This window comes from Fringilla coelebs (genome assembly GCF_963513975.1).
Source record: "Fringilla coelebs genome assembly, chromosome: Z".
In the NCBI taxonomy this organism is placed as follows: domain Eukaryota; kingdom Metazoa; phylum Chordata; class Aves; order Passeriformes; family Fringillidae; genus Fringilla; species Fringilla coelebs.
The window spans coordinates 15,164,096-15,452,453 of NC_140031.1; the positions used below are offsets into that span (position 1 = coordinate 15,164,096).

Here is a 288,358-nt window from a genome sequence, read left to right on the forward strand (position 1 = left end):
GATTTTGTTGATTCTGAGTTTGAACAGTACACAGCTTTCTCCCCCAGGTCTCTTTTCCTTCTCATTTTACATTCTCTCTCATGTCCAAACTGGAGAGCCACTATCTGTCCCTATAAACATCAGACTGGATGAAGTAAATTCCCTGGCTTGCCAGATTTAATTACTTTGTCAAAGGCAGATTCTGTATATTTCTGAATGTTCTGCCTCAAATCCTGTAATAATGTGTTCCCTTAGTCAGAAACCCTCCTCAAATATTCTTTTGTTACTCTCTCAATAGCAATAAGAAAAGTTTGTTTGGCTGTCTTTTTATTTTTTTCCCCAATGTAAAAAATAATTGCAACATTTGACTTGTACAGTTTTGTCAAAGTTTCCTATTCACATAACAGCTCAATGGCCTATAAATTATGCCCATTTATAAGGGGAGTTTTAGACTGATGACTGGAATCAAAGTTATCAGACTTCTAGACTATAGGAAAATTGGTTCATGAAAATTTCCTTTTAACATCTTAGTCTGCTGTTATGCAACAATTTCTGTCTTCCCTTAGGATGAATCAAGTTATAAAGAGCCTTTTTGTTGGACAAAAGTTATGGTCAATTTTAACTCCCTTAATTTATGATTGCCTCTTGGTTAAAGATTTCTGGGTACAAGGTCCAGAATTCATTAAAGAAGTTATAAATGCTGACCTTGATCTACCCTTGCCTCTGGTGGTTCTTATATCTGCTTCCCTGCCTAGGGGCAAGGATACTAATGTTGAAAATGTATTAAAATATGCTTCCACAAAGATTCTTGCTAATTGGCCAGATTTTTCCAAGATCAATAGCAAGCACACTGGGCGGAACTCAAGTGCTTGACCTATGAATGCTAAAAAATTCCAACAACCAAAACTGACAGGTTATTAAGATGTCATCCCAGGATCCCAGAATATTTTTCCTAACTGCTAGTTTATCTTGCCCAAAACTTGAATCTGTAAGTTCTATGTCTCCTACTATATCCTGTGGCATCATATTACAGCCTCTGTGATTAGCTCATATTTTGTTCAAAGATTATTTTATTTGGTTTTCTGGGTTGTTTCGATGTCTCCTTCAATTTGTGGAAGCTTCACATATAAAATGAATCAAGGCAAGCTAGAGAGGAAATGCATAAACCTAGAACTTCTGTCTATGTTTTCCATCCTTTGTTTCACATACTACACTTTCACACTTTCTTCCTATCTGAAAAACATGGTTCTGTAAACAAAATAATAATATTTTTGTTATGAGCTTGTTTTGTCCTTTGTGTTAAATGGCAGCTTTGCTCTAGTTTTTCAGTCATCCACTTCAGCCACCAGTAGTTGAAGAACAGCAGCATTTCACCCAGAAAAGTAAAACCTGAAACTGTATCTTTGCTTGGAGGGAACATCCAGAATAGGGTTGTTCTCAACTAACATAAAACATCTAAAGATGTCTAGATCTATGCAATTGCTTTAAGCTCTGTGTCTGATCAACAGAAAAAAACATCCATGCCTAAGCAGTGAGTCATCCTATCTATTTTAGGCATCTTAGCAAGATGCTGGAGATGTTTATTTTTCTTACTTAAGAGAGATTTCTTAGTTCTGTTAGATAAAAGTCTATCGAGGCCATCAGGAGTTAAATTTTTAATTGGCATGAATTAGATTACATAAAGTAAGATAAAATTATATGAAATTCAATCAGATTATTAAAGGTATTTTTTTGGATAACACTGCAATGAAAGACCACTCGATCTGTTCAGAATAGGACACAGAAAAACTTCCAGTGTTGAGATTTTTGTCTGATTTTTAACTCCATACTTGAGGCACTTTTTAGTACAAACCCCATAACATTTCCAACAGTTTAGCATAATTGCGTCATAGGAAATTATAATTTCTATGAAGAACAAATGATCCTTTAAAAATACTTCTGCAAAATGAATTTATGTTTTTCTTTAGACTAGAAATGTTTTGTTGAATTGGAAAGCACAAACTGCAAATACTTCCTGATTCACCTTTAAGGAGAACCTGTACTGTTCTTTAAGGATCAGCATCTTTCTCACCTTCTGCTCTGAAATATGAGGACATAGATAAGTGGGAATAGAAGTAAAAATTTCTGGTAAAAAAAAAACAACAGGCTGTCTGTTCAGCTGCTCCTGAGGGCTGCATGTCAGGAGAAGGGCAGAACCCAGGGGGAAGTGGTTTGGTGCTGGGGAGAGCTGAGTCTGCTCTGAGTCAGCCTGAGCCGCAGGAGATCATGAATCTGAAAGCTTATGGGAAGAGAGGGAGGAAAAAACCCACAATACAAAACTAAACAGAAACACTCCATATCCCACCTCTCTCTAATGACCCAAAAAGAAATGTGCAATTTCAGGTAGTCAAAGAAGCCATGGAATGGCACTGGGCTAGCATTAAGGGAAAAGGAACAGAGAGGAGAAAGAGATTTGTTCTGAAATTTTTGTTTTACATCTTTTTAGTACAAAGACATCGTTATCTCCATTCCAAAAGTCACATTCTTCTCTAGTATAAATGCACTAGAAAATTCTTACTTCAAGAGACTGGAAAACAATTGCTGGTTTCAAAGTGTTCATTTAAAAGGAAAAATACAGTTGAATAAACTATGGACTTAGCAAAATGAGACAAACACTCTTTAAAATCCACAGCTATAGTCACATAAACTTGTTTGTAGTAACAAGATGCCAGGTCCTTAAAGGTCCTTATATAAAGAACTGCTTTATAAATGGTAGCTCAAGCTATTTTCAACATACCAGTTGGATGGATCAGAGAATTTGTGTCTTCTCTGGGAAGAAACTTACTGAATGTTCCTGAATACTGTCGTGGTATGAATAAAACAAGCAATAGGCTTCTTTCAATTTAAAAGGTTTTACATAGTACCAGCCAAATATTGCACATTTTTCCAGTTCTGAAATCCTTACCAAGGGATAGTCTCCTTCCTTGTTCTATGTTTTTTTATAAAGACCTAGGTTTGAAAAAAATCAGTGAAGTCTCCTTAAGTTACACATTTCTTTGATCTCAGATAACCCTAAAGCTGGTGCACACAGCAACTTAAGTTTGCATACATAAAAATTAGCTCTCTTTGGTGTATCGATAGCAGTAATTTTTACTTCAGGTTATTTGCTTTCTGCTTTAGTACTAAGCCTGCTCTGAGCTAGACTTCAGTTTGCTTTAATTGCTCTCTTTCTTCTAATTTTACTTTAATTTTTAATATTGAAACGATTCAGCAGAGTAAGGTAGAAGCAAAGGAAACACTCTCCTTTTCTTTCAATGTTTTGCAAAGAAATAATAGGCAGAAACTGTCTCTGACCATATTTCATGAGGGCTGGATGACACCTTGGAAAATGTTGCCCGTGCCAAAAAATTTGCAGGTGAAGTTCTCACTTGAAAACTGCTGAAAAAAAAATATCCTGACACTCCAAATTACCTATATAGAAAAACCCAAACAAATGAACAATGGCAGTTTAGTTTAGTTTAGGAAGAAGAATTCACACTGGAGAATAAAGTTGCTGACTTTCCAACTGTATTTTCAGTGACCAATTATAAAATACAGAAAAAAAGATGAAAAAATGGACCGAGAAGGTCACCTATTTTATCTTTGGGTTACATCAACTATACCTAACCAGTCCAGATGTTTCTCTAACTTGTCCTTAAAATCCTCCAGTGATAGAAAGGCTACAGGCTTCCAAAGCAGCCTCATACACACCAATTTATTATGATAGATAACTAAACAGTTTAATCAGAGATTACTTTTAATGCTCCAAAGGAAAACATGTTTTGAAACTGCCTGGATATCATCCAGGCTGGCTTGAGAGAATCACAAGAAGGTGTATAATTGCAGTTCATTCATGGTCAAGGCCAGGACTCAAGGCTGTTTGCTTGAAAGGATGATGGATCAATTGCTGAACGCAACAGCAATAAGAATTACAAATTACTGGCAAAGGTACAGCCTTAAATCCATGCAGCACCTGGTAAGTACACATGCACGTGTAGCCTCACCAAATGCCAGGTACCCTAGTTCTCATTTATTGAGTGGGAGGAAACAAAGAGAAGACATGGAACACAGCCCAGTAATGTGGAACAGCTGATTAAAAAGTGTCACCAATGTTTACTTAATAATATTTTCATCTATACACACAGAACAGATAAGAGTGCAATCTATTATAATCTTGATTGCTCTAAAGATTTTGAGGAAAATATAAAATGCTTCTTTTTTCTTGGTGGCTTTTGTTTCTATTTTTTTTTTAACCAGGGTCAACCCACAGACAATCACATGGGAGTCTTACTCTGAGAGTCAGATAAAAAAAATCTGGAACTTTCATAAAAATTTAAAAAGCAACCAAAGGATTAGGTAATATCCAAATTTCTCTGAACTGGATAACAAGTTGGCTATTGAATAACTGCACTGTAAATTCAATACATGACTGATATTTTTCATTTCCTCCATCTCTCCCAGTATGAGCAGAAAAGTGTCTGACCTGTGCATTGACTTGCATTGGACCCAAGAAGGTCTTAGAGTGGTGAATGTGTACTCAGTCTCTTGTATCACATTCTTTGCATCTGTTGTGACTAATACCAAATTCACCATGGACCACAGCCTTTAGAAATTGTTGGCTAAGGGGAAATGTTCATTGAAGGGCAAAAAGAGAAAGCCAGGGTTGCAAAGAGAACAGCAATACTTGGTCCTTCAGATGTATTAGGAGAAAATATTGATGTGGACATATTAACACAAAATAGTCTATTTACACTGACTATGCAGTGGCTGCACAGGAATCATACTTCTACAAAAGAAGAGTAAAAGATTTTACAGATCACCTGCAAGACAAGATAGAAGATGCTGGAGTAATTTGGGAGGAAAAGAAATTATTAAACAAAGATAAAAATGAAACTAAGGGAGCTATGGGCATTTTCTGCAAATAGGACAGTAGTTTAATTGTCAACAGGACAATTAACCAAGGGAAATTTAGGTGGCCAATTACAAAATAGCAGGATGAGTTAGGTAGCACGGGAAAATGACCTCTTGGCAGACAGGGGCTGAGGAAACCCTGTCTCCAGATGTTTTTTTAAAGACCCTGTAAAAATAAACCTCTGTGGGGGCTGCTTTAGGAATAGTTGATCTTGTCTTGGATCAGGAGACCAGATCAAGAGACCTGCAGATATTTACTAAACAGAATAGATTTTTAAGGGTTCAAAACATTTGCTTGCTCTAATATAAGTGACACAACACAGAATTTATCAGTAAAGACAAATGAAATGCAAGAAGAGAGTTTCCTCCTTTACTTTAGCAGTCTGGAGCTAATTGGCTTGTCCATTATTGCTTGGTTGCAGATCCATTATTGCTTTATAAACTTGCTTGTAGTTGTGCCTCAGATGCAGAATCATGGTAAAACTGTACCAGTGAAGTCTTATCCAAGAGAATTAAATCAGGAACAAGGCACTACAGTCAAAGCAGAGATTTATGAACAAGTGAGAAAGCAATCTCTCTGAGTGTAGTCTGTTACAAAGGCTGCAGAATTGTGTTAAATAGACTCAATGTAAAATCCTTCTGAAAAATGTTGTTTTGTAAAATGCATGAGATGATAAACTATTTCTTCATCAGGGTACAAATGGATAAACTATTTCTTAGTCTGGATATAAATGGATAAACTATTTCTTGGTCTGGACATAACCTGGGATGAGCCACTATATATCTATGGAAATCTGAGAGTCAGTGGGACTGACACAGTTCATTCAATTCAGTATGTCCATTTGAGTCCCTTTGCCTCTTCACAAGGACAAGGACAAACCGAGCTCCACTGCAAGGGTTTTCATGTTTGTTTTCATAAAAGTTCCAGTGGGGCAGTTAACCAAGTGAATGTAGTAATCCATCCACAGCTCAAGTATATTGCACAAGCAGGCAGGCTAGTAAACCTCAGACCAGGTGGGGCAGGCCAGTGTTGATACACCCACCATATGCTGAATACCCCAAGCACTTTGAAAAACAACTGACTAATCCTCCACGAGAATGTGCAGAATCTGATCACAGATTATGGATAGAGGAACTATTTATTTTTGTAAACCTCATAGTAATACAGAGTCTTATTTTAAGCCAGGATTTTTTTTTTTTATTTGTAAGATTTGAGTGCTAGGTGACTTTGCTTATATATGATATGCTATTAGTGGCTTACTGAAAATATTTCTGGAAAGGGGGAGAGGGTCAGGCATGGGAATTTTCTCCTTGAATAGTCCCACTGTAGATGCCAGAAAATATGGGAGGCACAAATAGACAGTTATTCTCATACCCTTCTGAAGTGACTGCAGGATCAACAAACCTGCTGCTGTTACCACAGCTATATCCCAATGGCTATACTGAGCACTCTCCAAAAAACAAGATTGTGTATCTGGTCATTCTTGTGTCTGTGGAGCATTTTCTTCACAGCAGAATGCTGCACCTGCCAGGGAAATGGTATTCCCTGCATGGCACTTTGGGGAAGTTAAAACACACCAGTTTTCACTCCTACTTAGCTTGGACAGTCATAGGGCAGGAGAGCACAGTGCATCATGACCTTCTAGAATTGAAGGTAATCAGTAATCTGTGTGCTTTGCTCAGTCTGTGAACATATCTGTGTTACCACGTGCTTAAGCAGCGTGGATCTTTCCTTACATCTGTGCATTTAATTTCAATTAATTAGAAAAAGTGCTAATCCTAGCTGGATTATGCATGGATTAAATGCATAGTACAACCTCTAGTAAGAAGGTTGATGTTTTTCAATGCCACATTGCACCACCTAATAACTGAACATTCCCTGTGGCTTGTATGTGTCACCAGGAAAGAGTCATACTTGCAAGGTCAAAGCACACAGTAAAATTTAAGAATGATTAAGAATTATTTAATTTTAGAAATGTAAAAAGAAAAAAAAGCACCATATTGTGCTTTTTTTCCCCCTAATAAGAGCAATTATCAATTCAGAGACAAAACAAAAACCAACCAATTCCCAGAAATGCTACTAAAAGCTTAATGAATATACTTGAAAAAATATAATAAACTAAGGAAATAAGTGCCCAGTGAGCAAAAAAAGTAATGTTTCCCTACTTGCATAACTATTTTAAGAGAATTCTGCTTCTTAATGATCTCAGCCTATTTCTATTTCTAGTTTTGCAACTACTGCTTTTTAGGAGTCTCACAGCATTTGATACTTTACAGTGGTGTGTGCTGTCCCAGATGTGTCGTTCTGCATGCTAAAATACATTTGCAATGTTGCAGGTTTTGTTCTGCTGACTCTTAGTACAGTATCAAAGGCAGGTGCATGCAGGATTTGGAGAAAAAATTGTTAACTACCCCATAGCCTTTTTATAATTTTTTTTGTAAATATATGAACAATTTCAATACTTCATAGGCTGCAGGAATGAAAAATGCAAAGGCTCAATATTGGAGTTGTTTTAGTAAAATTCCAGGGAGTCACTTGTTCAAACAAATTTTAGTATTTTGTTAATCTTAGGGATGAACCAGATGCTCAGGAAAAGACTTTTTGGGTGGCAGATTTGAGGGCTGGATTGTATTGTGAAAGCTGCCACATGTTTCTGAAGCTTTTTTTTAATGCCCATCAGTGCAGGGGATGGGGAGGATACACGATTTGTAAATTCTTAGAGGAAAATAGAAGTAATTACCAAGCCAGACCTAGTTCTCAATACTATTACTATTTTAGCACATCTTTCAGATGTGCCAGATCATCTGATATGAAAAAATGTTCAGGGTTTAGCCTGAATCTCTTTAAGCACTTATACTAAAATTGTTCCTGTTTCTGTGCACTTCCAGATAAGAACCACTAGTTATTAAATTATTAATTATGTTCTATTTTAAGCAAAAAACCCTAAGCATGGCTAAATCAAAGTTATAGTAACGTCTTTAGAGAGGCTGAAAATCAGCTGAGCTGCTTATGTTTTCACCATAGACAGTTTGTATGACTTTTAGAAAAGTATTTGGCAATACCGAAACATAAAGACACAGAATAGGTTTTTGTTGTAGGTATTTAGACATCATTCTTCTACAAGTCCCTGGTCATTAAAAAATTTCATCTCTGTAATAATGAGAACGAATTGAAGAAATCTTTACTGGTTATATCAGCCTTTGTAGTAACTTTCCTTTTCCCTCCTTTCCACTCCCCCCGACACATGCTTGGCTCTGATTCATCCTAATTCTCTCATATGATAAATTCCTAAAGCTGCTCGAAGCTGTTGGCAGGGAGAGATGTAATAAAAACAACAGGAGGGAGAGGGCATTAGTGCTTATAATAACACTGACACCAAATGACTTCCACCAGAGCTGTAAACATGTTCCTAAGGAGGGATTCACCAGGCTGCTTCCCTCTGCCCACAGTTTAGCTCCACAATGGGACACAGAGTGAGAGCAAACGGGGGGAATCAAACACATATGTAGTAAACAAAGCACAAACAGGGAAAAAGCCATGACCCCACCAGCCCTCCTCTATGTTGATTTAGCTAGCCAGCAAGGTTTGTGGGCACACATTCATTCATCCCACCTCCATGTGAAATCCCTCCTGTGTTGATGAGCCCAAGAGTTGCCAGGTTCTGCTGTGTTTTCTTTGAGACTTGTGTGTGCCTGCAGAGAGCAGGTCCCCAGCCCTGGCTTGCAGCACCCACCCTGTGCTGATGGACTCTGCAGTCTCTGGCTGCCTTGCCCAGCATTACAGGGTGCCTGTGTGCACCAAAAAACAAAGGAAGCACAGGTTCCACTGCAACAAGCAGTTTTCCCAGTTCTGTGCTCTTCAATGCAGGGATATGCATAAATGCTGATAATTATCTTGCCTGAACAGGTGCAAAGGTAAATTACACTCAAAGAAGTGAAAAGAATTTGCTGCCTCCCCAAAAAACCTCAAACTGAAAAACCCCAAACACACCCAGCTAAACAAACAAACAAACAAACAAGCACAAAAACCCAAACAAACAAATGCCACAAAAATATGACCAAAAGATAAATGTTTGGAAATAGATAACCTGGAAAGACTTAGAAATAAAGAGACACACATGAAATGTGATAGAAATAGAATATTGTATGATTAAAGTATAAAACCACATTTTTTCAATACTTCTAAGTTTTGGAATCTTCTAACTGCATTTAACACTACTAAACAGACATGTTTGTAAACAGACATATATAAAATATTATTTGTATCACTAAAACCATCAAATCATTTAAAGCAAATTATATTTTTAGATTGTACTAGGACAGGCACTTTTGGGTTCTCATGTACATCCCTAAACAGGAGCAGACATTTCAATAGGCAGGACAATCCTAACAATTTCTTCTATTTTCATGATTGCTTTGTACATGATTTTATTGTAGTTTAGCTGACAGACAAGGACATGAACAAAATAAAAAATATCTCACACATTGAAGAAAATGCCTCTTCTCTAATTTCTGTCAGAGTGATAGATTGCATTGTCCTATATATGTTGTATGTAAAGAATACACACAAGAAAACTGCAGAGATTGCAAAACAATAGTTTATGTTCAGTAAAAAACAATCCTGAGAAGAAATATACTATTGATGGCAAAGACTCCAAAAGACATTGTGGAAGCACAGTTTCCCCATTTCCTGGTCTTTTTTCACTTCTCTTAGAAGAAGAGTAAGTTAACTATGAATATCACTGCACAATATCTATACCATAATTCTTCATTAATTCAGGCAAGGGAAAAACTTATCAGATAGTTTTTAGGCATTTTACCTCTGATGCTGAAATTATGTTTTAACTTCATTTATACCCTACTTCAGGTTCAATTTTATCTTAAGCCTCTTGCTGTGTGAGACAGAGATGCAATTTTTAATAACATATTCGTTTCATAATTAAAATTTTGGTGAATAGTTTGAAATAAATTTAGTGGTATTTTCTTGACTAGAAATTTTCCTGAAAACTACTAATCCTATGGGTTTTTTTAGGACTGTATATGAAACATCACATATTCAGAAATGGAATTGAAAAGTTAAGTGTCTTTTTCCTCTGGAAAAAACATCCAAATTGCATTCGTACTTTTAATCTGACTCTAAAGAACTGTAACTTGGTTTTATAAATGTTGAAGCCACTGCTAAGAGTTTATTGTTATAAACCATTGTGAAAATGTATGTGTTCACCCTGTGTTGGTACTCTGGGCATCCAGGTAGGCAGAAGCCATTGCTCTCCCCACGTCAGTCATTTCAGTGTAGGTTATTGGGTTGGTCAAGAATGATGTCCCATTTGTGATTCCTTGTTAATCACTCCTGAAAACTTTATTGTCCTACCTGTGCCTGGCAATCCTTTGCAGGATTAGCTGCTCCATCACTGTCCTTAGGTATCAAGGTGAGACTGAGGCCCCTGAAGTTCCCAGGAGGATCCTCCTTATGGCCCTCATCAAGGTAGGAGTAACATTTGCTCCTTTCACTGTTCCAATTACTTTTGTCCATAGCTTTTAACAGTTTCATGACATGACTTATTATATAATAAAATATGGATGATGACCCTTTTTAATATTCCCAGGACAAGTGTCTCAGTTAGAATTATTTGGATACTGTCCTGCTTAAGGTACACAATTCTTACTCAATTCAAAATCATGTAAACAAAAAAGTTATATTTCTAAGACAACAAATGAGGAATAAAAGTATATAAGTGTAGCTCTTTTATTTCTTGTGTGGACAATACTTCCTCAGTCAACTTTAAAACTGTGTTATGACCTGCAGTTGTTCTTTTAATTTCATGTGGACTAAAAACAGACACCGCCTGTCAGAAAGTTAAAGCTATGTTAGATGACCTTGATCACATCAGTTCTACTGGTAGTAAATCAGTAAAAATTCTGGAGAGAGACACAAGGAAAATTAAAGGAAATTCAAAAGTAACTTCATCATAAAAAAAAGAAAAAGTAGCGCTTTGTTAACTATTTTAATTTTCTAGTAAATACTTGCCATCTATTCAGATATGTGAAGGAGGAAGGCTGATACATGTTTATGCAGGAATACTAAGACAAAAAGTGACACTGCAGAAAGTAGATGGGAATTAGAACATGTTATTTAAGAATTAATGCCATAAAACATCATATAAGTGCTAATTTTTCCTCAAGACTTGGAAAATGCTTGGAAGACAAATAGCTACTGCTCATATGCATAACGGAGCAAGAAATACAGAGCCTGTTAAATCACTATTTCATTTTCAAAAGAACTTGTCCCTAAAGAATTTAGAGATTTATTACCAAAACACCACCCCAACTTTGGGAAGTGGATACTGATGAACTAAGCACTGCAAACTCATGAGATAGCCAGACACTTGCTAATCACACAGTGAAAAGAAACAGCCAAACCAGTCAAGGACAGAAATGGAATGTGTTTTCTTTCTGCTCCTCTGCAGTTCGCTTTATTTTGATGACTAGTTAAATGACGTCTATTGAAAAAAAATGCTTTCACCCCGAGGCACTCAGCAAAATAGCAACTGAAGAGAAGCAAATTCTGTACCTGAATTGGAAATAGATACATGGTACAGAAAATGTTACGTTTCACGTATAGTTTTAGGGGTCTCAAATGTTAACTTAACAATGTGATAACACACAGCAATCAAAATTTAACAGTGCATATTTTGAATTATTAAAAACTTCTGTGGAAAGCATGCTCATGCAGCACACACAGCACCTGACCAAAAAATATGAAGGGGTAATGTAGACACCCAGAAAATCATAAATGATCAGGAAATTACCAAGGACTATTCATAAAGATGTGAAAAATGAAAGAAAAAACCCCAACAAGACAACAAAACAAACAAACAAATAGTGTGGCTGCACCTTATTCTTCATTGAAGTGTGTAAATTGGCATGAATAGAAAGTGATGAGTAATGGTTGGCTCAGGTATTTGATAATAAAACACAGACTACAGGCCTTGATTAGAGAGCATTGTCTTACATAGCCAAGGAGGGTAAAATTTTGGAACGCCTGATGAAATCATTATTTTCCATTAATATGCTTAATTGAAGCTTCTGAATCAGAAAGAAATGCCTGAGTTTTGACAACTTTAATTTTGAATCTAGGATTTCCAGCATTGTTATAACAAAATGTATTCTTGACACAGAAAATGGGACATGCAAAATGTAAAACTAAAAAACTATCTCAGTACTGAAGAGTCTGGCATCCACTAAGAGATACTGCACCACACATAGATGGCAATGGTTGATCAGAGATCATATGAAAAAAGCACAGGGATAAGATGTAATCAACTGGCAGTGATTTAAATGTGTTAAAGTTGATTTTGACTTCTGAGCTGTGACAAAAGATGCAGTTAGGCGCTCTAGGGGAGTACAGGAGGTGTGCAGGTCCTACACAGAATTGGATGGTATTTCCACAGCCATAATTATACCATGAGCCCATCAGCTATTAAGCAGGTACCTAGTATATTCTAGTCCTTATGAAAGAAGGAATTTCTGCTGATGGAAAAATCCCTATCTAATATGAACTGTGACTAAACAGCTGCACTGTGAGTCTAATTCAGTCTAAAGCCCTGGAAGGTCTGCAATGTGGTTGCACACTTGGGACATGTGAAGATTCTATGCTTCTTTTGCACTGAAATTTTAATTCAGGCTGCTTAGTTCCACCTACTTGGAAATGTCCAGCAGGCTGTGAGAATAAAAACATTGGAGCATTTTTACCTGGAAGTGTAAAGAAAAGTCTCCTTATGCAATATTCTGGTGATAGAGGTACTCAGGACATCTGTGTCACATCACTGCCCAGTTTAAGTGGGTATTTGAGGTTCAATCCTTTAAATCCCAGATGATTATTTATTCATTTATCTGGCAGAAATCCCTAGCTCCCAGCCAGAAAGGAAGGCCTGGCTTTGTTTAGGTACCAGATGAGGTTCTCAGCCCTGAATCCCCAGTGGAGGAAATTGCTTCTCTCTGGCCTAGAAAGAGGGATGTGGCTAAGCATCACTTCTTCCAAGGACAGCTTTGGCTCTCTTGGCTCTCAGTTCTCCTTGAAATTTTGCTTCTGAGGCAGGCTTTCCCCTGCTTAGTCACAAGAATTTTTGTGGGCACCTAACTCATCACGTGTTGCACCAGGGAGCCCCATCAAGGTGAATACTGTGAAGGACAGCTCAAAAATTTTATAGTGTGCAGTGTGTCCTAAAGTGCTTGCTTCTTTCTCAGCTAATGAGCAGCATTTTTCAAGGGACACTGCCAAAATATGCCATTTAAAGTGATTTACATTGCTAATTAAATGAATGCCAATGAATAACCCATTTTCTCAGCCTATCCACGGCATGGTTTCCAAGTGTATATAAGAATGACACCTATCAAAAAAGTGTGCTTGAAATATTTCCAATAGGAACACAAAGTCTGAATGTGACCACCTCACCTCCTGTAAATAACCTTTCATTGCCTAGACTTCTATTTATTTAGGATTTTAAATTTAAATTTAACTTCAGGGGAAGGTCATTCTCAGCCAACCAGAATCTCTTAAGTAGGCATGTACTTGGAGATAGAAAAGCCAAGAGAGTTGTAGTTGTGTAACAATCACATGTGATAGAAATCAAACATTTGTTTCAAACCCTGTAATTCTAACTGACATACAGAATGTTAATGACTGAGGAAGGAACAAAGGCAATGGAAGCTTCAGCAAATCCTCATGAAAAATTAATAGGTAACTTTGAATGAACATTTGAAATTAATACAGAAAATTTTAACTTGTACCTGTAGTTTCACATCTGTGTATGACAAAGCTTTTCAATCTGTCTTCCTTGTTCAAGGAAGTGTAAGTGAAAATGGGGGTGGGGAAAGGCAAAAACCCCTGCAGTGATGCTGGAAATCAGCTTTTTTTATTCTCACTCTGACACTCAGAACTTTTAGTATTATTACTGCCCCAGAAAGAAAGCCTGAAATATAATTTCAAACTTCTCACAAACTATTTTTTCCCAACACTCATCCTTGTCTGGCTGAAACCATATTACATTAGGGGCAAAGCTTACACAATCTGCTTATGTGCCTTCATAGAGATGACTATATATTACCAGACATGTAGAAAGGATTCACGATTTATTTATAGTTGGATGGCACTGAAATTAGATGTCAGGTGCCCAAGCATTTTCATCATCAGAATGACAGCTGGAGTAAAGGAATTGCTGGTGCTGTTTAATTGTTTACCACAAGAGGCATTTAATAAAAAGAAATGAAGATCCTGTGCTCTTGGCAGTGTATAAAGGTATTACAAGATTCTCTGAGATTTACATTTACCAATATTTTGTTAATTGTTGTTCTACTTCTGACTTAGCTGGTTGCATCTAATTTCACGGTTGAATTCCTAATATAATTTCTCAGCTTTATTAGTAGTGATCTGGTTATTAAGAGACATATGGTAAATTTAAAAACCCAATAGCTTGTTAAAAGGGGACCGGATGTGCAGTCTATTGAAACCAGTGGAAATTTCCCTTTGACAGTGGATCAGGCTCAAGGGAAGTAGCATCTCAGCCACCAGGAATGCTGGTAACTCACTACTTTCCCACTGCCTCCCTCCAGCAGTGTGGTGAAAGCAGTTCCCTGTCTGTTTTCTGCTCCAGTTTTACAATCTCACTATTAAAGAAGGCTGTTCTTTTTTATTGGTTTATTTATAATTTCAACAATTTTAAACCAGCCACATTTTATTTTACAATATTCATTAAAAATTCATTTTTGCCCAGAAAACATCTAAGTGGATTCCAAAGGTCCACCTATTGCCAACATCTAGAATAATTTCTTGACCTCTAATCTACTTTCCTCCATTAAATCAATATTTAAACACATTGATGTCAGAAGCCAGTGATATCAAGGAGTCATTGTTGCTGCAGCGAAAAGTGAACCTCTATTGCAAAAAATTGAAACAATTGTGATATATTATACAACCAGTATGCGCCAATGTCACAGAAATCTTATGTAAGATCCCAATGTAGACATATATCCTTTACGTTCTAACTTAAATACATAAATTCACCACAGTGGAATAATATCCCACAGTCCTCTTTACAGTAAGAATTGGATTTTAAGAGCATTCCTGGCTAGATTTTCAAAAAAATTTATTTCACCACCCAAGAAAGACCTTTTGTATTTTCTTTTTAATTTTTTTAAATACTTCTTTAACTTAATTTTTTGTCAGTAGTTCAGAGTTAAATATTCTGAGTTTATTAGGAAATGCTGCTAAGTATGCAGCAGGTTTATAGTTACCAAGCTACTTATTAATATGACAGTCATAAATATAGATTAAATTTGAATTGATATTAATTCCATTATAGCAACACCATATATGCATTTAGATATGAATTACAGAAACAGACATTGAAATGCCTGCCCCCAATTCTTTTTTTGACCCTTTCCTGGGACTCCCAAAGCTACTGAGGCATGCTGATAGCTAGGACCTGGTTAAACTTGGCAGTCAAGTCACGTGAAAATACATGTAACTAAAATATTAGGAAGTGTTTCTTTGGGTAAAATGATACAGAAACCCAACATGAACATAGAGAAATGGACCAGATGATAGAAACAAGCAGGACAGTCTAGGCTGTGTGCCTGTGCAGTGCAAGTGCCAACATGGAAAACAGGCACACAAATGTGACGTCAGGAGTGGGGAGCAGATGTGGAATGGCACTGCCTCAGTGATGCCTTTTAGCACACTCCTGCTTTTTGGGGACACATAGTGCCCCATTTTTCAGAGAGGAAAATGTGAAATGCGCTCTTTTCACCAAGGGTGACAGTAAATTAGCAGGGAGTTGCTGGCACGGCAAGTTCAGGCCCTGACCCCCCTGCAGTGGCTTGTAGCAGCAGTGTGGATGGTCCTATGCCATGAGATTGCACTGCTGTGTATGACAGAGGCCAAGGGCAGACTTGGGTCCATAAACAGACTAAATTGTGTCTATGGAGGCAACACAGCTTACTGACACCTTTACTGCAGACTTCCAGCCACTGAACTTGTGGGGAAGGTGTTCTGCTTTTCAAAACTGCCCTCAGGAACAGCTTCTACCTGAGAGCTGAATGCTGCTAGCAAAATGAAGAGTATGGCACTGCCTGAGGCAAGATAACAGACTTGAAAGAAACAGCGTAGTGTTGGCACTAATAATTTCCTAATAGGTAGGTATTTCTGAGGAAAAGAATCATGCATTAACCATTTTTAATCTAAAAATGTCTGAAATAAATGTAAATTAATTTTAGGAGCCCTCTGCCAAGTACAGTCAGTTGGTGTCTCTAAATGTTAGGAAGGAAGCATATAATGGCCTCTGGAAGCAACAGTGGCGTAACATCGGAGAAGTTGAGATGGAATTAGATAGCTGGCTCTGAATGCACTCTGCAGTGAGCCCACAGTCCACAGCCAGGCAGCCCAAAACTCCCCCACCAGCACACAGAGAGGGGAGGAGGCCAATAGTGCAGAGGAACAGAAGACTGCAATGCAAGGACCAGCAGGAGGAAGGGATCCTTCCCCCACGGCACGAGGTGCCCTTGCAGAGCCATTTTACTGCTCTGCAGACTGAAGACATAGTACATCAGGAGACATGCTGGGGCTGGGTAAGGCATCTGGTCTGCTGGCTGTACAACCACCAGTAAAGCAGCCTGATCTGCCCATATAACATCCAGCACAGCTTGGAAAAGGCGACAGGTGGGACTAGTGGGGGACTCTCTTCTGGGAGAAGCAGAGGCACCCATGTGCTGACTCAATGTACTCTAGAGAGATGTGCTGTTTATTGGGCAATCATGTCAGGGGTGGCAGATGGAGACGACTAAGCCTCCTAAAGACCACTTATTACTCAGTGCTGTTGTTTCACACGGGTGGCATGGGGGGCAGGAGCAGTCTGAAGAGTACCAAGAAGGATTACAGAGCCCTGGAAGTGTGCTCATCAGTCCTTCTGGTCAAAGGGAAGGGGTTTGATGGGGCCATCTTCCTCATACAAGACATGCAGCAGTCCTCCAATCATCTTCCTAGCCCTTTACTGCATCCTCTCCAGTAGTTCCCTGCCTTTCTTGAACTGGGGTAGACACTGCTCCAGACACAACCTCACCAGGTTAAAGTAGAGCAGCCAGGACCACTTCCCTTCACTGGTCACACTCTTTGTAATGCATTCCAGAATACCTATTGATCTTTCTGGCTACAAGGCCCCACCAGGACTCTCAGGTCCTTTTCTGCAGAGTGGTTTTCCATCAGGCCAGGCCCCATTCAGTACATGCACCTGTACTGGTGCATGGGTTTATTCTTCCCCAGCTGCAGGACCCTGCAAATTTGCCTTTGTGGAACTTCATTAGGTTCCTCTCCACACTACTCTCTGCCTGTCCATATCTCACACAGCCTCCTGGAGTGTCAACCCCTCCTCCCAGCCCTGTGCCATCCTCAAACTTGTCCCTTCATCCCAGTGCCTTCAGCCAGGTCACTGATCAATGAGCTGAACAAGATGGACCCAGTACTGAGCCCTGGGGAACACGGCTGACTGCAGCACTCTGCACTGCTGATCACAACCCTCTGAGCTCTGACAGTCAATTCTCAACCCAGTTAGGTGCCACTACATAAAAGAGAAGTTAAATTATTGGAGAGCATCCAAATGAGGGTCACAAGGATGGAGGAGGGTCTGAAGGGGAAACTGTGAGGAGCAGCTGAACTCACTTGGTCTTTTCAGCCTGGGGAAGAGAAGACTGAGGGAAGACCTCACGGCAGTCTATGAGAAAAGTGGAGGGGCAGGCAGTGACCTCTTCTCTCTGGTGACCAGTGACAGTCCCTGGCTCCCTGAGGTGCTGGTCTGTCTTTCAAGGAACAGTGGGGCACTTTGCAGGATCTCAGCTTGTCAGTGTAATCCTATAAGTTATTTACTACAGAGTGCTTTTAAAATCCATCAAGAAAAATCTATTATGCTTTAGAGAAAGGCCTCAGAAGGGTTTGAATGCTGCAGCAGCCTGTGCTCCAGTATTAGGGCAGTTAATTGCAATGTGACCAGCTGTTTTTTAAATGGCCACAGACTACTTTTCTCTGCAGGAACAGCATCTCTCATGTCTGTCTCCACTGTGTCATCTGCTCAAACTGAAGGCAGCTCTCACAGCACTCCCCTTCAGCTCCTCAGAAATGGATGAGCAGAAAAGCATTTGTAAATCTCTTGAGATCACAGGAAGAATGTAAACACACAGAGAAGAAATCCAGATGTAAAAAGGCTTCACAGCATGTAACTCAAAAGGTGTGTTCTCAGTCAGAAAATGGCTGCTACCTGGGCATTTTGAAATTAAAAGTTGATGAAAAATGACAATTTATTGGAAGTCAGGTACAGGCAGAGATGTATTTTCTTTCATAGTTGCAATACCAGAGCAAAATCTGAAAGGGAAGAGAGATTTAATGTGTCTGGTCATGATGAAGTAGTCATTAAAATATTAGCCCAGGTGAGCCTAAAAGGATATCATTTCAGCCCCACAGCTAGGAGAGAAAGCCTGAAGTACCTTTTTCACACCAAAATTAGAGACTCACAGATTACCTGAGAGTGGATGGCACCTATAAAGACCAACTTTTCCATCCCCTTTTCTCAGAGCAGGGTCACTTATGGCAGATTGCTCAAAACCATGTTCAGTAATGTTTTGAATACCCCCAAAGATACAAAATCAACATTCTTTTTTGGGCAATCTGATTCATCTATGCAGAAATTAAAAAAACAATCTTCTTAATTCCAAGTGGAAATGCAACTTGTGCTTATTTCTTCTTGTCCTGTCTCTGGGTACCCCTGAGAAGGGTATGACTTAATCTTATTTCCTCCCATCATCAGGCAGTTACAGATTGGTAAGATTTCCCCTGAGATTTCCCTTCTCTGGGATAAACCCTCTCAGCTCTCTCAGTCACTCATGGTATGCCTGATACTTTAAACCCAGCCTCAAATATCTTAGTGACCCTTTTTTAGACTGTCTAGTATGTCCACACCTTTATTGCACTGGGAAAGTAACTCCAGCTGTGTTTTACCAGTACTGAGAGATTGGATACCTTGCCCTGCCAACCAGTTCCAATGCAGTCCAGGATGCTTTTAGCCTTCTTTGACACAAAGAACTACAGCTGGCTAATGGCCCTCTCGTCATTTACCAGGACCCCCAGATTCTTCTCTGCAAAGCAGCTTTTTAAGTCAGCCTTTACTCATGCCAGGGGTTATTCCTCCCCAGGTGTAGGATCTCACATTTGCTCTTGTTTGACTCAATGGTTTTGCCGTTGACCCATGTCTTTTGAATAGTGGCAGAAACAACTGGTAGCAGAAACAACTGTTGTATCAGGTACTCCTTCTAATTTTGTATCATCTGAAAACTAGCTGAAAACTCTGTCTCATCACCCAGGCCGTTAATGAAGATGTTAAATGGGATTTGTCCCTGTATTGGAGGGAGGAGGTAGCTCATGTTCAAGGAGGGACAAAGTATGAAATGAGTAAGAGAAAGTGGCAAAAATCTAGCCTTTGATCAGGTCTTCGACTATATGATTCATCTTCATATACATTCATTAATGCAGCCAGTTTGTGACAACAAACCATCTTTCAATATAAGTTTTTATTTCTGTAGTCTGATATTCTGTGACTGTGACTTGCTTTTACAAACCTTTCTACTTTTAGATTGTATCCTTAACATGCCTTGATAGTTGAGAACTATTTAACTTCTAAGACCAAAAAACAGGAGTACTCATCCCAGTGTGCCCAAATGTAATACACTCCACGACAAAAGACTGAGAAGGCAAAAGAGGCCACTCAGCCCTGTCCCAACACAACCCTTTGGAGGGCCAAACAACAAGAAATTTGCTATGATATCAACAAATGGGTTGAAACAGCTGGTGCTGAGGCCAAAAGTTTGTAAACTCAAAGCTGCAAAGGTAACTGAGCCCTTCTGCAATCATAACCAAGCTGGTGAATGATCAGGGAAATTGCTTGAAAACCACAACTGCTCTGTAACGAAATACTAATGTAGGCACAGCCTAAAACATAGACAGTGGAGACAGAATTTGCTCTATCTCCAAGAAAATGCAGTAACAAAATTAGTCTGAAACATGTGAGGGAACAAATATATTTTTCCTTATTATCTTACCTCATTTGTCTCTAGGAATAAGGAAGTAGTTTCTGAGGGGAAGCAAGATAAAAGTCTAGAAAAATTGACAGGTGGCAGCTATATACATATGCATACATACATATATGTGTGTATGTGTGCACATATGTGTGCTAAGTCCAAATGCATAACTAATCTTTTCCCAAAGCTCATAAAATTCAGGTCATGTAAGTCCTTGTTCTTTCTGTATAGTAAAGAAACACATTTTGTTTTTTTAGCCTTAGTTTAGAATTCTTTGAATTAGTGGAGAGGGAGCCTTGCCAGTTTAGTAAAAACCTGATGAGACCCATATATCAAAACAAAACACAGCATTCAGAAGCCTGGCCTACCTTGCAAGAAAAGTTGAGAACACAGCCATCAATAGGTACTTAATGTTGCCTTGTGAGTTATTGATTTTTTTTCTTAAAAAAATCAAGGAAAGAATGTGAAAATAATAAGTCATGCTTACAAACTCTAATTGTTTCATAATGTATACAAATGTGTGTATAACAGCACTGAAAACTAGGTTCCTATTAAAATCCTTGGTGGTACTAAAGATCAAATTTACCTCATTGAAAAGCAAATACAAATCAAATTAATGTACTGAATGTCTTTAAAAGCCATATTTACTTTTCACAAGTGTTTCCTTAGACTGTTAGACTTATTTAGATTTAAAATGGCATACTTACATTCTTGTCAGCTGCAGATTTGTTACAGTAAGCAATTAAGGAGTTTTGTGCCATCCATCAACAATGTTGAATTTTCTGTCAGTGTTACAATTCACATTTAATATAATTACTGCAAAAGTAGCAATTGGTTGAATATTGAGCCCGAGAGAGCATAAAAATTTGACCTACCTTTTGTATCCCATGACCAGAGTTTAATTAATCAAATAGTATTAACACTCTGGAGTATTGCAAAATAGCCCACTGCAATGATTCTTAGGATGCAACATGTTAGGGACAGGCTTGCTGCCCCAGTGAAGATATCAGGTGGCAAAGTGAAAAACAAGATGCCTTTTGTTCTTCCCCCCATACTTGCATTGGTTGCAGTGCCACCAGGGAACGAGTGGGTGTCAGTCTGTCAGGCTTTCCTGTCAGGCTTTCCTTTTGCTGCATTCAAAGAAGACTGACAGTGACAAACTTTAGCTTTCAAAACTCATGCATTAGAGCTTAATAATAGTGAAACTCTGCTCCTTTTCTTGTTTATCTTACATCCTGAACATATTTTCAGCTTGGGTAGATTTACTTTATTTTTCTTTAAGTGAAGTTGACATGCTGATATATTCATTATTCTAGTTTTAGGGCTGCTATGAAAACTATGAAATAGAAGAAGAATCACAGTAAATTAGTAAGGATTAGTAACGCTGTACTGTAATAAGATGACTGTAGCAAACACCAATGGGCATTGATGTTTGTATAAAATTTTTATAAGAACTTCCATTAACTATGTGCTTTACAGTCTCCTAAATTGTTTGAATCAAAAAGGGATCCATTTAAATGTAAAATAAAGGCATATTCAGTTGGCACTAATTCTCTAGGAAGATTTGAGATAGGAAAAGGTTTTGACTCATGCTGAAAATTTGTTGGCTATTGAAGGATTTTAAAAATAATTATGTAACCACTTACAGAGCAATTATTTACTCTCTTGTAGAACTTGTTGAACTATTTTAGATTACTCTTTACTTAAAAGTCACGCAGAGTGTAATCAAAAATTAGAACTGTAAAACCAAGACATGAAAATGAGGCAACATATATCCGGATGCTGTTGATATTTTTGCCATATTGGTTTAAACCTAGGAGGGAGTATTTTGTCTGCACTCTCAGTAGATAGCCAGAGACCATGGCAGAGGCACACAGCTGACAAGTGACACAACAGAGAACTGGTGTGAAGTGACACAAGCAGCTGAAAGGCAAGGACACTTTTCTGTATGTTTTGCTCATATGCTTCCCTCCATGTTGCAAGATGTTAATTTTAAAGGTTGATAAATTATTTGGTTAAGAAGGAATCTCTGAAAATGGACCTTGACGTTCAAGCAGCCAAACTAATGTCAAAGAAAAGAAAATGCTGTCTCCTAGTTCTCTCATTCTTCTGCCTTTTGAGCTGATTTTGACTGGACTCCAGTGTCTAAATTTTAAGGGTACCTGAGGAGGAGGCTGGTTTTACTGTTCTGGTAGGCCCACATATTCTGTGAGAACATTAGAGGATATTTCTTCCACTAAGCATTACACCATGTGTTGGGAGGGAAGGGTTAGAACCAGAAGATTTGGTGAGGAGTGAATAATTTCACTTAAAGTCACCTTGCAGCTGGGAATACTAGGACTATAAGCGCTGGAAAACTCCACTTATTATGCCTAGCATTCATGCCCTGCCTCGTCTGAGCAGCAGAATTCCTGTGTAGAGACACCCTCACAGACAGGCTTGAGCCTCCTGCTGGAGGAGAGAGAACATGAAAGCACGGCCTCGTGATGAAGCGTGTGTGGCAAAGCCCTTTCTTGTACTGGGGCAGGCAGCGGGGCCCCTCCACTGTCTGAGAGTGAACTGAGCCAGCAGAGCCTGTGTCCCTCTGTGTCTTGGCCCTCTAGGATGACCTGAGCCTGAAGGAGCCTGTGCCCCATGTGTCTCTGCTGTCTGATGTTGTTAGGAAGGTCATGGTGAAAATCGGCTCTGCAGTGTGGCTGTGGTTTGCCGGTCTCCCTGGCTACCTGCAGCTGTCGATTCACACACCATGAAATACAGGGCACGAGCAGTACCCAGCTGATATCAAACTCTTGAGTTTTCTTATGTAACCTGTCCAGTCACCTCAACTTCAATTTAATAGGTGTGTACAGCCACATCCATGCAGACAATTCTTTCTGCATTTAACCAGACATGTTATAACAGGTACTGGAAATTATTTGCACATGCAGTGAGTTATTTTCCCTTCTGGTGTGTTATATTAGAGCCTGGTGATTTCTAATTCAAGTGGCTTAAAAAGCTGTTACTTTTCGACTCAAATGAATTAGTTCTTTTTTAAAGAATCCAACTTTATTCTTATTTTGCATCTCTGGGGCTTCATGTATCACTACTGCAACAGAGAGTAAAATATTCAGGACCTACATGACTTGGACTTACTCTGTTTTGAAGAACAGCCTGAGTCCAGAGTACATGTGTGATGATACAGTTTAGAGAGACTGACAGTACAAGATGCATGTGTGAGCTAGAGAGACTGAATCTATAAGCTACATGTACTGTCTGGGGCAAAGTGAAATTTGGGCCCTCTTAAAAGCAAGACTTCTTTGACTCTTGACTCTGGCAATGATTTCTAGTCCTGTTTGTCTGTTCCTTGTATGTAAATTCAGGATAAAGAAATTTCCTTGTTTCCTAGGTTATTCAAAAAACTCTTCAGAAATTGCTAATATCTTTGTTATGTTGACTAGCCAGGAAATGATATTGATTAGCCAGGAAATGATGCTGACTAATCAGGAAAAGTGTCACTCACAAGCTAAATGAGGGTGTTAGCAAAATACAAGCTGTATAGTAAGAATAACGGTATGATGGAGTAATTTTTTTAATCGTCAGATATGTAATGTTGTACAATGTTCTTTCAAAAGGATGACTTAAGGATACATTCGCTAAGCAGTAAAGAGATTCAGGAGAAAATAAATCTGATGGGCAAGGAAGGCAACTATCAACTCCTTAATGTTTAAAAAAATGTAACTATCTCAAAAACATTTAATTTCTAGGCCTGTGTAAAGTATGCCCTATACTTTACTGCACATTTTAAGGCAAACTTATTTCAAGACATGTCTCTGTCCCTCTGGGAGCCTCTCAGGAACCCCCGGCCAGCCCCAGGTTGGCAGACACGGGGGCAGCAGCCCTGACACGGCCGACGGCGGGGAGCCACTCTCTGTGCCCCGAGGGTGCTGAGGACAGCCGGGCTGGGCACCTTTGCAGCAGGAGGGACACCGGAGACATCGGTGGAAAAATGGGGCTGACTCTTAGCTGGGGTAAATCCAAGGTTTTATTCAGGAGCTCTCTGGAGCTCCTACAACTCAGGGGGCCTCCTGGTGAGAGCCCCGGGAGACGTGCCAAGGTTACATTTATAGGGAGGTGGAAACCAAAAATAGACGACATTTTACCAACCAATAACTGACCCTAAGGGATGGGCACTAAGGGATGGACATTTAGGACAGCATATAAAACAAGTCTCGGTGGGCTGATCCCTGGCCTCCGGCTAATCACTCGATGTCTTGGACCGAAGCTTCTGGATGGAGGGGATGGGATGCTGAGTGATTGACAGAGAGCCAGGGTGGGGATTTGGGGATGATCTCATCAAGGAAGAGGAATTACATAGGTAAAGGGAAAGGGGGTACAGTCTGGGGTAAACTATTTGGGAAAACTGCAGGGATACAAACACCAAACTACTTCAAAGTATTCCAAAGTATAAAAACACGCTACCACAAAGACAGCTGATTCTACATTGCTGAAAAGAATCCTGATTAATTTTAGGATAATTAACTAGCAAAATATTTTCTCAACATAAGGAAATGTTTGGCAGAAATCCTAGTACATGGTTTTGACACTATTGTAAGCTTCCTAAAGCACTATCTACGTGTGCTGTGAAAAAGGAGGGGCTCTGGTATGAATAAAAGAAAATTCTTGACACTTCCTTGAGTTTTCTCAGGTAAGGAATACTGGAAATTATAGTAGAAGATATGTGTTTTATTCATACTGAGATTTTGATCAACTTTGTTCTTATGTTACTTATGTTTATGGATTTCAAAATATGTTACTATTTTGAGGATAAAAAAAATGACAGAATTTTTTTTTTTAATAAACTGAAAGTAAGTTTATGTATTTCATTTAAGCACAGGTCTTTTAAATTTCAGAAACCCCAAATCTAAATGCTCTCTGTCATATCACTAAAAGCCATTCCCATACCTGCTCTTCTAACAGGACTTTAATGAAATCACGAAAAACTTCAAAGATATGATCCATCTGTAATTCACAGAAAGTGCAATTAAGAGAAAGGACAGCAATATTTTCTGAGCTAATCACACCCAACTTCTCAGTTTCCATTGCATCAACAAGTCTTTGCTAATGCCGCCTTTTCAACACAGAACTATTCTGTCACCAATATGAACCTGGTATGTAATTAACGTGGCCTAACTTCTATTTCACCTACAATGAACACAGCCACTATCAGAAACACTGTAGGATGGGTTTATATAATTATTTTTCTTTCTTTACCAAGAAACAACGATTTCCAGGCCTAAGAAAAATAAAGCCTGACTTGTTTTGTAAACAGACTAAGTACATCTTCAGATCACAGATTAGCTCAGGAAAAGTTTGCTCAAATGGTTGACTCTGTGAATTCTAATAAAGTCACTAAAGTTGTCTATAACAACTTCTTTCTTGAGCTTGCACTCCAGTGTTCTGCTGACACAGCTGCAACAGAGATACATAGAGTCCCTGAGCTGCAGCATCCCTCTTGGACAAAAACATTGATCAGCAAAACTCTTCTGTTAGCAGAGTTGCTCATTTCATTCATTGGATGAGCACTTTGCAGACTGTATAGATTGAAACTGTACCTTCCTATTTAGAGCCCTTATCTGGGAAACCACATTTACATTTCAGTCAACAGTCTCAGTCCCTACTTCAGTTTGTTCCATAGGACTTTCTTTCATCCCGTTTCATAATAGAAACTAAGAAGCAAAAGTTGAAAGACAGCTCTCATGTCCAGGAAAAATTGCTTCCTGTACATCATCAGTTAATACAATTGGATTTTGTTCTGGAATTTGGGTATAGACACTGCTCATCTGCACACGGGCCAGCAGAGCTATTAAGATGTCTCGGTTTCAGCACCAGTCATTTGGCAATGTATTTAAGGCTAAGTAGCATCAGTAAAGCTTATGGCAAAAAACAAAATTACCAGATTGACTTTACACTTTAATTAATTAGAAGTACTTGTAAATTATCTTTATATCTTTTAGATGTAAGGCTAGCATTAAGTAAAGTAAATCACCATTAACTGTTAAGAGAAGTCAATAAAAAAAGCAGGGATTAAAAAAAAAGTAATTAAAATTAAAAAAGAGGATGTTTTTTATAATGGACACAGAAATGAATGCAAGGATGAGAGGCCAAGGAAGCATGGAAAAGAAATTTTAAATAAGAGAGCGACAGTGGCAGATACATAAATTGTTATTTGAGGTTTTAGACTTCCTTAAATTTTTTGTTGCAAGGAATAAAGAACCACTGTGTAATGCACAAACTTAGAAATGTCTGGGGGGGGTGGCACAGAGTGCAATGCAGCACTTCGCAATTTTTTATGGAATTTTTTATTGCTGTATGACAAATACAGGTTCCACACAATCCAAGATGTAACAAACTGGGAACAAACATCATTCTTGCAAAAGTGACTTTAAAAACTCAGCTGTTTAGGGCTCTGCATCTTATGTGTCTCAAAGGCTGTAAATCACATTTGTTCAAAGCAGAACTTGATTTTTTTTGCTTCCAGAAATATGGCCAGAAGGCTTCCTCAGGGATAAGAATATACTACTGTGTTCCTTTTGGCTTATGCATCATCCTCAGGAAGATGATTTATTTGAATACATATTTCTGAGTGGGATAGGTAAGCCAAAAGGAAAGCAGAAGCTTCTTGTAATACCAACTCCGTGCAGAAAACTTTACTTATAGTATAATAATTCAGAGCTGACTCTAAATGGTAGTGGAGCAGCTCACCTAGCTACTTAGATTAACTGATGAGCAGAGTTAAAATGGTAATATGGTTACCATGGTTATCTGCTCAGTAACTAACTGAGCAGATAATCATGTTTTGAACTTTGCAGCATGTACCTGAAAATGACTACAACTCCATTTGACACACATAGAGAATCTTCCCCAACTTTGAGATAAATAATAATAATAATAATAATAATAATTAACTTGCAGCAATATGCAGTATACCACTGCTTCATGCCAACATTTAAAATCCAAATTAAATAAGATAGTATTAAGAGCAGTCTTCAACTGCATTGAACTGTAACTCCTCTCTAGGGCTCTTAGCTTACTTCTACATGTCAGGTCTGAGAACAGGAAGGAAATGTTTCAAAATGCCTGGAATCTGTCACCTGAAATAATACAACAATCTCAGCATGCAACTTTGGTTTGTAGAAACCTTTAGAATGTCACTCAGCCAACAAAGCCAGAGAGGCCCCTGGACTGCTCAGATTTCAACCAGAAAGCACCTTATAACCTCAAAAATGAAACAAAGTTGATAACTATCTTTTTGAAGCCTAATTGAAATGACTTCTTGAATGACAGCAATGGCTGTCATACAATCCAAGCATGTCTGGAAAGAAGCACATGTACGGCTGTCTTCTCATATACCAGCTTTTACAGGTATGAGTTCTTCTGATTTCAATTTTTTTGCACTATTATTGGTCCATAAAAATCACTGCACACACACAAAATCAGTTTGATTTGTAGTTAAATAGAATATTTAATTTCTTTCAATACAGAGTGAACATGCAAGGCTGTGTTCAGCCTGTGCGTGGAGACAATACATACAAAACAAATATACCCTGCTTTCTGTATTACAGATGAGGATGCTGGGCTATAATCCACACAGAAGCATAATCAAGATGCTTCTATCACATTTAGTATTACCTGTTGCACCTCTGCCACAAATGAAGACCGAGTTTTGGATGTATAACTACAAGTTTTCTGACAGTTTTTGTTCCAGTTTATAGCAAGAGACAGAAGGGAATGCAGCCTAGCCTGCTGGCACCATGGTCTTAAGTGTGAGAGATAGTAAAAATACTTGTCAGCTGAGTGAGCAGGAGAGGTTTGAGTGCATGCTGAAATAAGACTGCCTGAGGAAAAAATCGGCAGCTTAAGAATTTTCCAGCAGGAAGGACACTGTATTACCTGGGACATTTCACTGCTTTCCCCCACTACTCCGTGTTCTTCTCTTTCCCTCTTGCTTTTAACTTGAGGAGTGATTCCAGTGAACTCCACTTCTCCTAAGGCATCGTGTACAAGGGCTGCTCTACAATGCCCAAGCCAGAAAAAGTCTCCATGTTAACAACGAAGTGGCTTTGACTTTGTGACATAAGGATGCAAGCTTGTTCAGACAAACTGGCTGGTGCTGAGAGGGCAGGAGTGCTGGGTACATTACAATCACAAAATCATAGAAAAATTTAAGTTGGAAGTGATCTCTGGAGTCTATCCAGTACAAGCCTGTTCAAGACAGGTCTAGTTAGATCAGGTTCTTTGGGGCAGCACTCAGCTTAGTCTTGCACACCCACAAAGATGGTGATGCAACAGCCTCCCTCAGCTTGTTTTCCAGTAACTGTGTGCCCTGTTAGCAAAAAACATTTCTCCTTTACATCTATCTGTTCCAACTTATGTTCATCACCTTTCAGCTACTGCTTGCATCAGCAAGAAGAGTCTGCAGATGTGTACCTCTGATCAGGTATTCAGAGACAGGAATAAGGCTTCCCCAAGGCCCACCCACTTCATCTTTAGGCTAAACAAGCTCTCCTTGTCCATGACCCAAGATATCTTGCATATTCTTTCCTGGACTTGCTCCATTGTTCAATGGTTTTCCTGCATTGGGGAGCCCTGAACTGGACACAATACTCATGGTTTAGTCCCACAAGTGCTGCATTGAGGGAAAAGATCACTTCCCTCAGCCTGCTGGCTGCTGCCTTGCTAATACAGCTGAGCATGTCAAGTGCTGCCTGTGCTGCCAGACCACAACCTTGGCTCAAGATCATCTTGTCATCCACAGGACTTGTCATGTCCCCAGCTCTTCTACAAAACTGTTTTCTACATAAACATCCCTCAGACAGTAATGCTGAATAGCATTATTCCATACCAGTTGCAAGACTTTCCATTTGCTTTCTTGACCTTCATGAGATGCCAGTCCATTTGTCCAGTCTGCTGAGGACTCATTGGATGCCCTTGTCCTGTCATATTAACTTCTTATCCACCCTGCCTCCTGTCAGCTGTGGGGTGCTGGTAAATTTGCAGAAAGTGCATTTTGTCCCACTATCTAAAGCCTGAACAGTGGTCCCAGAGGGATGCTGGTAATTACTGACTTGTCAGCTGAACTGTGCACCCATCCCATGCAAATGGTTGTACACATTGTCTGAACTGCCTTAAAACACAGGCAATGGGGGTAAAGGGTCTGTTTGTCCCAAAAAAAAGGAGTAAAAAAGCTGGACTAGGGAAGACTAGGGGAAAAAAAAAGGTAAGTGAATGAACTGCTAAATAAATAACCTTGAGCAGAAGAGATGCACTGAAGCTGAAGGGCTGGTACTGCCATGAAACTTGGGGAACAGAGCTGAAGAATTTGTTCATAGTGCTTTGTACAGAGTGAGATTTCTTTACTCTAACCCTTACAGAAATTCCTCTGTTTAATTCTATTATATTAGGGTTTCTTTCTTGTACGCCAACACTATTCTCTAATGTCAATATAATATATAAGAAATTAAGGTAATAATCTTATTCCTGGTAATGTAACCTTAATCTTAGTAGACAGTATAAATATAGTATTTTAGCTAAATGAGGGTTCTACTTGCTGAAAAAAAATCTAAAATAAAATGTCTTAAGTATTATATTTAGTATTTTTATAACTGGTTAACAGTTTAAGATTAGGAAATACTTTCAGCCAAATTTCCCTGCATGGAAACTTTAAAAGGAATAGTTTTGACTACAACATTCTTCTGCTGGCTGAAAAAACATCCCATCAGCCACTGATTGTATTGCGTGCACTTAGCAATGGCTGGAGACTACAAATGGCTGTAAACAACTTAATATCCAAAGTGCAGTCTTTGGATTCCAGGTATAGAAGGTTGGGTTGTACTGCTATTTGCATAAAAACCCATGCACTAGATTTAGATAGATGTAGATAACTGTTTCAGCTTTGTTCTATTCAATTTCATTTGATTTATTTATACATTTATACATTAGTGAATAGCTTTCCATCATTCTGCTGTAAGGGCATATATTCAAAGTGCTAGTACTAATAAAATTTCAACTAATTTACATGAGGCCTTCTGAAATGTGATGTTCCATCAAAAAATGCAGTTTGTATGATTTTTCTTAGATTTTAATGGTTAAATGAATTATGTATCTTTTCCTCCCAAAACTCATTTGTTGTAGGGTGTTAGGTGTAGTCACTATTGTCGCTATTTACTTATTCCAGATTTTTTTATTCTTGATGGATTTCAAAATAATGAATGGCTCTCTTTAATATTTGCAGGATATGTTATGAAGCAAACAAGTGTCCTTTTCTGATTATAGTCTCTGGCTGCCAAAGACAGTTTTATCACAGTTTTCTGGGGCACTGTCATGATTTGTTGACTTTCACCATCACTACAGTGAGGTTCTGGCTTCACTCCCAGAAGCCAACAAATGACTTACAGGATGTGAAGAAAAAAAAAAAAAAAGAGAGATGAAAAAAAAAGGAAGATAGGGTGATGTGCAGGATCCAAGTTAGAATAAATCTTTGGGAAAAACTTCATTGGAAATCCCATATGCTATTTATGCTGGGTCCCAGCCTACACCAAGACCTGACCAGTAGTATTTTTTTTCAGGTTTTCATCTCAGTTATTTGGACTGATTAACATTAAAATTGTTTCAGCCTATGCTGAAGTTTAATTAGCAATGCTGACAAATCTTGCTCACATTTTCCAATAATTATAAAAATAAAATTTTTAGACACAGAGTGCAATGCTATTGTAAGAAGAAAAAAAAATACTACAGCATTTTTCAATGTAGAAAAGGCACTACAAGAATTCATGATATCAGTGAACATAAAATCCCAGAATACCCACCAGTTTTGTGATGTTCTTGATCATCTTTCTTACATCCTTCTTCTAGCAGGCCCATCTCTGATATCAACAGAAGGAACCAACAAAGTAGGTCTACCAACTTTCAGTACTCAAAATAAACAAAATTACCTAAAAAGAGTCCAGTATTTGTGTCAGAAACAAGAGAGATTGATTTCTCCTGCTCCCCCTGCTTTATCACTACCCTCATGACAGAGCCACTTGGCAGCCTTAAATAGGACATGACATGTTGTCCTCTTTGCTCCCCTATCCTTTTCAGGTCCTTCAGGGAATCTCAACACAAACGCCTTATTTCAAGGAAATAATTTGTTTCTGCCTCTGGCAATTCTCTTTGCCTTTCATCTACTCATTGTTATTGTCACTTTTGCTCTTTTCATTGCACTTGGGCAATGACATCAGTATTTCACATTACTACTGAGAACCTGCTCCAAACACATGAGAATAAAAGGAAAAAAAAACCCTAGAGAACAATCATTCCACTTGATGCAATGAATTTTTTCACCTATCACAGCTGAAGTGATGAAAAAACAGCTCTAGAACAATTTTTGTATGTTCTAGATATTTGTAGGTCTGTCTTGCACAGGAGTACTAGGGACAGGATAAGAGAGCAAAAAGTGACCCAAGCAGAGTGCAGCAATAAACAATACGTGACCTCATTAAAAATCATGGACTTGAAACAGCCAGCGTAACCAGGATCATGACATATGGTGCTCTGTGCTAAGTGTTGTCTGCTGTAATAACACTGCTTACACTAGGGAAGTTTACCCCAGATATGTCAGTTTTTGCCACTTATTAACAATGCCGACTTTCTTTTTCTTAGCAAGTGTTAAAACAATGACAGGAGACCTGTTAAAAACATGACTCTTCTCACAGAACACTTCACTGCCATAGAACTGAGTAAGAAAACAACAGATATATAGTATTCATCTTCCCAAACTCCAAATCTGGGAGATGACATATGTGAGATACTTTCATTACGATTAATGCAGCTCTCACAGAAAACCAAAAACCAGTTGGAATGCTTATTTATAGAGGATCAAAACCTTGGGGATTTGTAATGTCCTCTTTTTGTTGCTGTTTTTGTGTTTGGATTTCTTATTCTGCGACATTAAAATGTGTACAAACAAAAAAGGAGATTAAAAGTGTAAAGACACAGTTTCTCACTTTCTGGCTGAGAGGTTATCTTTGATCTAACCCACAGACAGACTACACAGTGTTTAGGGACACAAACTACCTTAAGCCATGTATGCAGTGGTGAAAAAAATGTTTTTTTCCTTGTCCAAAAGCTTGTTTTCTGATGTTATGCACTAAGATTAGCATAAACTCTATAATTTCTCTATGTGCATTAATTCAGTCAAGGTTTTCACTAGCAGCTCTGAATTGTGCTTACATCTTTTTGTCTTGCAAAAAAGACATGAGCAAAAGCAACAGCCTTGAACTACACCATCTGTATTCTTGTTTGTCTGGTGGATCTGATGAACAACTTCTTGCTATTGGAGAAAAAAAAGGAGATGTCAAAACAATCCCCAGAATCTTTCCATGGCATTCACCATTTCTGCCAAGAGCGCGATTACCTGTGATACAATATCAAAGGTACAAGTGCATCAGTGAATGTACTTGAGTCCTTCCTGATAGACGGCATCAGCATAATACCAGTTTGTAAAACATACACATATATTTCCATTATCATGTCTGGCTGTATTTTGGCATTGTTTTTGTCTGGTTTTTTTCTTTTTTTAAACCCCAGATTTCTAGATCTTTTTTGGTATTTAAAATGCAGGTATCAGCTAAACTGAAATACTGTTGAGATGCACTGTCTACAAATATTGGTACATATTTCTGTTGCCAAGACGACGTTGCAGAGGATGAAGCCACATTACAGACAAAATGGGTATTGACTAGCAGATTTTAAAAAAAGCAAAGTCTGCAATTGCAATATAATCTACTTTATCACAGAAGGCTCAGATGTGAATTGATCAATCTGGTTCATATTTGTGAATATTTCTGGTTCTTTGTAATACCACATCTAATACTGCTGTCTGCCTAGATTTCCTGTTGCAGTGGACAATGACCTGGCAACAGTTACTGCTCACATTGCCTCCTAGCTAGCAACTATTTGCATTACTATTGGATGTAAATCTTCCAGCACTTAGAAATAATTAAATGCTATAAAAGACTGCCGGGCTCTCCTCAAAAATAGACTGCATATTTGGTGTAACAAACACAGCAAACCCATTATTAATGTTGACTTCGTAAAGAAATAAAAAATCCAATTCAAGAACAGCTGGGTCAAGGAACCCAAAATGCCTAACTGCCCACATAAAAAAGGAGATCAGCAGTTATTGTCCTCTGATACACAGGAACTTTTTAAACTTCAAAACCAGATCTCTACTTAAAACCTCTACACCACAGTGACAAAAGAGGAAACAGACTACACATATTTGGGTTTCTGAAGAAAAGGTCTTTAAGCACGAATAGTGGTCATACTCAATGTACCACCCACAGAACATTGCAGATTTTGTGACCTTAAGAAGATCAAGAAGATGATTTACAGGGCTAAGTATACTAGTACTGATTATTGGGAAAAAATCTATAAATTCAAAATTCATGGCATGTATTTCTCTTAGGACATAGTCTAGGGCAATATTAATGTTCTTACAATCCCTTGATTTAAAAAAAAAAGGAAAGCTAAATCACTAAAGAAATAAATTTGCACACCCAATTCCAATACAGTGTTCCAATAATGCTTGTAGCTCAAACCTATGATTTGTAAAGAAACACTTTCTGTTCCTATAGTGCTGTATTTTTTTTTGTGAATAGAGGACTTTTGAACAGAAGAAATTAGTGTCACTGAGTATTCGCAGAGCAGCTGAATTTCAAATAAATTTAAAAGTTTATAATCTTGTTTTTCAGATAAAATGCTTTTTTCTTCACTGAACAATGTCACTTATACAGTAGAAAAGAATGCACCTGTATAGAAATACTGAAGTCAGTGTGAGAACTCAAATTTTGAAAACAGAACTATTCAGTTGACCTCTTCCCGACATGCACCAAGGCAAGAAAGTTTGCTATTCAGAATAAAATTTACTTTGGTTCCAGTCCAAGGTAAGGTAGGAAGTAGGCTGAGGTAGACAGAGATACTAGACTTTAAGAGATTCTAAAAATATATAAATTAGGGTGTAAATACACATCAATATCACGTGTAGTGATATAAAATACCACTTAAAAACAACCCTTTGTTTTGTTAGGTTCTGGACACAAAAATATATGAAATAAGAAGACTGGACCAGACAGCAATGTATACTCTGTGAAGTGGTCAAATACAGACAAGAGAACTGGATTTTGCTGCTTAACAAAATTCTTCTGGTTCAATGCTGGTATTTTTGAAAATCACTTCATTGCCAACCATTGGAATAGAGCTATATCTTAGCAATGCAAAGTTAAAAAAAAGAAGAAATACTAGTGAAAGGAATTCACAATACCCTTTACAGTGCAAATTACAAAAAAGATAAATAAAATAAGATGAAATGAAATGAAATGAAATGAAATGAAATGAAATGAAATAAAATAAAATAAAATAAAATAAAATAAAATAAAATAAAATAAAATAAAATAAATAAAATAAAACTACCCATGCTTGCTTAAAATCAGTTTATCAATTTAGGATTCTATTGACCCTACTGAAGGTAATGTAAACACACAATGTGCTATTGATTGGAATGGACTGTGCTTTTTAATTTACAATGACCTAAAATGCAATTAATGAACATTACTTCCATGTCAATGGTGCCTTGAAATCTCAACTCTTATACACAAGTTCAGAGGTACATCATCTGGGATTGGCACACACAGTAAGATAAAGTGAAAATATGGTAGAATACATTTTCGTTAAGTTACACTAACAACTATTTGCAATTCTCCCCCAGGATATTTAATATATAAAAACAAGCTTAACTTTCAAATATTTTGTAGTCATGATATATTTCTGATAAATGCTAATAGCTTACATGAGAGTTTTTTTGGAAAATAAATTTCTCTAATCTGCAGAGGAAACACAGCTTAGGAACTGCTTGTGTAAATCATGTAGTATCCTTGAAATTCTAAGGCTGCTTAATTCAGGAATGCACAGAATTACTCAGACAGCTTTTTCTCCACCTCCCCATACTCAGTGAACATCACTTTTGGGCACAGAATAAGAAAAGAGATAAGCAAACAGTTCTTCCTTTATGGTCAAGCAAAACTTGGCTCAGTTACACAGATAATGGAAGGAAAAAAAAATCATGGTTTTATTTTTTTATATATTTTCTTCAATTTATTAATAATCTTTTATATTTGTTTATTTATGGCTTTGAGCAAAGACAAAAAAAAATCTAACTCATCCCTGATCATACAATTATTGTAAGAACCAGATCTATAGTCTTCCCAGCAGCAGTAAGATCCAACCTTTTTCATTAATACATTTCATCTTGTACAGATGTGAGATTTCATACTTATGGGCCTACTTATGTACAGAGAAAATAGGTCACTTCTGAAACTAGCAATGGACCTTTATATTACAGGAATGTGAGTCATTTGTTTCTTAATCTAAGTATATATACATTCATACATACATATATATATATACGTATATAATTTTATACCCTGTACCATTTTTTTTAATTAACATACAAATCCTAGATATTGTCCACTCTATTACAAAGTCATTAAAAATTATTTATGGTTTCACTGAAAGACCATGTGAATTAATATTTCTTCATAGTGCTTAAAATAAAATAAAAATATATATAAAAATATTTTGCTACTAACCCCATTTCTCCTATTAAATGTAAACCTTAAACAGTTTTCAAGATCAGTATATGATCTTAATTAACTGACAGAATTTGTTAGCATTAAAATAATATAAGGGGTATTGTACTCATAAATAAATGGTCTTGCAGCGTATCCATAATGTTTGAGACACTTTTTTAAACAATCATTTCCCCATTTCCACTCCAGGTCACTTAAATTAATGGCAGCAGCATGTTAGTGGGTTAATTACATCGACCTTTACTGGTGAATGTGAGTCAGCAAAAAAAATGGACAATTTTAAAAAATTTTATTTGATGTACCACTTTAGTAAAAGGTATAACAGGCAGCACGGGTTCAAGCTCTGTTAGCTTTAGAGAATTTACTTGGCTCTCAAGTACATCTGGATTCACTGCATTACATAGTTTGTGATGTTATTTAATTTTTCCATGCGTCGTTAAACTCAGCATTGATGGGAAGAGGAGAACTCCTTTGCATCCATTTCCTTAACAGAGTCAGCTGGGTTTTAAGGAACAGAATATATCCTTGTATCATATCCATAATGCTGATTTTTCAGTGAGTTAAATTATGACACATTTAGTTTCAATCTCTATTTAATGTGACAAATCAGGCACAAACGATTACGAATTTTTTTTCTTTTTTTTTTTGTGGATAAGATAATGTGAAGGTTTGAGCAAACAAAACAAAATGTTCACAAAACAGTATGCTTTAACCCTGCTTTCTGTCACCATTTCCTTTCTGTTTTGAAGACATAAAAAATAATAAACCTCATACCTATGGGCTATGTTTGACACTACATGCCTTAGGATATACTAACCATTTAATTACAATATACACAGAGCAAATCGTGCATTTCCAGACAGACTTGATGCTATATTATATTTATTTTGTAAATTAACACCACAGTCAACTACAAAACTACAGTGAAGACACAGAAAGCACCTGAAAGTCTAAATCAAGCTGTGGTTTACAAATAATCCTTTAAATGAAAAACCTCACTTCTAGACTTAAACCAGAGATTCAAAGTCAGCATTATAGGAATTTTAAGGTAGACACAATTAATGAATGGTTATTATTTTCTAAGATACCGTAAAGCCTTTTCCTACTGACCAAACCTATTTTTATTGTCTTTTTTTTTTTCCAAAGCATGCATGGAATATTCTCAGATGCTATTGAGGGCAAGAAGAAGAAAAGTGATGGTATTGGTGAAGTACAAGCGATTTGCAGGATCAAGCGTACAATTTTGCATAAAACATTGCATGTAAAAGTAACACTGTAGGTTTTAAGCCATTGCATTACAATTTAACAGTTGTGTTGCACTTAGCTTTAACAAATTTTAAAACTGTAAATTTTGAAGTGAAAAGCGGAACCTAAATTCCTAAACAAAGACCTTGCAATGGTACACCACACAGCATCTATTTTTGCTTGGGTCTAAAAAGTTATTTACAATGGAAATATTTAGTCTTTGAAAAGTCTTTAGCAGTGTGAAGATCAAAGTCCACCCAATTCTCAGACAACAGAAGGGTTGACATGCCATGAGGTTACAACCTATCTGGAGGAGTGCTAGTGCCTCCCTTTACACTGCAGGTGTTTGCAATATAATTCTCTTCCAATCTAAATTCCAATGGATGGTGCTAACATATGAAATGCAATGTGAAATAACAACTGAATTCTTCACGAGAAATTAACAACATATACGCAATAAATGAAGTAACAAAGGTTTCAGAATATCACTCAGTCAGTGCTATGTGTTAGTTAAATTGATGGTTTTATTTCCTTTTTTTTTCCTTTTTTTAAATATACTTGTTTGAAGTTTGTTGTTGTGTTGACAATTTCCCCATGAAAACAGCCAATCTCATAAACAGAGAAATCTGTTAGGCTGATTTTAAAGTCAACACATTAAAAATAAGTAATATTAGCGCTAATTTTAATCTTCTGCAATGGTTGCAAAAAAGGAAGACATGAACTCAAACAAGTTTTTTAATTGCCTTTATATATATATATTTGGATATATATATATATAAAACTTTTACATTCGTTACATAGGGCAAAGCTGTCTAAATTATTTTTCTGATAGTAGACTGCTGGGGCACATTAGGAAACAGGCTAAAACAGTTCGGGGGATGGTGCTCGGTTTGTTGCAAGTCTATTGCTCACAGTCACCAGGGATCATAAGTTTGAGGCGAACCGCGGTTTGTCTCCCTCGGGCTCTGTGCTTAAGACTGTGGAAGAATCCCTTTGCAGCGGGGCCGCGGGCGGCGCGGCCCCGCGGTTCGGGGGGATGGCTCCCGAGGACATCTGCCGGAACAGCGAGACCCGCTGGGGCACCGTGGCCCGGCCGGCCGGGGGCACGCCGGGGCCCGGGGCGGGCTGCGGGAGGGTGGCGAGGGACTCCCCCACAGTGGGGTGAGGCCTGGCGATCAGGGTGGAGATCTCGTGTGGCAAGGAGGGCTGCGAGGCGGAGAGCGGCCGCACCTCCCGCGTCAGGTTGGTGTTGTGGAGAGCCTGGGTGCTCTTGTGCACCTCGTTCTTCTGCGCGGCTCCCGGCGGCTGCTGCGCCGCCTGCGGCTGCTGCTGTTGCTGTTGCTGCTGCTGCTGCTGCATGAGGGAGAGCTGCGAGGCGGTCGGCGAGGCGTACTGGAAAGTTCGGCCGGCCAGCGGGCTCTGTACCGGCGGGCTGCAGACGGCCGTGGTGTAGGAGCAGGGCGACAGGATGACAGCCTGCTGGGGCGGCTGCGTGCTGGGCGAGGGCGAGTGCAGGTTGGTGTGCGAGAGGCTGCTGCTGGTGTACACGGGAGGGGACTGCGTCCTGCCGCGCGACGACGAGGCCGAGGTGCTGGAGTTGAGGGCTGGCATCTGCTGCAGGCTCACCGGGGCGATGGTCTGCACCATCTCCCTGTCGTGCTTCACGATCTGCTTCAAGATCTCATTCTCCTGGTTGTTGAAGACGCCGGTGTTGAGGTCCTTCTGGAACTTCTGCAGCAGGATCGAGTTCTTCTTCCCTTCACAGAGAGGCAGAAGAGTTAGTGAGCCCGAGGTGCGGGGGCAGGGCCCCGCTCTGACTTTGTGTTTCAGCACCCGCCGCTGAGGACTGTCTGTTGTAAAAGCCTCAGCGGGCAGCGGGTGGCTGAGCGGGCATCGCTCGGCCGCCAACCGAGGTCAGGAGGGGGCTGTGCCGCGCTGGCACTGCCGCAGCTCCCCGCGGCTGTGCTCCGCATGCAGCCCGCCCGCGGCCCTCTCCGCACCGCGGGCCTTCGGAGCACCGCCGCGCTCCGACACCTGGCCTTTCTCTGCCCCCTCACTTGCAGTTTACTGTTATTACTACAATTACGTGTAAGAACCGTAATTTCCTGAACAACTGTCAGAAAAAGTCATTGTGCTCTGCACCTACATTGTCTTTCTCGTTGCAAAACGGTCTGAATTTCCACTAAAGAGTTACATATTTTAAAAGTACATCTGCCATCTAGCACATTTCTGGGAACTAGTTATTACTAGACCTCGGTAGTAACCAGTGTTTTTAAGTGTTTGTGAACTAATATGAACTCGTGGATAATGTAACACCTGCTTGCACAGTGAAGACTGCTGTACACTGTGACCTGATGTCTGCATGTCTGCTTGATGATGGCTCACAGCATCTGTAAGATGTAGACGCTATTCTGTCTGAGTCATCAGATGCTTGGTTGGGAACACAATGGCACTCAACTGCTTTTTTTTTTATAAAACACTGCACTTCAAATGGGATTGCTACTCCAAGAACAGAGTGGAGCTTCAGTGCTAATATTTTTCAAGCACATATTACTTAGAGTTGGACTGCAAGACAAATTGTCTTGCAATACAAATTGTAGAAGTTCAATGCATTGAGTTGATGTGGAGAAATCCTCAGACTGAAATTTTCTTGTGAAGTTGAGGAAACATCACCAAACAGGACAAGTGACTTTTTTTTTTTTTTTTTTTTTACAGCTGTATTTTAAAATGACTGCCAGTAATGATGATCAGAGTGCAATTCTCCTGACTGAAGACTTTCTGCTTTGCCTAGTATGTGCTGTTGGGAGGTCCCAAATACTGGAACAGCAAGTTTACACCTCTTGATTTGATAATCTGCCATACCCTTCTGCCTTTCACTAGCATATTATTGGACTGCTTTTCTGATTGCAGGCAGATATGAGCAGTGCCAGTGTGCAGCCATCAGGGCTAGCAGTGCCCATGTTGTGAGGAAAATGAGAGCCCTGCTGCAAAGGATTAATTCACTTCAACAAACAACGGGTTTGTGAGTGCTGAGAGGCTTCAGCTCTTCCCAGCATTATAGATGTCATCCGTAAGCAATTTATTTAGGAAAATGTCATCTACTGCTCGTGACACAGCATAAATCCTATCAAGTGCTGAAGGCAGCAAAAGAAATCTACAGGATTAATAAATAATACTAATGATAATTAAAGTATGAAAAATAATCCTCAGAGGAGTACAAGACCTTTCTAAAACTCAGGTTTTATTATTTAAAAGTGAGATTGCAGAATTCTTGTCTGCACATATGTGTTATTTATAGATCAAGAAAACATTTACTGCAGCGTGACAGAAAAAATTTTTAAAGAGTGCTATTTTATCATGCAGCTGAAGGGAAAGAAAATGGATCTTAAGAATGATTTTAAGAATTATTCATATGCAAAAAAATGAAATAAATACCTATTCTGTCAAGTCTATCGATTGCCACAGTTTCGAAGGCCCTTCTCATCATGGGGTACTCTTCCAGGACCTCGTTGAAGTTGTCCACTGAGAGGGAGTACAGGCGACAGTATGTGTCTGCTCGCACACTGGCAGTTCGACGGCCCTTGGTTAAAAGGCAGATCTCTGGGGAAAGAAAAATTCAGCACACACTGAAAACGAAGTTACTGAACCATGTGAAACTTTAAAGGTAGAAATTGACTCTGTGCTAACAAGTAATAATTTAGTACTCAGCAGCAATTTTTCTATTTCTGCTTACACAAGGTTGCAGGGACAATTCTGAAGGTATTTGATTCAGCTTTTGCTACTATGAAAAAATAATTCATGTCCTTTAAGTGCCCGCCCTATAGGTTTTCTCAGTATGAACTCTGATTTTATGAAGCCTTTTTAAAATAGTGCTTCAAGTCCTAAGAAATGATCCATCAGCTGTCAAACACAGCTTGATAACTTTGATTAACCCAAGTGCTGAATTAACCCAAGGGATTCTATTGATTTTCTTTTAAATATACAGCTGCCATAGAGGACCAATCCCTTTAATCATTCACCAGACTTACTAAACAAATGCAATACATGATATCACAATATAATGATATTTGAATATAAGAGCTGTTCTGAGAAAAAAAATACTTGAAAAATACTTGAAACATAACATGCCTTCTATTTCCTTGATGTTTATGTCCTAGGTATTTTGGGGAGAGAAAACTTAGAACTTTTCACCTTTTTTTTAATTAGATTAAAAACTGGAAATCATATGATTAGACTAGTAGCCTTCTCTGCAAGTGCCCCCAACAGGAATTAATTGGTCTGGAACACAGGAAACTGAAGCTATGTGCAGAGTCCCAAGAAACAGCCAAACTTTTGACTTCTAATTCTTCAACCCACAGTATCAGGGTGACTGCATAGAGGCCAAAGTCAGTGTCTGAGGCTTGCATCAGCAAAACACATGGGGTAAAATATTTATTTACATTATTTTGATTAAAATACAGAAAATTAAAAATTATTTGCAAAAAGTGGTGTTTGAGTTCATCTCATTTTCAAACTGGGGACTAAGAACACACTTAGGAATATCAAGAATTCTTGAGCTGAAGCAGTGTGAGAGAGTTTCCCTACTTAGTTCCAGCAGTCAAGGGCTGTGTGTTCATTGTATTTAAAAACAAAAGTAGGAAACAGACTCCTACCTTGCTTTTTTGTCCATTACATACTCAATTTCAATCAAACTATCATTTTCAAGTGTGGAAAACCAACTAATAAATAATGCTGCAGACTTCAGTTCTACAAAGTACCAACCTAGTTCTTGGTTTGGGTTTTTTTTCTGTATGTCTTTAAGAAATATATTTTTTATTAATCTAGAATATGAAGAACCTTTATTTTTTTGTTTTGTACTACTTGAGGAATTTCCACATGCTATCTAGCCCTGAAGGTTTAGGAGATAAGATGCTTAAATTACAGTGGATAAATCAAAGGAAATTAACATCTGACCCGTACTAGCACAGAATGTACTTAAACCCCAACAGCTTTGGGGAGAATTTATATAGACTATTGGGAGAGTGAAGTACAGAATTTATAGAGAATGCTGGTAAGAGACTTGACCTAAAGTCCCTCACAAAACTTGATGCCCATGAAATAATGACAGTTTACTGTAAAGAACCAGCCAGGTATTACAGAGGTCAGTCTTTTCCTTTTCTCACTCCTAGCATAGCCTGATCTCTTCTCCTTAGATTGAACCCCCTACATTTTAGTTACAAGAGAAGGGCATTTGCCCCAAGGGAGCAGTTAAATGCAGAAAATGCTTGTTCTATTTCCTAAGATATTCTTTAGTTCTCACAAATAATAAAGTGTTATAATACCTGGTTGAATTTAGAGAAAATTATCAGAAAAGTCTGTGTGACTAATGATCACCTCTTGATTTTCAGCTCTCTTCAATTAAAATTGCTGCAAACAATAAAGACACATAAATAGGTGTCTTCTGCTACTCTCAACAAATGCTTGAGTATAAAAAGCATCAAATGCCCCCCCAAAAAAACAGCATCTCCTAAATCCCCATCATCCTGAAGAGTGTAGAAAAATTAGAGAACATACAGTTTTCATCATTAATAATCTCAACTACTGTATTTAGTTTACTTAAACAGAAAAATGTGAAGAAACCATAAGAGACAATGTTAGGCTTCATCACAGGACGGTGAGACTGTAGAAGTCATGGACAGCAACAAATACTTCCTTTTTTTTCTTCATCTTCTTTCATCTTCTATTAATTTTTGTCAAGGTGAAGGTAAAAAATCAATGAGAACTATGGTGTGCAGACTCTGTCGAACCACAATTTCTGGTTGTAGACTATAAGTCTGGAAGGCTTTTAATATCAGTAATCCTACTAGTTAGATAATATAATAAACAACAGGTCAGAAAAGACAGGACAAATGTCCCAGTGCCCAGAAAATTGTCAGGGAGTGCTGCTGTGGAACCTGCCTCCTCAGTAAGCAAAGACAGCTTTGTGTTCTCAACTTCAGCTGAATAGTCTGAACTACAGTTTTCTTACAGAAAAAATACTGTGAATGAATACCCAGATACTGCATTTCCAGTGGTATTTCTTGACTGAATAGAACTGTATTATAGTCACTGATACATGATCTGTATTGCCTTGTAATATGTATCCATAGCATAATTTGTAGTCTGTTCATAAGACTAAAGTGTTTCCTAATTATATGTGTTAATATATCAGCTATTTGTTTGGACAGACCCTCAAGCATAATAAGAAATAATATATGAAATATTCCTTACTGGGACCAGAGAGGAGGAACACAGAATACTGAAATGAGTTCCCATTAAACACTTGTGTTAATTTAAATAAACCAAAGTGTTTGTTTTTCATGAAAATAATAAAGTAATGAAAAGAGCCATGTCATATTTTAAATGAGCCTTAGTGGCATCAAGTACACCAGGTGCCCTTAACAATTACGCTCTCCTTCAAGTTCAATTGATTTAAATAGATTAGGAAATACAATAATAGCATAGGAGTGTGTAGTGGAACACAAAAGGCATAGACTATTTTTAAAAAACTTGGATAAACAAGGTGGTCTATTAGCATAAAAAAGTGTCAGCAGCATATTACTCACTAATATTACTATGTGCATTTGGCATGGTGCATTGCCTTCATGCTGACACTTTCAATGTGTCAAATATTACTATCTTTCCTTTCCAAAAAAAGAATGTCTTAAATTCCTAATACATAGTTAAAAACTATGTATTAGGCTACAATGAACCTGTAATTCAATTCTGAATGCAAATTTTACTTTAATTATTTAATTTCTGTGGACAACTGTTACCTAGTACCTGGTGAAACAAATGTCAATCACTGCCCTAATGAAAAGTGACTGTTTGAAAACACAGAATGATGCTAAAAACATTCATTTGTTCTTACAGTCCTTGTTTAATGCAAATTTAATTAATTCATTTGTGAAAATCATAATTTGTGGTCTGCTAGGATCAGGTCTTTCCCATGTAAAAAGACAGCCCTCATAAGAATATAGAAATGGGCTCAAATACAGTGTACTTTCTGCTATGAAGACTCTAACTGAAATGTGCAATGATAGAAGTTTAAAGCTAACCTTGTTCTGAAAATTGTAATAGTCAAAATTGATCACCAGCGTATCAGCTGCACACCTATGGGGGACGTGGCTGAGTGATAGAGTTGTTACTGCTTCATTAACAGTCATACTCAATGATCCAAAGGTCTTTTCAATCTAAGTGGTTCTATGATTCTGTGGCAGGATTTCAGCAAATGCTGGATCAGGTTCAATTTTTGGAACACTATGAATTTCTAAAGTAGCTTGCCTGTATCAGTTTCTCATAAGGAATGCATAGGTTGTGTTTTACATTTTGCATTAATGTGACAGAACACTCTGAATGGGAAATTCTACATATCTGAAAGACAGCAATAAGAAAGGCTGATTTCAGGAGAATCTGAAGGTAAGGTGAGTGACATAGCCCACAGGATGAATTTTAAAGAATAGGATTAATAGGTCTTCTGTAAGGATCAAGTTTTGATCCCAACTGAAACCAGGTTCGTTGTTCTTATGGACTGCACTGATTTGCCACTGTAGGTGATAATTTTTACCCCTCCCCTGTTGCTACATGATGCCTAAACACCTTTTTCTTTGAAAAAATAAGGATGTGGGGATGTATATGTAATGTATTATGTATTAATCTCCCCCACATTCATGTATATGGATGTGGGGGAGATAAATCACTAGTAGCATGTAGGACGTTGATCTCTTCTTTAGTCCTTGCTGGATGGGTATGTATCTACTGGCCATGCTAGCAGTAACTTCTGGTTTCCATTTTATACAGAAAGTTTTTAGATAGGAAAATTCCTTTTTTACTCTGAGAAGCAGTACAGTTTCTGTGAGAGTGTATATTTGTCCATTCATCATCTATTCGTTTTACATATCAGTTATATTCCAGATGTAATTACTCTACCTCATATGTCACATTAGCATTTGACTAGAGAAAATCTACAGAAAAAATGTGCCCACCAACAGTAAACTGTGTTGATAAATATAAGTTACGAGTCCAGTAGTTAGCAAGTTCACTGAAGGACACCAAACCAGTCGTGTCTCCATGAACCATACTTAGGATGTTACATTGTATAAACAGAAAATTCATACAATGAATTATCTTGTCTTTGCATCTTTGTTTTGCAAGGACACAAGTTCACTTTACTAGGTGCAGAAATTAAATTTGTGTAGTAATGAATTAATGAATTCAACAGTATTTCAGCTGTAGAGTGTCTATATTAAAAGCAACTAAAAAAAACTAGCAGTTTTTATACATTTCTGTCCCCTTCCAAAGCTGTGTGATTTCCCATCATTTGTTAGATTAAACATTACAGGATCTAGTGAGAGGTCCTTCCAGCTGAGGACAGCTGTCTACTCTTTCAGTTCCTCAACAGCAAACTTGTTCTTGTCGTGGGCATATAAGTTGCTGTGTGTGCTGTCAGCTGTTCAGGATGATTACTTCCAGCAGCAGAAGAAAGATGGAAAGTCACAGTAATTCAAAAGCTTGGGTCAGTCAGTCTAACAGACTTGGGAATGTTTTTTAAGAACAGGACAGTGGATTAGAATTGAGTTTATTTTATAGAGAGCAATGAGTTACTAAACTACCACAGACAAAACTTAAATGTCTAAGTGTTCTTTCCATCCACCCATCTAGTAAGACTTCAGAGAAGGCTTCCCAGAACCATGGCTATCCTTATTTTCCAACAGCTCTTCATAATAGCAACTCCTTGGCATGCTACAAAGATTGCTGGTTCTTTACTTCTTTCAAACAGCTGAAGTTGTCCACTGAGCAGAAACTGGCTAATGGGCACTTTCTTGCTGTGCCAGTCACAGCAAGGGACATTCAGCATGGGGCACTCAACTCCCAGCATTGCAACACACAGTATGAGTATGATTGGGTTCTTTTTCCCTTTAGGAAAGGACTATATGAACTTCAGGCAAGTTAAAAAAAATTAAAAATCAGTATTCTTCTAGGCATCCCATTCTTTCTGGAATTGTGTGATTTTCCAGTTCCATGTTGACTTAAGCATCTCCCATATAGAAACCATGGAGAAGCTCTTTCATATGATGACATGCTACTTCTGTTTTCTTTTTCTTTATTAAACTCTGGAAAATATGAAATACATTTATCTATAATTTCCCAGATTTTTAATGTGTTCTTTTTATCTTTCAGTATACTGCTAGTGAACACAATGGTAAACCCAGACATATGATGCTTTTTTTTTTTAATAGTTCCTAAGATAACTACCACCAGGTCTTACAATTACTCAGAATGTAGTTTGATGCAATTAAATGAATTTCAGTAATCTGTGTTCTAAAGAAGTCAGTCCTGCATTTAAGAAATCCTAAAATACAGTCACTGCTCAAGAGGAACATTTCTGCAGCCAGGGAGAAAGCTAAAGGAGAACAGAAAATGGATATAATTCCTGCCTTTTACAGACAGATTTGTAATCTGGACTGTCCAAAAGGAAGCTGTGCAGAAACTGCCGCTTTTGCCACCATGTTAACACTAAATACGGAATTGCTGACAAGTCAGTTTGAGTTAAGAGAGACAGCCTGCATGACCTCTTCATTTAAAATATGACAGCAATAATTGTCTGTTGAGTTGCTTTCAGATATCTGGGTTCATCAGTTAGAGAGAGGGTTCATAAAAGAGCCTGGATACATAACTGAGAAGTTACTGTTTTGAAGAGGGACTGAAAATGACTGATTGGATTGAAAAGCAACTTCTGTAATATCCCATCTCCAGTCTTTTATCACTTTTTAAACTATTTACCTGAAATTATTTTAAATATGTCTATTTGTAATTTGTGATAGCTGTTGCCCTTATTAGTCATCCTATTAAAAAATCTAACCAAACAAATAACAAAAACCCCCAAAATTCCCCAAACAAAAACCACATATGTTAGTTTAGCTAACATTTTTATTGCCTGTTTGTAGTAATTTGAAATTTCTGTCTCTGAAGACTGACACCAGAGCTCTCCGCTTAATTAGTAGTATTTTATTTAATGTAACAATAGCAAAAGAGATAGCAAAAATTTACTTGGGGGAAAAAAAATCATTTTAAAAGAACTGCCTACATTTAATTGACCCAAACTTTAATAGAATTTATAGATAAATACTTATTTAAAAAAATTAATATTTATTTAGGGTTTGCCAACAACTCTGAGAGTATATTCCTTTCTCTACCTAGCTACAAATGTGTCTTTTATACCACTTAGCTAGGAGAAACCAGTTTCTTATCTTAATAAAAAGTGGCAAGTTATCTGAGCAGGAACTTTTTATTTTTCATCCTGACCTCTCTTTGCTTTCTTCCATGTGCAGGTTCTGAAAATAGCTGTGGCCAAGTTTTCATTGCTAGTGCAGACAAAAGCCAGAATCACTGAGGTTGGAAAAGACCTCTAACATCATCAAGTCTGACCTTTAACTGAACAGCACCCTGTCAGCCAGACCCTGGCACTGAGTGCCGCATCTAGACCTATGAACATTTCTTACATCCTGACTATTTTCCCATGTTCTATCAAATTCATCTAAGAAAGGTCTGTAAGACAGAACAGAGGTTTAGGGCAATTTTATAAAATAGAAATAAAAGTGCATATTTTGTCTTCAATGCTATTTATAACAGAGCATCCATATGTTTTCCTTCTAATTTATTAAAGCATTCTTTCTACAACGAGTTGTTAGGATAGTCTATTTATTATCTTGTAAAAGCTCACAACTTTACTGATAACAATTTCATATGCTTTTAAAAATTAATAATTAAGCTAAGGTTCTAAGATAATATGTCTAACTACAGATTTAGTTTCCATACTCACTGTGTCAAAGGCCAAAAGTGATTTTATGTATATTCATTTACTCCTACTTTTATTCTGATGTATGCTTACTGCCTATTGAAAAAAACCACTTAGTTCCTTATGTATTCAGTGGTATGCTCTTATAATCTTGAGTTTGCAAACAATAACAGTTACAATTTAAACTATTCAACTTGAATTAAAGTTGACTATAAAAATATTGTACTTCTTCTCATTAAATTATTAAAAAAAATTATCAGAGACTGTCGGTTCTGAATTAAATATTTAGATTAAATATTTAATCTAAACTCAAATATTTATTTAAAATTCTACTCTGGGAAATTGAAGGTGCTTGGAAAATCTTCGGCTTTATCTGTGTTGGCATGCTATGGCATAATATGGCATGCTATGTCATATTTTACTTGTGTCTAGTTATATAAAGTTAAATTTTAAGATATATGCTGTTAATGAATTAGCAGAATTATAATTATAATTTATTTATGCTTTTAGATTGCAAGACATTACTTGTATTATTATTATGAATACTGTAAAATTTATATTTATGTTTGCTAACTAATAAAACTCTTAAACCCAAATCAGCTTCTATCTTTTAGCATAAAAGAGTAAGTTATTTTCATTCTATCTTCCTAAAAATTCTCTTGCATTTTTAAAAAAAATTTAGTTTGGATAGCAAGAAGTCCTTCTGACTGCTCATTTTTTTCCATATAAAATATGGTGTCAAAAGAACAACACAATAATTTATGGTCAATAAGAAATTATGCAATATTATGAGGACTGTTGCATATTACGTAGCCTCAAAATGGCAGATTAGTCTGTGCCAAAGAGATACTTAATTTTTAGGCCCTCTTGCAGAAAATATTTTTAGAAAAATGATCTATACTGTTCGGCTGAAAAATGTTTTACAAACGAGTTGGCATGGAGATGTGGAGATCCTGCTCCCTTAAAGCATTTAATTATGTCCCTGCTATTAAGAATACGAATAATCACACCTCAGTGGGGCTACTTATAATTAACTATCTGGATTATAGTATGAATATTGAAAGACCTAATCCACCACTACCTTGAATAAGGGATAGCCATCTGCAGTATTTTTGCAAAATGTAATATTATAAATCATATCACATAGTGTCCGTATGTAAAGCACTTTTACATATTTTTCTCTATTTAAAATCAGTATTATACTGCAAATCTTTTGAAGTATTCTATCAAAAGGAAGCACCTAGAGTGTAACCAGAAAAAAAAAAGTGGGAAAATATAATCTAAAGTGACTCAACATTTCCCATGGTATTATTTTCCACTGCACTGGTCTAAAATATACTGACAGTTACTGTTCCGAAAGGGGGAAAAGCTCCATAAATAATAGGTAGGTCATAGAAGTTCTGTCTAATTGGCCTTCTACAAGCTGAAGCAAATGCAAAATAGAGTTTATTAGAATTTTAAGTGCAGAAGGGTAAATGTTAAAACTGCATTAAATAATTTAAGCAAAATAAAACATTTAAAATTTAAAGTATTCCATGAACTACATGTTTCAAAAAATAAACCAAAAAAGAAAAGATGCTATAATATGTCTCTGGGACATTGTCTGGGAAGATGGCAATGAGAATCTGGTTTCTAGATAGATTTGCTAGATGAATGATGACATGAAGCACAGATAGTGATATCTGCCTTTGAGTAAGTAAAATAAAACATGTATTTGTCTTCTATTACAATGAAAGAGATAGGCCAATGCAGTTTCATATTCACACACAGTAACTCTCATATATACCTCTCATAATTTTTTTAAAATTACATTAATTTCTTCATGTTCAACATACCTGGAAGTTGACAGGGGGAAAAAAAACTAGCAGTATCAGTTTTAGTTATTCTAATAACTGATTTATCTACTGATTCCAAGTGGCAGGATACCATTGGGATTTTCAGTGGGGGTAAAAACAATGGGGAGCAGGATCTGCAATGGAAACATCAAAAATTGGGCAGCATGAATTACTGCAGACTCCCTGGAATTAGGAAATTCCTTCAACTAACAAAACCTCCATGGGGCCCCCAGACCTAATTAATAAAAATATATGTGCAATTCCTAAACACTAAGTTTGGATTTCCCTAGCTATATTTGGATTTCCCTAGCAATTCCTTCAGCTCTAACACAGTATCTGTTAAAAACAGAAAAAAAAGGGGTTAAATTTCCAGGAACATATGTCTGGGCTGCTGCATGAAGGAAAGCCTGTGTAAACACAGGTGGGAAAACAGATGGATAAAGGAAAAGATAGCAGGGAGACCAGTCTTATCTTGTGTCCTTTGTGGTTGAGAGGAATTTTGCCAGTGACTACAGAAAAGAGCAGGATGAGACCTCAGTGAACAATCAGGCCTCTGTCCACCAGTGAGTAAGCAAATGAAGTAACAGCAGAGTCCTGAATGTGTTCCCAGAAATCCTCCTTTGAGTAAGCTGTGCTGAGCTGTACTGGTTGGCAGTGGATTTAGCCCTTTCTTCTCCTCTTTGTAGGCACGTCAGCCCCACTCTAACACCAGTTCATGGAGGCAGCTCAGCAAGTGCTTAAATAAACCAGGACTACCTGTCCTGAGTCACTCCTCTGGTTCTGATTTTGACAGGGCTGGCAGGTGATGGGGCACAGGACCTCATGAAAACACTCCTGCTCATCAAAGTCCTCCGCACTAGCTTTGGGACAGCTTAAAACTTATATTTGCAGGGGTAACAATCTCAGGCAAGTTATCAATGGTTGAAAGCTGCTTTTCCACTTGGCTGTCCAGGCAGGAGCCTGCTGTCTGTAGCTGAGTGCATGGGAACACCTGACTGAGTCTGGGGTGAGGGATGTGCAGAGAAATGGAGGGTCACCAGGAATCAGGGAGCAGAAGGCCTTTCCAGAAGGGAAAGAGAAGTTGCAGGGCCTGCTCTTACTGAAGTCATGACTGAAGTAACCTTAAGACCCATACATCTGAGTAAGAGGAAGGGGATAATTGGAAAGGCTTTATTGTATTAAAGCAAACATCTCTTTAGTTTATTACACTATTGCATGTTTTATAATTAATGTCTGATCAATTACCAGAGACTTTGAATTACCAACTTATATAATATTATTATGGAGTGTTTCTGAAAGAATTTTCCACAGCAAAAATCAGAATATTCACACAGCAGTGGTAGTACATCAGTTTCTATCAATATGTATTGTACAGGTAAATTAGATTAGTATTAGGCTCATTAGATATGTTAATAATTCTGCTCTGTAAAGCCCCAGTAACTGATGAACTAATCTCGTCTATAAGCAAACGACTCATATTCTTGTGCTTCATCTCAAAAGATGTCAAAATCTTTGCATTTTGCCGATTTTGTATGTATAGTGAAGATCTGTTCAGTAATTCCTGCTGTCACAAGAGCAACTTCTAATCCAGTCACCCGGTACTGAGAGAAAAAGGTTCAAGAGGCTTGAAACCTGGCAATTTCCTTCCTACCATTTATTACTAGGATTATATCATAAATGAGTTTGAACTACCAAGATATTAAAGAGAAAGACAAATATGCACTGAGACAGAGAAAGCAAAAATGGGGGAGCTGTCATTACCTACTGCTGTGCACTTCGTATTTTCAGTATTGTAAACTGTAGATACTCAGGACCAGGGACAAGATGACAAGAAAATTAAACCACTTCATAATCACAACATCCTCAAAATACAATTGCTTACATTTTTCACCTGCCTCCTGATTTTTATTCTTCATCCCAGCAAGCTGAGTTCAAGTGTGTCGATCTCAAGTTTTCAATTCAGCTTAACTGCAAACACATGTGCAGTCAGGTTTTCCAACTCGCTGTCTGAAAGGGATAGGTGTAAGCACCTTCCCACTCTTTTCCACTCCTGGAGGTTGTTCAGATCTGTGCTTGCTGCTTGCGTTTTCCTCCCTTTCCCATCAGTCTCATGTCCATGATGTTCCCCTGCACTGTCAGCTGCTCTGTCTCCCATTTATTTGCACCACTCACAACCTGACTCCTACCCACAGAGTTCTCTCTCTGTTGACATCTATATCACTCCCCACGCTCTTCCCTACAGTTTTGTCCTATGTGTTAACATAGTCCGTACCATGCATTAATTCTCTCCTGACCTTCATTCACATGTCACTAACCCTACAGGCAACTAGATCATAATTCCTTGGATAAAGAATTGTTTGTATGGTCACATCCAGAGGGCACTAGTCAATGGGTCAGAGTCCAGATGGACATCAGTGACAAGTGGTGTCCCTCAGGGATCCATACTGGGACCAGTCTTGTGTGGTGTCTTCATTAATGAAATAAATTAAGGAATTGAGAGCACTCTCAGCAAATTTGTGATGAATCCAAACTGAGCAGTGCAATTGACACTTCTGAAGGATGAGATACCATCCAGAGGGACCTGCACAAGCTCAAGAAGTGGCCCTTGGGAATCTGATGAGGTTTAACAAGGCCACGTGCTGGTGCTGCACCTGGGTAGGAACAGTCCCAGGTACCAGCACAGGCTGGGCATGAACAGCCCCAGAGCAGCCCTGCCCAGAAGGACTCGGGGTGCTGTGGCTGAGAGGCTGCACATGCCCTGCCATGGCACTCACAGCCCAGAGAGCCAAACGTGTCCTGGGCTGCAGCCAGAGCCCCGTGGGCAGCAGGGCAGGGAGGGGAGTCTGCTCCTCTGCTCTGCTCTGCTGAGACCCACCTGGAGCACTGCATCCAGAGCTGGGGTCTCCAAGGCAGGAAGGACAGGGACCTATTGGAACAAATCCAGAGGAGGCCAAGATGATCAGAAGGCTGGAGCCCCTCTCCTGTAAGGCAAGGCTGACAGAATTGGGTTTTTTTTCTGCCAGGAAAAGAGAAGGCTTAGAGGTGACCTAATTGAGATCTTCTGGTACCTGAAGGGAGTCTCCAAGAAAGACAGAGAGAGACTTTTTACAAGAGCATGTGATGAAAGGACAAGGGGAAATTGCTTAAACTGAAACAGAATAGATTTACATTAGACACTAAGAAAAAATTCTTTACTGTGAGAGTGGTCAGGCACTGGCACAGCTCGCCCAGAGAGGGTGTGGATGCCCTGTCCCTGGAGGTCTTCAAGGATGAACACTTGGATGGGGCTGTTAGCAACCTGGTCTAGTGAAAGGTGTCCCTGACCATGATGGGGGGAGCAGAAGTAGATGATGTTAAACTCCCTTTCAACTCAAGCCGTTTTATGTTTCTATGATTCCATGGTAATTTCTATTGAGGGCAATCTTATTTCCTGCCATATAAAAACTCTGTCAGTGTCAGAAGTTTCTCTTGTACTTTTACAAGGAAAAGAGGCATCTACTGCTATGCTGATAGCAGCAGCAATTCTACTTTAATAATGGGGAACTAGGAGCAAAACTTCTAATAATGGGGAACTACTACCAAACAGAGAGCAAAAAATTAAGGAAGACATAAAAAAATCCACTGATGTTTTAAAAAAACAAGATATAGTTCAATTAAAAACAAATCCAATAAAAGACACTATATAGTATTAAAATCCCATGATTCTTCACTGTTAACTGTGGCTTACATAATTTCACTGAAGTAGAAATGACTATATAACTGCACAGTATAGTGAAAAGTAGTTTCATGTATTCTTCCTTGTCTAATTCCTGTCCCTTTTATAAAAATTCACATGAGCACACCATGAATATGGTAGGGGGAATATGGCCTATTGAAAAGGATAGTACCAGAAACTGCTTTCAAATTCCTACTAGCACTTGGAGGAGATATGTAGGATGATAATGTCCTCCAACCAGCAGTCTGAAAAAAGCCCACTTATTGGGATGAAAAAGAGCATCCTACACACTGCTGGGCTAAAAATTGCTCCTGCACACAAAGTTCAAGAAGATTACATTTATGGACAAACATGAAGGTCAAGAGACAGAAGGCTCTTCCCACAGAAATGCCAGGGAATAAACCACAAGACCTTTGTGGCTACATTATTGCATTTACTCCTTCCTTCCTTCCCCAAAGGAGAAAGCAGTGAGCACAGATGAGGAAGGAGGCAGACAGTAGTCAAGCCCAGATCTTTCTACTGTCACCACTTCGCATGTCCCTGTCCGAGGGTGATGTTATGATGCTTGGATCCCTGTTGTCTGTTCTGTTTATGCTGGATATTATATTCTGTGCCTTCAAGACTGGCTCTGAGAGTGAAGCAGGGAGAAGAATCACAGAGTTTGTTATCAGGGACTGCACTCACTCCTCCACATTCTGCTGGACTGTGTTGTCTGGCCCTGCATGGAGCAGAGCAGGGCCCTCCTTTTAGTTAGTTTAGCTAGCTGAGGCAGAGAAGTTTTCTGCTGGACTGCTTTTTTCTCTCCCTTATCTTGGAGCCATTTGAACCTGGACTGGGACCTGGGGAGCACCGAGAGCTCGCACTTTGTGGCCTGCCGGGGCCTACTCTGGGCAGCGGCCATTCCCGGCGCCGGAGGGACGGATAACAGAGCGAGCACCCACCGGAGAGACTTTCTGAATTTGTCATCTCCTCAGAGCCGTGAATGAGTTTTGTCATCCGGTATCGTTCATTGTGTGTGCTGGGGAGGGCTGTGCCTGCTAAATAAACAGGTTTTTTTCCACTTGTCTCTGAGGAATTTTTTCCCTAACTGGTTGGGGGGAGGGGCTGTGTGGGTTTGCTTTTTGGGGGGGCCCCTTTTGGAGGTTTTTCTCCCAAATTCGCCCTAAACCAGGACAGTCCCTCAAAAATGAACAGAAAGTGTACAGCAGAGGTGTAGTCTGATTCATCTATTCCATGGTGGTTATCCAGACATATTCTTTTTGAGAAGAATTACCAACCAATTGTAAGTCCTATTAGACCAGATCTAAGCCTGTTTTTACTTAAAAACAAAGATCAGGTAAGAGAATTTAAATGTTCAACATTAGTCCTCAAACCCCAAGTTATTTCCTTTTTTACTGCAACTTTTGGTTTTCCAGGCTATCATTCTCCCAACGTCTCTATTCAAGTCACTCCCAAATACTCGTGATTCTGCTTTGGTTCCTCTTAAATCTTGGCTTTCACACTAATCTCCAGCTCTCCCACAACTTAAGCGTTGTTTTTTTTTACTGGTAAGTTTTTTTACCTAAACTGTTTTCCTGATATAATGTTGTTAGCACAGAAATATTTTACAGATTGAGAGCTTGGTTTTCCAAATCCAAGGTGGGATACTGGTGAAACCCTCCACTGTTCTGGAGGTGACCCTGCAAATCTCTCCAGAGCCAAGGTCCCCAGGTAACTCTGCTCTGGGACATACCTGACAGACAGAAGTTAGCATCTCTGAGCTGGGACAAGGAACTTTCAAAACATAAGATGTTTAAAAATTAAAAAATGATCTGTTTAGGCATGGCACCCTGTCACTTGTGTGCCCTTTACTCGCTTTTGGGAGCTCAGGTGTTGATATTGATGTATTGTGTCAGACCTGAGAGCTATGAAGATCAGTTGTTACAAGTAGCATTTTAAACATAGTGTCTGCTTCAGATTTATCATGTGTCCTTTAAGCAAAAAAAGGGGTTATTGGTCTTGGGATTTGAATGCAGCCTTGACCTTCCAGTTTATTATTTTATCACTATGCAATATACCTTGTGTCTGCTTTGGTCAGGAAGCTTTACTCAGATCCTGATAGACACTTCAGGGAAAGTGGGTATTCTCCAGAGAGATGACAATTTCAGAACTGTTTTTTTATTTTCTCCTTTGAGAATCCAAACCTTTTCAATTCACATGTACCTGATTTGCAGCTTGTTTTCTTTCTTTACAGCTGCAGTTGTAGAATTATAAAATCATAGAATGGTTTGAGTTATAAGGGACCTTTAGGATCATCTAGTTCCAATGCCCTTGCCATGGATGACATTCACTAGATCAAGTTGCTCAGGGCCCAATCCAGACTGGCCTCGAACATGTCTGTGGATAGGGCATCCACAGCTCCTCTGATCCAGACAGGTCTTTCTTCTCCCCAGCTGGAAATACGCTTCTGGAAATTCACAATACATGGTGTTTTGCTACAGCAGGTCTGAGCCACATCACTCTGGATCTTGGGGCATTTCCTCTCTCAGGTTGTCTCTCCCTGTGCACTTTTCTTTTTTCACCTCTCCTCACTCCTCCATGTTACAGCAGCAGCTATTACCTTCTGTTTGCCCCAGCAGGCTTTGGATGCATTACCACCCATTTCTGCAACACCTGTCTCATCCCAGCTGCAGTTTGGATGAGCAAAAGTGCTTTGGTATGCAGTGTAGTAAGTTCCTGCAGTGTCTGGATATTGCAAATAGCTTATTTTTTTGTCTGCATTCCTGTTAAGAAGGGTAGCGGTTGAATAGGATGTGCTAAATAATTGTTTGCACTGCAACAACAGGCTGACAGTTATGTAAAATACTTTCATGTGCAATCTCCTCTGATCCTCTGCTGGTTCAGAGAAGTATTATGGCCAGATTCAGCATGAAGGCTCTTGCAAACACATTTTCATAAACTAGGGCACTGCTAAGCATAGAGGAGACCAAACCAAGGTTGCACTGTTTCTTCATCCTCAGCATTTACCTTTTCTTTCTACTTAATCTCCTGCCTTCAGCATCTACAGTTTAATCCTGTGGGATAAGCACAAGACCTCTTTACCAAAGTGCTTCTACAAATACTGGTGATACAAATCACCTTGCAGAGGCTACTTCGAAGTGACAAGGTCTTCTGGCCTGATCAGTAGGAGTTGCTTTAGCGTATTATTCTAAAATGGGATTAGTTAAGTAACTCTATAGCCCAATTGAAACGCTGAGCCCAATTCACTTTTCTTAGTTTCCCCCTTCTCTATACCAACTAGATGGCACTGATTAGGCTTTCAATTGAGCATTTCTGATAGGCTTTCAGGTCAGTTATGGGATCATTAATGGAATTCAACAGCAAATTAATACAATGACCAGCTGACCGCAAATATTCAAGCAGCTTCTGAAAACCAGCCTTTCTGCTGCTTGTGGAAGCAGACACCTATTCTATTGCACCTAGAGAATTTACAGTCACAGGGAACAACTATTTTGGATCATCAATTATTATATGTAAGGAAAGCAGTTGCTTTCATCAAGATGTACATATTCAGATGCCTTAATCTAAGCAAATAACTATTTTTCATTAGGATTATCAGATTAATTTAATTAGGAATAAAATTAATGCCTGATTTTTATTAATATACATCTGTTAGAGAGGTACCTAGTCAAATAGGAAGTTCAGTTTCTCCTAGTATATATTGTCAGGATAAACACTGATGTGTGCTAAAGTTCAGTGAAAAAGCACTAATAACTTGTTGAAATATGAATGAATTGCAAAATATCCCATGTAAATCATGCTCTTCTATTCATTGCTAATTTTGCAATTCTTACTATGATTTTTAACATCAGATTTATGATTTTAAAAATTTTATTCTTTTTTAAAGATTAATCCTATTAGGTCTACCTTTGAAAAGCTATAAAATAACTATGCAAATTATTAAATTTTTATTTAACTATTTTCTTTAAATAACATTGATTTTAATTTAAAATAACTTCAAAATTCTGGAAGGTAATTTTGCATTTGTAATAGCTGTCCTCACAACAGAAGGAGACTCTGAATGTTTTTTTCAGAATTATTTTGCACACTTCACTGTGGTTTGAATTGTCTAGGCAAGTGACTCTTAGTTAACTTATTCAAAAGTCTCTTTTTATCTGTTATCTGTACATGTTTTGTTTTAGTGTAGTCACTCCAGTGTTATCATTCATTTTTTCCTACTCACCTCCGAAGTAAGAGCCATCTGTCAGCTTCAGCTCCTTGTTGGACTTGGTGATGACACCAGCAACTCCATGTTGAATGAAATACATCTTCTTACCCACGGCCCCTTCTCGGATAATATAATCTCCAGGTTGGAACACCTCAAATCTCAGTTTGCTTAGCATGGCAGTCACAAAATTTGGGTCTGCATTAGCAAAAAGAGGCATGGTAGCCACCAGCTTCCGACAGTTGAAGTTGACAATCTCCTAAATTGGAAAGAAACATCATGATAATAATGGTCAGTAAATATGTTCAATATGATGGGCTTTGAAAAAAAGACATTCTACTTTCTTAATAAAGAATTTCTTTATGCTGATACTGGACTTTTCTGTGTCTCTGTGCTTACTTTATAACATATTTTCATCTGTTTCTTGTGAAGTGATTGAAACAAAAGTGCAGTCTAACTTTTATTTCTAAGGGTAAAGGTTGTCCTCCTCTGGTGACTTTTCACGTGTTATTTATTATTCCCATTGAGGTTTAAGAGGGCAATGTGACAGAAAGATAAAATTTAAATAGGAATTACACTGCTTGACAACCAGATTGGCTGTTGCAATAACTATGTTAAGTGATGAAATTATGCAAGCCCTGTGTTTCCAAATATTACACCATCTTTCTGTTTTGAACATATCAAGTGGTCATATAAATATATATTACAGTTAGATAGTTGAAATCAACAGGAAAATTTCCTGCACAGTTCCGAATTAATTTTATAAATACAGAAACATACATTTCTGCCCTTTAAAGAGATGTGTATAAAGTAGGCCCCTATATGCAGAAAGCCCTACTACCTAGGGCTGTAAGGATTTCTCCTACCAAGGAGGAACTGCATTCATATTTACAGAGCACACTATGAGCTCATCTGCATGAAAAGATTAGTACCAAAAAAGCTGTAAATGTCATACTTGCTTTAAATAAATAAAACCAAAACAAAACTCTATGAAGAATTTATGAAATATTTTCAAGCTCATTCTTGCAGACCTTACATTGTCTTGGGAAATTAACATGGTCAGTTGCCATTACAGATTTAACATTGTATTGAAAAACTGAGGCTAATCAGTATTGCACACAGAGAGTGGCTCAGGCGGGCAACATCTACTGAGGTAGCAAACCCAACATGACAGGAAGAGCAAATATAATCATCTGTATATAAATGCAGACAGAGCAAATAAAAGAAAAATATAGCCAGCAGTCACTTAACTGCTTCACTAAACTAAATATGCCCTTATTGTCTGTGGAGTACCCCTAGCATTTCTTAAACTAATACTTCAAGATTGATGTAAAGGAGACATTCCACCTATCAGGGCTCTCACTCCCATGACTGCATTCCTGCTGGAAGTGGCTCTTTCAACTTCCCATGCTGTCTCATATATCTCATATATACCACACAGACAACCCTGAGCATGAAGCTCAGATATAATTATCCAGAGATAACACAAGTTCTTTTCCTCTCCCTGTCCCACAGTGTAATATCCTGCTTGTAGACATGTTGGGGAATTTCAAGTAATTTCACACCATAAGCAACAAAACCATAGTGGGTTCTTCAAATTAGTTCCCTTACATCTGGGAAAGATGTGGGAATTCCCCTCTGAAGGGAAGGCATTTGTTACTGAAGCAACTGCATTAAGAGTGAGAAGAGTGAAGAAACAACCACCTTTCCCTGAGCAATCACATCCTTTACAAATAAATCTAGTGTGACTTATAAAAAGTAAATTTGAACAAAATGTCTCACTAGGCACCCTACAAACTAGTTTCCCATGTTAAAAAAATGGCAAATTTCATGCGGGATATCTTCTGTTTGCCTGCATACAAAATTATCTCAAGTAACAGCATGTGGACTGCCATATAGGTAACATTCAAATCTCTGAATACTGCTTAGTCAGTAGGTCAAGAGGGGTAATGCCAAGATACCCTCCAAGTATATTTTTTATGAGGCAATAAGTATCATAATGAGATTCCAAGTGTCCTTCTAAAACATGAGAACAAGCTTGTTTTCCTTCCTGTTTAAACTCTGCATTTATTAGTGATGCTCCAACCACCACCTCCCTCCCAAAGGAAAGTTATTTGCTTCTCTGAGTGCTAGCAGTGTGGTGGCATCCCTTGAGGAGCCCCAGACTACATCCTCTGCTCCCCATGAGACTGCCTTGCTGCCATCTCCACTGATGCTGGCAACAGCTATTACTTGTCTTGTCTTGCTCAGGGACTTTTCAGTAGGCTTGCTGCTTGTTTTCTGCTTCTGAAAGTGAATAGCTTGTCTTGCATGCCCAAGAGGCAGAGAAAGGAAATTACTAAAGAAAGCAAAAATTGACTGTAAATTATATAGAAGCTGGTGGGGAAGCACAGAAAAGGCTGGGAGAGTAGAGAGTTCAGCTCCAGTCAAGACTAGGAAGAAAGAGTAAAATTGACTTAGGTGGAGTACTACTACAAAAGAAAGAATGGCAGGAAACATGAAGAAGGAACACTAAGACCTAGAAAAAAATAAACAGAAAAATATATAAAAAAAGAAGAAGGCAGGAATCTTGACTTTAAAAACAGGTTGAGAAATGGAAATTGCTGAAAAGTGAGAACACAGGAACACAAAACCTGGAGAATAGGTGTCTAGAGTGAAAGCTGAAAAGTAGGGCAGATGAAGTAAACAAAAGGGAAAGGGGAAAAAAAAAAAAAAAGAAGTTATCCCTAACACATCTTTATCAGTATAGAGAGGGGAGAATTCAGACCCGGATGACTCCTTTGTGCAGACCCTGTCCTACCCACCCAGAAAGGAATTCATCATATCTTGGGAATCCAAACAAAACGTATCTTTGAAAAAGGATTTTCACCCATGGAATCTCATGTCCTCTTATGGCTCAATCTTCTGCCCACTTTTCTCTCACATTATGTAACCTGTATCTGGATATACCCATGTATGCACACACATTATCCTGCTCAGCCTGAGTTGCCTAATGAAGGTACCAACATAGCTACAAAACCACCCTGCTGAGGTAATTTCAGCTGTTATTCCTAGTAATGCATTCATTTTGTTGATTAGTTTTCTGTGAAAGTTTGTGCTAAAGTACAAACTTCCCTTATTTAAGATGTTAGAAGGTGGAAAATTACTGAGGGAGAAAGAAATGTGTCATTTTTAAGTGCTTTGTTTTTCTTTAAAGTGTTCTTTTATTTAAATATGAGATCATTCAGAGCAAGTAAAATACATTTCCCTGAATCTTAATCACAGGCAGTTCTGCAATTTCAGGTTCTTGTGTATTACTTTAAATATCATCCTGGGGAGAAAGAAACAGTAAAGATTATGAAAGTGTTTTATATAACTCAGAAAGTACTAGGAGAAAAAGTTCTGTGTTTTAAAAGAGAGGTAACAAAAGAACAAACTGGCAAATTAAGAGTTGACATTTTGTATAGAGAAAAATCTTTCACTCTTATTTTTCTTTTAATTTTTTGGAGCTAGACTGGAACCAGACTATGGTGCCCAATATTATATCTTCATTAAATGACATTTTGTCTCACCTCTACTTGAAGAAAATAACAAATGAAGCCTGAGGAAAGGATCAGGGAAGACAATACCAAATGAAGCTTGAAGAAGGGATTAGGAACGCATTATATAGCTGAAATGGTTAAAGAGCAGGAATGAATCAGACCTAGACGGAGCAAGTGTTGATCTATTCCAATTGCTGGTCTCTTACACAATAATTAAGAGATGCAATGGTCTGCTTTATATAAGAGATTGGTTAGGTAATTATACTGGCTTCTGCTCCTTTGTACTATATTGGATTTATTACTCATCTTGACCTTTCTGGATTTTTTTTTCAAACTGATGTTGAAGCATCAGATATCATTTTGTGTGGGTTTGAAATTTCTTGATGGTTCCTCTGAAGCATCTCAAGACATTACAGAAGCAGTCACAAGGCCTTCCCAGCTGTGACTGCAGTTCTCTGATGGCATCTCTAAAAGTTTTTAGGACCTCTTTTCCAGAAGATTTTTGGATGGACTGTAGTACTTTTATTTAGACTGACTGGAAAATCCTGTTGCCATAAAAAAGGAAAAGTTCTTGAAAGATCTGTTTGCCTGAAAAGTTCTTTACTTTTTCTCAGTAATCCAGTTGAGCTAATAAAAGGTACTACTTCCATCAACAAACTATGTTCTTCCTATGTGTAGGCCATTTGGAAAAATGGCTTAGCCTAACTTTATTAGAAGACTTCTACATACAATTGCAAAAATCTTGTGTGTAACTGTAACAGTGCACCTTTTTTTCCCCCAAGTGTTCCTTTAAATTTTGCTTTAAAGGGTGTGAAACTAAACCAGTTTTAATTTCCTGATCATTGAAAGGAAGAAATCACTTTACTGAGAAAACTATTTTTTCCCTTAGAAATAACTTGCAAATGAAAAATTACTGACCCATCATAAAGAAAGAACCATAGGAAAAGGCATTATATTTAGAGATTTTAGTTCGTTTGAGCAGGTTAAATATATTTAAACCCAGTTCTAAGGAGTTATATTCTGTGTGTGTTCATGATTTCCTGTAATTTTTTAACCCATTGGTCAATTATAGTTGAGTTTGGCAGAAAGGAGGCATCTCACTGATGCTAAGTTCTTACAGGTTTTATGACAGCAGGCATTCAGGAGGACTAGGATTAGTACCCCACTGAGGGAATGACTACATCATTATCTAACAACTTGTTAAATGCCAGAAAATCTACATGTGGCAATGGGATGCAATATTCTTCATTTCTGGTGCACCTGAAGTTGTTCAAATTGCTTTGACACATTCTGTTTTATCATCTCTACAGAATGTATGACTTAAAAATAAATTTTGCGCAGAGGTCTTTCATGTAAGTAAAAACAACTATGTAAATTTTTTCCTCTTTGAATGGTATTGCCTCAACTTTCCATTTTTTCATTACATAGATGGGTTTCAACATAGAGACTCTGCTTAAATTTTACTTAAAATATGGTAACTCTTCCCCACTATGTCTAGAACTGTGTCAAGAAACACTATTCCTTTTCCTTCAGGACTTGGTATTTTATAATTTTGTAAATATAACTGGATATTGATATTCCTTGTGACTGTTTTAGAAGCCTGTGTAGCCCCTATGGTTATATATTTTAAAGCACAAGAATGTTCTGGTCTGAGGTAGCCAACTTATCTGGCCGAAAGACAAAGCATAAAACCTGAAAAAAAACCTCTGATCTTTAAAAGCAAAGAGAGTCCACGGGATCTCTGTTGCCTTGAAAACCAGTGACCAGCCTGTCTATTTAATTTTCAAAGCCCTCCAGTTCCCAAGACCCCCATTATATACCCAGATAAAGCATATCCAAATGCAGGAAATTTGCCATCCACCTGTAAGATAAACTTAGGCATAAGGAAGGAATACATAGGCTTTGCAGCAAAACAATAAATGAAGTTCTGATTCTACGAGGACTGACAGGACTGAGTTAAAGCAGGGTTTTTTTTCTGTCTAGCTCTTTTCAAGTCAGATTAAGACAAGTCAACCCTAAACAGAGCATATGGTAGCTGGTATTGCTGTCTTCTCACAGAAAGCAATCCTTTTTATACGTTTGCAATCAGGAGGGATAAAGATTTGACCAATTATATTTTCTTGGCTTAGTTGATTAAATGTTTGCCTTCTGCATACTTTTCTGTCATTCCCTTCTTGATTAGAATTCTCTGTTCAACTCTTTATATGCATTTTTTATGCTTCAGTATTATTATTGCATTAAATTCAAATGCAGACAGAATAATCCTTTTGAGGCAATATGGTTCAACCAAACCTCCAATAAAGGCACTCTGATGAAAGATATCCATCTTTTTCCCAGCTGGTTAATTGATTTAATGGAGCTTAAGAGAAAGCAGTACTGTGCATCTCAAGCTCATCTTTGGATTGTCCATTATATTTAGAAGATTAGAAAAGAGAAAAAGAAAGAAAAAAGACACTATTTATCCACTCTTTCATTCATCCAACTGCTTTTCCATTTTCTAACTATTTTTTAAAGGAATTTAGCTTTCATCTTCAATGTTCTGATATGTTAAATGCTGCTTAAGTTTGTTTTCCAGCTGGAAAAAGGATGAGAGGCTTTAAAATGGGAGCAGCAATACAGCCAATGTTTTAAGGCAGTCTGCTTAAGAGAGATAGCCAGTCTAATTTCAAAAGCTGGAGAAGTCCTGATAATTGAGATAGGTACTTAAAGGTTGGTCTCTCTGACCAGTCTCTACTTCCTGAAGGTTTTACCCTTTGAACTATTTTGCTGAACAAATTTTCTCTGTGTATGCTTTTTGGAAAAAACATCCACAGTTTATTACAGAAGCTAATGTGGAATTAGTGCTGTACCATAACAGCAGTTGCTGTAGAGACTGTTCTGTCTTATTAACTGAATAAATAAACTGCAATTTGCAAAAGTATTTAAAAATCACTATTTCAGTTTTCTGCCCCTGAGTAACTAAGTATCTTCATTCCCATTTGTATGTGTGTACACTGGAATGTTGTACTTGTAAAACCTATACAGTATTTAAAAAATATCTTGCGGGGGCTAATTAAGGCTGAAATCTTTGTTTAGCAGGAATTTTAAATATTGAAGTTGCCCATTATGTCAATGAGAATACAGATCTAACCACATGTACTTTAACATTGTAGCATAAAATGAATAGTAAGGGATATGAAGTTGAACAAATTGTATCAGCACCGATATCCTGTTGGTATCCATATGATTACCCATATTTTGTGTTAGTGCATGGAAAAGTGGCACGAGTTAGACTTCATGTTTGCTTCAAAATGAATGAAGCAACTTTCATGTTTTCCTAAACATGAATCACTTTCAGTGATTAAAAAAGAGGAGAAAGTTTTGCTAAGAATCACAAAACTCTGTCCAGTTTGCTTGCTCACAGGTTAGTCTCCACTGCAGCACTGCTTCTCTATGTCTTTGGAGCCTCCAGTCATCTCCTCCAGCTGGTGATCTGGTTTAATGCTTCTGGAAACCATTTCCACTACTATGCCTTTGTACTGAAACTTCACTTGCCATCACTAATCAATAAGTGGTTTACATTCTGTGTCATCTGTGTGGCAGCTACTACTTTATAATACTGTATGTTCCAAAAAAATCTAGTTCAATAGCTACTCACAGCTTTGCTCAATGAAGACTACCTCTAGTATCCACCAAAGTCAGTAAGATTTCACCTGATCACTACAAGAAATAGGGATTTGTTTTAGAAGAGTGCGGGAAGGAGTGCTGCTCTTCACAGGACAGTGCTTGATTCACTGGATAGCAAGGCAGAGTAATTGTGCTTGAGAGACAGAAAAAGAGGACACAGTGGAGTTTCACAAAGGCAGCCTGAGTTACATTTGTGTGAATTATTAGGTAAAATATATTGATTGGGGTGCTTTATTGTTTAAAAGATACAGTTAGAATGGAGGACTGAAGAATTTCTCTCACTTGAGAAAAGGAATGCCATGCATAGAATAACTTGTGGATGAAAGCAGGGAGGAAGAAATCTGTGTTCAAAGCTAGCAGGGGTGACTGCAAGCTAAAACAAAGTTTGAAGCAAAGAACTAGGTGGTGGGAAAACATAAACATGCCTTAGAAGAAATGGAAAGCTATGGTTTGGATACAAATTTTTTGTGTTATTTCTGATTTACTCTTCTTTGATCAAGATCAGAAGCGGAAGTTGCGAATGCATCCATGGAAAGTTTATTGTGTGTTCTGAAACAGGCAAGTAATTCCTTCTGCTATTCCAACTCTCCCTTTGTCCTCTCCTCCCTTCTTCTGTTCCTCATGTACTGCAACACAAATGGCCAAAACTGAGCAAGAACGCAGTTCCCAAGAGAATGCTCTTTATCTACACTCTCTGTGTATGGTTTAGTTGACACAGTAGCAACAACAATCAGGAAAACAGTTATTTAAAAATCAGTGGTGATTTGTTAACTGAGTTATTTTACAGCTCCTGAGCAGCTCTGGAAGCGAAATACTGTTATCACATTAATTGCTAGGTTAACCCTCACTCTTCTTATAATGAATTAAAAGCCCATTAGTTCAAAGGCTCTCTCTATAAATTTATTAAGTGGGTTAAATTAAATCTTACTGATTATACTGGATAAATCTCAGTTAGCTGAACTTGAAATATCCACACTGAAATTATGTTTAGTGTTTTTAAGTACATTTCAGTTTGCATCTAATTTGATTTGTAACTACTCAATAAAGGCCTAATTTATATTATGTGCAAGAAATATCAAACTCTTAACTCTACTTAACACAACATTCAGACATTGTTAGACCACGTATATTCCACATTTTAAAGTGGGAAATAATATTTTATAATGAATGAGAATTATTTAGGTTTCTTAGGTAAATGTGTGACAGGACCCTGAATGCCTGTATGTATAAGTGCTAGAATATTTACAATGCCAGCTATAGAGGTACACATCTATATATAACAGAAAGATATAAAAAGAAAGATAAAGAGGATGCACAATCCCTTTCTAATTCTGAACTCGGCCTTCGTCACTGCTTTTCAATGTGAACTGGGGCAAGCTAATTGTAATACCATTCGAATTTGCCTTCTAAAGGAAACTACTGGCAAGGATACTGGAGTGGTATCAGGTGCAAAGGCTCAGTGATCTTATGTTGTGAATAGCAGCTTGCAATACAGGTGTAAGAAGCCCATGACCCACATTCAGGCCCCTGCACCAGAGCTCAAGCATGCAGAAGTAGAAAAATACTGCAAGTGCTGATTTTAGAGGCCTGGCTTACAGTGAAACATGAGGATGATGCTCATTTGTAAGGGTGAGACATAGAGAGCTGGCTCCAGAAAAGTTATCAGCAGGTCATAAAAATGGAGATGAATTTTCTGGGAATAGTTTAGTATAGTGTCATCCAGACAGCCCTCAAGACAGAATTTGCTTGAGAGTACCACTTTGGCTAATATTGGTAGCTGCAGGGAAAAGAGATGAATAAATTGCAAGGGAGTTGTAAAGAGTGGAAAAAATTTGAGGAGGGCAAATGGTGACAGCAGAAACAGCCTCAATAGCAGATCATGTGGAGCAAAGAGAAGGGAATCTGGCAGGAGTAGACAAGTCAATGTGTATTAGTAATAACAGCTAGAGCAAAAGTAGTGCATTAGACTTTAAACATCCAGTGTTTAGTATGTAGGCAGACACAATAAATAATGGCATGGCATCAGAGTAACAGAGTCACTTTACAACTAGGAGCCAAATCACAGTCAAGACTTGACATATCAAGGAGGCACCAGGACATCCTCAGCATTTTTACATTCTGAAAACTCTTTTTCTATAGAACATGCAGAAGAAGCAGCTATGTAAATAATAAACAAGAAACCAGGGGAGATACCTACAGCCTTCTGCTGTCTACATTTACTGTTGTTACTGTTTTGCTCTCTGAATGCCATCACTGAAGCCTTAAATACTTGTGCTTGTGCTTCCACTGCAGGATTGGGCATACACTAAAAGCGAAGGGGTCGGATGTCAGCAGGGCACTCAGGATCTGCCATTAGCATCTGTGCATAAGCCCAGGCAGCCATGGGATGCAGTTCTTTACGTAATTTTGATATTCTTTTTCAAAACAATTTCCGTTCATCTGCTTGCTCAAAGTTTAAAATTTATTTAACTATTAGTAGCATTTAATTAAATTATATATATAATTTAATTGCTCACTTAGTGAATTAAACATAGGCTGAGGTTTATTTCCATAAGAAATATATTCCCATAATTTACTCAGAAAGTTCTTCAAATTATTTTAGACTATATTTTAATCTCTACTTTTATGAATAATTTATCTATATTGATTTTATATCGCAGGAGGACCCCTAAACCCATTGTGACTACAATTCATTTTAAAGTAATATATTATAAATATAGTCTGGTGGCATAGGAAATAAGTGCTGAGATATATGGCAACAGCAGAAGAAGAGAGACTATATCAGAATACCTATATGCACTTAGTACTTTGCAAAGATATCAACAGTTTCACACAGCAATCTTCTCACACAGACATTCTGGACATGTGTTTGCATGTGTGTGTCAGAATATAGGAACATAGGTGTGTATGTATATGTATGCATGTATATATGTGTATATTACATAGACATGTATATACATATATACACGTGCATGTATGTGATCTCCCACACTTGTATTTATATGTGTACTGGACATACCTCTATGTCTTGTACATTAAATGGAAAAAAAAATCAAATTTTAACTAATTAATGTGTCCTATTAGTAACTATATTTCAAATAAGATTTAGTTATCTTATTTAGAGGTTGATACAACTTGTGTAAGAGTGTGTGCTTGTATAACCCAAGATATAATCTCCAAGCAGAGAGGTGAGAGGAAAGAAGATTCTGCTCCAAGTCCCAATTATGTTCTTTGGAAATGAAATGTCCTGATGTTCTATATTCTGCAAGGACACATGATCTGTATCTATTTTCAGCGAACATCTTCTCACATGGTGGCCTAAAAATAGGCCAGCCATGAACTTTAAATAATGGCTCAGGAAGGGTATTAACCTCTTTCTCACATTCTAAGTTTGTCCCGTTGCTCTAAGTATCAATATTATGGAGAACGTATCTGGTGTTAGAGAATGACAAAGCAAGCTACATACACTCCATTTCTGCTCCTCTACAGATGTCTTTGCCTCTTAAATCCCTTCAAGGTCTGTTATATAAATTAAGCTGTCCACACACAATAGGGGCAGCGTTTCTCTTCCTCTGTAGTAGTAGTGAATCTGTTTTCTTCCAGGCCTTAAAAAGCATTAACTATTTCATTTCCAGCCTTGCAGGGTGGGACACTTTCTACTCTTGCTGAAAACTTGTATTTTCATAAATACACAAGTGCTTGTTTAATGTGTGGCAATGATTGGTACATCGAGTTTCTGGATTTTTGTTTTGGGGACTGTGGATATCTGTATTACCTGCATTTCCCAAATAATCTCTTACAACTCCCATAGCATAATGAAAATTTTTCAAATGTTTCTCAATAATTCTGCTCTTTTCTTACTTTTTTAATAGACACAGATACATTGTTGCTTCCTGATTTTCAACTTAGCAAAATAAAAAATTCTCATCATGAAATAAACCTAATTTTTTAATACATGTAGGGATAATAATGAGACCACAAAAATAATAGTTTTCAGTTGCACAGTGATACAACGACAGCCATACAGGCTAAAGTGAAAACTGCTAATTACAAAGAATGTGGCTTTTCTATAAATTTATATGTTTACCACACAGGTGTTTATTTCATCTACAGAATATTTTAGTTGTGTAGCAATCATCCCATTGCTTCAGTGAGTGCGCAAACATTCAATGATCAGTTCATAAACTTGCAGCTGTTAATGTTTTAGGGTACCTTATTTCTATCCTTTCAACCAAGCATGGAATTTTTTGCTTTTCACAAGTGAGGGAAAAGAAAAATGGATTTATTGAGAAGAAAATTAAACACAGACTCCACAGAACAAGCTAGGAGATAAAAATCCTTTTCAGGGATTTCCTTGCCTGTCAGAGCTCTACTACTACCAAGGCTGGCTTAGGATCCAGTGCTACTACTGAGCCAGCACTGTGAAAAGGTATTGTGAAAGAGGCGGTGGGGACAGATAAAAATATTGCCTTGAACTCAGTCCAGGAGCTACCAGGAAGTCTGTACCTGTACTCACAGTGTCAGACACCACATTTTGCTCCAGCTTTTAATTTCACTCATCTCTGAGACTCAAATAAATCACTAGAAATATCACATATTAAGTTCTTTCAGTGTTAGACACTTATCTTTAAATGAAACAAGTGTAATTCAACCACTTGCATCCATATCTATGCTATATTTCATTATCTGTCTATTTAAATTAATTCCAAATTTTTTAATTCAATATCCATTTCTATTTAATCCCTTACATAAAAATTATTCATCAAAATATATTAGATTTTCAAAATATTATTTTGGAGCTGTAAAGGAGACTCCAGATTTTCATTAAGTACCAAAAACAATTCAGTATTTCAAATTTGACTTACCTGCAATAAAATTTCTGGAGAAAAGATTTTAAACATTTGCTTATTGCATCTTGTAGATAAGTTAATACAAAAGTACAGAGTAGGCAGAGTTCTGCACAGGTTTCAAAGTAATGTACAACTTTTTTTGTTCAAGTAGCACTAGGATGGAAGTAAAACAATGATTTAGCATTGCCTTGAGGTGCGAAATTTAACTTGGATTATCTCCCACAGCTTTAACTAGGTTAACCTTCCTAAATCATTGGTGCATCAACAGGAAATCAAATTCATAAATGTACCTTCAGAACAGATCTGGTGCTCTGTTGTTTTTTGTTCTCCTTGTCTTTGCCTTTGAGATCACATGCTTTTAAAAGGCAACTACAGATTTATGCATGGGAAGTGCTGTGTACCCTTCTGTATGCTGTTACTACCATAATGTGCAACTGAGTGCATAAAAATAGGCACATGCATTTGCTTCTGCATCAAACAGTTCATGGCATATTTATTTCCTCTTGCTGGAGGTGAGTCACAACTCTAATCTTTGTGGTGACTTTCATGGACAGTGGCACATTAAAAGGGTGCCCCCTCCACACAGAACCTTTTGTATTTGATGCCCCTCACAGCATTTTTGCTGGTTCCAAACAAATGTGCTTCAAAAGCCTTTAGCTTGCTTTCTGAATTTAAATTCCACAATGAAAACTCAGGAAAAGATGTTCACTTTCACCCACCTCTATTAATGAGATTTACAGGAAAGGGACGGATGTGGGCATGTCTGTACTGTGCATCTCTGTCTTGTTTGAAATATGTTTTCTACTGGAGTCCCAGCTGCATTCTGCCCTCTGCTTAGCCCCTTCCCCTTCCTATGCTTTCATTATGGAATGCCAAGACTTTTTATTGCAGAAGCCAATGAAGAAGAAATGGAGAGCCCTGGAGTACCAAGGTGTCAGATCCTAGTCTTGACCTTAGAGAAACAATGTAATTTCCAGCTCTGCATCGAACATTTTAATTTACTTACTTTTAATTTATCTGCAGTTATTCTCTAAAGAGTTCAGAGGAACATATTTTAAATTCTACTGTTTTCTTGTAGTGAATTTGTAGTCACAATTCAGGGATTAGGGGCACAGATAATTTGGTTTTAGCTAAATAAACCCAAATTTTCCACATCGTACCAAAAAGGACACCTGTCAAGCCAAAGCAAGCTTGGTACTAAAAGAATGTGTTTACATAAGAAGACCTAACTCAGGAATTATCTGAAGTATGTTGCTATTACTATTTTGGAACTACCCAAAAATCAGCAATGCTATCTAGGCACCAATATATACAACCTCTCTTGTCTTTCACCAGAAACTACAAGGAGATTAAAAAAAAAGTGCTTGACTCCTTCCATCCACTGCTCCAAGCACCAACTTGGGTGGGATCAAGCAGCTGAGCAATTCTTTGGTCTGTTAAAAACTGAGACATGACAGACACTTGGAAGCAGGATCTCGGGCAGAACAAGACAGTGGGTGAATTTAGTCTCCGCAGGACAGCTGCTATTCTCTCATTGCACTGGACCTGGTGCCCCCAAAAACCTTTCTGATTCTGCTCTTCAGATGCCTTAACAGCCCTTCCACCAGAAGCACGCACAGACTGGATTTACTTTTCTGTAACACGATTTTGCCTCTCTCACAGCATTGAGTTTTCATCTAAATAGTCTGGAACTTTTATCAAACAGCTTGCCTTACTTTCCATGAAAGACAACTGCTGCACTAAGAATTGGGCATTTATTTGGATTAGTATATTTGCAGAGCCCATGAAAGAACTGTCACATCTGAAATATTTATTGAACAATTACAGCAAAGGAGTCTTGTAGGTGCGGTAACATGACTATTCAAAATCAGAACTCCTGAGAAGTACTGGTGTATGATTATCTGTGCTATCGGAAGCAGTTAGATCTGGGACTTGTCAAAGCATGTCTCAGCTCAGGATGGATTTGCTAATAAAGCATGTCAAACACAGAGAGGACTGTGATCAAAGTTTCCTGAACGTGGGGAACAGCAGAGGAAGTGGCTGACAATTTTGCCACGGCATGTACGCCGTGAATGTGCATACATCAAAGGGCAAACACTCCCCAGAGCTCAGCAAATCAAACCACATTGTCTTAGGTCCCTGGGAAACAGCCTCGAGTGTGCACACCATTTGTTACCGTGTCACACCTGCAGAGCAAAATCATCTTAAAACACAATAATCCAATCACCTGGTGATTGTCTGCCCATTTCCACATTAAAATGGCCATTTGCTACTATTTCCAATTTTAAAAGCTTCATTATAGTTCCATCTTAGAACTTTTCTTTCAGCCTTGTATACTTGGACTGCAATTTAGACATAATTTACACAGATATTTGAAAACCACCAATTTTCTTTTTCGGTATTAGCCAAATAAATCGTGCTGTGGTATATCACCATTTATTCTGCAAGACTGACATGCTGCATAATTCACTCATGATTCTGTACTCCAGAATATGAACTACAGCTATACTTTATCTGTGCCTCTGAGAAAAACAAGCAAACAAACAAATAAAAAAACCTCTTAATTTCACTAGTTAAAGATAAGGAGATATTTAAGTGACTTCCAATGTGACTACCTCTATAATAAGGATACATTTTTCTTAGTTCCTCTCTTTAAACTTCATACTAAGGATCACTGCATATTGAAATGCAGAAAAATACAGTGGATTGCAGTGAACTAGTTATCTGTCTTTTATGCAATAAATTTATGGACATAAGTTGTAATGGAATCAAAATCTCCAAATGCAAACATTTCTATGATACTTTATTGTGTTTTAATAAAAAAATTTCTATCATTATTGTAATATTTGAAAGTCCATAGCCCATAATCGTAATGACTACACTAATAAAAAGGATCAAATCCTTTGGGTGTAATGTAATCACACCCCATTTTGGCATTATATTCTTACTCTGGAGATGTTTCATCTTTTGTGCACAGGACTATGGTATAGTCTAAATAAGAATACATTGCTTAGTGATTTCTAAAGCTAATTACTAAATAAAAAGAAAGATATTAAAAAAAAGATAAATTTTAATTGGGAAAAGGAGAAGGTCAACAATTAAAAAGAACACCAAGGTTACAAAATTGCTAATTTTAAACTGACTTTAAACACACAAAATATTTCTCTACAAAAATACCTAATTTGTTTACAAGAACCAAACCATCTGGTTTGGGTCCAGTTTTCACTCAGATACAATATAAATTATAAATTCAGTAATGGAAGCTTTCCTTCACTTTTATTGTGAGAGTACTTATCTTACAAGAACTGTCACAAAATGCCACTCCTAATGCAGCACTAAGAGGCTTCTTGGAACCTTACACCTGACTCATTAGGCTGTCATAGGTACCTCAATGTACCTGCATTCACTATCCCCACAGGAACAACAAAGGTCAAGGACTTCACAAAGGTCTGCTCAGTCCCAGAAACAGCACCATGTAAAGGTGGAGAAGCTTGTTAAAAAGAAACTACAAGAAGCTTCCTATTGTCTGGTTGGAAGTTACTGGTGGAGAGAAATATTAAGTGATACACCTAAATAAATACATGAAATAATGTATTTGTTACCACTTAGAGTTAGTTTTTACCATTGCAATTTAAAAGAAAAAGTAAACTCAATGCTTGGCAGTGATTAAAAAAAATCAACATTAGGAATTACTTGCATTATTATAGCATCAGTATTCTTGCTGCAGCCTGGTACTTTCACCTCTAAAAGGCTATAGTAGACTCTGGGTAAAAATGAAAATGGCAAGAAGAATGGTCTAGCTTCCGTGCAAGAAAGAATTCACATTAAAAAAATACACTTTAAGGATGTTATCCTATAACTGTAAAATTATAAGTGGCATGCAAAGAGTCAGTAAAAATTGACTGTACTATATATAATTTTTGCTACAAGAATTAATGGCCATCAAAACCAAAAACCATTTGAAGCAGTTTTCAATCCTAAAAGAAGGTGGTGGTTTCTCAGGCAGGAGGGGTCAGGTCTGTGCTCTTTGACAAACGATGATGTATTTGCAGAGAGTACTTAGAATAAAGAATGCAAATAAGTAATTGGAAGAGATGTGTACTAAGGATTACCAAGTACTCAAATCACATCAGTCTCAGAGTATCCCTCCACCTGAAAATACCGAGAGTCTAGGAGAGTCATTAAGGGACACACCACACTTCCCCTGTTCTTACTCTTTCATGGGCATGTACCCACAGCCACTGCTGGTGAGACTGATGGCTTAAACATAGGCCAGAGTTGAGTAACTTTGACTTATACTGAGTTACAAGATGGAACTAGCAATGTATAAGTATTTCAACTTTTATAACTCAGCTGTTCTTTTGGAATATATTTCTCTCAGGTGCATTTGGTTTTTTTTAGCTTCTTATCTGTAGAGTCTCCATTTCATGTCATGACAGTTACGAAGACCACTTTTGGGATTAAGGCCTCCTCAGGCCAAAGGTTATTCAAGCCTTGTAGATGGTAAGAGTTACAAGTTAAAAAATAAAATAGCTCAGCCTGCTGAAGAGCTAGAGATGATATTTATACAAGAACAACATGCTATTTGTTTCTAATCTCTACCTCAAGAAATAAGGGAGGGAGACAGTTAATTGCAAATGCTATTAAAGACAGAATTTATTTCACATGTCAACTGCTGTTAGAAAATGCAATCTTTTTTCTAAGCTAGTCGGCTATGTTTTCTTTACTGTGAGAGCATGTGTGTGTGGGTGGTGTGTGCAGAGAGAGCCTGATTATTATCTTAGGCTTGTTGCAGAACTTGTATGGAGCGACAGATAGGTTGGATGAATCTAACACTGCATGGCATCTAAGAAGTAATTTAAAATCTTTCATCTCTAGAAAAATTGTAACTGCCAGGAGTCTCTTGATCATCCTGTTCTTGAGAAGACTGGACATGTCTTTTACTTTTGTCAGAGAGCATGTATACTTACAAGCAGGTATGCACAGAACGTATTGCAATTTATGGTTAATTCAGTTTGAGTGTGTAGATCTGAGAGTATCCAATTAATTACATTACTAGTGGACTAATACACCCAAACTGTGCAATTAACTAAACAGGAGAGAATATAGAGCTTTTCAGTCTCATAAATATACCCTTAGTTCCCAGGCATCAGATGCAATTTCTTTTTTAATACTAGATTATCCTTGAAGGATACAGGTCAGCCACCAGTTGCTTTACTCAGCTTTGAAGCCCTTAGACAGAGCCTTGTACAGTTTAAAAAGGTTCAGGATTCCTTTTGCCTTTTTTTTTTATGAAGCCTTGTTAATTCCCCACAATAAGCATGACTCTATTTCTATTACCCAACCAAGCCAGGCACTCACACACGTGCATCAAATCTTTTCTCAGATTTTCATTATTTTAATCATCCAATCTACTATGAATGTTCCATACATGAACAGCAGCTCATTAAAAGGAACATCCATCCTCTTTTACAAAGAAAGTCTTAACCTCTTCTATCAAGGCAGATGATTGTCCTGCTCTACACTGGTGTGACCTCACCTCGAGTCCTGTCTGACGTTTTGGGTGCTAGAGTATAAAATAACATTGAACTGTCAGAAGAGGGTAACAAGGATGGTGAAGGGCCTTGAGGGGAAGCTGAATAGGAGCAGCTGAGGTCACCTGGTCTGTTCAGCCTGGGGGAGACTGAGGGGAGACCCCACTGCAGTTACAGCCTCCTTGTGAGGGGAAGAGAAGAGACACTGATCTCTGCTCTGAGTGCTCAGGGACAGGACCCAAGGGAATGGCCTGAAGTTGTGCCAGTGGAGGGTTAGAAAAAGGTTGGCTATAGAAAAGATTTTTCACCCAGAGGGTATTTGGGCACTGGAACAGCCTCCCCAGGACAGTGGTCACAGCACCAGCCTGACAGAGTTGAAGAAGTGTTTGGACATCCCTCCCAGGCACCGGGTGTGACTCCTGGGGAGGGTGCTATGCAGGGCCAGAGGTTGGACTCACTGACCCTGATGCATCCCTTCCAACTCAGCATATTCTATGATTCTATGATTCTCTAAGCATATACAGCTTTATTACTAGCATTTATCATGTAAGAATTATTTTTACACCAGATTTTTGCTTCTAATTCTATGTACTTTAGATATTTTTAATGGTTGAATGATCATATTTATATCATGCATAATTACTTTCTTGCTAAAAAAAACCCCAAAATTTTAAAACCTGGAGCAAAAAGGAGGTCATCATTCTTAAAGGAAGCATAGCTGTGGAAAATTTCAGCCCATACAGTAAATTTGAATGGCGGAGAACAAGAAGTAGTGAAAACCCTGCAATTTTTTCATGACATTTCATGATGCTATAATTACTCAGCAGTTAGTATAGTTTCTTTTGTTCTGCTTACTCCAGGTGAGGAAATAAAGGTTTCAGATTAATATCTTCATCAGAAGCTACTTTCATCAAGATAAGTATGTCCTATGGAGACTCTGAATGTTAACTCTAAATTCCAAGTATAATCAAATGTAGGATTAATCAAAAACTTAAGAAATGCACTAAATATTTAGTTTTCAATGATGCAGCCAGGGTATTTGTGCTATTACCTATTATAGCCTTGTGCAGTTAATGGCATGTAACATGGTAAAGCCCATCCAATATATGAACAACTGTGTTCCACCTTTAAAAGCCTCCAATTTATTATCCATTATTTGCATCAAAAAGACACCACCTGCGCTACTAAGCTGCACATACTGAAGTGGTAGCTAAAACAGAGTTTGAAACTATTAACTAAGCAAAATACCTAAGTGATTTTTTCAGGCCACAGTTGATAAGTTGCCATGAAAATTTGGACAGATTCACTGAGAAACCTGTTCTGGCACTGCCAGTGGCCAGTTATTATTTTTTCTTTTTCTTTTTTTGACCTTTCTCTGGAACTCTGCTGTGTTGTCAGCAGGGCAGTGTGCAACCTGATTGTAGCTAATTTTTTATTATATAATAGAGAGAACAAAGAAGACCGGGTAAGTACAGCACTAGCATAGCAAAATCAGAAGCCACTCCTTCCACAAAATTCTATTATTCTTTCATGTTTTTAGGGGCTCATTAATTTTTGAAATTTTACATGCTTGATCTCTCACCAGAAGTGCTTTTTGTTTTTTATGGTTGACCAAATTTGCCTTTCTGCTTCTAAGCTGTTAGAAAAAAAGGAGGGGAAGGGGACAGGGCTAAGGGAGGGAGGGTGGAAGGAAGGAAGGAAACAAAAAGGGAGGCAGGAAAAGCTGAAAACATAAGTAATTAGGTGCCACAATTGCAAATTGCTGACACTAAAATTGTATTTTGCAATGGAAGAGAATCAGGGTTTACTTTTGGAGAAATGCTTTCCTTAGAAGTAGAAACAGATGAAACTGTTTCTGCTGTAGTGTCTGTACAGACTTCTGTTCTCTTAACAAAACAAAGGCTCCATACTGGCCAAGATTCATGTTTTTACGCTCACTGTAGCCTAGGGATGGTTCCCACACTTTTCCTGTCCCACAAGGCACATTCTTGCAGTACATTCTCCTCTTGGCATTTCAAAAGCTACTGAGGGGAGCCACAGTGTGAACAGACAGTGGCAATGCAGAAGCCAGGGCCCTCTACCTGCGTTCCAAAACACAAACTCAAAATATAAAGGAAGGCCTCAGACTACACCTATGTGAGGGAATTAAGTAGGTCAAGGATCTGGAACTTAGTCATGGGTTATTAAGTTGTTAGAACAATCATGGTTTGGCCTGATTTTGACTTTAAGCATCTAGCAAAGACCAAAAATTTTGGGCAGCACTCACCATTACCACTTGGCAGTTTGTAGGAGGGACGCTACTATGAGACTTTCACAACAGAGATGTGGATAAACTGTGACTTGGCAAGGCTTTATTTCTTTATGACTATTTTGGCAATGGATTGTATGACTTGTTTTCTACTCCCAGCAAAGTGCAGGATTTAGTTGTACAGAAAATCCACCTCTATTCTCTCTTTATCCCTCAAAACTTGAAAAAAAAAATCTGACCAACCTTCATCCATCCATCCATCTATCTATCTATCTATCTATCTATCTATCTATCTATCTATCTATCTATCTATCATCTTTCCAAAAGTCCAGATGTCATGCTGTGCTCTGTTGGATGCTGTATATACACTATACACAGCCATATATATACGCACATAGGACACGTAATCAGCACCACTTCTCCAAAAGCAGAGGATATTAGAAGGCATTACTTGGTAGCTCTGAAAATTACAGAGGTTTCATCACATGCTAGACTGTTCCACCCTTACTTTTCTTCTTTCTTTTCTCTTTTCCCTGTTTATGCTCTCTTCCCTCTGAGTTTTTCAACTTCTCCTCTGGATTTTTTCCTCTTCTTTCAGTAGAGGATATCAGCCAACATCCCTGAGCAGGTCAGGCATGAGCACAACCCAACAAAAGACCATCTGATTTCTATTCCCATTAAGCACCTTCTTCTACTACCACAAGATGTTACCTGGTCCCACACCAGCAATGAAAATTCCAACTGCTTCCTCACATCACATCACATAACATAGCAAAGCATAACCCCTAAAACTGGAATACAGACTACAGTTTCAACAAAAGAAAATTTTTAAATGGCTTCTGTATATAATATTCCAGCTTCTTCATCTCAGGTAAAGACCACCTTTACCAAAGATGCTACTTCAGAAAATGAAACAAACCAACCCTCCCTTTGTGGTGACTTTCAGTGGTTTTATCTGTATAGATGTATGGCTAACAAGTAGGAAGAGCAGAAAAAAATTTCACCCCAGATCATTTTAGTCCAGCTGATCTCTGTTTTAAAAAGTGGAAGAAAAATGAGAATTTTAATCAACAATAGGGGTGTGGTTTTACTCTTTGGCAGGACTTTATCCTTTGACATCCTTGTGTGGTAGTGATTGACAGACTGGTCCTAAATAGAGTGTAGATCTTATTCCTTTATGTCAACCTAGTATAAATTTAATTATCCTGGTCATCCACTGACTATAGTAAAAAAGATGAAATGCTATAGAAGGTACAGAGCATTTCAAAACAGAAACAGCAAAGACAAATTTTTTCCTAGCATGAACAGCTATTCAAATACTTTAACCTTACCTCCCTGAGAGGATCATTGAGCTCATTCAAAATATTTTCTTCATCAAAGATCTTGCCTTGGTAGCGATGCTCATAGTAATCATGGATCTTCTGGCGCATTTCAGCAGGTAACTTGTGGAATGACATGTACTGTTCCACTTGTTTGTACTGTCAGGATAAAAAAAAAAAGGAGAATTAGAAAAAAGCCTCAAAGTTTTTGCTATCTAAAAGTACCTACAATATACAAATTCATTCATGAGTTTATTTAGGTTCTACATATTTTATAAAGGTAACATTTTTTTCACATATCAGAAAATTCTCACACAAGTATTAATTATTGTAATATTACTCACATGACAGCATACCTATAAATTACAGAAACTACCTTTAGCAGCAATGCTAATATCCACGTAAATATAGAAGTTTTAGAAGCCAAACCCTCATACTTCTCATATGTTTCCTAAATTCCCAGCTGTACAGGAGCTGCAAAAATACACCAACACAATTTTTAGCTCATGCAGTAGACAGGAAAGCTGCACACCGTGTTTAGTCTGCATCACTGCATTCGGGGAGAGCTGAAGTTGTGAAATTTTAGAAACTTGCTATGCTGTATTGCTAAGCAACATATTAATGTTGTGTGTACTTATGAAGTTAAAACCTGTGGAGATAATGAAATAGAAAACATTCCTCAGGAGGGAGGAAGAGAAGAGAAAGGTAAACTAGAAAAATAGGTGTGGGATCAGGAAACAGAAAATGAGGGAAGAAAAAGATACCAGGATCCAGGAGACCAAGACGAGCTCACATACTTTACCCTGTACATTTAGTTTCTTTGTTTTTACTAGTAATCTGTTCTATAATCTGGGGATTTGCCTTTTTTTTTCTTTTTTCTTTCCTTTTTCAGAAGCATTTTTGGATAGCATAACTTTCAGAAAATGAAGTCCCAAATCAACATACTCATACTTACAGTGTACTAAACTACATAATATTCTAAGACCCACAAAATGGACAAGTTGTCTAAAGTGCAAATGGACAAACCCATCAGAATAAGATTTTTGCCCCTCAGAGCCTCCATCCTTGTCTCAGCTGAAAAGGATAAGGCACTGAGGCAGAGAAGGATAAATCCCTTCTCAGGCCGAAAGGTGAGTTAAAACTTGGCAGAAACTTGATTCACAGATGTAAACAGTCTTAATTTATTTCTTATTAGTTATTTCATGCTTAATTAGGGAATCTAAACTGTTTCCAATGAAAAAGCCAATGAAGTCCTAATTAGGATTGGCACCTCTGTAGAACAATTAAGCAAATGTAAAATGTACATGCCCTCTTTGTGAACTGCAGCATCTATCCTTTAACTTACATAACTGAAGACTGTTCTATCTCCTGGAATTGAAATTAGCTTTTGCTTTGTGAAGTAGCAAAAGATTAGACGAGGCCATGTGCACAAATATGAGGAAAGTAATTTTGCATGGGACCATTTAACAATTAATATGTTAGAGTGATTTAACCCCTGCACAGCCATTTTGCCCCACTGCAGTAAAAATTCTTCACCCACATCCTTTAGATGTGTGATTTAAATTTGCATGCTCGACATTGGTTTCTGATCTAATATGAAGAAATTTATCCATACATTGTGAATTGGAATCAGACATCATCACTATGGCTCCTAAGACAGAGGCTGCTCCCTCTACACAATCTTATTCACACACAAATGTGCTTAAGTAACACTAATCATGAATAATCCTTGCTAATAAAAGAAATACATTCATTCTGATGTATATTGCAAGCAAGCTGCAGAAGATTTTTATACCAGAATGACCTTGAAATAGAGAAAATTCGAGCTACAAGGAAATTGCTTGGGCAGCAATTTCCACTGCTGCCTTTCATTAGTGCTGTTATTTGAATGGGGGCTTTCTCCTGCACTAGCAAACTGCACTGTTTTCTTAAACAAGATTTATGCTTTCACATGAGACTTTTAGGGAATAAAGAAAAAATAAAACTAGTTGGAAAGTCCTGCTTATCACTGGTGTGTCTCAAAGTGTTTTCAAATTAGTAATATATAGAATAACAGGCACAGGTGAATATTGCCATAGATTTTTCTTTAAAAATCTACGAAGAAGTGAAAAGCTTTCCCCAATTCCCAGAAGCTTTTGATCATCTAATATAATATCAAGGTCTCTTTCCATATCTAAATATGTGAGCCTGTGAGGGGGGGTAGTGTACTATCACTAAGTCTTTAATCAACATTTTCCTAATATTTCTCATTGTGTGATTTTGGCTCATTTTCTATATTATTCACTCTTCTACTACTCCCTTCCTGACGTTCAGTTCACACATAGCATTAGCACAAAACTTTTAACTTGCCCTCTTGTTCAGGAACTAATATCTTTCATTAACTCAGCACAAGAAATAATTAGTTTTTTAACTCCTCAGAAAAGCAAGTTCATATTGTCAGCCTGCTACATGTTACTGACAAGACTGTGGGCATTCCAGATTAGTTGCCACTGTGGTGTGTCACATGCCAGTTGCAAAAAAGTCGTGCTGAAATGAAGACACAAAGATAGCAAGATTAATATGGTCTTTTTAATCTTATGTAGTAAACAGGAATTTGTCTAAATTAATATTGAAGAGTATTTTCTTTGTGGATACAGATATCAGATATCAATATCAGACCACAGACATCAATAGTGGCTAGAAATAAAGGTATTTTTCAATTTAATGTAATTATACAGGGTTTTATTCCTGGGGCTGTATTTATGCATTACAAAAATGCAAATAGCTTTAAGAGAACTGAAATATTTTCTGGAAAAGATAAAAGATGTAAAAAAGATTTTTAAACTTTCATTAGCATTTGGAATCCCTCACAAAAATGAAAATTCAGTAGCTTCTTGATTATTTTAAGTACAATTTTAGATCTGAAGTGGACAAAATTGTCAGTAAAGTTAAATTCTGTTAAAAAAATGATCTTTTAATCATATTTAAAATGTCTATAACCAATCCTGAGCTATCCACATTTGAGTATGCATTTTTACATGTGAGAAAACCAGTTTCTTTCTAATAACTATTCTTATTAAACTGCATCCTCTGTCTTTTCCCCTTTAGACTTAAAATTCTGATTTGCTTGTTCTTTTGTTTTGGGTGGGATTTTTGCCACTTTTTTGGGTTTTTTCCTCCTTGTTTGCTTTGGTTAATTCATAAAATAGATGTCTTAACCCCACGTTCATAAGAACACCTCTGGTATTTATTACATCTGTGTAAAAAAACTTTCAAAGCCACAGGAAGCTCCCTCAGGATTGACTTCTTTTTTTCCCCCTTCTATTTCTGGCTTTTTGTATGTCACATGAGAAGCACCAGGCTACATGCAAACACAAAAGACTCTGCTAACCCCCTGCTTTTTAATTTCTAATTACCTTTCCATCTTTGCTCCTGCATGTAGTACTTGATTTTCCAGGAAGGACTATTTAGTAAGGACTCCATGTGTATGCATCTAAAGAGATGTGCCATAATTCTTACAAATATGTATTCCTGGTCCTTTCAAACACATTGAATGTGTTGCTGACCACTCCACAACTATATATTTTTTTTAATGAATATTGAATTTTTTGTCCTGAAATGAATATGTATATTATTGTGATTTATATATTGCACTGCCATAACTTCAATAATTTGTATATGTTTTATATTCATCACTGAAATGAAAATGCCCATACATGCTACAAAATTGCTGAAAAAGGTAACAGCTAAGTGGATTTCAAAGTTTCAAAGTACCATTCCACGTATTTTAATGCAAAACACCACCCAGTAATATTTGAATCTTGCTGTTTCAAATATAATTTTATTCATGGGCTCTCTGTATGTAGCAAAATTCTGCTACTGGGCTCCTCCAACAAAAGGTGAAGAGTATGACATCAGTTATATGAGGTCCGTGATAGAATGGTTTAAGAAAGTACAGTTATCCCTAAAAAATAGGTATGGAAAAAGGCAAAGGAGAGGAAGGACGTACTGTGCATAACAATTTGCAAATGAGGCAGGGAAAATATTTTAACATTAATATAATGTTAAACACAATACAAAAAAAAAATATCCCAGTGAAACCAGTAGAACAGAAACCTGAATGTTGATCTTTCACAAGATATTTTAGCATATATGTTGAGCCCACCAGATCCTTTCTTCATAAAGTTTCATAACTAACTAGTTGACCTTTTTAGCTGAAAATTTTGTTGGAGTCCTAATAATCTTTACAGCTCAGCATTCTGTCCTTGATACAATAAGTGACATAAATATTTGAAAGATATGAATAGTATCAGTTAAAAAACATGAAACTAATTACCTTCATGTGCCTGGAACTGGTGCCACCTAAACTACCTGAATACTTTTCAAGCATAAGTGCCAAAGTCAGATTTTTTTCAAAATGTCAACACTCAGCAATTTCCATAACTGCCTAGTTTTTCAAAGAGCCTGGGTCCCTGTACCATCAGTTGAAAGTCCAGCTTGAACAATAGGCCTTTTGCACTTCATACAACAATTTTGTCCTTGGCAATAGACCCTCACTTCTAAGAAAGTTTCCCTCAAAAAACTAAGCAACTATAAATAGCATTTCATTGAGATTTATAGCCAGTCAAATATATTTATACCCAGCTATAAATATATTTATATTTACAAATACAAAGTTCAATGAAATGTAGGAAAAAAAATCCTGTATACTGATTGCAAATGTACAAGAAAGCAAAGATGATTAGTGAAATCCTTCTACTGAATCAAGGAAGTTCTGTCCCAAGAAATCCATCAGTACTCTTAAAATGGTTTGAAAATACTTGCATATCATGTATGAAAGAAGAATCTACACAGCATTAAAATATGCAGAAGATTTACCTTACTGAGAAGGAGTAGAAAGATAAGAGGGGGAATTTGATCAAGATGAAGCCTTTCTAAGTAAGAAACATACTTTTTCAAGAAGCTCAGTGGTCTTATATATAGTTCTGAACCTTATTTTAAATTTTAGTCTAAATATATTCAGATGCAGTTTAAATCAACTAATGTTAGTACAAAATTATCTAGCAATTTCAAAAGATTCTGTCTCTTGGTGTATATCTCTGGAGTGTTTATAGTGAACTGTGTCTCTTCCCAGCCTCATGCAGGTAGTTGATTTTGCTTTTTGTTCAGATCACAGCATTTTTGCTCACAGCATTTTTGTTCAGAACTGGCTCTCTTTCATCTGTTCTAGTTTGAGTTAATTTTTATCCAACTGCAATTACTAGAATAGTACATAATATTTTAGAGGAAGTATCACCAATTTGCAGTTCAGACTGATTTTTTTCCCATCTATTGCAAAACCAAGACACATTGAAAACGCTGTTTGCAGCCATTTTATGTTTGCAGCTTCAGCACTCGGCTTTCTCATTTTCTCCTTGCCACTTACAGTTGCTGAGCTCTTCATCTCCCAGTATGTAACAGCAGCTTGTATTAGTACCTGAGTCCCTGGATTTTGAGTTTCTGAATTTCATCTTATTACTACTACTTCCTCTCTTAAAACTCAGTTCATTCTATTGATCTTTCTCTAATATTAGCATCTGAAGCTCTATACCCCCTAACCAACCTTATACCTACCAAACCTACCTAGCACAACCCTTATGGCAAGATCATACCTTTAGGTATTTTTCTACCACACAATCACAAATCACTCAGGCTGGAAAAGACCTCTGGGATCATCAAGTCCAACCTATGACTGAACACCACAATGTCAACCACTCCATGGCACTGAGTGCCACATCCTTTAACACCTCCAGGGACAGGGACTCCACCACCTCCTTGGGCAGCAGCCCCATTCCAATGTTCAATCACCTCTTCTATGAAGAAATTTCTCCTAAAGTCCAACCTGAAACTCCCTGGGGAAAGGTTGAGACCATGTCCTCTCACTCCAGCTTGGTATCTCAAGAACTTGCAATTGGGCCAAAATAACCGAACTGGGGTAGAGACTGGCAGTAGCACAGGTGATAGCACAGAAAATTGCTGTCCTTCACCAGATTTGCTTGTGAGAGAAGAATGAGGTCTACATAACCTAAAGCAAATCAGTTTTGTGTAGGTGAAGTGTTATGATCTGCATGGCAAATATCTACACAGAAGAGATGCCAGAAACATCCTGTACATCCTAATACATAAATGTATATACAAAGTTTTTAGTTCTGATTAAATCCAGGATTCAGATGACTGACAGTTAACCAAGCATTTCAAAAACCAGCTGATTTTAATAGGTTTTCGAGCAAGCATGGAATAAAATGGACAACCCAAATACTTTTATAGCATTCAAATAGCTTTTAGTGGTAACTTGTTTCTTTAAACACAGTTTAAAACATTAAAAAACTATTTTCCAGTATTTTTTAATCCCTATGACAGCTCACTGGTTTTACACCTCAGAAATTATTGATATCAAAGGGTTTTTTCTCTCTGCTACTGTGCTGTAAGGCCTTGAAACAAACTGAAGGGATTGAGGAGCTTTGACTCACCTCTTGCCCTTCACTTTGCTGAACTCAAGGTTTTATTTTCTGATTACAGATTTTTATTTACTTTCCAATGAAGAAAAGGGAGAAAATCTTTCTGATTTTCAGAAGGGTGGGGGGAAGATGGGGGAAGAGGCCCAGGAAATTCTTTCAAAGCATATAACACTTTAACAATTTACCTATTCATGCCATTTTAGGCCCCTCATTTTTCTGCAGGAGGTACCAGGTAGACAAATTGTGAGGAAAAGAGGGAAGGTTCAACAGGGCTCCTGTGATACAGAACAGGAGGGATGGCATTTGCAAAAACTGTATAGCCAAATACAGTGTAATATTGAAGCTACAAAACAAAATGCAAAATGTTGTAAGGTAAAATAACATCATATTGGGGGTTTTGTTGCAGGCTGTTTGTTTGTTTGTTTGCTTGTTTGTTTGTTTTTAATGACAAAATAACATTCTTGGAGTGTATAAAAGCTAATGGTTTTCATGGAAAATTCTGCTTTGTGGAAAGTGTGCCTGTTATTAAAAATATCTGCCTCCCTCTCAAGCAGCACTGATGCTCAGCCCTGGAGACAGCAGGAGCTGCATGGACAGGGACAGAACTGAACGATGGCCACACATTCGCAAATTGCAGAAGGGGAGAGGCTTTGTCATGTTAAAGGTGTGAGAGGTTTCCTTCCTCTCTCAAAATTATTCAAATGCATGGTGGACTTGGAAAGCAAACAACCAGGGAATTACACCAACTAATAAATATTCAGAAAGCTTAAATTTCTAGTTAAACATTAGGCATATAAAAATAATATTCTGGTTTACAATTGACAGTACTTACTACACTTACATTTAGCATTCAGCTAAGTGTTGACTTTTCACTCAAATTACATTGAGGAAGAAATTTTTAAATAAACAAACAAGTTTCATCTGATCAAATATTCACAGGCAATTAACTTTAAAGCATTTTATCTGGATTTCATGTGTTGAATTTTTTTTTTCAGAGAAGGATAACTGCAAGTGCAATGAGTGACCACTGAAAAATTTTAAAGGAGAACAGTTTTTTCATATGAAAAAGAAGTAATATCACTTTTGAAAAACAATCTTTCAGCAAAATATAATTTTTAATAATACAGGAATAAGATTTGCAAAATACTGTACAAAGATCCCAGAATGAAATTGTTTCCATTTAAATATACTATTTTGAAATAAAATGTGCACTTTAAGAGCAGCTACTTTGCTAAAACACTTTATAAATGACTTCAATTAAATTCTACTTTATTATGCAGTGCTATTCAAATGGTACATAAAAATTACCTCATCACCCCCCAAAAGAATGTGTCATTTCATATGGCACATATCCCCCTTTCTATGGTATCTTTCTCTCTCATATAAAATAGTAAATTAATTTGCTTTTTCACTCAGTCATTTGAAAAGTTAGATACTAGATTGTTTACAATCTTTCAAAATAATCTCAACTCAGTATTCAATAGTGTCGATTCCCTAGCTGAGTGCACAGTTGCACGTCTGAATTTCACATGATATTGCTTCCGTTTGCTAAATGAACAATCTAATCTGTATAACTAAAAGTAATGTCTAGGAAAAAAATCCCTGAGGCTTCTCCCACAAAGAATTTGAATGATATTAGACAATCATAGACACCAGGCTATCATTTTCTCCATTTGCAGGAACTTCCAATCTAACATCATAAGTGGGTTCTATGTTAAAATAATTTTAAAAGACATTAAGTTGTAGATTAATGGGAAAGGAATGAGAATTGTATAGGCAATATTTATTAATGGCTACTTAACAAATTTCAATTTTTCTTGTCACATTTATTGTGAGAACCTGGTATTTTTCTCTTCTTTAACTCCTTAACATGTAATCAGCTACAAACATTATTCCTGACACATAGTGGTGTAAATGAGGCAAAACTGGTATTCCTGCTCAAAAAGATGGGCCGTATTTCCAGCCCTGCCAGTGTTTGACTGTGGGAATCTGGGCAGGGCATGTAGCCACTGCAGGATGGTTACAAGCTTCCTGTCTGTCTTGCACTGCAAACCATGCTATTTAATAGGTCTGTCACCTGTCATCTGACTCCAGTCATGGCCAGCCTCACAGCCCAGCCAGTCTGGGTGCCTTGACTCACAGCTACAGACCCACACAGAAACAGACTGGATCTGCTGCTCTCTATGAGCTGTGCTGATGACTTCAGCCCTGGAGCTCAGCTACCAGCAGCCAGAAGAAAGTGGAGAACATAATCACTGATATCTCTCTTCTACCATGAGGGAGTCCTGCCTCACTAAGGAGGATTCCTTACTACTGCAAGTGTTGAATTGCACTAATGCAAACACAAGGACCTGCTGCCCTTGGGCTAGAATCTGAATCATTTTTAGATTACTGGGGAACAGAAAGGAGAGAAAGTCAACACCTTCCCAAGCCAGAAGGAATTCTGGATAAATACTCCTAAAGTGTTTAAGCTCAACGGCTGTTCAATTTCCCCTGCCATTTAAAAGCGTGATCTTCAGTAGCTGCTAATGTGCATTTCCTATTTGGAGTGCTCATTCTCTTCTATAGAACAGTTTCTTCACCTGTACAGGAGTGCACTTCTTCATTCTGTCCTCATGTTAAAAATAATCTCTTTAGGCTACTGCTTCATATGTGCTGGAGGGCTTCAGCCACTTTTCAGGGGCTCTTGGTCTCCAATGGAAATTCAACCAGGAATCAGGAAACATGGCTGTGCCCCTTGCAAGTGTTACTCAAAGTCTGGTGTTCGTACAGCTCATCCTTTTTGTACTCCTTTTCATCCTTTCTTTGACTGGTATTATTAGGAATGCCTGTTGAAATATCTCCATGCTTCAAATGGAGATATTTCTTGCACATTTCCCCAGTCACACTGGAAAAACAAGCTATTTCCATTTCAGAAACACCTCTTGTTTATGCGTGGTCCTCTGGCATGCAATGGCTACTCATGAGCCAGCTGAATTTTTTACCTGACCACCAAGGCACCAAAGGACACTCTCTGACCAAATATTGGGCCAGACCTGAAGTTAGCACTAACTTTAACTCGCAGGATGATTACTTGTGATGATAACTCAAAAATGAGTAAGCCCAGATGGCTCTAAAATGACCAGAGATCTGTCTGTGTTCAGAAAAGACACCAAGCAGTGCAAATGGCAGTCAAAGATTTGGCTATCTTATTTTGGTAGTGGCAAAGTAGTAGTAACCTCACCTGTCAATCCCACAGTCACCGAAAGCTGAATTTATTAGGGCTCAAGGGATATTTCTATAATCTGCTTTTTTTACTTCTACTTAACATACAGATATTTGCACGTAAGTAAAAACCAGTTTATAATCAAACACAGATCAAAATAAAATTTGAGTATTCCTACTGAATGGCATGTTAATGGTAAATTCATTTTTATAATTCTTTATCATGAAATGGAACTGAAGTGATTTGTTTAGCCTAAAAGCTATCATCTGTTTACCATCTATTTTTCACTAATTACCCCCCAAAGAGCACTGTTGCTTACAAGAATGCTTTAAACTGTCATTTTACTTACAAGCAGTAATTAAGCATTTCCTTTCAATTGCCACAAAATACACAATCTCTTATTATTGTTCCTTTCAATTAGTGTAATTGAGAAATTAATTAAGTTATAGGGAGATTTCTGAATAGGATTTGTTTTCTTAGACTGTTCTTTATCTTTCACAAATTTGCTTTTTGCTGCTTTAAAAAGGGGAGTGAAGCAGCATGAAAACCAGGATCAGTTCCTCTCTTCACAGAGGCAATGACAGGACTCTGATTTAATGAAACAACAATCAGAGCCCCAAGGCATGAGAAGAAAAACATCTCTCCTCTGTGCTACTCTTGGTGAAACTGTATCAAGTCTAAGGCAAAATGATTTTCTTTCCTAACGAGAAAGATACTGTAAAGATGACAACTTATTTAAAAATATCAGATATGCTGTAATGGCCTCCTTAGAGTTGCCAGTTTTGAAGTGAAATTTAATACCTATTCTGTCATCTTGTACAATAATTTTCCTTATCTTTTAAACAACTTGAGTTTCTTTCTTTTTCTTTTTTTTTTTTTTCTTCCCTTGTTTTGAATTTACTTGGCCAATAAGAAAGAATATACATTACAATTAGTGCCTAGAAGGGAGGAGCAGGAGACAAAAGGATTTATTTCCCAGACAAGCAGTCTAGGGAAGTAAAAGGGATCAGTTCATCTCTTCTGGGTCACTTCTTCAGTTCAGTTCTGGGCATGAGCAGCATTTTGGGCAGCTCCAGGATCCACGATGGGGACGCCTGACCTGGGCACTGAATGCACACTTGTCAATCACCTATTTCCTTTTTGATGTAAGGTTTTTGGAGATCTGTGTGAATTCAGCTTATCAGAAGCACTGGTTTCCTCTGGCATGGGCTTCACCTCAACCCACTGATCCTGCTGCACAGAAACATTGCATGATGCTAAATTCTGCATGTCCCACAACGCCTTCAGATAAACTGGCATGCTTAGTTGTGAGCATCTCACCCACAGGAAATCCAGTTATTTCAAGAAGCAAATTGAAGCAGCAATTTAGAAAAGAAATATAGAAAAATGTATAATTAGGTTGAAATTATGTAACTTTGTATCTATTGTTTAATAGTTGCAATGAAAAGAAGAAGAAAGTTTTATTAACAACGTAATTGTTATATCTGCTTGGTGTTGTGCCAACAGCTATGCTACTAACACCACCAGCACACACAAGACAGGAACACTGGCACAATACAGCTGCTGATCCTGGTAATTCTATCTCTGATAAAACCTAATTATGGCTTCCCAGTTCCTTTTGTATTAATTAGTGAAAAATGCCAATTCATCAAAAAGAACTTTCTTTTTTTAATGCACCCATTTTCACAATTTTCCATGTGAAGATACTTGCAGGCCAGTAAGCTTATCTTACATGGGAAGGTCTGTTCAAAACTAAAGGGAGAAACAAAGAGATTCTTCAGTAAGTAAAGTTGCCCTGTTAAAGGATGTATTGCTGTTCTTGACCTCTGATCAGAGACCCAAAACTGGCCTTCCCTCATTTCACTGCCATGTCTTAATGACGGGGAAAGGGTTCTTCTAGGCTGGGCAGGACATCTATCAGTGTCTTTTCTATCTGTCTATTACATGTGTATCAAGATAAAGACAGAAACTCTCTTGTCCCTCACGGGGATAAAAATATTGATGTAGGTGATCACATTTCACCTTGATTTTCCAAGAACATATAATCACTTACATAGAATTAATGTGCTGGGAAGCACAAAGAGTCATCCCATGCAGATGCTGCTCATGGGGAAGAAAAGCCTGCACAGGGCCACTGGCTGCAGTTCATCCACCTCCCTGCAGGCATTTCACATGTAAACACCTGGGTCAATGCAGACAAATGCAGTGCTAAGATTTTTAAGACCCATAGGAGCTTAAAGGAGACCAGACAGCCTCTGCTCTGAACAGGTAACCTCACTAATACTATTACTACTTTACGAACTGTTGTTTAATATCTGCAGTGTGAAACCTTGCATATTTTATTTGAGCATACAGCTAGATACTCTAGCCTGACATAAAGAGCCCTTCCACTTACAAAAGAGACTTGAAGACTACAACTTATTTTTTAGATAATCTAAGACTCTTTTTCAAACTGTTCAGATCTCCAGGGTCACCTAGAAGACTGAATTTAACACACAGTAGCACACAATCTTAATTCATTCTTCACCAATAATTGCAGCAGTCATGACAAACTGCTCTTCATCATCATGTCCACAGCTGTTTTGTTTCATTTCTTCTTCTAAACTACCCATATTCTTCTTTTTCTTACCTCACTTTTTTATAGTCTTGAAGTATACACACTTCAGAGACATCCTGAATAAATTTATGGCATCTGAAGGCTTCTCTGATAAATCACAGCCATGGCAGGAAAGTAATATTCCAAGCAACCTTTTGTACTCTCCTGAAGAGCATCATCATAGACCTGACTGTTCCAGAGCAACAGGATGTATTCTCTTACATTCCAGAATTACGGAACTTATTCACTAGGCACAGGAAAAAAAACCTTCAGTTTTTAATGACTTGAAGATAATTTTTTAATTAGAATAAAAATGAGGTATATATGGGAACTACAGACTCTATCAGGAATGGAAAAGCCAATGAAACATTCTGCAAAGAACAAATTTTAAGGCAATTTATAGCTTTATTCAAAGAAATAGACTAATGATTCCTGTAATAGTTCTGGTTATGAAGACATAATTTACTGCATTGACCATTCCATCATCCAAATGCATCAAATCTTACATAAAAAGTAGGTCTTACTTTTTATTCTCCAAAACAATGCAAAAAGTTCTTAGTAATAGTGGATTGCTTCCCACATCTCTATGGAGATTTAACTCTCAAATTAATGTTGATGCTGTATTTCTGAGCTGATAATTTCTGCAGAAACATTACTTAGTCTTTTATTCAGTATAGCTGGGTTAATTCAAAAGTGAAGTCACAGAGCTGTAACTGTTAAAAAAAAAGAATGGAGCTTCTGTGAAATAATACCTTTATTTTCTTTTCCACCTTTTTTCAGAACAAGAAGGAGAAATAGAGAGTGCTTTGAAGAAATGGGAAAACACCTCTAAGATGCTATGGAAAAACCAAAGGAGTAAAAGGCAATTAAAGGTCCTTAAAAAATTCTACAAAGAATTTTAAAGACTTAAGGATTCCTCATAGTTTCTTCCACTTAAAGAAATATGGTCTATGAAGTGCAGATTTATTTCTTCCCATCTTAAGTATTTTAGAACCACCTCCACTCAGCGCCTGAAATTTCAGGAACATTTACCTTAGAGTTGAATAAAGGATCCTTTATATCCAGAGCAAGAGAAGCAATTTGCACTCTAGTACCACTGGCTGTGAGTATGATAGTCTGCCATGAGTACTGTTTGTCAGGCCCAATGGATAATTCACTTTTATTCTGAGCTAGTCCCCAAACACCATTACCACCACTGACACGGTGTCTCATGGAAAGGCTGTGGTGCAGGACCCCTGCTGAAGCTGATGGGGGGCACCTGCATAGCCCTGGCAAGGAGGGCTCTTCCTGGTAGGCAAAGCAAAATGCTTGATTTTGTTAAAAAATATTGGTTTTGAAAGGAGCCTTTTTTTTTTTTCCCCCAGTTTTTAAAGCATGAAATAGATAAATAAAAGATCACCTTTTCATTCTTCCAGAGATATTTGATGTAGACCACAAGGGAAACCTTGCAAAGAGAACAGCAGAGCACCCCCAGCAGAGAAAGCTACACCTGGGCTGTGTGAAAACCACAGGTAATGAGGTGGCAAGAAAAACCTTTTCATTTGTATTTTGTTTTTAAACTGAGTCTGAAAAAGACCTCGAACTATTCAGAATGTCTTCCCAATAGATCAATATATTTTGAAGCTGTACAGACAATGAAATTTTGAGTAATCATAATCAAATGATTACTCATTACAAGGGTCTGCAATGCTAATTCCTGAGAACTACAGAAAAAGAATATTGCTTCCACTAAAATTTCAGTGTAACATAAGAACCTCATTATAGATAACAACTACCTAACAATTAGGTGGTACCCTAACAATTTTAAGGCAGCAACTACTTCAGGTATAAGCTGGCAGTTCCTTCTGTTTTCACAGCACGAATTGATGGCTAAAACAGAAGCTCTCTCTGCCACTCAGGAAGAATATGCTAGAAATAGCATATAATATAGCATACACGTTATAGTGTAAAATGTTGCTTTGAGAAATGTTCTGCCTTTAGCTCTGGTGTGCTGCAGAAATCCAGGCTAACACTGAGGAGCTGCCTTCAGTGCTGCAGACAGAGACTGCTCATTTTCTCAGCCTGCCTGACTGAACCCTCTTCTGCTCAGAACTGTACTGCAAATTTAAAATTTGCGCATGCAATGGGGCTTACACTAGTATTAATGGATATACCATAGCACAGTGCTTTCATTATTCACTTTTCCTCCTTTCTTCTCCTTTTTCACATTAATCTATGTAGTTACATCACCGGACCTTCCCCAGGAAGCTCTAATTTTCCTGATGTTAAGTGATGCTGAATCAGTGGGAAAATGAAAGCTTTTTTTCCCTGCCACGGAAAACTGTGTGCAAGGTTTAGATGAGTGTCCTGTCTTCTCCAAACCACACTAACCAGACTGGTTTTGTGGAAGGTTTTGAGGAAGAAGAGGACAAATGCAGAGACTGCCTTAGAAAGAGACATGGGGACTGGGCAGTACTGGTAGACTGAAAACTATGAAAGAAAATAAAGCTGAGGTAAAAACAAGGAAGAGCTAAGGTTTATATCTGTTCCAAATAATTTCTGATTTTGGTACTATTTTGCAAGGTTATACTGTTCTCTACTATCTTAAATCATAAACTTTTGCAGAGCAAGAACCTGTTTTTTAAATATTTTGCAAACAAATATAAACCACAATCTTTCAGCAATAAAAACAGTATCTTTTAATTTACTGAGTTACATATACTGTCAGTTTTATTGTGCTATCAGTTTTCATGCAGAGTTACTCTCTGTTATAGCTTTGTTTTGAAATCAGTGGACCAACATAGTTCATCACAGTTTTAAATCTCTTTTCCCTTTTTACACCAGATTTCAGATTTATTTTCTAGCAACACTGCTTGAAGAGTAAATACTGTTCTCTGCCTTACAGCTGCACCTGATGGAGCAGGGATTATCAGATGCTATCTTGTCTCTGCTCATGCAACCCAAAACTTCCCGCCTGGCTGAACTGGGTAATGTGATACAGTAATCCAGGTAATCATTCCATTGATCATCCTCACTTCAGTTCTCTTCTTCTGTTTGCACTGTCCACACACAGAAGCTGCTGTTCGAAGCGAGGGGATACACAGGCAGAAATAGAAGGCTCATCTCTTCTCTTTGCCAAAAATTCAGTGTGTCTCAAATGACTTCCTAAATTCTTTCAGATGACATCATGTACTGCCCAATGAGAGCTTCTTGCTTAGCCATCAACAAATCCCCCAATACAAGCTCCTCTGTCAATCACAGTTCTTCCCTAAAACAAGTCAACATCCTCTACCCCCTGGCGCAGTCCCTGTTGTATCCTTCATCCTCACTTCCTCACATATTCTTTGGCTCCTGCCATTTCAAACTGGTTTTTCCTCACAGGCATACCGTAGGAAAAAGGCAGAAATGCCTTTCCACTATCTCTGTTACACTGACAAGTCATCTTCTGAGGCTCTCTGCCTCAGTTTTCCTTTCAGCCAGCCTTTTGGGCTGCCTCTGGTGTCAGTAGCACTCCTGGCTGGGGTGGGGCCATGTCCATCCTCTGATGCTGCCTGACGAAGCCCAAACGTGGGCTGAACAGCATCCGTCGCTGTGCAGGCATAAAGCAGCAATGAAGACAGAGGGACTCTTCAGCCAGGGGATCACCCAATTCTCTTACTCACATTCCCTACAAAATCAGGGGAAACAAAAGCCTATGCCTTAAAAAATGTTGAAAAATTAAAAAGGATTGGAAGGTACCCTATATAGGGGAATTAACTCCATAAATTCTAGTTATCAGCTCCTTCATATGCGTAACAAGAAGACTTCACTTTTCATTTTAAAAATTCTCAGTGTTTTCCTCAAAACTTTATAAAATTACTTTTACATATTCATCAAATTCTGAAGTTAAGCTTTGCCTCAAGCAGGCATCCAGTGCTACCCATATTAAACAGCATCTGACCAACAAATGTTTTGTCTAGATACTTACCTGAAAATTACAGCTTCCTAATGCTAACCTGTGAAAACACAGCACTGTGAATTTTTATTCTAAAAGTCTTTTTATTATGCTTAAGTAACTAGCATTTAAAAAAACATTTTCTGAGGGTTTTAAAATTTTTTTTCCCTTTGGTAGCAGAAGATGCAAAAGGTAGGTCTAGTGTATTTTATGAAAACAGATGCGGCTAAAAGCATTCTACTTCTATATTTATTAGTTTGTCCTTTCTAATACATTTTCTTGAATTAGTGTTACAATATTTTTTCAAGGTTAATAACCACTTGGAATAAACTGTTAATTTATCACACAAAATAATATAAAAGGGTTTTTAAAACAGTGATTTGAATGGAAAAATTTTTGTCAGTCTGCTATCCTCTGCACTCCAAAGCATTTATAAATATTGCATGTCTTATTTATACAAATTATTATGTTCTCAAAGTATACATGCATTAATTACTCAAATACTGAGAAACAGGGTGAGAGTGGGAAAGAACTACGATGTACAAGTCAATATAAAAATAATCAATCCTTCTTTCTTCCCTTCTTCCATAACAAGGTAAAGGAAAAAAAACCCATCACCTTTCACAGAAAGGATTATTTTCTCACTCCTAATATTATATTAGATAATATTGACTGCTATTTCCTTCTATCCATCTACAGGACATAAGCACAGTAATTCTAGCACAACTTGGATAATTGCCACCTGCTATAGCTATTTGGTGTGAATCACAGTTTTCTCTTGCTAAATTTGTAACTTGTGCTGTGTTTGAACAGAAAGTTTGAAGCCCAAAACTTAGTTCCTTGTTTTTTGTTTCTTTTTTTTTTTTTTAAATCTACTTAATGTGGAAACCTATGGTAATTACTGTGGAAAGAAAGCAGATTGTGTGTAAAATCTGACTCTAGAATAACTTCATGCCTTCACAGCTAATTTTATATAGTCATCATGAACATGGTTGCAATTGTAATGAGCTTGCTCTGCAGTTTCATATGGAAAACTGCTAGAAACCTAATCCATAATGCAAGACAGCAGAACACTTTATAGGTAAATTACCCACAACACAGCAATAAATCAAAGACAGTCCCATCTGTCATTTTAGAAGCAGTGGGAGTCTATTACAGCTTGGCACAGGTATGATGCAGCCGGGTGGAGAGCACTTGGCCTGCACAGTCCCTGCTGCCAGGAGGGACCAATCACCTTTCTAGAGAGGAAAGGCAAAAATCACCAGCCCGATTACCCCAGCAAGAATGGCTGTAATGGGAAGCTGAAACACAATACTGAAGTATCAGGACAAAAGAGGAGAGCAGTGAGCAGAGAATGTTCTGTCTAATTTATATTCCTCTCCAAAGCCTTGCCCTCAAACTGAACATCATATTCATTTCTACTTGTAGAGAAAAAAAATTGTTTATTTTTTTAATGTTCCATCATTAAAGGTGAGTAATTTCTGATTTTTGATTGGGAGAGAGAAAATATTTTTTTCCCTTACTTTTTGCAATGCTATCTGTGACTCTTTCCTGTTTCAAAAATTGTGAAGACCAATGTCAATATCACAAGTATGTGCAGCAAAAATCCAGGTAATCATCATAAACAAAAAACTGATGAAGATGAGAAAGAGAAAGCAAGTGATGGAAGTGAAGGCTTATCATGACACAACAAATATTTTCATGCTCAATGAATAAACCTCTGCCTGCACAGCCCACACTAGTTCTCCTGGCTGAGAATTTACATGTTCATTTATATGTCAGTTGATTTCATGATGGCCTTAATTATGCATCAAGTTAAAAGAGCCATAAAAATAAAAGAATTAATGCACCTACAAGTTCTATGTGCATGTTCTATCAAATAACAGGATGCATCCTGTGAAATAAAGTTACCTGAAGATTTTTTTGAGATTCAGCTGTTTTTTCCCTTTCAGAATGTTTTCCCTTTCAGAATGTTTTCCCTTTCAGAATATTGAGTGATACCAAGTATGTTTTAATAGCTTGCTTTGTTCTAATAAATCTCATGGCTTTCTGCAAGGACCAACAAGGCTCACAGAAGCCAGGAGTACTGCATCTGTCCATTTAGCAGTGAGTGACCTGATGTTTGCCAAAACAGCATATAATGATTCAGAAATAATCCTAAAGGCAACACTTACAAACTCTTTTCTAACTATAAAACACCCTCGATTTCCAAATAAAATCCCAAATCCAGGAATTATAGCTACCAGAAACAATCCACAAATACTATGGTGTGCAATGACTCTCAGTCATGCCTAAATATTTAAGGAATAATGAATTTTCCTGTTCACAATACTGTGATGACTGCATAGGCTTTTGATAAAATGAATACTTACTGCCGAGGTCCTAACATCGTACAAAACTGTTAGCAACTCTTGTACTTGATCACTTGATAAAACACTTCAAAAATTGTTTACCATTTAAAAAACTGCACTGTGGCAAAGCTGAATAGGATATACATCTGTGTAAGCTGATGAGAATTTTCTAAAAACCTGGAAAAGTAGAGGCTGTGAAAAGGATTTGTTTTATTTTCCTGTTTTGTTTTGGGTATGTTTTGGTTTTGTTTTGGTTTTATTTTGGGGGTTTTCATTTGTTTGTTTGTTTTCAAGTAGGTCTACCTCCAGGATAAATAGAAACACACCTCATTTTCTGAAATAAATAATTCCTTTGGTGTGGCAAGTATACTGTGCTGCGTAGAAAATACAAGATTTATCTTCCAAGTGGCTCACCTCTTCAGCAGTGACATGACAAGACTTATTGCTAAAATTATGCATTATAAATGAAAACAGGCTAATTTTAAGTAAAGAATCACAGAACATTTTTCTTTTACAGTATTGTCAGACTTTCTAAAAACTACTGTCAGTCCCAGAAAAGCAGGACTTCCATTTTGAAAAACCATGTGTAAACCATAAAAAGCTAATGAACTTAGAAATCAGTACTTAATGAGTAGTTTGCTGTTTAGATCAGACCTAATCCAGGAATAACTTTCTATAACTCCACTATTGCAAATTCAGCTGTGTGCCTAAAATTCGGGTTCTGCAATTTGCCGTTTCAACATCTGTTCAATTTAAGACAAAAAAAAAATTCCATAAAACTAAATTTTCAAAGTTTTTATGAATGGCATATAATTTGTAGGCATTGGAAACTTTATCAGGTTCACTCTATTTCGTCCGACTCGAGTCCAGCATGGATATTTGTATTTAGTTTAATAACATATATACACCACAAGCTGGTGTAAGCCTAGCTAAATAGTGATGTGGTCTTGAGTTTGCCACAGCTCTTCCTTTCCTACGAATTTCCATCATGACCAGAACAGCCATTTCCCAAACTCATGTGGATACACACAAAGATACTTACAGATTACATAGTCACAAACGCCTAAATTTTCCAGAAATATTTCCTAAGCACTGAAGTAGTTCTAATGAACACACCGAGAACTTGGTATCTGCCTTGCTCCACTTTCAGTTTAACTTGAAACTGCTTGAAACTCAAGAAGACATGGAAGTGATGTCTCCTGTTCCTCTTTAGGAAAATGCAGAGGCATCACTGGCTGGATGAGCAGCTACCAAGCCTTGATTTACCCTGCGGCAGAGCCCCTCCACTGCCCCCTAAAACACTGCTCAGTGACAAAAGCCCCTCCACTGCACCCTAAAACACTGCTCAGAGACAAAAGCCCCTCCACTTCACCCTAAAACACTGCTCAGAGACAAAAACCCCTCCACTGCCCCCTAAAACACTGCTCAGAGACAAAAACCCCTCCACTGCCCCCTAAAACACTGCTCAGAGACAAAAGCCCCTCCACTGCACCCTAGAACAACTGCTCAGAGAAGGAGGCTCGAAGAGGTGCCCCCAGTTTTGGAAGGGAGGACCCCAGCTGTGTCACTGCCCAAGGTGAGGGGGGGCACACACCTGGAGGAGCAGGGAAGTGGGAACATGTTCCTTCCACAGCACCCTCAAAGCACCCCAAGGTGCTGCTGCCTCTTCCAATGCATGTCAGGTATTTCCCCATGGACTGTGAGGGCAATTTAGATACCCACACTGGAGCTGTGGGGGACAGCTGGGGCAAGGACTCATGCTGCAAAATCTAAAGCTGCCTTGCTGCACTAATTCTGTTATTCCTTCTAAAATGTTTCTTCTGATGCTTAAGAAATGAAAAATTGGCAATCTGAACTACAAATCCCAATGCTATCTATAAAAAAATGAACAATATCATGTAATTGTGTAGTAGTTGCTCACTAACAACTTACTGGTTGCTTTTGAATTAACTTTATACATAGTTATTACTTTTTCTCTGTAAAAAAGTACATGTAAGTTCTTTTCTTCTTTTGAGCTAGACTGATTTAACTGAAGATATGCTAAAAGATCATAAATTAAGAGATAAAATAAAAGCAATATATCAGGCTAGAAGATGTCCTTTGGGACATTGAAGACAGTGGTAATTTTTTTCCACTTCCTATATGTATATAATTGAATTAAACATTTTTATGTCTCTAATATTGCTTGCAATTGGAAAAAATAGTATGATTCTTCTTTCTTTTTTCAACACCTTGTGTGGTTTGAGTTCTATTAGACAATAAGCAAAATATATAAAATGATAGCAAAAGGAGAATGGAAAATGATAGCATAAGGAAAACTAAAACAAAATAAAATAATAACCTTCCCAGCTAATACCTTGTATTTTATCAAACAAATTCAACAATCTTTATGCTCTGAGACAATCTGTATGCAACTACAAATCTTGCCTCTAATAGCTTGTTGTTCCTCAATATTTTTTCCTATGACAGAATGTAACAGAGAAAATTTTAACCTATCTTCAATCATGAAAATTCTTTGACACTCCCAGCATTAGGCAAACATCTCCCTACTAGGAACTGCCAACATCTAAAGGAAGAAATATTTAACTAATGATCTTCACCTCCTTATCAAATGACGGTCCATTTTGGCTTCTTTGTTTCACACTAGATTGTTAACAAGTTTAGCACATGCATTTCTGGTTCTTTCAAATAAATGTCTTTGAAAAGGCAAAAATCTTTGAGATGTGCTGACTTTCTGAACATTACAAAATATCAGAGGTGTTGTCCCTTAGAATATTGCTTTTAGTTATTACTGCATTCTTCTTTGACTTACACCAAAGTCAGGAAGGAGAGAGTGCTAAGATGACATTGATTTGTTGATTTATTCAGTGCTTTTCTAAGGCAGAATGGTCCATCAAGCTTTATTACTGCAAAGAGAATATGGATTAAGTATACCTGAATTGGACATCTCTCTCCTCTTTCAGGTATAAGCCCTTTGCTAATTGATACCAGGATCTGATGCATGTATTAAATCAGAGACTCTTTTTTCCTGTGAGAAGAGTTCCACTACTTCAGCAGAAAAAAGACTGAACTTCAGCAGAGTGAACAGAATGTACCAATGCATTCTTTTTTGTACCACTTCTCAGTGCACAAGTTTACTGTCCATCTCCTACATCTGATGGCTTACAATCACCCTTAATTTTCTCTGATACATATTGGTTTTGTCCCATAAGAGTAAACCTGTGGAACAAAATTTTACTTCCTTAACATATTTTGATTTCTGTCAGCATGCAATACTTGTCACAGATCAAATTCTTTGATAGAGTTTGACATTTGGCTTAATGAAATATCATTCTTATCTTCCTGTGTGTACTTCTTCCATTTTGCTATGTTTATTTTAGTTTTGCATACCTTGAGCTTTGGAAGGACCTGAATGAGGGAAATTTCAGCAAATACTTTATTTCTGGCTGCTTTCAGAGAGAGAAGGACCAGAAATTTCCTTTAACTGGTTGCATTCCACAGATATATTTATGATGTTATTCAGAGAAGAATCAAATAACAACCTCTTTCCCACCTCCACCATCATTCTGTGTTGCCTAGCAAATGATATTAACTTCATTATTTTACATAATTCTTACAAAGAAACAAATGGAGCCAATAAATACATAACCTGAGATATATATGTCTAAAAAAGGAAGTAGATCCTGGCCCTTAAGTCCAAAAAAATCAAAGAAGTCTCCTTTGATTTTTTAATTCCAGGGAAAAAAAAAAGCAATGCACTATGCAAAAAATGATAATGCAATATATTAAAACTCTGAAATCTTTAGCTGGAATTTCATCTACCTTTTTCTCAAGCCTCAGATCTGTGAAATATAAAAAATTTTTATCTGCCAGTATTTTAGACAATATGATGACAAAACGGGTACCACAAAATGGTCATGAATTCCCATTTATGTAGTTTGCAGAGTAAAGACAAATATAGAATATAACCTTTAAGAATTAGTAGTAATGACTTATAATTCTTATGCTGTAATCAAAGATTTATTTTAAAACATGATGAAACTATGATAAAGAAATGGTTTAGAATGTACAGATAAGTCTGTATAGCTATTATCACTGATAATACATATCAGGGTCCAGGGTCTCAGAAATCACCAGAAAAAAATTCTTCATTCAAGACATCCTTTTAGCCCTTAATAAACAGCATAAGAATAGACTCCAGAAAATAAGAAACATTTTTTCTAAAGCATATAAATATGTAATTTCTGGCTTATTTCTTAAATTTCTGATTGGCAGTGCCATGCTACTCTTTTTCTCAGAAGTCAGAAAACAAGTCAGAAGAAAAAACAAAAGGAAAAATGAATGTGTTGAGAATTGCAAGAGCTAAAAATGCTGGATATTTCTATGTTAATGCTTAACAAGTGTGTGCGTAAAATCAGAGAACAAACGAACAGATGAAAAGTTTCGTTTGCTGTTTTGCAAAAAGATGAGAAATGCAACACTGCTTGACTGCTGCTGGTTTTAGTTTACAAAACAAGCACAATTGATACTGGGTTTACTCAGCACAGTTTAAAATATGTGGATAGCTTTGCACATGTACTATATTTCTGATGCTCGAAATATTGTGATATACTGCTGCAGCCAGCAAGGTCTGAGGATCATGACTAACGTGAAATTTCAGGTGAATAATGACATTTCTTCTGATTTCTTAAATCTGTGTATATGCGTGTATGTATGTTGATCCTAGCCAGTAATGCAACTGCAGTCATACTTCATGTCCATGGTTATGAGATTTCTGTCTCACAGCTTCCTAGACACGTCCCATTTAGATAAAATTACTTTCCTTCTTGTTCAAAGAACAGACCAAATGAGCCAGTTGAGTTAGGTAACCCACCAGGATCAGCCCTTTGACACTATACTGAGATGAATAAGGGGGTTTCACATGGTCACTGACAGAACTCATTTGGTTTTAATGATCATCTCTACTCTCTTTCTAAACCTCTTATTCTCACTTATATTTTATGACACTACATTGTGTAAAATTTCTTGCTTGCAAACTTGTTTTGAACAGCTGTTTTGTCAGCCACAAGCTAATTTTTCTGTCACTGAACTTACAGCTCATCTTACCTCTTCCTGTCTCTCACATATTGAACCTTGATCTGGATGCAATTTAAGCTTAACAAAACTGTATATAAACCCTTCTGCACCCACACATTCTCATTTCCTTCCTCTTTGCTTCCTTGTAAAGAAAATCCCCCAGTCCATCCTACTCTTTTTTCCCCCTTTTTCTTTCCCAGCAAATTCAGGTCATTCCCCTTCATCCTCAGCAGATGCCAGGGTCATCCTCTTGACTATTTAGTCTCTGCCAGTTTTCTCCCTCAGGTTTGTGTTACATCATACTGTGATTTCTGCCCAGTTTGCCTTTCTGGACCTTGTTATGGACACATGCCAAATGCTATTGCTCAGGCTGTGTTTCTTCTTTGCTGATGTAAACTTTGATTTCTCTACTTTTCTCAGCTGACCTCTTCCCTGCTATGGCTCCTCCAGTTCGCCATTTACTGTAAAAATGAACTTTGTCATCTTTTAAGCACCTCTAATTCTGCACATTCTTTTTGACCCTTCCTGAGGCTCATTCTGATCCTTTCTTCCTTATGCTATCATTGCTAGCTGTATCTTCCAGTTTCATGCCTTGATCCACACCTGTCTCTGATTTTTATTACACAACTGGCAGTTTTAATTAGTACTTCACAAAGATCCAACCCTGTGCCCATTCATGTCTTTTTAATTCCAATCTTACGTGGAATAAAACAACCTTTTACTTCCTGCTTCATAAAGAACACTCTTCCACTAACCTTCCTCTACTTTCCCCCCTTTGGCCACAATCCTTTTGGACTCTGAGAGGACCTTACAGGTCATGGATTCACATGCAAACAATACTGTTACTAAGCAAATGAACACCTCTTCTGAGCACCTCTCTGAAGGAGTTACATACAAAACTAATTGATTTGGTCTGGTCCTCATTTAAAGGCCACTCTTTTGACATCTTCAAGGGTGATCCCTGAACTTCACTCCAAAGGAATGACAGGAAATCGTAAAGACATACCCAAGCTACCAAGGTCAAGGCCATGGTTCAAGTTACCTAATTTAATTTCCTACAGAACGTAGCAAAGGGATGCCAAGCAAGTCTGAAGCAGGGATAGAGTTTTCACAGAAGAGTATAAAGTTGAACATCAAGAACCAGCTGCTCTCTAAGCAAAGTAGGTTCCTGCAAAAGTATACTGAACTCATGGAGCGTTCTGAACTCCTTTGTGTTCAATGACATCTGCCACAGGCTTCACACGCTCCCAGATCCTTTCATGTAACGAGTTAAAACACCCATTAATCCTTTCACGGCGTAAGGAGTCGTGAGAAAACGAGTTACCTTTTCTTGGTATTGTCGTCGCGACGAGTCCAGGGACTGGATGAGGGCAGTGGCATGGCCAACAAACATGGCATAACAGGTAGCCCCCACAATCATACTGAGCATCGTGATCCAGAGGTCGGACATGCTGACGGGGGCGCGGGCCCCGTAGCCGATGCAGAGCATGTGGCTCATGGCTTTGAAGAGTGCATATGAGTACTGCTTTCCCCAGGAGTCGTTCTGCAAGAAAAGAGACACGTGACTGAGCCTGCCAGCAGCTGGAAAGAAAACTACATTTGTACCTGTTTAGTGGGATCATAGATTGCTGCCTCTGAAAGACTAGTGGGGTAATGTATCCTCTATGCTTGAGGAGAGATATTCCTTCTAAATTAACTGCTAGATAAAGTGTCAGAGATTCTGACAGATAATACTTATCACAGTGAAATGAAATAAAATTGACTATTTTTAATACATGATTACATTCTTAAATGTGGGTGCTACCCTAATTACAAGGAGACTAAAGGTCAATTTTATTTTACAACCCACAGCAGATGGATTAGAAAAAGCTGAGTACTCAAGACTTATCAAGCACAATAAGGGGATACTTTGTTTTAACATGCATGTACACACTCCTACAGCCCTATTTCTTTCTTTTTGGAATTGTTGGTTTTAACATACAACTTACTAGATTCCTTTCACTTTTCAAGGACAGAAAAAAAGAGTATTATTTATTGTAATGTCTGCTTATCCTGATTTTTTGGTTGTTTTTGTAATATTGTGTTTATGCTGGAATAATCTCAATTGAAAAGAAGTCTGTTTATTCTGCATCACATCAAACCTATGTTCATAGTCACAGTCTGTGAAAGTCAGCTCACAAAAAAAGGTGGTGCCTAAGTCCCACATTTCTGATGTGCAGCTACCCCCTCTGAGTCTCCCTGGTAGATTAGAAGGACATGACTTCTTCCTCATAAGCTTTTAAAATTGCAAAGATGTTGGCAGTATCCTCCCTTCACCTTTACATAAAGACAGTCAAAGGGGCTGTTCCCAGCAAAAAGCAGACACCTTAACACACTCCAAAAAGCCCTGGGACTCCTTGTCAGATTTTTCTGTTTTCCAAGCCAAAAGAATGAAACAAGAACAAGAAGACAAATAGTGCTTGCAGGCACACGGCACACATGTGAGAAAACACAGTATTTACCACAAAAATAACTGAGAAAAAATTTAAAAATGAAGTAAAGAAGGAGAAACTGGGATGACAGGAGAAAGATCAGTCAGTTATATAGTATAGTGTCTAATATACAGGACCAAAAGTAACAAATTTGTTAACACAGATTTCCATATCAGCAGTAGCATTTATATATAAAGTTTATGTATGACATAAAAATATTTGTGTCTCTCTTATACTGATACAAGCTGTACTCAAATGCTCTAATTTCTCAAAGAGCTGCAAGCTTGCTCTCTTGCCATTTGAATTCCAAGGTTACTAACTATCCTTGTGCTTCACATCCATTAAAATGCTTTTTCTAGACCTCATATTAGCCCAAATAAGTGGTAACAGAAGATAAACTGCCAATTGTTGTGGTGCAGATGACATAGTTAGTACTTATTCACTAATGTAATAATTTAAAAATTAATGGTTTCTCCGTACTTAACACTTGTTTCATGTTGTAAGTCAAATCTTTTTAGATTTGTGAGCTGCTACTTTTCCATGAGTTAAAATTTTGTGTCATAAAAACAGCTAAGGAGTGGGTTTTGAGTGTCTACACTTCAAAAAGAAAAAAAAAGAAAAAATATCTGAGATAGCTGGAAGCCAGGTAGGTTTCAGTGACTAATAAGGAAGTAAGTTTCCTATTGTTTCTGACCTTTAAAAAATACTCCAAAAATTAATGACTTGAAGAAACTTCCCCAAAAAATCTCCAGTTCAGGATTCAACTATCCAGTTTGAGCACAGAAACATCCTGCTGTTGGGGTCACTGCAGATATTCTAATGCAAATTCCCTATTACTCAGGAAAGCAACTTAAAAAAATTAAGGCACCGTTTATTTTGAAGACCTTTCCCTACAGCTGGTATCAAACTCCTTGTGCAGAAATAACTAATGAGGAAAGTTTTAGAGACCTGCGTCAAATTCTTTAGCCGTTGTGCTTTACATAGATTAAATTGGGAAAACAATAAACAGCATGCTGGATGAAATATACCCAGGGTCTTTCAAGGCTACAAGTAGTGTAATTAAAGCCACAGTATTCACAAAGCTGTGAGATCAAGCCTTCAGTTCTTGTAGGGCTCTGTAACAATTATCAAACAAAAATAAAAGCTAATCTTGATCCTGCCTATGAATATTTTCTATCATATCCTGGGTGTGATAAATCCCAATTAAAATACCTTCGACAAAATTATATTTTTACACCGAAGTCTCTAAGCTAATCTGAACACTAATGGATTTTATTTCTTGACAGAAATATTTTCCAGGTCTGTGAATCACAGTTTTAAGTAAAATAGCGTTGTTTTAAGAAAGAATAAGAAAATGGAAGTGAGGAGTAGCAATAGGCAACAAAGTAGAAAGAATGTTTCCTACTAACAGGATAGCAGGGTGAGTAAAAAATAAATTGAATACTACTGAAGAAGTACTACCAGAAGGGAATAAGTAGGAATAAGAGAGCTGTAATGACACAAGAAAAATAACTGAAAATTTACAACAAAAGAAACAAACATATGTTTAACTATATATCTGCCTGTTACATACTTATGTTTATAGAGACCTATATAGATATATATGCACCAAAGTGTGATCCAACACCTCAGACAGTCATGACAGCACCTGAACCCAGGGTGGAGGCCATGGCCATCTCAAATGGCCATTTTTAAATACAAACAGCATCAGCTTTTACTGTGTAGCTTATTATAGACCATGTTACAGGCTAGGCAGATTTCAGGCATTTGTGAATGGACAGTGCTGAGCAGCACGTCCCCAGACAGGTAGAAAGGCTTTAGCAAAAGGAGAATAAAAAAGAAAGGACTGACAAAGCATCTGAATTCAGCTTGGAATTTTCTGAGGATTTTGTTGCCAAAAATAGCTGGCCAATGTGGTTTTGTTTCTTTTCTTTAATAATGACAGGCTTTTTGTAAAATCAGGTGCAAAAATTGGTCTTTTTAGTTTGCATGGGTATATTTTTTAAAAATACTGGTCAGCAAATGCCATTGTGAAGGTTGCAGATTTCAATACAGTTACTTGTGTTGTTCAATGATTTATTCCATATATAAACCACTTAAAAAGAACATTGATTCTAATGTCAAATCCTATATATCATGTATGTTACAGCCAATGTTACTAAATGAAATAATAATTATTTCATTATTTTCCTATTAGTCTTGTATAACCTAAGGGTTTGGCAGGAATAACACTAACTTTGTTTCACTGTGAGGGGTAGGAATTTTCCACAAACTTGTTCCAATGTGCTTCTCTTTGCTGTTCAAAAGCAAGGTGTGACCATTTGTCTGCTGGCCTAAAGTAGTATTTTTTAAATAAGAAGTAATTTTGCACCTGCATAATGAAATTTTTGCATAACACGTTCACAGACAATATCTCTGAGGTAATAAAAGGCCATTCTATGAAACAGAAAATCCTGGTTTTATACAGGCATCTTTTCTTTAATACAATCTTTAATACTAATATTTATATAATTACAAATTAAATGTTTCCCAAATGGCCATATTCTATTTTTAAGGTATAGAGTAAAAAATCCCAACAACAGCAACAAAGAACAAGCTGAAAAAAATCGCCTACCAATTAATAAAAAGGGCATTTAATTTCTTAGTTGACAATGGGTTGATCACTGTTTCCAGATTAGCAGTAATCAGTTTAAAAAGTTTTAAACTAAATGACATTAATTTGGAAAAACTATTAAAGACTGTAATTTTGAGAAATACCAAAGCTGTTTATCCAAGGATTGATTACATAATCTAGCTCGATGACATTAAGAAATCCTCTCATTTGTGACAGGAATGAAGACTGATCATTTTCAATTAGTTCTGTAACTATATACATTAACTCCACAGTTATCCTGAAGAATACATTAACTCCAGGGCACTTCTGATCCTTAAAAATCTGTGTCCAAGCCTTTTCCTTCACCAAAGGATGTTATGGCTTGTCCCATAATTTCACATAAGACTGCTACAAATGTCTTTTTTTAATATTAACTTTTCACCTTAAAATAAACAAATCACATGGTACTTTCTAAGGGACAACAATGAAAGGCAAATTGTTTTTCTAAGGGGATTTTACTATATAATCTATACCGGTTTTCATCAGGAAATTTTGTTGTCATAAGACAAATCAATTCCACTCCCATATTGTAGCCATTCCCTCAGGCACAGCTTATCTTCCCTCAGCCATATCCTTGCACTGAGATATAAATTGATTTAGAAATATCGTACCAAGGAGACTATTGCACAGACAGCAATGGTTTCCTCCTTTTGCCTCAGTCCCTTTTTTTCTTTCCCGTCACAATTACTGCAGGTGTCACAGAAATGGTTCTGTCAGTTTGCAAGGGCATGCTTTGCAATCACAAAGACTGGCTTAATTATTAAATGGAATGGTTTCTACAAGGATTTTGAACTCATCCTCATTCTCCCTTCAGAACGGAAGCAGAAGTAGGGAAGTAGCTCTCCCTCTCTGAAAGAACTTGCCTTATCACTCACACCCCTGTCTTTCATGCCCACCACTGTCTTCAGGTTCTTTTGAAAGTAAGCAGTATCTGAGGGAAGATCTCGACAGGACACAGACAGTTAGTCTCTATCCCATTAAATTAAAAAGTATCAGGAAGCGTTCCCAAGCTCTGGAAGTTGTGTCCCATGGTTTCACTTTTAGAAACACTGGTCCCACAGCACTCTGCAAGCAACAGCAGCAGTACTTTGGAGCGGGTCTAGGTGAGGAACCTTCCATCCAGACAGCTGGCATGAACTTGTCCAGTGCTGAAACTCAAAAAATACTTATTCTATGGACATAGTAGGTAGCTCCTCAACTAGTCTCACCCAGTGCCCATCAAAATTGGGAACGATAAATTTGCTTATGACCATGGAGGCAGCTAGACAGTCCACAAGTAAACCCTCTGGTTTTAGCATTGTCATGGGAAGCCATTGCACAAAATGAATGTAAAGTTAGGGTTTGAGAGGTTGAAGAAAGCATGAAGTATCCTTGCCTGCAGATAGGCAGAGACTGCAACACAGGAGTGGCCCAAGGAAACATCTGCCTAAATTCTGGGGGACATGAGCTATGCTGGTCAAATTTACTGTAAAAACTAGTCTTTTCCATCAGGAATTCAATTAAACTGTATTTATAAACTTATTTTATAGCCATATATAGTTATACAAGTTAGCTGTATACTTATTTGCAAGTCATTTTTTTCAACTTTTTCTAGAAGAATCCTTAAACTGAAGAGTTACTTATAATTTAACTAATCAAAAAGGCATGCTAAGAAAAAGCTACAGATGCATGTTGGTGAAATTTTTTACCAGATATGTCTGACATAGCTAGAAGAAAGACCATGTGATTCTTTCCCTGTGTCAACCACTTATGTGCAAGTAACATGACAATAGAACTGGGCCTCTGTATTGAATCTATCATTTCCTCAGTAATCCATATATATACATATATACATCTACATATATACAGATTTATAGTTTATATGCTTTTCCATCAGGAAGCTACATCACTTTCTTCCTCTGGTATCATTCAGTGCCTTAGAATGATGCATTAGTTAAAACCACAGACAGGAAATTGGAGCAAAACATCATCTCAGCAATTCAGCTTGTAAAGTTGTTTGCAATGACAATGAATAACCAAGTAGGCCAATGTGAAAGATGTCCAATATTTACTCTTTCAAAGCTCATGCAATGGCGAATGCACTACCATGTAGAACCTCTAGTTCTTATCACAGCTATTACTGCTATGAATATCTTGTTTTCTAAAACTAGTAAACAAAGGCAAGGTGGGATCAGACTTGGAAGACTAAAAATCTCAGTGTTCTAAAATTCTTAGGAAGTGCAAGGAAGAAGAGCCTATTTTAGGAAGTGTGCAAGCATGTATGATTTAAAACAGAAAAACCCTGAATCGGTAAGCTCAGTGCAATAAGCAGATGTCTTCAGAAACTTCTGAACACTTTTCTCAGCTGATACGTGCACAGATAGCAGATGGTGTGAGTGACTCAGCATATACTTTCAAGAGCAGTACTAGCAGGAAAAAAAGTAGAAATTGTTTGGCATTGCATTCCACAGGAAAAGAAGTTTGGAGGAGCAATGACTAAATATTATATATTTACTCTGTTCAGAGTAGTTACATGACTTTGCTGTCCTTACAGCTCGTTCATTTTTTTATGCTATGTCTTTGGCACTAGCCATCAAACAAAAACAATGTAGCATGGCAGATCTTTCTTTTTATTTTGTCTGTTTTTCCTGATGCAGAAAATATTGAACATTTATCTGCTAATACACTCCCCCATTAAAAGCAAGTAGCCAGAAGGTCTACTTGGGATCACCTTTCTGAGGTAAGGATGAATAACTTCCATTCCAGAATAAATGTGAAAATTCATAAACAGCAGAAGAAGGGCAGATATTTGGTTTATGCACACAGCCTGGCCTTTCAAATATATTTGAGGTATTATGTTCAAACAAATAGGGTCAATTGCATTCAAAGGGATGAGAAGATATGCTCACAATTTTATAGGGGAGGATTCCCTATACACTGCTTGGTATTGTTCTCCATTCTTTGTATCTGTGCAGAGTTAAGAGATACAGTAGTGAGTTTTTACAGCTGTAAATATAAAGTTACAAAATAATAAATTAAATCTTAAGTGAAAAATACTTCTTCTGTTCTTTTGCCTGTGAATCATCTCACTGTGACTCATCCTTTTATTTGGCCATTGTGCTCCTTTAACTGAACCCAGATGACTGAAGAAATAACATTCCATTGCAAAGAATTATTTTAATAACAATTTAAAGGGAATTTCAGCTTACAAAGATGTTAGAATGCTTTTATAAAGTTTAAAGTGAAAAATATGAAAAGTACAAACTATATTTTTCCAACAAGAAAATTTAAGTGCTAGAAAACTTTCCCCTATTATGGAATTTGACTGTCTATACAAAATACTTTTCAGAAAACTGTGGGTTTGGCTCAAGCCAACTAATATCCTCCAGAATAGCTCCTGAGCCAGCCTGAGCGTTACCAGAGGTTGACCTGAGGCCTCTTTGCTTTGGTAACTAGGAAATCCAGTTGCATGGAAGCAGGTTGTGGAAGCAACTGACTTCCAGGATAAAAAAACAGACCTGGGCCTATTTAATGTATAGATCAGAACGACCCCCTTGTCAATCAGACAGTGACAAACTAAGGAATGAACTGGTGAAAGAACTCTTCCAAATTGTACCTGCTACTTCATCTCTTTCCCATCTTCTGGAAAAGAAAATCAGAGTGCAGGGAAGCAGACAGGCATTTTTAAAGGATTTGTGTTTCAGTTCCTTGAAGAACTCTCACAGGATGTGAACTGCTTCTATAAAGAGGGGTGTCAGGGAACTCTTTGCCAACCAATAATGATTTCTTTTTTACATGTCTGTTTTCAAACTGATCAGAAGGTATCATCTTCAGCAAAAATTACTGCTTCTGGAGAGCATCCCTTCTCCCTCCCCGATTCAAAATCAACTTCACTATTATAGAACATATTTTAACAAATGTTTAGCACTGAAACAGATTAGTTACCATTAGTTATCATTTTTTGGTGTTATATCTTTGGCACTAGCCATCAAACAAAAACAATGTAGCATGGCCGATCTTTCCTTTTATTTTGATTATTTTTCCTGATACAGAAAATATTGAACATTTATCTGCTAATACACTTCCCCAGTGAACAAAGTTCCCTACTTAAATTTTTTCAAATAAATTAAAAATCTGATCAAGGCAGTTGGCTTTTGTTTTCCTTTGTCATAATGCACTCAGATTTTGATTCTGTTCAAGCCATTCTGATTTTTTATCTCAAAATAAACTTAAGTGCTATGTTTACAAGGGACTGACTGGAACAGATATACACTGCCTACAAACGGGAAAATATGTCCTAATCACAATAAGTATTGTGTGGTCACAGGGAGTGATTACAAGTCTATCTACAGATTTCTTCTGGGCAAACAACGCATCGTAAAAATCACTTTCTTACAGGAATAGAAGAAAAACCCAATACAATGGCATATCTAATAAGAGAATACATAAATCCTGCAAGGAAGCATTTTTGATGAGCAACTTTGTTCACGAAATAGCTCTGTTCAGGAGAGGTAAGAATTCAGTGGCATTAAAGACAATGTATCTCTCTTTGTTCCGCTCCTTTCATTTGGGGAAAGGAGCTGGATATAATGTAGAACAGTCTACTTAACAAGCCTCAAGTATTGAATCAAACCATTTATGAAATGCTTTTACAATGCAATCACCAAGAAAAGCTTTGCATTTCTAACAGTAGCTATCTAGATAGTCAAGAATAGGCAGATGATAATGTGGGCTTAATATAGAGCAGTTCTGGGAAGCAGTGGAAGGAGTGAAGTGACATAAACCTGACTCGTGACTCCACGGTGTACTGCTCCACTGAAAACTGTTAGGAAGAATCTACACCATCACAGACAATATTTGCAAGCTATTTAGGAAAGGGAGCTTGGTAGAAGGAACTCAAGCTCTCTACTATGGGAACAACTCAGACTAGACAGCAAATTATGTGAAGCATCCGATCCCAAATAGGATGACAAATGGAAATTATATGGCTTTGGAAGGAGACAGAGCTTTCTGAGTGTTGTCACCATTCTCTTTGAATCAAATGGATTTTAAACCTACATTAAAAAAGACAGGAAACAACAAACCTCACAAGTAGCAGAAAAAGCTATCATTAGGAAATATCTAGGCAAACTTGGTACATGATTTGAAAAGTACATAGATATGCACAAAATAATAATAGTATCCCAATGGTTTCTCACTACAAATATTTCAAGACGTTCAAACATTTTCCAAGACACACACCTTCCTCCTCGTTTTATGTACAGGCATATGCCAGTTAAATTCATTTCCCTAGTAAATATTTTTAAGAATGTGTCCTTAGAGGGGAAAAAAAAAAAAAAAAAAAGTGGATTAAAGTAGATTAAAATGGTCTAAACTGATCTACTCACAAAGAGTCTGAATATGTTTTAATCTGCTTAAAAATGAATCAAGGTGAACCAATGCTACTTTGACACAGAGAATCAGCATAAGGGTGGGATTGGGATTTGTGAGTTACTGAATCCAGTGATTTAAAAAACAGGTTTTTTCTCTAGTAAAGTGGTGCTTGGTACCATATAGGCTAATTCATTCTGCTTAGTCTAAGGATGTAATTTTACCATGTTTTATTTAAGTAATGAATTTTTTAAGGCAGAGGATCTTTTCTGGTTTTAAGTCTTTTTGGGTTTTTTTTTTCACTTAGCTGTTACTTTTCTTGTTGGTTTTTCGAGAAATTTCCTAACTTGATGCCTTTGAGGCTCTAGGTTGCATCTGGTTAGTTTACAGTTCTTCAGAAAATTATCTTACTACATATCTGAGCCCTCAAGAGGCTGATCTGCATTTTGGTAAAGCACAATTCTTCATCAAATACTACGTCCTACAAAAAGCTGCGCATTATTTTATTAGGCAGTGACAGCAGGAAGCAAAACAGCTCTGCAGCTGAAAACCTATTTTGGCTCTATGAAAAGAACAAACCTCAGTGTCAAAGCAAGTAGGCTGAATCTAGGTCAGAGGCTTTTTTTTCTGAGAATATATCAGAGTTTCCTGATGACCTTTTCTTAAACTCAGATGCCTTAAAACTGTAGGTGCTTACTAAAGTCTGCAAGACTTTCAAGGTAATATAATATAAATAAAATGTATTTAGCAGCCTAAAGACCACCCACAAAATTATGTCTAGGCATTATTAAAAAAAAGACCGACTTAGTGACTCACAAAAATTTAATTTCCCTCCTCTCCCAGAGGGAGGTTAATCTAAATTACAGAAGAATATTGTGACCTTGGGGGTATGAACTTTGGACTCTGCGGGGAAGGAAGGGGAACATGCTCCTCTTTTATCGTCCTTGAGAGAGTTACCAGAGCACCTGAGTGATCCTGCAGCATTCAACCAAGAGGCGTGGAGCACACAGGTCCCAGTTCCAGCTATAAAGACAGGGGTCAGTCCATGCCCACTTGGTCACTCTGGGCTGCCCCAGGTACAGGCACCCCAGTGCAGGGTGCAGTGTCAGGACAGCCATCAAGGTCAGCTTGACACTGACAGTATGTGACAGCATGTCAGAGTCATGATCCTGTGACACCATGCCAGTGCTTCTGGACAAATGTGAACATTTTTGCATGGTCATGCAAAAAATGACTGGGCAGACTACTGGAATAAACACATAGTGATATTTGCTAAGCACCTGGATACCAGCTCAGAACCTCAGCGGCAAATTTCTGAAAACTGAAAGCAACATCACCCCATGCTCACTGTGGTTTGATCTTTCCTGGGCATCTTCCCTTGCCATCCTTGGAAAGAGAACAGGGAAACTGCCATGAGACATTCTGCTGGTCCCACCTGAGTGAACTCCCAACAGCTCAACCATTAACTGGGACACATTCAGTTTGTCTTTATATTATTCTTTTTTCCCTGTCCAAATTTCTACCTGTTTAAACAGCTCCAGAGGAGGCCTACAAAGGTGACCAAAGGATGAAGTCTGAGAGTGCTGGAATGGTTCAGCCTGGAGCACCTCTGGGAAGACCTCTTAGCAGGCTACCAGTACTAAGAGAGGGCTTATGAAAAAGAGGAAGAGCAACTTTTTACAAAGGTGCGTAGTGATAAGGAGAAATGGATTTAAACTGAAATACAGTGTTTTTAGAATAGATATTAGATATATATAAAGAAATTCTTTACTGTGAGGATGGTGAGACACTGGAAAAGGTTGCCCAGAGAAATTGTGGGTGTCCCTCCACCTCCTGAAGTGATCAAGGCCAGGCTGATGGGACTTTAAGCAATCTGGTTCAGTGGAAGGTCTAAGTTTTCTTTAGCCAACTTGCCCTCTCACAGTTCCATAGCAAGTGTTTATGAAACAACTGTTTCATCCACAGAACAATGGTAATGCCATTTAACTATTTAGAAATTCTTGGAAGCCCCATAGGAAACTTTCATAGCTACAACATAAAAGGTACGAAAGTCTCTTGCTGCAAGAAAGAGTTAAACTACAGGCATGGATTACAGGAAGACCTGCAAAATAATCCTGCAGAGCAACTAAAATATCCACCCGGTGAGTAGCTCACAGGAACCCAGGTTCTTCAGTGTAGGTACTGAGGATAAAATGCTCTGACAGGAACAGGTAAGGCTGAGGCAGAGTACAAACCCTGGGGAGAGGCCAGACATGGGATGTCTAGCTCTGGTGCACAGCAGGAACACCACAATCCTCAGAGATGGACAATGAACAGGAAAAGTGCATTGCACTTTTTTATTGTTTACACGCGGATGTTTGCAATGACCAGTGGCCCTATTTGTCCTGAGATTTGTTTGTGATACCCAGCACTAAGAGAGAAAGACATCCCAAAATTTCACTTCAGCTGACTCCAGGTACTTCACTTTGATAGCTAAGTGAGTTGGCAGGTCTCCCTAGGCTCCCTACACAGTCAGTAAAAATCTGACTTCTGCAGATGGTGATTCAGAGTAGAATGTTAATGCAGGTGTTCTTTATCACCTCCAGGGGAGAATTTCTCTTTCCATAAGCTGCCCAGGATTCCTATTCAGCCAAAGCTGCATCCATTATCTTCCTGAGCTTCCCTACTGGGCATACCTCTGTTTTCACGGATAGACTTGACACCCCATTTCTTCCTAGCTCCAATCCAATGGAGAAAATAAAATTCTCTAGAACAGTCTCTTCTCTCAAGCTCTGGTTTTGTTTTATGATCCGTGTTTTTTCTCTTGCAACTGAACTTTGCAGTCAGATCAGGACACGAGTTTGCCCTTGCAAGTCTGACAAAAGTCAGAGGGGCTCTGTAAGAGGTGCTGCAGATTTGACTCAGTGAATTCTGTTCCAGCACACTGGATTTAATGTAAGCATACTACAGTGAGACAGTATCATAAACTACAGATAGGAGCAGGTGAAAGACAAAAAAAGATTCCAGATGAGAACAGAGGAATGCTTAGAATGCAAACATCGTAATTATTTACTTATATGGATAAAGTTATACAGCAGAGAGCATGCAGTGAGAGAAAGAGTTCTTGGATTCAGGGCACATATTTGTAAATCCATTTATTGAAAAAATGACATTTACCTTGCTTGTAAAATGTTGGGAAGGATGTTAAACTGGAAACATCTAAAAGGACTCAGATTCTAGGGAAAATAGCATATATTTACCCAAAAATTGCATTATCTAACATGCAAATGGTTGGAAACCTTTCTTAGCTAGAACCTTCATGTTAACTGGAAACCTGCTAATTTCAACATTGATTTTAAAAATCTGATAATCCACAGCATATCTATCTACTGTTAAGTAGAATCAAAAGAATAGTATTTTTAAAGTTTTTTTTTAAATTAGTTTGTCAAAACAAAGTAATAGAACCACTCATTTCAGACAGACTCATTTAAGCTTGTCTTGAAACCAGTACCACAGCAATGTTTGAATTTTTTATAGATCTAGCAAACCACGGCACTCTGCACATGTATGGCGCTCATTCTGAACAGTGACAAACAAAAATAATTTGTTTTTATAGCAATCATGATTTGGATTCTCTAAGCACAGAGGGCAGACAAATTTAAGCTGAGTTAAGATTAAAACAGTTTGCAACTCCCTTGTAAACATTACAAAGTGAAGTTTCCGTTTCATTTAAATTAGGTTTCAAATGGTCTTGAATCTAATCTCTGAATCTAATTTCAGATCACATGGCTATTTCTTTCTTCCGAAATTTAAATCAAAAATCCAAAAATTTGTGTTAAAAAAATAAAATATACAAAAGTATTTTTCAAATCCAACCTTTACAGTCAAAACTGTGAAAAGGAACAAGGTCACTCTATGGAAGGAAGGTCATCAGAGCATATACATCAAGGCAGCTTTCATTCTTTAAAACAGCAAAATAACATGCTTTTTTTACTATCTTTTAAAATACAATTAAGAGTCCTTATTGATTAGAAACACACATTGTATTGCATTTGGGTGTGTTTTTAATTGATACCATATTTAGTTTCTAATGCAGATTTTGCATTCAATGTTACCACTGTAAGTGAATATGGCATTTAAATGGCATTTTTTCGGCTTTAACCTTGTTAATGAGAAAAGTTTTTGGAGTATGTTCTAGATAGTCTATGGGCAGATGTCTATGTATTTACTGTGTGGGTAAGCAGTGAGCACTTTCTTATACCAAGTTTGAAAGATTTTTAAAAGCAAAAGAGTAAAAACAGCAAGCTTTTTTAAAGCCTAGAAACCCTTCATCTTTTATTTATCTGCACACATGCCAACTTTATGTTTCCTCAAATCATGTTGCAATGGTTGAGTGCACTGGCTCATGCTTAGGAAAAACCCAACTTCTACCTCAGATGTTCTATTTCTATTTACACTGTCGCATTTCTTCTTTCTGCTCCCCATGTCACTCTCTGTGTGTGGGAGGGTTTCCTTCACAAAATTCAACAAGAGTGGCTTAGGTTTAGCATATTTTATTGATCTGCAAAACATGTTTACTTAGGAGCAATACACCATTAAATCTAAAGGCACTTCCTGTCAGCTTTTATATATTTCCACAAACAGCTTCTTTGTCAAGATACAGAACGCAAAAACGTAAAGGAACCTCATCCTTGCTTATTAATACAACTCAGAAATTAAATTAATTAAAAAAATTAAAAATTATTTCATCTCAAGTTTTATATGCACAGAAGTCCATTTAGCAGCAGGATGGTCTTGCTGCAAGAGTAAAGCCATGATAAGCAGTGTTAGAGAGTAACAAGAAGGTAAAAGCACATTTAAATATTCTGTATTGCATCTGTGTTTCATATAGAGAGATGGTGGTACAGGACAGGCAGCATTCAGGTGGATGGCACGGCCTATGAGAGCTCATATGGAGACATCTGCATAGGTCCAACAAATTCCAGGGTCAAATCTGTCCTTGCTTACTGGAAATGTAGCATGCCTACCCATTGCTCTCGACTGTACATTTCCAGGGCTAGCTCTTGCATTTTCTTATCACACAAATCTTAGTTTTATTTTACTCCCAGCAAAGGCTTTTATCAAGGATGATAAACTTAATTTCTGAATACCTGGAAAAAGCTATTGAAATAGATAGGAAACTTCCTCAAATATTCTTCTGTCAAGATAGTTCTAGCAACATCTAGCTGAGTTTAGGTTTGCCACAACTCTTCTAGTTGTATCTAAGAGAAAAATTTTAAGTCTTTTACTATTAGAGATAAGGAGAGGGGTATTACATATTACTGCAAAGAGTGACAAATGAGTGGCACACTGCCTTTATTCCTGAGCAGTACCCAATTACTCCTTGTAAAACTGAACTAGCAGTCTGAGTGCACTCCACTTGAAAACATCACTGCTAAGTAGACAGCTGTTCAAAACCAGTCATGTTAATTCTCTCCCAATCTATACCAATGTAGATAATCCTGTTTTGACTGTATGTACTGTTGTCAAAGTGCTACCCTCAATTGAAAGCTGACTTTATGTCTTCCAAATATAAAAGATCAAGCACAGTGACTAAAATGATGAATGTGATGGATTAGAAAGGGAACATGAGTCATTCATGAAGAATATGGGCATTGTTTTCTTATCTCATTCAAATGCCAACTGCTGGCTTTCAAAGAGATTGTTTCAAAGCGACTCTCTCATGTTAGCAGTACCCCAAAATACAGGGAATATTGTCTTATTAACAAGGCCTCACAGTCCATATCTCTCTCTGTTCCAATCCACTTCACAGGAGAATGTAATGAACATTTTGTAATAACGCCAGTGATTTAAAACTAAGAGAAAAAATTAGGTTAATGTCAATAATGTTTTTTTTGAAATTTGAGGGGAAATGGTTTTACTTTTGCAGCTAAATTAGATAGATTAGTACATTATTTATGTGAGATTATTTTGAGAAATACTAATATTTTTTTAATGATAACATTGCTTTTCCCCTAACATGAGGAAAAGAAACCCAGTACAAATTATTAAACATGGCACATGGCCAGAGAAAGTTTCACCACAGGGTTTGGTACTTTTCCTTATGTTGTCAATAATATCTGCTAAAGCATAAATGAACAAATATAAAAATCCAGATAGCAGAAAGAAAGCAAAATATATATAAAGGACACTCAGTAGTTTAAGCTATTGGTACTAAAAGTATTCATTGCTTGCTTTTACAATTAATATATAAACATCTATACACACATCTACAAGATATTAAAAATTTACTCATTAACAACTTTAGTAATAAACATTATAAATAAGATGCTGTATATTTCAGAAAATATAAAGATTTTCCTATAGATAATCTTTTTCATCATTTCTATTAGATTCAATTTTCTGAAAGTTTTAGGTGTCTATTTGAATTAGTTCAGTTTGAATATGCTCAAATGAGTATATTGTGCAGAAAGAAGGAAAAGCAGGAAACAGATGGATGAGAGCAATCTTAAAGAAAATTACCCTATATTTTTAAAAGAGACAAAATACATGCAGCCTACACCCAAATAAACTGTGTACATCCCTGGTTTATATGTATAAATGGTATGGGCAAAACCATTTGTGACATGAAGAAAAATTAGTAGGCTAAAACAAATGGAAGAAAATATAATGTCATATATTTCCTGCTTTTCCTCATGTTTTGGTACCCAGAAGTGAATGTAAATTGAGACTTCCAGTTTTACAGGGAAGCTTTTAGCTTCATTCAAATTCAAATTAAAGTGAAATTATGAAATATTAAAATTTCCTTGGAGAGAGAAGTTCATAAATAACCAGATTTTAAAAAGAAATATTATAAACCCCTCTTTTCTTCATTTGAGATTTTGGGAATCCAGATTACAAATCCTACAGACTATTGACATAGGTCTGGTAGACACAGACCTATATCTCAAGTTTCTCATGTATCAGAGTGACTTGGTTTACAATTATGTGAACCAGAACAAAGTGTCTTGCTTTGATTTTTTTCCATGTGAAATGCAAGCACTCTAAATGTGCAATTTCAGATGGCCATTTTTTCATGTCTAATTGCATCCCAGTAGAGACTTCTCTCCAGATGCATTTTAAATATTAGAATGAGTCAGATGTTGAATAGCCATGTGTAGAAAATTCAAATTTGATATGGAAAAACCCATCAGGTAAAAGCAGTAAAATCAGTGCTCTTGAGAAAATCTGATTGTGATAATGACCCTTTGACAAAAATATGCACCTTGTGCAAACCACATTTTTGTACAGTCTTAAATCATATAGATCATGAATTAGGCTGTGCATTTTCCTTAAGCTTTACAATGAAAAAGGAGAAGATTTACTGAAGAACAGCTGTATAGGAATGGTATTCATCTGGATATATCTACACTGGATTTATTCTGGGAAACCTGGTCTGGCACAAATATTCCAAGAGTTCAGTTTTTGGATACTCCAATCACAAGAGAAAAGGCCACCCAGGGAGATCTACTTCAAAGTAATTTTTTCACATTTATATTCCAGTTCAACCCAAAGTACCACTACATGCAGACAAACATTTTAAATTTACAGAGCAAAGCAGACTGAGCCAGCTCTCCCCAGAACAAGGGGAACACTCCCTTCTACAACAGAGAGTCTGCTTTTGGCCATGTGGTGCTTATAACACCTCCTGAATATTTACTCCAAGGTAAATGTGGGATACAAGGTCTTAAAACATGATAGGTCCAATTTATGTTTTTACTTTAGTATGCATTTTTTACTAAAGAAATGGCTTAGGGCACACTATATGAAGTCTGTTATTTTTCCCTTGAATGTCTATCAAGCACAACAATAGGCTTTACAATATTATGTGCAATTTCTTCTATTCTTTACAGTATAAGGATTATATAAAATATTTTATAGTTTACAGTTACCAGAAATCCCTTCACAATATACTGCAGCATTTATGAGTTGTGTTGATTCTTGAGAGAGAAACATGGAAACCAAATTTTGATTACAAATAAGCAAGTTCTTCCTTTCCTGTCTGCTCCTTGACATATTTCTACTAGCTCTTTCAAAAACACAGAAAAAGCATGGAAGTAAGTTAGAATCTTTTAAGTGTATCAGCTTGCTTTTTTATGCTCCCTCTAAATGATTGTTTTCATTATTCTAATCCCATATAGGGAAGACCAGCTTTCTATCTGAAAGAAACAGAAGCATGCAAGGCAGCCAACTAATTCATTACAGAAGTCATCCTCTTTAGCACCTATTATCTCATCAGCAACACAGCGCTACTATCAACACTTACAGACCTGAACTAATTTAGATCCTTCCATTAAGCAGTAATATCTACTGAAATAACTACCACCAGCAGCATTAAATAATCACATCAGTACTACAGCATTAGTTTTAAGCATTTTAGTGAGAGTAAGATAAAGTGGCAGGGCTTATGACAATAGTTGAGTTTTGCAATGCTCACAGTTCTCGGAGTTGGTGGAGTTCTGTGATTACAGCTGAAAACACCTTCTCTGAATGACTATTTTCCCTTTTGAGGAAGTTATAATGCAGATATTGAAGTATAAGTTTCCTTATTGTTGAACTTCTAAACATTTTTAAACCTCCCTATAATTGATTTTGCACCTTTATTTTTCATTTTGTATGGTTTTACATCTGAATAAGCTCATGGCTTTAAGACAATAAAGTAACATTTATAATCTGAGAAGACATTAATGGCAGAAATAATATACAGAAAAAAAAAGAAATTTCAATAACTGTAAGGCCGGGGAAATCTAATAACTGTTTCTGTCCAAGCACATCAGAAATCTAATGTCAAAAATATAGCCATATGAGACATCAAAAAATGTACCAAATATTACACCAAAGAGGTTTGAAAGAAATAAGGAATTTGGAAAGAAAACGATTACTGCTTCCCATTCTAGGTCTGCAAAAGCTGGCTAACTGCTAGTCTGACAGAGAACAGAATAAAGCATAAGTGAAAACCTATGTGGGCTTCCTAGATCCTCAGCAGTTGTGCTAAAAAATGAGAACCTGATTTGTTTTCCTCTTCATTGATCATGACACACTGAATTAAATCAACAGTGTCCTCAGATACCCTATTTCTCTAGTCCCCACTAGCTTGGCATAAAATTTTGGTATCGCAGTTAATGCATGTCCTCAGTCTGCATTAAACCTCCCTTGTCATTTAGCATTGCACAGCCACAGACTTTCCCCCTGCAGTTTATTTTACTGAAAAATCACATAAACTAAAATATTTTCCTGAGCTATTGTATTTTCAGGCCTATCACTTCATGCCAGACCAGTGAAACAGGTCATTACTTCATCATCTTAATGCAGGAGGAAGCAGACTGACTTCAGTGACTAGGTCAGTGCTGAGGGCAGGAGACTCCAGCAACTGAATTCTGAACAGCTGCACATAGCAATATACTTACTCACTGCAGATTTAAAAATATGTATGTCTTAGTCCTAAGAATGTCAGTTACATATTGTTGTTACTGATATTACTGTATTTTCAAATTGTGAACAGATTACTGTTGTAAACAGAGCATCTGACTTGAGCAATTCCACTAATTTTGATCCCAGTCCATCTCTGATTTGTAATTTCACACTTTTATCTGTTCCAAGATGCATTGCACTAACCAAATGGACACACATTAATATAAATATATGAGTAAAAAATACATTAGAATAGTAGTATACAGCACCACATCCTCAGTGCCTCTAGGAATCAGGTAATTCCCATAAGGTCCATACTTTTTAAGCACCCAGGATAGGACTGTGGTATTCAATCCACATACACATTTATTGCTCAGCATTGCAAATGAAATCAGAGGAATCTAATGCTTTAAATCTGGCTCTATAATATTTTATAATAATAAAAATGTACTCAAAAACATTTGTGAAGCTCTAAGTGATGATTATCACATTATGATCAAATGCAGAAAAATCTCATGAGAAAATTAGCTTCCCTGATTGCCAGCTATAGGGGAGAAGGTGCTAAGCTGATGTATTATCAAAAAGGACAAAACCCAGTGAAGAATAACATATCAAAATAACTATATTGAAATCCTTGAGCTCCAATAAGTAAAGCAGAGATCTTACTGAAAAAAAGTGATTGTGTAATTGAAAATGGTGCTCATTAGCAAGAAATGTTGATAATTAAAATTTTTGTTCTGGGTAGCTTTTTTATATATTACATGTGTGTTAGCATAGTTCTTAGGGCATTATAAATCCTAAACATCTCCTGCCTTTCTGAATTTCCCTATCAAATGTTAATTTAAGTAATTCATTTTATAATGAGACAGACTTCCAGATTCTACAGCAGAAATTCTCAAATTCTTTTACTGGCAATGCTGATACCATCAGAGACGAAGAAAGTCTGATTTCTATTGCCCCTGAGGAAATTATGAGACACAAATGGGCATCAATACAATGCAAAATCCCAAGTTACTAAGTCCATCCTAGAACACCCCAAGAGCTGTAAACAATCCAACTGCAAGGACAGAAAGGAAAAGACCGAACAAAATAAATCAGAGTACCTGAAGGGCTCTTGCTGAGCAAACATTGGCTGAGTGCCAGGGGAAATGCCAGAAAAGTAAGGCATTCCAAAAGCTTTACAATCTCTTTTGGCCTTTAAAAACCTCACCATTCAAGTTAAATTCTGTACCTCTCCACTACGCTTTTATCTCACAAAGGAAACATTGTAAATTAAAAGATCTGTAATGCCCAGGTAAATACCTTGCTTAAGGGACCATATGTTTTCCTAACCATACAACTAATTATTGCAAATACAGACAGGAACATATAGGTTGGGAATCTTCAGATATTGTCAGTTATGATCTGTTGCAAGGTATGCTTTATTACAGGCTGTGATGTTTAGATGGCCAGATGGCACCAGTGGCAAAAGTGTCATCTCTCATCTGTACTTGCCTAGAAACCCTCCCATACAAGACATGACTAGGTGAGCTCATCAGCTGGGACCCACACACTGGTTTTGCAATTACTGCACCTGAAACTGAGCGCAGAATCTTGGTTTGCATAGACTGACTATAGCAGAGGACCACTGTGCTCTTCTGGTTTTGCATGTACCTAAATTTTTGTGTGTATCTGCAAGTTTTACTCTTAATTTTCTAAGGAACTACTGACTCAGACTCTGAGGCATGACAAAAATGTTTAATCTATGAGTCATTATGGAAGGACACTAGTCAAAAGCAATGCAGATCAGAAAGCTGAGGATAAATCACACAAGGAGCTGCAGATAATAGGCTTTCTGAACCAAGGAACAATTAGGCAGCATCATTAAGAAAGTCTGTGAAACTTCTTCAGAAAAGAGCTTCTTCAGGAATTAAAAAATTCTGGTTTTGAAAAAAACTAAAACCGCATCAAAGAGCTATATTCCCTCCTACAAGTAATTTACTCTTATTTTGTCTGTAATGGATGGGCTGGAATGTGACTAGAGTGAGGGGAGCATGGGGGGGAAACAGCTGCTAGTTACTTTCACATTGTATTTACCAGTGTTCTTATTTTTAATGGCCAGTACACTGATATTCTGGAAGATGTCAGCTCTGGCAGTCATTTCATTGCAAGATGAGGGCCTAGGTCAGGAAGTGCCAAGAGGTTCAAGCTGAGAGTACAGACACAATATGGGCTCATAATTATTATCATGGCAGAGAGGATAGCAATGGGATCTGAACAATTTTGTTGAATTACTTAGGTTGTAGGTTGGTACAGTGTTAACCAGGGGTGATCTTGCCCCTTTTACAGAGAGGACTCTCCATTTTATAGTCTCCTTTGTGTTGCACTATGAGGTTTCTATAACATTTCAAAGACATAAATCCAACTAATTTGTTCTGTTATAACTGCACTCAGTCACATTGTTCAAAGAGGTAGTAAGCAACCTGCAACCTGGGCTCATTTTCCTATTCCTCTGTGACATTAATCTACGTTACTTTTCTTTACAGTATTTATAAATTAAAACCATGAGCATGCCTTAGGCACTTGGATACTTTTCGTGGATCAGTTCAGACAGATGAAACAGCTTTCAAGACAAGGCTTTTAGAAGTTCTTTCACTCTGCAGCCTGGAGCAACTAATGTGCAAAACAGAATGGAACTATGCACTGGAAGAGTAGGCTGGGCTGTGTCAGTTGAGGAGACACCATGTCATCCTTCCAACTTCCTTACTTCCTTTATTGACAGATTATCTGCAAAAGCTTTGACTTGCCAGTGACTTACATCTCGGAAAAACTAACTTTTTCTGGCTGAGCACCCCTTTGCTTGAATAAGTCTTCAAGCCAGTGATCACAATTAATAAGTTTAAAATTTTACTTTGCATCCAAACCCCACTACCAAGTGCAGTCATTTCAGTATCAAAAGCTAAAATTCAGCGTAGATTAAATTAGTATATGCTACAGTATACCAGGAGAGTAAAGTTTCCCACAGTTAGATTCTGAACGCACCACAAAAGCAGATCACCATCATCATCATCATTATCAACCTCCTCCTGTTTCTGCTATCATTTTAGAAGACTGATAGCCCATGACAGCCTCACTGTCTTTTTTCAGTGTTAGAGAATTCATTCCCAGAGCTGAAAAACAACTAGGAAATGTCTTGTAACACCATGACACATCTAGAAAGGTCTGTATGTTTCCCTAAGAGTGGTCTTAAATATGCTCCTGATTCCAGGCTGGCATCCCATCTCTCTTTCTCTTGCCTCTGGCCTAAAAGACTGCTTATGCTGTGAACTTTATATTCAAATTTCTCCCCAATGTTCTTTCAACATTAACAAATTCAGTTGCTGATAAAAGAAATCTTAGTGCTGCAATTTTCAGAAAGGATCTTCTCAAGTTTATGTGGACAGTAGAGAATATTGTTTCCATAAAAAAACTCTGAATGTGGGTAGGCAGAAAGAAGGGTCTGAACATGTGCATAGTGTGTACAGCTTTCTTAGGATTGAATGTAGCTCTTAAGGAGCGCAGAGAATTTAATAGTTTAGTGTTTTCTTAAAGTTAAATACTTCAATTAAGTGTAATCCAAGGCTTCCTTTCATTCGCTAGCATGATTTCCATCCAGATCTTTAAAAAGCTGGTAGAAAATTTATACTTTGTAAATGAATGGAAGATGTTAGAAAGCAGAACACAGGATATAGCAGAATGGAAAGATGTGCCAGTCAGCACTGTGGTGACCTACTTTTATTGTAGCAATCCCATTTTTGAAGATATGTCAGTATTTTTTTAGAAAAGCAGGCACAATGAGGCGTCAGCAAACATGCTGGTTATCATTAAAGATGTTGCCTGATGACTGCAAATACTTGTCTGTATGACTGACAGGCTTAGTCAAGGAGCTCCCACATTAATGTGCAGTATCATGTTCATAAAGGAACAAATACTGTTATGGTTCTACCGTAGGAATATGTGACACTGAGCAAGATGCCCATCTACAATAAAGGTGATGGTTTATGGATCCTAAGGTTACAAAAACTGGAGAGACATATATTTTCAGATCACCAATGAGAGAGCTGCTTGGGGCTTTTTGTTTTGGCTATAGACCCATTCCAACAATTTCACTGTATTTCCTATAAAAATGTTCTGTATACTGCCACATTATCTGACTTGATTAAAAAAAAAAAGTATTTTTCACAGCCATTGTCCTTTAAATAGAAAGTCATTAACTGTCCTTAAAAATAACGCACAGTCACATTCTGTCCTTGAACATTCTGTTCCCACAAAGAAAACTATCCTACAACTGAGTCTATTTATCTTATTTTACTCATAAAAATCTTGATCTGTGTGTTGGGAGCCATGGATTATTACATGACTCAGAAGTTTACAAACTGAGGATAACATTACATGAAACTAACACCAATAATCTACCTTCAGCAGCATTCTGAAACTATGGCCTAAACTGAAAGCAGTGGTGAACTGAGTGTTTCCATATTTCTTTTGGTGGCTTTTTTAGGGAATAAGGGTTAATAAACTAGGATGACTTTAAAACTTAAAGTATTTTCTCATTTACTGACAATGAGTCAATATCATTTTATTGACCATGAGGACTACAAAACAAACTTTAGTTCATTAGCAAGTGAGCCAACAAAATATGAAACTAACCTTGAATAAATTGCAGGGCAGCATATTATTAGGCATGTGTTTGCAGGGCAGCATATTACTAGGCATGAAACTAAATTCTGAAGCTAACTGTTTAGAAAAATAATGTTTAGAAAGCACAATGAAAAATGAACAATACTTACAACCATACCGTTTAGGGACACCCAGCAATCTGGTGGGAAATCCTGAAGTAATGGTACTAAAAACTGTAGACAACCATCCCAGTGGCACAGCAGGAGCATCATTCCAATCAGATTAAAGATTCTCACCACTGCACTGGCCAGATCGTATGTCATGTGGAAAATCTGCAGAAAAAAATAACAGGTGATGTACATGTTGCAAGTCAGAAATTAAACTGATTTAATTCTCATCAGGCAGGTTAAAGGAAGAGAAGTGTCATCCTGAACTTCTAAAAAAGGTGAGGTTTCTAAGGCAGGATCATTAATTTGAGCACATTAATTTTAGCAGAGAACCATACTGACACACCTGACTCTTGGCTGCATGCCAGAGTTATGTAAGCTCCTGAGAAAGGCATATATTGGATAGAAGTCACCCACTAAAGTGTTTTCTAAAAACCTCCTACTCCTTTCAATTGAAGCAAGACTCACAAATTAAAAAATACCTGGTAAAGCTAGTGATACCATTCCTTATCCATGACTTTGGTATTTAAATACCCAAAAGTTGTGGGAGATTTAATGACCCCTTCAAAAGATTAATTTTTGCATTTATTACCTTCTCAAATGCACAAAAATCTGAGTGAAGAAATAATACAAGAAAGTGTTACACTTTTTTGGCTTCTACTTCTATAATTTAATCCAATTTGTATATACCAGTTCACCAATCAAAAATGACAAAATGGTAGCTGATAGCTCTTAATAATTAGAATTTTCCTTAAAATTCTGATAATTCCGTGGCTGTTCATTGGCTACTGTAGTAGATAATTTCATATCAAACTAATACAGTAAGTTGGATTTCAATGTATCTCTCCATTCTTAAGACACAAACCATTTACATCTGAAAAATGTCTTACAGTAAATCACACATAAAATTCTCAAAAACAACAGAGACATCCTCAGGTTTCTCATAGGCAAATTTGCTGGACAGAATTTGCATGAGGAGCAGCAGACAACTGCTGATATAGTATGAAAAAATGCATTTAGCACTTCTCTGCTACACTGGTTTTAATGTACTTCCCATCTCTAAATACAGACATAATACTTACACAATTCAACCAACTAAAGATAAACATATAACATTGTAATATGCACAATTATCACTATGCAGCAGTTATATTTAGAAGCGGAAGAATGTGCAATTGGTGTTTCATTGAATTTTAAGCCTAAAATGCTATTTAGTAGTGTGGCTAGACATGGAAACCAGTGGATTTAGGACTGAAAACATCATATGGCTAGAGATATATGGGCATATTGGCACATGAAATTTTGCATTTTTAAATTAAAAAAAAATCACACATAAAAGAGGGAAAGTTTGTGTCCTAAATTTTACATATCCAAACTAAAGGCAGAGGTAAAGTATCCACATTGCAAATGAGTACAAGTACAAATATGGAGAGCACATTGTTCTGTCTTTAACTTTCCATTCATGGGAGTTGGCTGTTGTTTGAAAATGGCACTCTATATTCTGAGTCCCAAAATACAAAACCTGCATATTAGAAACATAATTCAGACACTAACACTCTGTGCAAAACATGTTTTTCAGTCTAGAGGATTGAAAGATAATGCATTCCAAATTTCAGTTCAATAGTCATTAGAAATAGAGGCTGGTAACATAAATCCTATCCAAATACTATCTACCTGCTGTCAAAATTGAGAAAATAACACTGATATTTAGGAGACTCTTTAAATGGAAATAAAGAGTCACTATTATGCATTTTACTTGCTATGCAATGTACTTATGTTACAGCCATTTCAATAGCTTCAGTTTCAGTAGCTGTTATGAAACAAAATAGTGGATGTGTGCACTGAAATTACTTTATTTTGAAGGATTGGAAAAAATAGCAAGGATTACTACTGGTTAGGAACACCAGCTGCCATTTAGGTTGTACTTTGTCAACATGGTTCCTATACTGCAACTGCAAAGAGCAGACAATTCCTGATCACATGAAAAGCGTTGGAACTTTTTCCCTCAAGTTTCCCATCAGGCTTTACTGTAAGACCCCCAGGGAAAGACCTGATTGTCAAAACTCTGGTCCAGAGTCCAAACCCCAGCAATCACATACACCCAAGGCTCCTGAATCCCCACCCTGACTCTGCCACCATGGGCTTAGGAACTGTGCTGCTGGGTTTGGGCTTTTCCAGGACTATTTCCTCTTGTCACTGTTTTCTTCAAAGTATTTGCATCATTACTGTGCCTCTGCCAAAACGGTCACATACTGCAAGAATGCTAGAAGGTTGGAAATTTTGTATGAAACCAAAGCCATTGAAGGAAATGACTGCCCACAGTCTGCATACAACACTGCAAACTTCCACCATTTCTGAAATGATTTGCTACAGAAGTAGCTTCTGTGAAGCTTAGTGTTAAGATGTTAAAAATGCTTGAACATATCCAGGATATGATCTAGACTGCATAACATGCTAACATTTTATCAGCATTTCAAACATACCATTCTTTTATTGCTTATCTTTTGGCTATATAGTCTAATATTTGCATAGTCTATCCTAATAACTGTGATGCCTCCGTGTTAAATAAGATTACTCCAACAGAAAAATCTTAAGCAAGTGTTGGAAAAACATTTAAAAAAATCTTTGCATTCCCACTATCCAGCAAATAGTATCTGACAGTTTTTCTTCAAAAAGGAACTTATGGAAATGTGTGTTTGTTTGGAAAAAAAAATTAAATACTGCAAGCATACACTGTTCAATGTAAACAATAATATTTGCCTGTGGTATTGTATTGACATATTTAGACTTAAGGGGTGGGAGGGGTGGGATGTGTTGATTTTTTTTAGACTATAGCCAAAATGCCCTGTGGCCTGAAGTCATATACTGCATGTTTAATGTTCTTCCATTCAGGAATTGATTGTGATACCATGAAACAGGAGGAGTAAAAGAAGCCACATTTTTATAGCTTTTTTTTGGTAATCACAAATTACAATTCTTGTATAAATGAGCTAAATCTCATTAAAAGTCTTAGGAGATATGTGTAGTTTTCTCAGAGATAAACAGGAGGACAGGAAACTAATTCCATTCATTTGAGGAAATGGTGGCTTGCCCATCAGCTGGTCCTCCACTGGGACAGAAATACAAGAAGACCACAAATCAGTTTACCTTGATTTTGAAGAACAGATGTGTGCTCAAATCTCTCTGTTTTAACAGGTTTTTTAACAAGATAGTATTCATAACAGAAATAATTCAAACTTTTGCACAAAACTAAAGTTAAGCTCCTAAGCCCTGCACTCACGTAGTTAAATATAAATGTTTGGTTATCATTAAACATTTACCATGCAAAAATGCCATGAAAATAAGAGGAAATTACAACTTCAAAATACATTTGAAAATCTGGCCACTTTATTTAGGTTCCTAATTTCATACCTAAATATTTAGTTTAACCAGAAAGAGAGTAAATTTTGGACAACAGATCTCTAAAAAAATTACTAGAATTACTTCAGATTACTCCTCATGAGAAAAAATTTAAATCCTCCTAAGAAATAACTCTTGCCAAAGTTTCATTTCATATAATAGGAAAAATTTCATAAATATTTCTCCTTTTAAATTACTACTCAACTTCAGTTTTTGTTATGTTTGCATGTGTTTGGCTATAGTACTGTCATTTTTCATAGTTCCCATATACTTGAAAGTTAAAAAAAAAAATCTAGCCTGTGAACTCACTTCTAAGAACTCATAATTTCTTCCTTTAATAATTTTACAAGCTTTTATCAATAGCCTGGAAACCTTAATTTTCTTCCTGAAAATAACTGACAATGCCTCTGACAATGGCTGAAATGGAACCACAGGTTAACAGTTTCCAGTCTTTTGGCACAATATTGCTCACAGAGAATAATAAATTGCTAAAGAAGTCAGACTTCACATGTTTTATCTCAGTTTTCACTCACACTTTATTAATGACTCTTTTTATTCCCACATAAGAAGCAGAAAGCAGACTATTCCTTCCTCACATTTATAATGGAATGTATGTATCAAATTGGTCCTACTAACTTTGATTTCTGAGCCTGAGATGGAAAACGTTCCAGTCTTACCAGCCCATGTGCTTAATTGCATTTTAGGGCTGTCATATTAAATTAATAGGACACATATAGTTTAACCAAGTGAATACAAATGCTGTTGAACTGCAGTCAGAGAATGCACAGGTTACCTTCTGAAAATTGGTATGTAATACTTGTTCAGCTTTGATTTTTAGTTCAGTTCAGAATCACACAGAACCACAAAAAAGATGGAAAAGACTTCCAAGACCAGCAAGTCAAACTTTTGTCTGAACTACCCTGCCAACTAGCCCATGGCACTGAGCGCCATATCCAGTCATTTCTTGAACACTTTCAGGGATAGTTATTCCACTGTCTTTGATCTACAGGTTCAGTTTATATAAAAATTAATTTTCATAAATCATCAGAATTTTATTCTGATTAAATGAAGGAAAAAAATTTGGAATTTCCTAGAAAAATTTATTCAAATCTCACCTCACTGAGGTCATGCAGACACCTCTTGTACTTCTCAGAAGTACTAAAGGTGCTTAGCATCATAAAGCTATCTCAGGTTTACTCTTCAAATGGAGATCTGCAACCTGCCTTGGGCAATATGCACTTGCACCTGTGGAATATGCAGCTCACCTGTGGTGAGCTGTGGAGTCTGGAATGTTAAAGAGCCACAGTGGGGGAAAAGGGAGAGCTGCTCATGTGCAGCTCTGGAAGGCATGCTGAAAGCTGTACTTACAGCAGTGGCCCTCCAAGCTAGACTGCAGGGCAAAATAACAGCTCAGAAAGTGACAAGGGTTTTTTTTTATTCAGTCTCTGGGTCATCCCCAAAATTATTAGTTTTATCTCTCAAAGCACCAACTAAACAGAGATTACAAACAGTAGGATCTGAATTCTCCTAAGTGAGCTGAATGTTTACTTTTAAGATAGTAGTTGCAACAAAGCTTCCCTGGAAATGAAATAATATAAAAGGGAGAGCATAATGCCTCTTTTTGAGCATCCATCTCTCAATCTTCTTCAAAGCACAAAAGGCAACCATGGCTTTTTTCTTTATCTATTTCATACTTGAAGAATCGACTTCAAAAGATATTCTTTATAAATATCACTTGGGATACCACAGGTCTGATTCAACTCCTACCAAAGCCAGTTTCTTTGAGAATTGCAGGTTATCACACTCTACACTGGAAATACATCTGCACAAGCAGATGTAAACATGCATTGATTGAAATGCCTGGCTGTGCCCTCAGGGTAACATTTTACACTCAACTGACTCCTGATATGTGTGCTTAATTTTATGATAAATAATACATCATTGATAATTCAGTAGTGGGAAAAGGTATATAGCATTATCAAATCCAATTGCATTTGTGACCTTAAGCTAACGACAAATGCAAAGATATGCTTCTGCTTTAGTTGGCCCTGAAGGTAAAACATAATAAACAGAGCAAACTATTTTTAATCAAACATAGTCAGAAAAAAAGAGCTGAGAATGGCCTATTTTATGTGACCTTTAAAATTTGTTACTTTCTAGATGGAGTCAGTCTGACATTAGGTTTTATAATAGGAGTCCCATTTATTCCAATTCAAGGAAATGTACAAATAGAAGCCAGCTTCTGCTGATCAAAAAGAACAGAACAACAAAATAGAAATGTGACAGGTTAAACCTGAAAGCATTAACAGAACTACTTTGCTGAAGGAATATTTAGGCATGACTTGAAAAGGTCACATATAACCAGGAAGCAACATTTATTTACCATATTTAAGTCCTGCAATATTTATTTACCATGTATAAATTCTGCAAATACCATATATAAATACTGCAAATTGGCCAATGCTATACTAAATATTAACTCTCACACAGAGGGCATGACTTCACTCTCAGAATGTGTGGTTTTGTTATCCTCGTGTGATAAATGTGTGGGACCTGTCTTGACATCTAAATAGAGAGGAGCAGTGACTTGTTCTCTACACAGAAAAAAGCAAGCAAATGCCACAGGATTCAGGATTCTGAAAGAAAATCACCAGTGCTAATTCTCACTTGTTTCTAGAGAGGTGGAGGTCTCATTCATCACTTAAACTGATGACACAAAGTACCTTGTTAGACTAAGCAGTCTGAAGTGAAGCAAAGTAAAAGCAAACCAAAAGCATTTTGCAGCTGTCAGAAAGACATAAACACAGAATACAAACAGCCTGCCTCTGTGACAAAGTTCAGCTGTAAGTCCTCTGAAGTCATGGTACCAAACTGAGTGTGACCATATGGCAAATAACACTAGAAATGTACATGAACATGGAGACTGATAGTTGTGGCAGCTAGAAGTGTAGGTCTGCTCCCACTTCAGCATTATTTCAAGCATCAGCATCACCTGAACTTCAGCTCAAATTTCTTGATGGGTCAAATATTTCCATTGGCAGCATCACTGAACCCTAGCTGGAGAACTCTGAGTGTTGAGCTGAGCTGGAAGGGACACTTATTTTCTTCCATAATTATTTATGTCTTAAAAAGAAGGCAGCTAGGAGATATAGCCAGTCTGTAAATGGCCCAAAATATTATTTTAGATTTTTCTTACTAGCTGAGCAAGAGAAACTGTTTCTTTTATTAATGTGAGAATGTACTTTGGCAGCAACAAGAGAAGAGAAATAAGTTATTCCCCTTCAGTCTTTGCCAAGGCAGGGATTTCCACTATGCTAAAAAGGCAGTTGAACAAGCAATGTGAATCCTAAAAAATATCACTTCCTACATTTTTCAAATATCAGATACCTGCCTGCATCTTTAGAAATTAGTATCAGATTATGAAGTCTATATTCCCCAATTTTAACACACTCACACAAGCAGTTTTCATAATTAGTGGATCTGAAAAAAGCAATAAATACCAGATTTACATTTACTAAGAAATCTACAATAAAATATATCTAATTAAAAAAAAAAAATGCAGGGAGAACCCTAGGAAGTAGCAAATTCTTCACAAAAAATGCACGCTTGATAAAATTATTCTACAACATTTTTGATCATTCAAGTCTCTCAAACCCTGAACTCATTTTTATTTTCATTTTTAAGGCATAACTTTGGTGGCAATTACACTCTAGCCTCAGCACACTAGGTCTTTTCCTAAGAGACAGGTATTTAGGAGAGAGAACAGAGCAGTGCCCTGACTGTAGCTTACATTGAAATGGGTGGAAAATTATCCAGTCCACAGGCCCCTGGATCAAACAGTTATTCAATCAAAATTAATAAACACAGAGCAGCTACAATGCTTTCTATACATTTATAAATATTTTTACAATTATCATTTTACAAATGGGACACATGCATCAAACTTCTTTCAACCTCACTATTTTCCCTACCTTCTTTCTAAAAAAAATTTTAAGGTAGTAATATTTTTATCTTCCCATCTCTGTGAATACAAAATGAAATCAGATACTTTTTAATAGTATATAAAGTACTAGAAGATTGGATATACACAGAAACTTGGAATTTTTTACATTTACAAAAACTATATCTGAAACTATTGTTGTAAAACAAATTTTTCACTAGATCTGTATGTCATACGTCTCAGCAGATGCAGGTTTGGGAAGCAAAGGGAAGTGAGTGTAGAAAAGCCAAAGAAAGTTTTCCTCTAAGTATCACTTTGAGATTTAAGTGGATGGTTCATTAAGCACAGTTCTTTTTACTGATGCCTTCTCCCAAACTCACATTGCCACAAAGCTGAGCTTCAAATCAATTGTCTTAATTATAATATGGTAGTGTAATGATCTCATTGAAAACAATGGAAATAATGAAGAATATTTCTTCTGGGGAATTTAAATTGATGTCTTTCTGAAGCTGATGAGGTTAATCTTCCAAACATGGAAATAATGGGCAAGGAATTGAAAATTAAAGTAATTATGTTAAATTTCCTGTGGAATAAAAGTTCTGAGATGAAACTGGTTCTAAATGCTTTCTTTTAATAGCATGCAATACCTTCCCTTTGAAAAGCCCAAGAATTGTTGTTCTATGAGGCACAATTGTTTTAGTGTTTATAGATTTGGGTTGTTAAGAATAAATTTAAGCTGTGAATAAAAATATGCAAAATTCCACACCGTATTGGAATCTGAATTTTGTTTTTGCTAGTAATTTAATTGAATAGTTCATAGGCCAATAGTTAAAAAAAACCAACATTATCAGTACAATTCAAGGTAGTTGATTAGTGCATGATATTGCATGAAATTTGGAACTGTTCAGCAGCTGAATGCTTAAGGCCTTAAACACATGAAATTCATTTGCTCTGCTGAAAATCATAGTCACTTATGTCACAGTAACTCAGAGGCATAAAAATCCAGGAAATAACATGTAAAAGAACATATGTGGATAAATAACTCTTCCAGAGAGGAATCAGTGACTTGTGGTCTAAGCCAATGTTTCACAACATTGACAAATTATTCTAAAAATTATATGGCTAATTGAATGAAATTATAGAGAACCTTTTTTGTAGGAAATGAAGATCACTGTGCAAATGAAGTTTACAGTTAAAATCTTCCTGCCACTCAAAATCACACGGAGGACATCTTTTACAGTTTTAAAGGTTTAATTAAAAAGATTGCTGGGCAGGTAGAAAGAACACACCAGAATCATAATCTTAATAATTTGAATCAAAAATCACCAGCAGAATTTAAGAATTCAGTTGCATGATAAAGAGCAACATACAGCCAAAGAACCAAACAAAACCAAACCAACAAACAAAAACAAACATACAAACAAAACAAAAAACCCACCAATATTTTAAAGAAGTTGCTTCGGAAATTTGCAAGTGATAGTCTCTCTTCAAAAATACTATTTATTTGATTTTTATTTGATTTAGTACATAAAACTGAGCTGAATTTTTCATATGCTGAATTATTCTATTTTTCTGTGCTCAACAACTGAGAAATACATGGCTATGATTATTAGGAAAAGAGAGAGTATGCTTGCATGCACACAAATATGATTTGCTCACAGCCCTTAATACTCAAATTTTTTACAGGTAGCCTGTCATCTTAAAAAAGTAAGAGATTGAGAAAAAAAATCCAGGAGACAAACCAGACATATAGGTAGTATTAGAAAAGAGGAAATACAGGAAGAAGAAACAAGTGTTCTTTCATGGTCTTACTTGGTTTTTTTTGATTTTTATGTATTTTCTATCTATTTTAAATTGACACTCGTGTCTGATGACTAAAATTTGTCTGCATACAATACAGAATCAACTTAGATTTTACATTTTAATGTTAGCAATTTTAACAATGAAAGGCTGAAGCAGGGCCATTGTGTCTAGACTTTTTCCATTGTTTTTTGATAAAATAAATCAATATTAAATCATTTAAAATTTCAACATGGTTGTTTTATTGTGCTAAGGTATTTTGAAAAATAAAACTGTTTTACAAAGAAAACTGTTAGTGTACAGCAAGCCTAATGCATAAGTTCCTTTCATAGTATTTACTATAATACAGTCTCTCAAAATTTACATTTGGTAACTTTTTTTTTTAAACTAGTATACCTCATTAACCACTATACCTAATGAAAAAAGATGGATCCACTAGCTGCACTTTCCAAAAGCTGGCACTGGTTCCCTACTAGAGCTCTTGCTGACACTGGAGTCACCCCAGGTGATCACCTGAAGTCCCTCTCCAGAGATTTGGTCCTAAGATTTCATCGTTCCAGTCAGATTTATGTGACTGCCCAGTCTTGAGAGAGCTGCTGCTGAACACTACACAAATACACATCTTTTGCACAATTAATGGCTTTCAGCTGGCCATTCATGTTGTGGTAGACCACACACCATTGCTTCTCCCAGGAAAACTTCTGCCCTCTCAACTATTTTGATTTCATGTATCAGCATTTCTGCTGAACATTTCTAGATGTCATTGCCAGACCTAGTTCAGACCAATATTTAAATCCAGCCTGCACCTGGGGACAGGAACAACCTTCTATGCACTCATTCCTTTCACTCTTGCACAGATATACTGCCAGGGATTGTCTGTGGGATTGTGTGCAGCCTTTCCCAGAGTATCCACATGGACATCAGAAAAATCAGCTGTGTGCTGCTCCACAGAACTACATGCTTCATCCTGGGTTCTGAAAACCTGACAGGTTTAGCAACCAACAGTGAGCTCTTTCTGGTAAATATCCTGCCCAGACCACAATGCTGAAGGCACAGTAATTTAGGCTGCTTTCTCACAGCTTGTTATTCATAAAAGTGACAGAATTTCATCTGCTTTCAAGAGCAATCCATGCAGCCTTTAACTCTCTGACCCCCATCTCCAGTTCCAACCTGTTAGAAGCACACCAGCAATTAAAGCACCCTCACATCAGGATGGCTGGTGCAGGTCTGTGCTTCTGTTAGCTCCTCCTTGACATCACAGGCCACGGTTCTGTGCTGAAATACTGCAACACTGAGCACAAAGCAAAAACATTTCTCATTTCACACCTCTTTTGAACCAAATGCACTTCACTTTTTGGTTTCTTAGGGGGATTAGCATGCTAAGCCTCGCACAGCCTTTTTGCTATGGCCTCCTTCTGCTTCTCTCTGTCTCCAAAGTGCAGCTGGAATCAAACTGGCTCATGAGCAGCAGCATAATTTATACATGGCAGTCTGGCAGCCAATGGAAAAGATGTGGCGAAGCAAAACTGCAGATTAAGAACTTGAAGCAAACATGCCCTTCTTTGAATTATCTCATGTGCCCCCAATTTTTTTAATTCTTCCTCAAACAGAAGGAAAACTTTGGAACATTTTCTTGGGATATTTCCTTGGAATCTTTGATTCCATTTACATTGCTGTTCCCAGAACTTCCTTCTTGCTGGCTGAATGCATTCCTTTACAATACAGGCTGCGATCAACTTTCTCACTTCTCCATCAGTCTTTTTCTCTCTAGTCCTATTTTACAGCACTAAGCATCCTGATGTTTTCCTTTTCTGGTTTCTCTAGGCTGCTTACATTTGAAAGAGAAGAAAGATTTCTAAAAAATAGAACATAATTATTTTTAAGAAAAGAGTATCCTTACTTTCCTTTTGCCAATTATAAGCAATTCCAAATGAGTACAGATTTTGGCTCACTTTGTATTTTGAAAGGCAGATTCTTCTGTTACTAATCATCTGGAGGGAAGCTATTTACTTTCAGTAAGTAGATGAGACTTTCCCATAATTTCTGTTGTTTTCCAGAGCATCCCCCCCTAATTGTTTTCCAGAGTATCCCCGCAGTACAATTTCAGTTCATCCATTCCACGTTCTAGTTTTTCTATAACCTGTCCCTGTGCCATATCCTCTTTTTTTCTTTTATACACTCCAATAGAGAACATGAATACTATATCAAAAAATACTCATAAAAGATTCTCAAGTCCAGAATAAGTAACTCTTCCAATCCTTTTTTTAGAATTACTGTACCCAATGGCTACTATGAAAAGGTCAGTAGTTCAACTACGACATTGTAGCAATAATGCCAACTCTGAGCCAGTATTACTGCGATTTAGGTTACCCTGCAAAACCTGTGATTCACTTTAAAATATCCTTTGGGTTGTTCATATTAGCACACCCATCAATCTTCCCTCAGAAACTGATGGCTAAAAATTGTTATTAAAAAATAAAAAGAAATTAGTTATAAGTCTGAGATATTTGCAAAATCACTCAACTCCAGGAAATGGGACAGAGAAAGAAAAGCATTATTTTAAGGCCTACAATAAAAATGCAAGAGTTTGCAAGTTTTCAATGATATTTTAATCATCTTCCTTTTACTAACTTAATCCTAAATTACAGGAACCCTTTGTTTCCAGAAGGCTAAATCCTGAAGCCATTTATCCTGTGTGCTCCCTGCGCTGCAGATTACATTTCTGTGACTGTGCTGTGACGGAGAGCGAATAGCAAGAACAGTATTTACGCAATTGCAGAGTGGCAGTGGGATGGAGAGGTATTTATATCATTGCATTTGGCAGCACCAGCACTAGATGCCTCAAGTGTTTCCAAAGCCTGTGGCACAGCTAATAGCCCAGGCAGCGAACAGTGGATAACACAGAGGTGGAGGGAGGGAGGAGAACCGACACATGGTGAAAACCAACTCACCATGCATGGAAATGGACTAAGATTGTGCACTACTCAGGCAGGGCCATCAGGAGCACTGGGTGACAGCACCTCACATGTGGTTGACAAGGATGGAAAAAGCAGCACTGAAGCACACCCCAGAGCTACAGAAGTGGTGAGTGCCAGGAGGAGCACCGGCTGCTCCCAGCAGGGCTGCCGTCTCCTGACACTGTCTGCTGTTGATTACAACATTTCCAGTTGACCAGGTTTGCCATGATCACGTTTGTAAGCTGAACCCTTCACAGAGTCAGGGTGTCCTGAAGTATTTTGTGGGGATGGTGGAAGATCCTCTTTATTTATCAGCCCCTCTTATTTCTAATGAGGTGGTGAAAAAAAATATGAGGGGTTTCCAAGCAACTGTATCCCACACGACAGATAAAGTTTTATCTCCAAATACTTTTCCAGCTGCATAACTGCTGTGTGCCTGTGGGATGTGCATGTGTGTAGCCTCACTCTAGGAAGGAAACAGAGCAGGAGAAGTTATGGTTTTACAGAGCCATGAAAAATATTTGTCTACATAGTTCCTGTGCTGTAGAGATGCTCTATAAACAATAAGGCTGCAGGGAGCTTTCTGAGAGAGTGCTGGATGTGGAGTAGCACTTACTCAATTCTTTACAGGCTGTATTCCCTGAAGTACAATTTTGAAATTACTCTGGACAATTTATCACCTGCTTAAATGACCCTGTCATTTGGTGAGTCCACCTGCATGGAACTTGCTCTAATATTCCCAGGCCCAGAAGCAGCAATAAACAGCAACCTTTTTTTTTTTGATAAATCAACCTGACAAATACAGCTCCTTCTCCTCTGATGACCTGAAAAACAAAATAATATTCATTCCTGGGTCACCCACATGTTTTCTAGACATTAAAATGCCATTGCTAAATAAAATTGAAAAAAAATCCCAACCCACAGTCACGATCATTCTGGGAAATCCTTTGTGGTTTGACTGGCTACCATCTGACTTCTATTTCTGAAATAAACACATTAAAAATAAATAAAGAAGTTGTCTTACTTTTTAAACATGCCTCATGTTAAATATTCAGACTGTGTTCTGCACAAGTCCTGCACTTATTCTGCCCATTTGTACTTCTTTACAACGTGAGCTGCAGAACAGCTCATTGTTGAGAAGCAGGAGACATGGATGCTATGGTTCATCCTTGCCTCTCTGCTGGCAAACTGGACAAAACGTGACAGAAGACAGAGGACTCTTCTGGGGCTGAGGGCCTATTTCTCCTGCACCCAGCACATGGAGGTCACATATTTCTCACATATAGTTTCAACAAATAATGTTCATCCCTTTTACACCCCTTGGATTATGGAGTGGGAGTAGTCAGTTTCTTTATAAGAGGAGAAACAATCATAAATATTATTAGTGTTAAGAGACCCTAAATAATTAATTACTTTTTTTTTTCAAAAACAAAGGATTGCATTGCACCAGAGTAACAATAAAGCAAACATTATCTCTGAAAGTAAAAACAAAACAAATAATGAAAGTACATTATTATTTTCAAAAGATGGAAAAGATTATGTAATCACAGACTAAATCCTCACTAAATCACAGTCAGGTCTCTCCTATATCTTTCTTTCAAACTTTTTATTTTTTAAATCACAGTCAGGTCTCTCCTATATCTTTCTTTCAAACTTTTTATTTTTCCTTTCAATTGGTCTTCCCTTTCCACTTCAGTGATTATTGATTCCTCCTTTCTGAAGGAACACAATTCTAAAACAATTATCTGCACTCTCAGTATTTCCCTCTTAGCTACAAGCAGAATGTTATTCCATTAGTGTACTGTTAGTTCTTTTCTCTTCATTAAAGCACAACTGTTAAAATGGGAAAACAGCGTACAATTTGTTTTCAAACAATGGGTATAATGTACTAACATAGAAGGGATATTGTCTACGCTGGCTACACCCTTCAACAGTGTTTCACTACCAGAAGTGTCATTTCTGTGTGTAAAGGCAGTTCCTAACAATGCCCCACTCAACATGCAATTTCCTGCTCCATCTCTTCTTTGATTTCAAAAAGATCTTTTCTTAAGAATGTAACAGAGCTCTTTTCAGGGATGTACATACATTTAGGTACCCCAGGGGAATCCTTTTTCCCAAAAGTCAGGAGGAGTTTGCTATTGTCTTCAGTGGATGCAGCATTTCACTTGATTTTCTCTGTCCTTTTGTGGCTGAATTAAATTAAATGGCAGTCTGTCCCAGCCACAAGAGGAGAAGGGAGGCATGTCTTCAAGAGGGAGAGACAGCTGTTTGGCAAGGACAGCCAAAACAGAAGAGCTGTTGTTCATATGGATTTTAGTTTATTTCAAGTACTAATCACTGTTTTACTAGATGTTGCATATTTTGATTTTATTACTGAATTAGCAAAAGGATCCACTAACATTTCCTTCCACATCTCCACATAAAAATGTATGTAAGTTCATGTTTTATTTGTGTGTCTATACTCCTGGCACTGAGAACATGCATGTCTCATTTATCAACAAACAGCAATGTTGTAAATGCTTTTGAATTTTTTCTATCTTTGGCAGTAAAACTGACCTTGCTGGTGCACATACTCTTTTCTGAAATGCAAGTAATTTGTAGATTTTCCATATTTTGAAGTTTACACAGGACTCATATGAAAACAAACTGAAGAATGTCATGTGGGCATTTACTACTCTTGTATTTTGATGACCAGCGAGAAAACACTCTGATACTGCTGTATATATTTTGTAACCTCAAACACTATTTAGCAGGAAGCTGACATGAAAGAGTCATCACTTTGTGTCAAATCTAAACTAAATCTATACATAAAAATAAACTGTAGGCAAGTCACCAAGCACTGAAATCCAAGAACACAGAGAACATGCGCAAACCATATAGTTTCCTTGCTATTCCTATTGCTTATTTAACACCAGCTTTAAAAAAGGCAAGAAACCTGTCCCACTGAGCAACATCACCTAGACATGGCTAATCCTGGTTTAGGATGCAGAAAAAATACCATGCAGTTTGATGCATACAAGAAAACCCAGGATGTCTGAACATAGTCCCACTCTGCACTGCCCTGGTGCGGATCTCAAGTGCTATCTATAGTTTTGGGTGTCTCAATAGAAGAAGGGTACCAAAGAGTTGTCTTGCTCAGCTTGGAGAGGAGAAGGCTGAGGGGGGAGCTGGCAGCAAGGTACACTTTCCTCCTGGGGGCAGAGAAGGGGAGGTGCTGAACTCTCCCTGCTGACCAGTGCCAGGACACAAGGGAGTGCAGTGAGGCTGCACTGGAGAAGTTCAGGTTTGACATTAGGAAAAGGTTCTTTACTGAGAAGATAGTCAGCTCCTGGAACAGGCTTCCTACAGCACCAAGCCTCTCAGAGTTCACGGAATATCTGAAGGATGCTCTTGATCCTGTGGTTTATTTTCAATAGTCACATGATCAAAAGGGAGTTGTACCCTGTGATCCTTGTGGGTCCTTTACAGTTTGAAATTCTCTGACTGTACAACGCTACCATCTTTTTCTTCTCCAGCACAAAGTCTATGACATTTTAATCCAGTAGGCTTCTAGGCAACACTTCATTAGCTGTAAAACTGCCTTGTGATTAATATTAATTTAGGACACATTTTAATGTTCTTCTGTGTTTCTCAGCTTTGGTTACTTCAGCTCTTCTACATCAGATGTCGCAGAAACAGTTGTGCTGTTTCAACAGGACTGAAGCCATCACCCCCAGTGCTACTTCAGCAATGGCACAGATGTCACCATAACTGCTGACTGCCAGGGCTTTTCTCCCTGGTTTGGGGAAAGAGGAGGGTAGGAGGTAACAGCCGTAGCTCCTCTGCTCTTTTCTCTTTTGATAACCAAACCCTGTGCAACCAAGATGAGAGTAATGCTGGGTGCTCATGCAGCTCTGCCCCAGTCCTGCATTGCCCTGTGTTTGTAACACATGAAAAGCTGACCATGTCTTGCAGGGGATCTTCTGTCTTGACACAAACCCATGGAACAGTCATCTCCAGAATTTGTAGCCAACAGATGAAAGAGAAGAACATAATGGTTAACGTGCTACAAGACTTACTGGTCACCAAAATGGATTGATTTACACACACGAGAGAATCTTTAGTCTTATGAAACAGGTCAATAACTCAGACCCAGTACACTCCTGTTTGTCCCCTCTGTTCCTGTTGGCATGGCTTTGCCAAGGAAGTATTCAAGCATGTTAAAATCTAACTAAAAATACAAACATATTTTAGTAAAAGGTTTATACCCCCTTCCAGAAAATTCTGTATTCAAGTCCTTGTAAGTATTCTTCACAAAATTCTAAAAAAACTTTAGCACAATATCACTCAATCCTCAGACAAGAAAACATTTATTCCATGAGTTATTTTACTGGTTTCAGATAAGACAGAATGACTTTTTTCTTACTAGCTGTTACCGTGGTGTTTTGGATGCAGTAAGAGAATCATGCTGGTGGCACAGAGAAGTTTGGGATGCTGCTGAGCAGTGCTCACCCTAAATCCAGGACATTTCAGTGTCCTGTGCTCTGCATTGCTCAGGTGCCCCAGAGGCTGGGGGAGAGTGGCCAGGAGAGCTGACCCCACCTGGCGAAAGGGATGTTCCATACACAGTCCAACATGGCCAGCACACAAACACTGGGAATTACCTCAAAGAAGACAATAAGGGTTCAGTGACAGGATTTGTCATCTGTCAGTGGGTGGCAAGAAATTTGTTCTGCATCACTAGTCTTTCTTGGGTTTTATCTCACACTCTCCCTCTCCTTTTTATTACAATTATTATTAGTAGTACTAGCATTACAATTATTGTGATTATTGTTGTTGTTGCTGCTATTATTATTGTAGTTGTTGTTATTATTATAATCTTTTACTTTGCTTCAGTTATTAAACTGTTCTTATGTAAACACATGAGTTCCATTTTCTTTTCCTTCCTTTATCTCCTCCCCCTTCCAGTGATGAGAGAAGGGGGAAGGAGAAGTGAGAGAGCAGCTCTGTGGTACTAAGTTGCCATCTGGGGTTAAACCATGACAGTTGTTTAAAAAAAAGCTTGTTAGCCACCTTTCTTGGAGAAAATATGGAATGTATTCATCATGCATATTAAGCTATTATGATTTTGCTTTTATTTACATATAAAGTGTTTGATTATTTTTTAGCAAAAAAAGTATGTAGTGCCACCTAGGGGTATTCATAAGCTTATGAATTTGAATTTTTGACAGCTCAAATATTTTGGATTAGACTGGTTCTTCATAGCTGCATTCCTAGGAATAAAAAAATGCAGTAAAGAGGTATATGAAATTTTGTTTTGCTGGCCTGACAACAGGGCATATGCTAATTCTAAAAACATCATGAAGTTATTTTCTTTTCTCTGTATCAGCCAGTAGCAATAAAATAAACAACTCTCTTGGAAAATTGCAAAATAAATTATCTTTATATTAGAAAGAAATAAATAATAAGGAAAAAAAAGCCCCTTCTCCTGACTCAAAACACCTACATTACCAAAACAGTGGAAAACTAAAAATCACATAAACTGGCTGTCTCAGATGTGGGAAACTCCATTGCACATGCTTGAGTTGGCATTTGATTTTCTCCAGTTCAGCATGAGCTGGGCCAGGGGTAGGATTCCTCAGCAGCAGCATGAAGCTGAATGCCATGTCAGCCACAGCATCTATTTACTCACTTTACTTTTTATTTATTGCATTGATTTGTTTTCCTTTGTTTTGTTTATCCCTTTGCTTGATAGCTTGTGTCAATCAGGGACATATTGGTGTTATTTTGGAGAGATTATTGATAGAAAAACGGATTCATCTACCATAGGCTACTTTCAGACACAGTTCATTGATGAAAAGTGCTTCCAAAACAGGCCTTTAATGCACCATACTGATTACAGATATGGGCTGCTATATTTGTCAAGGAGATTTTTTTATAGAAAATACTACAGCAAATATAAAATATATTGGCAGAGAACTAATCCTTTCTATTTTACCTGGCAAATTCAGATGACCAAACTGACTACAATCATGAAAACATTTCAATCAGGCTGCCTCAGCAATAGAAATTTCTCACTGCCTTCACATGGCATGCACCTCCCTTGCAATAGTATCCCAGCATCTGACCAAACAAGAACTTTATACATTAGTTTGTTCAATAACAAATATGCATTTGCAGGCAATGCAGCATAAGCATTTTCTGCCTAACCCAGGAAAGCACTTAGCAATTACTTTATTTTAAGGGCATGAACAAGTGTTTTGATTCAGTGGAGGAAAAAACCAACCAGCCAAGCAGGGCTTTGTCCATCATTTAAACTTTGTGTAGGAAGGTTGGCATCACTGGAAAGCAGAGCTATTTGTCTCTCTCCCTGCCCTGACTCTATTGTCAGACACCAAAGAGAGGAGCATTGCAGTCAATCCCATCTCCCTCTCCTCCTATGAAATATCCTGATATTATTTTCACAAATACAACAACAGCAAGAAGAGCTGGTTTTATTATTTTGAATTGATTTTTCTTCAACTTTCAGTCTGCCTGATTTTTGAGATTTTTTAATCACACTGTCATTGTAATAATTCTGTCGTGCTGGATACAGCCTAACAAACCCCACATAACTACAGAAGTGGTAGAGCCTATCCAGTGCAAACTATAAGAAAGCCAGACAAGTCATTTAGCAAACAGTCTCTGTTCCACATAGCAGGATTTTTTTCACAGCTTCCTCCTCTATCAAGCCCACCTACTCATCTCTACACTCAAGTAATTCAAAGATGTTACCAGAATGTCTGCGAGGTTTGAAGAATCTGTGAAATTGTATGGATTATTTAGAAAGCACTGCTCAGAAACACTGTATTATAATGGATTTTTCCAAATAAATTGTCCAGCATTTCCCCTGGAAATCTGCAGAACTAGCAACAGTGGCACAAGAGAAAGGATTTAACACTAAAAGTACTAATGTCAGTGCAAATATGGGCTGTGGAATCTTTGCACTCAATTTGCAAACACTTGGGTGATAGGGGACATAATGACAGTAACAATAAGACTCTACTAAACCCAATAGTGATAAAAAGAAAGAAAGGAAAAAATAAAGGATATGGGATTAGTCCCTAGAAATGCAGGGTTTTTCATAGACTTTATGGGAGGTCAATCCTGCAAAATGCTGTGTATTCCATGGTCCCTATCCAGGAAAGCACTTAGCAAGTACCTTATTTTAAGCATATTATCAGTTGCCTTGATGCAATGGGAAAAAAAAAAAAAAACCAAAAAAAAAAGCCAAACAAGCAAACAGGAGTCTGTCCATCATTCTACTGCTGTACAGTAGTAGTATGGCATCATTAGCAAGTTATCTTTTCACCTGTCTAACTGTAGATTGATTCTGGTTTAAAATCACTCTATTTTATTTAAAGAGTCTGCTTTACTTCATCCTGCAGACCAGAGAGCCTCCTCAATTACATTCTTTTCTCTGAAGTTAGTGCTCCTGCATGTAGATCCTGCAAATCCTACTGCATCATTCCATGAGGGTTTTTGCATAAAATTCACCAAAGTAATAGCATTTTTATAGTTGCATTTCATTGTAATCTAATTTGATTTTCTAGTGCAATGCTCTAGTCATCTATTTGGAAATAACCCCTCCTCATGTCTATATTCTCTGAGGCTACTGTTCTGCTGCATGGAAGGAGAACAGTTATGGACAATTAAAATTACTCTATAGATAAAGGGAAATTATGAAATGTGAAATAAGGTTCAATAACTAAGTGGTTTTTGAGATGACCTCTCTGCATTACAAGAAGGCCTAAAAATACAAAAACCAACAAGAACCTCTCCTTGATATACAGATTATTGACTTTCTTGTTCTTACTTTACCAAATGGTTAGAGGTTATTGGGTTTTGTCCCTTTAAATTACTGCCTTCATTTACCCAAAGTTAAATTTTTATGAGTCAAGGACAACCAAGGCCAATTCATCTCCATCACATTCCCAATCTCTTACATTTTTTATTCTTCAGAGAAACTTTTACAAGGGTCCCAGTTAAATCTGTGTTCTGTGACAGATCAGCTTAATACAGTCTGCCCCTTCTTCTGCTCTGTAGAGGTCACATGCAAACTAAGAAACGTGTTCCAAAGTGGTGCTTTTAGCCAATTTCCCTTCCTTTCTGATCTTGTTTGAGACATCTTACACATTTATTTGTTTAGTTCTTCATCACCTGTACTCTGAGATCACATGGCACTGATCACATAAGAAACTCAAACTGGGATTTATTCCTCTGCATAAAAACAGGAAAAAAAACCCACTAAGCTTTGTTTTAAGCTTGGTGAACTCGCTTAGACAAACTTTTATGTCTCTCAAGGGCCACCACACTCAGACCAAACTGAGAACAAAAGAAGGCAATCCAAAAGAGCATAATAAAACCAGTTCAATGATGAAGTATCTGAGGAGTCAAGAAAATTCACTCAAATAAGACCTCAAAGGCTGGTGATAGTAGGCAGGGGTATTCAGCAATAACAGTAGACTTTCTGACTGGGAAAGGGAGTATCAGAGGACAGAAGTAAAAACAAGTTTTCTTCATTCTTCCTGCAGAGCTCATGAAGAGTTAGTGAGCATGTGGTGTCATACCTGAACACCTTCCAAGACCTCAGATCTAGATTGCTGGGTACCTACACTCCTCCCAAGGTATGTAAAAACCTCCTGGGACACGATGCACAGCAAACAAAGGTACTTGATGTTTGATATGTGGCTAAATATCTATTTTGCTATTTCAGGAATTTAGCTGAAACAGTTCTAGTGTTCTCTGTTCAGAATAACAGCTCTGGCTCTAAGTTTCAGCCAAATATCATCTCTCTACGTCTCACACAGAGATTCAGGCTGTCCCTGGCCAGCCACAAGGAAGAACAAGTACTTTGTACACTCTTGGCCAGTTACAAAGAGGCCCCTTTGCGCAGTTGCAGGCTCTAGAGCCCAGCTCCTCTCTGGGTGACCAGTTCACCCTTTGTCAGGAGTCACAACAGCATTTCACCTCCACGTCCCTTCAGAGACAAATTTGAAACACGATGTGAACTGCAATTCTATTTCATTTTCATAACCTGGGCAAATGCTTTGGGATAAAGTACCTAACTGCAACTTTAACGTGTGAATTTGGACTCATAGGTCATCTAAGGGTTTTAATGGACCAGCCTCACACACACTTATGTGAACATACAGAGAGGAGCCTATTTATGCACACTCTGGCAGGTTTTTAGAAAAGAGTACAAATCAGTTAAATTCACACACTCACCCTTGGGATCAGATGGTGGAAAATGAGGCTGAATCCCTCCATTCAGTTCTAAGAAAGTTAACAAAGTACAAATCTCAGAATAAAAGTAAAAGGAAAAATAATTAACTTCTTTGGGTTTTTAGCTCATTACCGCTACAGTTAAATTAGCCTGTCATTACCTATGAAGTTTTTTTCCTCACCAATTCCTACTGCCTGTGTCCAAAAATTATTCATAAATCTTATCCCTACATTTCTTTCTTGCACTCCACATGGACAATTGCAATGCTTTCTCAGCAGGTCTACCAGCAAAGCCGATTAGGAGACTCCAAGCAATTCAAAATCCAGCTGCAAGACACACTGCTAGAAAGAAAGGAATATTTCTCAACTGTAACCCCAGCATAAATCTTTCAAACAGGCTTTTAGTGCGCACTTGGAAACATACCACTTTGCACAGAACACAAAAAGGTACCTAAATTACCTCACTAAGTTGCTCATCATGTACTTCATTCACTCCTTTGGTAATATGGAAAATAAGACGTCAAACAGTCTGTTTCACCGACACAGTATGCCATTATAATCTGAATTATCACAGAGCCCCACTTCAATACGTTGCTCAGAATAAACTGACCCAGAGCGTTTACTCTTTGACGGGGCCAATAATATCTTTAGAGTAGAGCAGAGAGACAAACACAGAACTTCTCTTATCCTTATGCAAAGAAATAGGCAACAGCAAGAGAATCCCCCAGTTATCCCCATTCAGGTCAGGCAAGCAGCGGTGCTGTTGACTGTTACGAATAAGAAGCTTGACTAGGCCAATATTCAAGCAACAATCAATTAATTAATTAATTATGGTAAAGTATGAGCAAAACAGCGCTGGGTACAGTCGAGGCAGTTTTCCCTCCAACTGCACACTGGGAGGGAGATATTTGGGCTTACAGGTATTTATAGGGGTACTCAGAAGCTTTCTCAGCAGTTTCTATTTCTACTTGTTTTTATCACAATTCTATACACTACTGTGATCTAGTTTTTCTCAGAATGTGTCCCAAAAAAAGGAGACCCCCAGATGGTGGTGGCTGCCTCCGAGATGTTGGTCCAGTTTCCGCAAGAACAATGATGAATCCCACCTGGTGAAGTCCAGCTCCCCAGATGTGGGTCCCCCTTGTTATTACAAGGGCTATCAGTGATGTCCAGCTTCCCTTGAAGTTGCATATTCTTCAGAGGATGTCCCTTTTCCTTTCGCAAGCTGTTTTTCTCAGTTTTGTTAAGGAGTGAGATAAGCACATTTCCTTTCTATACATTCCAAAGCTATAGTTTCAAGGATACAATCAATATTCCAAAGTTATACCTAAAAAGGTTACCGTTACAGCACTCTTTAAGGCCTGACTACAAGCAAAGAGCAACATCCTGAATGCTGTAATTCAAATGCTCCTAAATCAATCCAGGTTAATTGCAAACACAGGCTAGGTTCAGAGGCCTTCTTCCACGCTTTACTTTCCTCAGTTATTATTAGAATTTTCAGTCATCCCATGGTTGGTGTCCACACATATCTCAACCACAAATACACACATTTCCTTTCTCTGCCAGACACAAAACACAGCTTTGACTGCTCCCTCAGGAGCAGACAGACCAGGGGAGGGAGAGCAGCAGAGGGCTTTGGGGGAGGCGTCAGGGAGCCCTCCAGGCAGCACTGGAGCTCCCAGCGTGTGCCCCAGCTGCGGGCTGAGACACGGCAGGGCTCACACCGCAGGGTACGTGCCTGTGCCTGCCCACACACTGTCTACAGCTGCCAGACAACAGGAAGTGCTCCTCAGCAAGGGAGATGCACAACATCAGCGTTGGACTGACTCCTTACCTTTCCTGTGATGCTATGAAACAGACTAATGGCTAATGGCTTTTAAACAAACGCACGTGCATCTGACACGACAGAGCAAACCAATTAGAGAGGGGACTGGATAAGACATCCCTGTACATCTGCTGTACTTTTCAGACTCTCTAACATTTTCTGCAGCAGAAGCTGTAGTTACAGGGTAAAGTTTATTTCTAAGAAAGGAGAATCTGCATTTCAATATGCAGAAATTAAGATTATCGGGAAAATGAAAATACTTAACATACTAAATTTTGTTATTCCTTATTTGGCATCCAAGATTACATTAAAGTTGATTTTACCATTACTTTCACCTGCACAATGACTTTCTGATCTTTTATCCTCAGCCTTCCTCCAAGTCCCCTCCAAAAGTTGAAAATTATTATTTTTCAATGTCTCATTATTCTAAACTCAGTCAGCTCGTGTTAAGATACCAGAATGATTACACTGCTATCATCTTTCTGTAAGGAAGAGATAATTTTTTACTAAAATTTGACTGTAATTTATTCATGTCTGGCATTAAGGTACTGAGTAATGGAGTCTAATTTCTCAAAAAAATAACATGAATAATATTACAATAATTCATTAAAAGTATTATTTACTAAAGTTCAATTTTGAATATATTTACATTATTATTAATTCGATATTCCAAGGGGTTTTTTTTCATGTGGCTATTTGACATTTTTCAGTTCAGTTACACAACCTCCTGCTTCCTCTTTTCAGTTATTAGAGCAGAGGATAAGAAGATTCCTCCTGACACCCATTCATTCCCATCCTTGGTAAAGCTGCAGAGGACACCGTGACAATGAGGACACACGCAGGCACATTTCGTTGACATTTGTGTATTTGTGAAAAAGTTATCTGTAAGAGTAAAGCACAAGAAAGGAAGCACCCTCCTCACATTTTAGTGACCACCAGTTTAAGTGAAAATACATCTTATTCCTGCAGATTCCCAAAAGGCCAACCGAGAAAACATATACAGATTCTCCCACTACTGCTGGGAATTCCTCAAAAATTCCTGAGTGTCCAGATCCCTGCTGCTGGTGGGATCCATGCTCCATATGTAGATGTTTATTTATACACATCCATGTTTTGCAGTACATGGGAACGGGCTGCCTGTTTTTGGGTGAGTACGGTGTTTTCTGCCTGTTTTGACCAGTGTGGCTGTGCATGCCCTTGTAAATGTACTCGTATATATAAATGCATGCACGTGTGACCTAGTGGTAACACAGCCTCACTGCTGGCTGGACCTGGGAACATGGAGCTGCAACAGCCTTGACTTTTTTGGGCTACCGTTTCTGGCAACTTCTGACAACCATCCCTGACACAAATCTAGCTACTCAAAACACTATCAGGCACTACACAAAGTGAATTAAATGAGTTTAATATATCTGTAGCTGTAACTACGTTACAATATATGATGATACAAGAATTTTAAGACTTGCAGACTAACAAACAGCTGGAAAGGGACACAAGCTTTTGGGCATGTGGTTCTGCCATTACATGTCCTTGTAATTCTTAATAAAACAATCATATCTGTGCAGAAAACCTGTTTCTCCAGGTAATACATACCAGAAACACATAAAGCTGTCAATGTGACACAGAAACTAATTGCATTCGGGGACCAGTATTACTGCTGACGACAACAGCAACAGAGAGGCTTAGGAAGGCTAAGCACAGAGAACAGATTTTCTGCAGGAAAGCCAAAGGAACCAAGTATCCATGTGGTCTGGAAGCATTTTGTGAAATGACAATAAATCCTCATTAACAATCACTAAATCTAAAAATGGTTGCAAGTCCTAAGATTAATCTAAACTGCCAGGGTCTTTCAACTGTGCAGATACTTCCTTTCCTCTCAGCTAACCCCACAAAAAACAATCTGGGTTGCCAGAACTTTAACTTTGCTGTTATATGACTAACATCCCAAGGTGTATTGCAGCAGGTGGGATCACATGAAAAGTACAGAAGTCCCTAGTCTCTCTTCTGATTCCAGGTGCTTTTATTTCCCCGGCTGCGCACCGTTGCCTTCCCAGGGGCGGTGTCCATCGGGATGCTCCCTCGAGAGCAGGGCTTGTGCAGCAGTACTGCACCCCTGAGCAGAGCTGATTCGTGGGGTTGTACTGAGATCACAGCCTCTCCTCACAGAAATGAAAAGGCCACTTGCTGCTCGGGGCAAGGAAAGGAGCAGCTGATAAGGCAAGGCAAATGAACCTCAAACCAGCAAAGAGTTAACTTTCTTTCTCAGATTATTGGGTAAGAACCCACCAGCTTCCACAAATACCCTGAGGTATTGGGAACACCAGAGTCTTTGGAGATGTTGAGATCTTTGAATACAGTTCAGGGAGGTTATATGAAATTGATCACCGAATTGTTTCATTATTCATAATTTACATTATAACTATTCCTCTTGGTTTTACTTTCTCCAGAAATCATTCTGCATTTTGCCCATTAAAACATGTAACCCATTAGATGTACCTAAAATAGTGCCTGAATATTTCTGTGCTCCAAAGTATATTGAAGTACCATAAACCATGTCTTCAATTTCTTCTGAACTAGTGAATTTCCCTTTACTTCTTTGAAGTTCACAAACTTATATCAGTCAAAGGAGGGATGCCCTGGTTAAAATGCATTTACATTGATGAATATGACACAATCACTGACAAAAGTAAAGTACTCATCACCTTAAACTAAGGTGAACCTCACTGCTATCTTTTACACCTGACTTCAAAGGGTTGCTTTGTTTTGTTTGAAATCTGACTGCACTTCAGAGACATTGATTAAATGATCCAACATCACTTTTACAGGTAAGCCCACATTAACCTGACCTATTGGTAATCTCAACTTAAAAGTGAAAGTACCAGTTATGCTCAGAAATTATTTGCAATTCAGGCTCAAAATTTGCCTCCTGCTAAAAATGAAAAAGAAAAGCATCATTTTCTATCCTTGCCCTAAACTCCATCTAGTTTTAACATTTTTTTCTCAAAGCATCAGCTCTAGCATTATGTGATACTACAATAATCAAATTTCACCTTAGCTTTTTCTTGAACAACAACAACAAAAAGTACTTTCCTCTCTGAATCTCATAGTGCCCTCTAAACATCCAACTGAAGGAAACATAGGCTAGGTTTTACCCTACTCAGGAAAATAGCTTAGCTGGAAAGAGAAGAGAGATCCCCTTTTTGCTCCTATTTCTCTTCCTCATCCAAAAATAAGGCCACAAAGCTCAAACAATATTAGATACTAGCAGATCCATAAGGAGAAATCCTCACCCCAAAAGAAGTTCAGAGATTACACCTTATTAAACGTAGGAGGATCAACACAGAACAAGGCTATAGGAAAACAGATTGGAAATACCACCATTGCCCAGTCTACAACCTGAAAAATACAAGTCCCTAACTCTCATGATTGCCCCAAAAAGCTCACAAATTAAGAACCCGGGGGCTTGCAAACCTGACATGGGCCCCAAATGTTTTATTTGTGTAATCTTATGACCACAACATGAAAAACAATAATTTCTAACACTTCAGCTTGTATTTGGTTTCTGGAATCAGTTATATGAGTTTTCATACAGTTGTGTAACCACAAATAAAATCTGTTCTGAAGGCTCTGAATGTTTTCCTTGGGAGGATGCTAATGACACTGCTGAAATGAGTTCCTCTGGATGCTATGAGCTTTGCAAAAGCCTCTAACCATATTATCTGGCAGAGCTTTTATTGTGATAACAGATCATAATTCTTTTCTGCTTTGCAGAATACTGAGTAAAAAAATGTAAAACTGCTATATATTCTGTAAAAAACGGGTGGAAAATGGAAATATATTCTAAGGAAAGTTGCTTTCATGATATTGTAGAAAGTAAGAGAGTCAGTGAATGAATATTTTTCCACTAATGCATTTCAGGATATATTTTTTTGTTGGAAATGAGAAGGAAAAAATAAATCTAATATCTTTTTTTTCTGGCATCAAGGCTGGGGGTTCTTTTGTGTCTTTATCTTCTATCTGAATTTTGTTACAACTTTCATTCCCAGACAGGAACTGCATTTGCACATGCACAGGAGTAGCTATTTGGTTTGCTTTCTCTTAGTACAAACAGAGTAAATACAGAAGAGGAAATCCCACTCTAATGAACACTTGTCTTAAGTGATTTTAAAAATTATTTTTACGGTTACAGGGTAATAAGTGCTCAGAAATACTTCTGGCTTCTTTTCATTACAATTGTTTCTTCATTACCCTTCCTACCCTTTCTTACAGCAGGGACCCAGATATCAAAAGGAGGAAGATGGTTTATGGTCTTAGAGCCAGGTTTTTCAAAATTGGGTGCCATATTTAGGCACCTATATATAAATGGCCTGGTTTTCAAAAGAACTGAGCACTCATCAGTTCCCATTGATTTCAATAGGACCTAGAATTGATCACACCTCTGCAAATCAGGCCACTTCTATTTAGGCCCAGGCATTTGAAAATACCAGAACCACTTTGAGCACCCGGTTTAAAAGCAACAGCAATACGTTCTGCCATAGAGTTTTTCGATAAACATTGTAATCTCTAAACGAATTCACAACAGCACTAGAGTTTAAACAGAGGCATCTAAGCTGTGACACCTCTTATTGCCCAAATGGAGTCGGTGAGAATTTTGCTTCTGAACAGCTATTCTTCAGAGCTCTTCAAAAAACTTTTCCATTTGTAAATAAAGTGGATCTGAATAATCTCATATATTCATTTTCTTTCCCAACTAAAATAACCCAGTTCTCAGTTTCCATTTCACTAGCTGCCTGCTGTGACACTAAAAATTATGTTAGTTATGTAACAACATGCTCTTTGTAGCTGCAGAATAAGAGAATAGTGACAGGGACTGGGACAGAGAAGTCCCCATGATATTTCAGCTTTAGCTGCCTAATGACAGCAGGTTGCAAATGCACTTTGCTGAGCTGGAAGGCATTTGCTCCTTTATCTGACAGAACTAGACAGCTTCAAGAAAAAAATGGGTATAAATGGCATAAACAAGAGGCATGAACTTAATTTTTAAACATTGTATTTGCTGGATATTAAGAGACCACACACAAATGAATTTAATAGGCAATTTCAGGGACAGAGAAGCAAAAAGAGCAACATTTGTCATTATCATTTCACAGAAAATGTCAGATAGTCCTTAAAAAACATAAAAATGAAATATGGTGATGCATACTGCTCTCCTTAAATTTTCTATTCCTTTAAAGGTGCTCTTTTACAAACCTCAGTAAAAGGGACAAAGACCTCCGCAGCAGCCTTGACTCGGGCACAATGAAATCACAGAATGCTGAGCTGTGCTATGCAAATACAGAAGCCTACATCTGGAAGCAACACGTTTGTGATACTGCACCCAACCTCATACATCCTTGTCAGGATACCTGATAAAAGCTGCACAACCTCAAAGCAACACAGAGAGGCAAGGGCTGGGTGGGGAGGAGGAAGGAGAAGAGTGGTGGAAAATCCAAGTAACTGAAATAATACCAGGCTGCTCCCAGGGCTGCTCCCAGGAGAGTCTCAGCCCCAGTGCCCAGGCATGAAAACCACCAAGCTGAGTCAACACTGCCACTGCTTTTGACTGAAAGGGGTGACTGCCAGGGGGGACATGGGACCATCCATGGGATGCAGAGGAAAAGCCAGCTCAGAAACCTCTGCATCACTGTCCTCAGCAAATCTATTCCCAACATGACTCTGCAATTTGATAGCCTTGCAATCAGGATAGGTGAGATGGGTATGAAAATAGTTGCCAGTGACAAGCTCACAGCAAGCACTTTAACATGTAGGTTTGTAAATACAAACTCTCTCAGCACAGAAATTACCAACCACTGCCTTTAGCTCCTCAGGCACCACCTCTAATCCCTAGCAATGGAACATTCTGCATTCTCTCCTTTGTTCTTCAGAGACTCTGATGGGTATCCTTCATCACTGCTCTCTCCCCACTTCAGAGATGTGCTGGCACCAAACCTCTTCTTTCTCCCTGACTATAAGGCATTCATATTGAGGTGCATTCTCTTTTTGACAGTTATATATGTATATTTTTTTTTTTTGTAACATTTGTTCTTCTTACCATGAGCTCATGTATTGCCTTTGCAATAAACAAGCCTTATAAACTGAGGTAAAGGACAGGGCTCAGGAATGAGGCTGTTTTGTTTCAAGCTGGCAGCTAGCATGGACACTGCAGCTCCTTCATGGGAGTGTTCTGGGATGCACATCACTAAGGTGACAGAGAAGCAGCAACAGGAAAATGTTGTCTTCTGACCCTGGAACATTGATTTGGAAGTTTACATTAAGAACACAGAAAGATATTATACCTCAATGATGCATTAAAGAAGCGGCTAAAAGCTGGATGCAGCTTCATTGTGAATGAATGGGAGAGAAAAACAGGCATCTGTGCTGGTAAATTGATCTGCTCCTGTTCACTGAATTCATGCTGTAATGGGCACTTCTAAAAAGGGCAAGGGAGATTCTGCAACCTGAGACCCTACTGCTGCTTGTAATGCTGTAATTTCTTATTCTAAGTTAAAGTGTGCCAGGGATACTTTCTCTCTGTTATAGGGAAAGAGATTTCACTGAGATGCAGAACATGATGTACATAAGCACAAAAAGCTGAAGTGCAAAAAATTTAAGCAGTAAGAGTGTTGGGGAAGCTGTAGCCTGGTTCCACTTTGAGGCAAGACTGAAATACAAACTGCTGAGACAGCTTGTTGACTTCCACCAGAGCAGAAGTAAATGTCCATGAACATGAACATACAGAAACCTTTCCAGAAGAGTACAAAACATATATATCCTTGCATCGTGCCACCAAACAAACAAACAAACAAACAAACAAAATAGTATCTTCCAGAAGCTTGAGACAAAACAGTGAATCCATCCAGGCTAACAGCTATTAGGGGATGGGGGGAATTTAGGATTTTTTGCATTTTTTATGGAGAACGTATAGCTCATGTAAATTCTGTTTTTCTTTCTTACCTACTTTTAGTTACAAATATTCCCTTGTTAGACCTAATTGACAGCACTTTCACATGCTCTTAGAAAAGGGCTGTGGCATCATGTTTCTATTTTGAGACTCTGTTGCACTTTTGACTTGCACAAATTGCTGTCTTTGTGATTGTCTACTTATAAATAATTTCTGTGTTATTGCATATATACAGTGAGAAAGTCTAGATCACATTATTCTAATCTCCCAAGTCTAAGGAGGAAAAATGTAATAATTAAACAAGATGCTGATCTTGATGTTCTGAAAGAAATGTGGTTCATAAATAATGAGATTAAAAAAAATTACAGATGATGCAACTATTTACAACTGAGGCTGATACCAACAAGATATGCATCTATCAAAACTGATTTCTTTAGACCCTCTGATCAGTTCCTAGCTATCTGAAATTTTTATTCAATGCCTGGCCTTTTTTTTCGTATCATGTACATATTTAGCATTATTATAAATGTATCACTCACTTTATAGCTTCTTTTGATGTGAATGTTTTCTGACCAGGATAAGAAAAAAAAATATGCCAGAAAGAGTTATTACGAATGCATTGAACCCTGAACATAATGATTTTTATATAAGTAAAAAACTTGAAGGGAAGAAATACACAGCTACAGAGACAAGCTATGAACTAAAGACTTCTCAACACTCGAGGCTTCCCTTCCTTTCCTGTACTGGGCTGTACGATGGAAGTAGAGGGCTTTTTTACAAAAATTACAGAAATTCCTTCTGGTTTGTTTTTCTTTCAAGACAATGAGTAGGCACTGCCACAAAATGAACTGGGGCAATGATTGGGTTACAAAAATAACAATAAAAAGTCTGTTTTGGTTTTGAGCTTAGATCTTCTCCCTGATCTGCTTTACAGGGTAGACCTGACAAACACCCACACTAGTGCAAACAAAGAGGTGAATTCAGATAAAAGAGGTCAAGACAGGCACTTCAGCTTTTCTGACAAAGCATATTTATCCTCTGAACTACTGTCTGAGCTACAGCTTTTGAGAAAAAAGTCCTTCCATAATGTAGTGGTATAGCCTGTGCTCTTTGTCTGCTGTAAGGACTGTTAATTCCCTAATGCTGGATTAAAATGACTGATCAGTTTTATGTCACAATGAAGTTTTACAAGTGAAGGTTTTATGTTTTTATTCAAGTTTCTGATAAATATAAGAAAGGGAATTGGGCAATGAGCAGATTCTTCCAATAAGTTGTTAATTTCTGAGTTATATTAGTTTTCTGTTTCTTAATTTGCAGTTTGTAGTCAGCATGTTTAGGCCTATTAAACTTGGTCTCCTTAGCCCTTTTCATCTGTTCCTAGCTACCTGACTTGACAGGTATTATTCAATGCCTTTAGGGTTTTTATTTCTGTACTTACTAGAAACACTAGTGTATGTATCACTGATTTTCTATCTTTTGTATCTTCTTTTCATCTGGCTGGTTTCTGATCAATTCAGGCTTGAATAAATATGGATCTATACAATTTGGACAATCAGGAGAGTGTCCTTGAGCAGTTTTTTATATTTGAAGACAATTTAACTTCAATGCATAGTCCTGCTCAGTGTAGTTAGAGCATTTTGGAATGCCAGTCTCAGACAGATCTAAATTCTGAATATCTCATTTGCATATGGAAAATATAGCTAAATGATAATCAGCACAACCTGCACAGTTACTGAATGGTTTTCAACTTCTGTAATTCACTGCTCTGAACAACATCCAATTCTGGATTTGAGCTTTTCACACAGGACTTTCTAGTCTCAAACAAGTTATTCTAACTTCTGAAAAGCTCTGAGAATGTTTTCTTTGGTTTTGAATTAATCAGAGAACTGCTGAGGTGGGATGGCGCCTCTGGAGATCACTGAGCTCGCCCCTTGCTCAAAGCTGAGTCATCTACATGAAGTTGCTCAGAGCTGTTTTTCTGTAATTTTTTTTGTATCTTCAAGGATGAAAAGGCCATTGCCTTTCTGGGCAATCTAAAGATACTAAAAGTCACTAACTAATTACAGAACCTGGGATTGCTAGCTTGCTGCATTATGAATCTCTGCAACACCCAAAGTGTAGAACTCAGGAAAAAAAAATAAAATTATAAAAATTTTAGTGCTATGGACCCTTCATTCCTTGCATGGAATTGCAGTCCAGCCAACATCAACCCAGGTGAGATGGATCCCAACCAAAGCAAAAGTCTGACGGAGAATACAAAGGCAAGGTGCTGCTCCTCTGAGTTTATGAACTGCCATTCCCAACCACAGCTGTGCAAAATAACTCAAAGCTATCTGCTCAGTTCGACAGGTGATAATCTTTGGAACATAACGTGGAACTGCTACTGACATTGTAAGACTAAAGCTGTACATTCTGGTGCTGAACTTGATTAGTGAAGGTGTTTGAGTTTAATGCTTTGTACCCTCAATTGCCCGGAACAGGTAGTAATGAAATATGTCTTTCCTACAAGGCTTCAAATGTAATTTTTTATTTTCCATTAAAACAAGAAATTGAAATCTCCCTCCTTAAAAGTGTAACAAGGCCTCCTATTTTTTGTTAAAGTAATATCAAAATTTATACTTTTACTTTCAAAATGAGGAAACATTAAGCCTGATTGCTAAAGGACACTCCTTTTCCTCTGATGGCATAATTCTTTGCCATAATGTACATTATTGACAATTATATTTTCATTCAGTAACTCAAAGATTATTAGGAAAGTTGGCCACTACAGATTTAAGCTGTAACAAAAGTCTCTTCGGGCTTACGCTGAAAAGCTTGCTAACAGCTGTTTGTCTTGTAGATTTCAAATGGAAAACAAATCACAAAGCAGCCAATATTTAATGAGGAGAGTTGAGAGTTGTCTTTTCCCTATGCTTTTTCCCAAATCTGATACTAGTCAAGTGACAGTGTATAAAACCATAAAGAAGGTGACGTTGCTAGAAGGCAGACTGCAAGGGAAAAAAGTGATTACCAAATCAAATAAGGAGACATTCATTATGAGTTTAATTCCCCTTTCTTTGACATTTCCTCCTCAATTTAATTAGTCACTCCTGAGGCTCACAGTCTTAGCAGTCTTCCTATGCAAAAGAAAACTTGCTTGCCAAGGAAAGTAAGTCCAAAACTGTCCCAACTCTGCGTCAATGAGACGAGAGTCTATAAATAACCCCCACAAAATCTACCACATTCTCAGCCTGCAAAGTCAAATTATTAAACCTGACATGTCCATTACATCCAGATGCGGCACAATTCCTCTCCTCTCTCTGAAATCTGCTACTGTACCTTGCAGACAACAGAAGCAGTGCAGCTGTGGACAGGTAGTGCTCCCCACGAGAGACTCAAGGGCATGGCTGGTTGATGCCAAGCTGAGGATAAGCTGGCAGTGGGCACTTCAATCCAAGGAAGCCAACCTGGCTTTGACGGATCCTGGGCTGCCCGCAGAGCAGAGTGACCAGCAGGCAGGGGAGGGGATTCTGCCTGTCTGCTCTGCCCTCCTGAGATCCCACCTGGAGCACTGCATCCAGCTCTGCGGTCCTCAGCACCAGGAGGACTCGGACCTGCTGAAGAAAGTCCAGAAGAGGGCTATGAAGATGAACAGAGGGCAGGAGCACCTCTGCTATGGAAACAGACTGAGAGAGTTGGGGGCTCAGCCTGGAGAAGAGAAGGCTCCTGGGACAACTTACAGAACCTCCCAGTGACTAAATCAGGCCTAAAAGAAAGCTGAAGTACTTTTTAAAAACCTGTGCAGTAACTGGATAAGGGGTAATGGCTTCACACTGAAGAGGAGAGATTTAGACTAGGTACTAGGGATAAATTCCTTGCTGGGAGGGTGGGGAGGTACAGGAATAAGCTGCCCAGAGTTGTTGTGGACGTCCCATCCCTGGAAGCATCCAAGGCCAGGCTGAATGGGGCTTTGAGCACCTGGGTCTAGTTGAAGGTGTTCCTGTTCAAGGCAGGGGACTGGAACTAGATGATCTTCCAACCTAAACCATTCCAGAAGTCTATACTATCAGCTCTGCTTCTAGAAGAACACAAAACTTTTTAATTTGAAGTTTAAATTTAAATATATTAATAATAAAAACATGGTACTTCAGTGGCTTACTGCTTGTCAGTAGATGATGATAAAGAGAAGACTAGTGAAGTTAATCAAGTTAAGGGCCTGATTCTGCAGACCTGCTCTTGAAGAACCTTTGCATTAAAATTCAAAAAAAAATCATTGTTAGTCTAACAGTTCCTGACTTTTTAACTCTCCTATCCTAACAGGATACCCAGGAAGTGTCTCATTTTTAGTGTATCAATTTCTATAGAGATTACAAAAACCTTCAAGAATACTAGTCTCAGACTAATCAAAAAAAATCTAACCACAACCTTTTTTTTTTTTCTCAAGCAAAGTACTGTGATCTCTGAGGGACATAACTCCTGAATTTTCAACTCCTGGCAATACTTTTGTAATTTGAGCCATGCAGTCATATTGGCTTTCATGAGATACTTTCATAATTTATAAAAGGATTTATAAACTCAACCTATGATGACATTTCTCTAAAACAGAGATAGAGAAATATGAGCCAGTTATTATTTCCTTGCAAGTTCTCACTTTTACGCAAGGTAACCAGATGTAAAATTTTGTTGCTGCTTCTAAAATCAAGATGCTGCTTTGCTTCCATTGATATATTCAGCTGTCCTGTCTGTTCAATTTTATGTGCAATATTTTTTCAATGAAGTTTTAGTTCTGTTCAGTAGTTTATAACTGTAGCTGTGTCACCTGTCTTTTTGTAATGCATTCTTCCATGCTCCACACTTAAAAATATGCTGCTGCTTTCTTTCTGCTTTCCCTCCATGTTGTATAACAAAACAGTAAGCAGAAACAGCAGTGAACAAATAAGGACTTATTCTAAAACAGAATTATATTCTCTTTTTGTGTTGACCTTAGAGGAACAAGAGAAATACTCAATTTTCTCTTTCCTGACTGAAAAAGAACAGACTATTATATCTGATGACAAACCAATAATGAAAGAGTCTGCAGCAGTAATTGATCTTTCCACTTTACTTCTCCATATGGCTATGTCCTAAGTATCAAAAAGCTTCCAAGTGTTTTGTAACAACCTCTCCATTGAACAGTTCATTATTTCTGTAAGGAAGCAAAAAAATAATAAAAAAAATCAGCTAACTCTCCCTTACTCCAGTCTTTTCAAAGTGCACAGAATACTTGCAGTTACAGTTACACATTCCTCTTGGTATGATTGTCTATCATGGATGCTGATGCTGTAGGCATTTACAGCAGTTTACTAAGAAAACAGTCTATGACTTCAGGCATTTCCCTAGAACTCCATTATCTCATGACCCAGTTAGCTATTTTTCTCTGGATCTGCTCTTAAATTGTTCGCTTGACTCCTCACTCATGAAACTTACTTGTCTCTCTGCAGGAAAAGTCTACTAGCTCAAGAGTCTTATGTCTCACACCAGTCTCGCACCTAGAGATCACTCAGAACATTAGCACTAAGAGGAGTCTCCTAAGAACAAATCCTTTTTGACTATGTGGATTCATGACAAATTTAAAATCAGGTATGATGTCCACATCATCCCCCTTCTCCAGCCACAAGGCAAAAGTTCAGTGGTAGGCAAGGAATTCTGTATTCCCACCAAGTACTTTGTTTACCCCACAAGCACCACAATCATTCTGGAAAGAAGCATAGGTTCAACATGGTTTTTTTACTGCTATTTTGCTATCCAGAACGAGGCAGAAGGAGAAGCCATCAATATTTTTGCGATTTGCCTCTGTTAATAATTCTGATGTGCAATTTTTTTAATTTAAAGACCAGAATTTAATGCAAACAGTACTCCATAGCATTGTTCATCTTGATTTGCTTTTTAATAGTTTACAAATGTCAGCAGAAAGAACAAAGCACAGATACAGAAATCACTCTCCTTCCTTGGCATCATCCTTAAAGTAGCTGAGCTGGTCCCAAGTATTTGTAAACAAAAATATTTCTCTTTATGCACAAACTATATAGAGCATAGTTCAATTAATTTACCGTTTCAGAACCCTAGCTGATTTTAGGAGGAATTCCTTTTTCAACAGTACATACTGAAAAAATCCTCTGTATTTCACCTATACTGACAAATGACTTTGAGAATATGTTCATCCAAATGGTTACCAGCGTGTACAGGGGGGAAAAAAAAATAATCTGGTATTGAAGGAGCAATGACTTGCTTTATAAGCTGACCTTGACATGCTGTCCGCCTTTCTGTGAACAAAGTAGTGAAAAAATGATGTTTACATAATTATGCTAACTTTACACACACAGAAGTAACTGTACTGTTCTATAGCATAAAAAAAGAAACTTTGGATTTCTTAAGCAGTCAGATCCTTTTGGCAGTGAGCAGATGCTTTGGACTGAAATTCAAGTTTAAAACTTCCAATGTCCTTTAATCTTCCATGGTTTTATTGTCTGTGTTGCTCACCTTCTCCAGGAGGCAGGCTGACCTAAAATCCCAGGTCTGGAAAGGCTTTACTATAGTGTACAGGTCAGCACACAGCTTAGCCAGACATAAAACCACACTTCTGGCCCTTGTCTCAGGAAAAAAGGTTTGGAGCTCTCTTCTATTCTACCAACTGCATCTCTTCTGCTCTTCACTGCTCTACAGATATTGGGCTATAATAATAATCTTTGGCTCTTTTTTTTTTTTTTTGCTTTTGTCTTCTTTTCTTCTTTGTGCTTTATCCCTTCCTACAGAAGTTGGCTAGTATATCACAGTGACAGAAGGCAGAATGGTCAGGCCATGTAGCCTTGAAGAGAGAAAATCCAGTTACAGCCAACTGATGGAATTAGTTTTTAGCAGTTTTCAGCAAAATTTATGATGCTGCTCAGTCTTCAGAAATATTTGTCTTTATCTTCTTTTTCTAGTTTTGATTTGCATATTTCAAAGTCAGATAGACCTAAAGAGTTTTCCAATTTGTCAATCCCTGACATTATTTCATTATTTCTCGGTGTAGCTAAGTATTACTGCTGTGATGACAAGAAAAATCATCAACAGTAACATACAACAGTGAAAAATTTGTCTGATAAGGAATTTCACAACCTCAGGAATATGAATTACAAACCAGACCCTTGAGACACAATCTTCTGTTGCCCTTACCACTCCCTTTTCCCTTTTAACAATCAGGTTTTTTGTTCAGTTTTGGTATACATTTCTTTCACTCTCACTTTTCAAATTCTACCAGCCTCATTTAGCTAACTTCATTGTCCTCTACCAATACTAGGTTTGTTTCAAAGTTAGCCAAAATAACTTGTGGAGTGATTAAGAGGCCTTTGCATTTTTCAAACTTCTCATCAAAGTGGCTACACTTAGAGCTCATTTTTTGTGTTCTGTGAGATAAAAATAGTGTGGTTCACTCTGGATTGAAGAAGTGATCAGGAAATTCCTGATCTTAAAGTATTTGTATTTGAAAAACCTAAAAAAAAGTTTAGACTGCTCAGAATTTTGTTTGCTTGAGGCAGGAGGAAGACAGTACACAAGAAGCCCAAATTCAACATTTGGGGGTTTATACATTAAACTGTATAGAAGCCAAAAAATTAAAACCAAACAAACTGAGCCCCAAACAAAAACCAAACTCTCAGGCAAAAGATACCTATCATAACACGTCAACAGCAAATTTCAGCTAAAAGTTATCTGTCATGATACCTCACCAGCGCAGATTTAGCATTCTCTGGCAGTAATTTGTTTTGGAATGCATTTCAACAACAACTGAAATAATGTATAATTCAGTCATGAAACCGTCTTTATCATCAAAATATTGAGTGATTTTATTCTCACTAAAGCACTCAAGTAAGAGAAAGGGCATACTAGTAATTTATGACCCCTACAATACTCTTTAAAGATTATTATTTGATATCACTTAAGGCTTTGGAAATGCCTCGCAATTACCTTCCTATCAATTACCAAGATATTGGTAAATCACCAAACCAATATCTTGTTGCCACATATCTACTGCACTCAGAAAAGATTCTAGATATGTCATCTTACAGAGCTTGAGAATCTTGAATGCTAGCCTAAAACAAGATTTAAATTGGTCAGCTGGATCAAAAAGATCCATCTTGATTCCTGTTGCTTCAAAGCTTCATATTTTTAGGTAGTCTAAAGTAAGGACTTGAACTTGAGTGACAAGGATTATTTCCATTTTTTTTCTTCAGGGCATGCATAATTTCTAATTTTTGTATAAAATTTATATTAGCAAACTGTGAAAGGATGTGAATGACAAGAAACTCTGTGATACCATGCAACTGCTCTTCCATTGCAGAGCAGGAGAAAGTGCTGTTTTCACTCACCCTCCTGTGACCCGAGTACCAAAATGTTTCCTTCACTTTTCTACCTTCTAGAGAAGAAAGCTAAAAAGTATAGATGATTCACACAAAAATAAAATGAGCAAATATGGGAGGAGGTGATGGTGTTTTTAAGTCAGAAAATATTTGAGCTATTTCACTATCTTTTCTATCTTGATTTCTTACCTTTGAGGTTCTGAGTAATATATGATATAAAATTTCCTTAATCTTGTTTGAGTAAATTCTTAATCTGTAAATTTATGCTGTCAAATGCTGCTTGTTTAACTTACCTTTTCAATCTTGAATTACATTCTGACCCCACTGAAATCATTATCGAAGTCACTTGCAACATCTGTGGAGCTGTGATTTTATTCTTCATGTTTAGTTGTTACTGCTAAATTAGTACATTTGTTTGCATATTAAGCCGCATTAAATCTAGGAAGCGTATGTTTCATTTGTGGGACAACTTCACATCTTCAGCAGCAAGCTGCTGCTCTTATTTTCACTTTTTTAACTAAAAAGGTTGGACCTAAACAAAGCCAATTGTATGCTTAAGCTGTACATGTCTCAGCCTGACAGGATCAGGGCCTAAAATCCTGGCAGTCTCGACCATGAAACACATTAAGCTGTCAAAATTTCCTTGTATTATCTAATTTTGACAGATCTCACAAAATAAATCCAAACAAATACCTGGCATCAGGAAGAAGTATGAATATTATTTTTGCAAAAACTCATTATAGTATTGCTAGATAATGGATTTTGACATTGAGCTGGCATTTTTTCCAAGCACTGTCTGCTCAAGACATTTCAATAAATAGTGCTTAAAATGAAAATACATGTATCGATTGACAAATGTATTTCAATTAATGCCTAGTCATAAAAATCTTTATACAGTTGCATGCATCCAGCAGCTGGGTTTATGTTAACATTGTGTAAATAAATATAAAAATTAACAAACAATAGATAATTTTGTAGCTTTGTGAGATTGGGGGTTTCTGAAGAGTAGCTGAGGAGAAAAGAGGTTGCATCATGACTTCATCCGTAATTAGCAGAATACCCACTGACTCCAGCATGACCAGAATTCACCATAGGAATACAACTTTAAATTTGAAGTGAGACATTCAAGGGCATTCAAATGAGGAATAAAATGGCAACATTTTTCAGTTTAGACTGCAACTATCTCACTTTACAAAAACCAAAACCAAACAAAAAACCAAAACCAAAACAAAAGCAAAACAAACAAAAACCAACCAAACAAAAACAAACAAACAAAAAAGGAACAAACAAACAAAAAAAACCCAACACAGAATATGTAAAGTGGTTCACTGTGCTTGATCATTAGGTAGTTAATTATATTCTGTCAGCACTGAGGAAGAAATATTAAAGAATTCATTAACCCTACTATGAAGTCTTTATAGAGATTTTTAAACAGAGTGAGTTTCAAGTAAACAGTTGGTTAGCAAGATTTTTTTTTCCTTGTGAGCTTGTGCATGCATATATCCCTAACACTGGACAAAAAAAATCTAAAATAACCATTAAAATTTAAACAAAAAATAATATTTCAAATTAAAAGAAAATTCAGTAATTTCTAATCAAATGATATTGATAAGCTTTGTACATGTCAGAAAACAACAATCTTCAAGACTGAATGACAATCTAAAAAGGAATCAAAATTGTTTGATACTTTTCAGATCTCCTAAAATCAGTACATGCATGGTATGCTGCAAAAAGCATAAGGAAAAAAATTAATGTGCATTCTCAAAATCCTGGGAAGTACTAAAGATAAAAAAGCCAACCTGATTTTAAAAAAAGAAAAATGAGACATATTTAGTCTGGGGAAAGGAACAAAAGAGAAGAAGCAAAGGATGGGCTGGTATCAAATAAAGATGGGACAGGGTCACTTAAAGATGCTGTTAGGCTGTCTTTGGAAAATAAAGGACAGTGCAGAAAAGGGTATGAATATGTGGGATCTAGGGTACCTTTGTATATACTTCCATTTTATCTCCTATTTTAAATAAACTGTATGGCTCTGAGTATTGTTTCTGCTTTCTGCCCAGGCCGAGACACTGATCAAAGAGCAGTCCAGCTTGGAGTCACTACTGAGAATACAATGGAAGGAAATAGCATATAAATAGATTATCTAAAGGCAGCTGAATATTAGACACTGGAGCTCCCAGTGTAAATTGTATGATCATATTAAGATACAATGCATAGTATAAAAAATTTCTTCTTTTAGACATGATCCTATCAAAAAAGTAACTTATATAGTATCCTGACTCTCTGTCCTAGTTGTGCTGTTCATTTCCCAAATATATTTGAGGGTCAGCCTAAATGAAAGCTGGGGATATCTTGGGGTTTTTTTCCATCAGGATTCTCATACAAAGGTAATTTCATTAAAGCTTAAATCAGTTTATTTTCCAATTCAGGCTACATTATATTTGCTTTTATCTCAAGTAATTTTTCTAGCCATTATGAAATACTACAACTGCTGCAATACTGCTCATTTCCACTACACTCCTGAACGATCTTTGATCTGTGCTGGACTGCTAGCTAAAATATCCTCAGTTAGGTCTTCCAAATTTGCATTGTTAGCACTGAAAGAGTTCTGAAGCAGCCACACGAGCCCTTCCCATCCTACTGAAGAACTGTAGAATTTCCTCAGTGAGATGGAAGATGAAGGGGTTTTGTGTCACTTCATCTGAAAACTGCTCTCCTCAGTCCTCTGGAAGAACAGTTTCAGTACAATCACATGTAATAATTTGTAGAACATATGCACACAATACTGCAACTATTAAAGTATTTTAATTCTTTTGATTTTGAACATGCTTTCTGCTATAGATGAAGGACCATGGAGGAGTTTCTGATAGAACAATCTCAGTTCTGGCTTAGTAAGTCATCACTTTTGTCTGCTCCTGCTTTCACTCTCTCAGATGCGGTGATTGACACTTTAGTGGAACGTGCAATAGAAGTCCTCTTCAAGTTTATTCTCTAGCAGATGACAGTATATAAAAACAACTACATTTACCTACCATTACAACTTTAGAGGAGTGATGACCTACTGCAATCTCAGCTCAATTCTACCAAACTTAGATAAGCAGTAAAGGCAAAAACCATAATATCCTAGAATATTTTCTTCTCATTTTAAAATGGTTCTAGTTTAGGAAGGGAGCAGTGGTAAAAATTAGCTTTGTTTGTTGAAGAATATGTGTCTAAAAACAAAATACATGTACTGCTTTCCATTTTAAGCAGCATATTATAATACAGGTAGACAACCTGATAAAAAATGAAACAAAATTCTCAGTGAGGCAAGTAATTAGGTGAAGCTATCCAAGTATGATCTTTTCTGTGCCATGCACATACATATTCATGCTCTGTCAAATTACCTGAAAAGAGAAATTCTATGAAAAATATCATTTTTTCACCATTGTACATACAAATATATGAAAACAAATCATTTATCAGCACATTTAAATATTGGAACTGATGAGAGTAAACCTGTCAGATGACCTAGCATGTAAAGCTTTCAAAAATCAGAGAGGGTTGTTGCCTTTTACAAATCAGTAATCAGTCCTCAAGCTGGAGAGGGTTGGGAGGCAAGATTTTCAATAACTAATGACATTTTTTGGTTGTAGAATTTTTAAGGTTTTATATGGCATCCTTCACAGCCAAATTAAAAAAAAATTCAAAAGAACCCATAACTAGAGGATGTTTTTATTTAAAAGGCAGCTCTACTCCTGAAAAAAGTAGCATTTGAACCATAAAGAACCAGGCATTGGCATATGGCTGAAATCCGTTTATGAGCACAGCTGTGCTTGCCCACCAAAAAAACCCTGAAATTGCATGCTGTTTTCTATGATAGAGACATGTCATGCCAGCCACAGGAAAGAGCACGAGAAGGAAGGGCTGGGGACAAGGCTTTGAAGGCTGCTGGGGAGAAGCTGGCTGTGTGCAGAGACTGGACAGGCAATTCAGAAGCCTGAAGAGCAATAAAGCACTTAACTTGCAACAAACAAGCTTGAGAAACATTAACATGAATTAAAACCTAGGATTTTTAACAGAACCTGTGAGTGCTGGTGTCAAGGAGGCACTAAGGATGATGAGCAAAAGACAAAACCAGAAGATCACAGGGGGCAGCTGGCAAGGAACGCAACCAACAAATTAGTGAGTGTTTTATAACAAAGTGTTTTAAGTCAGCTCTGCTTTCACATATTTCAACATCTGTATCGGATCAGCAAGGATCAGCTAGTCTTCCAATCCCATCTTACTTATTCATGATGTATTTTCGAAAGAGGATGCTTTTTAAAGCTTTTTATAAGAGCTTAAATTAATACTCTATATCGGAAAGAAGTAATTACCAATGGGCTTGAGGTATTTTGTGGCAATATGGGGACAGAGGATGGTGAAAGGTATTATCCTAACCAGAGACACCTCTGTTTCACAGAAATTTGATCTCCTAATTAGCACAAACGTTAGATCGTGCACAGATAATAAAGCAGACATAAAAAGGCACTTTAACAGTCATTCTACTGTTTGCTCATTATTTCCTAATAGCTTTGCCTATCCCCAGTTCAGAATCACTTTGCTTACCACCTTTATCCTTCATTTCAAGCAGCTTTCATATACATTTTTAAGCTTTTTAAGCTTTTTAAGACTCAGATATCCCAAGTACATACCTTTTTATACTGCCTAACCAAAGAACTGGATCAACTTTGCATCACCTCTGGGGATTTCAATAGCACAATATATTGCTGGAAATATGTTGTGGATTGTGGCTGGAAAACAGTGTACAAGCATCAAGAAAATGTGAAATTTTTCTGCTTTGCAATTCCGGAACAGCTCCAGATGTAAGAGTGATACTCATGAGATGATGAAGAAGACATTTCATGGCATTTTGACATATGCTCAGTCCTGCCATAAGCATTCACAAACCAAAAAGTTTATTAAACCAAATTACTGCATTAAAAAAAAAAAAAAAAAACAAAAAAAACTATGGTGGAAGGGATTAATTGATCCTTAAGAAAAAAAAAGACCAATCCTAGCCACCCCCAACTTTGTATGAGGCAACACAGCTCTTCATACTTTGGTGTCAATGATGACATAAAAATCCAGATGAAGTCTCAAAGAACTTGCATACTAATTTTTTTATAAATGAAAGTAACAGTTTTCCTATACTATAAATATATATCCAGAAATGTATAACAAGAACAGAAGTCGTGAAGATCATTATTTCAGATTTGAATTACCAAAGCTAAACCACCCAGTCCAACTGACCATTTGACAGAATTGATAACACTGTACTTCATGTCCAGTCCTTTGGTAGACCAGGAGAACACTGTTTTAAGAAGTGACAGTCACCAATGTGACCCTCATCAGATCTTAAGTAACATCTGTTTGCTCCCAGGTGGGATCTCCAGCCCCACTGGGCTATTGGTCAAGAGTACCAGCAGCACAGTCGCATTTCCTCTGAAAGCATCATTCAGTCTGCAAGCTGATTTGCATCCTGTCCCTTGTCTGTAGTCTCAGAGACTGAGGAGGGACCAATCCAAATCTCAATTATTCTAATTTCCCAAACTTGTTTATTCTATATCTGATCTAGACAGAAAAATAATAAAATAAAAAGGAAGTAGCAGGAGCTCTACTGTCAAGACTAACCAATGATTTTCTGCTCTTATTACCCTTCAGTCAACAATACAGTTTGCTTCTCAGTCCATTAAACTCAACTGTTCAGCTTTTATTTTTTGCACTGCTGTTAGGACACATTTTACATGCAATTTTACTTGAAATGCAAGCTTAGAGATCATAAAATCATCAGAAAATTAAGAAAGATGTTTAATCTTTTTGTACTTTATCTGGGCTATTTTGTCTTTCTTGAATAAATTACGTTGTCTATTTCATTTACAGAATTCAGGTAAACAACATAGTCTAAAACAGCAGTAAGTCAGAGTGCAAACCATTAGATAATTATAATATAAAAATGTACCAACACATATTTGTTCGTATTTGATATTTAAATGGTGATTCCCACATCTTCATGAGATATATAGATGTTTTAAGATTCTGAAACTGTGATTAGGAATCTTAACAGCAGTATTACAGTCTACTGCTTCAGGCTTTAGCTCACACACAGAGTAGCCCTCCTTGCCTTGAGCAATATTTTACACAGGTTTTATACTCTGTGATGTGTAGAAGAAGTGAGAGGTAGGGAAGAGAAAATATGGTACTAATTTATTGACCCATCCTTCAACCTGAATAAGCAACAAAAACTGGAAGAACATGCAGATCCATGAGTGTTTTTCCCTGTGTAAGAGCCCACCTGGGAACATTCCTGAATATTCAAATGGATATTTTGATCTCATACAAACACCTTGCTGAGTTGCATCAGCTAACTCTTCCTGGTGTCCTGTCTCAGGTACCCCTCAAGTGCAGAGGAAAATAATGGGGGAGCAAGATATTCTTTAGAAATCTCTAAAGCTGCTACACACCAGAGGCAAGAAAAACAGTTGTGAACACTTGTGTCCTCTGTTATTTATTCCCTAGGACAGCAGATAAGGGAAGTGGAATTTCATTATTCTCAAAAATCCTGCTAAAGGCAGATATTTCTATTTTTTATTTCACGTGGCACTAGTCCCCTTAACCAAACATACAATTTCTGTACCTAAGTGAGGATGAGCACCCAATCCTATCTCACCCTGTTACTCAAAAGATAAAGCTCATAGCTTGAAAACACAGGTGTTCTTCTTTCCAGGAGCAAATATGAAAATCTGCTCATATTTTTGGATTCAGTTACTTTTGGGAACATCAAAATTAGAGGAAAGCCCTAAAATCCTTCTCAAAGCTTAAGTCATGTGAGCTAGAACATTTTATTTTCTCATAGCATCAAAACAGAAAGAATAACTGTTTAATAATTAATATTTTCTCCACAAGACTGTCATAATTCTCAATTTCTCAGCACAATTCTTCTATATTTTATGTTTTCATTATGAAATAAACAGAGCTTTTCAGACTCAGAGATGAAAGTACAGAATGTATTTGAGTGATTATAGTATAGGAATGTATCTATTCCAGGTATGAAAAGAGGACTCTCTAAATGCAGCCCCATCTCAGAACTGCACTTCTTTGATGCTTAGATATTCCCTTCAACTGTCAGCTGGAAGGGTCATTGCATATTTCTAATAAAGTTCATTTAAAATGGGCAAAGTAGTGTCAGGAGTTTTCAAAAAGTTTTTTTACAATAACAAAAAAAATAGGGAACTCATTTTAGAAAAGCATGCAATGTATAAATGAAAAATTCTGAAATGGTGAAGTGCAATAAAAAACATGAAAGAATATAGATGAGTATTAACGGAAAATGCATAAGGTCTCTGAAACAACTAATCCTCAAAGCATTATTGTGTGAAGAACAAAAATGAAGTAACATTCAAAATCAATTTTTAAAACCACATTATTTGCATTAATCAATCATTAAAATAATATTATCTTGATTAGAGATAATTTTTCATTATTATATTCTCCAATTTACTACATCAGTAAACCAGTCTCTCATAGCTGCTATCATAATTAAACTTAATTTCTATCTTGTTTAAAGATAGAAATTTAGTTTTGTCAAAAACTAAAACCTGTGTAAAAATACTAAGATAGCTTAAGCAGGTCTGTATTTTGCTAGAGAAAACCTAAATTCTGCAGATCTTTCCTTCACCACAGGTAAGAAATGCTGATCCCTAGGCTGACCGAACGAGGCAGTGATGGAATGAGGGTCCTTTCCCGGAGGAGGAGTGTCCTGCAGTGGGCAGGCACTGCTGTTCACTGAACACACAGCAACTCCTGCTGCTCTGACTCGGGTCAGGCAAGGCAGCAGAGAAATAAAGGACAGGGGATGAGAGACAGAGGGCAGACACACTGCCAATAAGGCAGACAACTGCACATCTGCCTGAGGAGCAGGTCTGAGCCACAAAGCTGGAATATTATTTTAGAAAAGCATTAGTTCAAAATATACCAAATGAGAGCAAATTGAAGAGAAAAGAAAGACACAAACAGATTGGTTTCCTTTTTCTGCAATCAACCTTGATAAAGAACTTGTCCCCTTACATAACAAGATCTGTGGCAGCTGAAATTCAAGTAATATATTGCACAATGGTGGTAAAATATGAATGGTAATATAATGCAGTCTAATCAGTTCTGGTTTTAGTCAAAAGCATTGCTGTGGCATCACCACGGTAACAAAGTCCTACTTGTGCAAAAGCTGAGCTCAGGGCAGTACAGACTGTTCTGAATACCAAGGCTAAATTGCTGTTGTGGAAATATCTTACAAGTATCACTTTACAATAGTTATCTCTTAGCCACAGTTTAAAATGAAACATAATGAAGGCATCCAAGCACTAGATATGCAAAGAAGAACGTATTATATGCCATATACCCTTTTCTTTGCTACACATGTTCTGGTCTCAAGTAACTAGTTATTTGTAGTTGCATATCCATAATTGCAACATGAATCTGACACAAATTTTTTATCCTGGTCAGGGGAAAAAAAAAAGCTTCTCCTTAATGCACATGACTCTTATTAATAACTTTCACCCAAGTTTGAATCTTACATTCTGTCATGATACTAACACCATCAAATGGAATTCTGAAAGCTGGAAAAATAAAATACAGTCAGGTTATGGACATGCTTATGGACATGATGCATTTAGAGGGTTTTTTTTTGAAGCCTGTTGAAAAACTAACAGTGTTACTAACAGTAACTAATATTTATCTCAAAGAACACTACTTTGTAACATAACAGAACTTCAAGAAGTAAAACTTCAAGAAACAAAATTGTAAAGTTCTTTTAGACTACTGAAACCAACATTTCTACAACAGGATGAACATAAAGAGAACAGGATAAGTTTATCATTCGCTATATGTGAACAGGTACATGCATGCAGAACTGGTACAACCCTCTTATAAATAGAAGTGAGGAAAATGTATTAAAAGCTAAACATTTGGTGTGGCCAGAAACAATGACCAAGAATATTACACTTAATAGAAAATGCTGAGGTCTGAAAAGAACGTTTTGATTTAATATTGCTATTACATCTTGCATAGAAAAACAACAGCAACACCAACAAATGAAAAGAAAAGAAAAGAAAAGAAAAGAAAAGAAAAGAAAAGAAAAGAAAAGAAAAGAAAAGAAAAGAAAAGAAAAGAAAAGAAAAGAAAAGAAAAGAAAAGAAAAGAAAAGAAAAGAAAAGAAAAGAAAAGAAAAGAAAAGAAAAGAAAAGAAAGACTAGACAAGCCTGGAATATTAAGAGTCCAATAATAGATCATTCAGTTGGTAGGTTTGTTGAGAAGTTGGTTCTGAGCTGAACTGGCAAACCATAGAGTTTTCATCATCCTTCCCTTAGAGCTCTATTTAAATATACTTTGTTTTTAACACACTGTCCTTGTCCCATGCTTTCACATACTGACGACACATTTAATTATCCTAGTGCTACCTGTCTAGTAGCTGAAATGACAAAGAAACCAGACTCTGCACAGCTCCAGAGTCCTACAGGCCAGCAGGTACTGTGATAGACACTGGGTTGCTCAGCCATTTCGAGCTGCATCCATTTTCAACACTGACTTCAGAAAATTAACAAAACAATTTCTTTTTGAAACTACAACTGCAACAGAAATCAGTAAAACATGAGACATACAGAAAAATATTTGCCAGTAGCCATTTCTGATCATAATAATGCTTATTATAATTTTAAATTCATTCAGGAAGAGAGACCAAAATAAAGCTGTACAGAGACAGAGCTAAAGAGACATTTGAAATACACTCCACTCAGCATAAAATATAAAATAGGATCGATACACTCCTTTAAGGAGAATGCAAAAGGAATGGGAACATAAAGGATTTTATGATCAGTTAAAAGGTGAACAAGTCCAGCATATTTTTGAAGGACTGGGGGAGGGGAGACTTGTGATGTGTGGGCAGTGTTCTGACATAAATAACATTTCAAAGAATCCAAAGGAATAAGAGAGAAAAGACTCTGGAATCCAATATTGAATTTTGTCCAAAACCACACAACTGCATATACAGTTGTGATGACCAACGCAATATAAAAATGATGCTTATCTCACATGAAAGGACATAAGAAATGGAACAAATAATATTGCTTTGTGAATTTTCTAGGTAGGGACAAGAAGTCCAAATTTCATCATCTGCTGTAATGTTGTCCATTGCATTAGTGAAGATGGATTGCTATTAGTCTCACGGAAAAAAAAAAAAAATTAAATTGGACAAAGATGGATAAGCAAGTCTCTTGCCAGGACAAAGCTAACTGGATTTTAAGACTCTTAATAGGTGGAATTCTGAGAATATTCTTAAAGAACATTCATGAAAAACAAAGTTCATAAAATAAAGTTTATAAAATCACATTGGAAAGTTTATAAAATCACATTGGAAAGTACTTCTACAGGCCTTCTGGTCCAACTATTTCCTCAAAGAAAAGTCACCTTTTATCAGGTTGCTTATGTCCACATTCAATGAAGTTCTGAATATCTCCAGGAACTGAGATATTGCACAATTTGCTCACAATTTGGAACTCTGCTCCAGTATTTCACCAGTCTCATGATGAAAAGACATATTTATCCGAGATAAATCACTGACTTCTGAGAAGTACCTTCCTTCTGCCATGAATTTTCTTGATATTAATCTCTCTACAGTGTAAGTATTAGTATTTTGTAATCTCTGGATTCAAATACAAGGGCACCTAGTTTTCCTTTGGTTTTTTGGTCTCAGGATACACACTTCGTGCAAGCATTTGTCCTGTACTTTTGACAGCAATGTACTCTCTTTCCCTGGAGAAAACAGAAATTTTTCTGAAATTGAGCTTGCACGTAAAGAAAGGTTTATGGTTTAGTGATGGACTTGATCTTTTTCAGCCTAGGGGATACTATGATTCTATTATAGGCAATTTAAGCTTGTTACTGCAGTTCACGTCCACTAAATGTCCTCTTATTTGGCACCTGAGAAAAGCCTAACTCCATCTTTCCAAAGACTGACAGAAGTCAGGCAGCTGTAGACAGAAATCAGGTCCTGCAAAGCCTTAAATGAGCCTTAAATGGTGCCTCAGCTGCTTCTTTCACCTCTTCTGCCCATCCTCTGCTCTTTGCTCCAGTATGAAATCCGTCTTTCCTAGCCCAGCACCCTGGATTTGCTCTCAGAGCACCCTAGATGTGGTGCCAAGTGGAGGAGAAGGATTACTCCCCTCCATCTCCTCGTCGTGCCCCCACAGCACCAGAGGCTGCAGGCTGTCACTGCTGCCAGCCCCAGGGTGGCCCCAGTGCAGCTCACCCACGTCCCTCACAGCCATCCCACAGAGGCAGTGCCCAGCCTGGACTTTTCCTAGTGACACCTGGATATCACTGCATTCACCCGTGCCTTCCAAGGGCAAGATTAAATAGCTGAGGGAGAAGCTTAAGTACATCCTGCAATGCGTAAACCCTCTGTCAACAGAGGAGCACCACATTTCAAAATTAACAGATTCAGCAGCTGAAAGATCAGAACTGTATCAACACTGGCAATATTAGAGGTGAAACCATAGCTTATGAACAGACCCAGATGAAAAGGAAGATATTTTTGGAGAGAAGTGCAGCAAAGATCAATAAATTTGGAGAGCAAATATTTACTCCTATGAGCCAATGAAGCAAGTTCCAAGAGTGAAACAGAGCTAACACTTGTGCTCAATTAACCCCTTTTGCAGACAACACCGTTCCTGAAACTACAACTGCCAGCTGAGGTCGTCACCTGTGGGCTGGGAGCAAACCTGACGAGCAAGAGGCTCAGCAGAATGGCTAAGGGTTTATTGTTTTCAGGTTTGTTTGCTGCAAGGAGCACATTGAGAGAGTTCATTTTTTATTCCTGGCATCCTTTACTTTTACATTTGTAAAACACTTGTGTGTTAACTATTCAGAATGTACCAGCTGTTAGGAGACCCAGCAGGAAAATGACCCTCTGGAGCTTGCTGTGTGTCTCCAAGATCATGTTCAGAGGCAAACTGCCAGAGAGCAGTGGTTTGCCATACATTTACAGTGACACCTTGAATTGGACTGGATACAAAACTATCTTAATTTTAAGTTTGGACTGAAAGTATTAAAGCACTACTCTTGACCATGCCTAAAAAACCCCACAACCACATCCTCCTTTTACTCTGACAAAAAGTTCTGAAAGTATTCTTTTGAGCAAAGGATGGCAAAATTACATCCAAATATGCCTGAAGGAATGTTTACTTTCTGCATTTATTTTCTCCACGTTAAAGTAGACAGAGCAGAGTGTTCTACATTCGGTCAAAAATCTTAAACATTTCTCTGTCAAGCCTGAGTCTAATATCAACGTTTTGCTAAAAAGAATCAGCTGTAAACACCATCTTGAATGTCCTTTAAGTCTAAGCCTGTGACATCCTCAACACTGCTGAGAAATACATGATCTCCTAGTTAGGATCTTCCTCACGCTTGTTATTATTGTAAGTAATTTGCCCTGTAATGTAAAACTAAAATCATTGCAATTACACTCTTGTAGTTATTTTGCTTTTGGTGTCATTTATTTGACAGATTCAGACCAACAATGATTAAAATTTTTATTCATCTATCTGAATCTCTTTGCATATGCAAAATAAAATATTAACAAAATCTCCAGCCATGTAATTTGGGCAGGAAGACTTACCTTTTCTTCTCATTTTTTTTTTTTTTAACTTCTTTTGAGTCTTTATCTTCCACTTAAATCTCTGGTAAGAAAAAAGTGTGTTTGTGTATACTCTGGGTAACTTTCAGGTTCATGATGACACATTTCACCAGGTGTTTCCAATACTAAAAATCCCCAGGATATCTGCACTAATTATAAGCAATTCTAGCAATTAATATTAATGTGCTTCAAAAATTACATAGCTGTCTTGCTGTGCTGACAGGTTGAAAAAGGTTATTCTGGCTTATCAATAGTCTACAACATTGCATTTTATCTCTAGGATATCTAGAGCATCTCCTCAAGCTTCACACAATATCATGGTATTATTTTTCATCTTAAAGAGTAATACCAAACAACCCTCCAAAACTGAGTTAATAAACACAGGTTTTTTTTTTTTAAGTCTTATCTCAAAGTGTCATATGCTACCTCATGTTGAGCTCTTTTTCCCTTTTCACTGGAGGGCTACTTTCCACTCAGCCAGTTTTACAGGAACAGTTTCAACACAAGAATGGCACTCACACCCAGACAAACAGCAGTGTGATCACATTTGCAAGTTTCAAGTTCAGTTCTCATCAGAAGTTTATTTAGTCTTGATGGAGATGTATATTAATGAGACAGTAAAGCTGGAAAATCTCTGGAGCACCTGAGCAACTTTCTGAGGAAGCACACTGGAGCATGTGCTGAATCCTTTAAACCCTTACTGGTACCTGTCCTGCAAAATACAGCCTGCTCAAAATACCATGGGAAAATGCTTTGGTCTAATTACAGAAATATTTCTTACACTTTCACATTAGAAATAAACACACTGATATGTAGAAAGATTTTTTTTTCTTTTTAAGGGCATCAAGAACAACATTACTGCAAATCAATCAGTTTGGGGAAAGCTGACACTGGAACAGTTTGAAAACAGCAAGAAAATTGAAGCAATTTCAGTCTTTGAAGAAGGCAAAATAAATAAAAGCACAGAGTCAAACAGAAAAGCAAGTGTTTTTAAATACTTTGCAATCATACATCAAAATACTAAACCCAGACCTGCTAGTTTGTCAGTATGAATGATATCAAAAGAAATTGGACCAGGAAGCCCTTTGGAAATGTCAACCACTTCACATCAAGGTTTTCTTGAATCAAAAATGCTGTAAAGAGCGATTGCAGTCAATAAAAAAGAAGAAATGCCATATGCATAAGATCACAAATTAAACAACTGCACAATGTTCTCCTTTCACTAAGAAGCCTAAGATTTAATTCTGATACTCAGTTGTTTTAAGCCTATTGCTTTGTAATGGAGCTAATAAGAAGTATCGGAGAAAAAGATGTTCCAGATTCAGTCTTAGTTTAAAAAGACTGACACAACTCCCTTGATTTCATTTGATTTCAATTCACTTTTCTCCAAATGAAATAGTCCCAATATTCTTAAAAGAAATTTTAATGATTTCATTAGTCTTCATCCCTCAGATAATTCAACAGTGAATATTTTTTAGAACATTATGTTTAAGTTTCAGAAGCTCCCTCTTTCCAGGAAGGTAATTACTCTAATATGTTTATCTAGTTCTCTATCAGTAATGCCCTATGTCACATGGCAATATCACTTTAAAAATAGGGCAGATTAAACAAATCTCTTTACTTGTCCTGTAAAAATATTGGTTGTGGTTTAAAATGCACTTTCGTAAGTATGCCATTAATGGCTTGTCATCTAAAACATTAAGGCATATGTAACTATAGTATTATGTTCTTCATAAACCCTGAGGCAATGTTGAAAGAAGATAAACAGCAACTTAATTCTAACTGCTACTGGCTAAATCTAAATGTGCTCTGAACAGATAAGATCAAAATTAAGCAATACTCAAGATCTGCCTATGCAAAACAACATGCACTTTCTAAATTCTACCACAGATTATGTCTGCAGATTTCATGTTTAATATTTTTAAACAGGAAACAAAGTGTACAGGTATGAAAAAGAAAACTATTTATACCACATTTTAAACATTTAGCTATGCTGTGCAAAGTGCTACATGGTCTTATTGTAACAGAAGACAGGTTCTTGCAGGATCAAGCCAAAACCTAACATTTAAATAACCCAGTGTTTAACAAGCAAGCCCAGCTTTTGCTTCATGTCTTGAGGCTGAATTGAAGTAATTCCTGTGCATCATTTTAAGCACAGTCCTGGGCTCGGGAGGGAGTTGCCCACCACCAGCACCATCACCTTCTTGTGAGAAATGCTCAGTTCTGACAGTGGAGAGAGGCCACCACCTCTGCTGGCATTGTGCTTGTCCCCATGATGAGTAGTTTGGAAAGGGGGTAAGAATATTTGCTGATAATAGGGTGTTAGGGAAATAAAAACAAGGACATTAGAAGAACTGTAAAAAGACATTGAAATGAGCTAGAAAATAAGAGTATCATTTCTATTTCAGTCTTAAGTGATATACAAGGTTAAAAAAATTCCTTATCTTTGTATCCAAGATGAACATTGAGCCAGATATTGCACAGAGGTAAGATCTTGGGTGATGGTAGTCATAAAATCATAGAATCAACAAGGTTTAAAAAGACCTTCAGGACCATCCAGTCCAACTATCCTTCCAGCTCTGCCCCTGTAACCCTAAACCCCTAAACCACATCACCCAGAGCCAGAAGCCTCTTGAACACCTCCAGGGATGGTCATTCCACCACCTCCCTGGAATAGGGTTACCTATTCCAATGCCTGACCAGCTGAATGTGAAAGTGTTTTTTTTTTTAATTTGATCTGAATCTTGCCTGTCTCAGCTTAAGGCCATTTCCTCTTTTCCTCTCACTGTAGGCACAGTAGAAAAGTCTGCCCCCCAGCTCACTGCACCCTCCCTTCAGATAGCTGTTGAGAGGGATGAAGTCTCCCCCAAGACTACTCTGGAGACTAAATATTCCCAGCTCCCTCAGCCATAAGACATGTTTTCTAGGCCCTTCCTCAGTCCCAGTGCCCTTCTCTGGATGCAGTCCATCACATCAAACTCCTTCTGGAAATGAGTAATCCAAAAGTGAGTGCAGTACTCTAGGAGCACCCCACCAATGCTGAGTACAGGGGGGATGATCACTTCCCCATCCTGCTGGCCACACTACTGCTGATTCAGGGCAGGATGCCTCTGGCCTTCTCCACCCTGGGTCACGTTCAGCCAGCTGCCAGCCAGTACCCCCCAGTCACTTTCTGCCAATGAAAAGAACAGCCTAATGCTCAGCTTGGGTCAAAAAAAGCCTATAATGTGTTTTACTTTATTAATAAAGAAATAGAGGCCAAAACAAAGATTACTGTTCTGTGGTATAACCTGAAGCTTTCTTGCATCTTAGATATTTTTGCCTAAATTGCAGACAGAGAGTTCAGGATGCAAAAAGAGTTTCTAATACCGATTGCCCACTATTATTCATAATCATAAAGGTTAGTCTTGCAAAACAAAATAGTGGACTGCTATTAGCAACACAGGAAAAAAATGAGAGTCTCAATGAAAAAATTGTTTTGAAAATTAATATCTTTACCTTAAACATTCAGTAATTACACTAGTTACATTTTTTTATTTTATATAACAACTTTCATTAGTTTTCATTCATAAATAATTGTATTAAAATGAATGTCCTTACGAAAGGCAGATGGAAGTTACTCCTACCAAAAAAACACCCCAAACAAAATAACAAACAAAACAACAAACAGACAGACAGAACAGTAGATGAACAGTACTAATTTTGACAAGGGACAAAGGGAAAAATCTCAATCATTTTACAATGATAATTTTATAGAAGGCTGATGGTCTTCCAGAAGTAAACATCTACATTTCTTCTGATTAATTTTATTGCAAGTGTCCATACAATTTTGATCTTGGGTTGACTCTTGAGGCACTAAGACAAATAGAAAACAAATAGTCATGACCTTGGAGGTTACAGTGATATCTCAGTGGGAGTGCTATTGGAATGCAGATCAAGTTATTAATAGCAGTTATTAATTATATTATAGTTGCTGCAAAATCTAGCTGAACTCCACTACACAACTATGCTGGCATATTACAGACAGACAAAGAAAACAGCCTCTGTTTTAGAAGAATTCAAGATTGAAAAAATTAAGTAAAGCAGAAACAGTGGTCAGTCTAGACTTGAATCAAAAGTGAACCAGAAAGATGACAGCAATAAAACATGAAGTTTAGCAGAGTATGTGGAGATTCACGTTTCAACCTCCATAAAAAGATCAGAAAGAAGAAAAACTGTCGGGGTACTGGAGTCAAAACCAAATAAAGATGGGAATTACTATCTTCCTGAAAACCTGGGTGCTGTCCAGCGGCACCAGCAGCCTTCTGCTTACAGATTGCCTTCACGTTCCCCCAACAGCCTCAAGAAATCCTTGCAATAGACTCCTCATCACCACAGCATGTTTTCAGGGTATGATGCTGTAGCAAGAGAAGTACGGATTATGACAGAACCCCCAAATATCCTCCTCAAAGGGAAAACGGGGAAGGGGGCATCACTGCAAGGATTTGCAACCAGTTTTTATGTTTTTATTCATGATTTCAAACACTGAAGTGATTCTGTAAAGGTTGGTTAAGTGACTACATGAAAGTGGTATCACAGGGACTAAAAAGACAAGTACACATGAATGTCTGCAGGAAAAACATTATGCCTTTAAGAAGGTGAATACTGATAAATAATTTCAGGGAGTGTTAACCTTCCTTTTCTGTCAAATGCATTGCACTTCTATTCACAGCCATCTTTTTGCATTGCAGGAATAATTTGCCAGAACAGGGCATTTTAAATTCGTACTAGAGAACACTAGAAAACAGAATTGTTATTTATAGCTGGGAGTACTTGTACCAGAAATATGACTGATTTTTTTTTTGGCCAGGAAACACAAGAGCACGTGACGCATTTATTCAGTAAAAATCAGCTGAAATTTGAAGGCCAGCTTTACTTTCTGTTCCAGCCAATGAAATTTTTTTTCCAAAAATAATCCAGAAAATAGTTTCTAGTCAATAAATTTGGAAAAATGCCACATAAATAGTGAAAATTAGTTTTGACTAATTTTGACTGCTTAAAAACTAATGTAGAGGAACAATTGACTAATCTGTGTGTCAGGATCTTTAAGCAAGCAGACATGCTTACGCTGTAACAAGACCAAATAGCAGCAGGTCCCATTTTGTATAGTTGTGCATCTCACTAACTCCAAATTTGCTCTGCAGTGTAACCAAGCCCAGCCAGCCATTAAATATGGAAACCAGCATTTCTGGACTCATTTATAGATGGGGAAATTAGTATTTCTAGAAAAAGCCACATTTAGTTGAGGAAGCAATAAAGAACCCATGAATTATTCCACATGAAGAGAGGGCTTCTAATAAAATGCATCTGAGGTAATAACAGTCTGCGCCGTAACGACACAACGGTAGGCATGAAAACTATTGCAGAGTTTTATAGCTTCAAAACCTCTCCTGTTACTGCTAAGACAGTGTAAATCCCTAAGTATGGCTGGAAGAGGAGTTTTGGCTTGTCTCAGACAGAGGAAAGCAGATGGACACCCCACAGGGTTCCCTCTACATCTTGTGCAGCTTTCTCCCTTGATATGAACAAGCTTATTCCATATCTTTTTTAATTATAAACTCAGCATTGTTTAGAAAATTGCCTATTCCTACTTTCAAAAACATAAAACTGTGTTTCCTTTCTCAGAACAGAACAGTGTTCATTTCAGTCATGTGTTTGTTGCTCATGTGGTATGTGCACAATGAGTTCACACATGTTTTGAAATTTTGATTAATAAAAGCTTACATAAAAGCATACATTACAAAAATGGAAAGTGTTAAGCAATATTCTAAAGATAAAATGTAGGCACTTAAGCATTCTGGGTGGAGTCTGTACTATTTGAATAGTTACACAAAATAACAAAAGCTTAATTTTGTAAATTCAAATGTTCCATAGATTAGATATGCGTTAGACAGGCTTATTTAACAAAACTTTTGCCTACAGAGTGAAACCTACGGGTTTTTTCCCTGTCTTCTAAGAAACTCACAGCAGTTCCTGGCTTAAAAATAAGTGAACAGTTGCAGTCATACTCCTTATGTTTCTTTTGCTGTTAGTCAAGAAAAACAGAAGTCTACATTTTTATGGCATGATAGTGTCAGAAATATTGGTAAAAAAAAAACCTCTGGCACAGGGTAAATTATTGGCACTACTCTTTCAAAGATGTTGCCAGAACCTAACCTTGCTTTTCTTATAACTTATTAAAAATGTGCATACAATTAGTACATAATTCGCTTTTTTCACTGAGAGGCTGTAAACCTTATCAGTGCCATTCCATTGACTCTACAAGTAAAATTATTAGGAAGCATGTATTTCAGCTGCGGGTACACTGGGATATGTTTTCTGCTAATTGTTCTGTACTGCTTAATAATTATGCTTGGTTTACTTAGACTTTCTTGCAATTAGTAACTTTTATTAGGGCAGATAATTCAGTCTAGCTTGTAATACCATTTAAAAATAGAAGTAAGTGTATTAGGGAAATACTTTGGGTGCACTGAAGAACCTCCCTGGAGTGAAGGGGACAGATGAACAGGGTTGCCCTCGACTTGCCTCTCTGGCAGGTGACAGCCCTGGGCAGACTGCTGCTGCACCTGGACAACGTGACAAGGCGTGATCCGATTAGCGAGTCACGCCTCCGCAGGAATTAAGGTGCAAACAAGGCCACACACCAGAGTAAACAATATGGACTTTATTTAACTACGATGGTGAGGCAGAGAAAGAGAAAGAAATAGAAAGGAAAGAGAAAGGGGGAGAGGGAGCACTTCAAGATCAAATAAACTAATTTCAGGTAGGACTGTAGTGCGATTAATGAATACAGAACACCATTTGATGCAAGATTTCTTAAGAACCTGTCAATAGATTGTGTAAGAAGTGAATATCTTTGTCCTACTTAGTGGAGACAAGGGCAGAGATTGCATTATTGTCTATAATACAAAAACTGAAGCAAGTCTTTGCTAGCAATTTTAATGTTCTGCTTGTGATATTGGCTTTTTTTCATCTTGCAGTCCTGTGATACTGTGTTTAAAACCATTATCAGACTAGAATTCATCATCAGGGTCTTCGATTTTGTTTACCTATTTGAAATAGACAATACCAAATCTAGATTTTATTTTCTGCAAAGTCTCTTATTGAGCTAAAGTAACTTTTTTTCCTACTTCTATGAAAATACTGATGAGTATGCTTAGTTTATTCATATCCATTTCGCTTGCTCCTCCACAAGATCATTTCACTTGCTCCTCCACAAGATTGATTTACTTCATTTAGTGGAAAACTGATGAATGATGAAGCTCACAACTCAAGTAACAGATGTGACAAAGTTGCAACTTGTAATATAAGGTGCATAAAAAACTGCTTACTGTGAGGAAATTGGGACAACATTTTTTACCCAAACTTTTCATGTTGCTATCTATTTTATTTTTTCACTGTGGTCCAGGACTAGTTTTGTAGCTTAAAAGAGAAGTAAATGGATCTCAAAGCAAAATGAAGATAGAACTTTAAAAAAAAAAAAAATCTTTCAACCAGTAACAAACTGGTGCACTTTACAAAAATTCTTTCTAGACACAGTCAAATAGCCCTCTCTCACTGACTCTTAGCAGTTTTAAGGAAAAGATCACATACTTCTATCCACAGCCTCATGGTAAAAGGCAGCCAAGGAACGAGCCAGCAGTAGCTCCTATCTTCCAGTGCAATGGACATCACAGTGGAAGTGAATGAGGCAGTAGAGACGACAGAAGAAAATAGGAGGAAAAACCAGAATTGTATAAAACCACTAAAAGTCTTATTCCTGCAATACTATTGAAACAAAGAAATCTAAAACAATAAGAGGATGGAGACTCAAAACCAATCTTGCATTAAAAGCAAACAAGCAAAGAGAGTTAAAGAGATGAAAGGAAAACTCAGGTTGAGGACACAATTCTCAGCATGTCCCTGGAATCATGGTCTGGAAGCATTCCAAGAGATCAGACTGTCTGAAGGTAGGATTACCTACACCTACAGCATTTACCTGACCTGGATCTTGTGGAATACCTCTGATTATTTATGTCTGAAGCACTTTTTATTTCCTAAAGTTTATTTTTCTGTTTCCCATTTAGTTCCCATAATGCCATACTTCACCTACACAATAGTGTGACCTCCATGCAAACAAAGTGTACTCAATCTAAAGGACAAAGTAAAATAATACCAAGATGATGGCGGCCAATGTCACCAAAACACAAGAAAGTAGAAATTGACTACATTTGAAGCATGGTGTATTAGTAAATACATCATTTAGCCTTAACTAAATTACTCTATTTAGTTTTTCAACTTTTTGTCATTTTCAGTGTTACTTGCCATCAAGTCAAAACTAAAAACTGAGTAGAGAGCATGCTCCAACATGTTGCAGAAATACCACACAATCATCCCTTCATGGAAGTGATATTGTCACTTCACATGAAATAAAATTCAGTATGGTTATGAGGATCATATAAATCTAAACTGCAGGATTAATTTATAAAGGCTGAAGTCCTATTCAAGCTGCTACCTTTCTCCCTGGGTTCTTTGCAAGTGAGAATAAAACATCAAGATATGTAAGGTTTTGTGACAGCCCATACAGTTTCTACTTGAAACAGTATTTTTTAAAAATGATTCCTACCTCTTCTCCTGATTCTCTGAAAACTACTCTGGTAGGTCTTCTCAAAGCAGCCTAATGCAGGAATCAATGTCTCACAGATTTAGAATCACAGATCATAGAATACCACGAGCTGGAAATGACCATCAATTCCAACTCCTGGCTCTGCACAGGACAACCCCAAAAAAATCACACCATGATTTTAGAAGTGACTACTAGTGGTACTAGTTTTGACAACAATATCATTAGCTTCTATATAATTGTTTAGGAAATTAGATACTCCGTGATGATGGAGGAGGACCCCTGTTTCAGACTGTTCCACAGGACATATGAGTCACCATGGTACAGACCATGCTGAATAGCAAAACCCTACATTTCTCTGGCCTCTATGTTTTTTTATTGTCTACCCAACCACATCTGGCTCAAGTCAAATACACTTGGGGGCACAGCATTTAGAATGACTTTGAATCCACTTTTGAAAAAAAAAAACCCTTGGCACAATTAACAGAATAAATATTATGTATCACAAGTTTTGCCCAAATATTATCTGCATGATAATTTTTATATGATAGCTTTTAGACTTGAAAAAGCAGAGGAGGTATGAAGACCTTAAGAAGAGAAAAACTGCTAAATAATGTATGCTGTAATTGAAAAGTAAAAGCCAGACAGCATCAAGAGTGTTCCAGGCAGTGTAATGGCTTTATCTGTTCCTGAAAATGAGTCATTCTATTTCAGAAAATGCATGGTCGTCACTCTTAGTCTGCACAAAAATCTGTTATGATTTTATGTAACTCAGTAGTATATCTCATATAAAAAAAGATATATTTCAGATCAGGAAGTATATTTCTTTTGAAATGAAAGAATACCACTTCTTCCAACATTTTTTGGAGAAGGCGGAGCAAGGAAGAAGTTAAGGATTTGACAATACTGAAATATCTAATCTCTCAATTAAAATTAAAATTGTAACAACTGTATATATAAAATGAGAAATTTAAAATATAAAAAATGAAAAATATAGGTGAAACCAAATATTTTGATTTTGTCACACTAAAACAGTGTCTTAATTGAAGAATATTCTTTTTGATTCTTCCTTTTTGAAAACTTGACAGTATTGTATTTTGTTCTTTATTGAAGCAAAGAAAGATTTCAAAATCACAAAATCATTCATGAAACAGAAATCCTCATGAGACCGTCACACAACCCTAGCTGCTATCTCTTAAAGTTGCATCCTGAATTGTGTTCCTTCCTTCACTGAGATGTCTTTGTCATCATTCTCTAAATTATTAAAAAACCCCAAAACCTTCATTAAGAGTGCACAGAAATGATAAATAATCAAAAATCTGCATTAAGGAATCAATCACTATAAAATGTCATAAATAACTTCTTCCTATATCATCTTTCCTCATTATTAGATTGCACTCTGAATCTAACATGCATGCATGTTTTTTATCTGTGGATACACAAATAGATTTCACTAATTTATTTTTCCAAAGTAACAGATTCACCTTTGAGCTTATAAATGACAAAAATTAGCTTTGAGCTAACAAAATAACATTGCCTTTTATACAGGGTGGGGAATGTGGGTTATAATCCATGCAACACATATCAAAAATCATGAGCACTTTACAGAGTTGAGTAATAATAGACAGAAATAGAATTATTACAGTGTATTGGCATTGACCATTTTCTCAGCAAAGAGCAACTGCTAATAATAACTTTTCCATGAGCTGCCAGCACTGACATTTTAAAAGCAATTCTGTCACCGGTGGCTATAAACACCTTAGAGTAATGTGACAACTGTCAAGGCTTAGGAAGGCAAATAGAGAAAAGTTAATTTTCAGGGTCTATAAGAGTAAAAAAAAAAAAGGCGGAAGAGTTAATAAACATATTCGTTTCAATTTGATAGTGAAATTTTGGATAAATTTATATGTAGACATACCATCTGCCCATCTTTAGGAATGAGCCAGAAAGTCATCCCCACCCTAAAAGCCTCTACAGCTTCAAACAAAACACAGACATTTCTATGTGCACTGTTAGGAGGTCCAAGACATTTCTGCAATGTAATAAAAAACAAATATGGAGGCATTTCTCCTGTGGAGCCCTGAGGCCAGACCACTTATCTGAGATAAGAAATAGATGAATTATTTCCTAAGAACAAAATTGAACCACTTCAATAGATCAAATAGGGAGTACGTAGTCATCTGATAATTTGGACCACTCAGTAGGGGGTATAGCAGTGTATCCAGGCAGGGACTTTATCTGATTTTTCTGTGCTCAAGATGAGTTATCTCATTAACTGAACATTATTCTTTTTGGCATCTCTCTCTCTCTCTTTCCCTTTTCCCCCTCACATCGATGAAAATTATTCAGATCTGCATTTTTTCCACACTAAAGAGCTGTCATTGGTAGCATCACTCATTCATTTTTTTAAAATTATTATTATTATTTTTGGCAACATGAATTGGCATTGGCTGCGAAAGCTCACAATTTGCAGAAAATGCCAGCTCTAATTATCCTAGAGCCTTAATTTATCACTGCCAAAATGAAGGCAAGATTGGCATGCCACTTGGGTGTGTTATAACACAAGGTCAGACATTGCTACTGCTGTTACTGGAATTATCTACAGTGCATAAAAATAGCAGAACAAGAAAAGAAAATCCCTACTAATGGATAAGGCATACTGAATCATCTAACAGTGGAATTTTCCCTTCATTGGTTGTCTCACTACCACCTTCTCTCAAAGAAAATAAATGTGTGGACACAATAACATCCAAGCCTAAGCAAGTTACATACATGGAACAAAGAATTCACCACAGACAAAAAATATTGCTAATTTAAGTAAGTTTTTCCAAGGACTGAAGCTTGCTGGCTTTGTAACTATTGTTGAGTTGATATCATTATTTTTGATATTTTTATATCAATCATGGAATTGAAAAGAAAACCTCTAATCATGAAGGAAATTTACAGTATATAGACCCTCTGTGAGTTTCCCAGTGTCCCCTCCCTCCCTATACACTTATTAATGAGATTCCCTCATAATTGTATATTGAATACTGAGAGTCAATTAATTTGAGAAATTATGAAAAAAGAAAAATTACTCAGACCAACAAAACTTAACTTTTTGAAACTCTGAGAAAGCTCTTTATAAAATAGTACATGGCAGGAGATATGTCACTCCAGAAATACAAATTGTTAAAAGCACTTGAAGTCTGTCTTCTATTTAGAGTTTGATTTATTCAGATTCAAACTTTCAAACTATCTTCAAAGTACACTGTGTTTCAGCTTTGAAACTTAAAGTCCGTAAAATTCTCCAAGAGGAAGACTATGTTCCCCAGCAGAACTGAAGATTTCACAACTTCATTAAAACTTCCATTTCTTTTAAAAGTCTAACAAATATAAGAAATCTCATCTATGAATAAAAGAATTCATGCTACATCCTACCTACTCTGAAAGAAAAATAAAATAAAATAAAATAAAATAAAATAAAATAAAATAAAATAAAATAAAATAAAATAAAATAAAATAAAATAAAATAAAATAAAATAAATCTGTTTTAAGGAGCTTCAGAACTAAGACTTATGAAACAATATTGACTTGGCTGGCATTAGACAGTGCTTACAGAAACAAAATAGAAAGATGATCTGAGGCACACAGCAGCTCCCAACAGCTGCATGCAAAGGCAACAGGGGACAAATCTATTTGCCTAAGAACTGCAGCAGTCTCAAAGCAATATAAATGTGGGGTACATTTAACACTGGGCTTGACATGGACACAAGGGAGCAAGAGCAGCAGAGCATCAAGAAGGGCTTGTCTCTAAGAGCCTATTCAAGTTCTTAAGAACCTGCACCCTGGTAGGTACAGAGGTTGCTGTAACCCCATTGATCTTACAGAAATAAACAGGATAAAAGGATAAAGATATGTGAATACTGGTGGATCAGGATCTGTGACAGCAAATCTGCACTACAAAGAGAAAGAACATTTTAGTGATCCTTTTTGGCGACTGCTGAGTCTCACAACCTCTTATCACTGGCACACCTAAAAAGGCATGGAACAAAGTGAATTTGTAACACTTTGTTAAGAATGGTGCTACAGCATCAGGGAAATCACTAACAATTAAATGTAAGCACTGGTATGTATTTAACATCATTCTGAATTGCTGTCAACTACATCAAGGTTATAAACCAATCTGTATTACCCTGAGAATGCTGAACTCCAACTGGTTCCCAATTTAAAAAGTGCTGACTGTCTAGAAATTAGCTGAGACAGGACAATATAACCTTGTACCTTACATTGCATTTTTCTATGCCAAGGACACCATAGCAAACAAGAAAAAGAGGAATCTTCAGCTGTCTTCTAATTTGAGAAATCTCAGATTTGGTATTCCACAGTTAACTCATACTCTACTCCTTCAAGGAATGAGGGAAAAATGTGGCAAATTAAGAACTTCTGAATACTTTGGGGAAAAAATCCTTAAAAGTTTTTGATGGTTCATGGAACAGGCAAAAACACTCCATGTGACAGGAGACCTGCACAATCACAATGCTGGCTTTGGAACTGAATTTCAGTTGAAGAAATTGTAACATTTTAAAAAAACATTACTTAAAACAGGTAGAACAGCAGTCTTTACTGATGCTGATGCACTTAGCATGACAAAAAGCTAGAGTACAATATTTTTACATGCCAGCGAAGACATTACTATGAATTACAAAGGTGTTACTCAGGGTAGAAACACATTTTGAAGAATAGTATAAAATAAAACATATGTCATGTCAGGCATTTTTCTGAAGGTATGCAGATTTTTTTTGCCCTAGCCTTTTTAATGCCTAGCTCCATTTTCATGAGCCATTTTGGCTCACTGTTTCTTCTTATACTGATTAGATATAAGTGCAGCAGATGTGTCAATGTTAGACTACCTTTTATCATCTTTTCAGCTACCAATAGTTTATCTCATCACACTTTCAATCAGTAAGTAGATTAAGTCACCAAGCTGCTACAGAAACATGGCCTCTTTATGCATTGTAGTAAAACTTCACAATGAGCAGTTAAGGATAAAAAGCTCATTAAAATACCCTTTTTCCATTTGAATATTTTTTTTCTAAAACAGTCATAGTAAGTAGAAGATTGAGATTCGAGTAATGGGTCAAAGCATCTGATGCCTCTGAAATACCTCTATCCATTCAAGAGTTACTGTAATTGATTTTGTTCTACCTACATAGTGGTTTTCATCAACACTTGTGGGCTGAACACTCCTCCCAGTACTCAACAAATCTATGGGAATTCTTCCAAAAAGCATAACACAGAATATATAACTGTTTTTCATGTATAAATATTTGATCTGCAATGGGAAACATTGTGAAGTCTTTCCCTGCTACTCTAGAAATAGTCTGAGAATACCATTTAAGGTAACTGAATTATCTTCCTGCAAAGTATTCCTGCAAAGCTCTGGCACAATCATGGAACATGTTTCTACACTTAAAATGAGCAGCAGCTTTAAAATAAAAATTTTAAAAGGTCAGATCTATTCTTCTGTTCCACATTTAAAAGATCTTTTCAGCAGACCTATCAATTTTCCACTTGCAAGTGAATGAAATGGGTCACCAAACCAAGTCTTAAGAAGACTCCAGAGTTTCCGCCAGTAAAACAGAAAATTTTCCCATTTTCACTGGTGCCACCTCACTGAATTCGGCTGAGCTTAACTCACAGATAGGATCACTGAATTCAAAATATTAAAAGGCACAACTAAAGGAGCATCACTATTCCATTCTCTCCAGGCTAGACACCTTATCTCTCCTGTAGACAAGTAAATTCAATGCTATCACTGGCCAGGAGTTTGAGAGTAACTCTAATAGCCAAGCCTAAGGAAGTCCTGATTTTGAAGTGTTTGCTTTCCAGCGATTAATGGGTGTTTGTTTGTGCTGGCTGCCCGGTCTTTGGAAAGAGACGGACGCTTCAGATGGTGCTGCTTAGAGATGTAACAGGGAATGCGTATCTGCTGACAGCTAGTCAATGGGAAATGTCAGGGCTGCCCTTTCTCCATGTCATGGAACAGTCATTCCACACAACCCACATGCAGCCCTGCTGCCTCTCCATCAGTATGAGTGCTCCCACCGCTCCATTAGGTGCTTAGTCTGGCACAAGGAATCAAATCAGGTCAGGTAGGGCAGTGTGCCAGTGCCAGCTTCGTCCCACACCAACCCTGCCTGAAGCCCTTCTGACCAAGGAAGGAAAGGATTATCTTCTTCAAGACATTAGTAGATGATACAGGGGACTTCCTTGGGTTTGTTTCCTTTCAAAAATTAAAGCACTGCTACTAGAGGGGAAAATTTGTAACAAGGAATAAACTTCATGAGTGGAAAAATTCTACATCCTGTAGCTTTCATCTTGAACGGCTTGCAAAACTCCTCACTTAACCCAGCAAATACAAGTCTAGATTAGAAAACCAGTTTTCTCTCATTTCCAAGTGTAAGAAAAAACCTGGAGCATAAGTCTTCTTGGTATGCTTATTTATACTAGCCTAAGTAAAAACTGGCACTAAAACTTCTCATGTTTTCCATCTTCAGTTAGACTTGAGGGATGCAGCTACTAATCCAAGCCCTAACGCTCCAGAGCCACTGCCTGTGAGCACAGAGCACAGGCTCTGTGTCTTACCAAGACAACAACATAAAAGAAGAGGTGTGGGACTGAAAAAATATTGTGGGACAAATGTCTGAGGACATATTTTTCAGCTGGAGGTCACTCAAGTACATCTGTAGCTCAATTTAAAAAGACACTTGGATAAACTTTATCCGTGTAAAAGATCACATGAAATGTGAAAATGCTGAAGAATATTTAACAGGTTTATATATCAGGATTCCTAAATCGTATTTTGAAGGATTCAGTGAAAAGAGAAATGTCAGACCCCAAAATTGCATCTCCTTGCCCTTCTAATCTACTGAATACTCCACATGCCAAAAGTTAAATACATGCAAATGAAAGGGGGAATGGTGCAAATACTGTCCTTGCAACACTGCTGTCCCAAGTGTAGTGATCATAGCATCCCAATTCAGCTGCTGCTGTCTCCTGCCTGATGGGGTCTGTGTGATTCTGACCCTACTGATGCTCTCCAGGTAGCTGGAAACCTGCTTCTATAAATGTCCCAAAATGCCCTGAGGAGTCTAGACAACTAAAGACTCATGAACACTCAAGAACTAGAATGAGGCAATTGACCAGGAATCATAAGCAGAGAGAATATTCCTTTTTACTAATTATTACTAATTATTCAATTATTACATTATAATAACACCACCAGAAATCCGGAGATGCCTGTCAAAACTGGAATCCCAAAACATAAACACAGATTAAAAGATGGTGCTGTTAAGGAAATGGAATAAAAAAACAACCAAAAAAACCCCAAACCAAACCAAAACAACAAACTGAAAACAAAACTAATGCTAGGTGAAGACTACAAAGACATCAAAAACTCATGGCAGAAAATATCAGATATTGTGATTTCCAGTCAAAATTCCTTTATTGTACTAAACTGCCCAAACTTCCCAGACATAAATAAGATTTCTGTAAAAATCTGCCATTGTTTCCACAATAACAAATATAAAAATATAGCCAAACAAAAATATTTAGACAAAAAATAAATAAAAGCACTATTTAACAGACTGAGTAGAAATTACACTAAATATACTTTCTCTCTTAGACATTCAGAGAGATACTTTCTTCACTGGTGAGGAAAATATCACCAGTCTTGTTTCTTTCTCACCACATTGATTCTGCTGAGTACTTTCAATGACAAGAACACAGTCAGGAGAGAAACAAATGGAGTATTCAGTTTCCAGTGACAAAGTGGGTATCACAGTAGCGGAAGAAATTAGATCAGGTCTGTGATACCACCAGTCATATCACTTGCAAATTTTCACATAGCTTAAAATAAAAGATGATAGTCATGGAAGGCACGAAACATGAGCATTTTGATACTGGTTTTCTAGACAGCAGCAGGTAACAAGAAGGACCAGTTATAAAGGAAAAATGGGCAGAGATGGTTTGCCCTCTCTTACCAGATTTTTCTCTTTTCCCAGTCCTCTCATCTTCCCAAGGTGTAAGATGCATAAGGGTTAATACAGTATTAAAATATTGAAGTATATTTAGCACAGGAGCACAAAGCTAGAAGAACCTTAGGTCAAAAGATCAAAAAAGATGAAGTAAAGGAAGACTCCTTAGGTATGTACAATAACCCTGCAATTCCAACTTTAAGATGAAGTAAAGGAAGACTCCTTAGGTATGTACAATAACACTGCAATTCCAACTTTAAATATCTCAAGCCATACCTCTGTTGTGACTCAGCAAAAATTTACTGTTTTTTTTTAATTGGTGGGGAATTTTTTTGCACTACTCAGATGAAAATCCATCACTGGGCTAAATTTTCCAATTCTAAATGATCTGATAATCACTACGTCTAGAGACCATTATGATATTTATCACATCAGGAAAAAAACAACAACAAAGAAAACAACAACAAAAAACCCAAATGTTTAAAGGAAGAGGAAAGGAATCCATGGGACCATGATCATGACTCATGTGGACCTTTTTAAATGAGGAAAGAAACTTTGAGTTCAGTACTCAAATAATTCACAATGAAATCAAAACTTAAACCATATATGCTTCCTTTCATATTTCAGTGCTGAATTCACAAACTAAATATTGAACTGAAATATTTCTTCCATTGTCTGTTCAAATCTATGAGAAAGAAACCAATTCTTGGTTTTTATTTAAGCTGAGAGCTTAAATAAAAATATTGTGTCTATAATAAATAATGTCCTGATGTAATGTTACAACAATTTTAAATTCTTAGCTCTAACTAGGTTAATACAGACGTGTATAACTTTAAAATTACAATTTTAATTGCAATTAAATAGCCGCAGACTTCAGGTCTTCAGCTGTTTTTTTAGAACCGTAATACAGACGTGTATAATTTTAAAATTACAATTTTAATTGCAATTAAATAGCTGCAGACTTCAGGTCTTCAGCTGGTTTTTTAGAACCGTGTTCACTTTGCACAAAGTGCAAAGGTATCCATAGACATCTCCCATAAGAGTAACAATTGGAAAGTAAAATGAAAAGGAAGAAAGAACATGAAGTTCTACTGAATTTCTTTCGCAATTATTTTTAAAATAAGATAAATAAGATACCTCTTCAATGATTTACTTTGATGAAAAAAGTTACACTGTTGATATCCATTCTAATCATACGAACTTCTGACACCCTCATTTCTTGTGCCTTGCAGTTACTAAGCCCACAAAAATGCCCTAAAGAAGACTGATTTTTACAAATCATTTTAAAAGACCAATAAATATATGTATTTGTGATATGCAAGTTTCATCAGAAACATAAAGAGATATCAAAAGTTGACTAATTTGTGTACTAAATTATCAAAATTGACACATAGGAAAAAGGAAAAAAACACCTTTGTGGTAGAGGTTGATTTTGCCCAGGGCAAAATGAGTAAGTGATAGGGAAAAAAGTGTTTAAATGATGGATGCTGGAGATGAAACAGTGCTTTGCTTAATTAATCTGAAAGTCCTTGCCAGAAAAATTTAAGTTACTTGTTTGGGTTCAGTATTTTAAAACTTCTGCTAGAGGTTTTAATCAAAACAAGGCAAAGTTTTGAAGGCAGGTAATCAAAACAAGGCAAAGTTCTAGAAGTTACCTCTTGCCTGCTGAAACTTAATTTCAGATGCTTTTTTTTTCCCATTTCCTTTTTAAAACATATCTGACAGTATATTTCCCCAGCTGGGAAACAATTCTCATGTGAGATTCCTAGCTATTTTTGAGGCAGATGAAGACAAAATTCATGTCTTTGGTTAAGGGAAAAATCGATCATTTCAATGAGAACTACTATATGGTTTTCAATAATGTCCTTTGGAAATCCCACAGGAAGGTACTCTTGAAAAGACATTAATTTTAAATTATGCACAGCAATATTTGCTTTCCAGGTTGAAGTTTTGGCCATAAATTTTGTATGCCACTATCTTTTCAGTATGAACAGATGTGTCAACTCAACAGTGAAACTTACAGTTTTTAGTTGAGATAAAGGACTGCCTGTTTGTCATGAATCTTTGAATACTGGCAGTCACTTAAGGTAAACTGAGTACATGATGCATGGAGAATTGATCCAGAGAGATAAAAATTGTAGATAGATTCATTTTCTTTTCAGAGGTACAGAGTGAAGTGTTCCTATTGAAAACTGCAGTGAAGGTTGGGAACCCTCACCCTTGAAGACATATTCACAGAAAGATGTACATGCACATTTGTCCGAACTACCATTGTTCTCTCATGTTCTGGATTTGTGCTGTTTCTTGGGGATTTCTCTGTTTTGTTTTTGTTTGGTGTGGGGGGGTTGGTTGGTTCTTGGTTGTTTTGTTGGGTTTTTTTTTGGGTGGGGGAGGGTTGATAGTCACACCTGTCTCTGTTCTACAGGCAGTTCAACTGAACAAGGTCCATAGTTCTAGCAAAGATTACAGCAGTTATACCATAATTAACTTTCATAATTAACTTTCATTTTTTTAGAGATGGGTTCCTCTCATGCATATACAGGGCTCCACTCCCACAGCTGCTCATCTGGGACAATCCACTTGGATTCAAAGCAGGATTGCAGGATTGCATATCATTTTGTCACAAATCCCAAGACAGAAATGACACCAAATACAGCACATGGCAACAGCTTCTGCCAGGTCAATAACAAGTTGGAACATTCTCTGGAAAGAAAGAAAGTGCAACTAAAAGATACTGTACTAAGTTAAGGAGATGTATAGTTAAGCCCATTGGTTCTGAAAGAGTGGTTGGGGAAAAAATATGTGCTTTAAGAAGATAAAAAAGTAACAAACGAAATGTTATGAACTTAAAGACATGGAAAGATCACAGCAAAACACTTGCCTGGGTTAAGAAAGGAGAAGATGGTGAGAAATAGAGCATCTTTCCAGTGCAGTGCAGGGAGGAGAGATTAACAGTTCAACCACAGCCTTCATTTCTACTTGGAAGCAAGGAGCTCTAACAATCTCTGAATTAGGTGATCTCCTTATTTTTCCAGGTCACAACTACATTTCAAACATACACATGTGGGATGATACTTGTTATTTGGAATAAACTCCATGAGATTCAGGTTTGAAATAGCTCAATATTAACGTGCAAATGCTACAGCCACATGGCTCTACACTGCCATCTCAGCTCCTCAACCTCTCTACACAGGTTTATGCATTTGCATCTTACGCTCCAAATGGCAAATTCAGGCCATTTTACCCTTTCAAAACAGACCCTTCTTCCTCGTTAACTCTTTAAGTACATTCCATTGTCCTCAATGGGAGCCATGACAAGAGAAACCTACTTAAAAGAGGAATGTCACAGGTATTTAACTGTATTAGAAAGTTGTCAAATTTGAACAAAATCAGAACATGATCCTCGACCTATTGACATGCAGTAAATTTTGTATCATTTTCAGTCCTGATTTGTTCAACAGAATGTCCATATGAGCTCAGGGACATGACTCACTGGGAGAATAAATAAATAAAAACAACAGTGTATGGATGGCCTGACCAGCACAGCCCAACACAAGCTCTACAGATATCTCCATTTTCTAGCTCTCAGACCTTTCTGAGATAACCAGACCTCTCCTACAAAAGCCCACCAAATTTCACCTGCACTATGTTCTGCACATAAGAGAACCAAGAGAATAAAGTGTTGGGTTTGTGAATTTTTTTTTAAAAGCTGTTCACTTCAACTGACAATTTTCTTCTCAAAGTAGAAAATATTAAATAGAATATATACATAGAATTATATTAAATTGAAATCTAATGAATTATCTTTTCACCCTTTAATAAATGATTACTTTATTTAAAAATTAAAATGCCCCTTTGCAGGCAAGTGTTATGAAAATGTTAAAACTTTTCATATCCATGTTCTCCGCATACACCTTTCTAATTAATTTTTTACTGTATAACTTATTTTTCAGCTTTCAAATAGTAATCATGCACTGTAAGGACATCTTCTGGCTTTCTTTAATACACGTATCAATGTATACTGTATTAAGAATTATTTCAGTGGGTTATATGTCTCCCATTTCAGCGGTTAGTTGGCCATATTTTACCACGTGGACTAGCAACCTGCCTTCAAATGTGTGTTGCAAAAATTTATTTTAAAACTAATTATTTTTAAGGCAGCATAAAATGACCATAAAATATCCCTAAGTATTTCTTCCTTAGTAGCTGCATAAGGAGAATAGCTGACTTTTTTACTCACAAAGCTCTATAGGTATTATGAAAAAAAAAACAAAGAAGGAAAGGATTCTACATGGCATTAGCGACAAGGTGGGAATATCTTTTAGTTCAATTACTGTTGCTAAATAATTTAAGTTAAACAGCAATTCTGTACTGGTTACTACTACTACAAACTGAAAATGCAGAGATACCTGAATGAATTGTGTTTAGCCTGCAATGAACAAAACTACAATCGTCATTCTTGTGAAATTTGTGTAATTTTTGACTTTTGTAAAAATAAATTTGAAAATAACTGAAAAATCCCATTCACATGTCCTTTTCTGTCTCACCACTGCAGGAATCAAGGGAGCTTGTAATCCATGCCCTCCGTGTGGGAAGGACCCTGCCGTATCGCAGTGTCCGAACGGTGAACCATGATCCAGACCGTGCGCTGCCCAAAAAGCTCTTTGGCTGTCATCACCCCCTCTGACAGCTCCTCAGCTCCAGGGAGGCAGCAGGATGCCGTGGGGAGCAGCCAGCAGCTCTGTCTTGCAAGAGGACTGAACATTCCTGACCTCCCCCCCGTGCCTGAAAGGGGGTCTATCCAGCAGGCCATCACCCTGTAAAGCTAAGTCGGCTTTCTGCTTCGGCTAAAAGCTTAAGATGGAAGAACAAGGCTTTTTTTTTAATAACTCTGCAGCCACAGATAGTGTGTGCAAGCTCTAGCAAGTGCAAGCTCTAGAAAGTGCAAAAAAAAAGCATTATTGCCAGAATGGCTTAAAAATAGTGAACAATGAGTTAGACTTAAAAAAATAATCTGCTAAAAACCTGTGTTATACTTAAGTGTCAAAGACATGCTGACACTGCTCTGATAATTTTCAAAACTGATTGACTGGAATTATCTATAAATGTTAATGCAAGGGTGAACCCACTTTCTTGGGTCTACAGCCAAGTCACCCAAGAACATTACCACAGAAGCCAGGAAAACACTTACATAAAGAAGAAAACATTATCATCCAGTTCAGGGAAATTTATCTCAGGCTATGTTCTACATTTCTCTGGTTTATCTCCCAGGGAAAGCATCACCACCACACAATTACCCTCCTGGCGTGGGCACAGAAGAAAGGCAGCTCAGTTTGCACTGTCTTAAAAAAGGGGTAGAACGATGAAGCAGGAAACTTTACACTCATTACACTTCCTATTTACTCTCTAGGGGAATGGATTATTCTTTCTATGAAAGTGATTATGCCTAGACCATAAAGTAGGAAATTAAAAAACAGAAAACTCAGTGTCTTGCTTGCATTTCAGTAATTGCCTTCTATACAAATGTGCTGTTCTTTTTCAACAGTTAGTATTCTATTATTAGGACACCATGGATAATAATGCCTTTTAATTGTCTCTATCCATTATTTGTATTTCCCTACACTTGCACAGAATTCAAAAGAGTGGAAAAAAAACCCTTGAGTTTTTGTCAGAGAGGTTTATGGATATATGCTTTATCTGCAGTGGTACATACATTTCTCAGACAAATAATTTTACTTGAAATTTTTCCTTACAAAATATTACACAACTGAACACAATTTATCCACCTAATGTTTAAATATGCATAATTTCATGTAAACAAAAAGGTTTTCATGACATGAGATCCATCATAATTTCCCATTTGGAACAGTACCTGTTTTGTAAAGATTGTATTAGATGCTCTGTTCAGCAAAACACAGACAATAGTCTTGTAAGTTATATGTCAAAGAAGAAAAAATTAAAAGCACTGTGGCTTACATATATTCATGAGAGTGATGAAAATTTTTTTATTCACACATTCACTTGTATAACACTTTATGTTAAAATTTAGGTATCTTACCTCCTTATTTATGTAACTTACCTTCAGTTCTATCCACATATGCAAATTCTATTTAGCAAACCAGAACTACATTACCAAGACACAGCCTCAACTGCCTCAAAGAAAATGCCTTCACACTCTAATTTTTAAAGTGGAAAAAAAAGGGCTAGCAGTCCAGGTTCTGCCTCTATGCAGACAAAAGACCTTGCTGTCATAGAGACAGAATATCCATGAGCCAACATCCCAGTGGAATTAGGGAGGAATACCAGCACTGCAAGTCTCACGCAGGCACAAACTGACAGCTAGCACAACACATTCCCTCGGTGGAACAGGGCTGAGCAGCCCTCTGCTCTGATAAAGCTGGAGAGCTCATCCACAGCAATGCTGAGCAAGGAGCACCCCCAGATTTTTCAATTCAAAATGCAACCCAACAGTGTGTTTGGGTTTTTTACCCCTGTAGATTAAATAGAGATGGTGCTGGTCAGCACATGCCAAGGACTTATTGACCACAGCTGGTCATCATGATCTCACAGGGAAGATGGCAGAGCAAAGAGGAACCCTCAAGCAAACGTGGATGTGGCCCTAGTCATGGGCTTCAAGGTGGGAGTTCACTAATTTATACATGAGGCTTTTTCCATGCATAGCATTCAAAAAAAAAAAAAAAAAAAAAAGAAGGCAATGCTTGTACTGGGGATTTTTTTCCTACCTCCTACTTTCATCTTCTTGAGGGTAGGAAGACAGAAGACAAGAAGACATCAATACAGAGGCTTCATTGCAGAATTCACAGACTTTGTGCCAGTAAAAGAAGTTGGACTTTCCTTTGTCCTCTTTCCCCAAGTTACTTAACAAATATCCTCCCCTCCCTCCTTAAGAGACAGACAACCATGAGCCATGAATTTGGTTCATGCACCTCTATAAGGCAGTAAAAAAATGTCCTACTTTCAGCTTATCTACTTCACAATTGCCACTCAACCTGTACTGGTGTGCTTATTCGCAGTAACTAACCAATTGACACAGCTATGTAGGGCCTAGAAAGTGTACTTTAAAATACCTCCTTGGACAACAGGCGTTAAAACAGAATAAAAAGAAAGCAATAAATGTCACCTTCCATTTCCACAAGGCTATTATTAAAAAAAGTTAAACTGTAAAACATCATCATTGATAGGAAAACCCCATGCCTTGTAGACAGAGTCCTGTTAAAATAAAATAAAAATAAATTAATAATCCAGTCAGTAAAGATAACTGCTTTCAACCAACACTACCAAGTACCCACCTAACTCATCCCTTGCCACACAAAATGTCAGTGATCAAGAGGAGAAAAAAAAGCCTTAAATTCTCATCTGGCTTGAGATGAAAGAAAAAGTTGCTTGATGTTCTTGCAGGGGAAAAAAGTCACCCGTGTACCTACCATGGAAACAGCAGGCCACTGAAGTAGAAGTTTCCTTCTGTTGTCTGGGTAAGTCTTCTTTTACAACAATTTTATTTAGGAAATAGTAATGGTTCATCACAGAGACACATAATGTGTGTTTTTGTACCATTGGCAACAAACAGAACAACAAGGAGAGGACACCTAGTGGTGTTCTCTGATCATCAGGGCTGGTAGCATGGGAGCAACGGATGAAATCTTTAATGCAGGGCCTGATTTGGCAAAGCTCTCACACTCTTAATTTTTGATCACTTCAGTAAGCCTTAGCATTCCAGCAGGCTTTTATTTATGCACTCTTCTGAACCTGCATTACTGTGATTATCAGAAATAAACCAGCAAATCTGGAATATGGTCTGTCGGTGTGATATGCTTAGGAGTGTGTTTCAGTAAACACTAGAGCTTTATCAACAACTAGACTTGACATTGATACTTAGGTAGGTTCATGAAACACAAAAAGGTCTGGCAAATTCAACACCAGATTTCAGTAAAAGTTAAACAAAAAAAAGACATGGCTGCAATTCACAATTTTTGCACATTTTGCCATGTGATTTTTTTTGCAGACTATAACCTTTATTATATAACTTGTAATAAGCATTGATTCTCTTTAAGAATTGTTCTAGTTCTATATAATCAGACATCCCAGAACAAAAAAGACTTAGGGCACATTTTTGGAAGAACTTCTACTTACTTGTAGATTTAATAGGTCTTGGCTGTGTTTAGATAGCTGTAAGCAAAGCTGTTGAAGTCTGTGTTTTATGCAGCTTTTGGAAAATATTGTTATTTTAAAGAACCAGTAAACTAGTGTCATAGGCATATGTAAAGCAAAGTGGCATACCATTTGGCATGGAACAACGTATCTATTTTAATTGTTTGTACATATATTTTAATTGTTCACTGACCTATGAGCATATTTAACTAAGAATAATCTACTAGTTCCATGTATGCCTATGTAAAAAAACATTAAAAAGTCAGAAGTTTATGTAGTCTCATAAAACTTAAAGGAAATAAGAGTTAGGTCCAGGACCTTCTGTTCTTTTAGGAATGTAAATTTAAAAAAAAATCCCAAACAAGCCCCCTGTCAGAAATTACTGCAAAATTATAATTTACATAATCACCAATTTAAATATAGATTTTTTTCTTGCATATAATTTATTTTAAGTAAATATATGATCTATTGTCAATATCTGAGTCTAAAGGACTGTAATACTAGAATTTGTAGCTAAAAAGCAGTTTCAGGGAAGTGTGAATTTGCATATTCAGTAAATTATTTCCTGCCCACACATCTCCTGTCCCTTTCTTGAAGTGTTTCTTCCCATTTCCACTGAGCCATTCATTTGGGTAAGTAATTAACATCAGACTGATATGAATACATCAATCAGTTTTCATATATATTCCACCACAGGCTATAGCTGTTCCATAACACTTAATGAGGAGAAAGCTTCTGCAATGCATACATTATTTACATCAGTATTACTTTAGGTGGCTGCTGGCAGCTTTATCTTAATTTAATTGACTTAAATGATGTGTAAATAAATAAAGAAAAAGAACCATGTTTCACCAGTGTCATGTAAGAATCTTTTGAATTTTTGCTCATCTTAAGGTTCAGGATACCAACCACCTGAATTCCACATACGTGATATGAAGAAAAGCTCTTCAGATATGTGAAGAAAAGCCCAAACAATGCCAGCCTGCCTTTTTAATTTGAGGATGTAGAAATACAGGGATAACTGCCTTATCATACAACTTGGGTTGTTCATACACCAGTTATCCAGTATTCTCTTGGCACATCATGTAGATTGAGTTTGCTGGCTGTCCTCTCAATATTTTTGACATAATGCTTATTATTCTGGAACCAAATACATATATTTCAGATTTATCTGCACCACATTTAAAACCAATGTGTAAGTTCGTACGCAAGAACTATTAAATCCTTTTAACCACACACAAACAGGCTCCAGTTCTGTGCCATAAAAATTAGTTAACAGTTGCTCCTTGTTGTCCATGTGCAAACACACACATACAGAGAACATTAAAACCAGCAGCAGTCTCGCTGACTACCCCACGGGATGATCTAGTTATTGTTTCCCAGTAATTCAGCAAATGTCATCCCTAGATGACATTTGCTGTTGTTTTGCCGTTGTTTTGTCTGTTTTAAAACATTAAGATATTGTAACACACATTTTCCAGGAAGCCATATATGAAAATCTATTACCTTCTGCATTTCTGCTCCCTGCAAAACGCTAAAAAAAATACAAACACAGAAACAAGCAAAAAACCCTACCTTTTTTCTTTCACTCATTTCATTTTGGGACTTATCAAAGCCTGATTCAGACTATGTATTTATCTCTGTTCTTGCATGTGGTAATTTTTTTTCAAAATCAGTTGATGAACTTTTTGCTGCTTTATTACAGGCTCAAAATACCCTCCCCCCCCCAAAAAAAAACCCCTCTACCTTTAGATCCTCTTTTACCTTGCTGTGAACCTATTTCACAAATTTTACTAGTAGAATTAAAGGTGAAGTTGCAATCAAGCAGCCATTACCTACAGCAGCTACTGCTGATTTGGACCACATACTCTGGTCACTTTTAGTCCCACTTAGTGGCCAATTCAGCTATTTTTATTTAGATTACCTGATTTCTGATTGACAACTGACAGAAAGGGGGGGAAAAAAGGACTTTATTTCTCTGCCTAGCAGGACTTTACAGTGGCAAGCGACTAACTCAAGCTGCCGGAAAATAATGTCATTGAATTCATTTCAGAAGGTTGTCTCTCTGTGAAGCACAGAGGAGACAAAAGCACAGCTTTATGGTAGAATTGCAAAATATGCTTAATCACTTGCCTTAGTTGAATTGAGTACAAAAACTACAGTGCTCTATTTCTGTGCAAAAACATCTTTTCAGTGCTTTACAGAGAGGCAAAAATAAGTAGCTTTACCAAACAGAGTAATAAAAAATAATGACCTATTTCAGGGGCTTTTTAAGAGACTACTATAAATTTTTTAGACTTTTGATATTTAGCATCATCCAGCATCATGCCATTTTAAATTATAGTCGGACTTCATTTGAAATGGCTCTGCTTTTATGTTCCTCTTAAACCATAAAGTGCATATTATACTAGAGATAACCAGCAAAAAAAGCACCAAAATAGTACCAAAACATCCTTCATATTCATTTATTAAATTTATATTTATCAAAATTTTTAGATTTCAATTTTAATACTACTTCCATGATAATGCTATACAAAATAATTCTCCTTATGCTTACTGCAAGAAAGATTTAGAAAACAGCAGTTATTTTTCCTATGGCTTTAGCACTTCTGTTAAAAGCACATGATGATATTCAGAATTACAGAAATGAGGACAGGCAAGAAACAAAATGGTGGTATGCACCAATACATTGACCATTTCCTAGCTATGAGTATGCCTAAGTGGGGAATGCCATAATTTCCTGGAAAAGTCACTATGCCAAATTGAAAGACAGCATAACACCATTCCTGGAAACAATGGAGTTGACAGTTTAGACGGCAGTGACTCAAAATTGGAACTGCCCATTTTTCATAAAGGCCAGTATTGAGGATATTCAGCCTACAGACAGCCTTCAAACAATGAGCATTCTGAGGAAATCTACTCAATGGTAGAAGGTTTCAATTTCTTCTAAAATAGAAAAATAAAAAGTTTAAGTTCTCAGTGACTACAAGACTATTAATAAATTTAAGTGCTAGTCATCAAACTCTAGTGCAGGTTTAGGTGCTTGTTAAAATTTCTAATATTCCTTTGTAGTGCTTTAATTCTGATGTTTTGGATATTTTGTAACATCATTAGGAGTCCATCCATGCGAATTGTACCAACGCCAAACACATTTTGCCATCAGCAGAGAGAAGATGGTTACTCTGTGCTGGTTTTGTCCAAAAAGGCCTTGCCACTAGCATGTGTGTGTAATTACACCAGGCAGTGAGGAAAAGCTGTGTTACACTCTTGTTCTGGGGCAGCTCCTCACAGAGATTGACTAGTGCTGGGTAGCAATGAGATCTTAGTGAATGATGTTATAACCATGTAAATCTTACCTCTTCCCACTGGTGTATGTATCGAATCAGCCTTGAAAGGCGCAATAAACGTAACAGGCTGAGGATTTTTGTAAATCTCACAATACGAAGCGCTCTTGCCGTCTTGTAAACCTCTGAATCCATTCCTTTTTCTACAATGAGAAAGATATAATCCACTGGTATTGATGAGATGAAGTCAACCACAAACCAGCTTTTTAAGTAATTCATCTTAATGATCTTAGGGTCCAGTATTATTTCAGAGCTGTCTTCATTTACAGTCCCAGTTCTAAAATTCATTATCAAGTCCAATAGAAAAACAGTGTCTGATGCCACATTGAAAATAATCCATGGTGTTGTTGTTTGTTCTGTGAAGAATGTGATTCCGACTGGTATAATGACAAGGTTTCCAACCATCATTATGAGCATGATTAAGTCCCAGTAAAACCTAGGAAAAAAGGAAGAAAGAGAATGGTTGATGTAATGTGGTAAAATATTACAAAATGGTCTCCATCCTGCCACCAACTTCACCACCAGATTTTGTTATTACTAAATAAATTATCGTCGCTTTAACTCATTCAGCATATTCATAGTCAGTAAAGACACTGGAATTAACACACTTCATTATGTGCCTTCCTTCTCAAAAATATGCATGGAGAATAAAGGCAGCACTATGGCCTATCAGTCCATGGTATATCACACCCTGAAAGGTGGGCACGTGTGGCACTGAGCAGACTTTTTCAGACTCCTGTCAAAACCTCTTTGAGCTTTTAAATAGATAAAAAAGATGTCTTGTGCCAACCAGAAGTGCTTTATCAATGCAACAGTTTTCCTGAAATTTCTGTCCAAATGGAAAGCCAAATACTTAACAGATATATTAAATGTCAGTATCTCTTTTCAAATGTACTGATACCATTACAGGGCTGGAATAAAATTACAGGATGAGGAAAAAAGCACTGAAGCAAAAATTAGAAACAATAATTAGATAACGTAAAAACCTTCATCCACTTAGTTGAACTTTCATGCATTTTTACAACCTCACAGTCTATATTCTTTCAGAGCTAGCTAAAATATGTTAGAAAAAATAGCTGCAATTTGCATAGTAATAGAAAGAGATATTGCATTTCACCATTTTTGCTCTGGAAGGATCTAAAGGTTCCCCTCTAACACTGTTAGAACACTAACCATGCTTGATACAATGGACTCATGACTCTAGTATCTGTGATGGAAATGCTGAGTAAAAGCACCCATGACATAGAATATGTATCCTGATGGAAGATTTCCCGGGGACAGCCATATATACCAGATTTTAAGCAAATTAGGATAAATCCCAAATGTTAAATAGTCAAAGAAAGCTATTCTTGAGTAGTAAAAGAACTGAAATGGATACTCGAAAAAGCCTGAACCCAATGCACAATCTCTTACTCTGTTCAAGTACATGATCTGGTCAACTAAAATTGATTTGGAGAGGTACAGAAACCAACCAACAGCAGTTACCCATGGACTCATCATAGTTTCTAGAAGACTAGAGGCAGCAGGGGCTCCACAGCTATCCCTCTGCTCTGTCCCTCTGTCACGATGGGGCCTGGTGCAGGGGACGTGTCACGGACACGCCACCAGCACAACACTTCAACAATGACTTCCAGGCCACTTCCATCACACTAGCACCAGCCTCCTGACATGCAACACACCCTCATCCTGGTAAAAGTTCATGGCAACCAGCAAAAATAACACTTTAACTGGCCACGAAACATTTCAGAATCATGAGCCCAGTTTTTGCTAGACTTCCACAGAGAATATCGATTACATTAGATTTCAGAGATTGCTTCTGGTATTACCAAGTGATCATAAAATCATGGATAGGTTTGGGGTGAAAGGGCCATTACAGATCATCCACTTCCAACACCTGTGCCATGGGCAGGGACATCCTCCACTAGACCAGGCTCCTCAGAGCTCCACCCAGCCTGGGGACCCCCACTTCCAGGGATGGGGCATCCACACAGCTTCTCTGGGCAAACTGTGCAAGAGCCTCACCAACCTCACAATAACAATCTTTTTTAATATCTAATCTAAACCTCTTTCCATCTGAAGCCATTCCACCTTGTCCTGTCATTACACGCCCTTGAAAGCAGTCTCTATGCATCTTTCTTGTAGACTCCCTTCTAGTAGAAAAAGGACACTCTTATGTCACACCGAAATCTTTCTTTCTCTAGGCTGAAAAATCACAAAGATCTAGTTTTTATAAATTCCCTTTTTTTCATGTCTACTTTGGAAGTGAATACTCCTCAGTTTACAGAGTGCTCATCAGAGAATATCACTTATTATCTGTAACTGTAAAACACACTAAAGGAAAAACAGCATAGGATTGAGAACAGCATGAGAATTCCCAGTTTCAAAATTATTTATTCCAACAGACACCTGGAGAGATTAGATTTAACTATCATTTGAGAGAAAAGAGAAATTGGCAATGTACCTCTAACTAGTGCTCACAAACTCTATGAAACAGACTATAAAAATTATTCCCTGTGTACCACAATGTGATTTGTGTCTTACACATTTTCAGTCTTGCAATAAATGTGAACACTAACTGCTAAAAATATTCAGTTTTATTCAGGCTGTATGTATTTTTGTTCACCATATGATAGTATTTACCATATCAGGCAAAAATTTCCCAATTTCTCCTGTCTTTTTTAATTCCTGTAATACTTTTCACTGTGCTAGATTCCTTTTCAGCAATCTGGAATTCCTTTTCAGTAATCTGGAATTACCACAAGGAACCAGTGAATTCAATACATCACTGCCGCTGTGATGGCAAAATTACCACAAACACTTTTAAAATGTCACAAACACTTTTAAAATCAACCAAAGTACTTTACAAAAGGGCTCTGGGAGAATAAACATTCTGAGGAATCCTTAAAATTAGTGGAAAACAAATAGGATATAATTACGAGAGGCGTCCTTATATCTGTGGTTCACCCCTAAGCAAAGCATTGCTAACTTCAGATTGACCTTTACATTTCTCTAGCACAGTTATGCAACAAAGGCTAACCAAAGCCACACAACAACCAGCCACCCAGCCAACACAGGAGATAATACAGGACCAGGTGTTTTTAACCTACGGTAATCCGCGGTTTAAAGGATCATCGCGTACTGCGATTATGCAAAACACACTGGTGTTCCTGATGCTGAATGTCAGCAAAAGTGGTAGCACCAGGGCTAAAATAATATTGACTGCTAAGGACTTCTGTATTTTAGCCCACAATACAATATAAGCTGATTAGTTAGTAAGAAAAACCCTTATTATTTTTCATTTAGAAATGACTCAGACGTTTTCTTTTAGGAAAACGTTTCCAAACGCTATTCTGTTGGCCATGTTTTTAGGTGAGAAAAATTAGATTAAACTGCCTGTGTTGCCCTTCCTTGACCTGTGCAGAGAAAGTGATAGAATGAGTTCCTCGCCTATGGTTCAGAACATCCCACTACTCGTGTAACAAAGAGGAAGCTGTAAAGCCTCACAAGACAGTGCAAGGAGCTGCCATTGACATACTGAGAGAGTCCTTGGTTTCAAACCACTTTTAGAAATTTTTTTTCCTACTTCCCCTACCCCAGTGAGGATGGTATGAATCTACAATTTACAATCTCAAGAGTTCCACATTTATGTTAGGCATTATAAAATGTTGGTGAAAAGCAGAGGTAGGCTTATGACTCAAAATTTTTGAGAATCAGGAAAAAAAGCAGGAGTTTGGGGGTAATGAGATTTTCCAAAGCTCAAAATGAGAAGAAAGAACCGATCTTGGCCCCACAGCAAAGAGCTTATTGCTCAGCTGAAGCTAACCCAGTGAAACCAGTACGAGATGCCATTAACAGAGGGTGCAGAGGTCATCATCGCACTGCACTGAACTATTCCTGCAGCTTTTTAAATGCTTCTAAATGTTTCAGAGGTATAATACCTCTAGGCAAAAAAAAAAAAAAAAGGTCTTCAAGTACTAAAATATAAACCCCAATCCTGAAGCACATTTTAACAAAATTTTAAAAAACAATTTTATACAGAAATATTAAAGAAAAACAAAACAACATACTAAATACTACTTTGTAATTTTCAAAATGAATTAATAGGCCTCTTTTGGTGATCTTTTCACTCATAATTTATTTATTATATTTTTAAAGTTTACAGTAATAGCAGTGTTTTTTCAACTCTGGAATATGGCGCTGAAGTGCTGATGTTTTCTTCACTGCCACAGGCTGTCCTGGACAGCATGAACAGCCCTATTCAAAATGAGTGCCTACCCAAGCAGTGAGAAAGAGTTACTTACTTAGTATTAATTAATCACTGTTTGTATTAGGCTTAATAATGTAAGACGCTATGAATTCTAACAGGCATTTTATTTTCCACCTTATACCCCTAATCCAGAGAAAAGAGAGTCTTAAGGAAGGAAATTTCATCTCTGAATTAATTTGCCGTATAATTTGCTGTACACAGAAATTCAGATTCACTAGCCTTATTATTTCCTTTTTCTGCCCATCAACAGCAGAGTCTCAATTTCCTTGAATCAGCATACTTGGAGATATGGTTATCCTTACTGCACACCCAGACTACACCAGCAGAAGTTGTCAGTGGTCTCACAAACGGCACAGCAGAGCGAGCAACGTCTCTCAGGCATTGAGGGGTGTGAATGGAGGCTGCAGGGCAGTCAGGGCTTTGCTTAAACTCACATTTTCTCAGTTTCAAGAAAGACTGTAAAAATCCTGATTTTTTATTAAAAAGGAGTAAATAATATCACGAAATTCAGCCTAAACACTGAAAAGAAATACTCACGTACATTACAAACTGGAAGGCCATTGAAAAAGATACTAACTCAGACTGCTTGTAAAATACCTCTGAAGCAAAACCTGATGCATACCAGATTACGTTTTCTGATCTCAGATGCAACACAATTTCACTAAATACATTCACAGAATCAAGAACTGTAAAAAAATTTCACAAGCTTTCCTAGAAAACTTGCTGCTTCTTTAGCTAAACATTATGATTGACTAGCAGATGCTCAGTGAAATGAACACTGACTTTCCTTTTTGCTTTGTTTTGTATCATTTTTTTTAATCTCACCTTCAAACACAGCTTTATTTCCTTTGCTTTCATAGATCACTGGTTCACCTAACAGAGAAATCAATGTCCTATATAAAACAGAACAATCTTAGCAGAAATAACAGTAATTTCAAATTTTGTGGAACTGTATGGTAGCAAACACTAAATTTGGTATTATTCTTATCAGGATTTCATTCTCATTGGACATGTTATCTTTCTCTGGTTGTCTGGTTGTGCAACTCTATTATTCTACTAAGAGGGAACAAAGCTGGATGCCTGAAAACATCTGCAAAACACAGATAATTACTAGGATGTGTTGAAGGACAGGAGAATGAAGAAGGTAGTGTTTTCTTCAGAGGACCCAATTCTCTTAATGATTGCACAGGTGTCTGTGCCTGAAAACTTTCAGGAAAATTATCACTATTTTTTTTACAGCCTCAAAATGAGGATATCCCCTTCCACCCAGCTATCCATTTTCATTCTGCCCATCTGTTTCTCTCTTACAAATATACACACCTAGAGGAAAACAAGCTGCTTCTGGGAAAAAGGCATACAAATTAAATACTAAATTCTTTCTATTTTAGCAAGAAATACTGCATTCAACATCCTCCATAGAGAAAACTCTGTTTAAATGTTACCAATCCATACTTGATTGCTTCAGTGATTTTGGGTCAGCAGCAATTTTTTTTTATTTTAGTATTTCCAAACTTAGAATGTACTGTAATCTATCTCTGTGACCATATTAATACAAAGGCATTAAAATTACTAGTGGAGTGCCACTACGTTTTGATGGCCTGTCTTGCACAAGCAAACAGGTCACTTCTACAGTTTTGTCATCCTTCTGCATGGATAAAACCTTCCTCATCTGCATGGAACTCATTTTTGCAGCTTTAGAAAGACAATACTCCAGGGCTGGTATTTTGTTTTGCTTTTAAAGAATAAACTATTCTCCTGAAATTGTCAATTCAGATTTTTGTAGGTTACTCTCTTTCCACCTTGACAACTTTAAGCTCATATTAAGTAAACACAAACAAGGAAATGTTGCAAGGTTGAAATAAAATCTCTTTCGTGGCTCACCTCTCTTGATTGCAAAGCACACACTATAGTAGGATACTAACAGTGGGTCCTACACACCCAGTGGGGATACTGAAGGGCAGAAATATGATTAAGTGATACTTTCTCAGGTGAAAATTTCATCAGCATTTGCTGTTCTTCTTCAATTCATATCACTAGCTTAATGAACATTCATTGGCTTAGCAAGGGAACCTGCAGGAGCAGCAAAAAGGCTTTCTCTACCTGTCTGAGACTGGTCAGTCTGGGACAAGGCAGAGGCTGATGTTCTGAAAACTGTATTTCCCTGGCTGAAATAAAAGCAGTGCTGGACTTGGGAATCATCCAGCTTAATGGTTTCATTCTGATGGAGACTAAAAGCAATTAAAAAAATAACCCAATAATGAAGTTTTCAAACCATCAGAAATCTTAATTTGATTTCAGAATAATACTGGAGTCTATTACTTCAAGGTTAGCCATATATACTTAAGAGGTCCAATGTACGTCCCTTGCTGTTTGGTTGGGGTTTGTTTTCAATTTTTAAGTATTTTTTTTAATTTTAAAATTAATTTAATTTAATTATTTTTTTTAAATTAACTTTTTTTTAAATTTCCTATCTCAAAAATATATTATTAAAGTTTAGTGATACTGAGTTGTCTTTTCTATATAACCACAGAATGTCTCTAAAATTACAAACTTCCACAAATTTCAAAAAGATTTCATTATTTTTATCTCTTTAAACCCACTCAGCAGTGGCAATTTGCAATTTGTTGCTCAGTTGTGATTCTATGCACAAGGCAGATGATTAGATAAATGCAGCTCTCAGGGGACCTGATCAGAGCCCAGTGAAGCCAATGAACAGCACTTTACTACTCTGGAAAGTCTTTGGTTACATAGTTTGGCTAGGTTTAAAGCTTGAGTGCTTTGAATACTAGAAAACAAAATCACAGTACTGACCATGGAAGGATACCACAAAACTAGTTAACTTCCATTTACTTACTTATTTATTTATATATGTATCTGTGTACCTTTTCAGTATATTTTCAATTAATATTTAACCAGTGGAGATTTCATCAAAAGATAAATTGCTTCTTGCTATGCATTCAGCAGCTTCCATCTGAAGTTTTCGTAGTATTTTATATGCTTTAACAAATTCAGTCTCAGACTTCTGAGAAATAAAGGCACAGTAAGGAGAAGAGGATAAGTAACTGCACTTACTGCATACAAGAGGAGAGGACAGAGAGGACAGAGAGAAATTTATATACTATAGCACTATTATTTAAAAATTAGACTCTTAGTTTTTAGCCAATAATCCCCTAACACAACTGCTTGAATACCACTGATATTTGCAGTTGCTTTTCCTCCACAGAAACTTATTAAACTAGGGTAGAAAGAATTAAAGCCTGACTTCCACTTAACCTTGGGCAAGAACAGGGGATCACTGTCAGTGGAGCTCTGATAATGCTTTTGATCTCCCTCATTTTTACATAACTCCTCCTTTCTGAGCAACTTGATCTAGCGATTGCATCCCCACCCACGGCAGGGTGGTTGGAACAACATGAGCTTCAACGTCCCTTCCAAGCCCAGCCATTCTATGATTCCAAGATTCCTCAGCACCACTCCTCATTAAAAAAATGTGGGTACTGCCCCTGTCCAGATAAGAACCAGACCGGAAAAAGGCACTGATGAAGAGTCAGGGCTCACAAATACGTTTTTTCATGGCAAGAGTTGATTCTGTCTCTGCTTATCTGATCAAATGGATATATATCACAGCATCAAGATTGCTTCTGCATCACACATGTCACAGCACAGCTTCCTCCTATCCACCCCCTCACACAAGCTATTAGACCATTGATCTAAGAATTAGACAACATTTTGTGTAGGGGCTGCAACTGATTTGTTTCAGTTTGATATTATCAGCCCTTAAACCAGCTGAAAAGTGCCACATATCGGTTATCTAAGTGTCAGCAAATTTCTATAGTGGATCGCTGTAAAATATGCATTCACATTCTCAAATTAGAAGTGACCACTTTAAAGGCATGAAAAAAAGTTTGAAAGAGACAGATCTAAAAATATTTCAGCTGCAAAATAATCTTGTATCTCATGTTGAAACACTTGCATTAATTAAAAATTTTGTAGTGACAGTAATTTTAAGAGTGCCATTTAGAAACATGACATTTAGGATGCCTCCATACTAAAAATTCAGAGCCTTAAATAGGAAGAAGCTTTCTGTAATTCTTCTCAACAAAGTATCAAGTGAAAAGGAAGGTAACTTCCTAATGCCGCTCCAAAAATTAGAAAGCCAATCACTATCAACAAATATTTTCCTTTAATAGATTTTTTTTTTAACCAATTAAATCTCATTTATCATATGATAATCATATATAATCTTTACGTTTCTGCTGTCAGGAAAAATTCTATTTTCTCTACTTCAGAGAAAGAAATGATGGGGAAGACATCATTCAGTAGATCTCAGGCATAGGGTTTGGTGAGGAGAATGGCCATGACCACCAAATGAGGTGGGACAATTCATTCTTTTACATAAATACCTCTAATTAAAAAAAAAAAAAAAAAAAAAAAAAAAATTTAAAAAACCAACCCCCAAAAAACCAAGAAAAAACATAAAAAAAACAAGGCTAGAACCATCAACTTAGATTTAACATATCTACATATGTATCAATTTTATTGTGGTAATCAGAGGTAAAACTGGCTTTTTGTGTAGCTGTAAAATGACCCAGTACATTTGGAAGAGCAGCTTCAAAGCAGGACTTGGTGTATCATTTCTTTACGAAGTGCACTGAAGGCAAGAATGGGCACTATTTTCAAACCGAAGGAAAAAAAAGAGCCAGTCTTCAAATTTCATGAAGGGAAAAATTAGAGATGTGAAAAAGTGTGAAAGAACTATAGATAGACATGAAACAAGCTGATGTACTCCCACATCGTAAATGAAAACAAATATACATGACTGAATATTTACAGTCCTCTTATGTATCTACACAGATGTGCAAGATTCTAATGCAAGACCAAGTAATCAAGATATATATATCAAGTTTAATTATTATTCCCCTTTACAACTATTTATAGCTGACTTTTGGCTACAAAGCGTATGTTTCCTTGACTATAAAAGTTAGTACTGAAATTTCAACTCTTTAAAATCAATGACAGTACACTTAAGAATCAGTAAGTTATTTTATTATAATCCATGAATATCACACTGCAGTAAATACTTTGCTTCAAATGGTAATAAAGCTAATTTATATCTGTTAAAATATAATAATAACTTGTTTATTCTGAAAATAACATCAGAAAATTATGTATGTGTGTTCAAATCAAATTTATATTATCATTTTATTATCTTATACTTTGATGAAAAATATTTTTAGGGAAGCAAAGGAAGGAGAAAGATCAGAACCATGGCAGAGCAACATGGTTAGTAATTAGGGTCATGCCACATGCATAGTCCTTTGAAAAAACAACTGAATACCTAGAGCTTTCATCAACACCTGTGAACATCCATTGGATTTCCTCATCTATGTGTAGGCAGCTGAGCTCAGGATCTCCCACACCTCAGGGAGTTCACTTTCCCCAAGCCATACGGTGCCTCCTGAAGTGGGTATGCTGCTGACATGTTCTCTCTCCCTGAACAAATATAAACCAGAGCGGGTACAAAATCTTGTTCCCAAGGAAGGCAATGACAAGACAGGAGAGGCGTTCTCAGTTCCTCATTCCACCAAAGCAGAACAAATCTGAGAGGTGATATTGTTATTGGAAGTGTCCACACCAGAGGTGCTGTGCAAAGTCAATGCACAGGTTAAAATCCTCTCCAGCAGAGGAAGAAAACTATGCTGCAGTTTTTGAATGATTTTAATTACTGAGCAGATAAAGGAGACATTTAGGTATGCACTAAAATACACTGAAAATTTTAAGATTATGGAATTGCTATTTTAATAATTTTATTAACTGAACTAATATCGATTTATCTAAAACATCAACTAATTGAAAATACAGTGTGCACAACATGTAAGAAATGGAAGGAGTAATCTTTCACAAGCTTGATTATACCTTTCCCCATGTATGTTAATTAACACTTTTTTACAGGGGGATGCACTCCGCTTTTCTAATTACTCAGCTTGTATTCATATCTCTCTGCTAGCCATTTGCCTTCCACAGTATTTAAGCAGATATAATGTTAATTTTAACATTTCTTTAAGACTTCCCAATTTGCATACTGCACATCCCAGTGTTACCATCTTTTTGACAGTGTAGTGCTCTGCCTGCATTGCCAAAACAAATCAGCGCATTATGCAGCTAGACAGAGCACTGATCAGAAAGACCTGATATTCACTTGTTTAAAACAAAAAGGAAAACCCAGAAGAGCAAGCAAAGTAAACAAGAAAGAGCATACATTATGCTCAGAGATGCTCTAGTTACCAGCCTAAGTAACCCAGACCTTGTCAGCTCTGCCTCTGCTCCCCTCCTCGACTTTTCGTGCTGTTCACCCTCGAAGTCCCCAGAAAGCTCCACACAAGCTGGGCTGAGCACAGCCTCATGTGCTGCTGCTGCAAGCAGCTCACCCAAGGGTGGAGGTTTGGAATACAAACCAGATTTCTGGGGATGTAAAATCCGTCTCTGACATTTATGAACATTGGTCAGTGTAATGGAATGCAATTGCTCAATGGCCCTTTTGCAGTTTAATCCAATATAAGGAAACAAAGAGGGTTTTTTTTCCAATTACATTACTTCAGTTATTCTTTAAAAAGTAAACAACTAAATTCCTTCCAAAAATCCCAAACCAGCATACGTGAACTTAATATTTGAATGGTTTTATGATTTGCAAAACAGGAGATAGCCCACAATATCAAGCACCGGGAGATGCCTTTACAGCACACCTTTGCCAGCAGTACAGGAGGTAACTTTCATTGCTTGCTTCCAAATAAACAGGAGGGTTTACCACATTTTATCACAGATATATGCAATAACGACACACATGACTGAGATCCTACAACCAGCATGTATTACATTTACAAACTAGGTGTAGAAAGTGTTTATTGAATTACAGCAGATTATTTGCTTGAAATATATTTGTTAAGTGTTTTGTTTTAAATTAGATATATGAAATGGTTTTCGAGCCACTGGAAGATACATTTTACCAAGACCTAGATTAATTTAAAATTCTGTGTGATCTTCATTGAGACAGAATTGTCTAAAGTGGGGTTGTTATACAAAACACATACACTAGATAAAAGTTTTTCCTCCACGCTGCCTTTATTCATTTTTGTAAAAGAGCAAGTCACTTTAGGCACCGGAATAACACGTCAGATTGCAGACTGAAAAATGAAAGATTGCTAAAGATATTAAGATTTGAAATTTTATTCAAACTTAACTACAGGCTTTGTTATATGCCTCACCTATAAATATTTATCAGAAAAAATATAAAAGGGAATTATTTAATAATCTCCTTCTTCACTTTATATTTTGGGAGAGTGACTTTGACAGATGACTTTGAAGTCTCTTCATGCAAAAATTCTTTCTCCAATCTTTGGGTTCAAACAGAACAGTCTGTATTCCTCAATAATGGGCTGGTCTTGACATCAGACACCCACTGCAGGTTAGGGGTTGCCGGGGGAAGTGTTTGCGCCCAAGTAAAGTTTCCTATAATTGTAGCCACTGATAAGCAGCTCTAAAATAAGCACTCAAAGAAACTTTGGTCAGGGACCCATGACCTGAACTATAAACAACCGCAAGGATAGCAAGGAAGCTCTTTACTTCCATACTGATAGATGACTCTTGTTTTGACACAGCAAAACAAAATGAGCTGCCCTTTCTGTGGTGAATAAAACACCAGATGTCCATCCTTATCTTCCATCCATATTCACTCAAAATGCAGTTGTCTAAATATAATAAATAGGTTTCTGCCTTTCAGCAAATGAAAACATTTTACTTTAGAGATCTCATAAGAGGTTTTAGCCACAAGCCAATATTCCTCAGAAAGACAAAATTTAATTTAGCCAAATATTTATGTTTCATTTTTTGGAGGACAGTGAGTTATGAACTAATCAAATGCGTTTAAACTAAAGATGTGTAATAATTAGAACTGCCAAATAGATATTAATAATTTATTGGTGGAGAACAGCAATAAATTGAGAGTGAAAAATTAACAGAGCTTTTCCTTATAATCTTTGAATATACACTGATCTGTAAATTGCAAATCAAAATATATAATACAGCGAAAATGGAAGCTGAATCATATTTGCATTATTGTGATACCCTAATTCTGCAAAATGCACAGAACCCATGGGCAACATTTTTAAAAATCAGGTTTACCATTTTGGGCTCCTTATGACTGGAATTCTGAAAGATGCTCAGGCATGGAGTCCAGATGCTCACAAGTATCTAGCTCCTGAAATTCAAAGATAGATGGGCTCCTGACTTTCATTTCAGATCTTCATCTAACATCCTATAGATTTGCACATTGTGCAGAGCACTGGGTAAAACTGACACTTTCAAAGCCATTCCAGAAATGGAAAAATTTGTACTGGAAACACGAAACCAAGTTAAATACCACATTCCATTTGCTCATTTTGCCAGTGGCACAAAATCAGCATGCACATTCAACGCAGATGAACTGCTATTCAGTGACACTTCACGGAATCACGAGTCAGCAGCCCCAGCAGGAACATCTGCCACCATTTTAGGCAGATCCATGGTACCTGCATTCCCAGGCTACACAGCTAGCTCTCCTTCCCTGAAGCAAATCTGAACTCTGTCATGCTATGAGGAACAAGTGTGGGAGTGGAAGTTCACTGCAGCTCTCCCATCCATTCCACCGAAAGATAAATTTGGTCTTGCCTGTGGAGAATGTAGAAGTTGGCTGCAGCTTAGAAATTACAGAAACAGCCATAGTCACATCAAGCAGTGCTCATACAGTCCTGGAGAATGAGGGGGATGGTGGTGGAAATTGCTGAATAACACTGACTGATTGTATAATACTGACGGAGTATTCCTCAGACCTGTCTTAATGAGAATCATCTCTTGACAAAAGAAAATTAGTATGCTTGTAAACAATAGAGCACAACACACAGGCAGACCATAGAAAATCTAACTTTAGGAAATAAGAAATAAAGAATAGTTTAAGGTTAAACAAGTAATTTTAAATTCATAGTTAGTGCCTTTAAATAGCAATGTAAAACTGGAGACATTTCATTCGATTCAGTCACAATTTATGTTGTACCTAGTTCACATCTATCTAAATAATATGTATATGAAATAATAAATTTATTACATACTAGATTTAATTATTTCAACACAAAAACCTTGAAATTGTTTTTTGACTTCTTTTTCCATTACAGAGATATGAACCAGCATAATAAATTCATTACTTCAATAAATAAACAGCAAGAACATGTACAAATCCTACTGAACTTTTCAACACTCTGCAGTGTGGATTCAATATTCTGTTCCAAATTTCAAAACCACATTTAATTTAGCAAAAACAAGGATTTCATATAATACTGGCAGAATGCATGCAATTAAAAGTCTGTTTGGTCATGTGGGCACCTCACGCTTAGGTTACTCATCTCTCACTTTTCCCACACATTCAACGTCTACTGCTTAATAAGCCACCGGATTTCAGACATTTTCAATTCTGACCCTTTTTAAACACTCTGATAGATTGCCTACCATCTGGCAGTGCTTACTCTTGGTACCACACTCCCTTTGCATTACAAAACTGTGCTTCTGATAATTATATCTTTAAGGTGGTAGATATATGCAAGACTTGAATTCCCATGCTGGCAATATACAAGCTGAAGAGACAATTTCGGCGAAGTGCCTGTGTAGCAGTGTATGGTAACAGTATGCTCAACTGCATCACGCTGCAATTCTCAACAGAAGGCTGCTAACCTGTCCGAGTCAAGGGAAATGGAAAATATATGTGAAGTTTTGGGGTTTTTTTTTTAATTACTACAAGGCATTTTACAAACTGCACAAGGCTATGAAAACACCTAAACTAACTTTTCCCTGCTAGTTTGAACAAACAGCTCAGCATCTTCTAGCTAACAGACTGAGTTAGAATGGAAAATTATGCAGCAGAACAAACAAATTTAAAAAATATAAAATCAGACCATTTTTTTCCATGTATTTAAAGGAATGCATTATATCTTCAGAAAGAGACATAGGAATAAGAAGAGAAGACAGAATGAGAGGGAAAAGGAAGTTGTTTCCAAAAAATACTCTTTCAGGGACTACATCCGTGTGCTCCTAGAAACTTTTGAATGCAAGAACCCTGTAGCATTTCACTGACTGAAAATTAGACCATAAGAAATGTTATTAATAAAAGAAAAAGCAGGATTCAGTACTTAGGCAGTCATCTAGATAAGAGCTTCCATTAACAGTGCATACACAGCTCTGAAAAACAGCTCTTAAGAACACTTGGTAAAGTGGATATATGAGAAAGGTACCAAATTAACAGCTGAAGTTTAAGGTATATACTTGATTTATTTTGCTTCTTTTGTTCTGTTTCCAAGTTTTACTCTACCAGACTAATCCCAAGCTGGAAAAGCAATTCTTTTTGCTGCCACCAGGCTTGTCTGGCACTAAAGGCAAGGTGAACCAGAGTGACAGACAAGCTTGGCTCTTACCTCCACTGAAAAATCAAGTGCAAACAAGCCCATATGCAGCTATTACAATGATCCCGTAGCCCTGGATGTGTTTGGGGAACTCAGAGACTTGCAAGCATCTACTGCCAAGCAGTAATAAGATGTTTAGGGAGTAGCAGCACCTGCTACAGGTTTCATAGCAATTTCTCTGCCAGACCTAAATAATAAGTCCTCCTGGAATGAGCAACTAGACAGAAATCACTTAAGAGCCTGATGGAAAGCCTCTAACTAACCATGTGAAACCTTGATTGCATCTCTAAGGTTTTGCAGCCATGCTTTTATTCCATCTCCTGGTAGAACTGGATAGATCTTATTCTACGTATCTTATAAAATTCTGTATATTTTCCACAGCTTTTTCCTAAGAAAAGATAGACCGATTATTTATTATTGGAGTCTCATTATATATTACTCTAAATTTACTGCAACCCACAGATCTGCATTAAGGTCAGATCATTCCATCATCACACTGTCTATTGCTGCAGTCATGCCATGAAGAGAGGTGCTTCTTGCAGGATCTGGTAAATTAGTGTAAGGTGCAATGGAGCCAGCTAAGGAAATATCAATATTTCTACACCTTAGTCTGCTGATATAAGAGGGCAAAAAACCTGGAGGCAACCAGGGTATAACATGTATAGAGTTGATACTATGACAGCACAATTTATTTCTATGGGGCTCTCTATATGCTGGAGCTCTAGTGCAAATGTAAGATTCAGTGATTTTCAGGCAAAATTGGATGAAAAAGAGTAGTATCATTTAAATCCTTCCCCAGTATTAAAAAACTTTTAAAAACCTCCCCAAATTTAAAAAAAAAAAAGTATATTGGTTATTTTAAAGTCATTTTAAAAATAAATCCATTTAAAAAATTTAAAAAAAAAAGAACCAACATAGCTTTGACTGTGAACATAAAGCAACCCCTGCTTTTTCAGTTGAAAACAGAATATCTTAATGTGAATTTGAATATATGACATTTTTAGAGATAGAAACTTAATACCAGTAGCACACTAAATTCCAATAGTGTATCAAAATATTTATTAAATTACATGCTTAATTAGACAATATATAAACATAAATAACATCTAAGATAATCACATAAAACAAAATCCCATTCTTAGCTATATAATGTAACTGAAGTTTTGGGTACTTCACTGGCAAAAATGAAAATTGCTTTGGGGTTAGTTTTGGGTTTTTCCAAATACGTAATGGAAACAGTATGCAGTTGTTTTGTAATTAAATGAACATTTTCTGAGCATGAGTTTATTCCAGACTTATTCCAGTTGCATTGCATTGAAAGGCAATAAGATTACTGAAAAATACCATGCAGCTTGCCTGAATCTGTCATCAGATTAAAAGATATTAGTAGAGATTTATTTTATAGACGCTAAATGACAGTGTCCTTGAGGTAGTACTGACATTGACTCCAGCTGATACAGTTTTTGGTCATTAACATACCTTACTATGTGTCTAGAACAAGCCCTCCAATAATTAGAGCTGAATACACTATGATTTTTAAAATTAAATCATGCCTCTGGGAAAGAATCAGGAAATAGACAGCTAAAGGACTTTCAAGCAATTAACGAGAACTGTACTGTCAGGTTAAAAATTAAACATTGCAAAGTAGGTTAAAAGTTTCCTCTCTCAAAAAAAATGTATATTGACATAGAAAACAGTTCTCATACTGTTGAGTGAAAGCAAAGGTGAGAATAGATACTTCTTGTTTGTCATCAAATTAGGTAAATTTCTTTTCAATTTTTCATATTCTACACACACTCATCTCTAAAAAATAGTTTTTTGCTTCTTATAGCTTCAAGCTGAACCTCTCAAAAAATCTGACAAAGTTTAATTAAATATTACAGTGTCACTGATCTTAGATACGTAGGCAGAAATGCAGCACTAAAGACTCACTCTTTTTAGGTGACTTCTGCATTCATACATCTCTATTTCTGCTGCTCCAGGCTGAACAATCAGAAACTGAGCCACTCAAATTTTGACTTGATTATATAAACTCACACAAACACACACACACACACACAAAAGAAAGCCTAAATTTGATAAGCAACTTATCAAATCCTATGCATTTTTCAATTAGCTGTTGTAGTCACCCAACACCCAATCAAATCATAAATCTAGACCTTTGTATATTACTCGATGCTTTCACACAGTATTCCAATTCACAGTTCCCTTCATATACCCAAGTCTGAGAAACGTAGGATGAAGAAAAAACTTTTACTCTCTCAATTACAAGCATCACCTATTTTGATGTGCTAATGAATGGAGTCGCAGAATACGTTTAAAAATGTGTTGACGTGATAAAACAATTAATTGGAATACCAAAATCAGTGCATTTTCCCTGCAGACCCAAGCATGATGATGATCTTATGAGACCTAATTTCGAATATGTGTAGACAGAGATATGGATATAGATCATATTTATCAATCCCTTTTTCTCATTGTAATCAAAGCAAAAAAAAAAAAAAAATCAGAAAACTGAAGAGGAACTGTCGTTATTTGGACTGTCCTGGGTTAGATTTTAAAGACTCACATATAACATCCCCAAAACATCATCTTTGACTTATATGTAACAGAATTATTAATGTGAATTCTGTAACCTTTGGGTTTATTTTATTTTGTGTGGTTTCTTTCTAAACTTATCTCAAAATCATGATGAACATACTTGCCTTTACATAGATTGTGTAGAAAGCAAACATTGTAAGAGCATCTTGCAAAAAAAAAATGTACTTTTGTGCATATTCATAGGTGCTGCCAGTGATCTTCAAAATGTCCCAAGTTAAGTTAAAAGTAACTCAGAGAACTGAGAAATTGAGTTACACTTGTACAGCTCTTTCTCTCCCCTAAACTTTATCCAATATTCAAGTAAGTAACATGACAGGAGTGCGAAAGAAAATGCAGTGAATGGCGCGTTATTCCAGGACTAGAATGAACATAATGAAAACTGGCAAATGTTCAACATATAAGTGAGCTCAAACTATGCATTAGTATTCTACATATCCAGAGACAGAAGGATGTCTTACTAATAAAATGAATCACTTTGCTTGAACAAACAAGGGCATACGGCTTCCCACATGCCCTAGAGGTCTGGAAGGCTGCTGCACCAACCTTGGGTGGACTCCACTGCCTTGCTTTAGGAGCTCTTGAAGAAAATCTCACAGCAGACAAGGGCACATGGCCCTCATGAGTCCAAAAGCACGAAATGCACCTCTCTATCCCTATTTTCTCTCATGCATCCCTGCTTACATGCAGTACAAAAGGAAAAGTCAGTAGCTAGCTTTAGTCAACTAGATTTCATAACAGATGAATCCCGGATAACCACTGATGAAAAATTATTCAGTACAAAAAATAATAGGAACTGGAGATGAAAAACAGCCTAATGCATTTCTGGCCTATATTTCAGATCAGAACATTTCCAATAGAATATTTTGTTGCTTATTTTTGGTCCTGCCTCCTAAACATCTGATTTAGATACTTGTTGCTGCAATTTCCCTCCATTACTTCGATGTAATTTCCTTCCTCTTTGTAACATCCATTTTTGCATTTGAGAACCATTACTGTATTTCTCTTCAGCCTGCCTTTATGAGAGTTGCATTCTACCTGGGGAACTATTATGAAGGCAATACATAACTTGATGTCAGAGAGAATTTTCAAGCAATATAAATGCATTATTTAGGTCAATGCTACAATTTTGTCATTTTATTTTTCAGGGCATTTCCAGAAGTAAAGGGCAAATATTGTTGAAATTCAGAAATAAAACCGAAGTACTATTAATAATCTTTTTAATACTAATGGTTCTCCACATCTAGTCAAATGTAAGGACTGAACATCTAGCAATACAAATAGTTTATCTGTGCAAAGCTTTTCTTTAGTAGAACTAAAAATTATAGTCACAACTATATTTGAAAATTATATATGAAAGATAGCCCCAGCTGAATCTGTGCTTCATTCATAAAAATATAAATATTTCTTTAAAAATTGTTTGTGCAAATAATGTACCGTATATAGTAAAATTATAAATCCATGATTATGATTTTATTAGTGGATTCAAAAATATCAATTCTGCAATAGAATCTCGTGACAAATCCTGAGCAACAAGAAATTACTACCTCGAGAATACAAAACTATGACCATTTTATATTCTTACACTACCAGTGACATAATGTATCCATTAAAACCCATGCAGATTTGCATCTGAACTATTTAATATAGACCCATATAGACATGATTTATGTCTTTCATTTTGAATACATATCAAATTACATTTAAGTCTGATACAAGACATTCTGTCTTCATTGCATATAGCATTACCTTCCAACTCTACTACTCTCTATAAACCTAAGTATGTAACAGCTCACAAAAACATAAATCTCATTAACTTCAAGAGAGACATTAAAAACATGTGACAAAAGAGAAGCACAAAGTGCTTATCCTAAGCTTCTTAGGACACAACTTAAGATAGGTATAACGTGTAGAGTGAAGACTGGTCCCAAAAGGCAGGTTTTAAAACAATGCCTGCATGAATTTTAGAGACCTGATTGTGAGCTGCACATATAACATGCACAGTCTATCATTTTAGGGCGTCTGCTGGTGGTCAAAGATAGGTCCAAAAGATAGGTGAAAATGAAACAGAAAATTGATTCATAATGCTACATAAGTTCAAATGTTTTTTAAAAAGTATATTTTAAAAAACCATGAGACACGCTAAATCATGGCAATTGTGACTTACAGTCTGGCACACACTTACTAGAAAATTGAAGCTGTACATGTGTGTGACAACATGGATGGATTGCATAAAACTGCACGATATAACAGAATGTTTTTTAACAGCAACAGAAGCAAATTCTTCTGTAACTACCCAGACGTATACATAGAAATATTGTGTCTTTCACCCTGATTAAAACCCTTTGAAACCTGGCATTAAATAACTTACAAGGTATTACCAATGAGGCCTTCAATGATTTATAAAGATTTCCATGATAAACCTCCAACATTCACATGATGCCTTAAATGTGTATACAATAAGGCTTTGAAACTGGAATAGCACACAAGCTGAAAAATAAATCTGGCAAATCGTTACTATTCACTACACCCTTAAATTTTCTGTTCCAGTTTTAGAAATAATTCTGCTTTTACTTTACTTTTATCATTAAAATAAGGCTTTAAGTTTCTTGGATAAATGAAAAGTTACCCAGAGAGATAAAATGCCAATGTTTTTTTGTTTTTTTCCCTAGTGTTGCAAATTAATTTGTACTTTGTATTATTTACACTGGGGGAAAAGACCTTCAGTTCTGTCTGCACTGGACCTCTTTACCTGCTGCTCTGACAGACAATGCCACATCACAGTCTTACTTCGTCTTGAAGCCAGTTAAAATTTTTGTCCCCACTTCCAGACAAAGGCTGCTCCCAAACATCAAGCTGACTGTAACCATCAGAGTGTGAAGGCTACATTTACGAATACACGCATTATTTCCACTCAGTCTGTCTCATACATTGCTATTTCTGCAACCCTGTAGCAACTCTGTTTTCTTTATAAATTGCTGACTACAGATGCCCTAGCCAATGTGGTAATAAACCCAAGATTTCCTTGACAGTGTGAGTTTCTCCGTGGGGAGGGAGGGAGGGAGGGAGGGAGGCAGATGCTACAGGGCTGGATGAGCAGCCCAGGCAAGTGCAAACCAGCCCTCTGAAAATTAAAGAAACTCCTTACGTGCCAAAGGACATGAAGCAATTAATCATCTAAAAATCAGTCACGTACATTTCCATTAATACCAGAAGGCCGTAACATATAAAAGTCATCCAAAGCCCATGTCTGCCACTAATCTCCTATGAAATAAATGACATGTGTGTGGCAGCAGCAGAACCATGTGCAGTTGCTCCCATCTCCTGTCAGCTTCATCCTGCTCTCATCCAGTGGCTGCAAGGCCACAGGGCTGGACCAGAGAAGCTCTCTTGAAGGCTCATTCTTCCACATTCTGTCCAGGTGAGAATGGACAGCAGGAGGCAATCAGAATCTCACAGAACACACACAGGACTTCAGCAAACTCCGACTGATAAATTCACTTTTGTTACTTAAGCAATCACACAGAATTGCTGTCCAGCTTTATAGATACAGTAGCCACAGCTGCAAAGTGATAAACAGAGGCCTTGCGCTGGGTTTGATGTGCATTAGGTGCAGGGTTTATATAACAGCTTCCAAATTACACAATAACCTCAGAAGACTGGGAAAAGACAACCAGGATCAAAATGGTCTCCTTGTGGAAAAATTATGTAATACTTATTGAATTTAATCCTCCAAGGGTGGATCTGCCCAAAGAAGAGACAATTTTTCCCTGAAACACATGCAAAATGGAAAGCCATAAAACTAAAGACCAAGCCCCACAAGGCTGCAAGTAACCAATTTACAGAGCACAGAGTTTAGAGACAGCTTCCACGTTCTGTTCATACTACAACAAGGGGCAGGAGGGCACCAAGATGCTGCCCACTCCTCCAAACATCACAACAAAATACCATTTGGTGTAGATTAATATACTGCTTTATAAAAAACATGAGAATGAAATCAAGAAATAAAACCAAATACATCAAACTATTCCAGAAAATGCATACAAGCATGCAGAACTAGCAAAAAAACATAAGAGTGCCCAGAAGTCTTATACCAGAATTTTCCCACATTTTACATGGTTAACCCAGTGTTTTCCTAATTGTGTCTACATTTAAAGTCTACTAAGATGTTTATTTTCATAGGTGCCACAAATACCCTAATAGGAGCTGCATTTACAAATGCATAATACAATTCCTCATTTGGATACCACAAAATACTCAGCTTTTTACTTTTTTCTTGTTATTTTAGTAGAAAATTTAGTTTTTTCCTCTGATGGAAAGAACGTTGACACAGTGGCATGGCAATACCTGTGTCTCTTTGGATGCTTTAGGGCTCGTCTACACACAAAAATTGTTACAAATAACACGCAAAAATAAATCAAAGAGACTCCATCCTTACACCTGAATTCATTCTGGTACAGAGCCACTGTTAGATGGCACTCAAAAGTGCTGTTGTAATTCCCAGATAAGGTGAATATTCTGTATAGTACAACTTCTTCACGCATTTTGCACTGCCACCCAAAAAGAGTGGTACCACTACACAGCTGCAATTGTTTTGGGAGAAAAAACACCCACATCTCATATTTCTCCCTGAAACAGTCCTACGGGCTAAAAAATTGGGTCTTGAGCCTGCCACACCACCCCAATACTAATGAAAGACTATGAACTTTATTTAAAAACCAGACACTTACTCTAATAAAATAAAAACTTTAAAAAATCTCCTGAAAATACCAGTTAATTTAATAATATGCAGACAGCAGGACTGAAAAGGATTCAGTGCTGTTTACTCCTATTGAAAAAAAATAGGAAACATATGCTACGATCTCTAAACCTTCCCACTCGAAGAATTAGGACAGAATAAGAAGATACTTCTGCAATGAAACAGAATGAACATGCTTATCACCTATTTCACAGAGCAGCTTAAAAAGTTACATGCTGCAAAATATGACAAATAAGGTCCTATTGCCCAATACTCTGTTCGGGTGTGCACCTCACTCAGAAACCAAGCTTACAACAGAACAAGGAAAATTATTCGCTGGAATAACCTCATTCATTTCAACAGAATCCTCACGTGAATAAAGTTACTCATGCACACACACAGATAAGGAAGAGGCTATTGGACCCCCCAATCCCCTATGCATTCTACCACAGCACCAGATGTGACCTGCTACGTCCCTCTCTAGCTGGTAGAAAGGGAGTGGGTAGGCGCTTGGCTCTCTCTCCCCACTTAATGCACCTGCTAATGCAGCTGAGCTGGAAAAGGTACCCCAGGAAAAGAATGAGTGCTGTTTTTTGAGTTCATGGAACCAGGAAAACAAGTAGGCAAATCCCTATGATTTCGAGTAATAACTGAGTTTGCCATGCTCCTCCACTCCTGTAGCTGTACTGCTCTCAGGCTCAGCTGCAAGGTGCTAGCACAGCTCATTGTGAAACACCTCACTCCAAGCAGTCCCGCAGAAACTTGGACTTTCTTCCTGTTCTCACTGAAAGAATGTTCTATTTAACCCAGTGTTTTCTTAGAAGGTCCATGTAACTATTGTACATTCTGGATTTTCTTTTTTTAAACAGTCTCCGGTGCAATTCGCTTATCATATAGACTCAGGTTGTTCAATTCAAGCTGTTGATTTAATATGCTTAATGACATCTGATAGTTCCTCAGAAAATATCATAGAAAGCGTTACATTTATAAAGGCATACAGCCAGCTGGCAGAGAGTACGAAATGAAATAATCCTACACTTTAAATGTATTTTTAACGGGAACTATAACTTCTCGGACATTTATTTGCACTGCTTTCTGTATGAATATTCCAGTCCTGCATCCACGCATCTTACTGTGAAAGCAATGCTAATCTGCCATCACATTTACCTGTCTCCCTATCAAAACATAGTTTTCCACACATCACCTGGATAAACTTATATTACTGTAACTCTGGCAGAGACGCACTTCCTACTCGCAACCCCTGGAACAAGTGTTTCCACACCGGGAGCTCAGGGAAGGGCAGGCATGTGCAAACACCGGGATTTTGCGGATGCTGATACAGCGGTGTAACGCCGCGGGTGAGCTCTCATCCCCCCGGGGCAGAGTCGTGCCCGACGGCCCGCGACCCCGCGGCGCAGACAGACCGGGACGGCGGGATGGAGAGCCACAGAGCTCAGCATCCTGCCTCGGGGGCTGCGGGCGGCGCCCCGGCCGGCGCGGGGCCTGCGGGGCTGTCCGGGGTGCAGCACGCTGGAGAGCGCCGGGCCGAGCCCCGGCCCCGCCGAAGTTTGCGCCGGGCGAGGTGCGAGGCGCCGGGGCCACCCCTCTCCCGCCCGCCGTGAGCCCCGCGCTAACCTGAAGTCGCTGTAGGGGTGGATGATCCAGAACCCCGCAGTTTTAACCCTTTCCTGCTCCTTCTCCACCGCCTTCTGGCTGCCGAACATGCGGAGGGAGAATTTGTTGACCCCCGGCTGCAGCATGGAGGTGAACTGCCGCTGCATGAAGCCGTACTGCCGCCGGGGTCCCTCGGCATCCTCGAAGCCCACCACGGGCTCCTCGCCCCCGCCGCCGTCCACTTTGAAGCACACCGAGTTGCCATGCTCCTTCACGCCGCCGCTGCCGGGGCTGCTCTGGGTTTTCTCCGCCGAGGCCGCCGGCTTGGCTGGGAAGGAGTTAGCGCTGCCATCGTCCCGGCTGCCGGCGGAGGAGCTGCGCTTCCCAGCCTCCATGCTGCGGGGCGGGCGCACCCCAGCCGCGGGAGAGCGCGGGGAAGCCTCGCCGCCGCCGGTGCCCTTCAGCGGCGCGGCTGGGCTGTGCCGCCCTGAGCTGGGCTGGGCAGGGCTGGGCTGGGCAAGGCTGGGCAGGGCTGGGCTGGGCTGAGCTCCGCGCCGCCGCGCCGCCCGGCATCACCAGCGCCGCCGGCTCGGAGCGCGCTCCGCGCAGGGCGGGCACCGCCGCCCCTCGCCCGCCCCCTGCCGGCGGCCCCGCGCCGCCTGACATTGAGCGCGGAGTCCTTGAGGGGCCGCGCGGCGAGCGGGCAGCGCCGGAGGGAGGGGCCGGGGCCGAGGGCGGGCAGGGGGCAGGGGACAGGGGCCCCCCGAGCCCCTGGCCTGCGCCTCCGCAGGAGCACAGGAACACGCGTAGGTGGATGTTTCACCCCGGGCTAAGCCAGGGGCAAGGCGTGGGGTGGTAGCGTGCCTGTGCAGCCCGAGCGAGAAACAGTGGCCGGGAGTGATGCACTGGGGCGCTTCCACGGGCTCGGCGGTCCCTTGGGAAGCCTGTGTTGCTCCTCGTGCAGCAGGCGGACTGGGAGAGAGGAAGAGGCGGGGGTCTGCCTGGCCATGGGGTCGAGGGGCGGCCCTGGAAGTCGCGGAGGCGTTGTGGGTTCGTCCTGCTCACAGTGCCGTGCGTGTCCGGCGCAGGGGAACATCGGGGGAGTGTGAGTGAGCTGGGAAGGCCGGCTGTTGAGTGGCATTCGTTTTCACAGACGAAGCACATCGGTCCGGTTAGACACTCCCGCCAAGAGGCTCTTCCTTGTCCTTTAGCCTGGAGCGGGCTGAAAACGGGCCACGCGACGTGAGAGATGCTGCGAGCACGGCTGGACCACCCAGGGATGCCGTTCCCGTCGGGAGGGCTGTGCTGCCATGGGCACCTGCCTTTTCCCCCTGAAAGGCGTAAAATGGCAGGTGCTCCCGAGTGCGTAGACAACCTTTTCACGTATGCCAAGAGGTGATTTGGCCTTTGTTTGCATGTCAGTAGGAAACTGGAGTCCACATTTAGTTTGCTCCACTTGACATTTAAGTACATAAATTATAATTTAGAAGCCCCTAAAAAGCCGAAAAAAGCTTTCAGAAAAGAAACGGTGGATATTTCTAGCTTCCAGTATTCTACATACACTCAAAGGAAATAGAGTATATATTGCCTTCAGTATCTCTACAGACATTGTCCTAGTGATTGCAGGTTGTAATTGGGGAGCTGTGGGGTGAGGTAGGAGCTGAGAGAGCAAATGATAAGGAGCTGTTTATAAACCACGAGTGAAGAGGAGCTTGGTCTCTGCTCTGAAAAATGAAAGATGCTGATACTTACCCCAAAAGCTGTGAGTGTTTTTGGGTTACAGAATTATGGAGAATCAATATGTGCAGATATTACTAGAGGAGCTCTAGCATTATATCTGCCTGCAAAAACGTTTATTACAGCATATGCATGTAGGTCCTGGCCTTCCATTTAGAATAGGTTTGACATAGGTTTGTTTTTTATCCATTCTCGACACATTTTTAATTTTGCACATTATAAGTAGAGTAGGAAAGAATTAGTAAAGCCTCCCAAGCTTGACTGTGGTATTTTCAATAGCATTTTCCACTTCATTTTTACACACTTTGTCCTTTACACAGCAAATGCTTAAATCTAGGAGAGAAACAGATGTGCAAGTCTGCACCCCACCATTTGCACAGTGTCAATCTGATGCATTGGGGGGCTGTATTTCGAAGTGGGATCTGAGGGCTTTCCTCAGCAGTTGCAGCTCAAACAGAATGTTTATGCCTACTGCACTCAAACACACCATTTTCCATTGATGTTAATGATTTTAGTGTGGAAGATATTAACATCATGCCAGCGTGGAAGAAGATGACAAGTACAGATGGACTAGGATGGATTGCTGAAGGCTAGGCAGAGACCAGAATAGGAAGGAATATGCTTGTAGAGGGTTTGGTTACGGGCTGACACACAAAAACCTTCCCCACCTGGAGTGACACTTTTCTGTAGGATTTTATCCTAGGAGTGTGTGCACAGCTGCTAATGGCTCATATACAGCTGCTGATAGACAAAAACCTCTTGGTGTTTTATCCCCAAATGATTCCCCCTCCTTCCCTCATCCAATGTCTGTCACTATATGATAATTAAAAAGTAAGAAACTACTACTGTTTTGCAGCTTTCTTAGAGAATTAACTCACATCATATTTGACAGCAACCTGGAAAAGCAAGGGGTGCAAAGTCTAATTCCCACAGTGCTTTTCCACACACTCAGCGTACCACATCATGGGCAGTGGAACTGACAATTGCCATGTCAATCGAATAAATGTTGCAACCTTAGGATTTTTGCTACTTCTTCACGACTTATTCTGCAGGACTTTTGCATTCAGTCCTTGACCTGAATGGTCTCTCCCAGCATAACCTAGGACAGCAACAGCTAGTCATGTACAGGACAAAAATAGACCTGTAGTGGAGTAAATCAGAACAGTGAAATGGAGACATCTACAGCTGCAGTAAGCAGATTCTGATGTACATTTCTTTAATTGGAAAAGCAATGCACACTGGATTAATGGTGATGGTCCTTCATTTATGGATGAGGAAAATTGTGAACAGCAAGAACATTCCATTTCTTCTTTCATGAAACTTGCTTTCATTTGTATTTAATGTCTCATTTGCCAGTGTTTATCCTTACTTAGCATGGACTGCAGGCCTACCAAAATGACCAACCTTGCCTACCTTCCCCTATTTTACAACAGAAGAATCTGGAAATGTTCTGTTTCCCTTAGTGGCATTATACGGATATGACAGAGGTTTGTTCCATCAAAAAGCCCTACAACTTAGGAGAAGGTCTTAAACAAAATCACCTGCATTACCTGTAACGCATGATTTTATGCATGCTTTTCAAACACAGCATATGTATAAACCGCCAGGTATATGGCTCTTGGTAAAATTGAGATTTTGATATTTTCTGCTTCCCATGATCAAACTTTGGACATTTGTAAATTTTTTGTCTGTATGGAAGAAATATATACTTATTTGTACATGTTTGAGTGATAGTCATCCTAAGTATGGCCTAATTGACCTTAATAGCTCAACATCTTGCAATTTTTAATAGCAATCCTGAGACGTTAGGATGAGAAAGCTTTTTCATAATCTGTAGTTTTTGTTTGTGAGAATGGGTTCTTCCAAACAAATGAATGTTGTTTTCAGCCCAGAAATTGAACTCTCCTGAGGCCCACCATGTAAGCTTAGATGAGAGAATTTTGGTTCACAGAAGAAATAATAGAGCATGGTGTGTGGGAATAGTCCTGAGGACTGCACCAGGGATGAAAATGGTTGAAAAGTCACTTTAGCTGAAGGTATACCTTGTTATTTGTCAAGTTTTATTTTGATTTTATGGCCTTGTCAGGAGAAATACACAGAAAAATGAAATTTATACATTAACTTTCCAAGAAATCAGTGCTAGCAGAACAAAAGGGGCAAAAAATTTATTTTGCATCTCTTTGCTACATCCTAGATTATTTGATCACTATGAAAAATTCAGTAAGCTGGTTTACTTGTCTGTATTAAATTATTTTTCTTACTTACTCCACTCTATCAAAGTACTGTGACATCATTGGTTTTAGTGTTTTTTATGACTCTCTACAACTAATGTATACTAAGATTAATATAAAGAAAAATTTTTTTCTTCTCTTCTGCCAAACATAGTAAATTTTTTATACCTGTAGTAAATACATTCCTCCTTCTCTTTATATTTTCATTTTGATATAACTTGAACATATACAGAACAGCTCAGCTGTAGAAATCAAAAAAAAATAGCAACCTGTGTACAGAGGCATATGTATTTGTTCAGTGAAGAAACTGGGGCACAGACAAGCAGCAAGACTTCTATGAGATGACCCAGTAAGGTACACCTGACTGCAGAACAAAGCTGTTGTCTCTCAAGTTAAAGTTTCATGCCCTGTGAGATATTTTTAAGATTATTTCTCAACAGAAGGTCACCGTCAAGTCAAATGGCAAACCAGGGTTAGCAAGGAAGGAAAATAATAGTTATATTTTAGTTATATAACTATGATTGCCAGCTTAATTGAGGATTGATCCAGATTCATAATATGGGCCTGTTTTCTTGAAGTTTGCAATTAAAAAATTTTGATTTGATCCTACCCTGCTTATGTTACTTTCCATGCATATTTAGTCACACACACTTATTGGCAATAAATGTTATCCATTTTTATTAATTATTATTGTAATATTTTATTAATTATTAATTATTGATTTTATATTAATATTGGCAAGTGTTTATGAAGCAGGACGAATCTTACTTCTGCAATTACTAGCATCCATTGACGAAAACGTATCAGAAAGCAATTGGAACTTCAACCATGAATTTTACATGGCAGCTGTCCATAAAGTTACTTGACTTGTTTTGGGTTTTTATTAACTCTGTAGTACAGTTTGAATGTCCCCCATGAGTACTGATAAATATGTAAATGTGATCTTGGTGATTTCTGTTCTGGTCTGGTGCTGAGTGTTGGAAGTCTTACTGCAGCATCTCAGTGTTTCAGAACTGGTACAGTTCTGGAACAGTAGTGTAAAATTAAATCACAGAATATTCCTACTGGTTTTTACTAGCTCTCTGAAGTGTCTCTTATTTATGCAAATCACTTTCTAAATTTAATAGAATATTTGTGTGCTTTGAGTGCCTTATCTTTTTTGAAGAAAAATATTTTAATGCCAGTGTTTATTATCTGTTTAATAAGCTGCCAGATCTTTATTCAACCCTATGGAGATATAATTGCCGCAAAAGAAAAGTAAAAAGTGAAAAAACAAATTAAAATTTGATTTTTTTTAGTTGTATGTGTATTGTTGTTTGTTATTCTTTGCTAATGTCTGAATTGTTGAGTACCTGAAGTGCTTTAGAAATTATTAAGAAATTACTTTCTCTGACAAATGTTCAGCTGACTGACTAAGTGGCTATGATAGGGCACTTCAAATCTGTGCTATGTTAAAAATATTTTTTCTTGCAGTTTAAATGCAAATGTACCCCAAATAAATTTCATTTAAAGTCTTATATATTCTTAACAATAACTATCTTATGACTGTATTGGTTTGAAGAACTATGATTTGACACTACAAACATGTAGACATTTCTGAGTAATTTTTTTTATAGATCACAGTACTTGTTTCATACAATGCCTAATCCTGTGAACATTTCTAAAATTAGTGCATACAGGTGTGAAAGGTCACATGTTACTATTCAGGGTGCTTAATTCTCTATAGTTGCCATTGCTAGTTCAGCAATACTTTAGTTTCATGAACATTGATAATTACTGCCAGCATTAAAGTTCAAAGTCCTCTGAGATGGCTTGGATGTTATTTGGATATACTATACTAGGCTCAAGTATTTGCAGGCTTGTATCCCTTCTCTGTAATACAAGAGAAATATAGTTTCTATAAAAATGTAAATACCATTAATTGGTCTGGTGTATAACTTGACATTAACAATAGCTTTTTTCTCCTGTTGCACACAGTGTTCCTACGTAATTGCATAATCAATCCACAAAAGCAAGTCCTTGTGATTTAAAAATCTCTCCCTTCTGGAACTTCCAGAGACAAATAAAGAAGTGCTTTTTAAAACTTGTATATTTCAATAATTTGTGAATATCAGCATTAAACAGAATGACCTAATTGCCACCTTCCAGTGCATAAAGGGAGTCTACAAGAAAGAGGGAAATTGAGTTTTTACAGGAGCATGAGGGATGACAGAATGAGGGAAAATGGCTTCAAGCTGGAAGTAGGTTTAGATTAGACATTAGATAGAAATTCTTTACTTTGAGAGTGGTGAGACACTGGAATAGATTGTCCAGAGAAGCTGTGGATGCCCCATCCCTGGGAATTGCTCAAGGCCAGCTTGGATGGGGCTCTGAACCACATGATCCAGTGAAAAGAGTTCCTGCCCATAGCAGGGGGATTGGAACCAGCTGATCTTTAAGGTCCCTTTCAAACTAAACCATTGTATGATTCTCTGACAGATCCTACACTCCTTTTAAACTACTGGCTTTCCACCACCCTGATTTTTCCAAACTCAATCATCTTTTTCATTTTTTCATCCCAACTTTGCTCATGTCACCAGTACTGGTGTGATACTTTTAGAGATAGCGGGAAAGTGCCATCTTGGTGACTTAGTTCATTAGTTAAAGTTTGAATAGTTGTCAGATTAAATCCTACAAGTTGCTGTCCTGTGTTCTTTTGCTTAAAGTAATTAAGATCCCTCATCTCACAATCAAAATTTTTAATGAATATGGATACTATCAACAAGCAACATGCCTGAGTTGTGTCATCTATTCAGTTCCTTATACAGAGCCATGTCTTGCAGGATAATATCTGTCTTTGGTATAATATTCATTAAGTTGACCGTACTGCTTCAGTGTTCCAGTTGTTTCTAACTTATAGGTAGATCTTCAAGTTATTACCAAGGAATTTCACCTATTAAACCAGCAATGAGGAAGAAAAACTGAAACTGAAGACTTTTGAAACAATTCTTTAAAACTACAGAGCTTTATTTGACTTGCCAGAATAGTTTTTTAAAATTCTAACAATGGAAAAGTGTTGTATTTTAATAAAAGCTTTAGGAAGAGTAGTGTGAAGGTATAAATCCTTAGATCAATATTGGTCTAAACATTCATTTTTACCACTAAATAAAAAGAAATCCAGAGGAGTCCAGAGATGGCACAATCAGTAATCCAGAGCTGTATCTCACTTACTGTCTTTAAGGTACCTACAAGTGTTCTGATTGTTCAGAGGTACTTTTTGTTACTTCTAGCTAGCTGTGCTGGCAGTAGGCACATTTCAATTACTAGCATGTGTAATGAGAAGAACACACAGCACTATTCCCTGCTGATTGCACTGCCTCAGAGATGAAGTCTAGATGGTGACACTGAACACACGACTCCAGAAGGATTGCCCCAGTTTTTGCTGTCAGACTTTCGTTCCTCAGTTCACATGGGCAGCTTTCTTGCAGCTAAAGAAATCTCTGTTGCAGGGGAGAGGAATAAGCTATCACAGCTGGCAGAGGCAAACAGTACAGCATGCACAGCTGAACAAATGTAACATCCTGAATTGTAACATCCATAAATACTTGGAGGCAAAAGCTGCTACGGAAGACAGGACACTAGCTGTTTAAATTTGAAAGCATAAGGTTCCCATAGTCTGCCTTCTTCTACTAGGAATTTTATTAATTTGTGATTATAAAGAGGTTCCACCTCTCAGATGATTTTCCCCCTTTTGAGTTGTGGTACCAATACATGAGGAAATGGTAACTGCCATGATGGAGACATTTCTGTTATAGACTTAGTGTCCTTTTATTAAAGAGAAATATAAATAAAATAACAAATCATCAGCAAAAAGAATGGAAAATAAAAAGTGGAGTTTCTCTGTGGGTCACTGCTGGGTAAAAATACATATGAGCTTAGATACACTTCCTTTAATTAGACATTTGGATTTCTGATGGGAAATGGACTATGGCAGGTGGTGAGAGGTGCCTGTGTGCCTGGTAGATGTAGTGGAAAGAGGACATGGATAGTTTTTGTGGTGCTCCGTGAAAGGGGACATGGATAGTTATTGTGGTGCTCCATGCATAGGCCTGGAGCAGATGTCTGCTCCATGCCTATGGCAGCCTTACAAGTAAGGGATCTTGTGTGTCTGTGGCAAGTTCATGTCTTCTGAAAAAGTAAGACTGATTAGAAAAAAACCCAGCCTTTACTGACTGAAGTTATTCACTCCCTAGGGCTGTGACAGCAGAAGCATTAGGAACATGAAGCATTAGGAGGCCTTAACCAGTAACATCCAAGCCATCTCAGAGGACTTTCAATTTTAATGCTGGCAGTAATTATCAATGTTCATGAAACTGAAGTACTGCTGAACTAGCAGTGGCAACTGTAGAGAATTAAGGGATTGCAAACATGCCCTCTAAGTGGTATCAGAAAAAGATATGAAGACTTAATTATTTTAAAATAAAAGGGGGAAAAATGAATACAAGCTTGAACTTTTTTGAAAGTATATACATAGTAGGTATCCTCAGCAGTAAAGTAAGTATATGCATAGTAGGTATCCTCAGCAGTAAAGTAAGGTAAGTATACCTAAAACCTCAGTTAACAAAGGCACTTTCAATATTAATTTCCTATAGCCTTTTAATATATTTTATTTTATCTAATAATTAATTTTTTAAAATGACTGTATTCTTCATATGACTTTCAGTTTTGTTACAATTACTGCTCAAGACTACTTTGCATAGAAGCTGGATAAACACAAACACTTACAAGATGGATTTGCCATGCAACCATTCATCTTTGTACCTACACATTCACAGAGACAGGAGAAGGTGTTTGACACATAGAACAGTGGAGGTTATTTTATGTTTCTAAGGGTTGTTATTCATTTTTGTGACTGATGGAAGAACTGGACTCAAAAGGTTAACCAAAAAAAAACCTCCAGTATATGGTCAGTTTTTCTAAAGCATTTAATTTTAGCAAAACTAAATATAGTTGCACATAGCTGGTTTTTTTGGGGATATTTTTTAGTGGTTGTAGGGAAATGAAAGCGCATATCTTCAGCACCAAACAATCTCTATTTAAAAATAATGTGATGCAAGAAAAAGAAAATAAGAAAGAATCCATATTTGTCTTCAAAACTTACCTGAAAAATTCTGGATCTTACTTAGCAATTAAAAATCAGATAAATTTAAGCATCAGTGGAAGCAAGATATTATAGAAAGGATGAAAAATTGTAAATATCTTCAGAGAAATAAGGATAGCAGTCTGGACAAAAGGCAATCTTTCAAAGTGGTTGTAACAGCAAGATACTACTTGATATAAAAGAAGCATAAATTGAAGGCAAAGAATATCCTCAAATACTTTCAAAGCTTGTGTGTGACCAATCACAGATAATCAGAAAAAATGATATCTGAATCAGAAAAAAATGGTATCTGGTACTTTATTAATGGAGTTCTCCTATCTCACTTGTTTGTAGTGGCATTCAAAATCCCAACAGCCTTCTCTGACAGTAATGCTCAACAGGTAGTAGATGATGTTGACATTAGATGTTAGAAAGTTATCTTGATTCCTTTTGTAAGAAAGATTGGAACTTCAGAGTGTAATATGGCAAGCTGAAAAGTCAAATCTGATAAGCAGAAGACTGTAATACAACCAGAAACAGGTAGTGGATGCAATAGAAAAGAGATCAGGAGAGCTCTGTATCTAAAACTTGCTTTTCTGAAACACTTGAATAATGTTTTTATACACTAGATGGCAAGCTGCAAAGGGAATGAATGACTTGTGCAAAGGGAATGAATGACTTGTGATGACCTGTAATCTCCTAAATTTGAGAAGATTTTGTCTCACCTTTTTTTCTTATCTTTGAGAAATAGAGCGCCTCTGAGCAGGGACCATAATAGCTTCTTCTAATGCCATTCTTATTTTGTGTACATCAAAGTAAGAAGCTTTTACTCTGGTGTAATTACAAAACTGATGATGTTAAATATTTCTAACCAAATGATAACCCAAGCACTTTTGCCATCTTACAAGTGGTCTTTTAGTAAATTCTCTGAATGTCACTTGTCTGAAGAATCACTTACCAGTTAATGTTCTGTAAGTTAGTGTTTTCATAGATTTTATTCTTGAATTCTGTATTTCCAGCCTGGATAGCTTTGTAATCTATCTTCATTCATACTGGCTATTCACTAACTTCACTCATACTGTGGAGTACTCTTTTAGTTCTCTATTGCTAATACTGCTGTATTGGAGCACTTCCTATTTAACACGAAAATGTGCCTCCCCTTATCTAAAAATTCTCCATCTAAAAATTATTGGATGTTTGAGATGGATCCCTTCTATGCATTGAAACACTAAAGTGAAAACCATGAGGTAATTTATATTTTATGGTTTGAGTTTGATTCTTCTAAGTATGATAAACTTAATAGAATTTTTAATCCATGTATCACTGAAGTACTTATCCATGCTTGCATTAAAAAGAGGCTTTCAAGGGCATCATACAGTTTGCTGGAACTGTGGCTTCTGAAAGTCACAATAAGCAGTTTAAAATGCTTTAAGATATGCTATTCCATGATTTATAATCTTTGTATATTGTGCACTGTGAGATGTGGTTAGTGTAGATGTGAGTTTTGTATAGGTATAGGTATATGTTTCAAAAATTGCCTATGATCAAAGTCTGCATGAGATAATATCTTAAAACCATGTAAATTGTCTACTAGGAATTTGTCGGTGAGGATTTGTTAAGGAGTGATGGAGTTAGGTTCTCTGGACTTTTTCCCTGTATTTTGAAAACTATGGCACACATCCTGCTAAAAAAAACACAGGACAATGGGAAGCATAAGGCTTTCCTGATTTTAAAATCGAGATTGACAAAGCCATTGTCATGCATATTCTTTACTAGCATTTCCCATAAAATATGTTTTCCTTTCTATGCCACTCATCTGTATCTTTTCCTCTCATTACCTTCATCTGTATCTCTAAGAAAGCGCATCATCAAATCCCTTCAGCTAAAAGAGGGGAGGGAACTCTCACACAGACTTGGAATCATAGAATCATTTAGGCTGGAAAAGGCCTTTAAGATCATTTACTCCAACTCTTAACCTTACATTGGCAAGTCCCACAAGGCCATGTTCCCAAGTTCTGTGTCTACACATCTGTTAAATTCCTCCAGAGATGGTGACTCTACCACTTCCCTAGGCAGCCTGTTTCCACGCATGATAACAATTTCTGTGTAGAAGTATTTCCTAATGTCCAATCTAAGCCTTCCCATAGCACATGTCCTCTAATTCTGTCGCTAGTTTCCTGGGAGAAGACACCAACCCCACCTGGGCACAGCCTCCATTCAGGCAGTTGTAGAGTGATAATGTCTCCCCTGAGCCTCCTTTTCTGCAGGACAAACACCCCCAGCTCCCTCAGCTGCTGCTCACAGGACTTGTGCTCCAGACCCTGCCCCAGCTCCATTGCCCTTCTCTGGACTCTCTCCAGCCCCTCAGGGCCTTTCCTGCAGGGAGGGCCCAGAGCTGGACACAGCACTCGAGGTGTGGCCTCAGCAGTGCCCAGCACAGGGGGACAATCCCTGCCCTGGCCCTGCTGGCCACACCATTGCTGATCCAGGCCAGGATGCCATTGCCCTTCCTGCCCACCTGGGCACAGCCTGGCTCGTGCTCAGCTGCTGTCACCAGCACCCCCAGGTCCTTTCCAGCCCCTCTGTCCCAGCCCTGGCACTGCCTGGGGCTGTTGTGACCCAAGGGCAGGACCCAGCACTGGGCATTGCTGAACCTCACTCCACTGGCCTCAGCCCATGGATCCAGCCTGCCCAGATCCCTCTGCAGAGCCTTCCTGCCCTCCAGCAGATCAACACCCACCCAACTCATTGTCATCTTTAGAACTGGTGCTAGACAAAGAGGACAGGTATTTTGCTAATGGACTTAATAAATATTTCCTGGCAGCAGAACTAGTGAGTTCCATTCCTGACTCTGGACTCTTTAACTAAAAGATTTTGCATGTGCACTTGGAAGAAGGACCCAGGCTTATTTCTTGCCAAGGAGCACTTCAGCAAATGCAATTTTTTTTTCTTAAAATCTTGGATATTCTGGAACTTATTAAAAAAATTAGCCCTACTTGATATAAGAGAAATATATTTTGTTTTGTCTAACCCTTTAAAAAAAATCTCTTCTGTTTTGTCCATCTGTTAAAATTCAGCCTAAGGCAGATTCCTGGCACAGGCAAAATATAAAATTTAAAATCTGTGGGTTTGTGCAGCTGGCAAAATTTCTTCCCCCTTTTTTCAGCAATTCAAATGGATTTCACTGTTAGACTATCTTATTAAAAGAAAGAGGTATTAATCCTATTTGCAACATGATTGTCTTGTCAGTACTGTTGACCGAGAAAAGGCCAGGAGCGTGTTTTCTGGTGGGAGAAAAAGAAAGAACATGATAGTAGTGCTAAGTTGGACCTTCACTTTTATTTTCTCAGCCACCTCCTGCTTCAGAACTATATAAGGAATATGCCTGCCCTGCAGCCAGCAGAGAAATACAGAGAGAGGCCACCTCTCTGTATTGGGCTTGTTTATATCAAGCAATCTGCTAGCAGCAGCGTGGAGCCCTATGTGAGTCAAGGTAATCAGGTGAGAAATGAGGGCTGATTAGCTTATGCACTGAGGCTTTTAGACCTCTTCCAATGCTTCTGCTATCTCCTTTAACAGTAGTGGATTAGTACTCCTGTAGTAATCTACAGGCATACTTTGAAAGGAGATGCTATTATACTCGACAAATTAAATTTACAATTTACTAAATTTTCCAGATGTGTTCTGTTAAAATTCTTTAAATTTCTTCCTTTCTGTGTTCAAGTATTCAAGGACTAAAATCTTTACAGTATTTGTAAAGCATATTTTCATATGCTATAAATATCTGAGCTGTGCAAGCAGAAAAGATAATATTTATTTACAATGATCATGCATTTTTTCCCCATGTTTCTCAGTTTCTAAATCACTGAAGAGTTTACCCTTATACTAATCAACTCTACTTTGTAGAGCTACTTTTTCATTAACAGAGAGACAGATTGTCTTTTCCTCAGCAGTGCAGCCCACTCCAAGCAGATGACTAAAGAACCATGGAGAGCATATGCTCGGCTATGACAGTGAATGCTACACAAGCATTTTTCCTGCTGTTGTGAAATGTGGCTGTTAACATCCCTCCATTTTTCTCAGTACACTTAAAGACTTATTCAGTTGCTAATGCTGTTTGAGTCATGGAATATCTTTGCCTACCACATGGAAACAGGAGGAAAAACATGGAACATATGCTTTTATAAGGTGGCTCTAAGAGAATATACAAAAGCAATGGTGGAATTCTAGTATTACCCACAGAACTATGGAAAAAATCTTTCACAGGGAAAAAAAAATCATTAAACTTTTCCTCTGACTTTTAGAGCTCAAATGATATATATGCTGTTTGAAATTTAGTTTATGGAAACAATCTAACAGATTAGAAATTCTGCTTTTAATTACTGAAGGATTTATATAATTGTGCCTTTAAAAGAGACTGTCTTAAAAAATGTAGGTCCATTTGCTTTGCATCAAGACTTGGATATTTGTGCTTACGGAGACTCATGTATGCTGCTTTTACTTTGAAATATGGTGATTTAGGACTACACATATAGGAATGCTGAGTGAACAGATAGTATCTCAGAAAACAGTACAAACTCATCATTTTAAGTTGTGAATATGGGTAAACAGGCCGTTGATAATCCTTAAGGATGCACATTATTAATACAGAAGTAATGCAGACTATGTACTGTAAGCACTGAGAGATGACATTGTTCTGTATTACTCACACGATCCTGTGATCCCTGGAAAAAAGGCAAAGACATGGTTGACTGTAAAAGTTAGAGCAGGTCTGCATGTCATCTAAGGACAAAAAATAACCTGGCAACATTTTAACCCATCTTTAAGAATTCTGTTTTGATAAATTTCCTTTATTTCGGCTGTTTAAGTGAGATCCCACTACTTCAGTTCTGTAGAATGGACTAGATCTAAGTTCTATATAGGTCTGATAACCTTTCAAAGAAAATCTGTGTGGTTCCCTGACCCTGAGTGTCTAACAGAACAAAGACATCAGAAGTAAATCACCTTTGTGGGGTGCAGTGGGCATCAAGGCAGCTGTTTGACCGCTGACCTGTTTGATAGTGCTTTTTGTACTGTAAATGTTCTTCAGCTTTTATCATATGATGCCTTGATCCATGGTCATTGAGATAAAAAGTGATTTTTTTTGTTGAAACTCTGAAAGAGAGTGCAGTCATGCAGGTCACCTCACTTTCAGTCATAAATCAAACAAAGCATTCCGTGACAAAAATAAAAAAAAATCTCATACCGCTCAAGATTATTTACCCTGCTTATACAAGATAATCAATTCCAACCTCAGAGGGAGGTCACTGCCTGTGGTCATACTTTTAAAGATATTATACTGGCGTCTAGCAGGAGCATGTAACACTGCAGAGCTTGCAGGATTATTTCTGTAACATTTAGAATAAGCAATAGAGCCCATTTTAACCATGTTATTTTAAAACTAATTTTTACAACCTAATAAATGATTAAAGCCTAATCTATCTGCACTGGTAGGCACTTTCCTGAAACTTTTAGGTGACTATCACATACTTAATTTGCCTACCTACAGTATTTCTGTGTGATTCAGCAAAATAATTTAGCTTATGTAGTTGTGTAGATTTCACAGAGATCATGCACATTTCCAGGATTTGATATACACCTCATTAACTGGGGAACCGAGATCCAAATATTAGTCTTGGAGGGTAGCACCCATCCCTATGTATCTTGGATTTGAGTTAGTCTTCTGAGTACGGATACTTTGGCATAGCTTTCCCCACAGGATCAGTCTTAGAACGATGTCCTAGGGGGGCCTTTATGTGAAAAAGTTTCAATGTTAGAATTTCTATTCAACAAAAAAAAGAAAATCAAACCAGGAACTCTTTTTCAGAAAATTACAATCACCTCAGGATTCAGTGAAACCTAAGGAGGACATTCAATGCCAGGGAGTTCTTTTCCAGAAGATTCATCTTGCCATTCCTGTTCCCCAAATCAGTGTTTTCTAGAGCCTCAGAGGTGCAACGATGGGCAGAAAAATATTCCACTTTCCACGGAACTACTTTCCAGTACAAAAGAGCTGGTTTTCTGAATTTAGTCTGAATTTTATTTCAGATAAATACACAGTGCTTTGCCTGTTTATCATAGTAACCCATCTCTGCATACCCTATTGTATACTCTTCTTCAGTCTTCTGCTTTCTAAAATTTCTTCCAAAAATAGCTTCCAAAATTTCATAATTTCATTGTGCTAAATGGTAGTTTTAATATAAACTAATATTCCACTTTTAAGAGCATTGATAGAAATATTTGAAAATGAGGACTGCACTTTTCAGAACAGAGCTACTCATGTAGTTTATATATCTTGTCTCAGGTAACCTTATCAATGACAGCTAATAATCTACCAAAGCTGCTGATAGCAATCAATTGAGATTTTAAATTTTCACTATTGTCAACTAACTTGGCACACCTCACTGACTAATCTGAAAGGTTCATATCATTATGTTCTAAACATTACAATTTTAAGATTATGCTAAGTGTACCAACCACAAATCCAGAGTTTCTCTTTCACAGCTTGTAATATTAAACATGCAATATTTTTTTCTGAAATTTGAAAATGAATAGAATTAATGGTCTTTTTTTTAATACATATAGCCACAGAATATAATTCTGACATTTTCATGTCATTTCAATTCTATATTTTCAATTTCTTCTCTGAACCACATGTCTCACTTAAATTTTGAAAAGTGGAGAGTCAAACTCAAATGGCTAGTAAATTCTATGTGCTAAATTCTTTAAATAAACTATAAGGATGAAAATATTTGAGCTAGTAATATTCCATGCAAATTAAATTCAATCTAGGCAGAATAACCCCCTCAAAAACTCTGTAGAGAAGTATTGAAGTCTTTAAGTTTTAGTCTTTACTAATGAGATTGAAAGGGATTTTTTTGTTTCTCTGTTTTACAGTACATAATTTAAGTGTTGCTGAATTTTTCGGGTTATGAATACTAATAACATTTGCATCATTCAGTTGTAGCAGCATTAATAGGTCTTCCTTTTAAGGCTGCCACTTAGAAGTCTCTTGTGATGAAAAAAAGCCCTACAACTTTCAATCCTACTTGACTGAAACTATGCCAAAATATGAAGAAAATCCCCTAGAATCTTTCTTCTGTCTTATTCAATAAGTCTCAAATCACAGTTCAGTGGGTGCCTTGTCCTCACATCAGTGATAGCAGAATATGCATTATTATTATAGGATCGGTGAAGGGCTCATTGCATAGCCTTATGTATGTACACAGCTTTTTGTATGTTCTTTGATGAAATGAAACTGGATATAGCTGAGGGCATTGCCTTGAGAATGAGCTCCTAAAGGGACTGACCAGGGCTGTGTGGCTGAGATCTCTCATAGCCTGAATAAATCATTTAGCTTTTCCCAGGCCTTGCTCTGGCAAAATATTTCCTGGAGGATAAATGGAAGCTGATGTGCCAGTTGGCATTGAGATTCCAAAATGAATAAAACACTACCTGGTGTTCTTTAACATCTTCTAGTCTGTTTTATCAACTGCCAGAAAACATTTCAAATTAGCATGTCACACTCTATAGACAACTGAGAGACAAATTCTCTCAAACACAGTGTATTAGGCTAAATAATGTAACATATTGTTTGAAAAATCAATAGATCAAAGTAAGTGGGTTTGGTGTCTCACAGATCCAAACAAAAAGTACATTATAAATCAAATTAAGCACTAAAACTCTGTGAGAAAAGTCCACCACATAACAGTAATTACTCATTTACTTGCTTTGTCCTCCCTTGCCAGTATCTCCTATTTGAAGATTATACCATCAAGAAATAATGCTGATGGTTGTTTTCAAAGGCTTTTTGTCATAACTACTTTCTAAATCTAAGCAAATTGTAAAATTCACAGGACAGGAACAGCAGCATCTTTCTAAAATCTAAGGAAAAAAAGATAATTTATAGGTGTCCTATTTTTCAATGAAGTGCGCACTCTTCTTACACACTTCTTATGCCAGAGATATTCAAGACTGATTGCATAATTTTAAAAATTTTAATATTTAAAAATTTTTTTTGAAACACAAGAAAATTGCAATGTCATCTCCATTTCACCAGAAATGGCTCTTGAGAAGGGGTTGAATTCACCACCACAGATGTTCACCAACAGATTTCCTTTTTCCCCAAATTAAAGTCTCTTCCTTTTTCATTCCCTAAGTAAGGTTTTTTCCTCAGAACTACTTCACTGAGGATGACTACACCCTGAGATGAGATCTTTGATGAGGAAGTGACTTCTGTGCAGATCCTGGACTACTGTCAATAAAGCTTTTTGAATTTCTTAGGTATGAAATTAATTGAGTTGCAAAAATCCACAAGAAAGCTAGTAATAAAACAGTTGAGAATATAGAGATTAAATTAATTAAAAGTAAGGCTTGAGCTTCCATTCTTTAGTTTCTTCACTTCAATGGAAAATTAGCCGGGTCTTCTTGGAAGTATAATACTAGAAGATCAGTGGATGAAATAAGGGCCTAATTCTGTGAATAATAATGGGACACAGATATATTTTTCTCCCTTAGGAATGACAGCTCAAATCAGAGACTTTCAGCCTCCTACTTTCCTGCTTAATAAATCTTAAATAACTTTTTTGGAAAATAGGAGCTGCTATCCTCCTTTGCAGGCAGGGAGTAGATCCAATAGAGTTAAACACCTCATCAGGCTAAAAAAAATAATTTGACTGAGAATTCGTGTTGCTAGAAAAAATGGACATGACCCCATTTGCTGACCAGTCATACCTAGAAACAAAATTCGTTGATAAAAGATGAAACATGACTGCTTTCCAAGAATGAATACACTCTTGAGCCAAGTAGAATTCAAGAAGAACTTCTAAAATCTGTTCGACAAATGTGTATTTTTAAAATCTGACCAGCCTCTGCAGCCAGTCAGGCATGGAAGGGGCATTGCCTGGAGCAGCATGGGAGATTTAAATGCCTCCAGGGAGCACAAGGAACAGGAGCTGACAAATAGGACTTGGTGTGTCAGAAGAATGTGACATGGCAGTGTGCATGGCAGTTCACACAAGCAGGGGGAGCAGGAAAGGCACAGCCACCCTCACAGCTCCTGAGTGGAGTGTTTGGTTTTTTTCCTGACTGGCCCAGCTTGAGCTGCCCACAGTTGAAAGCCATTCTGGTAGGATCATGGCAACCCAGACAAATCTCCCCAAGAAGGATGCAGCTTTCTGCTCTCTGGCTGTAAGGAGTGCTTGAGACTGGTGTTAGAACCAGGAACTGCTAGAGGACAGAGGAAAAGACAGGTGTGTGAGCAGGTCAGTGATCTGCTCTGTCTGGGGTCAGAGCTTAAAGAGGAGGTGGCTGAGGAGTATCATGGAGTGGTCAAACTCTCCATCCCAAGACAATCTCCTTGGGTGGAAGATAACAGGCACTGGAGAAACCTCACCCCTCAGTCAGAAATAGGAGATCTAAAAGATGGCAGAGAATGGAAATGGGTCCCTGCTAAGGGAGGTAGAAGAATCCCCTCCCAGACTCCCTCCACTTCCCAGATGCCCTTACAGAACAGGCATGAAGCCCTGTAGCTTGAGGGTCAGACAGATGGCAGTGAAGAAGGAGGCCTATCTGTGGAGTCCACCAGCTCAACAATCAACCTGACAGAATACAATTTCAAAAAGAAATTCTATTTCTATTAAAATAGAAAGAAAGGTGGTTGTAGTGGTTGACTTACTCCTGAGGAGAACGAAGGGCCCTGTATGCCAACCAGACCCATCCCACAGGGATGTCTGTTGCCTTCCTGGGTAAGGGATATTACTAGGAGAATCCCTGCACCAGCGTGGCCCACTGATTACTACTTAATGCTGGCTGTCCAGGTCAGCAGTGATGAGGTTAATAAGTGAAGCACCAGGGTAATCAAAAAGGGCTCCAAGGCAATGGGTCACCTGTTTGAAGGGAGAGGAGCACAGGCGGTCTGCTCCTCAATTCCTTCAACAGCATGGATGGGAACAGGAAAACCCACATGATCACAAAATGCCTTAAAGGCTGGTGCCACTAGTTGAATTTTGGGGTTTTGATCATGGGAGCAATTTATATGGCACCAGGCCCGCTGGAGACAAGATGGGGATCACTTATCTAACAAAGAAAAAAGGATTCTAGCCCATGAGTTGGCAGGGCTTCTTGAGAGAGTTTTAAATGGTGTCTGAAGGGGGAAGAAGATGAGACCAGCCTCAGGAATAGCATGCCAGACTTAGGGGTGAAATCATCAGCCCAGCTGAAGTGCATGTACATTAGTGCACAAAGTGTGGGAAACAAACAGGAGGAGCACCAGGAGAATTATGACATAGTCACCATCACAGAAACACGGTGAGATAACTCACATGACTGGAGTGCTGCAATGGATGGCTATTTGCTCTTCAGAAGGGGCAGGCAAGGAAGGAGAGGAGGTGGAGGTTCGATAAATTAGGGAGACTTTTGGCAGTATAGAGCTTGAGGATAGTGATGATGTGGTTGAGTGCTTCTGGGCGAGGATCAGGGAGAAGGCTAGTGTGGCAGACACCTGGGTCAAAGGCTACTCAGGACACTAACTCAGAAAGCACCTTGGGAAGGAGCCTTTAAAAACAAAAGGGCCCACAAATGTTGGACATATTTCAAGAAAGAAATCTTGAGGATTCAGGAGCCTAAATGCCAAAAAATGAGCCAGTGGGGAATACCAACCTGGCTGAGCAAGGACCCTGCATAGGGACACAGGTAAAAAACAAGGGTGTAGCACCTTTGGAAAAAGAGGCAGGCAAGACAGGAAGTGTTTCAGGATGTCACTAGGCCATGCAGAAAGAAAATTAGAGAGGTGAAAGCTTAGAACCTAATCTGGCCCATTCTGTAAAAGATAATAAGTGTTTTTATAAATACATTAATAACAAAAGAAGGGGCGAGGAAACTCTTCATTCTTTGTTGGATGTGGAGGGAAATATATACCAAAGATGAAGGAAAAGGCTGAGGTACTTAAATCCTTCTCTTCATCAGTCTTCAACTGTAGGACTGATAATCCTTAGGACAATTGGCCTCTTGAGCTGGTTGACAAGGACAGGGAGCAGAATGGACCCCCCTGTAATCCAGAAGGAAGCCTGTGACCTGAACTCCTTAGATGCTCACAAGCCTATGGGACCAGACAGGATTTATGCCAGGGTAATGAGGGAGCTGGCACAATAGTGGCCAAGCCACTGTCTGTAATTCATCATGAGTCCTGGCTAACCTAGGAGGTCCCAATTGACTGAAGGTTGGCCAGTGTGCCATCCATCCACAAAAAGGACCAGAAGTAGGATCTAGGGAACAGCTTGACCTGAGTGCTGGGGAAGGTTATGAAACAGATCACCTTGAGTGCAGTCACACAGCACATGCAGGGCAAGGGGGGGATCAGGTGACCCACCTGGTGGATGTGGGAAAGGCTGTGGATGTCAACCTCCTGGACTTCAGCAAGGCCTTTGACACTGTCTCCCACAGCACACTCCTGGAGAAGCTGGCAGCCCACGGCTTGGACAGGAGCCCTCTTTGCTGGGTTAGGAACTGGCTGGATGGCCAGGCCCAGAGAGTGGTGGTAAACGGTGCTGCATCCAGCTGGGGGCCGCTCACCAGTGGTGTCCTCAGGGGTCTGTGCTGGGACCAGTCCTGTTTAATATCTTTATTGATGATATGGATCTGGGTATTGAATTTACTATTAACAAATCCATGAATGACCTCCAAGTTGGGTGGGAGTGTTGATCTGCTGGAGGGCAGGAAGGCTCTGCAGAGGGATCTGGACAGGCTGGATCCATGGGCTGAGGCCAGTGGAGTGAGGTTCAGCAATGCCCAGTGCTGGGTCCTGCCCTTGGGTCACAACAGCCCCAGGCAGTGCCAGGGCTGGGACAGAGGGGCTGGAAAGGACCTGGGGGTGCTGGTGACAGCAGCTGAGCACGAGCCAGGCTGTGCCCAGGTGGGCAAGAAGGGCAATGGCATCCTGGCCTGGATCAGCAATGGTGTGGGCAGCAGGGCCAGGGCAGGGATTGTCCCCCTGTGCTGGGCACTGCTGAGGCCACACCTCGAGTGCTGTGTCCAGCTCTGGGCCCTCCCTGCAGACATTGAGGTGACATTGAAGTGCTGGAGTGAGTCCAGGGAACTGTGGTCTTTATTACTGAATATCAACATACGCCTAAAGAGATTTTTGACTAAGAATCATTAATTTGTTTTTAAGTCAAAATTATAGACAACAAAACTACAGTTTCATGTCATAATATCAGTTATACTATTGATAGTGTAAGCGGTAGTTCAGGGTCCAATGTGAAGCACACTAAAGGCTTAGAAGAATGACGACAACAGTACTTCTAAGTATTTTTTTAAAGTAGAACCCACTTTGGTTTAAGCTCAGTTTGAAATTAGAGAATATGAATAAAAATTGAGCTGGAAGAAATGTCCTTCTAAAATTTTGCTGCTTTCACTTTACCCTATCCTTGTTTTGTTTAGGAAGCAATACGTAATGTGAACTAGTTAGGGATAGTAACATATACCATGTGATTAACTTTAGATTTATGTAATAAACACACTGAGTGTGGAAACTAGTTACAGATTTTGTAAGGGGAAAGGAGAATTTGAAAAGACAGACTATGTTTCTGTTTTAAGTTATTAAAAATTAGTGTATTGAAGGACACTAGCACTTTTATTTTTTGTAACTCCCCCTTACTCCCACACATTAATATGCAATTCAAGTCTTGGGCATTACCAGCTCAGATATAACCCTTAAATACTGTCTGATTGTATCATCTTTTGTTCATCTTGCCATGCTTACCAAATAGAGTAAATTAAGTCAATGGAGTTTGCTCATAAGATTTTATTTAAGGGACAACAAAATCCAGCTACATTTTTGGCATGACACATTTTTTCCATTCTTATCCATAATTCATTTTTGCAAGTGGGCTTTTTTTACATTCTAATAAACAACATGAAAGAAAGAGCTATTCTCATGGCATTTGCACAACAACAAAGAAGTGTTGAAATGTGTACAGTAGCCCTTTCTTGTGATATGTTTAGGCTGATTTCTCTGATTAAGGTGTTTAGTCATCCAGTAAACACAATTATTTAATGTTACAGCAGTCTTGTTTTTTTTATTGTCTAGAAAACCAAAGTATTTTATCAGGATACCATTTGAATTGGGGATTATTTTTAATTGTTTTTGTACATTTCACCAGGGAAAATGACAAGGTCTGCATTGTCCAGGAATTCTTTCCCATCTGAAAAGTGATGTTCCTACAAAACAAGAGCAAGAAAAGAAAGCTGCTACTGCATTGCAGAAATAAACCTATGTTGAATCCAAACCACTGAATCATTTTGCAAAGAAACAGTTGCAAATAAATTTCAAAGTCAATTGTTTTACTAACTTTTTCAGAGTAGCTGTTCAAAGCTTTCTTGTGGGAATATTGACCACCACATCTAAGATTTTTTTTTGGTGGGTCTTTTTGTAATTGTGCTGCATCTGATGTACCATTTTTAACCAAACTAAGTGAACCAAAAGAGAACAGAGACATTCTTAAGTAGCATGAATCAATAGGGACATATTGGTACACTAGGTGATGTACCAAGTACAGTTCTAGAGACCACTAAATAATGAATGCATAGTACAGCTGCTACCTCCCAGTGGTTAGGAATGGGAAGTGTCTCACTTATGAGCATTGACATGAAGGTATGCTTCAGAATCAAGGGCTAACAAATTTTCTGAATTTGATAATATTTATAAAAGTACTACTTTTATTTTTACTGTAGTTGATAGGACTTGAAGATAAGGAGGTGGGAGTACTTCTTTAAGATATATCACAAAAAATTTAATATATCGTTCTGTTTAAATGCAAATAACTAAAGGCAATCTGTCTATTTCCACCTGCTTAATGGAAATTGCCTTCAAATTCAGCAATTATATTTTGCACTCACCTGCCCTTCAACCTCTCAGGAACAGTGGAAGAGTTCAATGCACAAATGACTCCAGGGTCATGAAAGCAATTAGAAGTGTTGAAACCAGTGGCTCTTTTAATTGCTTGGAGCTACTTGATCACCCACCTTTCTTTTTTTCTTTTTTTTCTTCTCAGAAATGCTTGAGAGGTATTCACTGGCTCAATCACAGAATAAGCTGAGTTGGTGGGGACCCAAGGGGATCATCAAATCCAGCTCCTCCTCCTTCCAAGAACCATCCCCAAGAGTCCCACCTGGTGCCTGGGTGTTGTACAAACACTTCTTGAGCTCTGTCAGGCTGGTGCTTCCTGGGCAGGTGACCACTGCCCTGGAGAGTCTGTTCCACTGTCCAAACACCTTTTGGGGGAAGACTTTTCCTGATACCCAGCCTAAACCTCCCCTGACACAACTTCAGGCCACTCCCATGGGTCCTGTCACTGGTCATCACAGAGAAGACATCAGTGCCTGTCCCTTCTCTTCCCCTCCCAAGGAAGTTATAACTGCAGTGAAGTCTCCCCTCAATCTCCTCTTCTTCAGGATGAACAGACCAAGTGACCTCACCTGCTCTCATACAGCTTCCTCTAAGGCCCTTCACCATCTTTGTTGCCCTCCTTTGGACAATCTCTAATAGCTTTATGCCTTTTTTATTCTGCGGCACCCAAAAGTGCCCCCAGCACTCGAGGTGAGGCTGCCCCAGTGCAGAGCAGAGCAGGACAATCCCCTCCCTTGCCTGGCTGCTGATGCTGTCCCTGATGCCCCCAGGACACGCTTGGCCCTCCTGGCTGCCAGGGCACTGCTGGCTCATGTTCAACGTGCCATGGACCAGAGCCCAGGGCCCTTTCCATGGCACTGCTGTCCAGCCTCTCGTTCCCCAGTCTGTCTGTACATGCAGGGCTGCTCCATCCCAGGTGCAGAATCCAGCCATTGCCCTTGTCGAACTTCATATGGTTGGTGATTCCCCACTCCTCTAATTTCTTGAGGTTTCTCTGCAGAGCCTCTCTACCCTCGAGGGAGTCAATAGTTCCTTTGAAAATCCGATGAGAGAAGTTTTGCAATGACATCAGCCAGTTCTTTGAGGATTCTTGGATGCATCCCATCAAGACCCATAGATTTGTAGGGGTTCAGCTGCAGCAGCTGATTCTGCATAATTTCAGTGTCAACTGGGAGCTGATCATTCTCACAGCCATGATCCTCCACCTCAGGGCAGTGAGACCCGCCTGTTCCATCATTCATATTGCAGACAGATACAAGGAATATGTTAGGAGAAGGACTGGGATGTTTATCAAAGTGTGCTTGCCATTTACAATGTTACAGTGGAAACTGAATATCCAGCTGCAGAAGGGAAAAGTGTTAGTGATTTATAAACAAACAGAAATGTCCATGTTCAATGTAAAATTATCTTAGATCATAAAGATCCAGATGTGGCCATAATAACATTTTCATTGTGCTATTGAAACTTAGGTGTTCAGTAGATGTTGAAATGCAATTGCTAAACGCTCAAGAAGTTTTCCTAGCATCAAGTAAATTCCTGGTATTAACATGTAATGTTGCGTAAACAAGCCTGTCTCACACAGCTGATCATTTTAGCACAGGAATAATGCATCGATTGTTACCGTGGAAAAACAAAATTCCACTTTGCTTTTGTGGTCAACTTTATGAATACTAAACATACAGGATTTAGCTTAGTTGAAATGAGTCTTTGAGATACAGCAATAAATTACTTCTATTGTGCGCTCCTTCTAGTACCATGCTTCCTTCTGAATGTCCCTTTAATTTCCACCTTTGGCATGAAAAAGTGATTACATGACAACTTTCAGTGCTCCTTTGAGTTAAGGCTTGAGACTGTAGCTGTGGTTAACTAAGTTCTGTTTGGGCCCAACTTGGGTTTGTTTGGGGCCCATCCCCACCCCCCACCCCAGTTTGTTTTATTTTCATTTCCTCTTTTTGTGTTTTTGGGGAGTTTCGTTTGTCTGAAGATTTTTGTCCAGAAAGCTGCAAATGCAGACTAAAAGATACATTTCAAAACTGTCACAGGCAGGTTTAGTTTGGTGCCTCTATAACTGAATAGATAACTGAAGATAACTGAATGTAATTTTTCAGGCTCAACAAATAATAAATTAATAAAAGTAACTTTAAAACTAATAAAAACCAAATTATTTCTGTTTGTGCTCTTGCAGTTACAGTGCTTGCAGTAAATAATTTCATGGTGGATTTCTGCCTGATACTCAAAAAAACCCCATGATACTCAAAAAAACCAACATTACATAAATGAGAAAAAAACATAGTATTTCCTGATTTTTTTCAGGCCCAGGCTGCAGTCTTGAAAACAGTGGAGAATTAACCTTATCTTATGTTCACCTTCTGCCACTTTTCTCTGTACTAGAAACTGTATGTGAGATATGTAAATACCAGCCGCTTTTAATTGAATAATTATTCTTCAAATGTAACATAATATCATGAGCTGAGTATTTATGTTATAAGATCTCTTCCCTTTCTACCACACAGATTTTTATAATTTGTGAACTTGCTTATACTAATTTCCAGAGGGAAAATCTTGTCTGCCTTCTGTGCTTGGAACGTATTGTGCATGACATTAATATTCTTAAAAGATTGGTAATTAACAGTGAAAAATATCGTGAAACACATGCAGGAGTAGCATCTGACAAGTCAACATTTCACAATTTCAGGATAAAAACAATCAAAATCACAGAAACTATTATGGTAGACTAAAATAATAAGCAAATTAAGGTCTTGAGCGTTGAACAGAGAAGTGAGGAGAGTGTTTGATTGTATAGCGTTTATCCAAAACTTCACTGAATCAAGCAAATGCTATTAGTGAAATAATGCACAAAAAAACAAATTAACTCATGGAAGAACAAACCAACAGACAGACTTTTTTACTGCATGAGCACAGAATGGCAATTTCATAGAAATTAATATTCTTATGGGAAGGTGTTAGTGAGACAGTAATATCCCTAAAAACTTTTTGCTTTGATATCCTACTCTGCTAATCCAGACTTCATCCACTCTTGCTATTCTTACCACTTAAGCTTGAGTGCCTTCAAGTAATGCATTAAGGAAATTGATTACCATCTCTTACATGCTTTTCCTTTCATTTTTTTCCCCTGAGAGGGAAGCTCATGCAGTTAGAAACTGTTTTCTATATTTTTATGTATGCTTGATGCGCACAAATAGAGATATAAATCTGATCGATCTATATGTCAGTCCATCTGATAGGAAGCCAGATTGTGGGAGCACATTTTTGCAGTTGGAAAAGGAAATTGAGAGGTTTTTGACAGTCAGTAACTCTCATGGTCCTCTCCTCTGTAGTCATGGGACAGTCTGTGGGAGTGCATTACCCTCTGAAAACACAAACAAGTTCTGCCTTTAATTCTAGCATTTCATTGTGCTGTCAAAATGAAGTTGTTGAGTGTGGTCCTTACAAGGACTTCATGAGAATAAGTGTAAATCAGTGAAATAGAAAAAAATTCAAAGTTGCAAATATGAGTTAGAGGTCAGTGTCCAAATGGGAATATTTGATAAAACTTTTTTTTTTATTTGATAAGACTTTTTTGTCTTCTAGATGCTGGGAACTTAATTTAAATGAATTCGTATTAATTTCTAGATCTGTAATTCTAAATCAGAGTATAGACATGCAGCTGGGATTCATGCATTTAAATAGAAGATTAATTCATTTACTATTAGTAGTATATTTTGCCACTCAATTGTACTAATAATTATGCAAAATCATTGTAAGTTTTAAGTTCTTTTACTTTGTGGAAGTAGAGCAAGGTGTTCGTATCTTCAGTACTTCTATAACTTTCAAGCCATTTCTATTTCCCCAAGTACACCTCCCCATTTCTATTCTGCCTTGAAACATAAGGCTAGAAATTCCTCATACTCTGGTATGTACTTGTCCGAAACATTCTTGCCTAATGAAATTAGTTAAAATAAGTGAAGTTAAAATAAAAATCTTTTCTATCTGTTTTTCTGCCTTTTTTTTTAGAGTGGAGGAAACAGGTGCAAGTGATTAAAGGTTACCATCCTGTTCTTACATCAGTAATGATGTACAAAGATTTATTTTATATTTATTAGACCTTCATCTCTATTTCAGTGTACCTACCGTGCTGACTGTCACAACAATATAAATGTAAAAACATGAAAATACAACTCATGAAACTGGTAAAAGCACATGAATTACCTGAAGTAATATGTTGTGTTTAATTTTTTTATTTTCAAATCATAAATGTCTTCGCATCACATTTATGATCATATCTTAAAATAATTAAAACATTTTTGTTTGAACCTGATATATATATTGAAATGCCAAAAAGTAAAAGTGAATAGTATCAAATAACAGACACCTCTTAAGAAATGCATTAAATTATAGTTGGAGGCAACCTTTCCCTGAAGTACACCATTACAATAAAGATGAAAGGTGTTAAGCCTAATGAGATTATTTTTTGCTGAGGCAGAAATTGGCAGAAGATATAAACCATTTATATCATGAATACAGCCTACAATAAGCTCATGCCCCCAGTACAATCCTTCTTTTCTATTTTGTTGTATTTTCCTTTCTGGTGTGTTGGATTTCTACACCTAGGTGGCCACTGGGATTCTTGTTCAGAGTCTCCAGTCAAGCACTGTGATGATGGTGGCCAGCTGGGACGCCCATGCTCTCACTGAGTCAAGCTGAATTCACAGAATGGGTAAGGTTGGAAGGGACTACAGTGGGTCATCTTGTCCAACCTCTCTGCTCATCCCAGAGCACATGGCACAGGATTGTGTCCAGACAGTTCTTGAATATCCTCCATGAGGGAAACTCCAAACCTTACTGCACAAACCGTTCCAGTGCTCAGTCACTGCCCAATAAAGTTCTTCCTCACATTCAAGTGGAACCTCCTGTCCATCACTTTCTGCCTGTTGCCTCTTGTCCTATTGCTCAGCACTACCAATTTGTAGACACTGATGAGGTCCCCTCTCAGTTGTTTCTTCTCAAGGCTAAACAGGCTGAACTCTCTCAGCCTTTCCTTTTAAGAGAGATGCTCGCTCCCCTAATCATCTTGTTTTGTCCTCCACTTTTGCCACTGATGATTTGGTAGACCACTCATGTTGTCTTTCCTTCTTCTTAGTAAAGGTCATGGAGACCTATTTTGTTTAGTCAGTCCTTTTATGGAAGATTTTTCTTGTCTTTGATCATCCTTTTTGCCTCTCTGTCTTAGTTTTTCTGTGCTATTGTAATAATCTTCAGACAGAAGAACCAATCCACAGGCACTATTTGCGAGTGCTATGCAGATTTATATCATACCACAACAATGTTTTCTGTTCTATTTTTTATTCCTTCCTTGATTAGTCATAACATTTTGTTTGCTTTTACGCTTCTGCTGCACACCGAGCTGATTTCTTTATGAACTTTTCATAAAATGACTTTCTTTAGTAAACCTTTAATTATTCAAAAATTTATTTTCTGAGTGGTTTTAGCTATCTAAAAAACCTTTCACTGGGTCATACCCTAGCTTGCCATTGCCATGGCACACACATAAGTTTTTAAAAACTACATCCCTGGTGATATGCTTATTTACTAGATGGACTACCTTGCCATGCTGCTAACAGGGAGACTGTTAGAGCTCCACCACTTAGAAGAGTAACGGCAAGGAAAATGGCACAATCATGGTACCATTAACAATGGTGAATTGGATATTGATCAGTGAAGCTCAGAACCCTTACCTTAACCAATTAGCACTGCCCTATGATGATACCTTAGCGAGTAACTGCCTGTCAGTCATGGTTAGAGAGATTTCCTCCCTGCCAGCCCAAAGCCCCACCTTTATGTAATGCTTGGTCTCAATGATTTGCAGCTGCAAACTGCAATGAGAATAGGTAACTCCAGATGTAAACAAAAAACACAGTTATTGCAGGAAAGAAATTTACAAACAAAGGAGCCAGAAATAATGAATCCTTCTTTACACAGAAGGGGCTTCATGAATCCTCTTTTACTGACTGCTGGATGTCCTATTTTTGAAACCAAACTGTTCCTTGTCTATGATGAAATGAAATAATTTGATAAACAGATTACAGGCATGCTGTGTACCAGAGGAGCAGCTGTTTGAAATATCATTAAAAATTCTGGCAAAGCCAAGGATATTGAAAGCAGCTGCTAGACACTTTCCAAAGTAATGTTACTATGTTTCTATACTGATTCTTGGAAGTGCAATTAAATTTCTTAATAGTAAATCTCTGAATTTTATTTCAAGGCAGCTGAATTAGACTCCTACTTCTTAGCTGACTTGGAAGAAAATCTTCATTTTTCTTTGAATTTAGGAAATTATACCAAGTCACAAATATTTATTAGTGCATCAAATATAATATCCCAATATCTAAAAAAAAAAACCAAAATAGAAGAAACCCAAACCAACCAACCAAAAAAAAAACACCAACCAACCAAAAAAAAAAAAATCCACAACCTAGTGTGAACTTTAGAGCTAATTTAGTATTTATTTTTTGTTTGTTTGCTTGCTGAAGGCGTTTCTCAATAATAATGAATTGGACAGATTATTTTGTGTACTTAACTCCTTGAGGTGCCTATGTGATTGGTAGAAAGGTATCTTTTCTGCTTTGTTAGAAAAGTAATTGTGTAAAACCTCACTACAAAAGATATGAAACAAAAGTTAATTAACAGATTCTAAAGATTCCAAAAGTAAAAGTCACTTAAATATTGCATGTATGTAGAAACTATGTATTGCTAAAAGGATAAATACCAATGGGAAGTCTATTTGATGCATCTCGTATTATCTTTAAATCTTTCTAGAAAAATAAAAGCAGATGCTGGAATACTCCTCCTCCGGGTCCCTAGTCAAGATAGCTTGAACCAACCCTTCAACTCTGATTGGTTGGGGGTTTTTTCACATGTTCTTTTGGCTATTTTTCCCCGAGAGTTTTATGCTTTGCTGTAGTTGGGATGTAGGTCAGTAAGACTGTGGTCAGAATGCCCTTAATTCAACTTCTACTTGGCTCATTTTACCTTTCAACTTGTGCCTTCTGCCAAGCCAGCTTGGCATCACACTAACTGCCCTTCCATGACAGCCTCGAGGTTGGTTCACTTCTGCTTGCAGCAGGCTGTACAAGGCTGTCTGAAGAGGTCTGACTTTGAAAAACTAATTCTTTCCATGGATCGCATGTTTCACTTGCAGATCATTGTATTCATAATTATTCATGGCGTTATACTTGCCAACTATCTATACAGCTCAACAAATTAATGTGCCTGTGAAATCTCTTCTTAAGAGAGCACCTGCAGAGCACAACTCTGATCTTCATCATCATCTCCAATCCTCCTCATTTTCTTTTTCATTTTCACTTCATGGAATTTTTCTTCACTTCTTTTACCCTGGAAGTGGATCCCTGGTTCATCTAGGCTCTCTTAGACATGTTCTGGTTCACATTCCAAAGCAGGAAGAATTACTCTCTGTATGTACCTTTTCCAGTGACTAAAGAGGAAGGGAGTCTATGTAACCAGCTTACACTACATCTCTACTGTGTAGACAGCAAAGGAAAAGAGAGACAAAGTCCCCACTTCAAATTTATAGCTAAATGTCCTTTCCAATGGATAAATACTTTGATTTTGAACATTTCTCTCTGCTGGTTCACAGTGTTACTTTTCTGGATTTTTATATCAAGGAGGTATAGTAGTCTGTTTTGTGTGGTGATTACTCAGAATCCCCATGAAAGCTTCCTTCCAAAACCACCTTTTTCTGAAGGCTTTTTCTAAGGCTTGCAGAGACCTTGTTGAAATGTGAGTGAGATAAGTGGGACAGTTGGAAGTACCCCAATACAGTTTAACAGCTTTTGCTCTACTGTGAGACTGTAAAGGTCCACCCCTACAAAGAAGATAAATTATAATGTAAACCTGTTACTATGTGAATAAAAAACCACTCAAGTTAAAATCACAATGTCTAGCTATCCCATAATCCTATACTTAGTTAACACAACCTAGAGAATGATCTGTGGTGGAGTCCCACAACTACTGTGGAGGAGAATAGCTTAGCTTCTGGTGGTTTTCCTTTTTCCAAAATGCTGGCCTGCTTCAAAATTATATTTAGGACTACATCAAGCTGCTGACCAGAGTACAAACTCTGCCCAGACTGTAAACTCATAAATCCATGAAAAGCAGAATTGAAATTCTTAATACAGTTTAGTGCACTCATTATCATTTTTTCATAGAAAACAGTTTTAAAGAGACAAGCAGTAGATAAGGAACTGCTTCACAGTAAGTTCTTTAAATCAGCTGCTATAGAAATACTGTATAAATAAAATCAACCTATTGGTTTCCTGTATTAGATAACTTCTAAGCAGCACATAAGAAATGAGGGAGAGAATGTTTTATTCATGTGATATATGAAGTGTTTGGCTTTGAGAAACAGCAAGGGAAGAAAAAGGAAGGTAAAACCTTCCTCTCTTTCCAAAGTGAACATGTGGATGTAGACAATTCTGCAGAAACGAATGAGTTTAAAAGCTCCTCAGATTACCTAAATATCATGGAAAAAAAAAAGGAAAATCTCCTTTTCACTTTTTTAGCATAAGAACTGTGTTTGAAGGAAAATCCTGGACGAACAACACCAGAGATGTTACTAAAGAAGCATCAACCACTGAACAGGCAAGAGATAGAAATAATCATTTTGCTAAATTTGTTTCTGGATTCAGTGGTTTAAAGTAACTGACAGTTCCATGGCTTCTGGCAAAACACATTATTTAGTGCAACTTCTGTTTTCAAATGAGCAACAGCATCAAACTGAGTACCAAAAGTTGGCAGAGCTTTTGCATATCTCTCCCTCTTACACTATGACAACAGGCTTTTTAAAGTAGTTTCAAGGAAGTCCATTTACATCTCATAGAAAGTAAGAGAAATTCTTCTTTTGCTACAATGCAGAAAAATGCTGCTCATTTATCCAATGCTTAAACAATAATAGCCCCAACGTATCTAGTCAATGCATTTCTGGTGACCTGGATTTCAGGCAGAGAAAAAGTCAGTCATGCTAACCAAGATCAATAATCTGTACAAAACCACCCCCTATACCTCCCATATAACTCCCAACAGTTTTTCTGTCTTGATTGCAGACCTCCAAGCATCACCTTCATACTCTCCACATTTGAATTGCAAATCTCAATTTCTTTTGCATTATAGCAGTAATATGTTCTTCACAACTTTTTCAACCTTCTGGTCCATGCACTGAAAAGCACCTTCAATTTAAGCCAAAAGGACTGGTTTGAGGTATTAACCAGACCACTGTGCCTGTTTGACACTTGCTAATGAAAACTGAAGATGCAGCATTTTTCTTTATATAGGGATCCCTAAAATAAAATAAAATTTGACCGGAAATTACTTGTGGGCATATTGGACCTTACCTGTTCAAGCAGGACTATCTTCAGAGCTGGATCACCTTGCTCAAAGCCTTGCCCATGGGAGATTTGATAATCTCCAAGGGACAGAAATTACAGTAAACTTGGAGTATGCTTTTCTAACTTCTAGGCTACCATCCTAGTGAAAACTTGTTTTTCTGATACCCAAGCTGAGCCTTCCAAACAACAGTTTGTGCCCATCATCCTCTTTTAGCTCATCTGGCATTATCAAGAAAGACATTGTCTCTGACATCTTTGCAAGTATCTTTAAAATAGTTTCAGGAAAGTGTATAATTTACCATAAGCCAAAATCCTAAGGAGTTATTTGTAATCTCTCATCCAATGAGAATTGCACAAAGAAAGAAAGAGAAATGGTAAGGGTGGAAAGATGCCCTGTTACTTTTAAAGATAGCTACATTGATGAGATTTTTGTTCTAAGGGATATCTACAACACCATATAGAGATTCCTTTGTCTCATGGAACTAAAACTAATTAGAGTTATAAAACTACAGCTAAAAATAGATAAATGTTATTTCTTAAATTTTGGCTTTCATTACAGGTTGGTATTGTATTTATTTTATTCACAGCAATCATGTATTATGTAAGCTAACATATGATAAGGAATATTTTCAGAGTGTACTGTAGCTAATGGCATGTTCCTGAGCAAAGGGGATTAAGGTGTAAAATTGAGGCCAAAGTTAAAAGAAAGTGACTGCTCTGAATGCTATTTAAATGAATTTAGAGAAATGAAGGCAACTCAACACTTCATATTGCTGAGTGCTGATGATGCTATTTTTAGTGTGCTCTGGTGAATTGGTGTGAAACTCATGGCAGCTGATGCTAATTGTAATGAAAAGATACTTGAAAAGTGGTGTGGAATACAGCTGTGTATGCAATTCACTGTCTGAATGTATGGAGAAGAGTCACCTCAGGGAAAGTACGAAGTAAATGCTGTTCATGAAGAATAAAAATACTCAGCCCTTGGAAGGGAGATGAATGACCTCAGTGAGTTAAATATATATAACAGCATAGAAATCAGTGTTTAAGGAAATGGCTGTTGCTATTTGCAGACTACAAAACCACAAATAGCATTAAGCCATATGAACGTACATCCAGCTCTAAGATCTTCACTTGATTTTTCTTAAACAAGTTTATTTTATAGGTTTTGCTTGAATGAACTCTAAAACATTATTGTTTGCTTTATCAGGTTTTGATTGGGATTTTTTTGTGTATTACCTTTGGCATATATTTCAACAAAGTGCTAGTAGAGGGAAACTTCCATGTATTTAAAGCCCCCAAATGGAATTATTTAAATTTCAGTAAGAATTTACACTTGTACTCTGCTGCCAATCTTAAAAGTGAAACATAAGATGCCATGTTTTTCTAAAAGCCTGTAAGTTCTGCAGCCACAATAATGAAAGTAATGATCAGCTATGATTACAGCTTCCTTTCATGACAATGATTTACTAAAAAATCACAGTATGAAATCTGTGCATAGTTTAAACTGGGTCTCATAAGATACAAGAACTCTCTCATTCAGGCAAAGAGTGCTAAAACAAGAGGAAAACTTGAAAAGGATGCACCAGTTGCCTAAAGCTTACATTTCCATTTACAAGAAACCACAGCTGAAAACCAGAGCAAAATTTTCCACTGAAAATGTTTCTACTTTGTTCATTTTGCACTGACTGATTTTCAAGAGCCAAGTATTTTGGGGAATTAAACGTGTGTAAGTGCAGTATAGGATGAAAAAAGGACCCCAAAGCAGTGGGCTATCTGGCTGCACATGAGGCCACATCTTTAAGATCTTTCCAAATAGGTGAAAACTATAATGAAGGCAAGACTGCTGGCTTATTGCCCTCTCTTGCAACAAGCATTTAAGTTCAAAATCCTGTCAGCTGCAGACTCACAGAAGACCCTTATAGTGCACCAAGAAGGAATGTGATCCTTCTGGAAAGAACTGACATCTTTACTGCATTGCATAAACACAGATAAAAAGAAAAACAGGACAGAATCATAGTGGATTATCTTCTTGAACTGAGGATGAATAAATGCCTGTAAGAGGATGAACTGTAACGAGGCTGGAGAATAATCTTAGTGAAGTAGGACTTGCCTGAGTCCATCTGAGATGAACAATGGGTGGTTTGGTTTTTAATGAGGTAAAGACCTGTTTGGTTAGGTATGATAAGAAATGTTAACTTGGAGATTTGGGATGAGGTGGAGGAAATCAAGGTAATCCTAACTGGTTGAACTAATGTATTGAAAATCTTAATGGTGTCTCTGAGAAGATACTGTTCATTTTCTAGAACATGTAACCCTGGAAGGTCTTCTAGGCTCCTGCCCATAGTAGCATGGATACTGATAAAACAAAGCTGAAATACTGCTGCTGTAAAAACTGAAGCAGTATCTTGTTATCTCACAACTCAGTTGTTGCTTTAGTGTGTCACCTGTATAATTTCCCATTATTTTTGCAGACTCTGTGTGTTAGAAAAACTTTGATGCAGAACAAATAAAGAACTTTTAATCATAGGTATTGCTCATGAACAGATTTGTCTGTCTAGGCAGCAAGTCTTCCATAACCCGAATACATTGGGTTGGTTTGCATATATGTTCTTCCATGGGTTGGGAGCTTTTTGTCTGTTTCATTGGTTGGGGTTTTTGGGTGGTGGTTGGTGGTGATGGTGGAGTTTTATTTACTTTAATGGTTTAATCTCTTAAATTATCCTGAAGACAAATTTCCAAAGTAAATTAGTGGTGGTTAGTGCCACATCTGCAATGTGAAAAAAGATGTATTGTACAGGTTTTTTCCTGATTAAGTTCTAACAAGAGAGAAATTGTTAAATCAAATCATGGACTTCATGAATTATCTGAGAAGAGTCAAACAGACCATTTCCTGTGCAAATCCCAGAATGGAGTAGATGGGGAAACATATCAAACTTCTAGTCTGCAAGAACAATGAATTGCAAAATAGAGATCAAAGGGTGAGCTTAAGAGTGTTACTGCTGTAGCAAAAATAAGTTCAGCTTTATTTGTTAGATATTGCTTGGGGAGTTATTTTAATAAACATAAGCAAATGTCATTACAACACTGTTATAACTTTATTCTGTTCTTTGATTTTTGAATAGAAGTGCTCTATGCATTTGTAACATGTTATAAAAGGACAAGGAGTTCTGAATCCCACTGAGACCCTCTTTACTGGTACTGCTAACACACTTGGAGTCTTGCACTGTAAAGATGGTAAAGATGAAGCAGCAACAAATCACTAGGCTTAAGGAACAGGAAGGTAAAAATATACAGCCAAGCTGGGTAAGAGTATCTTGCAATTTCCCTCTAGTTTATTGCAAGGGTTTACTGTAGTTGACTAGGAAAGGGAAAGGCATCTCACATTTGATCACTATAAAAACACGGTGCTTTTCAGTGTCAATTCAAATTCAGCACAGTGGGTATTTGGATGTATTCAATTTGCCTGGGCTTTGAAGTCTCTTCTTCAAAAGCAGTGAATTGCTGACTTTTAAAATATTGCCACAGATTACATAGATTAATAGCCCGCTTCACATGGCTTTGGCAATGTTGAGAAATCCTGATGGAAAACGTAACACTTCAGGATCTATATGCAGTAAAACAAGTTGGGCTTTATTACGTGTCATGTCTGATACAGAACACAAAGATGGGGAGAAGAAAAGACAGCCAAAGCTGTGTTTCCTTCAGCAGCAACTGATCCTGGCTGTAATTCTTTTTCTGTGAAGGCTGGATATCCTGCTATGTGTGACAACATCTCAGACTTGCTGATGGGGGGCAGCTTCTGACACTTGCAGCCTCTGTAGGCAGCAGGTGTGTCTGGGCTATGACCTGGGGTGTGGGGCTTGCTGGATGTGATCAGGGTGCAAAAGTGGCGGAAATTAAAAGAAAGGGTTCATTACAGCTGCTATTGCAACCATGAGTGAGTGTGCTCCAAAAGGTGGCAGTTACAAAGAAAACCATAAGCTTTGAAGATCCAGGTTTTCCTGTATTCCCTGGAGTTGCCAGATGTCATTGTGGCTTGGGAGTTTTGTTAGTTTTCTCTTAAAATTGCAGAATAGTCATAAAATGCCACATCACTACATTCCAGATTGGTGGCTCTAGAGAAGGACCCAAGAACACACAATCTTTGCCCATTCCAGTTCTGTTAAAAATAATTAGGGGGTTTTATATTGAGAGTTCAGTACAGCATGTTTAGGATGGATATATTCCCAGTTAGCCAATTCTGTGTCTCTACTTGATCTCTGAGATCAGCTGTAGGCTAGAAACAGTCAGCAGTCTGTAACCTATGTTAATTTCAGGTTGAAATATTCTCGGAAGGGAATTATATGTTGGTTTCTATGGGCCTGTGGTCAACAGGTCCCCTGATTCTTGCAGATATTTGCTCACTAAAGTTTGGCCTTTTAGCAGTGCCACCTGCAAGGAAGAAACTTGTGAGTTGGGGGAACTTTTTTCTGAAAAAGGGAAAATCCATTTTCATGTGATAAGATTCTTAGAAGTTAAAGCATTTGAATCAGCTTACATATTCAGCCTGAGTCATGAGGAATATGTCTCTGACAGGACAGAAGAGAGCTGTGGAGTCAATTTAATTTGACACCTGTGAAATTTTGTTCACAAATCTTGAACACAATAATTTAAAACAAACCCTCTAAAACAAAATTTATACCATGCAGAATGAAGTGTGTAATTTTCATTCTGAGAATAAATGCTTTAAAAATGAGTAATTCAAATTATGGCTGTCAGTAATTTATAAGATGAAAACATACCATTTTCTAGTAGCTTGGGTATTCTTCTCATAATAGATAATTTCGTTGGTATTTGAGGTCCTTCATGTCCTACATGTCAGAGAGACTTCCTTTGTCATGAACCAGAATATTCATGCTTCCACCAAGCTTTCTCCACAGATTTCATTGAGTGTGTGATATATGAAATGGAAACTTAACTATTAAAGCCACAAAAATGAAATATAGAATATGTAGCATAATTATGAAGCGTTCAGATGCGTAATGGTTCAGTGTTAGCTCAGCAGTAAAAATAGATTTTAACCCACAATAAGTAAATTTTAAGTAAATTTTAGAGGTTCTGACCTATATACATTATTTGAGTAATGATTTTCAATGATTTTCCAATGTTTGTTGGTTCCTAGTTTTATAAGTTATATCTCATACCTGAGTAAGCACAAAAGATCACAAGATACATGAGGCTTTGGATGTAAGTAGGTCTGGAATTATTCAGTCTCTGGTCATTTGGAGAATTTTTGCTTATGACAGTCTTTAGTTACATGATTCAATACAGTCAAATACCAAAAGCAAGATTACAAGAAGAGATGAATGATTTAACACTCCTGTAAAAATAATAGGCTCAGACTCTCTCTAACCTGAAACTTATATGGATTGACAAATATATGAAACTTATATGATTGACAAATCAATAATATTGGGATTCCTGAGGCCATTACTATGCACTACTCATACTCTATTCTTGACTAGAAGTATTGACCTTTGTTTTCTAGAGATTTGCTGGCCACAACTCTTGTAAACTAAAACAGGAGTTTGAATTTTTAAATTCTTAACTCATCTTCACATTAATGTTCACCTTTATGTTTTTCATAATTCTGACATTTCCTGCTTCGTATACCTTCAAAAAATGTTACCTAAATCTTTAGACTGGCAAACTTTAAATCCCTGACTCTTAACATTTTCTAGCAGTTCTCAGTGGAATTATTTTCACTCAGTACAAGAAACTACTTCTTTGTTAAAACACCTTCAACAGACTCTTTCCCCATAACAGTAACAAATATCAGTACACACACAGACTTTATGGAAGAAAGTAACACATTGAAATTGGGTTCCTATAAATTAAATATCATTTGCATTTAGAGACTGCATTAAAGTGAGGTCTGAATTTCACATTTGTCAGCATAGTAACATTAACTTATATGTGTTTTGATATATATGATATTGGCTACAGATAATACTGTAGTTCCCTGCACAGTCCATCTAAATCATATTTTAAATTTGGAAAACTCAGATATAGATGAGTAACTGTGCGATAGACGAGTAGGCTTGGAAAACCCAGATATAGATGAGTAACTGTTTTTGCAACCTCACTTTTTTTTTGCTAAGATTCACCTTGTTGGTCTTTCTCCTTCTTGTATTGATTGCTGTAGTAGCGGAAAGTATTTGAACCCACAAAAATAGCAGAATTATCTGAATTGAACTTCTCTGCATCTTTCAGAGTCAAATCAGATCATGCAATTGCTTTTTAAGCTTCCTTCTCAGTTGTTTCCTGTCACACTTGATTTTGCAGTGGCTTCAGAGAAGACCACTGCAGTTTCCTGGAGTTGTTCTACAAAGTTGATTTGAGGCCATATTCTATCGCTTGTCAGAGTAAATCTTAGTAATGCTTGCTTCACGTTTGCATTTGCTGAATGTGGTGAAACCCCACTGAAGCCTTTTTGCCTTTATGAATAGATGTTTGCAAATATGATCTTGCATTTGAGATCTCTGACAGTCAGGTTTTTTCTGTTAATTCCCTAAATAGTGTGTTCAGTCCTCTTGCAGCCTCTGCACTGCAAGAGGTCATAGGCAAGACCTGAGAAGAATACGTGATGAGAAAATCTCTTTAGACTCTTTACAATGCCATCAGCATTTAATGTTTCCTAATACCTCCCACTTCTCATTTAAAACTCTCACTTATCATAAAAACTAATACCACTGCAAGGATTTTGCATGTGTACAGAAAACAGTCTTTAGCTGTAAAGTAGTCAACTTAATTGTAATTTTGAATAAAATAAATGGTAACTAAGATCTCAAGAAAAAAGTTCATTGCATCCATGATACTTCTGTTTGCTCACATATTATACTTTGAGGCTATTTAAAGGAAATATTTTGGTCCCAAGGAAATACATAAAATGAATAATAGACTAAGGTAGGCTCCTCTAAGTCTATGAACATTAAATGTTATGTTTCTCTCTATACTTTTATAAAATTCAGGCTGTAAACATTCAAAATACTCTTGAGATCCAGTCCATAATCACTTCAGACTACTTGTCACTTAGTGCTCCAGTTATGAGAATCTTTACATGATTAGAAGAATATCCACAAGAGGATGAGTGAAACATTTGCAGGCCAGCAGATCAGCTTATAAATTCTTGTTTTGAAATGGAAGTTGCTCTATGTAGATGTTATAGAAGTATTATTCTCACTATAGAAGCATTATTCTCATTTTAAATGATTTGAGAAAAAAATCTAATATTTTCTTTTGTGAATTCTGGTAATCTCAGTTTTTAGCTTGTCCTATCTCACATAAAGAGGCTTTATATTGATCTAATGGTAATTTTTCATTAGTCAATAGGATCAGAGAAAATTGTTCCTAGGAGTTATGTGGCTTGGAAAATTATTTCATTTGATCTATTGCCTATGATTTGTTGTATTTGAAGTGTGTTGAGTGTGACAAAATGGACTAGTGTTTTCCAGATGTATTTAAAAGCCTATTCAAATATAAGAAAAAACCAAAGAACTTGTCACCTTGTTAATCCGTAAATCTTGTGCTTCCTAATGTAAAATTGTTTACTTAGAATAGTTGCAAACCATTCCTTGTCAATTTAACAATTTGACAGGAAAGAATTTTAATATATCTAGATTCATAGAGTTTTTCTTCTGATGGCAAATTTCTATTTTAAAAAATATTTCCATAAACTGTTACATGTATATCTCAATTCTGGGTAACAAGACCCAAAGGATGAAACAAGGGTTTTCACTTAGCTTTCTACAGTGCTGCTATTTGTGTTATTATCCAGTTTTGCAAAAAGTCAAGTTGTTCTCTTGACTGAAATTAAAACAGCTGTGTAGGTTATCCAAACACACATTCGAACCTTTTCAAGCAAATACAATGAACTAGGATTGAGTCTGTTGTACTAACCACACTGCACTAAACGATTTCATGACATAAAATTTGTGTGAAAGGGAATCTCTCTGGGTGTCTTGGTCTCCTAATTAATCAGTTTGGTTAATTCTAGTTCTTCATGATTATATGGAGTTTTATCACTGCCCTTCTTGATATCTTCTTGCCAAATGAAAAGCCCTGCTCTCTCTTTGTATAAAACACATTCTTAACCCTTGAAGCCATTCTTTGAAGATTTCCACTTATGCTTCCTCTTTCTTTTGATGAGAGTTGGAAGTATTGCACCTTAATAGCTGTGGAAATTATTTATTGTTGTTTGAATGTTTTCTTATTCAGTCAGGCTGTTTCATTTGTGGGTTTGTTCTTGGGGTTTTTCATTTGTTTTAAGTCATGGACTATCAAGATAGTACATGACAGCAGAAGAAATCATCTTTGGTTGGCAGCCTGAAGCCCACAAATTGGGTCCTACTCTAGCTTAATACATTTTCTGGTAGAAAAATGTTTTCTCTGGAAATAATTTGATCCTGGAAAGGCTGGCTTAATATATGGAATTTGAAGCATGGGCATAATGATGTGACTTTACTCACAAATTTCAAGTATAAACCAAACAGATAATTAGGACACCTGGCTCTAACTGACATTTACAATGCCATCTGTTTTTTCACAGTCATATAATGCATCTTGAGACATTTTTTCCTTCTGAGGGGGCCTTGTGCTCTTATCTTGCTAACTCTCTATATGCATACACAGAACAAGAATTAAATTTTTCTCTTTTGTTTGTTTTTTGTATAATTACTTTCCTTCCTAAATGTATCTGTAATAAAACATAATGCTCCATTTCAGACATTTTATTATCTGGAGTTTTTTATTATGAAGCTGGAGGACTTAAATATTGATCTTCTAAGTTTCTTTCATTTTTTGTGCCCTTATTTATTTTGTTCTAATTGGAGATGATGGCCACTCACTTATTTTATCATACAGAAGAGGTAATTTAACTGCAATACTTCAGAGAAACTCAATACATTAAGTACAGCACAGGTCTTGGAATGTCCAGGGCAAATTATATCTCTTGCTGAGGAGTAACATGAAATACTTTGTATTTTTAGTCATGTATTTCTCAATTTCTATAGAATACTTAGCCTCAGAAAGAAAAAATTCTAGAGCAGGATTATTGAATACATTAAAGTAAGTCTTAAATCCTTCTGAACCTTAGCTGCTGAAGATGGCAGCACAGCCTCTGAAAATATGGGAATTGGTCAAGGATGCTTGGATATAGATATATATAACCTATATTCCAATATTCTTTTGAAAAAAGTATGTTCTATTTTTGTTCAGTCTAAGGTCCTAGCCCACAGCAGCGGTCTTACATGGACTGGGGGTGCTTCTGAAAATATCTTGTAACTATTTCCTTTGCTTATATGCCTCATACAGTTTTAAGACTTTTGATAAGCCTTTTTTTTTTTTTTTTTTTGTTATCTCAATAGGATTTGCTTTATCTTTTGTATTTTTTTAATGCTATTTTAAAACGAGCAGATAATCCTGGCAGAGCATCTCTGAATATAAGCTTGTAGGTAGTGAAATGCTACCTTATGCCTGTGAATTCCTGGATTGTAAAAACCCTTTCAGAAAGTCCTCAAGTCTTGAAAGACTAGAGAAGTTGGTAATTTGACTTAATTGCCTTAAGTGAAAGCCATTTAAGGACTTACATCCATATAAATTTAGGTTTTGATAAAAGCATTGCATATTTGCCCAACATCTTCATCCCTCTGCCCATTCACTACTTACAGTCTTCTCCATGGATAGTGTAGGCACAGTCAGGCAGTTAATATTGTAAAGCCCATGCGTCTGGTTAGGTTTTTTTTTCCTTTCTGTTCTTTGAGAAGAACAGTACTTTATTTTTATTATTTAAGTGTTGTTTACGGCTGTTGAGTCATAGAGTATAAACTGAAGTCTTAAGACAGAATACAGACGGACTGAGTGCTTCGTAAGAGGAGGAGGGGTTTGGCTACAGAGGGCCAATCCCTGACATGAACATAAGCAGGTGGCCCTTGATCAATGAGCTGGGTGGGAACCAATTATAACCAATCATGTTCTAATGAGGTGTCTTTCAAGTAGCCTCTATAAAGAGCTGTGCACGCCAATAAACTCTCTTTGCTGCAGGAAACCCCACTGTGCATCATCTCTGATTTCCACCTTCCGCAAAAAAGTCTTCCCAAAAAATGTGTGTAAGACACGCTGTTCCAGTCTGGAGAACAGCTGAGCTTACTCATGGAGTAAGGGAGCTTGGCAGGTAACTGTAGTGCAGAGGTGGGAGACTGCAGGGAGTAAACAGCCAGGCTTGAAAGGCAGAGGGGTAAGAGGAACACTCGAGGTCTGCAAAGGATAGAGAAGAGTTTCTTAGTACTTGCTTACTTACTTAGTCTTGGAAAACCTTGAAAGGAAAGCTCTGCCTGCTGGCACGTAACAGATAGGATTACTTAGCATCCTGCAAAACAGATTTCAGCCCTGTGCAGTCAGGGTAGTCCCTGTAAACCAAATCTCTTGTCCACCCAGGAGACTGACCACGGCTTCCTTCTTTTGTGAGTGTGCTCTTCAGCAAGCTGTTTCTTCATCTGGGTTCCTGGAGCCTGGTCACCCCTTTCAGACACAAGGGCATGTGATGGTTTTGAGCTCAGTAAACACAACTACCTCATACCATGGTAGCCTGCTACTAGTCTTTATCTGTTTAAACAGTGAGAATTCAAGTTGAGGAAAGAGATGTGATAAAATGACAGATGTTCTTTAAAACAAAGGCTTTTAGTATCTCTGTAAGTTCACAGTGAGCAGTAGGCTGAGGTTCCAGGTTGATGCAACAGATTACTTATAACACTGAGAATTTCTACCCTTTTTCTGGTACTGAACTGAAGTATTGTATCCCTTAAGATTTTTAGTTGTTGTTGGATTGGTCTGTATCTGAAATCCACTGTTGAAACATTCTTCTGGCTTACCAAATATCTTAGATTTTTTCAGCAATGTGTAGTAACTATCACTAGATTAATAAACCCTAGCAAAAGCACTAGCGTAAACCCAAGATGATTCTGTTGATTTTAAAATGCTCAGTGAAGCCAAATCTTGGAAGAGTCATGCAATATATTGTCAAGTTATTTGGAACATGCTGTATTTTTAAATTAAAAGTCTTAGTGTTTATTCCCATTGAGATGAAACAGTGCATTAAAATCCAAAGTATAATGTGTTTTTCTTTATAGAATATAGGTGTTTTGACTTGTCACAGTTCATATTGATTTTTTCCAAAATCAGTATGATGTATCTCATGTATATCTTTCTAAATCTACAGTATACCTATGTTTTTATAGGTATAGATACATATTGTCTGCATATGTTTGGTTCTAGATGCTTAAATATTTTACATAGATTTATGTATATCTCTATATAACACACATGTATATTTAAATAGAAATGTCTAGATATAATTATAGATATCTATATAGAAAAATAAATACCTAATATATTAATTTGTTTATATTTCTACTGTAACATATCTACTGATAATTTATTTTATATGTGGATACCTCAATATTTATGTATCAATATATCTATGTATTTTCTATTTCTATTTACCTATATAGAGATAAAAATACTATCTAAACATGAAGAGGTATATAGATATTTTTCTATGCACATATTTTTTTTCACCCCATGAAATTGATCTTTCAGTTAGCAGTGTGTCACATAGAAACACCTGCTGCCATAGGAGCTACATTTATCACCAGAAGACTGGAGGCACTGGGAGAAGTCACTGCCCAAACCTGTGTTAGCTCTAACTGAGGCTTTTTACAGCACAGCCACTTTCTGCATGTTCTCAGTGTCTTAGTGCTAACTTGGAGCTACTGGGACACTAGCTAATACTGGTATGAGTTGTGTTGTGCAAAGTAAAGAGTAATGTTGAAAACTATTTACTTCAGACAGAAAAAAAAAAAAAAAACAGGCCAGGAATTTATAAAGGGTTAAATATTGTGGCTAGGAAAAGTTTATTTTATTTAAACAAAACTCTTGTTTCTTCCTCCAGAGAGACTATTGATTTAGCTTGGTTTATTCTGGCGATGAAATCAGCCAAGACCAACCAAGAAAAATATGGCTTCAGAGGCTGGGATGCCATATATAGGATTGTTCTGTCACTTACTCAGTAAGGCTTTGTGTAGATTTTCCAGCATGTAGCTCCCCCAAGTTGTGGCACGTCAAAGATGCAAAAAAAATTCTTTCCTTGATTAGGGTGATCTGCTCCTTATTCTTAGCCTTTCTGATAGGTTGGTTGTAGATGAATAGGCCTTTTCTAATTTTCCAGGCCTGACAGAGCAGGCTCTTTCTTATCTCTTAGATTCTTGTAGAAGAACGCTGGAAGGATAAAACAATGTGAAAATCAGTGAGTCACAGTCTATAATTTAAACATAATTCACCATGACTCATTCATGAAATGCTTTTGCAGTTTCATGTGACAAAACAATAACCATAAGCATAATCATCACTGCCTACTCAATCTTCTCTTTACAGCTATGCAACTCTGTGATTCAAATGATTTTGGAGAGTCTTAGCAGATATAAATCGCCACAAAACCATGAGAAGCAAAAGAATTCAATGACTTAGAGCAGCTGTGTGGTCATACTGTTCTAAGGGTTCAGCTGGCACAAACAGCTTCAGGTACTCAGACCCCTTTCCACTCCTTATTCAAGAAGGTGGTGAGAGTAAGTGTTCTGGGATGGGCAGCCTAATCCAGACTACTCTCTCAAGACTAGGCTCTGTGCTCCCAGAAGATAACAGACCTCCTGTAGTGTCACTCAGTATTGCAGCCAGGGTTTTCCCTCTTATTCCAGAGGCAGATTTGCCCTGAGATAAGGTCTATGGGTCTGCCTGCTAATAGATGTTATGGCTTCACTGAGGTCTGGGAATAAATAGCAGTTGCACAGCTCTTTTAATGAGTGTGTCCCGTGTTGTAAAGCCTTGATTTGGTGCTTCATGTACTCTGTGTTTCTTGCGTAACCTAGTTAAAACACAAAAAGGAAACTTTAAAAGCTGAATAAACAGGCATCCACTACAGGGAGTGTTGGAAGGGATTAAAATAATTATATCAGTGTTTCCACTAAATTAAAGGAGCTACAGCAAATTACTGCATTATAAGTTGACAATTATAAGCTTCCAATTAAAAAGGAATGTAGGAAATAAATATGGAATATTAATCAAAATCCAGTTTTCCAGAAGAATCCAAGGTAAAGAAAGACTTCTGCAACAGCAAAGGGGCTTTTGTTACCAGAGAGAGAAGACATGACATTTTTCTTATTACCTACCATAAATCCAAAATGCTAGACACTGGACAGAGCCTTCTCAATAGTTGTTAGCAGTGGTGTCCTTGTAAAGGAAATTTGCATATTGTGTCTTGGATTAGCAATCTGATATATTCGATCATTGACAGCAATATATTGCAGTATATTAAATGGCCCATAATCAATCATGATTGTCAACATCTGTCACATTAAGAACTTCATCAATTATAGAAAGCAGTCTTCCCAGAAGGAGATTTTTCAATTGACACTGAATGATAAAATGAACCTAACTTCAAAGACAGATTTCTTTTTTCATACAGGTTTTGTGTGACCTTTCAGATTTCTTCAGAAGATCTTGGCAAGTTAACTTTGCACCTTAAACTTACTCTCTGCATCAAAAATCAAACAGAAAATGTGACTCTCTACTTCTTCTGAATAAAATGTGTTGCTAAATAATATAGGGAAGTCTGGCGTTGATGCCATTGGTTGAGGGCTTTGGTGATGTTGCGTCTTTCATAATCCAGTTCAAAGCAGAATTTCTTTCAAAATGGCCCATAAACTTTTAAAGTGCATTTAGTCTTATATCTGACTAGTATAACTTAATTCATTAAACTGCATTATTGTGTATTTATTGTTTTCTATAACATTATTTATTCAGCTAATTGTATAATCAGACATTAACAGGGGACAAATATGTTAAACTAAGTAACTTTACTCTTTAGATCTTAAAATTTATTCCAGACCTTAAACATAACATACCATCAGAATATAAAATAAGCCTAACTTTCAATCATTGACGAAAAGGGGTACTAGAAAATTGTCTTATAGTCCCATGCCCAACAACAGCACTAATTTATAATTCTCTCTCAATACCTGTGAATTATCTGTGGTATTTAAGAAATTCTGGATATTCCATGACATCCACAGGCAGTCTATGCCTGAAGTCTCTCTTGAAAGAAGCAATTCTAATATCTAGCCTGAATATTTTTAACTAAAATCCATTATTACTTTTTGTCCTCCTGTGACCATGAACTGATTGCTTCCTGTCTTCAGATACATAAAAACATTCTAAAAGAGGCTTATGTAAGCTTTGAATAACCCGGGATAACTCATCTAAAGAAGAGAATAATCTTTGATACAGGATCTGCATTGCTCTCTGATTGCTCTTCCTGCTTTTCTCCTGTTTTGTAAAGTTGACCTACACTTATGAAAATTACAATGGAGGTCTGACTGTTGCTGGTCAAAGCACATAGGAAACTTGTGTGTATTTCAGATAGGGATTACTGTCTTTTCATTTTGGCAAATTTATTTTTGGAAAGAAATTAAAAGAGAAAATATTTTTTTTTAGTAGTATACTTATTCCAATATACATCTCCAGCTTAAAAAAAATAACGTAAGTGTGCAAGGTATATTCCATTATATATTATCATCTATTATTATATAATTAATATGTATCATATATTTTATATATTATTATATATCACATCAATACATGTAACCAGTGTAAAATTATAATTTTCAAACCTTTTCAAATAAAAATGTAACAAGTCTTTATTTTGTGGGGGATTTTTTAGTGTTTTAAGAAAATTAATTTTATAATAAAGTCTTATGACATCTTTAATGATTTTTTAAAATATTTTAGTTCTGAAAGGTTTTATGGAGACCACGTCTCAAGAAATAGAAGCGTAGGTTACATATTGTCCCTGTAACTTGGGTTATACTGTATCTACTATCTAACTACTCATCTTGATCATGTGAACTATATAAATTGTTTTTTCTTAAATCCTTCTTCATTTCCTCTAGTTTATTTATGTTGCTTCCACCTCAGCGGTTCTGCAGTGTCAGATATGTGGTATCAAATCACTCTCCAGAGGAAACCCAAAGATTAGTCCTGGAAAAGATGACATTCCTGAAGGAAAGAGAAAATAAGCACAAGGGTTTCTGGGGTGCACTAGGTTAATTGGTGTCTCTGAAAATTAGGCTGTAAGTGGATATTGTTTCAGTTAGAAAATAGATTGGGTTTATGAGGCAGTTCTTTTTATAAGATTGAATTAACTATAAGCTTCTTTTTGAGCTATTTATATTGATGTACAAATCTACTAGCAAAAAGAAAATACTTTCTGAGGATGTAATTAATTTGTTTTAATCTATTCTGTAGTTTAAATTGAAAGAGAGCATAAGCATCCCACTTGAATATCTTGCTAAGACACCATCTGATTTGATTAATAGTCCTCTGGATCAAGTGTCAGCTTTCTTCCTAAATAAAATAAATTTAAATTGCTGTCTTAATATAGAAACACAAAATATCTGTAGTGTGCTTCAATATGACCCCTTAGGTGCAGCTTGCAGTAGCACGAAAGAAAGGCCCCAGCTGTTCTAAGTTATAAGGCAGTGCCTTAGCAGTGCAATCAGTTTGTCCTAGATTCCTCCCAGCATAGTTCAGGATGCTCTCTGACAAACATATGGAATCCTCTGAGAAGCTCTGTGTTGTGAAGTCCTCTTTTAGATGAAATTTTAAATAGATTAGGCTTTTTTAAATTTTTTTTTTTTTTTAGCTTTAGCTTCCAGGACTTTACATGCATAAAACCAGAAATTATGTCAGAAAACATTAATATTCTGTTACTTTCACAAAGTTTGCCTGGCCTTGTTTTCATTTTATGCATCTTTGATATACACAGCTGTGTATGTTACAGTTGCCATGAAGCTTTTCCTAAGGGAAATATAAGACCCTGAAGAAGTCACTTAAGGAACTAAAAGAGTTAGGCTTTTGCTAGTCTGTATGAAGCTTTAGAATTTGTATATTACTCCTGTATATTACAGCAGCTGTAGGAAGATCTCTTTTTGAGAACAGCTTGCCATTTCTTATGTTAATTGGACTTACTAACTTTTTCTTTTCCATCAATTGCTGTTACTTGGTGTTAGTCATCATATAATCATTGATTAATAACCCTTTATATTCCTGAAATACCTCACACTGTAATGTGAGGTATTGCCCAGCAAAACAGCAGGTCATAAAACATACTGTCTACAGAAAACACTAGTCTTCTTTAGTTTCATTTAAAAATCTAATTATTTGGATAGTCCCATTTGAAATCTCAAAGATTCTTTTCTATTTTCTATTTTCCCCACTCTAGTCACCATCAGAATCATAATTGGAGTCACTATGTTCATAAAACATTTCAAATTTGGAATATCTGGTTACGAGGTGAGGCTGCCCCAGCTCAGAGCAGAGCAGGACAATCCCCTCCCTTGCCTGGCTGCTGATGCTGTCCCTGATGCCCCCAGGACACGCTTGGCCCTCCTGGCTGCCAGGGCACTGCTGGCTCATGTTCAACGTGCCATGGACCAGAGCCCAGGGCCCTTTCCATGGCACTGCTGTCCAGCCTCTCGTTCCCCAGTCTGTCTGTACAGCCAGGGCTGCCCTATCCCAGGCGCAGAATCTGGCACCAGCCCCTGTGGAACTTCATATGGTTGGTGATTGCCCATTTCTCTAATCTGTCAGGGTTTCTCTGCAGGGCCACCCTACCCTTGAGGAGTCAACAGCTCCTCCCAGTTCTGTGTTAATTGTGAACGTGCTCACTCTCCCTTCCAGGCCTACACCCAAGTCATTTACAAAGAAGCTGAAGGCCACAGGGCCTGAGATGTTCCCTGTGGAACCCCACCCGTGATCGGTCACCAGCCTGATGTCACCCCAGTCACTGCAACTCTTTGTGCCTGACCCATGAGCCAGTGCTCACTAACCACAGGATGTATTTATTGAGCTGTGGGCTGGACACCTTGTCCACAAAAAGATGCATTGAGAGACAGTATCAAAAGCTTTACTGAAACCCCAAAAGATTCCATCAATTGGATCCCCTTGATCAACTGGGTGGGTTACCTTGTCTTGAAAGGAAATCAGGTTTAATAAGCAGGACTTTGCCTCACATGAAGCTGTGCTGGCTGTGGCCAAGGACTGCTTTGTCTTTCAGCTATTTTTCAAGCCCCCACAACAATCTTCTCCACATTTACCAGGCACTGAAGTGAGACTGACAGGCCTGTATTTCTGCAATCCTCTTTCTTGCCCTTCTTGAAGATTGGGACAACATTCACCAGCTTTCAGTCAGCTGGGACCACTCAGGATTCCCAAGACCACTCAAAAATCATTGAGAGAAGTTTTGCAATGACATCAGCCAGTTCTTTGAGGGTTCTCAGATGAATCCCATCAGGCCCATAGATTTGCAGGGATCCAGCTGCAGCAGCTGGATTTTTAACTGCACGGTTTCAGGGTCGATGGGAGTTGGTCATTTTTGCACAGTCATGGTCCTCCAGCTCAGGGCATTGCAACCCCTTTGTTCCATTTGTTCTATCACCTGTGCTGAAGACAAAGGCAAAGAATGTGTTAAACCTCTGCCTTGTCCATGCTCCTGTTTGTGAGGGGACCATCCTCATCCTCTAATGGGCTGATATTATTTTTACCTTACGTATTGCCATTAACATATTTTTTAAACTTCTTTTTTTGACTCACCCCCAGATTTCTGGTCAGCTTCAACTCCAGTTCAGCTTTGGCCACACAAATTTTCTCCATACCTTGGAAGGCAGCATCTCTGTGTTCTTCTCATGTCACACAACCTTGCTTCCACTGGACATGGATCTTCCTTTTTTTACCTTATTTCCAAGAGAAGATTCCTGTTCTATCTTCTGCTTCCCCTGCTTGACTTCCAGCATTTGGGAGTTGCCTGCTCCTGTGCCCTTAGGAGGTGATTTTTTAAAATTACTTCCACTGATGGACCAGCACTGATGGACCCCAGCACCTGCAAAAACATTTTCCTAGGGACTTCACTTAACTAACTTCCTGAACAGCCTGAACTGAGATGTCAGTTCTCCTTATGTCCAGAGTTGAGGTTTTGCTGGCACATTTTGTCCTGTCAACAGAGATTTTAAACTTGATCATTTTGTGGTTACTGAGGCCAAGGCAGACAGCAATCTCCACTTCCCTCATGAGATCCACTCAGTTGACAAACAGTAGATAAGGGCATCTTTTTGGGTCGGCTCTTCTCTCCCTTGTACTTTCCAGCAACAGCTCTTTGTGTTAAAGCACCATACTTCAGGGTAAAAAGTTGAAAACTTCAAAGCCTACTTTTTACATTTAATTGTCTATACAGCATGCACCATTTAGGGTAGGAGCCAGTAGGTTTATAATGCATTTCCATGCTCTCTGTCTGTCCTCTGTCTGGTGAATGATAGTGAGTCTTGTTTCTCTTGTAACTTAAGCTGCCAAAAATTTAAGCCATATGTCTTCTCTCTTCTAGTGCAGAAAGCTGTTCTGGAAATACAATAAATTGGAAGTTCTTGTGATGAACTGATTAATCTTTTAAAAGACATATAATTGTGTAAATTAGTTACTGCAAAAGTTAGGAATTTTGTATTGACTTTCCTTCCAGATCTTCATTATCATTGCAAAGAAACTTTTAGGTAAGCTGTGATTTATGGGCTAAAAATGCTCTGATCTTTTCCGGAATCTGTCGTAATCCTCCTTTTCCATGACTGAATAATTCAACCCATATTTGTGGTATTACAGCCTAAGCCAATGTAATTTTTAGTGTTGCTGAACTTGTTTTATTTGCCCTGTACCTGACTCCAATGAAATGATGAAATTTTTGCCTAACATCTTTTTGACTGAAGAGAACTCTTTAAAACTGGATGTAGTCCATGTTCTTTTACATCAAGTAAAGCACCAAATATTTGTGAACATGGTAAGTAGGTGAAGAACATATCATAGGATCACAGAACCACAGAATGAACTAGATTGGAAAAGACCTTTGAAATCATTAAGTCCAAGCTATGACCTAACACCTCATCATCAACTAAACCACAGCCCTGAGTGCCATGTCCAGTCTTTTTTAAACACTTCTAGCGATGGTGACTGCAGCCCCTCCCTGGCAGATGATTCCAGTGCCCAATCACTTTCAGCGAAGAAGTTTTTGCTGATGTCTAACCTAAATTTCCCCTGATGCAGCTTAAGACTGTGTCCTCTGTTTCTGTCAGTTGCTGCTTGGGAGAAGAGACCAACCCCCACCTGACTACAGCCCCCTTTCAGGAACTTGTACAGAGTGGTAAGGTCACCCCTGAGTCTCCTTTTCTCCAGGCTAAATAAGCCCAGCTCCCTCATTCACTCCTCCCAGGGGTTGTGTTCCAAGCCCCTCACCAGCCTCATTGCCCTCCTTTGGACAGGTTTGAGCATCTTAATGTCCTTCCTAAACTGAGGGGCCCAGAACTGGACACAGCACTTAAGGTGTGGCCTCACCAGTGCCAAGTACATGAACTGTCCTAGGTCTCAAGAAAAAGAAGATATTCCTAATGTCAAAATAAGCTATGGATTTATAGCTGTTCAATAAGATAGGTTGCCCCAAAACTTATTCTGTTTCACTTGCAGAATGACACCTGAAAAGAAACCTGAAAGTTATGCCCCCTGTCTGGTGCTTGTTAACAACTCATAAACATGAGATGTCATAAAATGTTCAAAACTTAAAAGGAAGCAGAAGACATCAGTCTCAGGGCTTTCTGGATAACATAATTGTGTATTAGTATTAAATGTAACAGAAGTAAAGATTTTGATAATAAGTCCCCTTTTATTGCAACTCATCCATACAATTATCCTCAAAAGTACATTAGATTGAGAATAAAGACTAAACAGATGGTTCATCAAGGACTCATATCAACAAAAGGTAGAGTCACCTGAAAAATTCTGCAGACCTCTTATGTCTTCTATATGTTAAGGCTTGTGACCATTTTGGACAGCTATGAATTTTTTGTTATAATTCCCCTGTTGTCCAACATGATCATGGCATGACCATCTGTTGGTTCTTTTGTTCTAGACCAAAGATAAATATGATGACATATTTAAGCATTTTCCTAGGTATAGGAAGGGCCTTGTATTTCTGAGACATTTCTATTAATCTCGTATCTTTGAATTATTTAAGATATTGGGATTTGTTGCATTTTCTGTTGGTTTGGTTTGTTTTTTTTCAAAACAAACTGATCCCATTTTCCGTACCAGCTCATGATAATCTGAGCAAACAATCACCCTTATTTTGTGGGCAGGCATACCCACAACTTAACAAAATCAGTAATTACTTCTGAGAAGTTAATGGCTGTGTGACAAGTTACTGCAGAAATGTAATGCCAGTCCCTGAATCCTGTGCTGTAAAGACCAAACTCTTAAAGAGCAGTAATGACATGTGGTTGCTCTTGTAGCTGTCACTGCTAACAAAGCTCCCTTCATCAGCCTTGTGCAGCCTGTTATCTCTCTCGTTGGTGCTCACCGCTTGTGGTTCTGCCCTATATTTCTGAAGTGACAAGCTCCATTTATGAATGGATAACTATCACAGTAAACAAGCAGTTGGTTATCCTTTTCCTTGATACTTTTTCTGTAGATAGGGGAGTGCAGCTGGCTCATCATTGACGCCCTATGGTGCTCAGAACTAGAGGATGATGGTGATGGCAGTGGAACAAAGCTAAGGTGCCTGGAAACCTCATTGTTGTTAAACTTCAAATGAATAGGAAGCTCTAACAACTGAACTAGGAAAAAAAATCTAAAATAAGAAAGGACTGTAAAGACCTATTCAGCTATCTGAAGTATTATGTTACAATGCAAAACTGTGATAGGAAAAAAAGTACATATTTCTTCATACTAACCAATCCTGTAACTGGAAAAAAAAATAAAAAAAAAAATGTCTCTCTCCCCCTCCTCAGAATGTTTTGATAGCATTTAACTCATTTGATTAGATTATATGAAATCACTTGTGAGTATTGGAGAGAGAAGGCTATGAAGAACTGGAGGAGCATAACAAAGTTAGGTGCCTGGGAGGCAAAATGACAGAAGAGACTGTCTTTTGTCAGCGCAAGCAAATGCACAATAAAAGAGATAATTGTAACTACAAATGTACCTTGGGGGGATGCTCTAAATTAACTGTACCTTTCAGGGAAAAGGATCGGTGCATAAGTCCATGAAATTACTTGCCTAAAACATAGTTGTGCACTAGGATAGCAAATAAGAAAATAAGGATGGAAGAATGAGAGATAATAAGGATTCCTATAATTACCTTAGCCCTTATGTAATGAGGATTAGAATGAAATATTAAATAAGTATATTACCTATAAAACTTTATTATTATCTTATATACCTGACACTGATTATCCTATTTAGAAATAGAATATATATGTAGCATGGGAACATGGCTTTTATTTAGGCTTAAATTTACATATATAATTTATATGAATTAAGTAGAACCTTTTACAGCTGAACAATCATCATTTTTAAAATAGCTGTTTTGTACTGATGAAATAGTACTTACTTATTTGCAGGGAGGATGTGGTTCTTGGGGAAATATAATGAGATGAGCTGAGGGAAAAATAAAGTGGAATTGTAGCAGAGGAAATTGTTCCACTGTTACCCCATTTCTATAGTGTTCATGGAGAAGCTGAATGGATGAGAATGTATGTAGCAGATCACCTGGAGTTCTGTCATGTGGTATGTACAGGACAAACAGGGGACTGGATGAAGCCAGATGGGTTAATGAAGGGCAGGTCCTGCCTGACGAACCTGATCTCCCTTTGTGACAGAGAGACCAGGTGAGAATGTGAGGGAGAGGCTGTGGAGGTTGTCTGCCTGGTCTTCAGCAAAGCCTTTGGCACTGTCTCCCACTGCATTCACCCAGACAAAACTAGCTGCTCATGGCTTGGACTGGTGTGCTCTTTACTTGGTAAAGACTGCCTGGATTGCCGGGCACGGGGAGTGATGGGGAATGGAGTTACAACCAGCTGGTGGGCAGTGATGAATGGGGCGAGTCATGTTTAATATCTTAATTGTCTGTATCAAGTGCACCCTCAGTCAGTTTGCAGATGACAGCAAGCTGAGTGGGAGTGTTGATCTGCTGGAGGGCAGGAAGGCTCTGCAGAGGGATCTGGACAGGCTGGATCCATGGGCTGAGGCCAGTGGAGTGAGGTTCAGCAATGCCCAGTGCTGGGTCCTGCCCTTGGGTCACAACAGCCCCAGGCAGTGCCAGGGCTGAGACAGAGGGGCTGGAAAGGACCTGGGGGTGCTGGTGACAGCAGCTGAGCACGAGCCAGGCTGTGCCCAGGTGGGCAGGAAGGGCAATGGCATCCTGGCCTGGATCAGCAATGGTGTGGCCAGCAGGGCCAGGGCAGGGATTGTCCCCCTGTGCTGGGCACTGCTGAGGCCACACCTCGAGTGCTGTGTCCAGCTCTGGGCCCTCCCTGCAGGAAAGGCCCTGAGTGGCTGGAGAGAGTCCAGAGAAGGGCAATGGAGCTGGGGCAGGGTCTGGAGCACAAGTCCTGTGAGCAGCAGCTGAGGGAGCTGGGGGTGTTTGTCCTGCAGAAAAGGAGGCTCAGGAGGGACCATGTTGCTTTCTACAAATACCAAAAAGGAGTTTGTACTGAGGTTGAGTCAGTCTCTTTCAAAAGGAAAAGGCCTCAAGTTATGCCAGAAGAGGTTGATATTGGATATTAGGAACACTTCCTTCAGGCATAGGGCTGTCAACCACTGAAACAGGCTGCCCTGGGAAGTAGTGGAGTCACCATTCCCGTGGGTATTTAAAAGATGTATAGATGTAGTGCTTAAGGGACATAGTTTAATGGTAGACTTGGCAGTTTTTTACAGTTTGACTTCATGATCCCAAAGGTGTTTTCTAATCTAAATGGTTCTATGATCCTGTCATTTGAAGGAAAATTCTGCAGCTTCTGGATTTTGACTGAATGATGGAATCAGCATTCCTAGTTTTAAAGTCTAGAACAGGATAACACAGATTCTAAAGTAAAGCACAGAACTGTCCACATCTGCTTTGTATACTCTCCTGGACTTTTCATTTGCGAAGTATTAAATATGATAAATAAACATTGCAGTATCATATGATAAATTTAACTTTTTAAACTTAGTAACCAGATGCTTTCATGTGTCAATTAGTTCTCTAGAATCTGAATTACTTTTCAGGGTTCACTTGAAGATTATGCTAGATTTGATATCCCACTATTTGTGACTGCTTTATATTTTTGAGATTTTACTTTGTTCAAAACAAGTCTCAAAACAGTTAGGAAAATCTTTAAGATAATGTTTGAATTTTAACGAGTATTCTGGGAGCTACAACTGTCAGTGAAATCCAGCCTCTGACTATCAATTTCTATTTGATCAAGCATTACATCCTAAGACTGCAGTTTATTCCATAACTCTGAAGCAGTTACATCAGTGTGATCACCATCTGCACTAGGCACAATTTCAAATCAATGCTATTCTTTTATGCTTTTTTTCTTGAATGGGAGAGGCCTTTGTTAATCTTATATCACATTGAAAAAAATCTCCCTATGGAGCTCCATCTATCATAAAAGGAAAATAAAATATTAAGCTCTTGGGATATTGCCTCAATTTCCCTATTGGTGCATTCATAAAACAAATTGTTTCAAGTAGGAGAGATAAAAATGCTAGGATTCTGTCCTACACTTAGCTAGCACCTCGATAACTTATGCAAATGCCTCATTTCCATTCAGACTAAAGAACTAGTCTTGAAAGAGTTAACATAATCAGTTGACTGTCACAATTTTTGTAGGACCTGATTCTGAAATTAGCAATTTGCTGAAGACCTAGTGCTGTACAGTTCTGGCATTCTGTAAAAATTGCAAGAGTTAGCACCTCACAGTGAAAGAGATGCTCTTAATAGTAATAATATTGACATGTTTTTACTCCAAGGCATTTCTGAGTAAGTTGAACAAAAGTGCATGATATTAAAAGAACTGATTATGTTTTTTCCAAGTCCTAAACTACAAACCTGACAACCACATTTGATTTAACCTGTATTTGAATACTTTGTTAGATTTAGTGAACAAACATAGAGAATTTGGGTAGATGTGGCCTCCATTTGGACCCTGATTGACTGCGGAAGGAAATCCCTAGCTGGCCTTAGCCTTTTGGATGCAACTACAGGAAGTATGTACACCTTTTTAAGCTGCAGTTTATCTGTTTCAATTTTGTGTCAGCAAAATGAAACCATAAAAACACAGGGGAGGCCACCAATAAACCAGGACAAGCAATCATTCAGCTCAGAACCTTATCTCTGAAAGTGGACAGATGAGAATTGCTAGAACAGAATGAAAGAACAAGGATTTTTTTTTTTTACTGCTTTGTCTCCCTGCACTGAAATAAAAATATTTCAAGAGGCTTACTGTCCGTGTGTTTTATAGATTTCTCTCCTGTGGTTGCAGCATCCATGATGTCGTGCCACAACTAATTCCTCCACTTACCTACAGTCTGTGAAAGCAACTTTCTTATGCCTTTAAAATGCAAAAGCTGAAAACTGATAAAAATACTTTTGCCCTGTCAAGGACAGTAGCTTCTCTAACTGAGGGAATCAATCTTAAACTTGGTTGGGAGAGGGAGGGACTTGAAGGTAATGGGCAGAAAAGTGCAGCTTCTCCCTGAACTGATGCTTTAGTTTTATTTCATCACTCATGTGGAAAGTTGAGCTGTAAGGGAGCAGTGAAAAAGAAGACAGCTATAGTTCTGGTTCATGTTTGGATTGTGTGGAGGGCAGGTTTCTTCTTCTATTCTTACAGTATTAAAGGGGAAAAAAGTAAAAAAAAAGTCTTGTTTTTGTTATTCTCCAGATTCCTTTGTTCTCCTGTTTAGCTTCCGATTGTGGATGAAGTTTGAGCTCTACCATATGTGTGTGCAATGCCTTCTAAGGGCAATGGTTTCTGTTATCACATGCTATTTTTCAATAAGCTGCACCTCAGAGGTGCCCAGCCTGAGGCATGAAAGTGTTGTACATGACCTGCTGTGACTTGGCTGACCTGTCATGAAGAGCAGGGAAAAGACAGAATTCTGTAATACTTGAGAAACAGGGGAGCTCTTTTACTACAATATCAACCTTTATTTCTCTGAACTAGGTGACCAGCTTGGACATCTCTAACATTAATTAATTAGACTTATATTAAGAAAAAAGGCACAGACTTTAAACTTGGGACTTGCATGAGGCTTAACTGTAACTTAAATGTAAATATATATATTTACTGGGGACAAACTAATTCTGAGCAGCAATCTAAGTGGGCGCTGAGTCTCAGCAAGGGCTGTGCAGCCCTGGGGTCCTGGGGACAGTGAGATGCACAAGAGCCACCCTGAGGCTGGCAGCAGCTAGCAGCAAGGGCCATCCCCATCCAGTGCTTCAGTAGGACAGGGAGGAGATCGAGGGATGTGATGGTCCCCCTCCACCTGGCACTTCCTGGTGCCCCACAGAGAAAGCTGTGTCCAGCTTTGGTCCCCTCCAGCTGTAGAGATACAACTGGAGAGAGTTGAATGGAGGCCCACTGAGGTGGAACATCGTTGTAGTCTTGCAGAATCTACAAGGTGGTGACAGAGAAGATGGAGGTACTCACTTCACAAGAGTTCATGATGACAGGACAAGATGCAGCAGGCATAGATGGCTTCAGGGATAACTCCATCTCTACTATATAAGATTTTTTTTCCCTGTGAGAACAATTAAACATTGAAATAGACCCCACAAAGTGGAATGGGTGGGCAATGTGAGAAGTAACCATGAAACAAAATTTTTAGGTTTGATTTGGTTTCTGGTTTTGTTGCAAGTAAAGTGAGAAACTGAAATGAGGCATGAAACCTGAAACCATCTAGGAGTTGTGTTTTGTTC

General features: G+C 37.6%; 1 protein-coding gene across 1 annotated transcript; it reads right to left on the reverse strand.

Annotated features, from left to right (window-relative positions):
* Positions 1-37,859: 37,859 nt before the first annotated feature.
* On the reverse strand, positions 37,860-230,396 carry HCN1 (hyperpolarization activated cyclic nucleotide gated potassium channel 1; the record flags this gene model as incomplete). Its single annotated transcript, XM_084225181.1, has 8 exons — positions 37,860-38,692; positions 40,371-40,535; positions 57,524-57,764; positions 78,656-78,802; positions 103,585-103,803; positions 126,971-127,132; positions 206,316-206,739; positions 230,023-230,396. 8 exons carry the CDS (start codon positions 230,394-230,396, stop codon positions 37,860-37,862), a joined length of 2,565 nt encoding a protein of 854 aa, XP_084081307.1.
* Between the last annotated feature and the right edge of the window lie 57,962 nt (positions 230,397-288,358).